This window comes from Dasypus novemcinctus, chromosome 15 (assembly GCF_030445035.2).
Source record: "Dasypus novemcinctus isolate mDasNov1 chromosome 15, mDasNov1.1.hap2, whole genome shotgun sequence".
NCBI classification, from domain to species: Eukaryota; Metazoa; Chordata; class Mammalia; order Cingulata; family Dasypodidae; genus Dasypus; species Dasypus novemcinctus.
In genome coordinates, this window is record NC_080687.1 from 8,023,710 (window position 1) to 8,262,309 (window position 238,600).

At 45.0% G+C, this 238,600-nt stretch overlaps 2 protein-coding genes across 9 annotated transcripts; one reads left to right on the top strand and one right to left on the bottom strand.

Moving 5' to 3' along the window:
• Nucleotides 1-33,411: 33,411 nt before the first annotated feature.
• Nucleotides 33,412-180,795, bottom strand: B3GLCT (beta 3-glucosyltransferase). 5 transcript variants are annotated; one of them, XM_058276992.2, is made up of 16 exons: nucleotides 180,631-180,795; nucleotides 163,564-163,613; nucleotides 156,826-156,865; nucleotides 149,775-149,884; nucleotides 135,089-135,165; nucleotides 134,506-134,617; nucleotides 128,602-128,738; nucleotides 123,078-123,141; nucleotides 117,133-117,252; nucleotides 115,654-115,723; nucleotides 108,028-108,141; nucleotides 106,857-106,956; nucleotides 102,799-102,918; nucleotides 95,208-95,352; nucleotides 34,922-34,990; nucleotides 33,412-33,536 (listed from the first exon to the last, which is right to left on the bottom strand). In XM_058276992.2, exons 1-15 carry the CDS (start codon nucleotides 180,701-180,703, stop codon nucleotides 34,928-34,930), a joined length of 1,395 nt encoding a protein of 464 aa, XP_058132975.1. In that variant the 5' UTR covers nucleotides 180,704-180,795; the 3' UTR covers nucleotides 33,412-33,536; nucleotides 34,922-34,927. The 5 variants fall into 5 exon arrangements, with proteins under 5 accessions (XP_058132975.1, XP_058132971.1, XP_058132973.1 ...); XM_058276988.2 differs by lacking the exons at nucleotides 33,412-33,536; nucleotides 34,922-34,990 and adding an exon at nucleotides 45,469-49,575 and having other exon boundaries at nucleotides 180,631-180,775; XM_058276989.2 differs by lacking the exons at nucleotides 33,412-33,536; nucleotides 34,922-34,990 and adding an exon at nucleotides 72,799-74,135.
• A 27,110-nt stretch (nucleotides 180,796-207,905) lies between these two features.
• HSPH1 (heat shock protein family H (Hsp110) member 1) lies at nucleotides 207,906-233,105 on the top strand. Of its 4 annotated transcripts, none has more exons than XM_004478916.4 (18): nucleotides 207,906-208,597; nucleotides 211,123-211,180; nucleotides 213,690-213,830; nucleotides 214,456-214,578; nucleotides 216,360-216,459; nucleotides 217,248-217,381; nucleotides 217,982-218,226; nucleotides 218,852-219,080; nucleotides 221,264-221,370; nucleotides 221,621-221,754; nucleotides 223,529-223,737; nucleotides 225,386-225,517; nucleotides 227,974-228,111; nucleotides 228,882-229,007; nucleotides 230,459-230,566; nucleotides 230,656-230,775; nucleotides 230,993-231,154; nucleotides 232,230-233,105. In XM_004478916.4, the coding sequence occupies exons 1-18, from the start codon at nucleotides 208,491-208,493 to the stop codon at nucleotides 232,434-232,436; spliced, it is 2,580 nt and encodes an 859-aa protein (XP_004478973.1). In that variant the 5' UTR covers nucleotides 207,906-208,490; the 3' UTR covers nucleotides 232,437-233,105. The 4 variants fall into 4 exon arrangements, with proteins under 4 accessions (XP_004478973.1, XP_071064268.1, XP_071064269.1 ...); XM_071208167.1 differs by having other exon boundaries at nucleotides 207,906-208,260; XM_071208168.1 differs by lacking the exon at nucleotides 225,386-225,517 and having other exon boundaries at nucleotides 207,933-208,260.
• The last annotated feature ends 5,495 nt before the right edge of the window (nucleotides 233,106-238,600 follow it).

A 238,600-nucleotide genomic window follows, 5' to 3' on the forward strand; every position in this document is an offset into this window, starting at 1 on the left:
GCCCTTGGTAGGCTATTGCCGGCATGGTGTTCTGAGTAACCCGCGTGGAGTATTGTCCTTGGAGTAAGCGCCTGGTGTTCTTGAATCTGGCTACCAGGCAAGAACCCTGTTCTGTACTAATGGTTGGTTTCTTGGGAGAAGTAATCCTTTTCCATATTTCATATGCCTTCAGTGTGCCAGGTCTTGTTTAAAACAAAGAAAATAATTTTTAAAAACATTCCTAACTGAATTTAGACAGTTATCTATAGGAAGTTTATTCAAGTTTGAAACCCAGAGTTACTCCCCCTGTGATAGACAAGAATATAAACTACTGGCCTCATTAAGAAGGAGTCAGCTGCACTAGTGCGGTGTCTCTTGAAAGTAGTTAAAGAAAGAAATAACCCCTGAGGTGGGTAACAGGGAGCCGAGTGAGCCCCTGAACCCCACCCCTTTGAAGTAAAAGCCACCCTGAGGCTGCAGACTTAGCCACAAGCGAAAGGATGAAGGCAAAAAAGGGTCTTGAAGTTCAGGTCTCTGTCACCCAGACAGGGAGATGCCCCGACTCCCAGAAACTGCCTAACCTGCAGTAGCACCGAACACATCTTCCGTGAGTGTGTGAGTGAATGAATGGATAAGTGAATGAACGAAAAAGCGAGCCAGCCGGGCCTACAGGCCCGTAGGGAAATCAGCGTAGACCAGAGTGACAGACGAGAAAGGTGGAACCGAAGGAACACGCTTCGGTGGCAGCGGCACGGAGGACAGGCGGGGCTCGGGGGGGTTCTGACCCTCCTCCTGCCCGCCCCGCTGGCATCCCCCCCTCCACACATTCAACAAGGATTTCTCAGTTTCCTGCAAGGCGCTCACCGGTGGCGAGGTGGCCCCGCGAGGCTTATGGGAGATGGAGCTTCTGCTCCCGGGGGGAGGGGGCAGCAGGGGAGGCTGAGAGTTATCTCAAGATAAGCCCAAAGAAACAGGGGCGATTAAGGAGATAGTCCAGGGCAAGGTGACCATGGCGGCCTCTGGGGACGCCTTGGGACAAGATGGCAAAGGGAGGCTCCCCAAGGAAGTGACAGGTGGGCTTCTGCCTGCGATTGCGCCCACAGTGCCCTCCCCCTGGCACCACGCCAGGGGGCGGGAGCCCCACAGCAGAGCAGTGAAGAGGAGGACTGTCCACTGCAGAAGCAGGAGGGAGACCCCCGCAGCTGGGGGACTTAAGTCTCTGCTTGGAAGAGCTACAACGGCAGGGATCTTGCAGGCATAGTGGTGGAAACTGAATAACCCTGGAGGAATTGTGAAGGACAAGAAAAGAAAAGTGACAAAAAAACCTCCATGCAGCTCTCCTTACAGGGCGCATGCTTAAGCGTGGGGCTCCCCTATGTGGGGACACCCCTGCGTGGCAGGGCACTCCTTGCATGCATTAGTACTGCACATGGGCCAGCTCCACATGGGTCAGGAGGCCCGGGGTTTGAACCCTGGACCTCCCATGTGATAGGCAGATGCCCTATCCATTGGACCAAATCCGCTTTCCAAAAAGGGGCTGATGGTTTGCCGCAGGGGAAAGAGAATGAAAATTCTGGCCCAGGGAGCTGAGTTTCCGGGAACTCTCAGCAAGACACAAGGTTGACTGTCCCAGAGCTGGCGCGGGGGGCTCTCAGGGGGCCCCCTCCCTGCCTCAGGGCATCCAGCGCTTGAAGTTGAGCTGGAATCTCCATTTTCTTCCTCCCCAAACAGGCCACTCACCGAGTGGTGAGAACCCAGTATGCCTCAGCCCCTACCTGAGTCCACCAGGTCCCCGTTCCTAGGTCGCTCACAGTCACTCACTCATTCACTCATTCATTCATTCATTCATTCATTTCACAAATGTTTGAAATGCTGGCAGGCGTGCTGCCTGCTAGGATACAGAGAAGGGTAACTTGAGCACACCGAGTCCAGTCAGTGGGGACTCCCCACCCCCAAGTGATGCCACCCAACTCGTTAGGCACATAGAGACAAACTACTTAGCCTCTCTGCCTCAGTTTCCTCATCTGTAAAATAGGGATGATAGCATAGGCTTGGCACTAAATATGGGTGGAAGGACGGACACAGGAGGAGGGGAGTGAGAAGGAGAGGGAAGTGAGCGGGGAGGGGGGAAGGAAAGTCACCACCTCCCTCGGGAGGACCCAAGGGCAGGTGAACACTTAGCACAGTGCCTGGCAGGGCATGGTGTCTGCAAAACGCCACTGCCACCCTCCCTTCAAGGAGCGGGGCCACGTGTAAGCAAACAGGAACCCAGCGCAGGGCTAATGTAGCTAACACTCACCGAGTGCTTCTAACGCCAGGCTCCTGGCACCCTCAGGAGAGCTCCAGGCACCTGCCCGAGGTCAGAAGACAAGTGGGCCTCCCCAGACCCCACCAAGGGGCTTCCAGGGACCGCACAAAGCTTTTACTGGGAGGTCTCGCGGCCCGGGAGGGAAGTGTGCAGCTGGGGAGGCCACGGGGGGTCCTGAGCCGAGCACCACGCAGGCCATACTCCAGATTGGACTTTATCCTGCAAGCAATGGGGAGTCACAGGCAAGCAGGGGGCCAGAAGGGCACTTTGGAAATACCCCAGGGGTGGAGTGGAGGAAGGGGCCTATGGGAAGGCGGCTGCAGGGAGCCCGGGAGAGCGGCTGCGGATACGGACAGATTCATGGCAGGTTAAGAAGACAGAATTGGCAGAAAGTGGCAATTGTTGGTTGAAAAGGCTGAAGGAGAAACAAGGAGGACCGTGGTACCATCTCCTGAGCAGGAGACGTGTGAAGGTTGCCGTGAAGCTCTCAGGAGCAAGAAGCGCCCTACTTCCCAAAGTCAGGGAAGTTTCCCATCGTTTCTTTGTTTAACTTTCATTATTAAAAAAAAAAAAGCAACTTTAAACTTATTTTAAAAAGTAGGAATAGTACAATGCCTACCACCCAGATTCAGTAATTATCAAAATTTAAGTTTGCCACCTTGGTTTCATATATACATACTATATATTTTTTTATATTTATATACTATTTTATTTTGGTGTTTGTTGCTGTCATTGCTGTCCAATCATTTTAAAGAGAACTACAGATATCATTACCTTTACCCTCGCCAAAAAAATATTTAGCTCAACAATCACAAATCCATACCGCACCTCAAGAAATGACTAATTATCTAATATCTAACAATGAATTCTGCAATAGTCCCCAAAACTATTTCGTACTTTTTTTCAAACCTGGATTCAGCTAATGACCTAACATTACTTTTGGTATATCTCTTAAGTCTCTTCAAATCAACAACAGTTGCCATATTTTTCATGATGCTGGTTTAATAAAGGCACCAGGCCAGTTGCCTGGTGGAGTGTCTCAGTCTGGAACTGCTGGGTTGTTCCACTGCAGTGTCATTTAACTTGTTCCTCTACTCCCTGCATTTCCAGTAAACTAGGAGGAAGATCTATAGGCTTGACCACACTCAAGGTCAACATTTTGGCCAGCTTGTATCATTGGTGAGGCTATGAAGTTCATTACATCCCATCACTGTCAAGGCTTTGGGTTCACAAGACCATCCTGCTACTGGTTTCAGGTCTGGGACAGTGTAGAGTACCACTGAGAAAGATAGAGAACAGAAATACCACATTCTCAAGTTAAAATTAAATTGAAAGCATCTTCCAGAACTTCCCTAATATTGCATCTTGTCACTATTGAAAAGCAAGCAGAGTTTCAGATCCAAATTTAAAACTATACTTTGCTAGTAAATATTTTTTTCACATTTCAAGGATAAGCAGTGTTTATCTATATCTATTTTTTTTTTAAGATTTACCTTTATTTATGCCCCCCCCCCCCCAATGTCTGCTCTCTGTGTCCATTCTCCGTGTGTTCTTCTGTGTCCGCTTGGATTCTTGTCAGCAGCTCTGGGAATCTGTGTCTCTTTTTTGTTGCATCATCTTGCTGCGTCAGCTCTCTGTGTGGGCGGCATCACTCCTGGGCAGGCTGCACTTTTTTCACACAGGTTGGCTCTCCTTATGGGGTGTACTCCTTGCACGTGAGGCTCCCCTACATGAGGGACACCCCTGGTGGCATGGCACTCCTTGCTTACATCAGCACTGCACATGGCCCAGCTCACCACACGGGCCAGGAGGCCCTGGGTTTGAACCCTGGTCCTCCCATGTGGTAGGCAGACGCTTTTTCAGTTGGGCCAAATCCACTTGCCAGTAATGTTTATCTATGAGAACTAGACTCACTTTCTTCATAAAAACAAAATACCACCCAACAAAATCCTACTTAAAGACGATGTGCATTTGTTCATTAAGAAGCACCTTCTTTAGTACATTTTTCTCTTCACACATTAACATAATAAGCCACCCTCTAATCCATGCTGCAGAGGTCACGCTAGCTAACACAGAACTGCTAATTCACCAGGAAAACCTTATGGCACAAAAGGAATTCAAGCCAGCAGCATGAGACCCAGAAAGAGAGTCAGATGAGCAACCATCACAAGGATGAGGGAAATAATCTTTATACAAATATAAGCAGGAAGATTGAATTCAAAAAGGGACGCTGGGAAGCAGATGTGGCTCAAGTGATAAGGCCTCCACTACCACATGGGAGGACCTGAATTCGATCCCTGGGGCCTCCTGGTGAAAAGGAAGAGAAAGCGTGCCTGCACGGTGAGCAAGTGCCTGTGTGGCAAGCCAAGGGCCCATGCGGTGAGCCAAGTGCCCACGCAGTGAGTTGAGTGCCCATGTGGTGAGCTGAGTGCCCACGCGAGTGTCTGCATAGTGAGCCGAGTGCTCACATGGCAAGCCAGTGCCCACATGGCAAGCCAAGTGCCTGTGCAGCAAGCCAAGTGCCCACGCGGTGAGCCAGTGCCCGCACAAGTGAATCACGCAACAAGATGATGATGATGCAACTTAAAAGAGATGGAGAGAGTCACGTTAAAGCACAGCAGAGACTAGGAACTGAGTTGGTACAATTGACAGGGAACCTCTCTCCACATCAGAGGTCCCCAGGACCCAATACTGGTGAATCGTAGAGGAGAAAGACAAGAAGAGAAGACAAAAAGAGAAATAGATACAGAAGATCACACGACAAAAGGACACAGACAGCAAAAACAGCAGGGCAGGGGAGGGAGAAGGGAAGGAAAAAAAAAAGGGCACTGAATTTTTCTGGCAGAAATAAGTTTCATATCAGAAAATGACTCCCGAAAGCAAGTTCTGTTGGGATTTCAACAGACTCTTAATTCTCTCCTATCTCTATCAAGAGTTTTGGAGGCTTGTTTTGAGACTCTTTTGTCCTTTCCATTGTATAGACTTTTGTTTAGAGGCCTACCCCACAATTCCTAGCATAGAACACGATTTGAGTCAAGATCTCTGGGCTCTGTTTTGCAAAACCACCACCACACCTGCTACCCTAACTCTGGGCCAGTTCTCCATCTTTTGTCCTATGCTAGAATAACCTTGTCAGCTCTGAAAATGTCTTTAAGGCTACAAACTTTGAAAAGTAATTCCATTAATCAACCATCTTATGCAAAAGTTTTACAAATACATTTCTAGAAAACCACAGTTTACCTTCATCTGCAAATCTGAGATCAATAAAACATTAGCTGATTTCCACACAGTTTCAGTACTGGCTTGAAGTTTGTATAGTTTTATTGTATAGACATTATGTATTATTTTTAAATATTAAACATTAAAGTTTTTCCTGACTAGCAGGTTTGAAATAAGGAGAACAGGAATATCAGGCAAGGGTAAAAACCAGTGTCATTAATGGAAGTGTGCCTCTTCTATGCCATCTGTAAAAGGAAAGGGATTTCAGCACAGGCTTCAAAAATATCTGAGAGCTGGGTTCTGAAAATTAATCTCTACTTGGCATAACTTTTTTTTTCTGGACAACTATTTAATTTCCACAAAGGGAAAAGAAAACAAAAAAGAAATAAAAGCTCAGATGGGCCTTCAATCACGTGATGGAAGGGCCAGTTATGTATGCTTTTCAAAGTCAAAATGGGTATTCCAAGAAGTTAGAAATGTGAAACATTCCAGCCTGGTTTAGATCTGCAAGATGGCACTCTGGGGACCTTAATCTCTTCCCACTAAGACTTAGGTTTGCTACACAATTGTTCAAAATGCCAGGCAAGTCAACCAACTCTGTTAATCCCAATGTCACCTGCCAATACATTCTCAGCTAAGGATTAATTCGTTGTTTTCTACCTTAACACTCAACAAAAACGCATCTTGCTAGTAGAGGTGTACGTTTTTGTTAACTTTAAAAGTTCTTAATTCCGGGCTTAGCTGGCACAGCCCTTTCTTGGGACTGGCTGGGATGCGCTCCAGCAGCCTGTCTGTACCCGTGCCACCTCCCCATCTCTTGAGCTGCCTCTCAGTGTTCCGTTGTGAACATTCTGAGTAGTTGGGCTCATCGTTATGCAAGGGAAACCAGGGGGCAGCACCAGCACATGGTAAACAAACTTTGGAGGATAACAAGCAAAGAACCTTGTCTTTGTGTTTTCACTGCATTTTCAGAGGCAAAGAAGTGAGCCGTGATCCCACCAGCTAGTTGATCAACAGAGCTACATCTAACTGATAGCTGATATACAAGCTTCAGGGCCCTCTTTAAGTTTCTGAGCACTAGACCAAAGCTCTTGATTTCTTCCTCCTTTTCAACAATTATTCAAACTGAACTCCTGACAGGACTAGGCTGGGACACAGCTGTTGGGGACAGTCATATAGGAGCATCTTTGGTTCTTGAGGTATCTCATCTTAAAGAGAACATTCCCCATGAGTCCTAATGGGTTAAACAGTATGACAAGCAACGTAAGTCATCCTGACATTTAGCGCCTCTACTTGTCATCTCTCAACGTAAGTCATCCTTGCATTTAGGACCTCTACTTGCCATTGCAGAGACTATAATCTGACATTCTTTTAATGAGCTGCTTTTCTTTGAGACAAAGCTTCCTTGGTGAGAAGTGGAATTCAATATATTGACTCTCCAGGACAAGAATTCCTACCCCAAATCACAAGCACAGCCATTATTATACCCATTCCATGAAACTTTCCAGTTTCTCTGTTATTCTAGCGGGCTCATGGCTAAACAGAAAGCCTTCTACAATCTGACAACTTTAGTTTGGAAACTAGCTTCCTGAGTTCCATGTCTTCTGTGCAAGAGGTTCTCTCCAAACCAGGCAGAGTGGCAGCCCACATCGCGGCGCTCCAGCAGCTGCGTGGTGGGTGGGTCCGCCCCTGTGGACCTCTTGGCACGAGATGGCGGCTTTCGCTTACCAAAACCAAGTCCAGGGAAGGGCTGCGTGGAAGAACATCAGTTGCTCAAATTCCCTCTGCAGCCATTTTCAGGTCAAGACTGGGGATATGGCTATTTGTGCAGCCACAGCTTGTTCATCGTCGTTCATGGCCCGCCTCCGGTCGGCTGATGCCTCCTCTGCAGCCTCACCGTGGGACTCGCCACCTGCCTGACACGTTGAGGCTGCCGGGGCACGGGGTCCCGCTGTGACCCGTCAGCCCTGAGGCGCAGGCCTGGAGAGCGCTCCTCGCGGGCTTTGCTCCGGGCCGGTCTTCACCACCGCTGTCCTCTGGCCCGCGGCTCTTTCCTCGGTGAACTGGAACACCACCAGCTCCCGAGCCCCGCCAGGGAAGCCACGGGCAGCCTGGCCCGCGGCCACGAGGACGGCGCAGCCAGTGTGGAGGCGGAAAGGGAGGCTGCGCCCAGCCCAGGAGACGCGCCCAGACACTGCCTAGCCGTGACCCTGAAGCTAGTCTGTCTCTGTTTTTGCTTTTTTAATGTGAGCATAACCCCTGCTGCGACGCTCTCCCACCCATGGGCCTGCACCCAGCAGCATAAGCATACCAAGTAAGAAAACGTTCTCAACCTGCAGAGTAGACCATCAACCCATGCCCACCTCCTCTGGCCTCTAGAACCCACGAATGCCTATTTAGCAACGTGGCATCACCCACACGCCAAACCCTCGTGGGAAAGCGATGGGGCTTTGCCCTCCTCTACCCGGGAAAGCCCCCCTCAGAGCACCGCCACCCCACACAGGGGAGATGCGGATGGCAGCTAGTCTAAATGAGCAGGGGGTAAGAACTACCTGAGGGTTTAGCAGCACCACAGATTCTTGCCGCTCCCCCAGAAGTTTCTGATCTGGTAGGTGTGGAATTTGGGAACGCCTTCTCAGGAACCACCTTTGGCTGGTGGTCTCATTCCGCATGTTAGTTCTGTCCTCCCATGAACAAGACAATTATTGAAGTATTTGTCCTTGGTTCCCTTTATTTTTTATTCCCACTTTTTATTTTATTCGGGGCTGAAAGCAGAAGCAGCCTGCAGGCCAGCCCTCTCCCTGGCTTTCGTGGAGGGATACGCTATCCCAGAGTGGCGGGGACAGGGCAGAGCGCCCTCCTCAGATGGGGAGAGGCACGGCGGTCAGCAGCTCCTGCACGCCAGGGCATTATGTCCCACCGCACGGCGTGTCCCTGACAGGGTGACGAGGCTCCAGTGGGCAGAGGTTGCAGGTACCTGGAGGGAGAGCGAGTCCTGGTCCCTGGGATTCCAGCCTTGACAGAGGCTCCCGTGCCCAGGGGGTGGCAAGGAGGTGTATCAGTCAGGGTTCAACCAGAGGAGTAGACCAGCAGGAAATTAAATAAATATATATACTCCATTAATATGACTTACCCAGTTATGGGGATGGCTAAGTGGCCTCCACAAAGCTGTCTCCACTCTAAGGCTGGTGCCCCAAGCCCACACGCAGGAAGGCGGCTGGGACCTCCGGAGCACGACCTCCGCGGGGCAGGCTGACCGCCACTCTGGTTCTTGTTGCCTCTGACCTTGGTGACCAGGCTAACCTGAGCGGAGCTGAGCACACACACGTCTGGCCCAGGAGTCAGACAGGCTGAGAGGAGGTCAAGGGGAGGGCAGGGCACCTGGGGCCCGGGTGCTGCTTCACACAGACGCAGCGTGTGCTGCGGTGTAGACGCAGTGCTCCAAAATGGCTGTCGCCGCCTCCCTCACGTCCTCCAATCTCATGACCATCTTCCTTGTAGGCCAAGGGAGCAAGGAACATTCTAAAGAAGGAATTCTGGGAGCTGTAGCTCTGCCTGGCCACGGGGCACAGGACAAAGCCAGTACAGGAAGCAGCGGGCTCTGGCTCCCAGGGGACCACCTCTGGCCAGCAGATACTGCGGCAGGAAGCAGTAGACCAGAAGACACAGGGGGAGGGCGAGGTAAATAGCCCGTTCTCGGTGGAGCCTTGGGACCTTTGCAAGATCCTGCCGGGAATTTCAAGAATTATGAACATCAAATTTCCTGCTGGCATTAAAGAAGAGGGCTAGGTTAAAATGATTTTGATTTAGAGAAGACAAATTTATGTGATATAAACGTGGAAATAGAATCCAGTGAGCCCCCCCCACCCCCGAAATGTAAATATTTGTCTAATCTTAGCTTGACATCTTAGATTAGCTCCCTCCTAAAACTGTCTTCATTAAGTTGCCATTTGCTGTGTGACCTCGTATCACCAGTCAGTAGAAGACACGGCAATATGAGCACCGCTGCGATATTTGTTATTAAAAGCATACATCAAGGGCATGGCTTAGTTTTCTGGCCTGTGTGTAAGATCCAGGTAGAAGACTAGCATCAAAGTAGTCCAAAGATGCCGCAGATGGAAGTAGGCAAGGAGTTAATAGGCCACTTTGGCTCAGAAACACGTCTCTGCGGATTTCCAAGCAATGGTCTGTTTGAGTTAGAACAGTATGCTCTAAATCATTAGGACATTTTAAAACCACAATGCCCTTTCCCATAACGACAGCTCTCCGTAACCATCCCCGTGCTGGCCTGAGTCTTGCTAGGTTTTCCCCTTGGACAGACCGCTCCACTCCCCTTCTCTAGCAACAGCTGGCCTCCAGACCCTTGGCCTTTCCTGCGCCAGACACTCTCCCCCTGTATTCTTGGCCCCACCCAAGGAGCTGCTATTCAAAACCCTTTAGAGTATTGAAACGGAATCTTCTAGAATCGGTGGGGTTTTTAGCTTTTGTTTTTGTTTTGTTTCTTTAAGGGGAACATACCTGATCCAAGCTCTGTGTCCTTCTGGAAAATATTTGTATCTATGGCAAATTCTAGAAAAATCCATTCCTAAAATCCCAAGGGAACTAGTAAATTTTCCTTCTTCTGATACCAACTGCGGAACTGTGTTGCTGTCAACACAACCGTGGCGTTTACCCACCAAATCCCCGCCTGGCTATGGCGTCTATGAATCGCCAAGTGTGTTTTGTGCACAGTGTCTTTGCGTCTTCCGGGTGGAGAGCCAGAGTCGGTGTGCACTGGGGTGTGATGCACAAAGACGGGGATGGGGCACACCAGCTCTTGAGCCTGGACTCTGCCACGGACTAATTAGGGGGCCTGGAGCCAGGGACCGAATTGGTTAAAGAACAGTTTCTTCATCTGTAAATAGGAAATATTGTAATCTACCTACCTCATAGGGGTAGGACCTTAACTAAGTGAAGATATATTAATATATAAAGAAAAATACCTAGCAGGCACTGGAAAACGAGGCACTCTTTCCATGATGGCTGTGTTGACGATGATGGGTGTCGACACCCATGACCACCCACGCTTGTGTCCACGTCCCAAAGCCCATTTCTCTAAAAGCATTGCGTTATATGCAACATTTATATAATGCTTTAGAATACAGTCTATTTATAGCCTTCCATTGTAGTGAGTCAAAATCAAACATAATGCTTCAGGGGAAACAATGAATAAAGAATTTCTCAAAAAAAAATTCTACCAAGAATACAAGGAAGAGAAAGAAAAGAGACAAGAAAGAAGCTCCTTGTTCTCAGAAAAGAAACAAAACAAAACAAAATTACTGAATGCCTGGAAGTGTGGCCCACTCCAGCCGTTGCTCTTCCGCATGGTCTTTCCCAAAGTAGAATCACTTCTTCAAACACCTACCCACGAACCCTGAAGGAAAGTTCATTTTTGTCCATGGCCATTAGTTAGCTGTGATTGGGGGGGTTTGGGGGGGGGGGGGAGTTAGATGGGAAAGACTTGGCAGAACGTAGGGATTCTATTAAATTGCCTGCTGAGATTCCTCATACTCGGACTGCAGACACTCAAAAGGGGGGAGGCAGACACCACCCCGAAGAGAATTATTGCTCTGAAAATCAGGAACCTGTGCCGCTTGGCTGGGGAGTCCACTGGGCGGCAGAAGCTTCTGGAAGCTGCTCCCTAGTGTGAAAGGGCCCGAGCACCGTGGCCTGGACCGCGCCAGATCCTGAGGCGCTGGGCCGTAGGGATCCAGCCACCAAGCCGGGCGCCCGAGGAGAGCCCTTCCCCCGGGAGGGCAGGGCAGGCCTGTGGCCTGCGCCACCAGCCCCGGGCCTAGACGGCGCACCTTCCGTGCAGGCCCCGTGTCGCCACGTAGGCGCCAAGGGGGGGCGGAAGGAGGGGGGCACGGTAGAGATCCCATGGAGACTGAGGGGTGCCGCCCCCGAACGATCTCCACAGGGCACCGAGGACCCCTGGGCAAGGCATGAGTGCCGAGAAGGGCCAGGCGGGGGGACGGGCCCTCGTGTCCCTGGGGCCACAGAAGGGACACGGTGGCCTGAGGACAGGAGAGAGCCAGCGGGGACAAGTGAACAGCCGTTGGCCCCCTCATAAGTACCGACGGCGTTAAAACGTTTATTCCCTAAGCACAGATCCGGGGCTTCCGGTACACTAGGCCCTGTCTGAAGTACTTTAGAAATAACGTGTTTAATTTTCATCATAACCTTATTTTAAGAAATAGCATTTTTAATCTTCCCTTCGGATGAGGGCCTCCAGCCATTTCAAGAGGTATTAGTGGCGTCTACAGCACCAGGCCCCGATGGCGTCTGAAAACGTGATTATACACACAAACACACACACACACACATAGCAACATCTCCAACAATGCTTCAAATCGGTCACGAACTCAGATCTCTGCCAGCCCTAGGCAGTGAACCTGAATGAGTGGATCTCCACTTCTCTCAGGCCCTTCATTTTTTTCCCGACAGAAGCTAGAAAGCCATAGTTTATGCTGAATCGCCCTATTTTTAAATGTTGGCAACAGTTTCGATCTTTATGCCATGGTATAGGTCCCACTCGAGGCTGCTGGCCTCGCCAGGCCCTTGGGCTTCCGCTGCGCACACTCTGCCAGGCGCCTTTGCTCCCCCACCACCAGGGGGCCTCCTTGTGGGGAACCGAGAAGCAAATGGCGGCTGCGTCCCCTGCGCAGGGCACTACTCCCTTGGGCGAGCTGCAGTGGGCATGGAGATTTTCTTCTGTCCTCTCTGGAGTTTAACTCTCTCAGCATTCGCAAAGGCTTTCCTAGAAGGACTTCTTATTGATTTGGGGGGAATCTGAATAGTGACCGCACACACGTCAATATTTCCCAGAGCCGCCGCCCTGTCCCCAATGAGAAAAGGCACGGACGCCCACTCTGTGCCGTCTCTGACTGGTTTAAGTGTGTGCCAGGGTCTTCCCTCTCAGCAGTGGGCATCACAGCACCCCACAAATCCTTTTGGAACAACTCGATATACCAGTAAACACGTTCACGCTGACACTTTGTGGCATTGTATGTAGTTGACCCTACTGGATTTTTGACCTCTGGGGCACTGCACCCGTCTCTCTGCTTTTCCCTCTCTGGCCTCTTTGCTTCCAACGACCTTGCAAGCATCCACTGCACAGTACAGGCTGTTCCTTCCCTGCCCCTGCCAAGCCCTGCTGTGGCAAAGGACCTCCACAAACTGGACGCAACCCAATGGGCAATGTCAGTAGGGTTCGGTGGCCAAATGAGACTGGAAAATGTAGGCTGAGTGAAGAGACACATTTCTCTAGAGCCGGGCTTCCCAGAGCCTTTAGAATAGTAACGTACTCTGTGAACTCCCGACAGAGTCTTTCAAAATTACTCAACCCTGGAAGTCTCCTATGGAGAAGTCTCTTAAAAGGTGAATCTTTTCACCTGTGGATCACACCCTGGGAATCCTCATTATTTCAATAATCCCAGACTGAAATAATCCTAGATGGGGCTGTATTTGGGAGACAAGACTGCAGGACCATGAGTAAAATTCCTAATGGTCTTCAAGTATATAAAAGGTTCAGAAAGTAGTGAGCAGTTTCCCTCTCCCCCACAAACCTGTGGCTTAGTCCCTTAGATTCTAGGGGATAAAACACAATTCATGGGAAGCGGATGTGGCTCAAGTGATAAAGCCTCCACCTACCATATGGGAGGACCCGGGTTCGATCCCTGGCACCTCCTGATGAAAAAGAAGAGAAAGCGTGCCTTTGTGGCAAGCCAGTGCCTGCACGGTGAGCCAAGTGCCCACGTGGTGAGCCAAGTGCACCTGTGGGTGCCTGCACAGAGAGCCGAGAGCCCACGTGGTGAGCCAAGTGTCCCTGTGGGTGCCTGCCTGGAGAGCCAAGTGCCCACGTGGTGAGCCAAGTGCACCTGTGGGTGCCTGCACAGAGAGCCGAGAGCCCACGTGGTGAGCCAAGTGTCCCTGTGGGTGCCTGCCTGGAGAGCCAAGCGTCCACGTGGTGAGCCAAGTGCCCCTGTGGGTGCCTGCCTGGAGAGCCAAGCGTCCACGTGGTGAGCCAAGTGCCCATGCGCGTGCCCGCGTGGCAAGTCAAATGCCCATGTGGCAAGCTGAGTGCCTGTGTGGTGAGCTGAGTGTCCACATGAGTGCCCATGTGGTGATCCAGTGCCCGCATGGCGAGCCAGTACCCGCTTGATGAGCCAAGTGCCTGCACGAGTACCATGTCGTAAGATGCCCATGTAGGGAGCCGAGTGCCCATGTGAGTGCCCACGTGGTGAGCCAGTGCCCACACAAGTGAGTCACGCAGCAAGATGATGACGCAACAAAGGAGAGAAGAAGGGGAGAGTCAAGGTGAAGCGCAGCAGAGACCAGGAACTGAGTTCATGCAACTGACAGGGAACCTCTCTCCATATCAGAGGTCCCCAAGATCAAATCCCAGTGAATCCTAGAGGAGAAAGATGAGGAGACAAAAAAAATAAATAAATACAGAAGATCACACAGCAAATGGACACAGACAGCAAACACAACAGGGCAGGGGACAGGGTGGAGGAGGGGGCGGGAAGAGTTTAAAAAAAAAACAAAACACAATACATGTCCTCAAACAGTTCTTTTTTGATAGTCTGCCAGAAAGCCCCAGAGGAAAGAGGCTCAGCCAATCTATGCTAATGTACATGGGATTACTTTGGTGACAACTTGCCCCGGAGATGTAGAAAGGAGGCAAATTGGAAATAAAGCTTAGGAGAACTTCCAGAGGCTTACATAAAAATGTGCCCCTCACAAAGGAGTAATAAGATGTGAAAAGACCCGAGAAAATAACCTTTGGGAGAAACAGAAATTAGTGGACAGACAGAGAAAGAAAAGAACAGGAAAAGCCTCCTATTCCAGAGGAGAAGCCAGCGAGGAAAAAAGAAACTCTGGGTGCCGCAATGTCAGTAACACCAAGGCTCTGTTCTGGAAGCTTGACCCGATGCTACTTCAGGCTCAGAAGGGTCCCCACGCTAGCCGGGGAGGTTTAGGGATCCCCCAGGGCCACACTGAACCAAATGGTGGAGCTGGAATCTGAAGCAGTCCACTCTAGAGACCCTGTGCAGAGGAGCCGGGGGTGCGGGTAGGGGGAGAAGCAGGAAGGAGAGTGTGGTGATGGGCGTCAGTGACCACAGAAGCGCACATCAAATGAGAACTGGAAAGCATTTTGGATTTCAGAAAATCAAAAGTTTAGAAAGTGCACAGAAATAGAAGCCAGTTTATTAGATGCCAAAAGTTAGAAGTAGATGGGTATGTCGCATTTACATTTGAGAAAGTTGACCTCAAAGCAAACAGACCTTTCTGGAAATACTTTTGAACACACTTGTTACTTTAATAACCCCAAAATCTCATGGCTTAAAACTATAGCCGTTTATTTCTTGCTCTCTAAATCAGAGTCCAGCGAGATTTGAGGAGGAGACAGACTGCTCCACACAATCATTCAGGGACCTAGGTTCCTTCTGCTATGTGGCTTGTCCATCTTTTAAGATCTCATAGTCCACTACTAGGCCTTTGACCCTTTAGGCAAGGGAAGGATTATGAGTAGAAGATGAGGGTAAAGGGAGGGTAAAAACTAAGTTTAGAAGTGGTAGGCATCACTTCCATCCACATGACCCCACCCTAACCAGAGGGGTATCTGGGAAACTGGGAAATGGGTGTAGATGTGTGCCCAAGAAAAGAAAGAGCTAACAAGACATATCTCCCAGCCCCCCAAAATACATATATTTTATAAAGTTGGATATAGCTATATCTCCCCCAGTTGAGTCACCTAGACAACCCAGAACAATTGGCCAGCCAACTGCTATCTCTAGCTCTGATTCTGAAACATGAAGCCAGAGACTCTAACTTCCTCACCATCATGTTTACTCAGAGGTCAGAGGAGCTCAGCCTCTTACACTCCCTGAATAAGGAAGGAGAGAGACTGCACCTGATAAACCTGACCTTGAGACAAGTTAATAGATGTAGGATGGTGTCCAAAAAGTGCCAGAAACAGGACACCTTTTTGGACAGCTATAAGTGGGTCCATGCAGTCTAGAGCATACAAAGGTGGGACTGGAGATAAGGTATGAAGAATCCCTTCCACAGGGTGATCGGCCACCTCTTGTTACCTCCTACATCCTGGCATGCTGTTGATAAACTCTGCCCTACCTCCAAGACCTAGCACACAAGCTCTGTGCTGTGCAACAAGGTAACAATGAGCCATAGGGACTCAGCAAGCTCTTTGACTTGTAGAGGTGATCTGAACACACACAACTTACAGAAATCCAATAATGATTTATTTCCATGCTATATACAATGCTTCTATCTTATCCAACCTTGCAATTTCGACTTTTCTCCTTCTTAAATCTCAGTTGAAGGGATTTAACAACATGGAAAAGGGAAAGACTAGAAATCTAGTATTGAATTTAAATTGGATGTATTGCTATTAACTCAGTAATTTTTCATATATATGCACAGACAGTTACAGATAGTGTATATGTGCATATAAATATAAATGTGTGTGCATATTTTCCAGTTCCGTCTGCTGAAGGGGCCTAGATGTAATGGCAGTCCAGTAGCAATGAGCACACTGAGTGTCCAATCTTGGCTTTTAACTATCATTAACCTTCGCTAAAAGGAAGCAGAACTCCTTGGAGAAATGGCTGATTCCATCACTGAGTTAGGAAAAGCACAAGATAGCCTGGAAAAAAAAATTCTTTTTCATCAGAAGATAAGAAAATACTCAAAAGAATCATGGGGACGAAAAGAATAGGAGTCAGCTTGAAGGGGCCCCCATTGGCCAAATCTAGAAAACCTGCCATCTAAATAGACAACGAGCATGCCACTGGCAATTGAGTAGAGTCCACACAGTGTACCATCTCTGGTGGTGAAGTTTGAATCTGAATTTGACTTAATTGTGAAATGTGTAAAGTGGGTGCAAGGGTACATCAGCAACTCAAACAAATAAATGTGTTGTGAGTTAAAGAGCCTTTGGTAAGACATGTCACCCAATAGCCTTGACAGCAAATTCCCATCTAAATATATGCCAACCATATCTGAGAACCATGCAATCGCTGTTATGGTTGGTGGAGAGCCATGTAGTCTCAGACTTTCTGTTACTACAGGGCAAAAGGATGATGGCAAATGATGACCTCTCACCTATCATAAAAATATGTATTTCTAGTGTGTTTTCCAGTGTTCTCTCTGTCCTCCTTTGAAAATTTGAAAGTGTGTACCTGAAATAGCTCACCACTGTCAAAGATTCTTTTCATGCTTTTTGGGATCCAAATTGATCTCAGAGGTGACTCCTCTACCATTAAGAAATTTTCCGAGGACAAACAGAAGTCTATCATTCTGGAGAGTGCAGAAAACCTGGCCCATGTCCTCAAGGCTGTCAAGCAGATGGAGCGTTGTGTACTCACCTAGAGAGATCTACAGGGAGTATTTGACAAAGCACCATTGACCGTCCTGGAACCTCCAGGACAGAGAAAGAGCTGCGGGTGTGTGCTACTGTGACGCTCCCTGCAGAGCCCCTTCTGCACCAGTGGTTCAGTGTGATACAAAAGGAAACACAGACACCCAACTAAAGAGGGAAGATTCAAGTTCACCTTTGCACTCTTGGGAAAAAAGGCCCATAGGCTTGGCCCTGCCCCCTTCCCAGCTCAGTGTAAATACTCATTGGTTTTGAGAACTTATGTATCACAAGGAAAGTGGCCAGTACCCATTTTTGTTTTATGACAAAAAGGATTCCTTTTGAGTTTAAAAGCACAGCGTAATTGCAATGACTATAAGAGATGGAGTCTTTGCTCCAGTTATGGCGGCTCCCTCCTGGTTACACTCTGGAGAGTGATCTGGGACATCTTAAGAGCTTTCTTTTGAGGGGACCTGTGGAGCCATTTTGACTTAGTATTAACCAGTGGTCAGCCTTTGGGCAGAGCGTGATGGACCAATTCTCCCTTCCACTTGCTAGATCTGGGTGAGAAACCACATTCCCCGCTGGTGCTACTGGGAAGGAATGCGGTGAATACCTCATTTAATAACAGATTCCTTCTTGAAAGCTGTCTTTTCTCTCCACCTTGAGTGGGTCCAATATTTGGTGAAGAATAGAATAATGTCAGAATATGTCTCCACAAAACACCAATCAAGAGCGGGAAATGGTGGCTTTACGTGGAGTCCTGCAGCCACAACCCGGCCCAGATGACGCCGTGTGTCGCTCCTGCAGCGCGCTGAGGGGCGGCCAGCTGCCTTTCTGTGGAATCCCTGCCAAGGATAGGTGCCGAGGCTGGTCCCGAGGAAACGGAGGGCAGCCCAGGGCCGGGGGCACGCTGCAGAGGCAAAGGCCTGTGTTCTTTCAGCGGGGCAGAGGCGTGAGGGCAAGACTGAGGAAGTGGTCCTGGTGGAAGAGACTGGCTGATATGATGTGACAACAGCTACAGCACACGTTCCTAGCTGGGATCCTGGACCAGAAAGGAAAGTGAGAGTTTGGGGGCCAGTCGGTGAAATGTGAATGGGGCTCACGGACCGGCTGGTTGCGTTGGGCCACTGTTGCTTTCTTGATTTTCAGAGGTTTGAACAGTGGTAACGTAGGCAAGTGTCCTTGTCTGGGGGAAGCACATCCTGAAATCTTTAGTGGCAATAGGGAATCTGGGAGAAGGAGATAAGTTCTGTTCTTGCAACTTTTCTATAGGTTTGAAACCATTAAAAAAAAGATGAAGAAAATAAACCAAAATGTTAAGAGTAGTTGCCCTCTGAATACTGGGATTATGCTTGATTTTTTCATGCTCTGTTAAACATTTGTGTACTTTACAAAAATTCCACAATAAACATGTATGTTTTAATTGAGGGACATATGGTATAGTGAAGTACATTGATTGTATAATATGATGATGTATTTGTTTATGCACCTGTGTGTCTACCAACCTGCTGAAGACACTGAGCATTTCCAACACCGTGCAAGGTCCCCAGTGCCCCTTCTGCCTCTCCCCCACACTGGACGCTCCTTCATTCTGCTTCTATCAACTCTTTGTACCTGTTCTTGAATTTCATATAAATGGAATCATATGATATACTCTTTTTTGTGTCTGGTTTCTTTTGTTCAGTATACCTTTGAACATCATTCATGTTATGTCTACCAATATTCTCCTTTTAATGAGTGTGACATATTCTACTGTATAATTATATCACCACTTATCCATTCTCTTCTCGGTGGGAATTTAGGTTTGTCCAGTATGGGACTATTGTAATAAAGTTTCTATGAACTTTCTTTACATTTCTTTATATGTCTTTCTAATTTTAAAAGATACTTAGATTACATAAAATGTTACATAAAAAAATATAAGGGCGGTGGCGGACTTTGCCCAGTGGTTAGGGCGTCCGTCTACCACATGGGAGGTCCACGGTTCAAACCCCAGGCCTCCCTGACCCGTGTGGAGCTGGCCCATGCGCAGTGCTGATGCGCACAAGGAGTGCCCTGCCACACAGGGGTGTCCCCGCGTAGGGGAACCCCACGTGCAAGAAGTGCGCCCCGTAAGGAGAGCCGCCTAGCGCGAAAGAAAGTGCAGCCTGCCCAGGAATGGCGCCGCCCACATGGAGAGCTGACGCAGCAAGATGACACAACAAAAAGAAACACAGATTCCCGTGCCGCTGACAACAGAAGCAGACAAAGAAAACGCAGTAAATAGACACAGAGAACTGACAACCGGGGTAGAGGGGGAAGGGGAGAGAAATAAATAAATCTTTAAAAATACATATATATATATATAAGGGATTCCCATATGCCCCACTCCCCACACCTCCCACTTTTCCCTACATCAACAACTTCTTTCATTAGTGTGGTACATTCATTGCAATGAACACATTTTGGAGCATTGCCTCTAAGCATGGATTATAGTTTACATTGTAGTTTACACTCTTCTCCCACTCAATTCTGTAGGTTATGGTAGAATATATAATGGCCTGTACCTGTCGTTGCAATGTCATTCAGGACAATTCCAAGTCCTAAAAATTCTCCCATATTACCCCTCTTTTTCCCTCTTCCTGACTTCAGCACCTCCAGTGACCACTGTCTCCACATCAATGATACCATTTCTTCCATTGTTAGAAATAAGTCTATAGTAGAATACCAGTAAATCCACTCTAGTCTATATGTTATTCCCCAATCCTGAGGATCCCACTCCACCTCTAATTGAGAGGGGGCCTCCATCCCATATGGCTGATGGATGGGACTCTTGCTTGCAGTTGTAGACTCTTGGTTCCTTGGTGTGGTGACTGTCCATCCTTACCTCCTTGTTAGTTGTCCTAGGTTAGTCCAATGAACTGGAGGGTAAGTGCTGCAACTCTGCTGAGGCTGAGGGCCCAGCTGGCACATGGACAGCCCAGAGATCCATGTCTCTTGGACATACATCTACCAACTCCAGCACCAACTATAGATTCAAATAAAAGGGACAGAAGAGGTATGTGTAGCGAAGTCACATCCGATTCCAGCTCTGTCACACTTGGGGGCATAAACTCCAAAGTAGGGCCACTAGCGAAGCACTAAAGTCCAGAACTATCTGCCACCACCATAGGACCTTGGTGTGTCCTTGAACAATTCCTTCTGTGGAAATATGCACCCTGGAGAGGAATTGCTGAGGCAGTGTAGACCAGAGGTTAGCAAAATTTTCTGTAAATGGCAGAGAGTAAATACCTTAGGCTTTGCAAGCATAAGGTCTGTTTAACTACTCAGATCATGAGGTAGTATGGATTTGACCCATGGGCTGTAATTTGCTGATCCCAGATGTAACTTGTTAGTTTGCTTTAGTAGAAACTGCTGGATGGTTTTCCAAAGTGATTGTTAATTTAAAACTCCAAGAAACACTGGATGAATATTCAATAGTTGTTTCACATCTTTGTCAAGCAGGGAATTGTCAGTCTTCTTAGTTTTAGCTATTGTAGTAAAAATGAAGCACATCATTGTGGTTTTAAATGTGATTAAATGAGAGAAATGATGTTCAGAGCCTTTTAAAAATACATTTATAGGGAGCCGTTGTTGCTCAAGTAGTCGAGCACCTACTACCCATGTACAAAGTCCCGGGTTTGATCCCCGGTATCTCCTAAGAACAAAAACAAACACAAAAAAACCAACTCTCTTTGGGGAGCGGCTATAGCTCAATGGTGGAGTGCCTGTTTGCCATGTATGAGGTCTTAGGTTCAATCCTCAGTACCTCCTAAAAACAAAAACAAAAAAATACATTTGTAAGCCAATTAAAAGTCCTCTTTTGTTAAGGTGTTTTGTCCTTTTTGATTGGATTATTGTGTTTGTCTCATATTTGTAGGTGATATCCTAGCTATGCATCTATATTAGTTATCTATTGCTTCATAACAGTATTACCACAAACATGGCATTTATTATGGACAGTTTCTGTAAGTCTGGGCATGACTTAGCTGGGTGCTTTGCTTTAGGGTGTCTCACAAAGCTGCCATCAAGGTACTGGCCAAGGTTGTGGTCTCATTTGAAGCTCAGATGGGGACAGACGGCTTCCAGCCTCAGGTGCTCGTTAGCAGCATCGAACCCTGTGGGCTGTCAGACTGAAGCCCTTAGTTTCTAACTGTCTTGTACCTGGAAAGTTTGTCCTTTCCCAACAGGACCACTTGTTTCCTCAAAATCAGCATGGGAGAGTATCTCCTTAGAAGATGCGCATTATAGTCTTGTGGAACAAAAGCACACACATAATCACAAACAGCCCGCTCCTTCTGCCATATTCTTTTAGTTAGAAGCAAGACACTGGTCATACCCACACACAAGGGGAGGGAATTACACAAAGATATGAAACCAGGAATCAGGGATCATTAGTTAAATCCCAGAGTCTGTCCACAGTCTTCATCAGCTATGTGTATCTTACATACCTTCTCCCAGTTGGCAAATTGCCTTTTCCCTTTCTTTGATATGGAAAAGAATGGTTTTATTTTAAAATTATCCTTTTTTAGTATTTTATGGATAGTGCTTTTTATGATCTGTTTAACAATTTATTGCCTACCTAAGATCATGAAGATATTATCCAATGTTTTCTTCTAGACCAGGGTTTTTCATCCTTAGAAGTACTGACATTTTGCACTGGTTAAGTCTTTGTTGTGGGAGGCTCTTCTGTGCATTGTAAAATGTTTAGAATTATCCCTGACCTCTACCCAGGAGATTTTATTAGCACCCCCTTCCTAGTTGTGACAACCAAAAATCTTGCCAAATTTCTCCTGGGACAAAAAGCAGTTGAGAAGTACTGCTCTAGATGCATTATAGTTTAACCTTTCCAAACTAGGTCTCTGAGCCATCAAAAAGGCACATAGTTGCTTCATATTGTTTCATACATACATCTAATATCTCTGGACACATTTATTGCAAAAAACACATGCTTTCTCTCATAAATTGTATTTATTGCCTTTGTCTTAAACCAAATGACCATGTATGGATGGGTCCGTCTCTGGACTCTCCATTCTCGTTAATTTATCTAATTTCCATCTTATGCCAATAAAATACTGTATAGAAGATTTTGGTTAGCGCTGATATTTGATACTGTAAATTCTCAGGCTTTGCCATCAAGATTGGCCTTGCTGGTGTTCCTAGATTATTTGCATTTCCATATATATTTAGAATCAAGTTTTTTTTACATGAGAAAAAAAAATCTACTGAGACTTTTATTGGAACTGGATCTATAGATGAATTTGAGATCATTTTTACCTGAATAATATTCAAGGTTTCAGCCCCTAAAATGATAACTCTTTCATAAGAGTCACTTTTTAATATCTCTCTCAGCAATATTTTATAGTTTTCAGCATAGTGGTCTTGCAAATAATTTCATTAAATTTATTTCTCAGTATTTGATATTGTTTATGCTCTTGTAAATGGCATTCACATAATTTTATTTTCCAAGTGTTTTTTGCTGGTTTGTAAAAATACAATTAAGTTTAGAATCAACCTTGTTTCCAGTGATCATAATAAATTCTTTTAGTATATAAAATACTTAATAAATTTCTCTGGGTGTTCTCTATATACAATCATGTTATCTGCAAATAAAGACAGTTTTATTTCTTTCTTTCCACTTTTATATGGTTTTATTTCTTTTTCTTGCTTTATTGCCCTGGATAGTATCTCCAAACCAATGCTTATTAAAAGTAGGGCTAGTGAACAGCCTAGTCATGTTCCCAAACTTATGGGGGAAGCATTCAATACATCAACATTAAGTAGTATATTAGTTGTAGGGGTTTTGTACATATACTTTATCATACTGAGGAATTTATTTTCTATTCTTAGTTGTCTGAGGTTTTTTTAAAATTTTAAGCATGATTGAATGTTATATTTTATGAAATGCTCTTATTTTGCATTTACTGAGATGGTCATGAAATTTTCCTCCATTTTTTCTGCTAATGTGGTGAATTACTTAGTTTTTTAATGTTAAACCAGTCTTGCATTCCTGGGATAAGTCATTTAGTCATTATATACTACCCTTTACATATATTGTTGAATTTTACCTGCCAGTGGTTTGTTTAGGATCATTGTCTTTAGGTTCATGAAAGATATTGGTCTGTGATTTTCTTTTAGTTCCTTTAACAGGTTTTGGTATCAGCATAATTCTGCCCTCATAAGCCAAGTTGGGAAATGTTTCTTTTTTAACTATGCTCTGAAAGAGTTCTTACAAAATTGGTAATAGTTCATTCTTAAATGATGAAAAAATTTAGGACTGAAGATTTCTTTGTGAGAAAGGTTTTAATTACATAATCATTTTCTTAAACATATGGTCTGTTGCCATCTACCTTGATCAATGTTTCACGTGCACTTGTAAAGAATATGTATTCAGCTGTTGTTGGGTATAGTAGTCTATAAAAATCACTTTAGCTAAGTTTGGTAATAATTATTCTCAACTTTACTGGTTTTTCTTTCTACATTACTATAAATTTCTGAGAGGTGTATTAACTTTTCCATATGAATGTGGATTTGCCTTTTTCTCCTTCTAGTTCTGTCAGTTTTTGCTGTATACATTTTGAAGCACGTTTTTAGATACATTTAAATTTAGGATGGTTATATCTTTTCCTGTTAAATTTCCCTTTTTAAAATTAGGAAATATTTCTCTTTACTCAGTAATAATTTTGCCTTGAAATCTATTTTGTTTATATTAATATTGTCAAACAAGTTTTTTATTTTCCCAGTTAATGTATGCATGGCATACTTTTTCCATCCTATTATTTTCAACTTATCATGGGGCCTTATATTTAAGGTATATTCATTTTAAATAATATAAAGTTGGGTCATTATGTTTTAGCCCAGTGTAACAATCTTTTATTTTTGATGGGAGTTTTTAGTATATTTATATTTAATTACTGATATGGTTGGATTTTAGTCTTTTTATTTGGTTTCTATTTTTCACATATTTCCATATTTTCTTCCTTTTTCTGATTTCTTTGGATTAGTAAATATTTTAATATTTCATTTTATCTCCTCTATTAGTGTTTTAGTTTTCCTTTTCTTTTATTTTTAGTGATTGCTCTAATAATTACATATGCATTCATAATTAAATATTTAAGTCTACTCTAAATTAATACTTCATGAATAATGCAAGAATCTTAAAACAGTACACTCCATTTATTCCCCCCTCTGCCTTTTGTATTTTGGTTATGATATATTTTATTACTATATAGGTAACAAACACCCTAAGACATTTTTATTATTGTTGGTTTAAACAGTCAATAAACTTATATTTAGCCACATATTTACCCTTCCCAGTGCTCTTTCTCCTTTCCTATAATTCTGTAAACTACGCAGATCATCCCTTCAGTTGGAAAAATTTTCTTTAGTGCTTCTTGATTGTAGATTGCTAGCAATGGTTTATCTCAGGTTTTATTTGACTGAAATGTCCTTATTATGTTCATTTCCAATAAATGAATATTTTCAATGGTTTAAGAATTTTAGGTTGTCAGTTTCTTTCTTTCTTTCCCTTTCCTTTAATCACCTTAAAGATATCCTTCCATTGTCAGCTGGATTCCAGAGTGAGTGTGCTATCTATCCTGCTGTTGTTCCTTTGAAGTTAATGTGTTCTTTTTTCCCTCTGGCTGCCTTTAAGATTTTCTCTATCTTTAGTTTTTGGCATTTTGACTGCCATATACTTAACTTTGGAATTTTTCTATTTGTCCTGCTTGCATTGTACTGAGCCTCTTAAATCCATGAATTGTTGTTTTTTCATCCATTTGGAAAATTCAAATTTTGCCCCTTTTATTCTCATCTCTCACTCTAGGATTCCAACAACATGTGTTAGATCATTTGACAGTGTCCTATACATTTCTTAGTCCCTGTTTTTTTGTTGTTGTTGTTGTTGTTTTATCTTTCTGTGATTAGGTTTGGATAACTTCTACTGACCTGTCTTTTCTGTTCACTAACCCTGTCTCTTCATGTGTTCAGTGCTGCTATTAAACCCATCCAATAAGCTCTCTGAAATTTTCAGCTTTAGAATGTCCCTTTGGTGTGGATATAGAGAGAGATTCGATATTTCTGTTGAAATTTTCCATACTGATATCAATTTTGTACACCGTTTCCCCTATTTTCTTTAACATATTTAAATAGTACTCATTTTAAAATCTTGTCTGATAAATGCATCATCTGGGTCATCTGTGATTTGCCTCTACTGGGTGTTTTTTCTCTTGATTATGGGTCATCTTGTTCCGCTTTTATTTCCTATCTTATAATTGAGTATAAAGGTGTATAACGATTGAAGTAGGTGATATTTTCCCCCAGTGAGTGTTTTCCCTTTTGGGGGAGGCAGACAGGATAATATGCTAATCTCCATGATCCAATCAACAGTTAAGCTTGAGATGGATTAAGGCTGTTAGACTCAATCCATCTTTGGTTCCAAATGTCTCAGAGGTGAGATGTGTGATTTGTTTATTGTTTACTGCAGATTCCTTCTCTAACATGATCTTGGCTTCTAAGCGCCATGAGACTATAGGAAATTTCATTCTGCTTTCAAGCCCAGTTTGTACCCCCTCACCACCAAAACCATTGTTAAAATTGTCATGGAGAAATCAGCAGAGAAAACTTTCTTGACATTTGGATATCCCCTGGATTTGAACCTCGCACACCAGCCCTCAAAAGCTCTATTGGTTTCTCTGGATCCCAACACAGTACCTCTGCAAATGGTAACCAACTCTCAACCCATGCCTAGACATGTCAAATACCTCAAGGAGGAAAAAAGCTACAAATCTATATTCCTTTAGAAGGGGCTCTTTCCACTGTGGAATGAAATCTCTCTAGAACTCTATACTCACAATATCCTGTGTCATATTAAAACACATTTCCCAATTCATCCATTTTTTTTTCTATTTGTTGTAATGAAAACCATAGCCTGCTGCTCCCTTTTATATCTTAGACATAGGCTGAGGTCAAACATGCATTAGCTTTACAATCAGAGAAAAGGAAATAATTCTCAATCAAAATCATTAAATTACAGAAAGTTTTCAAGATATAGCATACACAAACACTTTAGCACTGACGATTAATTCTGACAACATCATTATTTCTAAACACAAAAATAATTCTTCCCAATTTTGGCTCACCCAACATTCATTTCTCATCATCTTCTCCATTTACTGCCTCCATTAAAGAGGATGAAAAACTAAATACCCATTTTCCAATCCTCTTAGCAACTAGTGGCCACTGGACATAGTTCTTTTGATTCATCTTCCCTTCTCGCCTCAAATGCAGACCTGTTATCTGTGTTTGCAGGAGGCATTTTTTGATCTGAGGCACAAGCACCAGGTCAAGAGCCAACACACTGTGAATGTCAGAGTAAAAATATAAACAGGCTGGGTCCCTGATGACATTTGTGAGACGCTAAACCAAAACCAGAAATTACCTACTTCCATAATATTTTATATATGAGAAACAAAATGAACCTCTGTTTTCTTACAATTCCTGTGATTTAAGCTTTTACCTTTGTTACTAAAGCAGCCTAAGCACTGCTAGCTGGTATTTCAATTCAGCTTCAGTTACTCAGTCAGTACATTGAAAAGAGTTCAAAACAAGATGCCTAGACTAACAAACTATCATTCAAACTAAATATGTTATCAATATACATCAAAAATGAGCTCATGATACATGCCATTTCTACTTCAAACAAATACAACAATAATGGAAAATCGTATTTCTAAATCCAATTACTTAAAGCAATTTTCCCTCTCCCTGGGGTAAAATAAGCATTCCCTGCTGAGATATTGCCAGCGAGGGGACGACTGATGAGGTTCAAAGCCGATGCCACAAGTGAGAAGGCAGCTGCTTCCCCGGAGGGATTTAGGGTCACTTAAAAGCCTTTGGGGGTGTGGAGAGGGGGTGTGGCTTAAGCAGTTGAGCACCTGCTTCCCACGCAGAAGGTCCTGGGTTCAATCCCAGTGCTCCTAAAAACAAAAGCAAAACAATAAGCCAACGAATGAAACAGCCAACTCAGGGGAGCCGATACAGCCGACTTCCTACATACAAGGGCCCGGGGTTCAATCCCCAGCCCCGGTACCTCAAAAAAAAAAAAAGCCTGTGGGAGCAAAGTGGACTCCCTCAGTCTGGGTGCACCCCGCTGTCTGAGGCGTTCTTTGCTGTCAGAGAATTATTCAGAGGCAGCCCTCACTAAAAGTAAATATCCCAGGAGGTGCCGTGTCAGTAAGCAGCGTGGCAGTTTGTTTACAGGGCCCTCAGTGAACGGAAGTCCCTGAAGAACTGAGGTCGCAAGCAGGTGGTTTTGAAGGAGGTTTGCAAAAAAGAGGTTCAGAAGTTGGTTTAGGGAAGGGAAAAGCATTCCCTGGGGAGCCAGGGAAGAGAGTGGGTGCTGGCTGTGGAGGGAAGGAGCGAGAGGAAAGCACACGGAGGCAGCATGGCATGAAGGAGGCGGGCGGGCCTGGGGACAAGGCCCTGCCCGACCCCTGTGTGATGGGCTGTGGCTTACCTTCTTGAAAGGAGCTAACGGGAGGGCTCTAAGGTGCAAGACTTAATGAGACAGAGAGGGAAGAGGCAGTCCAGCCCTCAGACCAAGCGAGTAGAGCCTCTGCCGCGGGCCCCCTGCCCACGTAGGACACAGGGCTGAGGTTGCCCAGCCACTGACAGGAAGATAAGCAGATAGGTGAGCACCTTTACCCACCACCCTAAGTCGATAAATAACGATACCTCGCCTGGGTCCACAAATACGGTCACAAAATTTTTAAGCAAAATGCTCATATAGACAGGGGCCCTGCAAAAATATTTTCCCAGGGCCCCACACAGCCTAGGGGGCGGTCTTAGTGAGAGACATATCTGTTTTCCACTTTTTCTGGAACTCTACGTGGCTAAGAGACTAGAGGCATCAAAGCAGATAAGAATCAATGGTTAGCAGGTTGCCAGAAGGGGAAATCCTGGTAGCAAGAACGTTTTCTGATGTTAGGAATAAAGAAGAACTACATTGTGGGCCCCTATGTATCTTTGTCTTTCTTAGAGAACACTAAACAAAAGATCAGATTGAATGCTTGAGTCCGGACTCTAATGTCTGAATGATGTCCTTGAGTCCTTCAGAACGGACGGCAGGTCCAGCTGTCTGGGCACTTACCTCCTTGGTGCTAGTATATCAGCGTTCCTGTGCCCACAGCCTTTGGATACACGGCCGGTTAGCAATTGATTGCCTTTCAGCTCCAAATCCACCCTTCGTTACATGTTTTGTCATTCAGGAGGACACTTTGAGCATTTCTCCTTTGCAGCAAGCCTGCTAAACTTGATCAGAGGAGGGGACGTGGCTCAAGCAGTTGAGCGCCTGCCTCCCCCATGGGAGGTCCCAGGTTTGGTTCCCAGTGCCTCCTAGGAAACAAACAACAACAACAACAAAACAGGCAGACAATGAGCAAAAAACAATGAGCAGACAAGGGAGCCATCTCGAGTAGGAGGATGCAGTTATTCAGCTGAGAATCTGAGATTAAATAAAGCACTACTTGTGCCCTCTGAAAGAGTAGATTTTAAAAATAAAATAAAAATAAGTTGGAGTGAGGGTTAGAAAGAAAGCTGTACCTAAAAGAGAATGAATGCTCACCCGATTGTGGAGAAGAAAGGAATTTATTCACGATCTTGCAAAAACGAGCATATGACCCGAGTAAAATGGCCAGTGCCCTGAACAACAAGGCACAACATTTATACCCCAAACCTAACACACAGGTGCCTCCCCTGCTCCCCATTGATTGGGCACTTCAGAGGTTACAGCCTGTCCAAGAGGTCTAATTAACTTACGCGGGTTCTGCTCTTAGTTACTGCTCCCATTCCCTACATTCCAGTGACTTGGTAGTTGGCATAAACTTCAAACTTGGCGCTGCCTTCGAATTGGCTGCCACCTTCAAATTTGGCACCGAAACCATTAGAGCCTGTTTCCCTCCTTCCTTTAGTTTTAGCTTAACCTTCAGGTAAAAGCCAAACATACCCTTTTTTCTCACAAATCTTCCCTTTCTTTTCAACTCTTTTCAGTTTTCACAGCTTAGTTTCTCAAATTTGCGAAGAACTTCCTCACATTCTTCGTCATAGAGATCTTCCTCTTTAGGGGGGTCTAAGTTGTACTGCTTATACCATATGGGCATCTGTTTCATTAGGTTTGTTTCAATGAGTCTTTGAGCCAACCGTCAGGCACAAGGGATGACGCAACATCCAAATGCTGTGAGTACCCCAGCTACAATAAGGGAAGTTAAGACAGTGCAACCCCTTTCCATTTTCCAAACCAGCTCTCTAACCATCTCGTGAGTGGATTGTTAATACCAGAATTTTCTGCTAACTCTTCAGATAAGGCTGTCAAGACTTGCAAGGCTTTGGTGATAGTCCCATCTGGGGCCGTATTATTGGGGATGAATGTACAGCAACTACCTCCAATCATAACACAGATACCTCCTTTTTCTGCTAGCATCACGTCCAGGGTGATCCTATTTTCCCATGCCATTTGGCTAGTAGCACCGAACTGTTCTGCTATTCCCTTACCTGCATCCCTGGTGTAATCAATAAATCTTTGTTGATTATAATATATATAATTAACCCAATCCACATTTTTGTTAACGGTGACCCACCAAAACAAGAATGACTCAAATCCTGCAGCTATCTGATTTCTAGCTTTAAATTCATCTGGGATTCCCCAGGGAGCCCCTATACCTTTTAGATAAATTTGGTCATCAAAGAAACCAAGTAAGCTTTTTTCCTTCTCTTTCTCTGGTTTTGTGTTTCTTTTTTTTCCTTCAAATTACAGAGTAAATGGAATGGCCAATTAAACCAGAGTGCAGGTCCCTCCCCACTTCTCAGATAGCATTGGTCAGAGGACACCCTTCCTGCAGTACCACCAGAGGTCTGCTAGGGTAGAGCCAAACTGGAGAAATTGCCAGTACTGTCCTTACTCACATTCCACACTCGCGTACACAAGGCCATGGTCCCAGGGTCCTGAAGCCCTTTTCCCCAACTAGAGAGACAGGCAGAGTGACTTCCTGGACCTAGGCGGGAAGCTGGTACAGCTTTGATGTTTCCCTTTTTGACTGGAGGGAAGAGAGAGGACAACACACTACAGTTTTCACCATGAGTAGCTTTCTGGAAGAGGAGCACCATGCATTAAACTCCTTTTCATACTTCTCCATACCTAAAAGAAAGGGCATGATATGAGCAGTGAGTCAGCCTGTTGCACAAGCATAAGAGTTGCTTTTGTTCAGACTCTGGACTGTATATTTGACCCATTCTACCCAGGCATTTGTGTCCCCATATCCCATTTCTATTTCTATGGTTTGTTTTAAATCTTCTCCCTTAAGTATCCTGACTGCTTTGGGATCATTCTGAATTGGGGAACTGGCTTCTGGTTGATTTTCCATTGGTATCTCTGAAGGGTTAGCTGGAGAGGGCATTGTTGACATTGTAACAGTAGGGGGAGGGACTCAGATGCAGAGCCTCCCCAAAGGGTCTTTACCTGTAACATCTGCTCCCGTTCCATGTACTCTATCGACTACTTGGTCCCCAGTGCTGCTCCCGGTTTCTAATCTGCCTGCCTTCTTAATAGTTATTACTACTGGATTGCACTGAAGACTTGTGCAGTCTGGCAAGGTATTACCTTTATCAAAGGTTATCTTACCCTTTTATGGTCTCAAGCTTGGTGAGACCCATCCCATATTCATGGTCCATCCCTTATACTGGGTGGTCCACCATACATCAACCCAAGAGGGCAAGAGTGGCTTGACTGTAACCATTCCCCACTGACTCTGGCCACAGGTATTTATTTTCCCCACTCACCCACCGCTGGTGCTCCAGTTCTCACAATCTATTACTTGGCAGGCGTCAAACTGCATGGTCTAGGACTCCAGGCTTTCAATTACATTTACTACCAATTTGACATCCTGAACCTGAAACATCATATCCAGTCTGATTATTCTCATTCTCAGACTGAACTTTAAATCCTTCATCCATTAGTCTCCCAAGACACTAGAAAAGGTGGGTATGGGTAATAGCTTTCCCTCTAAGTGGAAGGATATCTTCCCACGAGGTTCACTGATAAAGAGTCTGACCAGTCCCTCCCCTTTTCTGACATGCCCTCCCAACTACTGCCTTCTCAGAGTGATCCTTAAGGAATATGAGGTTGGAGTTATTTTCTGAACTTGGACAGTGTAGTTGGGTACTTATTGTCCAGTTCAAGGACTGGTCCTTTTACTCAGGTGTAGTGAGTCCAGCCTCATTCTGCAGTTTCAGTTGTCAACCAAACTTGATAGGATCCTTCCCAGGTTGGCTGAAGTTTGGACTCCTTCCATGGCTTGATTAGCATCCAGCAGCTAGGTTGGTGTTGATGGACAATGAATTCAAGAGGCGGAGTCTGGGCCAGCAAACCACGATGCCTGAGGGGTGGCAAAGTAGAGGATAACACCAGTATATAATTCTTAAGGAAGACACCCTTTGACTCTAGGAATGGAGGTCTCCAGTTCTCCTAGGAAAGGGCAAGCCAAAAAGCATTTCATAAATAGAGATTCCCCGTTCTTTCCTAGGCGCAGTTCTAATCCTCAATAGGGCTACTGGTAAGCCCTCAGTCCAGGGTAACTTTGTTTCTAAGACCAACTTAGAAAGATGCTTCTTTAAAGTTTGGTTCATTCTCTCCACTCTCCCTGAGGACGGCATGTGCCAGGGTTTATGGAAATTCCATGTGACACCCAGTCTTCACATAACTTTCTGTAATACACGGGAGGTAAAGTGGCTTCCATTGTCTGAGTCTATATATTCACTAACCCATAATGAGCAATGATTTGTTCAAGGATAATTTTAGAAGTTCCTGATGCTGTAGCTGGGGTCAGAGGATATGCCTCCACCCTGTCAAATGATCTACAATAACCCAGAACATGTGTTAGCTGACACATTGGGGGCATTTCAGTGAGTCAACTTGAATGCTCTGGAAGGGCCTGAAGCCCGGCTGCTCTTGTTTCCTTAAGACTTTCTTGTTGACCTTTTGGCAGATTATGAATTGCTCACTTATTTGTTTAGCTACAGTATAAAGGCCCACACATCCAAAATACTTAAGAACCATACCACACATGGCCTGTATTCCCCAATGACTCCCTTGGAGTAAGACGGCTAATACCTCTCATTATTTGTTTATTCAACATTTGCCTGCCATTTTTTTTTTTAAGCTTCTTCATCCACTAACCTATTGCCTTTTGCATCATGCATATGACCTTCCTGGTGTCCATTTACATGCACCACTGATATTTCTCTGGGTGAGAGTAAATTGGCCAATACCTGCTTTACTAATTCCCTGTGGAATAGCTCTTTTCCTTTGATGTTAATTAATCCTTTCTCTTCCCAAATTTTTCCAAAGGTGTGAAACACCCCCAAAGGCATACTTAGAATCAGTGTAGACTGTACCGTCTTTTTGCTTTAATAATTTGAGGGCTTGATTTAATGCATACAACTTGCAAGTTTGAGCTGACCAGTCATTGGGCAATTGGCCAGCTTCTTTCACCTCACAAGTCAGTCCATCTACAGTTGCATAACCATTGGGCGTCTTTCCTTCAAGGGTCCTGAAGGACCCATCTATGAATAATTTTTCCCCAAGTACAGGGGAAGGTCCTCCAGGTCAGACCAGACTCAGATCTGATATTCAATCAGGTCTAAACAATCATGCTCAGGGGCCTCCACTTGGCCAGGTCCCTTCCAAAGGAAGGAGTCTGGGTTTAGGCTGTGGTCTATTGTCAATACCAAGTCATCTTTTCCCATTAGGATAGCCTCACACTTCAGAATTCAGGAGTCTGTCAACCTCCATCCTGCTCTCTGAGACAAAATAGTCCTGACCTGATGAGGGATGCTAATGACTAAAGCTCCTGTGAAAGTCAGCTTCCTGCTCTCTTCTACCAGGAGAGCAGTTGCCACCACAGCTTGAAAGTATCTGGACCATCCCCTGAAGACATGATCCAACATTTTGAAAAGGAAGGCTACAGGTCTCCTTTGGCCTTCCCAGATTAGGGTCAGAAACCCCAAGGCTATCCACTTATTTACTGTAACAAGCAGGTGGCAAGGTTTCTCAAGAGAAGGGAGGGCTAAAACAGGGGCTTGCACCAGTGCCTGTTTGAGCCCCTCTAAGGCCTCTATTTTCCCCACTTTCCATTCTAATTTGTCAGGCTCTTCCTTCAACTGTTTTGTTTTTTTTATATATATAACCCATTAGTTTGGGATATATAAGTCTACCCACAATCTACAGTGCCCCACCAATCCCAGGAATTTCCTTAGTTCCCTTTTTGTCCAGGTTGGAGGTAATTAAATGGTATTAGTTAGCCAAAGGGTGCTGATGCGAAATCTCAGAAACTGGTTGGCTTTTATAAAGGGTATTTATTTGGGTAGGAGCTTACAGATACCAGGCCATAAGCATAAGTTACTTCCTTACCAAAGTCTATTTTCACGTGTTGGAGCAAGATGGCTGCTGACACCTATGAGGGTTCAGGTTTCCTGGATTCCTCCCTTTTAGGGTCTTGCTTCTCTCTGGGTTCAGGGTTCCTTTCTTCCTGGGGCCTGGAGACCATTAAAAATATTAGGATTCCCTACTCTTTGAGTCCTCACCTGGATGCAAACCTTCTGTGTGCACATTATCCATGTGTCACCCTCACAGCACCTGAGAGCAAGGGGAACTGATGTGTGATGTTCATGCAACTTTCCTGCACCATGAGAAATAGTCCTTAGTTTCTGACCCATAGTCTTGCGTCTTCTGCCAGCATGCATGAAAGTGTAACAGGCTAACATGTTTTCTTGCAAATAAGGTGAAACCTTAGACCCATATCCTCCCATCTCTCTAGCTACCCTTTTTCAGATCCTTGGCTGGCTTCACCCACCCCTCATCCCCATCTCTAAATACTGGAATATCCCAGGGTGCTTCCTTGGCCATCTTTTCTTCTCTATCTAACCTCATTCTCTGGGATATCTCATCTAGTCTCCTGCTTTTAAATATGATCAATGGGCTTGTGATGCTCAGATGCCCTTATCTCTACAGTGGACTCTAGACCCATGTATACAACTGTGAACTTACCACTTCTTGATTATCTAACAAGTTGCTTGAACATCACATTTCCAAAATAGAATACATGATGCCCCAAAACCTTAGGTATGCTCCTTCCTGATCCCCAAATGTGTCTCTTTCCCCATCCTCACACACGACCCAGCAGTATGACTTGTCATTACTACCTTTGTTGACTTCTCTCCATTTCCAGCGTTACCACCCAGGTCCAAACTACTATCATTTTCACCTGCACTGCTATATAGGTACCAAACTGATCTTTTTTCTTTCATTCTTGACTCCCTTCCTAGTCCATTTTCTACCCAGCAGCAGGTGATCTTTTAAAAATCTTTTATGCAAAATAAACATTATAATACCCTCCCACCATGGCCTCTTGTTACATTTAGAATAAAACCCAAGCTCCAAAATCTGACCAACAAGTTCCTACATGGCCTGACCCCTGCCTTTTCGCCCATGACATCATCTTCTACACTTTTCCTCCACAGTGACCTTCTTTGTGTTTCTCAAACATGTCATTCTCCTGCCTCAGGGCCTTTGTTCTTACTGCTGCTTCTGCCTAGAGCACTCTACCCTGGTTCTTCCCAAGGATCATCATTCAGAGCTTGGCTCAGATGAACTTCATCTGTTCACTTATTCAACATATATTGTGCATCTGTTCTGTGTCAGAAACTATTCTGGGCACTGAAGAGGGAGCACTGAACAAAACAAGGTCTCTGCTCTCAGGTGGAGGGGGGGGATCTTATATAACTGGGGCACCCTTCATTCCTATCACTTGGAAAGGCCTTTCTTGACCCACTTCTCTACAAGGTCTTCTCTATCATGTCTTCCTATTTCCTTCATAGGACCTATAAAAATTTGAACAAAGAATTGTTAATTTTCTACCCACCTCCTCTCAAATGTAAGCTCCTTGAGTGTAAGGATCCAATGGTCTGGCACATGTTAGGACTCCAAATACCTATAATGAAGGAAGGAAGGGAGAGAGGAAGAAAATTAATACCCACAACTCATCTGAGCACTTTTCTCCAGCTCCAGAGTTTAAATGCACTGAAAGTGATTGACCAAATGGATGGCTAAATCTTCAGGAAAAGTGAGAAAGTGAGAGTCAACCCAGACTTAGAGGCACTTCTTCCAGGCAGGAGCACGTATACTTGGCCTATTTCCACCTCCAACTGCATTCCTGTATGTAGCTAAAGGCTTTGGCAGAGAATAGACTGGTACAAATGTAGATCTTAGCTGGCCCTGAGATTATTTTTTTGGAGCCCCTTACCTTCACTGCAAAGCCAAGCCTGACAGTACAAGTACAAGGCCCTAGGTAGGGCTTCAGGGAGCTGAAGAGGTAGAGGATGGAGGAAGGCAATTTGCCTTTAATATGCATTTTACTATCTTGGCATGGACTTTACAATGTCTTCATTTAGATTTCTTTAGATTTGATTTCCAATTTGGTGACTCCGACAATTTTTAGGTCCAAAATTATGCCTCCACCTTTCATTGCCTTGCTGAATTCGGTGGGAGACAATAAAGGGTAATATTTTTTTTAAATATTATTTTTGTAACTGACCATTATCTCTCTCCAAAACTCAGTATTTTCTGTTTGTTTTTGTTTTTTCCTGTCCTCTTACCATTCTTCCCAGCCTCTTCTATTCTTTGCCACAATGCCAGCCTTCTTTGGGATTTTTCCCTGAAATCCACTTCATTGGCCTATAGACTCTGGAATTTTCAATATCTCTTTTCTCATCAAAATTTTAGATAGTGCAAAGGGGTGTGAGAAAGACAATGTACACTTTTCAACCTAGCAAACTGCAGAAATGGTTCAAAAGATCTTGAATTTGTAGAGTAAAGTGAGGCATTGTTCTATTAATTCAACCATTTAATACAGACATAAGGATTTGCTGGTTTTGGGGTCAACATGACAAAAATTGAAGACTCACTAGCTTTCTCAAAGTTAGTTGAGCAAATGTTTCCATCAGCATAGATGGGCAAATGTGAGTTACACACTTCTGGTGCCTCAGTATTGCTTTCTGTATTGGCTAAAATAGTGATCCTCAAGAAATCTGCTCCTATAGAATATTTTCCCAATGAGTGGGACTAATGTGTTTAATTGTCATAAAAGTATAATAGCAGTCTTTACCTAATTACCTGGAAAAAACTAGAGGGATTAAAAATATTTTCTCAATTTTAAGATTTTTCTCCCAGAAATAGTTTTTATTCTTATGTAAACTGTTGCTGCTCATCTGTAATAAAAGTCAGCATGGGAAGCCGATGTGGCTTAATCGATTGGGCTCCTGTCTACCACATAGGAGGCCCTGGGTTCACTTCCCAGGGCCTCCTTGTGAAGGCAAGCTGACCCACACCTGCAGAGAGCTGACGGCCCATACCCACGAAGAGCTGGTGCAGCAAGGTGATGCAACAAAGGAGCCAAGCAGACAGAAGAACACGCAGCGAATGGACACAGAGAGCAGACAGCAAGCATGCCGCAAGGGCAGGGATAAATAAATAAAACAAATCTTTAAAAAAAAAAAAGTCAGCAGACAACCAATGTAAAGAACCAACAGCAAATAGGGAGAAGTGGACTTGGCCCAGTGGTTAGGGCGTCTGCCTACCACATGGGAGGGCCACGGTTCAAACTCTGGGCCTCCTGACCCATGTGGAGCTGGCCCATGCACAGCTCTGATGTGCACAAGGAGTGCCGTGCCACGCAGGGGTGTCCCCTGCTTAGGGGAGCCCCACGTGCAAGGAGTGTGCCCCGTAAAGAGAGCCACCCAGCGCAAGAAAGTGCAGCCTGCCCAGGAATGGCACCACACACACAGAGAGCTGACACAGCAAGATGACACAACAAAAAGAGACACAGATTCCTGGTGCCGCTGAAAAGGGTAGAAGTGGTCACAGAAGAACACACAGCAAATAGACACAGAGAGCAGACAACGGGGGGGGGGGGTAGAAATAAATAAAAAATAAATCTTTAAAAAAAGCAAACAAACAGCAAATAGGCAGTAACAGAAAAAAGTCACAATCAGATGATTTTGCTCAATTTGATTGCATTTTTCCCTAAAGACACCATTTCATATGTCTGAAATGATTCCTTGTTTCATGAGGAAAAAAGCTAAACCAGTATTTGTGGATTTCCAAAAGGATGGTTTCATTTCTTGTTGCTTCACTAAACAAAGCTGTGATATTACTCCAGACCATGACATGGTCAATGAGAAATTAAAGATCGTTTAATAGTCAGTCTTAAAGCAACTTAATGCTACATAATGTACATTATGAAAAATCCATCAGCTAATCCAGTTAGCTCAGGAAAGAATCTGAATGAATCAGAGAATGCCAGAATTCCATAACAAGATCATACCTCCATCATCTCCTCCATGGACTTTCTCACCTGGTTTTGCCACTCAAAACCACAAACTCAGAATTTGTATTTCTTTCTGTACATATAAATTCAAAAATGGTGGTTCCTGTCTGGGAAAACTTGGCTTACTGAATGCCTAATGAATTTATACTTAGGGTTGATAATAACTGTCCTCATTGTGGATTTGGTTTCCATGGTACTATTTTCATTCAGGTCAACAAAAGTATTTAAACCAATATCTCTATGGGCTCTTTTCAGATGTGAATGCATAAATGAAGTGCTATAAAGTAATGAAGGAATTCTCATTCATCACACTGCTAGTCTGCAGCTGGGAGGCTGGAGGCTGAGTCTAGGTTCAGAGGAATAAGTCATGCTAGAACGTATTTGGCAAATGGAAGCTGTGATGGTTAGGCTAAATGTGTCAACTCGTCCATGTAATGGTTCCCAGTTGTTTGGTCAAGCAAACACTGGGCAAACTGTAACACGAGAGCATTTCATGGACTTTAATCATCAGTGAGTTGATTGCATAGATGGTTGGTTACATCTACAATCAACCAAGGAGATTGCTCTCAGCAGAGTTACGTCTCATCCAATCAGCTGAAGGCCTTAAAAGTGGAAGTGATTTCCCATCTCTATTTCATACCACCAGCATCTCCTGGGGAACTCATTGAGGATCTTCATTGGAGCCCCTGGTTTGCAGCCTGCCCTATGGAATTTGGACTTGTGAATCTCCACAGATGCATGAGACAGTTTTGTAAAATCTCATGCTATTTACAATTATCTCCTCTCAGTTCTGCTTCCCTAGAGAACCCTGACTTCTCCAGAAGCCATAGGCCCATGTGTTTGGTATAAACCATCTCACAAGAGAGTTCATGCCTCCACTGAGAAAGCAAAACTAGATATTTATGACACATTTGTCAATTAAAAGTTTACTTTGTTTTTTATGTGCCCATTTCTCCCAATCTTGGCAGCTAGAACAAGGTAAAGTGGTCATTGTTTTCCGTGAAGATGTTATTGCTCTTTGCATGTTGCACTGCAGTTGAGCACTTTGATTCTACTTGTTTTCCTGCTTAAATGTCATAAAAAGTTTCTCACAGGATCTTTTACCAGGTGGATTTCATGTCTGGAAGTTTGATACTTTTTCCAAATGTCTAGATGTTTTTAAAGTTATGTATAAGAAATTAGACAATATCTTCACTGTGTTGAATGAACTTGTGATGGTTAGGATAAAGTGTCAACTCAGCCAGGTAATTGTGCCCACTTGTTGGGTCAAGTAAGCACTGAACTAATTGTAATACAAGGACATTTATGGACTTTAGCCACCAGTGAGTTTATTGCATAGATGGCTGATTATATCTAAAATTAACCAAGGAGACTGCCATCAGCAATGAGGGAGGTTTTATCCAATCAGTTGAATGCCTTACAAGGGGAAGTAATTTCAGCATTCAGAGAGAATTTTCCAGCTTGACTTGAGATAATCAACATCTCCTGGGAACTCATCAAAGACCTTCATCGAGCCCCTGGTTTGCAGTCTGCCTACAGAATTTGGAATGTGCATCCCCATGGTCATATGAGGGAATTTTATCAAATCTTATGCTATTTACAGATACCTCCTCTTGATTCTTTTTCCCTAGAGAACCCCAACTAACACAACTTTGTACCAGGACTGGTTCTTGAGGAACAGAATCTGAACATGGGATTTCAGAAGTGGTTCCGGGGGTTTTGCAATTGGCTCTCTACTTTAATTGGACTTGAGGGTATAAATGACTCCCTTTCCAATAATCAAGAGGCTATTAACAGTCCATGGCATGAGTTGGCAATGGTGATATACAAAATATCATCACTGGACTCCACTACTTCCACACTTACAAGAGGCAAGGGTCTGGGCGAGAGTGTTTTCAACACCTTAACAGAGTTTTGTAAAATCAAAAGGTTTGGTGGCTCCTCCTAGATACTCTAGATACAGTTACAAAAGAAAGGGGTGAACTAAAGGCTTCAAATTTGCAATTTAAATGCCGCATAGTGGGAAAGTTTCTATGTGTGCTTTGAAAGAAAATCTTGTTTCATGCAGTCACAGACTTGAGATCTCCGAAAACCATTGTATGAGAATACAATGTATTCTCATTGTATGAGAGTCTCATTGTATGAGAAGCAGAGTTAAAAACAAAACTAAAATCTCAAGCTCTCAGGGTGTCTGTTGTTAAAGTGAAGGCATTGCTTGGAAAGGAGTAGAACCCTGAGGATTGAGATGAAGATATATGGGGTGGTGTTGAGATCAGTGGGGACATTGGAACCCTAAATTGTACTGAGACTTTGCCAGATTAACCTGTGATAGCCTGCCCTGTGGAGACCACATAATGTCAACCTTGCGTCATCCACCCTCAAACCTGCCCCAGGGAGTCTGGACCAAATTTCCAGCCCCGAGATGGGTATCAGCCAAACTAAAGCCTTCACTGCCCATCCTCTGCCCTGCCTCAGGGAGTGTGGACCCCTTCCCAGGCCTGAGGCAGGTACCAGCCAAACTCCAGCATGTGCTGCCCAACCTCTACCCTGCCCTGAGGTATCTGCCTTCCAACCCCTGTCTGAAGAGATACCCCTGTCTCAGCATATGAAAATGCAAAGGAATTCCCTGAGGTCAATAGCTTACAAGGCATTTATAATCCTTCTGCTTACCCACCTTCACACACCCCTCTTCTCTTTGAGACCTATTACTAGACTATAATCGAAAGTCCCCAAAGGCAAAATACAAAGTGTGACCCATGAGGAAGTACACTATACTCTAAAAGAACTGCATGAGTTTTCCAGCTTATATAGACAGAAATCAGGGGGATATGTGTGGGAATGGATACTAAGGGTATGGAATAATAGCGGAAGGAATATAAAGTTGGTCAGGCTAAATTTATTGATATGGGCCCACTAAGCAGGAATTCTGGGTTTAACGCTGTAGTGTGAGGAATTAGAAAGGGCTCTAACAGTTGGTTTGAGTGGCTAACTGACACATTGACCAAAAGATGGCCTAGCATTCTGACGTTGAGATGCCATTTACCCTGTTTACCGTAGAAGAAGGAATTCAAAGGCTTAGAGAGATTGGAATGCTAGAATGCATTTACCATTTAAGAACTGCCCACCCACCCCAGGAATGTCCAGAGGATACACCTTTAACCAGGACTGTGAGGAATAAATTTGTAAGACTAACTCCATCTTCCCTAAAGAGTTCTGTGGTTATTCTTCTCTGTAGTACAGATAATACTGTAGGAACTGCTGTAATGGTACTAGAATCCTTAATATTATGGGGATGATTGGATCTCAGGCCAGTGAAAGTCAGGTATTAGTAGTTAATTGCCAAACTAGGTAGGTAGTGGCTAGTGCAATGAAAGGCAGACTCAAAGGAGCAATCAAAAGAGTCTGAGTCACATAGAGTTATGGCATTGGCTAATAGTTCATGGGGTATCTAGACGTGAAACAGATGGGCAGTCTACTAAATTCCTGCTTGATATGTATAAACAGAAGTGTTCTAAGTCAAGTGACTAAACCCAACTTGAATTACAGAAACAGAGGATCAAGTCCTCTTAATCAATTCCCAGACTTGAAACAGTTTACAGACCCAGAGTGCTTGAATGAGGAGATGGCCAGGTCCCCTTGGGGAAGGATCCTGTTACACTGCCAAAAATTTTTACTGTGAATCTTCCTCCCAGCTTTCCCCAGGGAGACCTATGGGCTTTTACCAGAGTAACTGTGCATTGGGGAAAAGGAAATGATCGGACATTTTGGGGATTATTACACACTGGCTCAGAAGTGACATTAATTCCAGGAGACCCAAAACATCGCTGTGGTCCACCAGTCAAAATAGGGGCTTCTGGAGGTCAGGTGATAGATGGAGTTTTAGCTCAGGTCCATCTCACAGTGGGTCCAGTGGGTCCCCAGACCATCCTATGGTTATTTCCCCAGTTCCAGACTGCATAATTGAAATAGACATACTCAGTAACTGGAGGAGCCCCACATTGGGTCCCTGACTGGTGGAGTGAGGGCTACTATGGTAGGAAAGGTCAAATGGAAGCCACTAGAACTTCTCCTACCTAGCAAATATTAAAGCAAAAGCAATACCAGATTCCTGGAGGGATTGCAGAGATCAGTGCCACCATCAAGGATCTGAAGGCTGCAGGGGTGGTGATTCCCACCACATCTCCATTCAACTCTCCTATTTGGTCTGTGCAGAAATCAAATGGATCTTGGAGAATGACAGTAGGTTATCAAAAACTTAACCAGGTGGTGACTTCAATCATAGCTGCTGTCCCAGATGTGCTATCATTGCTTGAACAAATCAACACATCCCATAGTACCTAGTATGCAGCTATTGATTTAGCAAATGAATTTTTTCTCAAATTGCCATTAATAAGGACCACCAGAAACAGTTTGCTTTCAGCTGGTAAGGCCAGCATATACCTTCACTGTCCTGCAGCAGGGGTATACCAACTCTCCAGATCTATGTCATAATTTTGTCCACAGGGAACTTGATCATCTCTCCTTCCCAAAGATATCACTCTGGTCCATCATATTGATGATATCATATTGATAGGACCTAGTGAGCAAGAAGTAGCAATGACTCTAGACTTATTCATAAGGCATTTGAGAGAGAGAATGGAAGATAAATCCAACAAAAATACATGGGCCTTCCACATTGGTGAAATTTCCACTGGTGCAGGGCATGTCAAGTTATCACTTCTAAAGTGAACGATAACCTGCTGCATCTGGCCCCTCTTATGACAACACATTCCTCATTTGGGTGTGCTACTCCGGTCCATTTACCAAGTGACAAGAAAAGCTGCTAGTTTTTGATTGGGTGCTGGAACAAGAGGAGGCTCTGAGACAGGTTCAGTCTGATGTGCAAGGCGTACTACCACCTGGGTCATATGACCCAGCAGATCCAGTGGTGCCAGAAGTGTCAGTAGCAAATAGAGATGCCATGTGGAGCCTTGGCAGACCCCTATAGGAGAAACACAATGCAGACCCTTAAGATTTTGGAGCAAAGCCCTGCAACCCTCTGCAGATAACCACTCTCCTTTTGAGAAACAGCTTTTGGCCTGTTACTGGGTCTTAGTAGAGACTGAATGCTTAACCATGGGCCATCAAGTTACCATGAAACCTAAGTTGCATATCATGAGTTGGGCATTCTCTGACCCACCAAACCATAAATTTGGGCATGCACAGTAACACTACATAATAACATGGAAGTGGTATATACAAGACAGGGCTCAAGTGGGTCCTGAAAGCACAAGTAAGTTATATGAGGAATAGCCCAAATGCCCAGAGTCACCACCCCTGCCCTGTTACCTTCTCTTTCCCAGACCACAGCTTTGGCTCTTGGGGAGTCCCTTATATCAGTTGACTGAGGAAGAGAAAACTTGGGTATGATTTATAGATATTTCTGCACAATATGCAAGTACCACCCAATTCTGCAACACTGCAGCCCTTTTCTGGGATGTCCCTGAAGGATAGTGATGAGGGCAAATCCTCCCAGTGGGCAGAACCTTGAGCAGTGCTCCTGGTTGTTCATTTTGCTTGGAAGAAGAAATGGCTGGAGGTATGTTGTACACTGATTCATGGGCTGTGGCCAATGGTTTGGCTGGATGGTCAGGGACTTGGAAGGAACATGATTAGAAGTTGGTGACAAAGAGGTCTGGAGAAAAGGTATGTGGATAATCTTTCTGGGTGCGAATAAAAAAGCATGAAAATATTTGTGCACCAGAGGATGACTTTAGCAGAGGAAGATTTTAATAATCAAGTGGATAAGTTGACCCGCTCTGTGGCTAATGCTCAGCCACTTTCCCCAGCCCTCCTGCCTTTGTCCAGTGGGCTCATGAACGAAGTGGCCATGGAGGTAGGGATGGAGGTTATGCCTGAGCTCAGCAACATGCACTTCCCCTCACCAAGGCTGACTTGGCTATGGCCACTGCTGAGTGCCCAATCTGCTAGTAGCAGAGACACATATTCAGCCCCCGATATGGCACAATTCCCCAAGGTGATCAGCCTGCTAACTGGTGTTAGGTTGTTTACATTGGACCACTTCCATCATGGAAGGGACCGTGATTTGTTTTAACTGGAATACACACATACTTCATTTATGGGTTTGTCTTCCCTTCATGCAATGCTTCCTTCAAAACTACTATCCGTGGACTTACCAAATGTCTTCACCATCACCATGGCATTCCACACAGCATTGCTTCTGATCCAGGAACCCATTTCACAGTAAATGATGTGTGGGTATGGGCACATGCCCATGGAATTCACTGATCTTACCATGTTCCCCATCATCCTGAAGCAGCTGGGTTGACAAAACTGTGGAATGGCCTTTTGAAGATTCAATTACAGAACCAACTAAGTGGCAATACCTTGCAGGACTGGGGTGATGTTCTTCAGGTGGCTGTGAATGCCCTAAATCAGCATCCACTCTATGGTGCTGGTGTTGTTTCTCCCATAGCCAGGATTCATGGGTCCAGGAATCAAGGGGTAAAAATGGGAGTGGCACCACACACTATTACTCCTAGTGATCCACATAAAAATTTTTGCTTCCTGTCCTTGCAACCTTAAGCTCTGCTGGTCTATAAGTCTTAGTTCCAAATGGAGGAGTGCTTCCACCAGGGAACACAACAATGATTCCAGTGAACTGCCACCTGGCCACTTTGGGCTCCTCTTACCTCTGACTCAATAGGCAAAGAAGGGAATACTGTACTGGCTGGGGAGACTGATCCTGACTATCAAGATGACATAGGACTGCTTCTACATAGTAGGGGTAAAGAAGAGTTTGCCTGGTATACGGGAGATCCTCTAGGGCATCTCTTAGTACTGTCATGCCCTGTGATTAAAGTCAATGGAAAACTGCAACATCCTAATCCAAACAGGACTAACAATGGCCCAGAATCTTCAGGAATGAAAGTGTGGGTCACCCCAACATGTCTGTTATTGTTTTTATTTAGAGACTAAGTATGGTTTGAGGTGATATGTATGGTGCCAAGTTTGGACTGTGATGGTTAGGCAAATGTGACAACTTGACCAGGTGATTGTGCCAGGCAAAGAACAATGGCTAGTGCTTGCTGAGGGTAACGGGAACATGAAATGGATAGTGGAAGAAGGTACTGATAAATATGAACTTCAAACACGTGACCAGTTACAGAAACAAGGACTGTAATGGTCATGAATCTTTCTTCTTGTTTTGTTATGATTGTATCTGTACATAAAACAAATGTCTTTGTTTTCTTCCCTAACCTTTTCCCTGATCACATGACAAGTTGTATCAGTTTCATGTCATAATATTTAAGGATGTCAAGTTTAAGAGTGAATATTACCCAAGAACTTGCACCCTATAATGTAGAGAATTAATGTGTTTCCAGCTGTACGCAAGAAAGTTGAATATTGTTAGGTGGAAATAAATGCATACATGTCTGTTATTGTTTTTATTTAGAGACTAAGTATGGTTTAAGGTGATATGTATTGTGGCCAAGTTAACAAGGGATGGGCTGTGATGGTCAGGCTAATGTGTCAACTTGGCCAGGTAATTGTGCCCACTTGTTTGGTCAAGCAAGCACTAGGCTAATTGTAATATAAGAACATTTATGGACTTTAGTCACCAGTGAGTTTATTGCATAGATGGTTGATTTCATCTACCACTAACCAAGGAGACTACCATCAGCACTGAGTGACATTTTATCCAATCAGTTGAATGCTTTACAAGGAGAAGTGATTTCAGCATTCAGAGAAAATTTTCCAGCTTGACTTCAGATAGCCAACGTGTCCTGAGAACTCAAGGACCTTCATCAGAGCTCCTGGTTTGCAGCCTGCCTGTGGAATTTGGACTTGTGCATCCCCATGGTTACGTGAGAGGATTTTATCAAATCTTATGCTATTTACAGATAATCTTCTGCTGATTCTGTTTTCCTAGAGAACCCTAATACAGAATTGGATGGTTATCCCATCCAGCACTACATGGAAAATTAGCACCAGCAAATGCACTGACTGAAAACCAACTGCTTTTACTTACCCAACTAAAATTCAACATTATATCCCAATTAAATGAAAAATGAAAAATGAAATTCATTTCCTGATTTTTATTTCCATAAACAAGTTTCCCCATAAAATAACCACTAATTTTGTGTAACATATATCCAAAGCATGACAATTGTAATAAAGAATATGAAAATAAATTGTTTGAGACATTATCTGTGCAAAGAGTCCTGAAATGATGAGTAGACATTCACCTTGACATTGGCAGTTAGTCCAGGAGAGGTGTGCTTGCACTGGGCTGGGTCAGGTGTCCTCTGAGGGCATCCCATGCCCAGGATATGCCCATTCCTCTGCCCACCAAATTAACTTTGTTGTTCTGGGGACATCCTCCTGGCCCAAGGCTGCTGATTCCATACTCTTTCTTTGTGGGATTTAACCCACAATCACAGTTCCAGTTAACATTAGGCAGGTTTGTACTTTTCCCCCAAATATCCCTCAAGAGCTCCCCATCCGTATTTCCAACTGGCCCAATCACTTTCCAGAGGTCTCCAAGTGGAAGTTCTTCAGGCACCATAATTCAATGTGACCAAATCTAAACTCTTTATCTTATCTTCCTCCTCCCTAAATCATCTTCCTTGATTCTCTACCTCTGTAAGTGTTTCCATCACACTCCTTCTGACCAAGCCAACTTTCTTACTAGCTCCTAAATTGGTCCCTATTACTGCTGTCTTGACCAGGTCCCTCATCACCTCTTACCTGCTCTTAATGAAATTTCATCCTTACTAATACCTGCCTTTAGTCTTAACCCACATCATTAGTAGGCAATGACTTCTTAAACAGGACAAATAAAAGAACTAATCATAAGGAAAAAAATGTCAAATTATACTTCATTAAAATTAAAGACTTCTGCTGGACAAAAGAACCACACAATGAGAGAAGATATTCACAATACCATATAGTGAACAAAGATTCATATCCATAATATATAACAAACTCCTATAAATCAATAAGGAGAAAACAAATAATACAATTTAAAAAAATAGGCAAGAGATTTAATCAGGTACATCACACACACAAAAGAGGATATCCAAATGGCCATTAAATGTGCTCAACTTCATTAATGTTCATAGAAATGCAAATTAAAATCACATTGAGATAGTATAGCACACCCATTAGAATGGCTGAAACAAAAAAAGACTGAAAGTATCAAGTGCTGACAAGGATATGGGATAGGGGAAATGAGTGAGAAATGGAGATAAAAGATAATAAATGCCTGTCTGTCTGACTGGCCAAACAAATAAATAAAGCAAGTAAGGAATAAAATATAGAAGTAAAGAGGTGATTATTTTTATATTTGGAATAATCCTAGAATAAAACAAAGGTGAAACAATAAAGAAAAGTATGTATAGGTCCAGCTAAATACAAATTAAAATTTCTTTATGGTAAAATAAAACCAAACAAATGCAAACAAACCCCATAAATAAAGTTAACATTGAATGGGTAAAAATATTTACAAAATATGTTATGGACTATAAATTTTATATCCAGAGCAAATAAAGAGGTCTTACAAATTAATAAGAATGTATTCTCCAGTAGAAAATTGGCAAAGGACATGAACAGATAATTCACAAGGAAAAAACATAAATAACCAGGAAATATAGTAGAACCACTAATCATACTAAAAGGTGTGCCATGCCCAAATGTACAAAGGTATGACAGTACCCAAACCAGGTGAGGCTGGGGGAACCACATACACTCATAAAACACTACTGTGAGTGTCAACTGGTACACTTTCTAGAAGACAATTTGGCCATATATATCAAAAGCTACCCTCACAGTTATACATTTATTCTGAGAAAATAATTGGGCAATTGTGCAAAGCTGTCTGTGCAAGGATGTTAATCATCAGAAGTCATCAGAATGCCCTATAACAGGATATAGGGGTTGAACAAGCTACAGTATATCCTATAATGGAGTATTGTACAGTCGTTAAGGTAAATACATATACACACATGCATGCATGTGTGTGTGTGTAGGTATTTGTTGAACTTAAAATCTTCCTGATATTTTTTTAGGGGAAAGAATTAAGTAATAAACCAGTATGGGGAAGCAAATTTGGCTCAATGGATAGAGCATCCACCTACCACATGGGAGGTCCAGGGTTCAAACCCAGGGCCTCCTGACCTGTGTGGTAAAGCTGGCCCACGTGCGGTGCTAATGCACGCAGGGAGTGCCGCGCCATACAGGGGTGTCCCCTGCGTAGGGGAGCCCCATGCACAGGATTGCAACCCATGGGGAGAGCCACGCCACACAAGGAAAGCACAGCCTGTCCAGGAGTGGCACCACACACACACAACAAGATGACGCAACAAAAGGAGACACGGATTCCCAGTGCCGCTGATAAGAATACAAGCAGATGCAGAAGAACACATAGTGAATGGACACAGAGAGCAGACAACTGGGGAGGGGGTGGGGAAAGGGGAGATGAATAAATAAAAAATAAATCTTTAAAAAAACCCAGAAAAGCCAAAAAACCAGTATGTAACATATGATCAAAATTTTATGATCAGGCATAAAATGCCTCACACAATGTATATGAACTGGACTTTCTCCAGGCAGATGTATAGCTGGTGATATTTAATATGTTCTATATTCTATGAATTTTCAATAATGAACGTGTAGTTTTAAAATAAAATAAAATCAAGGTATTTCTTACTAGGAGAAAAAAGAGAGGGTTTCCTTAGTACAAACCTAGAGGAAATCATCGTCATTCCTAACGTAGCTGGAGCACTACAGAATAGGAGAAAGATGGTCTCGTTTTTAAGTTTGACAAAATCCCCCAAACCAATCAGACATCATGACGTGATGTCAGGCCATGGGACCAACTTGCCAGGAGTGAACAGTTGCTCCTGCCAGCTGCCATCCAAGTCATACCTGGGAATGTACCAAAGGTCCTTCATATATTTCTAGATTTTCATTCCTTGCTGTACCAGAGAGAATCTCCTTTGGAACCATGTTCCAGACCCAATCTCAGACCTGTCGTAGATTCTCCAGGGATGGAGCCTGAGCATCTGTATTTTTTCAAAATCACACAGGACAGAAAGCCTTATGATCATCTAGAGTTGAGGACTTGCTCTAAATTGAAGAAGCAGGAAAAAAGATACCTTCATTAAATAGTACAAATGAGTTTTGGTTTTGTGAGATATGAATACGACTATTTTTTTCTCTTCTTCATTGTATTAGGGTTCTCTAGGGAAACAGAATCAACAGGAGATATCTGTAAATAGTATGAGATTTTATAAGAGTCTCTTATATGACCGTGGGGCTGCACAAGTCCAGGTTCCACAAGCAGTCTGCAAAACAGGGACTCCGATGAAAGTCCAATGAAGGTCCTTGAAGAGTTTCTAGGATAGGCTGACTGTCCAGATGAGCTGGGAAATTCTCTCTGAATGCTGAAATCACTTCCCCTTTTAAGGCATTCAACTGATCAGATAAAACATCACTCATTGCTGACGGCAATCTTCCTGGTTGATCGTAGATGAAAACAGTTATCTATGCAGTAAACCCACTGATGACTAATGTCCATAAATGTCCTTGTATTACAATTAACCCAGTGCTTGCTTGACCAAACAACTGGGCACAATTACCTGGCCAAGTTGACACATTAGCCTAACCATCACAGATCCCTTTCAAAATGTTGGCATCAGCGACAGAAAAGTGAATGAATAGATAAAAATCATCATTTAAGTCAACTGGTTATCAATTATTTGCTATCAACAAAATTGAAGGACGGCATAATGGAATTGCTAGTAGGGAGATCCCTAAAAAGTGCATTTCTAATGGAAAAAAAATCACTGCATAATTTTTGGCATATAACTCAAATAATATTCCCATTCACTTATTTATAAGCTTATGTCAATAAAAATAAAGAATAAAGGGAAGTGGATGTGGCTCAAGTGATTCGGCTCCTGCCTACCACATGGAGGTCCCTGGTTCAGTTCCTGGCACCTCCTAAAGAAGACAGTGAGCTGGCACAATGGGCAGGTGTGGCAAGCTAATGTAACAAGATGATGCAACAAGAGACACAAGAAGAAAAACATAATGAGAGACACAACAAAGCAGGGAAGGGAGGTGGCCCAAGTGATTAGATGCCTCCTTCCCACATCGGAGGTCCTGGGTTCAGTTCCTGGTGCCTCCTGAAAAAACAAGGAAGACAAACAGATACATCAAGTGCAAACGAGGGGGTGCGGAGAAATAAATAAATCTCTTTTAAAAAGGTAATAAATATACATCCATGAATATAGTTAAAATTTGTATAAAGCCCCACCAATCTTATTGAGTTGCATTTCCAATAAAGTAATTTCTTATATTTAATAACTACCAAAAAAACCCCTAATATATAATAATTTTGGTCAATTATATCATAATAATAAGTATAATAATAAATCAACCCAGAATTTTGTGACATTTAAAGCCTCAGCATCAGAAGACTTTCTTAAAAACATCTGTCATCTCTTTTAATCTAAGTACCTATCTACTTTTTTCCAAGAAGTATAATAGGATTATTAATAAATGACTTTCAAAACTTTTGCTCATAAGGTTAAAGAAGAAAAGCAATGATGTAAAATTTCTGATAATAAAGATGAGCTCTTTCCTGTATTTTTTAAATGAATGATGGCAGGTTTAGATACATCAAAGTAGATGTAGATCAAAAGAGGTATTTGGTAGTTTTATTTTAAATTTTTTACAATATACTACAATTAAATGTTTTAGGCCTATGTGACCTGTCAAAGTATAACTTACAAAATGTTAAAAAACATAATTATCATGCAAATAGGTAGTGAGCATGTGTCAAAGTTTCAGTTAAACCACTGAAGAGAGATCCAGCAGGAGACAACGCTGTTTCAAAGAGCATATGAGGAACTGGGATTTTATGTAGTCCATGAAAGAAGGAATGACAAAATGAGCACTAAAATTAGAAAACAAAACCAGCTCATGCCTACAGGGCAATAAAATCATAATCTTTGAGGTTATCTGCTCTACCAGACTGAGAAGAAAAATCAACTCACCTTATCATCCTTTTACAAGCTAAACTCGAACTTTACAGACTTGTAAAATGACTGGACCCTAACCAAGTATGAAAACTAATCCAAAATTACATTCTCAGAGAGAGTTAGATTATACTCAAGGTGATTTGTTAGAATGTTCTTAGCAAGACAGTAAATGGTCACATAACCATCTTTTTACCTTATTTACAAGTTTCAGACAATTTCTCAGTAAAACTAATGAGGAAACATTTTAAACATCAACTTACAAAGAAAAAAGGAGAAAGATTATTTTTCAAAGATTTTTTAGGGGCTACATGAACAAAAATACGATGACTGAAATGGTGGTATGTGATTCATTATTAGCTGTTTTGCAGGACTGGTGAGGTATTTTTGCCAGATCTGTATGTATTTTCTAAGAACAGGTAGATATACAACCACAGTACAGACATAATCCTGTTATCTAATCGATGGTTCATATTCGATTTTCAGTAGTTGTCCCAGTGATGTCCTTTATGCCTATTTTTCCCCCTTTCTGGGGTCCAGTGTGTGAGGAGGTGTGATGCACATCAGAAGAATTGCATGATCTGTCCAATTTATGTAGATAGAAATCTGGGGAATATATGTGGGAATTGATCTTAAGGGGGTGGGATCAAGATGAAAGGAATGTAAAATTGGATCAGGCTGAATTTATTGGTATGAGGCCCACAAGGAGAGATTCTGGATTCAGCGTTTTAGCTCAAGGGGTTAGGAAGAGGTTAGGACGGGCTCCAGCGGTCTGGCTCGCTGATACATGACCACAGCTGGCTTATCTTAATGAAGAAGGTGAAATGCCAAAACCACCTTGGTAGACCGTAGAGGAAGCTATTGAAAAACTTGGGATACTGGAAAGTTAGTCGATATATCTCTTAAGTCCTGCCCTCTCACCTCGGCAGGGCCCAGAGATACCACTTTCACCAGGATTGTAAGAAATGAATTTATTAAGGGATCTCTGAAGAACACAGAATTCCTGGGTCTCAACTTTGAATCCATGCCTGAGAAGTAACCAGATCTCAGAACCAAACCTCCTAAATATCTGCCAGTCCAGGACACAAGTCTGCTCCCCTTGTTTCAGGGAATGGCATTGCTACACCCAGAGGTGGACAAATCATTATAAAAACACAAAGTCAGTTAAAGGCATAATGTGGATTCTTTCGTTTTCCATGTTAGAATCATTATGTGTTGATATTTAAGGTCTCTGAAATACTTCAGAAAATCAGGGACATCTGTTCCCAGAAGAATGGTGGACTGCAATCAATCGTACTGCTGAAAACAACTAAAAATTATGCATCAAGTATTTTTTAAATCTCCATAAATACAGAGATGAACTGAAAATAAGTAAAGAATACACAAGCCAAAAACTAAATGAAGATAGGAACCAAAGAAATAAGTGGAATGATTAAGACTGCTTTCATGTTGAAGATTTTAGGCAAACTGGCTAAACCCGAAGTCATAGCATCAGGGGTGAAAGACACAGAAGACAAATCCCAGGGTATGATTTCATCTAAGAGACCTCTCCCCGCAAAGCTGGACCTCAAAGGGCTGCCCTCGATGACTGTGGAGCACAAATTCCCCTGCTCTACCAGGCACTGCATGGCAAATTGCCTGTCTCATGCCTTGGCACGGGGTAGAAGTGGAAAAATTTAACATGATACCAATTTTTAAAAAATTTTTATTCCTCAGTAGTCAATGCTTAGGTGTCCCAGGTCCCAGACCTGTCTTTAATATTTCTCTACTTGACAGGGTTGGATTCTCTTTATGTACACGTGATCCCTCCAGGATATGGTTCCAAGTTCATCTGTGCTTTTCTGACTTGTATTTTCCTCTCTAACCGTATATCTCTGTGGATCAGCGTTGACTAGGCCTCTTAGCCTGTCTGAGCTGATGGTGAAGGCCATGTGGCCCACATAAGCTGGTCAGTTTCCTCAAAAAAAAAATGTGTTTGGTTCTCCCCTCTCCTTCAGAGAGCAAATCATAGTGCTTAAAAGGAATCATTTGTAAACAGTTACACTGTCTTCCTTTGGCGAACCCCCAGCATCTCCTCCCAGGGAAATGCACCTGCCAGTCTTATAGTGTCATTCTTGTCACAATCCCTATTTCACTCTCTGGGGGAATTGCAGTTGGATTCATCTCTTGGAATCCCCTTAAACACAGCACTGAACTCAACTTTTGCAAGGGTGTCTATAAAGGTTTTGCAAAAACTTCTATCATTTCCAACAGTAGATTCTGACACCAAATGCCCACATGGCAGTAACTCAGTCAATTCAGTTCTGACTCTAACTACCTGGAGTTGGGCCAGGCTCCACAGGGCCCGGGCATCCCTCTGCAAGATCGTCCTTTGTGCCCAGGCCACACACACTTCTGACCAAGTGGCTACAAATTCGGGAGTTCCCACCACCTCTTTGGATTTGATAATTTGCTAGAATGACACTAAAAGCACTGTACTTATGAATCTTTGTATCCATTATTATAATAAAGGGATACAAAGAAGAAGCCAAATGAAGAAAGGATAGGGCGAGCTTTACGCAAGCTTCCGTGTCCTTTCCACGTGGACTCAAAACGCATCATGCTCCTGGCATGGAGATGCATTATCAGCCATGGCAGCTGCCCGGCGCTTTGAGGGTCCCCAGTTTATATGCGTTCTCCTCAGGTGGGCACAACTGGTGAAATCAGTGCCCACCTGGTTGACTCAATCTCCAGCCCTGCCACCACCCCCAGCCAGAGGTCAGGGAGGTGGGCTCAGATGACCTGGCTCACAGCACCAGTCCCTAATCACCTGGTTGGTCTTTCTGGTGTGGTCGCCCACCCTAGGTCTACAGGTATGGCCTGTCCCTCCCTGGCATTGTGTTAGCAGCAAAGAATTATCAGGTGTGGTCCTGGGCCCACCACAAAGATCAAAATTCTGTTAAAAAAAAAAAAAAAAAAGACTCCTACCAGTGGAAATTCCAAAGATTCGTAGGTTGCTTCCCCAGGAACTGGAGACACATACCAGCCAAGTAGCGCATGATACTACAGCTTCTAGAACTGTTCATTAGAACTTTAGATGCATTTAGCTATGACCTCATTAATATGTTCCTTACCTCTGGTTCTTAAAGAAAGAGCCTTTCTGAAAATTTTCCAAACCAGAAAATACTGAGCATTTTCAGGGTAAATCCCAAATCCTCTCATTCGAAAGCAGTAGGAAGGGGCATCTGCCTACCACATGGGAGGTCCAGGGTTCAAACCCAGGGCCTCCTGGCCCATAAGGTGAGCTGGCCCATGCGCAGTGCTGATGCGTGCAAGGAGTGCCGTTCCATGAAGTGGTGTCCCCATGTAGGGGAGCCCCATGTGCAAGGACAGCAGCCGGTAAGGAGAGCCGCCCTGTGTGAAAAATGTGCAGCCTGCCCAGGAGTGGCACTGCACACACGGAGAGCTGATGCAGCAAGATGACGCAACAAAAAGAAACACAGATTTCGGTGCTGCTGACAAGAATGCAGGCGGACACAGAAGAACACACAGCAAATGGACACAGAGAGCAGACAACTGTGGGGGCAGGAAGTAGAGATAAATAAATAAATAAATAAATCTTTAAAAAGAAAAGAAACCAGTAGGAAGGACCAGCATGAAAAAAGAGGTAGCTGCCCAGCAGTACTTACCACAAATTGCTTACAGCATTTCCCTGATGGGCTCCTCTGCCTCCCATGATGAAGCAATGGAGCTTGCAAATGCTAAGAGGTGATAATCACCTGGAGGCAGACATGCCGACGAGCTGTTACATAAAAGTTAGTGGGCCTCTAGCCTATAGGTTCTCAATCTTCTCTCTGATAACAGGAAGAAATGTGCAGAGCTGTTCCTAAAAATGGATTTCTAGTACAGTGCTGGTTGCATGAAGGTGTACATAAAAGCTGCGGAATTGAGTTGGCAGAGAAAGCACAGGTCACACAAAGAGCAAAATCAACGCGAAGCCCAAGGTCGGGCTTAGGAAAAGAACAGCCAGGTCCCCCGGACTTCCAGTCAAGAGAAACAGCCTGAGATGTGTGGAGGGAAGAGTAACATCTGACACTCACAGACGCCCACTTCCTGACCCCCTGAATGTGTGAATGCGCAACCTGCCAGGGCAGACATTTGCAGCATCTCAGGCTCTAGCTGGGAAGAGTCTCCTGGATTATCCAATGTCATCACAAGGATCCTTCTAAAAGGAAAGCAGGAGGGTCAGGGGCAGAGAGGGATTTGAGAAGGCTCTCCTGCTGCCTTTGGCAATGGAGGATGGTGCCACAAGCCAAGGGAAGCAGGTGGCCTCTAGGAGCTGGGAAAAGCAGGACATCGGTTCTCCCCTGCAGCCTCCAGAGGGAGCACAGCCCTACAGACACCTTGATTTTAGCCCAGCGGGATCCATTTCAGACTTCTGACCTTTGTGTTATGTTAAGCCACTAAGTTTGCAGTAATTTGTTCCAGCAACAATAGGAAACTGATAGAGATGACATATGGAAATCTCTGGCTAAGTCAAGAGTTTCCACGTTCTGTCTGAGTATGTGTTTTAAAACGTATGCTTTCAGGGCAGCGGGTTAGCTCAGTGATTGAGCACCTGCCTGACCCGACCCACGGATCAGTCGAACCGAGACCTGAGGGAAGGAGTGGGAATGAAAAAGGGACAAGAGACACAAAGAATGGAGGCAAGACAAGATTCTGATCAAGCCTCGTTTACTGAGGGTCAGTCAGGGGTTCTTATAGCCAGGGATGAAGGAGGTGGTACATACTGACAACACGTGTCAGTAAACGATTGGTTAACTAGATTTTGATTCTCGTGCCACACGCGCGTGCAGATGGTTATTTGGCAACGTCCGCGGAAAGACTTTCCTGCTCTTTAGGGAGTGCCCAATTGGAGCCCGGGGGAGTGGCGGAAGAAGAGAAACTTCATTGCTTCAGCGAGGGTGGGGAAAGGAAACTTAACCGGGTTAGTATCTAAAAATAGCACTTAGCAACAAGATGGCCAATACAGCACCTGTGCCAGAGGCAGCTTCCCATACCTGCCTCCCAAGGAATAAGGTCCCAAGTTCAATCCCCTGTACCTCCTAAAAATAAGCTAATTGTTTTTATGTGTGCTTTCAGATATTTCCACGAGTCTACTGCCTAATGTGAAAAGGAAATCTAATTTTTTATTCACTCCTTTGGGTCTTTGGAAAAGTCATCAAATAATGTCCCATTACTTCTTCTAAACCAAATGAGCATGCAACTCTATAAGCAGACAATCTACTCCTATGTTTGCTTCAGCAGCCCACACTAAACCTTGTCAAGCTATATCTCATGCTTTTTTTTTTTTTTCAGTATTTCTTACTGGCAGATTTACTAAATTCCTTTTGCTTGGGGTTTTAGAATAGTGTATGTACTTTATTTCCATTTAAACAATTTTCAATAATAAGACCTAAATTGCACACAAGGATTACAATTTAGGTACGTGGTCCTAATATTAATTTTTGGTTTGACTTAGGAAATTTACCAGAGCTTCAAAACAGGAGCAAAAGGGCAAGGATAATTTTAAAGACAGACAAGACATTGATTTAATAAAGGGTTTTATATATTGTGCTAAATATTTTGATTCATTTCACTCATTTATTCCTCACAAAACCCTAAAAGGCAGAAGAGAAAGTTGAGGTAGAGAAGTTAACTCATCCAGTATCACCTAGGAGGTTCTTGAGAGCCAGGATTAAAATCTAAGTAGTAGGATTCCTGCACTCTCATGTTTTAACTAGAAAGCCACATTTCTGAATAATACATTTATATCTGAATAATATAAGATCCTTTCCAGGAAGCGGACTTGGCCCAGCGGTTAGGGCGTCCGTCTACCACATGGGAGGTCCGCGGTTCAAACCCGGGTCCTCCTTGACCCGTGTGGAGCTGGCCCATGCGCAGTGCTGATGCGTGCAAGGAGTCCTGTGCCACGCAGGGGTGTCCCCGCATAGGGGAGCCCCATGCGCAAGGAGTGCGCCCCATAAAGAGAACCGCCCTGCACAAAAGAAAGTGCAGCCTGCCCAGGAATGGCACCTCACACACGGAGAGCTGACACAGCAAGATGACGCAACAAAAAGAAACACAGATTCCCGAGCCGCTGACAAGAACAGAAGCGGACAAAGAAGATGCAGCAAATGGACACAGAGAACAGAAAACCAGGGCGGGGCGAAAAATAAATCTTAAAAAAAAAAAAAAAAGACCCTTTCCAAGAGAACATGGCTCATGAAATTCGGCCATCAGCTTCAATGATTCATAGTATAATGTTACTTAAGCCTGTACTGTACATTTCTTATGTTACAGCTCTTTTACAACTATAAAAGCAAAATAAACCTATAAAGAAAATACAAACAGCATTCCCGTCCAATATTTAATATTTAATCCCCACTAAATATTGATTTAATGTAATGGAGTTCTCTTTTCTAAAACTAAATCGCTGGCAGGAGGTTTAATAGACGAGTTTGACACCTCACGTCTGGCTCTCTCTGGCGCACCCGCACGCTGATTTCAAGCTCGCTGCGGGCTCGTGTCCACGCGGGCCCCTGAGCAAACGTCATTCCTCACCTCCGGGCTCTGGAGCCGCTGGAGATCCCAGGGCTCCGCCGAGCTCCCCGAGCTGCTGTTCCCTTCCTCCCCACGAGGGGCGCGCTCGCCCGCCAGGCGCCCTCTGGGTGGTCGGCGCACGCGTGGGAGATGCCCGGTGGGGTCGGGCTGCGCAGGCGCAGAGAACAGCAGCGCAGTCCCGGGTTCAAAACCCGATTGCAGACGGCGGCTCTTGGGGAGCCGTGGGGCGCGTCTCGGTCAGCTGACGCCCGCCAGGGGTCAGGGCTCCAGGGGGCTCTAAGAAAGGGACCATTTACAAAGGGGAGAGCAGGAATTAGGGAGGCCAGCACGGGGGCTCGCAGGACCCCAACACAGCGGCTGTTACCATCCGGATGTCCGAGGGCAGAGGGGCGACCAGCTGGAGGCTCCCCCCGCTCCCCGGGCTCCTCCAGTCGCCCCTGGCTGAACCCCCCGGGAAGCCAAAGGGCCAGCGAGCCTCGCAGGGCCATGGAGGGGGGCGAGAAGGGAGCCGGCAAGCTGGGGGTTGGGGGGAGGGTGCAGACCACCCCCTCGTCCCACGTGTCTGCTCATCCACCATCCAGCGGCGCTGTGTCGGAGGCAACGCCTGCGGTAGCGGGTACCCACACTGCTCCAGCACGTGGGCCTTGGAAGACCAGCTTAGATTCTTGAAACCTATTTAAATGGATATCCAGCCCAGTTATGGCTAGAAGTAGCATTTATTCTTGCAGATAAAAAGTAATCTGACTTCACGCTATTAAAGGAAAGTAGTAATAAAGCAAATAGCGTATTCACTCTACCACGAGCGATACACCCAGGTTTATTGTTAATGCTTCCACTTTGCTTTCAACGGAAACTATGTAAGCCTGGGTGAGGCCTGTGGTACAGGGCACAGGACATCGTTTGGTCTGTACTATGCCTCTTTATGAGCTGGTCCGTCCCTATTCCTTTCTGTCTAACCAATGGCAAGTGGCACACTATTTGCCCCAAGCTACTGTTTTCATATCAAATCAAAGCCCTAACTGATTGAATAACCTTTTGCAAAAATGTCTTTCGGTGGTTATTTATCTCTGAAAACAAGGAAAGGTTTACCTTTGTAGTTGCTAAAAGAATCTGGTGATGGTCATCATTTTGACTTTAGGACTTAGCAAACTAACAGCGGCCAGGCCTATCAGCAACACATTGGATGCAACAGGTCACCATTAAAGCGGTCACTTGGTGCCAACACAATCACCATCAAAGGCGGCCAGAGCGCTGGTCTAAACGCTGAGATTAGTTTCCATGGTACTATCTAACAAAAAAAGAGCTCATGTTAAAATGTACCACAGAGAGCGGAAGGGAGCGCGCGAGCGGGAGCCACAGGCAGGCGGGTAGTGCCCGCCACCTGGAGCCTGGATTCCTGCCTGCCCCCAGGGGCAGCTGGTCCATGCACAGTGCTGATGCACACAAGGAGTGCCCTGCCACACAAGGGTGTCCCTGCATGGGGGAGCCCCACATGCAAGGAGTGCGCCCTATAAGGAGAGCCGCCCAGTGCGAAAAAAAGTGCAGTCTGTCCAGGAATGGTGCTGCACACACGGAGAGCTGACACAAGATGACGCAGCACAAAGAAACACAGATTCCCATGCCACTGACAACAACAGAAGCGGACAAAGAAGAAGACACAGCAAATAGACACAGAGAACAGACAACTGGGGTGGGGGAGAAGGGAAAAGAAATAAAGAAATAAAATAAATCTTTAAAAAAACAAAACAAAAAAACCTCCCAACTAAGAAGAGCCCTGGGCCAGATGACTTCACAGGTGAATTCTACCAAACATTCCAGAAAGACCTAACACCAATCTTGCTTAAACGCTTCCAAAAAATTGAAATAGAACATTGCCTAACTCATTCTGTGATGCCAACATTACCCTAATACCTAAAGCCAAACAAAGACACCACAAGAAAGGAAAATTGCAGACCAATCTTTCTACATACCAGGAATGAAACCCATTTGGTCGTGGTATATAATTCATTAAATGTGTTGTTGAGTATGATTAGCAAGTATTTTATTGAGGATTTTTGCATCTAAGTTCATTAGAACTCTTTATATTATTGTCCTTTCTTTTCTCTTTCCCTCTCTCCTGACCAAACTGGCCTTTTAATTCATACTATATTCCTCCCCATATTCAGTTTTCTGTCTCATTATAAGTACTCCACCATTTTACGGTTATAATTTTACACAGCTTACATGAGTTCAATATCCTTTCTGCTAGATCTCACATGTTTCTTCTGCTAACATTCTCTATCAATACTACTATTATATTATATTTTTCTTTTCTTACCTCTTTTGCTTTCTCTGGCCCTAATATTTTCCTTCAAGGGAACTTAGTAAACAACAAGGAGATAGAGTAAGAAGAACAAAGTGACAAAGAGAAGACTTAACATGCACATAAAATAAATCCTGAGACAAAAAAGCTAATCAACTTCACAAACCTAACAAGATAAAATGATGACCAGACAGCAACAAAAAACTACAGACCATACCAATAATCAGGAAAACATGGCCCAAACCAATGAACAACCCCATAGTCAATGGTTCACATCATAGCCCACACTCTCCCACGTTCCATCCAGTGGGCCCTGGGGGGATCTACAATGTCCCGTAATTGACCGTGAAGTACCACCCAGGACAACTCCACGTCCCGAAAACGCCTCCACATCTCATCTCTTCCTCCCATTCCCCGCACCCAGCAGCCACCATGACCACCCTTTTTTGATAAAAACACTGCAAAAGATCGGAATAGAAGGAAATTTTCTTGAACATGATAAAGGGTATATATGAAAAACCCACAGCTAACATCATTTACAATGGTGAAATCCTAAAATCTTTCCCTCTAAGATGGGGAACAAGACAAGGATGCCCACTATCACCCCTTCTATTTAACATTGTGTTAGAAGTACTTGCTCAAGCACTGAGGCAAGAACCAGACATAAAAGGGATCCAAATAGGAAAGGAAGAAGTCAAAATTTCACTATTTGTAGATGACATGTTCCTATACATAGAAAACCCTGAGAAGTCTACAAGAAAGCTTCTAGAACTTATAAATGAGTTCAGAGAAGTCGCAGGTTATAAGATCAGTGCACAAAAATCAGTAGCATTTCTGTACACCAATAATGAGCAATCTCAGGAGGAATCAAGAAACAAATACAATTTACAATAGTAAATTAAAAAATCAAATACCTAGGAATAAATTTAAAGATGTAAAACACTTATACACAGAAAACTACACAACACTGTTCAAGGAAATCAGAGAAGACATAAATAAATGGAAGAATATTCCCTGTTCATGAATAGGAAGACTAAATATTTTTTTTTAAGATTTATTTATTTATTTCTCTCCCCTTCCCCCCACCACCCCAGTTGTCTGTTCTCTGTGTCTATTTGCTCTGTCTATTTGCTGCATCTTCTTTGTCAGCTTCTGTTGTCAGCGGCACAGGAATCTGTGTTTCTTTTTGTTGCGTCATCTTGTGTCAGTTCTCCGTGTGTGCAGTGCCATTCTTGGGCAGGCTGCACTTTCTTTCATGCTGGGTGGCTCTCTTTAGGGGGCACACTCCTTGAGCGTGGGGCTCCCCTACGTGGGGACACCCCTGGGTGGCAGGGCACACCTTGCGCGCATCAGCACTGCGCATGGGTCAGCTACACACAAGTCAAGGAGGCCCAGGATTTGAACCATGGACCTCCCATGTGGTAGACGGAGGCCCTAACCACTGGGCCAATTCTGCTGCCCAAGACTAAATATTATTAAGATATCTATCCTACCAAAACTGATCTACAGATTCAATGCAATCACAATAAAAATCAACACAGCATTTTTTAATGAACTAGAAAAACTAACTATGAAGTTTATTTGGAAAAGAAAGAGGCCCCGAATAGCCAAAGGCATATTGAAAAAGAAAAACGAAATTGGAGGAATCACACTACCTGACTTCAAAACATACTACAAAGTTACAGTAGTGAAAACAGCATAGTATTGGCACAAGGATAGATGCACTGACCAATGGAACTGAATTGAGAGTTTGGATATAGATCCTCATAATACACTCATCTGATATTCAACAAGCCCACTCAACTGGGAGAGAATGGTCTCTTCAATGAATGGTGCTAGAGAATTGGATATCCATGTGGAAAGAAGGAAAGAGTATTACATCTCACACCTTATACAAAAATCATCTCAGGATGGATCAAGGACTAAATGTAAGAGACAAGACCATAAAGACCTTGGAAAACAATGTAGGGAAGCATCTATAGGACCTTGTAACAGGAAATGGCTTCATGAACTTCACACCCAAAGCACGAGCAGCAAAAGAACAAATAGATAAATGGGATTTCTTCAAAATTAAAGCCTTTTGCACCTCAAAGGAGTTTGTCAAGAAAGTGAGAAGAGAGCCTACCCAATGGGAGAAAATATTTGGAAACCATATATCTGATAGGATACTTATATCCTGCATATATAAAGAACTCATATTTTTTTTTTTTAAAGATTTATTTATTTTATTTAATTCCCCCCCTCCCCCGGTTGTCTGTTCTCTGTGTCTATTTACTGCATCTTGTTTCTTTGTCCGCTTCTGTTGTCATATAAAGAACTCATATCTTGAAAATAAAAAGCAAAACAACCCATTGAAAAAGTGGGAAAAAGATTTGAACAGATGCTTCTCTAAAGAAGAAATACAAATGGCTAAAAAGCACATGAAAAAATGCTCAAAATCACTAGCTAGTAGGGAAATGCAAATCAAAACTACAATGAGATACCATCTTACTCCCAAAAGACTGGCAGCTATCAAAAAAACAGAAGACTACAAGTGCTGGAGAGGATGTGGAGGAATGGGAACACTCGTCCACTGCTGGTGGGAATGCAGAAGGATCCAGCCATTCTGGAGGACAGCTTGATGGTTTCTCAAAAAGTTAGCTATAGATTTGCCATATGACCCAGCAATCCCACTGCTGGGTATATACCCAGAAGAACTGAAAATAAGGACACAAACCAATATATGCACACCAGTGTTCATAGCAGCATTATTCATTATTGCCAAAAGTTGGAATCAGCCCAAATGCCCATCAACAGATGAATGGATAAATAAAATGTGGTATATTCATACTATGGAATACTACTCAGCTGTAAGAAGAAATACAGTACCAAACACATGTGATAACATGGATGAATCTTGAGGACTTTATATTGAGTGAAGCAAGCCAGGCATTTAAAGACAAATACATCATGACCTCTCTGATATGAAAAAAGCAAACCAAGCTATCTTAGAGAGCTAGAGACTGGAAGATAGGCTTAAAGGAATTGGGGGGGGGGGGCGTGGAAAGGAAGGTTGTGAGCTAATGCCTACATGGGTGAAATCTATGATAAGCTGGAGGGATGGTGTATACTCAGGGGACTTGAATCTCTAGACTGTCCATGTGCCAGCTGGGCCCTGAGCCTCAGCAGAGTTGCAACCCCTACTCTCTGGTTCATTGGACTTACCCAGGTCAGCTAACAGGGAGGTGAAGATGGTCAACCACCACACCAGGGAATCAAGAGTGCCTACAACTGCAAGCAGAATTGCATCCATCATCCATGTGAAGTCTAAGCCCCCTCTTGATCTAGAGGTGGAGTGGACATCACCATCCCAGGGTCCACAGAATGGAGGACTAAAATATGGATTAGAGTGGACTTACCAATATTCTACTATAATACTATTGTGACTAGTAATAGAAGAAATTGTAGCATGGAGGTGGAGAAAGTGGCCACAGTAGTTGCTGAGGGCAGGGAGAGGGAAGAAGAGATGTGATGTGGGGGCATTTTTGGGACTTTGAGTTGTCCTAATGATATTGCAGAGTCAGATGCTGGACTTTATATATCCTGCCATAACCCACTGAATGTACTGGGGGAGAGTGCAAACTACAGGGTAAACTATTATCCATGTGGTGCAGCAGTGCTCCAAAATATGTTTACCGAGTGCAATGAATGTGCCACAATGATGCGGGAGGTTGTTGGTGTGGGAGGAGTGGGGTCAGGAAGTGAGGGGTATATGGGAACCTCTTAAGTTTTTTAATGTAACATTTTTTGAGATGTATATATCTTCAAAAAAATACAATTGACAAAAATGATGGACGGGGTGGGGAGTGGGTTATATGGGAACCTCTTATGTTTTTTAATGTAACATTTTTGTCATCTATTAACTTTAATTTTAAAAAGTGTTAAAAAAAAAAAAGTATCACAAAATATTCCTGTGATCCCAAGACTTCGTGCCAGGATCCATGAACCAGGTTAGGAAACCTCTGGTAGGCTCTGCCCCCTTCGCGCCTTAAAGACCCTCCAAAGCTTGGGCTCGCGAAGCCCGAGAACAAGCCAGCATCCCGGGAGCCTCTCCTGGCTGTTTTACGGGAGCTGGGGTTTTCCTTGGTAGATTAAAGAGCCTGCAGCCAGGAAGCATGGCGCTTGGTTTCCCCTCCCCAGGCTTGCTGCCGCCCACACTTGCCCAGGGGCTCGAAAAGCTAGAAGAGGTTCAGATTTGACGCTGCGGATTCAAGGCTCTTTTTGTCTCTCCTTATGCTGAGCTGAAATGTGAAGTCAGAGCCCAGAGATTCAGTCCCTCATTTATTCCCTCCACAGAAGTATTTACAGAGCCCTGACTGTGGGATGGGCACAGCTGGGATGCTGGGATGGCATTGGTGGATCAGTCAGGGTTTTCCAGAGAAACAGAACTAATAGGCAAATACAGAGAAGGAGAAAACGGTGTTTTTGTCGGTGTCTGTCTGTCCAAGGAATTGGCTCACACCATTGTGGGGTTATCAAGTCTAAAACACAGGACAGAGGGAGGAACAGGGTTCACCAAGCTCTGAGGGTGACAAATGTCCAGAAATGGCATCTCCTCTGGCTTCTTTGCTCATCTTACCACAACGTGGTTATAAAACCTGAAAAGAGTCCCACGGTTGACAGCAGCCAACAGGTCACGTCCACAACACACCACGGCAGGGACTTTTATTCCAGAGAACAAAAAAAATCCAAATTCCTCTCCACTCAGTTTTGGAAAGTAGGATACAAATTGCCCTTTTAAATTCAGTGTATTCATGATGCCCTTGGGCCCTGGGGAACCAAGTTTAGATCGGATGTTGCAGGCATAGGTGAAAAAAAAATGACTTCACCTAAAACGTTAAGGCAGAGTGGGGAGAGCAGCCTCAGAGCAGAAGGGCTGGGCGGTGGGCTTGCATCCACACTCTGGGCTGGCTTACGGGTTAATTCTAGTCCACAAGCTGATATGGAACAAGAGCTCTGGGTTGGGCACTGCAAAGGCCATGCAAATGGAGAAACTGCAGTTCCTTCACTGGGAACCCTCCAGTACAGTAGATTAATAACTGAGTAACAGCTAAGAAAACAGAAGGTTCCTATAAAGAATAATACTATCATGAAATATGAAAATTCTGTGGTACTGGTGGAAGTAGAATTTGATACATTTCTAGAGAGCTCTTTGATGCTACATAATAAATGCCTGAAAATGTTTACACTCTTTAATTATTCACAAATAGGAATTTAGCCTAAAGAAATAATCTTGAACAGGGACCAAGATTTAGCTACTAGATGGGTATATTAGCCAAGGAGTGCTGATGCAAAATACCAGAAATTGGTTGTTTTTTATAAAGGTTATTTATTTGGGGTAGGAGCTCACAGATTCCAGGCCATAAAGCATAAGTTATTTCCCTCACCAAAATCTATTTTCACATGTTAGAGCAAGATGGCTGCCATCGTCTGTCAGGGCTCAGGCTTCCTGGGTTCCTCTCTTACCAGGTCTTCTTTTCTCTGGATTCAGGGTTCCTCTCTCCTTGGGGCTGGCTTCTCTTTCCTCTGTGTGTTTACTTCCCAGGGCTCCAGCTTAAGGCTTCAGCATCAAACTCCAACATTAAAACACCCAACATCAAAAACCCTCCTACTCTGTCCTTTGCCATGTCTTTTATCTGTGAATCCCCACCCACCAAGGGGTGGGGACTCAACGCCCTACCAACATGGCCCAATCAAAGTCCTAATCATAATTTAATCATGCCTAGGTACAGACTAGTTTACAAAGATAATCCAATATCTATTTTTGGAATTTATAACTATATCAAACTGCTACAATGGGTGTTGTGGCTCCGTTTACAAAATGAAAAATTTATACATATGTAACTAGAGAACCACAAAGAGAGAAAAACAGAGAAAAAGAGAGATTTGGGAGGTAGGAGATTAATGAACCCCTGGGTTTATTACAGATGATATTATTTTCCTTTCACTTTCTATAAAGCAAAAATTTTAATGAGAAACAAAATTAAGTTCTGCAGCCCCCCTACCTGATATGACTAACTAATCAAAGTTAAAATTGTTGCCTTCATGTCTGATCTGAGCTACATCCTCCTCCTTCTCTTGCTTCGATCTAATCTCTTATAAAAATTAATTAAAAGCATGAAAAGAGCAAATAACCAAAATAACCAATAAAAGAAAACTCCTTAGGTAAATGATGTTGAAAATATACAGTGAAATATTTTGTAGGGACTTGGTTAGAAAATATTTAACAACATGTAAAAAGTCCATGATATGCTAAGTGAAGAAAGCAAGTTGCAAAGGGATATGTAAAATGTGCCCCTAGAACATTCCAGCCACACTGGCTTCCTTTCAGTTTCTCAGAGAAGCCATAACCCCTCCATCACAGGGACTTTGCACCTGCTATTTCTTCTTCCTAGAATGGCTTTCCCTGGCCACCAGCCCTCAAATCAAAACCAACTCTCAGTACTTATAAAAGTTTATAATTATGTATTATTATTTTTACTATTAGATTACGGTCTATGCCCTAGATTATAAATTCTACAAGGACAGAGAATTTATTCACTTCTTGTTCATCACTGCATCTCCAGAACCTGGCACATGATAGACACTTTAGAAATATTTGATGAATGAAGCTAGGTTAACTTTTATATCCATAAAAATAAGTCATTTTTACAGTGTCTGATCAGAGTTTTCCTATGTTTCTGAATACACTGATAAAAGTCAAATATATAAAAAATTGATTAAACTCAACATAATGAACACTAAATCTTCCAGTTTGGTAGACTAGATAATTCACTCTAATTAAAGAGACTTGAAGGACTTTTCATAATAGAGTATGATGTAGAAATAGCATCTACAGGGACTATTACTAATGCAATGCAGATCCCATATTTTGACAGTAGAGTCCTAACATTTTAAAGCTCAAACTGTCTCATTTGACTAGCAAACTGTAGCCTAGAGACACAAAGTGGGTCCTCCAAGACTGCACAGCTAAGCCAACACTAGGATCTTTTAATCCAGTGCTCCTACCACTTCCAACTCCAAGTGTGGAATTAGGAGAAACCCAGAGGGGGATTAAAACAGGAGAGTAAAATGCTGTCCAAGAAATTCTAGATTTAGGAATGACTGAAAATGTCCCAGTATGTTGGTGTGTAAAGAAACCCAGAATGCCAAGAGGCAGTTCTACATCTTAAATTTTTCTCTACTTAAAGAGTGACTTCAATTGGGGTTTTCCCCTTGTATGTGATGATCTAGATGGCACAACTCAGTACCCAGAGTACCCAGAGTCTTGCAGTGTCTAAGAGCACAATGACTAGCACAACGTCATTCCTCACAATACTTCTGTCAAATGAATGGATGGATGAGGGAATGTGCATGTCATGTTTAGTCTCCAGAGAGATCCCTGAGACCTGTGGACATTCCTTGCATGGCAAAAAAAAAAAAAAAAAAGACTTTGCAGATGTGATTAAGATAAGGATTTTGAAATGGGAAGATTAATTCTTGATTATCTGGTGGACTCTAAATGAAATCATGTGTGTTGTTCCAAGAGGGAGGTTTAACACCCAGACAGAGAGAAGTAGGCAATGTGACCATGGAGGCAGAGATCAGAGTGATATGGCCACAAACCAAGGAATGCTAACAGCCACCAGAAGCTTGAAAAGACAAGGAATGGCTTCTCCCTCAAGCCTCCAGAAGTAGTATGGCCCTATCAACACCTTGATGTTGGCCCAGGGATACTAATTTCAGACTGCTGGCCATCAAAACTGTGAGAGGATATATTTCTGTTGTTATAAGCCATTAAGTTAGTGATAATTTGCTCAAGGAGCCACAGGAAACAAATACAGATGTTGGTCCTAGGCAAGAGGGTTCTCCTGTAACAAATAACTAAAAATATGGAAGTGGTTTTAGAATTGGGTAATGGGTAGAAACTGGAAGAATTTTGAGGTAGATGACAGAAAAAGCATAGCTTGCTGTAGCAGTTTGATGTGGTTATGAACTCCAAAAATAGATATTGGATTATGTTTGTAATCTGGTCTGTACCTGGGCATGATTAAGTTATGATTACGGCTTTGATTGGGCCATGTCATTAGGGCGTTGGCATGGCAAAGGACAGAGTTGAGCGTTTTTGATGTTGGAGTTTGATGCTGAAGCCTTAAGCTGGAGCCCTGGGAAGTAAGCTCACAGAGGAAACAGAAGCAAGTCACAGGAAGAGAGGAACCCTGAACCCAGAGAGAAGCAAGACTCTGGAAGGGAGGAACCCAGGAAACCTGAACCCTGGCAGACATCGGCAGACATCTTGCTCCAACATGTGGAAACAGATTTCGGTGAGGGAAGTAACTTGTGCTTTATGACCTGGTATCTGTAAGCTCCTACCCCAAATAAATACCCTTTACAAAAACCAACCGATTCCTGGTATTTTGCTTCAGCACCCCTTTGACTGACTTGCTTTTAACAGATTGTTGGTAGGAATATGGACATTAAAGGAGCTGTTGGGGACAACTCAGAAGGAAGTGAGGAACACAGGAGAGAAGACCTATATCATCTTAAAAAACATATTTATCATTATAAACACTGTTGGCAGAAATATGAACTTTAAAGGTGCTTCTGGTGAAAACTCAGAATGGAATGAGAAATGTAGTTTTGGTAATTGGAGGACAAATGGTCCTTGCCATATTGTGACAGAAAGCCTAGCTAAATTGTGTTCTGCAGTTATGTGGAAAGAAGAACTTGTAAGCAGTGAACCTGAATATTTAGCTGAAGGGATTTTCAAGCAAAGTATTGAAGGTATGACCTGGTTTCTTGTTGCAACTCATAATAAAATGCAAGAGGAAAGAGATAAATTGAGGGAAAAACTGTTAAACAAAAAGAACTAGGACTTGATGATTTGAGAAATTCTCAGCCTATCCAAAATTTTAGTCTAAGATGTTAAAATTAGGAGATTCACTGTTCAAGTCAAGGACAACCATTGGCAAGTGCCTCAAAGGATCTCAAAGTCAGAGAGTTCCATCACACAGAAGGTTCCTCAGAGTGATTAAGCGTATGATGCATGGATGCCCTCAACCATACAAAAAGAATAGGGATGAGATCATCCAGGAAAGATCCGTGGAGGAGACTTCTGTTTTATAGTGTGACTCCCCATGCCATACATGACAGACCCACGAGGTTTTTGAGAATGTTTATCAGCAGAAACACTGCTAGTTTGGGCTGAAAGGGACAGAGACAGGACAAAATGAATGGTTGTTGGACTTCCAAAATTCTACAGGAAGAAAAAGCTAATCTTTTTTATTGTTTTAAGCCACCAAGTTTGTGATCATTTCATAGAGCAGCCACAGGAAGCTAATACATACACATTAGGTAGTCAACAAATTTTTTATTTTTTGGTGTTTTTTTTAATTAAATCAAACAGTAATTAAATATTGAAAAAAAATTAGGGTTATCAACATATGTGTAAGGTATAAATAGTACATATAAAACAGACACACATGTACGACCCACCTTTTTAAGAAACTGAAATTATGTTGCCTTTGAGTCCCTTGTGTGTACCTCTCAGAACCCATTCCCCTATCTTTCCTCCAGAGGCAACTACTATCTTGAATTTTGTACCTTATCATTCTTACTTATCTTCATGGTTTAAAAAATGTGTCTCTACACATTTTTTGTTTTACATGGTTTTTAGTTTTATGAATGAAACCCTACTTTAAGTTTTGCTCTATGACTTTATTTGCTTAACATTATGAGACACATCCATGCCTTGTGCAGCTTATTTCATTCATACCTGCTGCTGCAAAATATGTTGTAAAGATACAGCACAACTTATTTATCCCTCTTTAAGCAATGGACATGTAGGTTAGGTCCAGGTGTTTTTTTGTTTTTCTTTTAGGAGGTAACATGCACTCAACCACTGAGCTACATCCACTCCCTAATGAGAGTTGGTTTTATCATTTGTTTTTTAGGAAGTACTGGGGATCAAACCTGGGACCTTGTACATGAGAAGCAGATACTCAATCACTTGAGCTACATCTGCTCCCTGGGTCCGGCTTTTGACTCTGCTTTTGTGTGCTGCTATGAACATTCTTGTAGATGCTTCCTGGTGCATGAGTGTAAGAGTTCCCCTAAGTATTATATGCTTCAGACGAGAACTTCTGGGTCACAGGGTATGAGTACCTTCACCTTTACTGGGTGCACTGTCTTCCAAAGTGGTTGTACCAAAGTCTAAAATTCAGTCTCGAATAGTTTCTTCCTTTTTATTAATCTCCCAGCACATACTTCCTCTATCATTTATTTGATGAATGATCACATTTTGCATTGTAACATCTCTTATAGATGGTGATCCCTTGGATTCTTAGTCATCTCTGTACATGACAGTGTTTTAGCCTGGATATGCATTTGATTTGGGAAGAGATGAGATGTGGCTCTTGGTAGAGGTGGAAGAACATAAGGATTAAATGTGCAGACTCTGGAGTCAAAGATCTGGATTCAAAACCCAGCTGTGCTACTTATCAGACGTGTGACCTTGAGCTGGTTCCTTAATCTCTGTGCCTCAATCACCCTTAATATAAAATAGGAATAACAATAACATGCACTTATTGTGAGAATTGATGAGTGTAACACACTTATAGTGGTGCCTGGCACAGCAAGCACTGTGTAAGTGGTGGTGGTGATTTCTGGTATTCACGTGGCTGTTCTCCCTAAGAGCAAGCACATGTGAAACCTTAAGCATTCTCAGCAGATGACCTTGTGCTGTACTTAATAGGAGCGATCAGGTGCAAACACCCATACCTTCATACCAGCAAATCCAAACACCTTCCTATTCCCATGCCCACACTCCTCCCGCATGTTACAATCGATTCTCCTAACAAGGGAGGTCCCTCCATCGTACCCGGGGCCAGCCCCACTTCAGAAAGACAGCTGACGCCACCATCCTCTCTCTCTACTTGACCTTTCTCATCACATACAGACGTTCCCTAGAATTGCCCATCTTAAAATGCAAGTTTTCTAGACCCCATGTTGCCCCTCAAGCTAGGCTCCCTTGCCTTTAAACTAATTCATCAAAAGAATTAACTAGAGACCAAACAAAACCCCAGTTGTCCATCAGTGCTCTCTCTCCAACCTCAACTCCTCCTCCTATTCTGCCCCTATCTTACTTTGCTCCCCAGTACCCACTTACTGAGAGTGACCAAGTCAAGGTCACCACTGACTTCCATGCTGCCACCTCACACAATCACTTCTTTCATGTTATTGGCCACTCAGCAACCTTGACACAGTTGATCATCTGCCTCTCAAAGCATCCCAACCCTAGTGTCCCTCCCACCTCACTGATTTTGTACCACCGCTCAGGCCTGGGCCCTCTTCTCTCTCTCCACAGCTTCTCACTAGGTGACCTTGTCCAGTCTGGTAGCTTCAAAACCTCTGAAATGATGATAATGCCCAAAATTACACCTCCAGCCCCAGCTTCTCCATTGAGCCCAACTCTCACGTCCAGCGGCATATCTGATGTCACCTGGAGGTCTAACACCAACAGTGACCATAGCTAAGCCACAGCCACACAGGCTTGCTTGCTTTCCACAAACATACTGAGCTTGTTCCCAGCCTCGAGCCTTCACATTGGCTGTTCCCTCGGCTAAGCACACCCTGCCCACATGTCTGCATCCTTGGCTTCTGGTCATTCAAACATCCCCTGTCCAGACAGCCCTTCTCTGACCCCTCCCAACCATCATCCCCAACTCCCACCTGGTCCTCTCTGTCCCAGGTCCCTGTTCTCAGTTTCTTTATAACATTCATTATTTGAAATCATCTTGTTCATTCATTTTTTACTGGTTTATTTTATGTCCCTTCTCCCTGCACCTACCCCTACCACCTCCAGGGATCTGTGTTTTTAAAGTGAAAACATGCCCTTCTTAACATCAGAAACAAAGGCTTCACTCTTATAAATGGGAGGAAAACACATTTTGTAGGTGACATGTTTATAGAATGCTTGCAAAGCACTGACATTCAAAGAGGCCAGTGACAGTGTGGTCAACAGGACAGATAAGGGCATCTCTGAATGCCTGACACATAGTAGGTGCTTAATGAACAGGTGCTGACTGAATCTATTGATTGGTTTATTTTGATGCATAGGAACTACATCTCTGATTATGAATGGAAGACAAAAGAAAGATTCTTACCAGTGTCCAGTGTCAATTACTGAGGAATATAAACAATTATACATGTACGTGGATATGGAAGCACTAAGTTTGCAGTTAATTAGGAAATGCCATGAGCACTGACATGTACATGTCCAAGTACAGCATCCCTGGCAGCCTGCTATTGCTTTTGGTTCCCCAGCACTCTGGAAAGCCTGTATTTTGTGTCTGGATTTATGGTTTAGCTACAAGATATAAAACTCCTACGTAGTCAGCTTCCTTTGGCTATATCATTAGAAGTGGCTGAAAAGCAAAAATGATATCCTGGCTATTATTCTACACATAAATTCCTGATGTTAATACCCCCAGGACAAAAACAGCCTTTTAGAGAAAACCCCCTACTTAAAAGGCAAAAGAAACATGAATAGGACAGTATCTGTTCTGGAAAGTTCAGATTCAAAATTTGGTTAAGATATGAACTGTATGGGAATGTTTGACAGATTTGCATTAATGTATTTTCAATTTCTGCTGGTTTTCTCAAAAGAGGCTATCTTTTAAATTTCTCTCTCTTAACGGGGTAATTACCTGGAGTGCCAGCTTTCTCCTCTGATTTCATTCATTCCTTTTCCCAACACTTCTCCTTCATGCCCACTCTAGGCTGAACTAATGAATACAACATTTGAGAAATCAGAAACATAGGCAGGAAGATTCATATTGTTAGGCTTACATCACTCCAAAAAGTAGACATAATGAACAAAACACCTAAAAGGACCAGATGTGGTGCTCCAGCATCAGGAGGTGGCACTGGTCAGGACACAGAAGGTTCACATGAGATCTTCTTTTACAGACACCAGGCACGATCCTGTCCAATGAACATGCCATTCTCTGAGTGGTGACAATTAGGAAGCAAGAGTAGAAATAACTGAAGACTCTTCCCCACTGGCTCAGGGGCCAGGGTTCTCCAGGGGTTGCCATGACAGGTGACACGAAGGTGACCAGGACGATAGCTCTGACGACAAATCCCAGCTGCCATGGCAACAATGCTGATGCCACTAGCAGCAACTTGAGGGGCTGTGCCAACCACCGAGGCGCCGCCACCACCGCGATGGTCCCTGAGCCATCATCTGGACGGGCCACAAAATCCAGACACAAAATGAATCTGATGCATTCAGTTATCCTGAAACTGGTACCCGCCACTTCTGAAAACTGGAAAATACTATTGCAATCTTTTGGAAATGAGTTACATCTAATCTAGAAGGAAAGCATATGGCTAGAACACACACGGGGACTGTGGCAGTCTGCGCGTACAACCCCTGCTTGGTTTTAAAGCATTACAAGCAAAGCTGATGAAAGGTATTTTTTATTTTTATAAAAAGAGGGAAACAAACAGAAAAAAAGAGGAAAGTATTTTACTACACCAAAATTAGATTAAGACATATTAAAATGAAATTTTATGCAAATACTTCTATAAAACTGAATTATATAATTAAAAACATTAAAAAAGAATTTTTTTACACATGTATACCAGATGAATTAAATTACTATATATTAAAGATATGATATGAAGGTTAGAGCTGTTTCAAAATGCCATATTCATATTTCGTTCTTTAAGAAGCCAGGGCAATTGCCAGATCAACTCGCTGTTTACCCGTTAGGGAAACCCGTTAGAGGAAAACGTCAGTCACAAACATGCCTCACTTCCTGAGACTTACGTAGAGCTCACTGACTTGAATAACGCACCCCAACGTTGGCTATAAATATCGAGGACGCTATTTTCTGGCAGCTTCCATACACTTTCTTGTTACAAGTAGGCCATAAAGATAAAGCTTCGGGGAGGAACAGAACACAGATGAACTTCTAAAGAAACAGAAAATTCCAGCAGAAGATCCCTCTTTCTCTTTTTAAGAGACACCAACTGGCACGAACAGCAAAAGAAAAGCAAAAACCTGATGACCACAGAGACAGATAATGGAAGATTTCCTATCCAGGAGCTGAAGACACTTATGAATGATCCTTACTACATCATTGCTCCCACTGAGTTCCCAGGAAATAATCTTCACCATCAATAACAGGGTTTAAAAGTTCATACCGTCAGCACTACGCACGTCACAAGACTTTCTCTCTTCTTTGTATGTACGTAAGGATGACAGAGTCAAGTCGCCCCCCTCTCATGCCCAGCTGAAACTTTGTTATAATGAACAGAGTGGACAGGAGAGGAATTTATGTACCATTTATTTTCCATGTCAGTAAGAAAGCTGCTGTACCACAGCTTGAAAAATACAGAATCATCTTTGTTCATTACAACAACTGCATAATTCAAAAGCAAGTGATTTTTCTCAGAAAAAAAAAATTTCTCCTTCCCCTCTCAAAAAACATGATCCATCATTGACGTAAACCCAGGAAGTGTCCGATGCCGCGTGGCACACTTAAGTAGTCTATGCACAGCCAAGCAGGAAGACGCCAGCCTCCGCTTCCACGGCCTCTCCCAGCTTTGCTCCCAGGGCTGCCATGCTCTACAGCTCTTCCTTAGAGCCTTGTCGTGTCTCCTGCCTGCTTTGGTCTTTCTCGCTGGGTGCCAGCCACGTGAGATACACCTTCACCGGATCAATGTTCCAGTGTTTGTGGAAGGATATGGGAACTTGGTGAGAAAGGAAATCCTGAGGATAGTCCACTGGCCGTGCCTGCAAGAAGAAGAGCAGGTCATTATGCTCTCTGGTTGGCGTCTTGGCTTCAGAATAGCACCTGAATGTGTGATGCTTCAATATCTGGTATCGGTTATGAGGAACCAAATGCAAGGGAAATAGTTTCTACTCTCTTCCCTCTAACTCCAGGCTCTTTGCCTTTGTACTGCCAATCACTATTTTTTTTTAAAGAGGTACTGAGGGTTGAACCCAGGACCTTATACATGGGAAGCAGGTTCTCAAACACAGAGCTAAGTCCACTGCCCAATGTGTTGGGTTTTTTGTTTGTTATTTTAGGAGGTACCGGCGATCAAAACTGGAGACTTCATATATGGGAAGCAGGTGCTCAACCACTTGGGCTACATTCACTTCTCTTGCCAACTACTTTAATTCCCCAAATGCATCACTTCAAACGCATCTCTTTTTGCTTCTATGTTCCATAGTCTTGCCTCTAGGAGATTCCTCAACCACCACAATAAATATGGAAAAGGGAAGTTTTCCTTGGTAAGTCACGTAACTATTATGACTTACACCAAAAAGGCAGAAAAGCTATTACTTCCCACGGCCCTCTAAAGAAAGCCTGGCCACACATGGGCTATGTTTGGGACTGGGCAAGGAGCTCCTGGGGTCCCCTTTGCGGTCCACCACTCTGTGGGTAAATTAGCGAATAGCTTTCAAAGTAGGGCCTGGAGAAGAGCAAAGTTACTCTCACTGTTTTCCTACCTAATTATCTACTCTGGTTCCAGAAGTGTGAATGGGAATTGTGAGAAACTCAAAACAGTCCACAAAAGGCCCTAAAAGGTTTTTGCAAAATCATCACTTCAAAATCCTCCAGAACTTAAAAACCAAAATAAAAGCAGAATTAGATATAGTCTAGAATGAAGACATTGAAGAAATAACCTATAGGGTATAGAGGAAACTGAAACCAGATACTGATGTGCTTGCTGTAAGGGAAACCTCTATCATCACTCAGTCTCCCCTTACTTACTAGGTCCATCTGTTTTACATAGTGACCCACTGGCTGTCAATGCTAAAATAGTGTTCTGTAAAAAAAAAAAAAAAAAAAGGACAAAACTGCATATAACACATTTTAAAAATAAGTCCTCAGGTTAACGTTGATTAAGTGCTGCTTAAAGTTTTTATACGAACACTTAAATCCTCTTACATGGCTTACCGAATGGTGTCATTAAACTGGATCTCATTCCATCCTTAAAACAACCTGTGAGACAGAGCTGTGTGATGTGTCCTCATTTTACAGAGGTGGAAACCAGAGACACAGAAATTTTAACTTCCCTGAGCTGGCATGACCTGGCAAATGCCGGCCAGGGATGGAGAGCAGCGTCCCAGGTCCTCCCAGAGTGCTTTGCCGGAGTTTGGCCGGCTCCTCTCAGCCTTCACGCCGGGTGCGGCAGCCTTGGTGCACCTTGAGCACCCGAGCCCCTTCGGGAGGTTTATCCAGTGGAGGCTCAAATGCACTGCTCAGAGGGGTGTACAAGCAATAATATCTGTGAGGAAACCTCCACAGTGACGTAGAGGGAGACGTTAACAACGACCATTTCGTAGTCATAAGAACTCCAAGTGCTCATGGGGTTAAAAGCCTCAGAAGGAGCACAAATTCCAAAGTAGGGTCCTCTGCCATGGCACAGCACTCCAAATCCACCTGCCGTGACCACATACCCTGTGGATCTCCGTAGCCTTCAGGAGAACCAGTACCTAGGGTTGTAACTACTTTGGCTTTTTCTGCGGTCCTGCTACTTCGGAATTTGTGCTCCTGAGTGTGATGGAGCTGGACTCGGATGTGACTTTTCTACACGTGCTTCTTCTGTCACTTTTACTGAACCTGTGGTTGGCGCAAGGGATGGTGCATACTCAAAAGACTTGAATCTCTGGACTGCCCATGTGCCAGCTGGGCCCTGAGCTCAGCAGAATGATGACTCTTACTCTCTGGTTCATTGACCTTACCCAGGTCAGCTAACAGGGAGGTGAAGATGGTCAACCACCACACTAGGGAATCACGAGTGCCTACAACTGGGAAGTGGACTTGGCCCAATGGATAGGGCATCTGCCTACCATATGAGAGGTCCATGGTTCAAACCCAGGACCTTCATGACCCGTGTGCAGCTGGCCCATGTGCAGTGCTGATGCACGCAAGGAGTGCCGTGCCGTGCAGGGGTGTCCCCCATGTAGGGGAGCCCCACACGCAAGGAGTGCGCCCCGTAAGGAGAGCCGCCCAGTGCAAAAGGAAGTCCGGCCTGTCCAGGAATGGTACCGCACACATGGAAAGCTGACACAGCAACACAGCAAGATGATGCAACAAATAGAGACATAGATTCCCGTGTCACTGACAAGAATAGAAGCAGACACACACACAAAAAAGAACACACAGTGAATGGACACAGCGAGCAGACAACTGGGGCGGGGGGTGAGGGGAGGAAGGGAGAGAAATAAATACAAAATAAATAAATCTTTAAAATAATAAATAAAGAATGCCTACAACTGCAAGCAGAAGAATTGCTTCCATCATCCATGTGGAATCTAAGCCCCCTTTGATATAGAGGTGGAGTGGACATCACCATCCCAGGGTCCACAGAATGGAGGAATAAAATATGGATTAGAGTGGACTTACTGATATTCTACTATAAAACTATTGTGATGAGTAATAGAAGAAATTTTAGCATCGAGGTGGAGAAAGTGGCAGCGGTAGTTGCTGAGGGAAGAGATGTGATGTGGGGGCATTTATGGGACTTTGAGTTGTCCTAAATGACATTGCAGGGTCAGATGCTGGACCTGCCATAACTCACTAAATGTCCTGGGGAAGAGTGTGAACTAGAGGGTAAACTATTATCTGTGTAGTGCAGCAGTGCCCCAAAATGTGTTCACCAAGTGCAATGAGTGTGCCGCAATGATGGGTGAGGTTGTTGGTGTGGGAGGAGTGGGGTGGGGGATATATGGAAACCTCTTATATTTTTCAATATAACACTTTTTTGTAATGTTTTATCTTCAAAAAATACAATTTACAAAAATGATGAGGTGGGGGGTGGGGAGTGGGTTATATGGGAACCTCTTATGTTTTTTGTTTTTTTATGTTTTTTAATGTAACATTCCTTGTGATCTATTAACTTTAGCAAAAAAAAAAAAAAATAACATAGGGAAAAAAAAGCCTAAGAAGGGAATTTTAAAGGGAAAGACTGAGAGACAGAGATAAAAAATATACTGGGATATTGTCCAACTGAATGGGGAAGGGTCTGACTGTTAGCTGAGGGAATTCAGATATCATGTGATGTTTATTTGCAAGACCTTCTGAGCATTAACTGGCAGGGGGAAAAAACAAGGTAAAACATACTCGCAACTCTGTTCTCAGATTATCCCACAATGGTCCCAGAAGAAAGAAATAAAACCAATGGAAATAAATCCTGGCTTGTCTTTCACATTTAAATGCATCAAAGAGGAAAGAATACATCCATAAACATCTTCCCCAATAACTGTAGACTCCCCCGAGTGCCTGCCTCTCGGAGACCACACGTGCCTGTGAAGAACTGGCGCGGAGAGCATTCGAACATGCTAGCTGTTTTTAATAAACGAGGTCGTGGAAAAGAACAAGACAAAGCTGGAAAAGTGAACTACATCCAAAGAGGGAACTGTAATGCCAAGAGATCTATAAAGGGTCTAAGAATCACATCTATGGGTCCGAAATGTCAAAAGAAAATTTCAAACAGGCCAGGCCTGGGGAGAGGAAGGAGACCTTGAGAAGCAGATGTATGAGCACAGTGGGCGGCTGTGAAGAGCAGAGGTGGCCTAAGCCGCGCGAGAAGTATGTATGCTTGGCAGAAGGAAAACATTACCTCTAAAGATGACAGCACAGCGAAGAGAGCACCAAAAGGATGTGGAAACTGTCCCCCTCAGGCACATACCATATTTTTCACAGCTGCATGGAGGTTTGGAGGTTTTAAAAATGACACTCATCCCAAAATGTTCCAGTACCCATTTGCAGGGAATCCCTGCTCCCACCAGCCACCCGAGGCAACCACTGATCCACTTCGTCTCTAGAATGGTGACTTTTCTAGAAATTTCATGAGTGGAGTCATAGCATATGAATCATGCCTGGCTTCCGTCACTGGGCATAATGTTATTGAGATTTATCACACAGCTGTGCTATATAGTGGTTTGTTCCTTTTATTGCCAAGTAACGTTGTTTTGTATGCACAGACCACACTCTGCTCACCCAATCACCAGTGATGGGCACTTGCTTCCACATGGGGCTATTATGAATAATGTTGCATACCAAGTCTTTGTGCAGGTGTATATTTTCACTTCTTTTGGGTAGACACCTAGGGGCATATGGTGAAGTGTATTAGTTAACTTACTGCTGCATAACATGTTACCCCCAAACCCAGCAACAAAAGCAACACAGATTTGTTATCTCACAGCCGCTGTCGGTCAAGAGTCTGGGCTGCAGGTCAAGACTCTCCTTCAGAGTCTCTCACAAAGCCCAACCCAAGTGTCAGCTTCCAGCTGGCTCAGTGGTCACCGGCAGACTTCAGTTGCCCATGGGCTGTTCTTCCTTTCTTTTATTAAATTGTTTTTTCTATCTGGTTATGTTGTCGTCTTTTTTGGTGGGTTGCAGCACCCTACAGAGGCCTGTGCCTCTCTGTGCCAGTCTGGAACGCCTTTTCTTTTTTTACCAGGAGGTCCTGGGGATTGAAACCGGGTCCTCCATATGGTAAAGGGTAGCTCAATTGCTTGGGCCACCACCGCTTCCCCCCATGGGCTACTGATGCCTTGCTTCCTTGCTGGCTCTGACTAGAGGCCACCCTTAGTTCCTTGCCCACATGGCCACGTGCTTCATCAAAGCACGCAAGCTGAGAAGGCAAAGGGGAGAGTCTGCTAGGAAGATGCAAGACATAATCCTCTGTAACCTAATTATAGGAGACACAGCCCATCACCTCTGCCATAGTCTATGGGTTAGAAGCAAACCATTAGGGTCTGCCCACATGCAAGGGGAAGGAATTACACAAGGGCTTGAACACCAGTGGGTGAGTCTTTGGGATCTATGCCCCAAACTGCCTACCACACGTATATTTAAATTCTTAAGAACCACCAAAATGTTTTCCAAAATGGCGGTATTTTATATTCCCACTAACATTGAATGCATGAAGGCTCTGGGCTTTCCACATCATCACCAAAACTTGCTGTGGTGGTTTAGAGCTGTTCCTACATCTGATCCATTTCTGTGGGTGTGGTCCCATTGCAAGTAGGAACTTTTGACGAGGCTACTTCAGTTAAGATGTAGCCCACCTCAAGCAGGATGGATCTTAATCCTATTCCTGGGTCCTTTATAGAGAATGCAATCCAGTCAGAGAGAGAAAGCCACAGGCAGCAAGAAGCTGCAACAGAATCCCAAAGAGAAGGGAGAGACCAGGAGGTGCTACCATGTGCCTTGCCATGTGACAAGCTAAGGACTAAGGGTCACTGGCAGCCAATTGCAAAAGCCACAGTCTCCAGAGAGAAAGCAAAGATAACATTTTGATTTGGACTTCTTCCCACCTCAAACTGCAAGCTTATACAATGCCATTGTTCAAGCCAAACCATTTCTTTAGATTTGCTTCAGCAACTTAGGAAACTAAAATACCCGGTATGGTCAATTTTAAAAATCATAGCCAATCTAGCGAGTATGTTCTGCTACCTCATTGTGATTTTAGTTTACATTTCCCAAATGACAAATAATGTTGAGGGCATCTTTTCACGTGCTCATTAGCCATTAAAATATCTTCTTTGGGGAAACATCTATTGAAACCCTTTGTCCATTTTAAAATGAAATATTTGTTTTCTTGTTATACTTCTGGACACAAGTCCTTTAACATGATTTTCAAATATTTTCTCCCCGTCAGTGATTTGTTTTTCATTTTCTTCATGCTATCTTTTAATACTATATGCTGAAGAGTAAATGTTTTTTACTTTTGTGAAATTCAAAAAAAAAAAATATATATATATATATATATTTCCTTAGAGATCATGCTTTTTGATGCTGTAAGAAATCTTTGCCTAAACCAATGTCACAAAGAATTCCTTCTATGTTTTCTTCCAGAAGTTTATAGATTTAGCTTTTATGTTTTGGACTATGACTCATCATTTTGCATTAATTTTTGTTTTCAGATTTTGTATGCGGAAATGTAATTATTCCAGCACCATTCGGTCCACTTTTCTACTGAATTGCCTTGGCACCTTGGTTGAAAATCAGTGTATCATACATGGGACAGTTTATTTCTAAAATCCCTATTCTGTTCCACTGCTATATATGGCAACTCTCACACCAATTTCACTGTCTTGATTATTGTAAATTTATATAGCAAGTTTTTTGTTTGTTTGTTTTTGAGGTACTGGCACCAGGGATTGAACCTGGGACCTCGTATGTGGGAAGCTGGCGCTCAAACACTGAGGCACACCGGCTCCCCTGAGTTGGCTATTGCATTTGTTTGTTGTTTGTTTTTAGGAGGCACTGGGAACCAAACCCCGGAACTCCCATGTGGGAAGCCGGTGCTCAATTGCTTGAGCCAAATCCTCTCTCCTATAGTAAGTTTTGAAATCTGGTAGTATAAATCCTCCAACTTTGATCTTTTAAAAAATTGATTGGGCTACTCTACTCTTTTACATTTCCATATCAATTTTTAGATCAGCCTATCCATTTCTGGAAAGGAGCATGCCATGATTTTTATAGGGCACTGAATCTATTTATCAATTTGGGGACTCTGGGGAATAAAATTTCCCTGATATCTTGGTGTTCCTGTCAAAAGGTCTTTGCATCCTAGAAACGTCTTCACATCCATAAGAATTAATATGTAATTATTTGTCCAGTGAATAGCTCTGATCTGAAATGATAGTAAAACTTGTTACCACTTAGAGGGTCAAATGATTATAGCTCTAGCCTAGATCCCTAGGTCAAGCCTGGAGAGGCCAGGAAGACAGGAACTCTCTTACCCTTAGTTTTGTTTAAGTTTCAAGGAGGAATGAGGTCCCTGGAGATATTTTATTTGCATATGAAGAACTAAAAAAGAAGGAGACTCTTTCAGGATGAAAACAAAGAAAATCATTTTCCCTTTTCCTTTGCCTATGGGCTGTCTGGCCATTAATTCTGGACAAGTAAGCTGATTCTCATCATGTCACCATGGGAATAAGGATTAAGTAGGTCAAATAGGGCAGACATGTTTATTGTCTACTGTGAGATTTTAAATTTTAGAAACTTATCTTTGACCCCAGAACAACATACGTATATTTTCAGGAGACAATAAAGATGAACATTAAAAAAACCCAACAGGAAATGTTACCATCATAGCAATGTGGAGCCCGCTAATCCATGAATATGGTATATAACTCTCCATTTATTTTGATCCTTAATTTCTCTCAGCAGGGTTTGTAGCTTCAGTGTATAATATAACTTCTTCTGTTAAATTTATTACTAAGTAATTTATTACTTTGGATGTTACTTGAATGAGAACCTCCATGTCATTTTTAGATTTCTTATTGCTAAAACAATATAATTTTTTTTTTTTTAGTTAGGCCAGTAAAATAAACTTATTGGGAAATGGGGGAAAGAACAGAGCTTGCTGAGAAATGGGAGAAAAGGATGGAAATATGCACTGAGATCTGGTACAGACTCCTTTAGGCAGTGAGAGCCCAATACAATTATTTTTTAATTTTGTTTCCTGAGATTATGCTAAATTCATTTATTACTTTTAACAGTGCTTCTTCTGGTAGAATTCCTAGGATTTTCTACATACTAGATCAGGTAGTCTGTGAATAAAGACAATTTTACTTTCTCCTTTCTGATCTGTATCATTAAATTTCTTTTCCTTGACTTATATTACACTGGTTACAATATCTCAACAATGTTGAATAAAAGTGGTAAGACCATAAATGCCTGTCTTGTTCCCAATCATGCTTTTCTATAGATTTTCTTTATCAGGTTGAACAAAGAAAACTTCAACCTAGATTTTTCAGAGTTTTTGTTTTTTGTTTTTGTTTTTAATTTACTGAAGTATATTACTCACACATAAACACACACAAATGATAAGGGTATAGTAATAGTTCTGAACTTACAAAATAAACATATATACCATCAGGCAGGCAGGACTCTTGTACCTCACCCTACCACCAATACCTTGCACTGCTGCTAAACATTTTTAACTAATGATTAAAATGCATTGTCACAATATTACTACTAACCAAAGTATTTTCCCCCAACCCATCCTACTATTATCTTTATATCATTTATATATGAACATACATAAACAATAAGTATATAGTAAAAGTTGTGAACTTACAAAGCAAACACACATAACATCACACAGGGGTCCCATACATCAACCCTCCACCAACACCTTGCATTCTTATGAGACATTTGTTACAAATTATGAAAGAAAATTGTCAAAATCTTACTAATAGTTATAGTCCTTATCTTATAATTGCTGTATTTCCTGCCCAAACCACTCTTATTATTTTTAAGCATATTTTTTATTACAGAAGTTGTAAACTTATAAAACAATCATGAATATGTGCAGAATTCCCAAACAACACCCCTCTATCAACACACCACACTGTGGTGGAACACTGGTTACAAATAATATAGTATCATCTGATTGTTACCACATCCATAGTGTACATTTGGCACACATTGTCCATACTGCCCCATTACCAACACAGTACATCTTTGGCATAGATGCAAGAATATTATATTATTACTGCTTAACACAATCCATAGGTCACTCCAGTTTTATTTTTTCCTTGCTTTTCCACATTCCCATCACCCTGCAATAGTGATGTAAATTTGCTCTAGCTAAAAAGGACACTCTTGCAACTGTACCATCAACCACAATTCTCATCCACCTCTTGATTTACTGTGCTATTCAGTTCCTAGATAATTCTCTAACATTCTGTCAGTTGGCATTTACATACCTAGACTACCATTTTCAGCCACATCCCCATTTATAAACTAGCTGTTAGTATGAGTTACCATCCACTCTATACATTTCCACACTTTTACAGGAAGGCAAATTAAAACTTCTACATACATTAAACATCAGTAGTCCATCTCAGTTCTCTTATCTCCTTTAAGAACCCACCACCTACCACCAGGACTTGAAGCTATTTTCCTACAATTTCTTCTGGAAGTTTTATGATTCTTGCTTTTATTTTTAGGTTTTTGATCCATTTTGAGTTAACTTTTGGATAAGGTGTGAGATAGGGGTCTTCTTTCCTTCTTTCAGTTATGGATATCCAATTCTTTCAGCACCATTTGTTGAATGGACTGCTCTGCCTGAGCTGTGTGGGTTTGACAAGCTAGTCAAAAATCACTTGACCATACATGTGAGGGTCTGTTTCTGAACCATCAATTTGGTTCCATTGGTCCATGTGACTGTCTTTATGCCACCATGCTGTTTTTACTACTGTAGCTAGGTAATACGATTTAAAGTCTGGAGATGAGAATTTGGTTTTCCTTTTTAAGATGTTTCTGGCTACTCAGGACCACTTACCTTTCCAAATAAATTTGATAATCATGTTTTCAATAAAAAAAAAATACTGGTGGAATTTTTATTAGGATTGCATTAAATCTGTATATCAATTTGAGTAGAACTGACACTTTAATAGTATTTAGTATTCAGATCCATGAGCATGGAATGTTCTTCCAATTATTTAGGCCTTTTTTGATTTAACACTGAGTTGTAGTTTTATGAACACAAGTGCTTTACATCATTGGTTAAGTTTATTCCTAGTTGGGTTTTATCTGTCATATTTCATTTTCACCACTCTTTTGACACTCTTAGTTACTTTTATTGATGTAATCTTCATTTCCAGACTCTCTTTCAGGACTCTCTTATCTTTTCTTTCCAGCCTCTAGAACACCCTTTACTATTTCCTGAAAATCTGGTCTCTTGGTTAGAAATTCTCTCAGTTTCTGTTTACCTGTGAATATTCTAAACTTGCCCTCATTTTTGAAAGATGATCTTGCTAGATGTAAGATTCTTGACTGGAAGTTTTTCATTTGTAGTATCTTAAATATATCAGACTATTGTCTTCTTGCCTCCATGGTCTCTGGTGAGAAATCAGCACTTAATTTTATTGGGTATCCCTTATATGTTATACATCGCTTTTCCCTTGCTGTTCTCAGAATTCTCTCGTCTTTGGCATTTGACATTCTGATTAGTATGTGTCTCGGGATTGGTCTATTTGGATTTTTTCAGATGGGAGTATGTTGTGCTTCTTGGACATGGATATCTATGTCCTTTAATAGGGTTGGAAAATTTTCTACCATTATTTCTTCAAATATTCCTTTTGCCCCTTTTCCCTTCTCTTCTCCTTCTGGGACACCCATGACATGTATGTTTGCATGTCTTTTGCTGTCATTTAGTTCTCTGAGAACTTGTTCAATTTTTTCCATTCTTTTCTTCATCTGTTCTTTTGTATGTTCACTTTCAGAGGTCATTTCTTCAAGCTCACCAATCCTTTCTTCTGCCTCCTCAAATCGGCTATTATATGATTCCAATGTTTTTAAAATTTCATTTATTGTACCTTTCATTCCCATAAGATCTGCCACTTTTCTATGTATGCTGTCAAATTCTTTGTGCTCATCCAATACCTTCTTAATACCCTTAATCTCTTTAGCCATCTCATTGAATTTATTAAGGAGATTTGTTTGAACATCTATGAATTGTTTCAACTCCTTTATGTCATCTGGAGGCTTATCTTGTTCCTTTAACTGAGCCATATCTTCCTGTTTCTTGGTGTGGATTATAATTTTTGGTTGGTGTCTTGGCATCTGGCTTACTAGAGTATTTATTCTTGGTGAAGTCTTTCTCTGTACTTTAGGGCTTCCTTTGCTGATTGTGTGGTAGAAACCAAGGATATAGTTGGTGCTATAAGCTGTGGAGGCTCAAGCTACCCTCATTACCCCAGGGACTGATGAAGCTTTTCCCAACTTTCTCCTTTACAGGGGTAGGGACAGAGTCACAGCTGTGTGGAATAATCCAAGTCATGCAGGCCTAGGCTATAGTTGCCCAGAGAGACTGATGAAGCTTCAGGCCCCTTTCTCCCCTGCCTGAGCGGGGATGGAGCTCCCAGTGTGGGCAGCAATCTATGTAGTGCAGATCTAAGAGGACCACGGTTGACCTGGCAGACTTTTGATTATTCAGTGTGTGCCAGCCGAAGGTACCTGCAGTTACCTGGATAGGCTTGTGCAGAGTCCGCCAGCCTCCTCCCTGCCAGAGGTGGGCTGAAGCCTAGGCTAGGGCTGCAGGCCGATCTGGGTGACAGAATCCAGTTCCTACCGTTGCTGTGATTTTTGGTCAGCCAGGTTTCCCTTCAGCTGGGGGCAGAGTCAAAATGGTGGCTACTGACCTCTTTCTGACATGGACAGGTTCACACTTCAGCTGTTCTTAGGGTTATACTTTAGACAGCCAAATTCAGCAATCAGTAGTTGAAATTGGTAGCCAACTCTCTCTTCCTGCCCTGTTTTTGGGAAATGGAGCTTCAAGTTCCAGCCACAGAATAGCTTCTGGGGCACTCATGCTACCAAAGTAGGATGATCACTGGCCTCTGTGGCTTGGCTAGCAATTTCCTAGAGAGGCTGGTGCAGGTGCCCCCACCTTCCTCCCTGCCGGAGGTGAGGCTGGTGCCGAGGCCAGAGCTGCAATCCAACCTGTATAAAAAGAAGCACTGTGATTTTCAGTCTGTCCCACTTCTCCTCGTGCCAGGCACGAAGTTAAGATGGCAGCTATTAGCCTCTTTCTGACTTGGACAGGCTCAAACTTTAGCTGTTCTTAGGATTATACTTTAGCCCACCGAATTTACTAATTAGTAGCTGAAGTTGGTGCCCAACCGTCTCTTCCTCCCGTTTTTTGGGAAGTGGAACTTTCAGTTCCAGCCACGGAACAGCTCCTGAGGCAGTTTGTGCCTCCAGTTGAGGATGGGCACTGGCCTCCATGGTGTAGAGTGCTCTACTTACAAATCTTCTCTGCAGATGGGCAGTCTCCTCCTTTCATTCCTTCAAGGATGTTGAAGGATGCTCTTCTGGTCTCCTGGAGCCCCCAAACAGGTGCTTCAGTTAGCCCCAGATAGCTCTGGGTGTTTACTAACTGCCCTGTAGCAGGAGCTGCCTCTAGGGGCTCCTTACTCCACTTGCATCTTGCTGGTTCTCCTTGTTTTGTTTTTTAACATGAAGGGGTGTTGGATTTTGTCAGATGCTTTTAATGTGTCTATTGAGATGATCATATGGTTTTTGTCCTTTATTCTCAGAATACGGTATATTAAAATAATTGATTGATGTTAAATCAACTTTGTATTCCTGGGATAAACTCTACTTGGTAATGGTTTATAATCCTTTTTTATATGTTGCTGGAATCAGTTTGCTAACATTCTGTTAAGGAACTTTGCATCTATGTTCAGTACCATTTAAATTTCCTTAATTTTTAAGCTATGTATATATCTTTTAGTTATTTTCTTAGTGGTTGCTCTAGGGATAACAATTTGTATCTTTAACTTGTCATTTATAATGACCTCATAAAATGAGCTGGCAAGTATTCCCTCTCCTCTAATTCAATTTCTTTAATGGGCATAGGTTAAAAACTGTACTAATGAGTGTGAATTTTCTAATATAGTGGTATAATTTCTGTGGGATCTGAAAGATGTATCCTCTTTCATTCCTGATGTTGGTTGTTCATGTCTTCTCTGTTTTTTCCCTTGGTCAGCCTACCTAAAGATTTATCAACTAAGTTGATCTTTCCAAAAGAACTAACTTTTGGTTTCACTGATTTAACTAATGTTTATCTGTTTTCTATTTCATTATTTCTCCTTTGATCTTTCTTACTTCTTTTTTGTTCTAAGTTCAGGTTTGATTTCATGCGACTGTTTTGTGTCTCAACTTAGAAGCTCAGATTATTGACGCAGTATTTTTCTCCCCTTCTAGTACAGGTTTAAAACCATAAACTTCCCTCTAAGCACTGTGTAGCTACCACAAAATTTTGATATGTTGGGGTTTTTTTTTTTTATTCAAAAGATTTTCTCATTTCTCTTGTGAGTTTTTCTTGTTTATAATGCATGGGTTATTCAAAAGTGTACTGTTTAACTTTCAAATATTTGGGGAATGTCCAAATTTATTTCCATTGTTCATTTGTAATTTCATTCCATTGTGGTGAGAAGACATACTTTGTATGTTTTCAATCCTTTACAACTTAAAGAGATTTATAACAAACATATGGTTTATCCCAGAGAACGCTGTGTATACACTTGAAAGAATCTGTATTCTGCTATTGTTGGGTAGAGTGTTCAATATATATCATTGAGTGTTCTATATATATCATTTAGCTGAATTAGTTAAAAGGACTGTACAATCTTGTATAACTATTGATTTTCTCTCTAGTTTCTACATTCTGAGGTTAGTACTGAAATCTCAACTATTACTGATAAACTGTCTATTTCTCCTTTCAATTCTGTCTGTTTATGCTTCTTATATTTTGAAGATCTGTTATTAGGTACATAGGCAATTTTAAATTGCTATATTTTCTTGATGTACTCATGTTTTAGAATGATTAAATCGCCCTCTTTCTCTATAGTAATATTTCTGTTCTTAAAGTCTATTGCAAAAAAAAAGTTAATATAACCATTACAGTTCTCTTATGATTAACTTTTTGCATAGTATATCTTTTCTCATCCTTTTACATTCAACCTATTTGTGTGTATGAATCTAAAGTGTGACTCTTACAAACAGTATATAATCATATATTGCTTTTAATCCAGTCTGACAATTGCTGACTTTAACTGGAATGTTTAGTCCCTTCATGTTTAATGCAATTACTTATATAGTTGGATTTGCATCAGTCATTTTGCTATTTGTTTTCTATGACTCATGTGTTTTTAGTTCCTCCATTCCTCCTTTACTGCCTTTTTTGTTAAAATACTTTAGTATACATTTCATCATTTATTGAACTTGTTCATCCTACTGTTGATCTTTAGCTATATTTTAAAAATTATTTTCATAGTGTTTGCTCCACAGATAACAATATATATCTTTAATTTATCAGGTTAATCTGATTTAACTCCAACAATTTTGCCACAGTAAATTTCCATTTCCTTCCCCCGTCTTTATGCTATTATTGGCATACATATTTGCATGTATCCATGTTATAAACCCAACAATATAGGGTTATAATTGCTGCTTTAAACAGCCTTGTTTGTTAAAGAAATTAGAAGAGATAAGACACACACACACGGACACACAATCTTTTTACCCATATATTAACTTTCCCAATGCTCTTCATTCTTCCTACATATTCAACTTACCTGGGATCATGTCATTTCAGCCCAAAGTGTTTTTCCTTTAGTTTTTTCTTATAGGGTAGACCTATCAGTAAATTTTTTTTTTTCATCTGGAATGTCTTTTTGCCACACAGAAGAAATTCTGGTTGACAAGTTTGTTTCTTCTTTCTGTTTCCTGGCCTTCATTATTTCTAATGATAAATCACCTTAAAATCATATTTTTGTTCCCTTTTTCATTATGATTAATTTTCTTGTTGCTTTTTTTTTCTTGTTGCTTTTTAAGATTTTATTTTGCCTTTGTCTTTTGACAGTTTGACTATAAAATGTCTAGGTGTGATTTTTTTCACAATTATTCTATTCTAGAAGCTCTTTGTTGAGCTTCTTGAATCTGTAGATTAATGTTTTCCATCACATTTAGGATGTTTCACCCGTATTTCTTAAAAAAAAATTTTGTCCCATTTTCTCTTCCCGCTCTTTCTGGGACTCCCAATGAATGCAAGTTGATTTTACTACATGTCTCTGAGACTTTGTTCATTTTTCTTCAGTCTTTTTTCTATTCTTTGGATTAGAAATTTTATTTTTGATCCATCTTCATCTTCAATTATTCTTTTTTCTGCCATCTCAAATCTACTGTTGAACCCATCCAGACAATTTCTCATTTCGCTTACTGGACTTTTTCAATCATAGGATTTTTTTTATCATCATTTCCATTTTTCTACAGTTTCCCTATTTGTTGGATCACTGTCATATTTTCCTTTAATTCTGTGACCATACTTATATTGGTGCTTTGATGTCTTTTTCACATCCAACATTTGGTCCCAATCAGAGTCAGTTGTGTTGTTTTTTATTTTTTAAGTCAGTTTTTATGATGATTTTTCCCAAAGTATGTTTCTTTGCATATTTAAAAATTATTCATTGGAAATTTATTTTAGATGTTCTATTATTATAACTCACCAATCTACCAGTCTGATTCCTTTTCTCTGAATTTTTCTTAAATTTTTTTATTTTTTTAATTTTATTTTTTAATTGATTTTGTAAAAATATTACATTAAAAAACAATATGAGGTCCCATTCAACCCTACCACCCCCACCCCACCACTCCCCCCCCCTCCCCAGTAACACTCACTCCCATCATCATGATACATCCATTGCATTTGGTAAGTACATCTCTGGGCATCTCTGCACCTCATGGTCAATGGTCCACATCATGGCCCATACTCTCCCACATTCCACCCAGTGGGCCCTGGGAGGATTTACAATGTCTGATGATTGCCCCTGCAGCACCATCCAGGGCAACTCTAAGTCCCAAAGGCGCCTCCACATCTCATCTCTTCCTGCCATTCCCCATACCCATATCAGCCACCATGTCCACTTTTCCCACTCCACTCCAATGCCACCTTTTCTCTGTGGACCTTGGATTGGCTATGTCCGTGGCATCTCTATGTCAAGAGGAGGCTCAGATTCCACATGGATACTGGATGCAATCCTCCTGCTTTCAGTTGTAGGCACTCTAGGCTCCATGGTGTGGTGGTTGTCCTTCTTCAACTCCATCTTAGCTGAGTGAGGTGAGTCCAATAAATCAGATTGTAGGAGCTGAAGTCTGTTGAGGCTCAAGGCCTGGCTATCATATTGTCAGTCCAGAGATTCAAATCCCCTAAATATATCTTAAACCCCAACACCAACTACAATTCCAGTAAAGTAGCATGAAAGTCTAATGAAAAGAGATTCCATCTGAATTCAGTTTCATCACGCAGAAACACCAGCTCCAAAGAAGGGCCATCTGACATGGCAGTGAACCCCATCTGCCATGACCATAGAGCCCGTGGGTCTCTTTAGCCCTCAAAGGAACCAATACCTGGGGTTGTATCTACTTCATCTGTCTCTTGGATTCTGCTCAGTTGTGCATAAGGGCAATCCTTCTGACAGCCTCCAGACTCTTTTTTAGAGACTCATAGCCATATAAACTCATTTCTCTTTTCCATTTCCCCTTTACATTAGGTCAAACAGCATTTTAAAGTCATGTTATTATATGTAGACAGGGATATTCTGCTAGATCCGCATTGAACCTTCAATTCAAGGTCATTTTCTAGTTGCATCATCAGTTGGTACTCGATAGTGATCCCTCGGTGCCAGGGAGGCTTATCCTCGGGTGTAATGTCCCACGCTGGGGGGAAGGCATTGCATTTACATGTTGAGTTTGGCTTTGAGACTGGCCACATTTGAGTAACATGAAGGCTGTCAGGAGGAAATTCCCAGGCACAGTGCTGCTCTAGGCCTTGTTCTTATTTCAGGTATATAGGCTCACAAGCATAGTCATTAGTGTCATGCTCTCACTGTTGGACCCTCATTCCTTCCTGGTCCTTACCATTGCACCTGGGGGACTGCCGCTGCTCCCCTAGTGACCACGACAGAGCACCCCCGGCCAGGAACCCAGTACCCCCCCCCAGCTGTAGTTTTTAATTGTTGCCACTATGAGTATATCCAAACATTACCATGCACCCTGGACATATGCCCTGTATAGCTCCCTGTCAGCCATATATCACCTGTCAATAGTATCCTATACCAGTATTCCTCCACTGCCATTGTTGAACCACTCTGTGATCCAAAACTTCCTTAAAATTGAAGCCCAATATATTGTCAGGTTCCCTTACTAGTAAGATGGCATATAGCGATGGGTTTAAAGGTTAGATATAGAATACGTGTTGACTTGGAAAAATTCTACATCCTATCTTTTTCTTTTTTTTTTTTCCCCCTAATTATTGAACTTCTCTTCACAAGAGCCATAGACCACAGTAATTCATATATACAATATGCAGTACTCCCACACATCCACCGTAAAACCTTTTCCCTTCCACAGCGATATTCTTATACCTTATTCATATCATATTTACTTACAGTGATGTAGAGACTCTTTGACAATAGCTTTCAAACAAGATGACATCTGTGCTTACACTGTGGACCATACTTTAGGATATACAGTTTTCTAAATTTTTAGTTATCCTATGTTTTACATTATGGTTTACATTATTAGTCTGTCGTCCCCTATATGTTTATGGTATAATATTACATGTTTTATATCCATCCTTGTGTACTCTCATGAAATTCCTCCCTTACCCCACATTTACTTTGGTTCCACACATTTAACATCCATTTTCCCATCCCCTTGGTGCCCACAGTGACAGCCAACCTCCGTTTCCTGAGGAGCCACATCCAGAGATACTTGCAACAGTGTTCAGGGCCTAACTTGCTCAACTGCCCCAATGCCCTGGGAGCCACCCTTTCTCTCGAGAGATACAGTTCCCTCTATTTGATGGCATTAGTCCTCCCCAGGATGTGGGTCCACCCCCACTCTCACTACTTGGGTCTCTATCCAATGGTACCACCCACTCTGGCAAAATGAGCATTCAGACATTCCCCAGGTCTCTGAATTTTTAAAGTAACTTGTATACACTTAAACTGTGGAATCTCTCATCAAAGTGTGTGGCTGCTGATATCTCTACTCAGTTTTTCTTTTTTTTTTTTTTCAGTCTGCAATGCTAGAAGTTGTCCCGGTATCTAAATAGCTTAGTGGTCAGCCTGCAAGTTGGGCAGTGGTAATGCCAAAACACCTCAAGCCCAGGAAGCTCCCCCCTAAGTGTGGGTTGGGAAGCATAGTCAGAGCTTCAGCCACTTTGTAAATCTGCCTTGGCCTTTACCTTCCATTTTTGACTCTCTCCAGTCTCCCATGCATAAGCACAGATTCCCAGTAGCCCAGGGCTGTGTGAAATGTGGAGAGCTTATCTAGCCCTTCTATGGCTCTCTCCAGGGCATCCTTACTGAATTTCTGGCTGATTCACTCCTTGCCCTAACTGAGACTGCTACCTTAGGCTAGAAAAGATGAGGGTTTTCCTGTTTCCTTCAAATTTGCCAATTTTAGCTGACATATCCGTGGCTCTTCACCCCCACTTTCTAAATCAAGTACAGTCATTCCAGCAGCAGAGCTGCTGATTTTCCCAGCCATCCGCATATTGGTAAAACTGTTCTCTCTAACCTAGATGGAAAGGTTGAGGGGGAGAGGGGTTTACAGGAGCAAGGATAGGATGAGCTCTAGGCAAGAAGCACTCAGACGATGTTGTTCTTACCCAAAACTGCAGCAAGTTTTCAGGAATAAATGCTTCTCAATTTACTATCTGCCTGTGGTTGATTTGTGAGTTCTAAAATGGTTATTTTGATAATTTTGTCCAGTTTTATATTTATATTTTGTGCAGAAGATTCACCAACCACTGCATATAGCCCTATTCATTAGTGGCACATACTCTTTTTTTAAGGAGGTACTGTGGTAGAATTTGAGAGAGGTTCAATTATGTGCGTACAGAGAGGCCAGGATTCAGGAATGATTTCGAGAAGGAAAAATGGTTTATTGACGGCGGCCGGCCAGACTCGGGAGCTTTCTGTTTGAATTCCGAGCCCAGAACAAGATTTTTGAGTCCTTTTTATACAGAGAGGAAAGGCCAAATGGTCCCTTGGTTTCAGTTCTCAATAGGTTTGAATTAGCATATCTATCTTTCACATCTTAGGTAAGCTTTTAGCATGGACTACAGGCATTCTAGATAAGCTTTTAGCATATTTGGTTTGCATTTCCCCTGAATACTTAAAGTTTATAGACCTTGCATTGTTAAACTGTTTCCTGGGACTGGAGTCCTTGCCATGGTTACCAAGGGCAGGACTGCAGCATTTTATCACCCCACAACCACAAGTCACAGATAGTTTAGGTTATCTCTGAAGAGACAAAGAGCCTCCCACCCATAGCCCACATCAGTACCAGGGATTGAACCCAGGACCTCATACATAGGAAGCAGGTGCTCAACCACTGAGCTACACCCACTCCCCAGACATATACTTTCGAAAGAACAGAAAACCATGTGGTCTGAATACTTTGCTTTTAACTGAGAGATGTACTAGGCCTGTGATTTCACAATAACCTTCCTTGCTTAAAAAGAGGTGGGATGTGACACAGACAAATTTGAATCTGACACTGTTCCCAAATGTCCATTCTATCTCAGCCTCATCAGGAATCATCAATTTTCTCTCTTTGCCTCCATCTCTTCCTGAATGTGAACAAATACACTGTAGCAGAGTTCACACATGACAAATGATATTACAAATAGAAAGCACTGTGCAAATCACACTAAATTCCAAAATAGAGGCTTAAAAACTGGAAGACATATAGCACATTCTGTTGGGAGGATAAGTTTTAGATATGTTTTACAATTTTGGAAGGGTTTAACATTTATGTGAGTGAGCAAACTAAGAATTTTAAAGTGTGAGTAACTATGAACTTTTAAAAAAAATTATCTTCAAGGGGCTTTTGCTTAGAGCTAGGTTATTTTCCTTCTTTGTTTTTTTCTTATCATTTTATCGCCAGGGGGTTTCTTCCTAAGTGAAAAGGGCTGCTACAAAAACCTAAGAACCCATTATCTTATCATCTAAGAACCAGGATAAATGATTGTCCTCCTGCACCAACAGTTTTAATTACACTTCCTTTTGAGTGAAACATTCTGAGAGCAAGAAAAGAAAGAATAACTTGTTTTTCTAAGTCATCACAACACAACATATAGGCTTAAAATGAATAAGCCCTCTCAAGATTTTAAAGATGGGAAAATGCCTTCTGACTGGTACCAGGAATAAGGTTTCTCACATTATTATTTATTTCTAGAGGTCTATTTTCATACTTCCTTGCTGCCTTCACAGAGGTAGAAACGGATTCTGCTTTTCTTGAAAAGGCAAACACTTGCTTGGCCTTGTTTAAATTGTTTTCTAGAGTGCCATTTCTGTCATGATTAATTTACCTCTATTGCTACACAAGTATTTGCTATCAGTTTGTAAATAAAGGATCGAAACTATATTGTCAATATAAGGGAAGACACTTAAAATACATGTGCACATGCATTTGTACATTCCAAATTTCAAAAAGATTTGAATTTCTTGAAGGAGAGCATTAGATGGGTGGGGTATGGTTATGTTTAATCCAAGTATAACTGCAATTATTCTTAGAATATAAGAACATTCACTGACCTGATTCTTAAAAAGCTGTTAAAAATAAGGCAGGAATAAGTCCAGTCTCCAATTCCAAACTGTGATATAGTGCAGCCATTAGCATTAACTACTACCAGGAAACATCATCTCATCTCTTCTTTTCTATAAACCTCAAAATATGCTTATTGAGATACTACATTGACATTTAATAGATTTGTACTCACTCATGATAATGAAAAAGCAGCCAGATGGACAGTATAAAAATTGTCAATAGTGTAGAATTACATAGGGTTGGTGGTTGGACAATACGAAGTGAGTCCTATACATCATCTAGAAAGTATCTAATGATTTTTAAATGTCTTTTTAACTCAAAAGAAAAAAAATCCGCTTTTCCCCGGACCTACACGCAGATACTCGTCAGCTACCACTGAGATTTCTGGATATTTCTGCCCTCCATTTCCCTCCGGCCACCGTCCCCATGGAGTCCGGCTGTACGGTTCCTATGTGAGTTCAGAGAAGATGCAGAGGAATAAAGTAGAATGTGGAGCGTGGAGGATAAAGTGCACAGAAAATCCCTACCTCCCTGGAGGGTGGAGTAAACCCCTGCGCTCACTTGTTGGAAGAGGGGGCTGTGCGCTCACCTGATGGGAGAGGGGGCTGTGCGCTCACCTGATGGAAGAAGGGGCTGTGCGCTTACCTGATGGAAGAGGGGGCTATGTGCTCACCTGATGGAAGAGGGGGCTGTGTGCTCACCTGATGGAAGAGGGGGCTGTGTGTCACCGGGATGCCCAGCCCGCTAAAGCACATTCCCAGGACCATGTCGTCTGGAGCATCGTTGCTGTAGCAGCGACACTTGCTGGCGAGAAGCTTCCGGATTGCTTCTCTGCTGAAGACCATTCTGGTGGGAAGTCAAGAAGGAAACAGAGAAAGGAGTTGGAGCAGCGCCTCAGACACCGTTAGCTACTGTCAATCAAGAAGCAGGGTCCAGGGGACGCATTTCTGAGAAAGACGACAGATGCTACGTTGCGGGAGTTTTACCTTTAATAGCTCTCCTGGGAAAATGCTTTTTTCATTTTCAAGAGATGTCTACCTAATAGGCAGTTTCATTTCTTCACATACTTATTTTCTAATCTCTTGCAAAATAATACCATGCCATTTTCTTTTTCTAATATTTCATTTGGAAAATAAAAAGAGCCCTTGCATTTCAAAATTCTCAGTGCCATGGATGATGACCGAACCTGCTAACACTCCTGAGTACCTCATTTACATATGTGGATGCCTGACAATATCAAATCGAATCCAAAGAACCATGCACCGTCGAGTGATTCCAGGCTGCAAAGCTTCCTTAAGGTGATTTTGAGGAAGAGAGAGACATTTGCCTAAGTAGTGCTATGACACTATTTGGGCAAGTATTTCAGGTACTTTCTGGGGGACACAGGTCCCCTCTTGTCCTTCGGTGCTCTCCTCAGCCCTGCAGGAGGATAGAAACCTCAAAACTATATTTTCCAGCCTCCATTCTGACAATGAGGGGCAGGAGAAGGGGGCGCCTCTGCTTCTGGCGGCACGTGTGGCAGAGGCAGGTGGCAGGCGGGTGTTAGAGCAGCGGCGGTGTGGTTCCTGGGTCCGGCTCTCATGCATGGCTGGCGATCCAACAGCAGCTGTGGCCACCGCAATGCTGCACTGACCACTGCACTAACCGTTCTGAGAAACAAGCACCTTCTTTGTTCCTCCGGCCTTAGGGCAGCAGCCACTTTCTATTGTGATCTCTAGGTACAGTCACCTTCTCTGTTTTACTCTTTGGGCCCTTTTCAACACTTTTGTGTTTCTCGCACGGGGTGGTTCTCCTTGTGGGGCGCGTTCCTTGCACTTGGGGCACCCCTACGCGGGGGACACCCCTGCGTGGCACAGCACTCCTTGCGCGCATCAGCACTGCATGTGGGCCAGCTTACCACAGGGGTCAGGAGGCCCTGGGTATAGAACCCTGGACCACCTACCCTGAACCCACATGGTAGGCGGACATTCTATCAGTTGAGCCTCAACCGCTTCCCCTCAATGTCTTCTTAATATCCTTAATTGCTTTAACTATCTCATTGAATTTATTGAGGAAATTTGCTTGAACATCTATGATTAGTTGTCTCAACTCCTTTATGTCATGTGGAGGCTTATCTTATCCTTTAACTGGGCCAAATCTTCCTGTTTCTTGGTATGGATTGTAATTTTTTGTTCCTGTCTTGGTGTCTAGCTTACTAGATGTGTTTACTGTGGGTGCAGTTTCTCTCTTCAGTTTAGGGCCGTCTTAGCTTTCTCCCTTGCTGATTGTGTAGTAGGAGTTGAGGATGTAGTTGGTGCTGTAAGCTGTGGAGGATCAAGCGGCCCGCATTGCCCCAGGGACCCATGAAGCTTCTTTCCCCTTTGCCACAGCCATGTATAATAATCCACATCGTGCAAGCCTAGACTCTAGTTGCCTAGACAAACTGATGAAGCTTCATGCTCCTTCCTCCCCTGCCTGGGGCAGAGATGGAGCTGCAGGGATGGAGATGCCGTGCAGGTCCAAAGTGATTGCAGTTGCTCTGGTAGACTTTCTATTATTCAGTGTGTGCCAGATGAATGTACCTGCAGTTACCTGGAGAGGCTGGTACAGGTCCTGCCAGCTTCCTCCCTGTCAGAGGCGGGGCTGAAGTCTAAACTAGGCTAGGCTGCAGTTCAATCTGGGTAGAAAGAAGCTGGTCCTGACCAGCACTGCTTGTGTTCCCCTCTGTTTGATATAGAGACTGATTTCCAGTCTGGTCCCAGGAAAATAAACCTTCTCCTACCATGAACAACCCAAAAGTGGAAAGGGCTGAAAGGACCAACATGGTTCCCAAGTTCATCCTCAATAATCAAAGACTTTCTTCAAGGCAACGCTACCTAAAATTTATCCATATATTCCCAAAGCTAAATATAGGGTCTTGCGCACAGTAGGCACTCAGTAAGAGTTTGATGTATCAACCAAATGAGCACAAAGCTGGCTCTGCAAAGATCTTCCTGAAGGAGGAGTTTTAGGCATCAGTCTAATAAGAACAGAAAAAGGACAAAAAGACTGAGCACAATCCTTGATTCGAAACCGTTAATTACATACACACGCGGGTCCAGTCACGCCCCTGACCCCTCCCTGGGAAGGCAGCCATCAGAGGACGTGCTCTCCGCTCTGGAGGAACTAACAGTAAGATGAAACTTTGTGCAGGAGGTAAGACAGCACGGTGAAACGTAACTAACCAAGAAGAAAAAGAGTTAAGTCCAACAAAATGTGACTGCACAAGAAGGAAAACAGCTCTTGTCACCTATCCAAAGAAGAAAAGTTAAGTGTGAAAAGCCGCCACGCACGCCTTGCTTGCGGGAAGCCCAGGCTCCACGGTGCCTCGGCCGCACCTTCGCTGCGAGGCGCACGCCTGCACCCTGCCTGCCTCGCCACAGCGCATTAACCCACCCCGGACGCGGGCCGACGAGGGGGCGTATGTGTGCCCCTTAAATGCACGCTCTCATCCAAGAGCTACCTGATGCCACATCTAGAAAATGTCATAAATACACTATTTTTATTCCGAGCAGAGCTGCCATTTTAGTCTTCTTGACCCCAGGTGACACAAAAATACTTTCTTTTTTCCTGTTACTATCATCTATTAGAATGAGAAAAGGAAGGCCTTTATTTTTTTAACCTGCCTCCCAATGTGCAGAATTTCTAGTATTTTATGACATCGGGATGCTAATGAGTAATTGGGGTAGAGTTGGCACAGGTTCTTTCATTAATAAACACTAAGGGGCTGAAACCGGTTGGGGGTGTGTACCACCCAGGGGTGATTCACAAAGTTACAATTATTATCAGAGGTCAAGGTATCAGGAGAGGGAGCTACTGGAAACTCAGGTCAGTACAAGGTTTTCCATGTGGATCTCAGCAGAGGAAGGTGGATGGCCACCCTTCCAGTGGAACGCGCCTACTCAAGGTAAGATCATCCCGAGCAGTCAACATAATGGCAGGCACCAGTGGCCGTACACAAGGGTAAGAGCCGCCTGGAAAAATCACTGCAATGGCAGGTTTTTAATTGGAAATGGCCACATACAAAGGGTGAAATCAGTCTAGTGGGTTTCAGTCATTTCAGACAGTCACCTTTTGGCTAACTTTAAAAGCATCTATATCCTGCTTCAGGGACCATGATGGTTAATTCTTAACCCTTGGTTCCCAAGTCAACACCAGCACAAAGGCTGAAGGGTGAGGGTAGTGGTATCATTGGAAAGCGGGCAGGGGGAGACTCAGATGGAGAGGGAGGCAAAAGCGGGCAGAGCAAGAGCTTGGGTCTCTATCCTCTGGGCACTGAAAGACCTTTTGAGATTTGGGGGCAGGAAAGCAGGTTTGAGAGACAAATCTGGAGCACTGTGCAGGAAGAGCAGGAAAGGAAAGTATGTGTGAGGGTTAAAATGGCAGGTATTTGCAACAGTCCTGGTTTGAGGAGATAAAGGCTGGAATTAGAGGAGGGAAAGGCAAAGAATGGAGGAGACTGAGGGAAGAACTGGCCGGACATTGTGAACAGAAAGCTCTGGGTTCGGGGCTTCTAGGCTCTTGGCTTATGTTGCATAAAGGAATTTAATGGGGAAGAAAGGGAGTAAAGATTTTATTAAGAAACAAGAAAACAAGAAAGGAACACAGTCCAAAGCATGGACCACGGGCGTGCTGAAGAATGAGAGGTGCCAAAGGCCTTCTGCTGGGCCTGCTCTCTGAAAAAATCAACTGAGGGGAAGATAAAAATATATGAGTGAAATTTATTGACATTTTTTTCTACTTTTGCTTACTCTTCCAGAACAAATAGTATTACAAAAAACATTCACATAAGCTCGGTACACGATTCCTTAATGAACTTGTTTATTAGTATGCTGATGTGTTCTTTAAAATTGAAGTTGTCCAAAAACAAAGGAAAATTACCATTTTCATCCTATCATGGTACAAAAGAACATTATGTCTGCTCTGTCATCCAAATTTTAAATACTTAAAAGATGCCAAAGGCTGCAAGACTAATAACCTGATTTCCTTCAAGATATAGTATACTATTTTTCAAAATAAGAAAACCTGAAATGGGAGGCTGGGACCTGCCCAAGGACATCTGACAAATGAAGAGAGCAAAGAGAAGAGAAAACACACAGCCCTGCAGCCCTCCGCCTGGTCTCCAGGCGATGAAAAGAGCGAGGCTGAAACTCCCTTAAAAGTAAGGCAAAAGGGGGCATGGCCAAAGCGTCTTTAGTAAAGGAAAAGAGAGGGCGTGCCTAAAGCTCCTTTAAAATTAATAAAAATAAAAAGCAGGGCTACAGTTCCTTTAAAAATAAATAAATAAATAAATAAGAGCATGGCTGATCGGCGGGTGATACTGCCTGGGGACTCTTTCCAAGGACATTTTTGCCCATCCTGCCCCAGTGAAATAGTTTGCCCTCAAGACTGCTGAAGAGACTTATGAAATCCTGATCACAGCTTCCTACCCAAAGTCTCCTATGAAAATAAATAAGAGAAAATGGTCACCCAACTAGTTGTCTCCAAATACCCAAACTTTTAAAGAGAAAGCAAGAAAGTGAAAAACAAACACCTTGATTCTAACAGTGAAAAGGTCAATTAGCAATTTTAAGTGGGGAATACTGCTTTTGAGCCATTAATTGATTTTAAGTTATTCTTAATCCTGACTTGCTGTTTAAAAAACAAACAAACATGTTGGTTCTTGATAATCAGAAAACTCTACAATGATACTAGAAAAATTACTCAACATTAAACCTGCATCTGTTATCATAGTTGATATAAGAGACAATTTCATGAAGAAAATTTCTGATCTTTAGAAACGTGCTATTTTTAAAAACAGGACATTACCCCAGTCAATGTTTGTTATGTAAAGATCTGTGCCCATTGTTCATGCATTTGTTTGATCATTCATTCATTGTATGTAAAAGATAAATTTTAGAAATGTGTGCCTATGGTAGGAAGTAGGGATATAATGAGAAATGAGTTGCAGGTGCTGCCTTCAAAGAATTTGTAATTTAGGTGGAAAACAGCAAAATAAAGCAGCAATTTCCTTGTACATCCCAAGATATAGAGAAACGATTCCAGCTGAAATCTGGTGCTATAAGAAAATCTAAAAGTACACACACAAAAAAGATAAACAGGCAAGTATGAAAGATTTTTTTCTTTTCTTAGTTTCTTTAAAAATACTGTCTAAAGCAAAAGTAATAATATTACATTATGGGGTTTTCAACCTAGGTAGTAATAAAATATAACACAGAATGTAGGAGGGGCAAATGAAATTACACTGATGTATTTTCTTATATACAAAGTTTTATAATGTTAATTCAAGATAGCAGTCCCTAGAAAAACAACTGAAGAGGCAAACAAAGATATATAATAAAAAGCCAACAGAGAATTAAAGATGGAATACTAAAAAATGCTCCATTAATTCAAAAGAAGGCAGGAAGGGAAGGTCAAAAGAACAAAAAACAGAGAGGTCAAATAAAAAGATGGTAGACCAAATCCAATCATATCAGTAATTACTTTGAATATAAATGGACTGTTTTTAAAAGACAATCTTTAGGGAGTAGATGTGGCTCAAGCAGTTGAGCATCAGCTTCCCACATGGGAGGTCCCAGGTTCAGTTCCCGGGTACCTCTTAAAAGTAAAACAAGCAAACAAATGAAAAAAAAAACAACAACTCAGGAGAGCCAATATGGCTCAGTGGTTAAGCACTGGCTTCCCATATATGAGGTTTCAGGTTCAATCTCCAATCCCTGGTACCTCAAAAAAATTTTTTTAATTAAAAAAAAAAAGAAGACAATGTCAGAACTTGTCATTAAAAACCTTACAAAGAAGAGATGAAGTCTTGAGAGGGGAAAACCAGAGCCACTGTGATGGTCCCACAGAGCCCACCCCAGGCAGAAGGGGACGTGGGTGCACTCACCAGTGCAGGTATCAGTCCTGCACTAGCCTGGAGCGCCAGAGGGGGTTCATCTGGGTATTCCCAGGCCTAGCCCAGTGCCCAGGGTAACGCTGGTTAGAAGAGGTAAAGAGAGCTTTCAGAAGGTCTCCAGCACCAGTTACAGAAATAATAGTTAAATCCAAGAGGCAAAGAAGACAGCAACTTAGTTTTCTTGCAGAAAGCACTAAAAAATCACTTCTGTGTGAAACTTAGAAAGACCTTTATACTACAAAAGTACATAAACCCATACACAAGTAACAAGGCCCATTGCAAAAGATGGAAACCAAATGGGAGCTATCTCCAGATCCTTAATCAGCCCCAAAACTACCCTCACCCAGAAAATGAAATGCATTACCACAAAGTGGTAAATCAAGAGTTTGAGCTTTTTTTAATGAAGGGGTCCATACACCTGGGGTTTCCTTTTTAGCATCTTTTCAAAGGCTCACCTGGAGTCCTATCTCCTGTCTTTAATGGCCACGGATGGTGGGGGAGCACACCTCTACTTAACAAAGGTCAGGGGACCTGCTCGGGCTTGCTATCACCTGAGAGGGCCACCCACGTCCAGGACCACTGTGTCACCACTGAACTGGCGACATGAAACCACAGCACCTGTAATAAGATTCCTGAGATCCTGCAAGGGAAGCGTTCTAATCCAGGGGACTGCAAAGTAAGAAGATAAAGTCCCAGCCCTTCAGAAGCGTTCTGTGCCTTGAACGCTGCCTGGCACACAGTGGACTCTCAATAAAAGCCCACTGAATGAATTTAAATGGCTGTAGTTACAGCAAGTTAAGATGCTTCCTAACTACCCCACCAGCATAGAAAAGAGGCTAACCGCTCAGCTGATTTACCTATAATCAAATTTTAAAATTTCCCCATAAGAGATGAAGCAGATGCTTCATTTAAAAATACTGATATTTAACTGCTATTTAAAAACCTATGAATCCTACACAAATATCACTTAATTGCTTAAATCTAAGCTTTCCTACTGCTTTTTATCCCAAATGTGATTTATTAAGCACTGGGTAATTTAAAAGTGCTTTTCTGATTTTTTTCCCCCTGAAATTAAAATCTATATCCATTTTCTTTTTTAATTTCAACACACAATCAAACCTAATTGCTGCCTAAGAGCAATCATTATTATAGGTACGTACCCTGACATAGATTTTTAAAAGTCTCTACTGTGGATTTCTTTTCATATTTAAGCAAATTAAATGTTTGCTAATTACCCAGTAATTTTCAACTATTGTAACAAAAGCTACAGTTTGCAGAGCTTACACCTCACTATCATCCAACGTCACAGACCTGCCTTGAATCGTGGAAACAGAAGTTTCACGCTCAAAGTATTTGCAGAAAGCCTTTCTCATAGTTACCCTCCTCCTCCGGTGATGTAGCTGTAGCCACCAGTCCCCAATCCATAGCCGTAGCGTTCGCCCAGAATCACAGGTTCCCTGGAGTTGTAGCAGCTAAGCAAGTGCTGGAGCCTGGAGATACTGAAATTCCAAAGGGGAAACAAGCAGTAAGTAATGACTTCGTTCAAATGCAGTTTCAGAAGAAATTATTCTATCACTCCTAGAGCCCACTGTTTTACTGTGTGGTACAAAATACCATGCTGAAACGGTTTACAGTTGAAATTTGAGTGATTTACAGAAGAAACAGGTGTTTTTAAAAGAAAAGAGGAAAAAAATAATTGAGCACTGTATACTACTGGAACAAGTGAAATGCAAAGAAAGCAAATTTAGTATATGGAAAGGATCTCCCAAGTGTTGGTACTGCAAGCGTACAATTTCGCCAGTCAGGTTCATATCTTCCTAAAGGTAAACGTTGACAGCTAAGTTACCAGAAAATGTTTTCTTTGGAACCATTCTGTGTTCAGCACGAGAATTTAAACATTCTGAGCCCCTCGTTTAGAATCAGTCTTCAGGAAGTTGTCTAATAAGTAACTTTGTGGGGGAAAGACACGAATGTGGGAAAACCCATTCAGTTCTAGAGAAAGTACCCGTAAAGACCTTTAAGGAAAGTGCAATCTGTAAAAACACAAAGCTCTCTGGGGCAAATGTATGTCCACTTCTTGATGTGAGAAGAAATGAGAAATTTATGATATTTCTCTTCTTCCTACATACTGTAAAATTATCACACCCTCAACCTTTCCTTTCTGAGGTGCAGGTAACTGGGACTTAATGCCGCAGGGTTTCTTTTCCTTATAACATTAACTATTTCCATATCCACAACATCATTTTAAAGCTCAAGGATCACACAGTGAGCCCAGCACCTGTCATATACTTAATATTTTCCAAAAAGTGGATTTTTGGATAAGGCAGGTAGATCTCCAATTCCATCAAAGGGAATGTGCTACTATTCCAGAAAGAGAACTTTGTTCAACAATCTGTTGCCACATCAGGCAATTCTGAGGCACAAAAACAAGGGAAAATATAGCAAGATTCCAGATTAAGTGCTATCAAAATGACATCAGCACATCTCAGTATTGCACATAGATTTTAACGGCATGACAATGATCTGATTTCAACAGCATGACACTGATCTTTAAAATCCAGAAATGATCCACTCCAATTTATTTTGGTTTTTCTCTTTAAAAATACTTTTTATCTGGAAATAATTTCAAAATTAGAGAAGCAGTTGCAAAAATAGTACCAAGACATTGGTGCAGGGGTCAGTGGTAGGGGGATGTGTGAGAGCACATTAACAACATGCTCCTGGGGAGTGTTGCTGTTGAAAACGAATGTGTTCATGTGGTTGTAGGGTATCTTCTTAGTGGGTGGAGACCTACTCAATAACCAATAAAATATTAAACTCTCATCCTGAGGAGTCCTGCTACTTTCTCAAATAGAGTGGCTAAAATCTCGAGTACATAGGCAGTGCCTAATAAAAGGAAACAGACCAATATGCCAAGCCTTTGATATTAATGCTTGTACTTAGGAAAAGTTATCCTTGTAAAATTGAAACTTAGCCTAAACAACTATTGCCTAAGAGTTACCTCCTGAAAACCTCCTTGTTAACTCAAATGTGGCCTCTCTCTAAGCCAAACTCAGCAAATAAATTCACTACTTTTCCCATGGAATGGGACATGATTCCCAGGGATGAGCCTCCCTGGCACCATGGGATTACTACCAAGAGCCAACCAGCGATACATGTGGAAAAAGACTTTGACCAAAAAGGAGAAACATTAAATAAAAAGGAGTTTTTATGGTTAAGAGATTTCAAAGTAAATCAGGAGGTCATTTCGGAGGTTAAGCTTACACACAGCTCAGGCAGATTTCATGAACTGCCACAGTAAACAAAACCTCACACAGGGTGCTCCTAAGGGCTCAAAAAATGTCCAGACACTATAGGCAAGGCACACAGCCTCATGAAATTAGCACACCATTGGTGGGCCTTATCCTGGAATAGAAGATCATCTGTTTCTCCAATGTGACACAGTTAGAGTCACTTATAATTTCCCTACTCTGGATTCTTCTACCCCTTTTACTTGAACCTATATTAGCACTACACTCATTAAATCTATGGTCTGTTCATATGCAGATTGAGCCTTGAATCTCAGAAGATTTGCAGCCAACCCCTACTCTCCAGTTCATTGAACTCACCTAGGACAACTAATGAAATGATGATGATGGACAATACCCATCCTCCCAAAAAATAGAGTATCTACAACTGCCAACAAAAGAGTTCCTTCCCTCTGCCCCATAAGATCTAAGGCCCTTCCTACTCTGAAATAGAGTGGGCAACATCATCCCAAAAACCTCAACATTGAGGAATGAACAAATATAAGGAGGGAATGCAACTACAGACTAACGTAGTATTAGTACTGTAGTAATGCAAGAACTTGCAACTTTGATATAAAGAGAGTGGTTTCCAGAGGTCCTGAGGGAGAAAGAGGAAGCAGGTGGAACTTAGGGCATTTTGGAACATTGACATTGTTCTGCTGGATATTGCAGTGGGGGATACAGGTCACCAGACATTTTGTCAAAACCTTTAAAATTGTACAGTGCAAAGTGTAAACCATAATGTAAACTACACTCCTTGGCTAGTAGTAATACTCCAATATTGGTTCATAAATTGTGTGGGCAAGGTGGGGTGGGGTATACGGGAATCCCCTATACTTTTGATGTAACTTTTCTCTAATCTAAGACATCTCCAAAATTAGTGTATTAAAAAAGACACGAATAGTAATAAGAATCCCCAGGTACCATTACCCAGATTCAGCAATCGTTAACATGTACCCAATTTGTGTGCTGTCTCCATATGTATGTATGTACACAGTTCCTTCCTGAACTTTCTTGAGAGTGAATTGCATATATTATGCCTCTTTACCCCTAAATACTTCCATGTATACTTTCTAAGAACCATAGTTAGCACCTTAAGGAAATTTGACATTGATATAATACATTGTTTTCAAAGTTAAACATACATCTATTATGTGATTCAGCCATTTCTTTGCTAGGTATTTACCCAAAAGAAATGAACGGACAGTCCATACAAAGACTCGCACACGAAGGTTCTCAGCAGCTTTGCTGTAATAACCCAAAACTGGAAACCCTGAGACAACCCTGTCCAAGCTCTCCTCCACATTTCAATTTTATCAACTGACCAATAATGTCCTTTATAGAATCTCCCACACACAGTCCAAGACCACTTTTTGCATTTAGCTATCATGTCACTTTCATCTCCTTTAATCTCAATGAGCTTTTCTTTGTCTTTCTTGGCATTGGCATTTTTAAGCAGAATGACCCTCATTGGGGTTTGCCTAGTTAGTGTGCCATGTCTGCCATTTAAAAACAAAACAAAACAAAACAAAACATTTTTCTCATTTAAGAAGTTTTTTTATTCCTAATATTTACCCTTTTTGTAATTCAGCATTTTACTATTTGTCGGTCAGTTTTACAAGATGTCCTATGCGTCCCAGCTATTATCTACACAGTGGGTAATGATCTCATCCTACTTTCTCTTTCCCTTTCCCATTATTTTAGTTGCATATTTTCTACTCTGTCAGAATGTACAACTCTTGCTCCTGGGGAGGAGGCAGGCGGGTGACAATTTTTTCTTTTTTTGAAGGCTCTCTGATGGCCGGTGTTGGGCAAGAAGTACACTGCAGGATGAACTCCTCCCTGTCAGGGGACAGAGCAGGGCAGACGTGGTCAGGGCTCAATGCAGGATTTGCCCCGTTTAAAGCATCTGACCTAGGGTGCACCGCGTTTGCTTCCCACCCCTCACAGGTCGCTGTCCTTTGTCGCCTAATGGCCAGGGTGTTAAAAACCTTTATTTCACATAGTCTGTTCTTTTTTGGTTGTTTCAGAAGGAAAGATAAATCCAGTCCCTGTTACTCCATTTGATCAGGAGCAGAAGTACCCATTGTCATTCTTGAATATGAATGGATGTGGCATTTAAAGTCGGTTAGGAAAGAACAGCTCCTTACCTTATTAACGTGTCATCATCCACGATCACTAACCATGCGATTTTGTCTTGGCTGTGATTCAGAAATCTTTCCAAAATGGCAAATGTCTTTCCACAATGACCTGGAAAAGGTGAGAAGCAAACCTCCAATGTATTGTTTTCCTTAAAAAGACACAATGCATTTTTAAACATATTTTTGAGTTTTAAAGTGTTATAAGTAAGCACTTGGATGCTGTATACCTTAATAATTTGACCTTTAAAAAATCTCCCTTTCTAACTTTCATAGAGATAGTGATCATTAGACATATCAGAGATCAGGAAACCTAAGCCGTTTCCTTCTCACAGGAGGCGAGGGACTCACACGTGGCCACAGCTCCTGGGAGGTGGGGACTGGGCTGGATCCTGAATCCAGCGAGACGAGAATGCCCACAGCGATACAGAAGCCTGGCATCCCTCTTAGCGCCCCTTATCGTAAAAGAACTGTGGAATCCCAAGAGCTACCACCCCAGGGACCAGGGTGCAAAGAGGGAAGGCTCGAATTCCTTAGTTTTCTTGGTAAATATCCAGTAGGTTTCTAACGGGATCAAGATACTCTGCCAGGTACCAGGAGATGCACTGAAGACCCGGGGCTGAATTAGACTTATTCACCATCCTCCAGGGCCCCTGTCTAGAAGCGAACAGGTAAATTACAGCGCTTCAGGGGGAAAGCCGGGACCCCACGGGGATAAAATACTCAGGAAGTGCACCCAGCTCATATGAACTCAGACTGATTAATAATAAACCGGGCAATCTGGCCTTTATTTTCTTTATTCTTAATCGCTTTATGTTTCTTTAACCATTGCGGTATGTAATTTTGAAAGTCATCTCCAATTGTTTTTTGGAATGATATTGAATATAAATATGGATAACAGTTCAGTCTAAACATAAATTAAATTAAAATAAAGAATGCATGAATAAATAAATGATGACTAAAGTCAACCTAAATTGGGGGTAGGGAATGGGGAGTTAATGTGTAGTGGGTGCAGATGGGCTGCTGGAGTGATGAAAAGGTTTGGTACTAGAAGGCGGTGACAGCAGCACTGCGCTGCAAATGTAATTAATACACCGAATCCCAGAGTTGAAAGCAGTTAAAGGGGAAATTTCGAGTTGTATATATGTTACCATAACAAAAAATTAAAAAACAAACAACTCACCTCTCTCTGTATTTGGAATTCCCAAATCAACAGTAGGAATGGAACTTTCCGCATAGTCGCTGTAGTATTCAATGATCCCTGCCTGTCCTTCCCAAGTCTGCTTTACGATGGGTACTGAAAAAATTCCAGAGGCAACAATCACTGGCACAGCCATAGAGGAAACCTTGGGAACTCAATGTGGCGGCATAACTACCCCAGGAAGAAAACGAACGGTCACTTGGTCTTCAGGGGTTCTAAGATTTAGAGCTTGCTTTTGACCCTGAGAAACGCAAAAGTTGTTTGCTGATAACAGCACAGTATTAAAACCCTATTCTTGGGGCACTTTTTTTTTTTAATATTTTATTTATTTCTCTCCCCTCCCAGTTGTCTGCTCTCTGTGTCCACCCACTGTGGGTTCTTCCATGACCTCCTCCATCCTTATCAGCGGCACCGGGAATCTGTGTCTCTTTTTGTTGCGTCATCTTGCTGTGTCAGCTCTCCATGTGTGCCGTGCCATTCTTGGGCAGGTTGCACTTTCTTTCGCAAGGGACAGCTCTCCTTACGGGCACACTACTTGCATGTGGGGCTCCCCTACGCGGGGGACACAACTGCGTGGCAGGGCACTCCTTGCGCGCATCAGCACTGCGCATGGGCCAGCTCCACACAGGTCAAGGAGACCCAGGGTTTGAACTGCAGACTTCCCATATGGTAGGCGGATGCCCTATTCATCGGGCCAAGTCCACCTCCCAGGGCACTTTCAATATCCTCTAAGCAAAGCATTTCTTATTCCCATGATACATGCACTTACTTCCTATCATATAATGTTAAATTTTCTAGTCTGATCACACTGTTGTGTTTAATTTAAATTAATTCAAATTAATTTTCCTTTTTTCCCAAATGCTATTCATTTAAAACTCACAACTGGATTTTTTTTTAAACATTCTTTTGGGGGCGTGGGGAATATAAATCCTTCTAAGGACTCGAATAGTCTGTGTGGCTCTGGCTGAGATGCAAACTTGGCTCGCTCACAATCAGAGATGTGGGGGACCTTTTAAAACGATTCCTCTCTCACCTTGAGAGTCTAACAGCACCCCCAGCCCTATAAAAGCACGGCCTCCTCACTGACAGTTACTGCATGTGATGAGTTATGTTATCGTGGTGCACTTTTGAGAAATGTGGTAGAAACGAGATTGAGATCCATTGCAGCAAACTTGAACATCAAAACCACCATCAACCAATAAATTGTTTTACTACACATAATACGAAACATTCCTAGTTTCTATTTGTAAAGTTCAGATGCTCAAAGGTATAGTCCATATAGGATTCTTACTGTTCACTATTTGATATTAATTCACTCGACCAACAATTCAATTAACTATTTCCCACCATACTTAAAAAAAAAAAGTTAGTTGTACATCTCTGAATTTTAAAGGGAAGAAAGGGTTTCTGTAGCTGTTTTGGTTTTTTCTGTTTGTTTTTTTTTAAATTATTTTTATTTATTTCTCTCCACTTCCCCCCATCCCCCTGTTGCCTGCTCTCTGTGTCCATTCACTGTGTGTTCTTCTGTGTCTGCCTGCATTCTTGTCAGCAGCACTGGGGAGTCTGTGTCTCTTTTTTGTTGCATCAACTTGCTGCATCAGCTCTGTGTGTGTGCGGCACCACTCCTGGGCAGGCTACGCTTTTTTTGCGCGAGGTGGCTCTCCTTACGGGGTGCACTTCTTGCACGTGGGACTCTCCTACGTGACCCTGCATGGCACAGCACTCCTTGCGCACATCAGCACTGGGTGTGGGCCAGCTCACCACACAGGTGAGGGGACCATGAGTTTGAACCCTGGACCCCCCATGTGGCAGGCCGATGCTCTATTAGTTGAGCTAAATCTGCTTCCCATCTGTAGCTGTTTAATGGAAAAGCTCACCTTAGCTACAATGTATACCCTGTTAACTTTAAGAATCTCAATTTTGATGAACCAAATCTTCAGGTCAGTGCTTTAACTTTTTGAAACTGAATAAAGCATTGCTCTTTTCCATTTTCTCCATCTCAAATCAAAATAAATTATATGCAAAAACTATCAATGCAATGCCAAATTTAAAAGTTTAGCTACAAACTCAGAGTCAAGTTCAGATAACCCTTTTATGTTCAACACAAAAATGTTTCATTTTATAATCCAATATTCATTAGCTTTTAAAAAGAATAAGAACTTAAATTCCAAACACTTGCTATAATAATCTCCAAGTTTTAACCCATTAAATATTACTTTTATAAATTAAAATATAATTGTTCTTCACTTACAGAAGGGTAGGTAAGTATAAGGACTTTTCCAGAACAAAAAAATGTCAAAGCATTAGGTAATGGATAGAGGTTGCTAGGGGAAAAAAATAGAAGGAAAAAACTAAAAAAACTTCCCTCTGTTCTACTTCCGGATTCCAGCATGGTGAAAATCTTAACCCTGGCACTGCAGTCGCAGTTTGCTTTGCATATAATAAGCAAGAGGACTTATCCATGACCATAAAGAAGTTAAAGATAAGGTCAAGGCTTCCATTAAGCACGTGGAGTCTTTGTTCTCCACTAGGGTTGGATCTAAATTAGCCTAACTTGAAAATGCTGGTCTATTCTTTCAGCACTGTTTGAATTCCAGATAGAATTCATATTATTTATAAAATATTTTATATAATTCTGAGGCACTGTCTTCCTTAAGTTATTGAACTTTGAGAAAACTCTTCAATATGGTTCTATGATATATTATCTCATTTTCAAGAAAGAGAAGTATACTTCCTACCACATAATAAGACAATAAGTCAATGCCTCTTTCAGAAGGATCTGCCATAAAGTAACTTGAAATTGGAGCAGACTAAAAAAGTTTTACTTAAAAAAAACCCAAGTGTGCGAGTGGCATAAATCCTCCACATGGTTTTACAAACACGAAGCAGGAGGAGACACACCTTCAGAGGCACAGAACAGATGCTTTTACTCCTGGTCAGTTTACCAGCAAAAGCAAGACAAACCGACTCCACCTGCAAAGCAAAATGAACCTGACACCTGACCATTTTACAAACACCACCGCACAATCCGACGTGAATATCGGCTGATTTTAAGAAATGTGCTATTTTCGAGTCACAAATGGACCTTCTATCTCAGTACACAGGTCAATGACCACAAAATAAAGCCCTATCCCTTTTTTCCTTCTTAAGAGAGGGTTAAGGATGCTCCAGGAATCCATGTATAAGGCCTAACTTTAAAGACTGAGGTGCACCTGATCCCACTGGCTGCCCTGTGACCTGGATAGACAAAGAGGAGCATGTCCAGCCACTCGACAGCCAGGGTGACTGCTGACCAAGGCTCCCCCCGGGGCCTTGGCCTACTGGCCTGGCTCAGCACTGGCCGCAGCCTCCCGGCCAGCTGCGTTTTACTTCCAGCCTCACTTACGGAGCTCTATTAAAGAAGATGACTGTACTGCAGCACCAGAAGCCTCTTTAATTAAAGAGTGCTCCAGCTACCAAGCACTCTTTCCAATAAATTTGTTCAGACTTGCCACTTCTAGACAAGATCACGGCAGCCAGGATATCCAACAGATGTTTTTTTTTCCATCAGAAAGAACAAAGCATGTAAGAGCTCAGGACGCTGTGAAAAGGAATTTAAGGCTGAGCAAACGGCAATGTGACCTCTCTAATTCATGGCAGCTTGCAGGAGGACAGCATCTCACAAAAACAGCGGCTGCCACGAGCCCCTGAAACATGAACACGAACCGTGTGACAAAATGACGCAAGACTTTCCAACAGCTCATGGCACACAACGAAAAACACATAACCCGAGAGTAAGTGATCAAGCTGAATATTAAGCCTCCAGGGATCTTTTACCGGCTTAAATGTAATTTTACATCATATGCCAAATTTGCCCCCTTATATACTACTTATAAAGTGTCTTTAAAACCCTACCGCATGCTTGTATCTTAGCGCACACTGCTCTTTTATTTTCTGAAGCCAAAAGATAGAATACATTTTTGCCTTGTTCTAACAATGCTCTATTTCATCTATATCACAATGAAGACACAATCAGTTATAGAAATGTTTCCCTGTTAGGCAAAAACTATGTAAAAAAACCTCCTTTTATTTTCAAAGTTGGTCTTTTTTTTTTTTTTTTATAATTCATTTTTTTTAAAAAAAATATTACATTCAAAAATATGAGGTCCCATTCAACCCCACTGCCCCCACCTCCCACTGCCCCCACAGCAACACTCTCTCCCATCATCATGACACATCCACTGCACCTGGCAAGTACATCTCCGGGCATCGCTGCACCCTATAGTCAATGGTCCACATCATAGCCCACACTCTCCCACGCTCCATCCAGTGGGCCCTGGGGGGGTCTACAATGTCCCGTAGTTGTCCGTGAAGCACCACCCAGGACAACTCCAAGTCCCGAAAACGCCTCCCCATCTCATCTCTTCCTCCCATTCCCCGCACCCAGCAGCCACCATGGCCACCCTTCCCACACCAATGCCACATTTTCTCTGTGGACATTGGATTGGTTGTGTCCATTGCACATCTATGTCAAGTGGGGGCTTAGATTCCACATGGATACTGGATGCAATCCTCCTGCTTTCAGTTGTAGGCACTCTAGGCTCCATGGTGTGGTGGTTGACATTCTTCAACTCCATGTTAGCTGAGTGGGGTGAGTCCAATAAATCAGAGCGTAGGAGTTGAAGTCTGTTGAGACTCAGGGCCTGGCTATCATATTGTCAGTCCAGAGATTCAAATCCCCTAAATATATCTTAAACCCCAACACCAACTACAATTCCAGCAAAGTAGCATGAAAGTCTTGTGAAAGAGATCCCATCTGAGTCCAGTTCAAAGTTGGTCTTATGACCAATTCTCCCCTGGGAGTAAAAAATGAGTTCAAGGTCTAGCGGCCCTTGCCTAGACAGAGGCTTTGAATATTGAATGGACTCGCCTCCGTCCGTCCCCCTCATTCCTGGGGGGCCAACGGGAGTGGGGCCAGAGCTGGGTCCTCCTCTGCTCAGGGCCCAGGGCAGGTGCATGTTCCGAACGAGAACTTGCCACCAAGTGCTTCTGCAGCACAAGAGCCGGCTCTCGATTTTTCAAAGATAAATCGTTTCTTATGGATGTTTCTACTTTGAGGTCACTTGGAGTATTTCTACCACAAAGGGCACAGAGGAAGACAAACGGGGAAAGCAGCACTCCCACTCGGTGTATTCCACTCGACCGTCCCAGTCACATGCCTGGACAGGGGTGGCCACCTAAATTCCCACCTTGAGTTATATTTTAGATCATTGGTAGGTTTCAATTCCTAGCTATCCTCAGTGCTCCTGCAAATAAAAAGCCTACCCTCCTAGCTTCCGGCCAAGCAAAGGCGGGCCTTCAGCCTAGGAAGGTGTCAACATGAGCCCGAGCCTGAAAAAGCCTTCACAAAGGCTGTAAGACAGCTGTGCTGGGGTGGGGGAAGCAGGGGCTGGGGGCAAGAAAACCCCAGTTCTCAAGTTCAGTCCCCCACTCAGCGGCTTCAAGAACTTGGGCTGGGTATGTATACTTCCATCCTCAGCCTTCTCCATGCCATCAAGCAAAAACCAATTATTATCACAACACTAAATTAGATGCTACAACGTACGTGCAAAGCATAGTGGACAATGTAAAAAAAAGATTAGCAAAGTCAGCAGCAGTTACTGTAAGGGTGTCACTAACGTATTGTTACAGGATAATAATTGGGGCCAGCTTGTGGCGAGACAACTAAAAGAAGACAGGCACACGTCCATCCAGCCAAATGGACACCAAGTCACTGAAATTCTGCTCAGACCTGTCTTTACAAGCATGCCGAAGCTTAAAGATGGCTTGCCACAGACACCCACCTGAAAGAGCTTCAAAATGGCTTCCGGGTGACATGCTTCAGTGACCCCAAATCCAAATTAATTAGCAGCAAATAGGGGCATCTGGCTCCAGGCATGTTGTATTTAATGCTCAAAAGGTGCTTTTAAGATTTTATCATTTTTAAAGGTGTTGGACTCAAAATTCAAATATAAAAGCACTTTTTATTTATCTGAAAAGTGTATCTGAACCTTATGCAAAATAAGAAAGCAGTAAACTAGATGATTCAAAATTACTAAATTAAAATTAACATTTTTTTCATTTCTGTAGAATATGAAAAATACAGCAGGAATGATCCCTAATTTTACTGCTTTACTTCCACTTGAAAAATGTGTTTCAGAAAATTCTATCATCAATACCATCATTCTTAACAACATCATATGAACAACCACTACTAAGCTTCAAGGTCAATTAAATCAATGTGAACATTTCTGCCGGCTGTAAAAAGAAGAAAAGAAAAGCAGTGTACTTTATTTCCCTTGACAGCTTTTTCTCTAAAGATATTTGTCAAAAATCAAACCAACAGAGCCCTTCCAGATTACGAGAAAAGCAAAAGGATATTAAACTTGTGATGAGAATCTTGCTTTAACATGCTATATTGATTCTTAATAGTATTTTAGGACTGCTTGTACAATGAATATATATACTTATTTAGGCTGATTTAATAGGATTTGGGGGTTAACTTTTCTATTTTAGGTAAATATGAAGGTTTATAGTTAAGGTACTTTAACAGATTTTTAATAATAACTGAGTATTAGTTGATGCTGATTTCTTAGACAAAACTAGAATCCCAAACTATAATATTATCATTATTATACTATTGGTTTATTTGGAAAGTATTTTTCCCTTTTGAATATAATTTGTAGGGATCATATTGTCACATATTTAAATGAATTTGTCCCTACAGTGTCAATTCCATGAAATGACAGTTGCTTTAGAAATCACTCCTACATAAATAGCACCCCTTCAGGGAAATCTATAGTCTTTTCATGGGAAAAATATTAGCACACTGCTAAAATTAGAAAATCCAAGAGTCTGGCTAATTTTCAATTTCAGAAAAGTGCTGCTTGAAATGAGGTGAAAAAAGAGAGACATTATGTCTATTTATAGGAAGGACCTCCTTTTCTTTTTTTACATTGTTACCATAGCTTGACAGGATTTTCTAATGACATTGATAACTTCACTATAAACAACATTCTTCTACATGCCAGGGTTTCCTTAAGAAGGCACCACTGAATACAAGGCACCTTTTCCTCTTCCCATACTATACACGAGGACATACAAATCTTTAAGGGAAAAAAAAGTTCCAGCCTGGGCATTTGAAATCAATATAAAAAGAAGGCCCAGTCTTCACAAATTCTTTTGTGGCATTCCGTAACCTTGAAATCCCCTTTTTCTTAATCTTCATCCAGTTCAGGGACTGCGCACAGGATGTGTGTCTGGTTATCAAAATAGGACACGGATTTGCAAAAGAGATTGCTATTCACATATCGTCTCCAAGATTGCCATCGCAGAGCCTTTCCATTTCCCATTTAAACTACTGTTCTAAACAGCATTTTAAAGGGCTACGACCAGTTACGTTCGATATAAAATCATCCTTTCTCATTGACTTTGTTGACCAAAGTGATACAGGGAAGAATGCTGGTTAAATTATTACTTTCACTTTATCTGCCATTATCTCTTTCTTGAGTTTATACCTGGTTTGTACTCTTTTTTAAAAGGCAGCTTGGATTTTAAAAGTTCAATAAAAATGAATAACCTAAAACATACTTCTGTCGCCATGAAATTTCTTGCATGTTTTGACTGCAACAAAAATATCCTCCTTCCTCACTGGATTCCCCTAAAAAAGAGGAAAAACGTAAATGCATATGATTCAGCATTATCTTAAATCTGCACCCATGTTAGATATCACAGGCTCTAGAGTCCATATTAACCCATGCAGGGATATCAAACCTGTTTCCAGGATGAAATTTTAGGGAAAAAAGGACCTGTAGTTTGGCTGGTTGCAAAGCCCCTGAAGCCAGCCAGACGTCCCCCGGAACCCGAGCTCTGCACTTGATTCACTGCACGTCACCTTCTGCAAGGCATCTCAGCCCGGCCTTCGGTGTGCTGGTTTGGAACACAGAGGCTGCCGTGGTTACTACCAGCCAGCCATGAAGCAAAGAGGTGCTCCCATACACGTTGGGTGCCTCCCCCTTTCCTTCCTCCAGCCGGCAAGGACTTGGAGAAAGGGGGGAGAAGTAGAGGGATGCTCGAATGCAAAATAAGAGATGCCTCCCCTCTCCAGCCCAGCCTCACGGTGACGTCGGGAGGGTCTATGGCTCCCAAACCCAGGCCAACCGGACGTTCTATCACCTGCCAAGGTGGGAAGATTTCCGAGGCCTGAGTGCCTGGAGCCTGAGTCAAGCAGGGGCCACACGGACACAGGGGCCACACGGACACAGGGGCAAGTAGAGGGATTTGTCTATAACCCACACCCAAGGTCAGCAACTGTCGCAAAGAAGGAAATGCTGGCTCCTGTGTTACCTCCCTTGGGCCAGGGAGGCTCCAACAATACTTGGGGCTGGCTTATGGTGACAGCTAATCAGATTCCTTCAGGAATTACATGAACATTACTCCAATAGATAGACTGTTTATCTTTTTAAACAGCACACGCAGTCTTTAGCTTGACGTCTGCTAATTTTTTCCTCTGAGAAGGGTTTGTACAACACGGTGGCTCTCTGGGGTCCACAGGATTGGAGCCAGGGTCTTCCAGAACAAGTGAGTTCATTCTGAAAGTTCTGGGTCGGGTCAGGCGAGCTCGAAGGCAGGAGCACTGGCTGAGAGGATTGAGGGCATGGGCTGGTGGAGAAGGCCCAGGTATCAGAGGAAATATTTTGAATGGCCTTTCTAAAAGGAAATGAAAGCAAAATTCCTTTGTGCAAAAGACACAATTCCTATGTTCCAAAATCATATGACTTTGGAACAAAAACATGACTCTGGGAGCAATGAATCGACAGAGCCCTGGCCTAGGACGACACGGGTTCCCCTCCTACAGGCTGTGTGACCTTGGGCTAGGACTTAACTTCCAGGCCTCTCCCTTCTCATCTGTAACATGGGAGCACAGCAGTGCCTTCCCTCTAGGGTAGCTATTAGAGGAACATGATTATGACTGTAGCCCAGCTCAGGGCACATGCTGCCAAGCTTAGCGTGCAAAGTGCTAAAAAGAGGGCCTTTGAGCCAGAGGAAAGGCTTTCCTCTATTACTTACACAAAGTGGCAGCAAAGACTGGCAAGTGGTGGCACAGTGGGAGTCCAGACCGTCCGTACAAAACTCAGGCACCGGGGTGAGGGGCTGCCCGTGGCCGCTGTCCCAGATGTAGAGGGCAATCTGTGGTCAGACAGGAGGTCGGTGAGGAAGGAAGGAACTCAACCGCCACCCCAAGTAGGACACACAGAACACCCCACGGAACCAGCACCCTTCTACAGACGGTATCAGGTTGAACCATGCCAATCTGTCGGTTTCAACAGGTTTTTTTAACTTACCAAAATGGTAATTTCACGTAGATCAAGCTAACTTTTAACAATAAGCTATGGATTAACATCATGGCCTCCAAGGAATTCCAAAGTAGTCATAAGAGATTTTAAGGAAGACCACATTCTAAAACAGCACAGATAGAGACATAAGACAATAGTTCAGAATGCTGGCTTCCTGCAGCATGGTAAGTTAGACTGACAGCTGACTCAACTACAGCATCCAAAAATACAGAATAAAATTATTTAAAAATCATTTTAAGAATAGTGCTAGGTTGGCACAAATGTACGGAACCTGTGCAGGACAAAAACAATGCGAAAGTGAGAATCTTGAAAGAAAACAGAGCAGCCGGGAAGGTTTTCCTCAGCAGGCACCAGCTGAACCCCAACTGAGTTTCTGGTTGGAGCTAATGAAGCCTGTGACCTGTCAGAGAATGGGCTGGGTCCCTCAAAAGCCATGTCCAAGTCCTAACCCCAGCCCTGTGAACGTGACCTTGTGTACACACGATCTTTGAAGACGTTATTACTTAAGATGAGGCCACACTGACTCAGGGTGAGTCCTAATCCAATGGCAAGAGCCCTGACAAGCAGAGGAAATTTGGACAAAATGAGACAGAGAGAAAGAGGGCCATGTGACAGAGGCAGACACCGTGCTTGCTGCCACAAGCCAAGAAGGCCGTGCATTGCTGGCCACACCAGAGGCCAGAGGGAAGGTGTGGAAGTCTCCCCTTCACGAGGAGGCGTGGTTCTGCCGGTCCCTTGACTTGGGACTTCCAGCCTCCAGAGCTGGGAGACAACACATTGCTGCTGGCACTTAGTGACAGTAGCGCTGGAAAACTGAGAGCTGCCCCCGCAGTGTCTAAGAGAGCATTTCCACATAGAGCTGGACCTTGGAGCCAGACAGGGACGGGGCCTCCTCTGAGATGGTTAACCAAATCAGGTCTTCCCTGACTGTGCCACCTGTGTGGTCCAGAAATACCTCAAGAAATAAAAGTGGGCCCAAGTTAGGATAAGCCTCAAGCAGCAGACAGAAGAAATCGTGAATCCTTACTGGGGGAACTCATGCCTTTACTACAGACCTTGGAGAATTGCCACAGATATAGTTTCTTTTTTTTTTTGGTAGTTGATTGGATTTTTTTTTTAAGATTTATTTATTTATTTAACCACCCCACCCCACCCCCAGCTGTTCTCTGTGCCCATTTGCTGTGTGTTCTGTGTTCTTCTTTATCCGCTGCTGTTGTCAGTGGCACCGGAATCTGTTTCTTTTTTTGTTGCGTCACCTTGTTGTGTCAGCTCTCTGTGTGTGCAGCACCATTCCTGGGCAGGCTGCACTTTCTTTCGTGCTGGGCGGCTCTCCTTACGGGGTGCACTCCTTGCACATGGGGCTCCCCTACGCAGGGGACACCCCTTCGCAGCACAGCACTCCTTGCGCGCATCAGCACTGCACATGGGCCAGCTGCACACGGGTCAAGGAGGCTCGGGGTTTGAACCGCGGACCTCCCATGTGGTAGATGGACGCCCTAACCAATGGGCCAAGTCCGCCGCCCCAGATATAGTTTCAAAGGAACAAGGGTACTCAGAAAAAAAAGATCACAAAAAATGCAAAGAAATAATATAATGAGCAAGAGTCAGCAGACAGAACTGAATCAAATCCAAAAGACTTCATAAGGTATTGGGGTTTTATCAAACACAGATTACAAAATCATTATGTTTAATATATTTTTATAAAGAAAAACTTTAACATGAAAATATTATACAAAAAAGTAAAACAGATTTGAAAAAGCACCAAATAGAACCTCTAGAAATGAAAAATAATTTAAGTGAAGAAGTTAATGGTTAGCATAAATAGCATATTAGACACAGCTCAGTAAAAAAAAATTAGGAAACTAAAAGACAGAGCCCTGAAAATGACATAAAATGTAGCACAAGAAATAAAAATGAAAAATGTAAAACAAAGGTTCATGCCCCTTGCACACATCTAAAGTTCTAATCAGAAATAGAGAGAATGCCAAATAGTCATCTATGACAGAAAGGCCCAACAAATAGTAACGGGATTACAAAAATTAAAAAAAATAAGTCTACTCCTAGACATATCATAGTGAAACTGCAGAACACCAAAAGACAAAGAATTTAAAAGCAGCAGAGAGAAACAACAGATTATCTACAAAGAAACCACAATTAGACTGATGGCAGGTTTCTCAACCCTACAGCAAAAACAGCAGCCAGAACCACCACCAATGTAATGAGAGAAAACACCTGAAACTTAGAATCCTACAAACAACATAACTATCTTTCAAGAGCAAAGTTTACATAAATATCCTTATTATTTTTTAAAGACTTATTTATTTCTCCCCCCTCCCTCCATTGGCTGCTCTCTGTCCATTAGCAAAGGAAAAAAAAAAAAAAAACAGAATTTATCACCTCACTAAAGGAAATCCTAAAGGATGTACTTCAGGAAGAATAAAATGATTCCAGCGGGAAGGTCCAAGAAGTAAGAAGGAATACTGAGCAGACATTGTGAAATATATGTTTAAATATATGATAAAATGATAATATCTAATTAGCAGGATTTTTAAAAAGACAGAAGGAAAATATTGGGCAATAACAGCATATAAGCTGGGAGTGAGCTCATCAGAGTAAAAGTAAGGCCCTTGAGTTTTCAAGATTGATTAGACATTGTTAGGTTATAAGTGCATGTTAAAATATTTTAAATAACTAATAAAGACACAGAGATTGAACTTCCAAAATAGTAGAGGAGAAAAAAAATGGGATTTTTTTTTTTAATCTAAAAAGGCAAGGAAGTTTAAAAAGAAAAAAATGGGCAGGGGGGCATAAAATAAGGTGGCAGAAAGCAATACAAATATATCAGTAATCACAATCAACTTGAGTGTAAATTTGCTTTCTGGTTTAAAGACAAGACTGTCAACCTGGGGGGCAGGGCAGGGGGGAGTGGTGAAGCTACATTCTCTCTGAAAGAGACATATTTAAAAGATAAGAACACAGGGGAAGCGGCTGTGGCTCATCAGTTGGGCTCCCGTCTACCACATGGGAGGCCCTGGGTTCGTGTCCTGGGGCCTCTTTGTGAAGGCAGGCTCACCTACACACTGCAGAGAGCCGCTGAGCTGGGCGCCGCGGACAGCCAACTCAGCAAGGTGACACAACAAAAAGGGAGATAAGTAAAAACACAGAAGGGTGTGCAGCAGCAGCAAGTCAGCTGCATGGGGGGGAGGGGATAAATAAAAATAAAATACAGACACACAGAAGTACGCACAGCAAATGGACACAGAAGAGCAGACAGCAAGCAAGCCCGGGGCGGGGCGGATTAAAAAAAAAAAGGTAACAATACAAAAAGGCTGCAAGAAAAAGAGGTAAATACCAAAAGAAAACCTATTCATGTAAAATAAACTTTAAGGGATATTACTAGAGATAAAGTCACTGAGAAGATTCTTAGTGTACTCAATATAACTTCCTAAACTTACTATTCCATTCTAAACTTGTACCTAGTGTGAGTGTGAAAGCAAGGCATGGCAGTTCCACAAGCAGAAACTGTCAAACCCAAGCCCACCATCGTTATGGGAGCTTTTCACATTCTTCTGTTGGTAAAAGAGAAAATCAAGCAGATAAAATAAAGGGGGGGGGGGGGAAAGGAAAGGAGGGAGGGAGGGAAAAAGGGAGGGAGGAAGACAAAAGATCTAATACCTTCTTTAGTTCAATAGCTATATAGAGAACATTAAAACCCCAAATGAGAGACTCTACACCATTTTCTTTGTTTATAAATACTGAACATGAGCTAGGCCACAGGGCACTCTAAAGATATTTCAAATGAATGTCATCATATGAGCCAGAATACTAAATTAGAAATCAATAATAAAAACATAATAGCAACATATACAAATCTACTAGGTCCACATGAAAAATGTATTTTTTTCAAGTGGGAACAGTAAAAAAAAAACCCTTGTGCAAATGATCATGGGGACACATGCCAAAAATATTCATAGAAGCAAAGATTATACTAGCAAAAACCTGGCAGCGACCTAGAAATCCCCAGCCGGAGAATGGGTAAATAAAACTTGGGGTGCAGTCGTGCAAGGGACCAGTATACAAAGGGTAGATAATATGAGCTGCAGGCACCAACGTCCGTGAGTCTCGACTGCAGAACAATATTCGTCGTACAATTCTGTCTGTATAAGGGATTCTTAACCGGGGGTAGTTCATGAGCCTGACTTGAAAATTCAAAAAAGCATTATTCTTGTGGGAACGTGTTGGTGCAGGTGTGACATATTTATTAAATAATACACAGCTTAGTGTGGACTTAGTAAGGGGTCTGTGGTTTTCACCTGATTGGCAAAGGGGTCCAATGAAACAAAAACGTTAAGAACCCCCGGTCTGTATAAAGTACCAAAGGATGTGAAACTACGTCATATATTAAGAGATACATCTATATTTCATAAAATACAGGAAAAAAAAAAAGATGGGAAAAATAAACAACTCAAAAAAGTGGCGGCTCTAGAGAGCAGGAAAGGGACTAGGAGTGGGAGGAAGGCAACTGGTAATGCCTCTCACAAGCCAGGCGGAGGCTAGACAGGTATTGTCGGTGGATTTTTACACCTTTCACACACGTTAGAAATACTCTTTTGTGAGTATTCCAAGCCTGGGTCTCTATGCTAGAGCTGACTTTCCACTAAAGATACGTAGGCAGACACCAGCTTGCAACTCTCATCCTTTCCTTTTTGTGGAAGCAAAGAACGATTTTTTTAAAAAGTCTGTATCTCCTCAAATACGCTATGTCGTGATTTAAAAATATCCAAGGAGTTGAAAAAGCTCGCACAGGCCCTTTCCACGACTGGAAGGCTGCGGTCGCTGGGCTGGGTTACACGTCGGGCCTTCCATAAACGCCCAGAGCCAGATTCCTGCACCGTGTGAGATACAACACTGTTCTGGGCAGCCAGGCGCACCGACGAACGCAATGCAGGAAGACCTTCCTAAGGATGGTTCAGGAAGGAGTCCTCAGACACCTGCCCCTTGCCCGCAGGGTAACTGGCCGCAGACGTCCACCCATCGCCAAGGGCTGCCTGCTTTGGGCGGACGAGTCCAGAGAGGTGAAAGGACACAAAGGCAAGGCCGAGGCCCCACGAAGGACAGAGGTCCGTCCAATCACATGTTCCGTATGTTTTCAGAAATCCATCTTCGGACCTAGCCACCTAGTTTTTGGGGGCTTTCTCCTTTTTTTTTTTTTTATTAGAGCAAATGTAGGTTGACAGAAGTACCATGCAGAAAGTACAGAGTTCCCATTTAACACACACACACACACACAGTTTTCCCTGTTATTCCATGTTGCATTAGCATGGTACCTTTATTACAATTGATGAAAAGGCATTTTTATAATTATACCATTACCGGTAGTTGACTTTAGGTTTCACTCTTTGCCACCTAGTTTTGGAAATGAAGAATCAAGAAACCCAAGATGCAATGTTTTTCACCGCTCCTTCTCCACCTACATGACTGAAATGAGCTTTAAAGAGAAGAACCAAATTCACTGGGAGCTGTGGAAATTACCTAGGTGGGAGAAGATGGATGTAGGCGGCAGGGAAATGTACTGCTTGGGAATATCAAACACCTTTTATATCAAAAGACGTAAATTCTTGATTATTAAAACTTTTAACCAAACAAAACAGGACATACCTCGTGCTTTAAATCTATTGTAAAGTCGGATTTCAAGGATTCACTCTTTAGCCTCTTTGTAAGCCTAGAAAAAGAAAGAGTTTCATTGTTTGAAAACCTAAAGAAGTGTCAAACAAGAATAATACAGTCTTAGGAGATTCCAGTGTTTGAAAACAGATAAAAATGCAAATTATAAGAAAAAATAAGAGTTGAATTTCCTTGAGGGGAAGGTCTGTGAGGATGCCATCATTTACTGCCTAGGAAGTGAAGGCAAGGTGTGCTGCCAAGTGTGGCAGTCATTATTTCAGTATCTGCAAACAAAACAAAATAATACACGTCTTTAAAAGTAAAAGCCATGAAGTTTATTGACCCTTACACTGAATAATGACATACAGGGGGCAAAAAAGACAGCAAGAAAAGAAAAAGGCTTGTATGACAGAAAAAAAGAGTTGCTACTTCACAGTTTCCTATCATTTATTAATAACCCTAATGAATTATAATTTGTGGAATTTTTTTTTGTGGGGGAAAGCTGTGGTTTGGGGGAAATTAAGTTTTATTTTACTTTTTCAAAATCATTTCCTTGCTTTAAAAGCTTCCATGGCTCATACCACATTACACTAACTAGGAAGGCTATTATTTAAAAAAAAAAAAATTAACAGATGTTGGCAAGGATGTGGAGAAATGGGAACCCTCATATATTGCTGGTGGAAATGTACAATGGCACTGCCACTGTAGAAAACAGTTTAGCAGTTCCTCAAAGACTGAAATATGCAATTACCTTATGGCCCGGCAATCCCACTTCTAGATATATTCCCAAAAGAACTGCAAACAGGAACTCGAATACAAACACTTGCACACCAGTGTTCATAGCAGCATTATTCACAACTGCCAAAGGCAGACACAAGCCACGCGCCCTCCGACGGGGGAATGGATAAGCACAAGGTGGATTATCCGCACAGCGAAATAGCTGTGAAAGGGGACGGCATGCTGATACGGGCCCTGGAGACGTTATGCTCAGAGGAATAAACCACGCAAAAGGACCCATACTGAATGAGTAAATGAAATATCCAGAATAAGCAAATCCATAGAGACGGAAAACAGAATCGAGCTTGCCGGGGGTGGAGGGAAGGAGGTATGGGGAGGTATTGCCTAATGAGTTTCCATCTGGGGCGACGGAAAAGTTTTAATAATGGATGGTAGCGATGGGAGCACAACCTTGTGAATGTAACTAATGCTTTTGTGTTAAAACGGCAAGTATTGTTATATATGTACGTAACCACGTAAAAAAAAACTTAAAATCTTCAATGGCTCCTTTCCCAGGGAGAATCAAGTCCCCAACTCCTCAGTCCAGCCTTAAGGCCCTACTATCCCCCATTCCAGCACCGATTTCTACCCTGGATATAACGCTGTCCGCTTTTCTAACTTCCACGCTATTCACCTGCCTAGCATGCTCCTACCAGACCTTGACTTAGCAAACTTTCCTTCTTCAAGACCAAACTCAAGGGCATGTTCTCTGCAAAACCTTCCAGATTTGCTCACGGGAATATACCGCAGCCTCCTTTTCCCAGAGTAGCAATCCAAGCCCTCTACAGGCACTCAGCACGCATAACGACCCACCGTGCCCGCGTCTCACGGTTCGCTTGGGCACCACACTGCTTTGTGTCACCAGCCTCTCCCCCCAAGCCTGGCCAAAACGAGCTCCCGAAAAATGTCCATTGAGTGAATGACGGCAATATTTTCTTTGAATTCCAAGCTGAATGAGGTAGAACTATATACTTAGCAAGATCATTCCAATACCATTCAGTTCTATATTTGTTACCGGGCAGGAGACTAGATAATCAGTTTCAGTTACAAACCTCCTAATACATTTTTAACTACAAACAAATTACAGTGATTTAAAGGAGTTTTTAATTACATCTTAGCCTGACGGGGCCATAAAAGACTTCTTCAAAAATCCACTTCCAATTAGAAGAAAGGTAAGGAAGGAGGAAGCAGGTTATAATTTATGTGTTGTTAAAAAGCATTTGTCTCACAGCTGATATTAACACAGTTTGGTGGCAGCTAGCTCCAAAAGAAGCCCCATGTAATCTCTGTCAACTTCCTGCTAAATACACGCCCAGAGATTGGTATGAGTGTGCAAGAATGCAGAGAGATGTCATCCTCACAGAATCCCAAGATACATTAAGAGAAGAGAACCTGCAGCCCCCTCCCTGCCCCAAGTGGGCTCTTGTCCAATTCCAATTCGCCGTTGCTAATGAATTCCTTAGCAGCTATTCGGAGTCCAGAGGCTGGCCCGACCCGACTGAGGGACGCACTCACGCCCCACGGTTGGGGAGAGGGTCCCCACTGCTGCCTAGAAGGAGCCAACACTGGCCCTTATTGTCTTCAAACCGAAACCCGATCCAGGATGCAATGGTGCTGTGGACCGTAGCACAGCCGGGAGAGATGGAGAACGAGCTCCGGCAGCAACCACCTGCCCCGGCCCCTCCTGCTTATGGCAACACTGTCTCCTGAATCCAGGTTGAGCTGTCTTTTCTCTCACTTGCATCCAAAAGCATGCCAAAGGACATAATTCGTAATAAAAGGGAGAAATAATAGGAGTTTGGAATTGAAAAAAAAACTGGGACGATCCAATTCTGCAGTTGATGGGGCCAATGGGTATTTTAGAATGCCTTCAGCTCTCAGTATAATACCAATTTCTTTAAGAACAAGGATCTCCTCTTAGAAAACCACTCAGAAGTACCTGTTGGCCACAAGACAGTTGCCATGCTAGATGGGTTATTTCATTTTAATTGATAACTTGTTGCAAAATGAGAAAAAAAATATTTCAAGTCTGAGAAAACAGATACTTTAAACTTGGCACTATAGGAAAGTCTAGATTTTTACTTTTTTTTTTTTTTTTACTGGCAGGGGAAGGGAAAACGGAAGGAAGAAGACTATGGGTATTGAGTAATGGCAAGACTTCTACAGTGGGGCGGTCACTGTTCGTGTGGTGAACAGCAGATGGCACTGAATGAAGGAGGTGTTCTGGGGCTTCTTTCCTCTCATGTCAGAGAAACGGAGGAGGAGCCGGAAATTTGCTGAACTGTGCACAAGGTTAGTTCACAGCCCCACTTCCCTCAGCCTCAATGCCCTACACTCATCCTGCTGCAGTGACATGAGGCCCTCCATCCTCTCCTCCATCTCGATGGAAATAGTCAGCTCAGCCGTGGCCTTGTCATGAAGTAGTTCAAGAACAGGGTCATCAGAGCCTGCCAGCTGTGGGTGGCCCCTGCACCGTATAAATGGTGAGCCCAGAGGGCAGAGGTTCTGTGGCCCAGTTCATGCCTTCATGCCTACGTATCAAGCAGCAGGAGTCGGGCTGCACTGTCCTAGAAGAGGATTCTCACATCCACCTGCTTTAAAAAGAATGTCAAAGGGAAGCAAGAATCAACCTAACTCAGGAAAAAGTGAAAAAATTCAGCATCAAGCGGTCTCCAAGAAAGGCCTGTGCTAGAGGAAAATGGAGAAGGGAAGCGCCCCAGACCACTAGGACCTTCTCCCAGGAGCGGAAGAGAGGAGGGCTGGGGAAGCAGGCGCCGCTGCCCGGGAGGCCCGAGGCGTCCCTGGGCTGCCCCTGGAGGAGCCCTCCTCGGCTCCTGGGCTCCTGGTGGCCCTGGGGGCAGAGGAGGCTGGCTGCACTCACAGCACTTCCCAGGGCAGGCTGCAGCCAAACCTGTTCCTCTCTCAAGGGACTAGGCTGGTTCTCCCGGGAACAAGACAGAAACAGGTTTATGAAGAGTTGAAATCCCCAAGTCAGAAGATCCACAGCCACACGGAACTCCCATGGAGAGGTCACCCAAACCACTCCATGCTCTGAAGCAAGCAGACTGAGAGAGGACCAGTAGATGCCTCTTGCTGATGGGGGGTGGGGGTGGGGTAGGAAGAACCCAGAAGGAAAGTGAAAAAGGCCCTACCTGGGATACATAGCTCACAGTTCTGGGAGTCAAGGCCAAACAAGCATAGCTGAACTGACCCCAAACAAAGGCTGCTGGACACAGTGGGAACAAGAGTGCACTGGGAGTGCCTGTTCTTTAAGCCGCAGCAAACCAAAGTTTGTTTAACTTGAGAATAACTGTGAGCCTTGGCTGCTGGAGGACAGAATGTCTTCTCCTCTCCCCAGGAGAGCAGAGGCAGGTAAAGCAGTAGGGATGAGAAGGGAAAGACGACTAACCCTTCTCGCCTTCCCTTCCCTTCCTTCCCCAGGCTTCAAGAGTGGAGGAGAGAAAGCTTGGTGCAGGCTGGGAGAAGGGCACCTTGACCAGCAGGTTCTTGGGTCAGCGTTCTTAGCTGGAGACAACAAAATGCTCTTTGGCTAGTTTAAGCATAAAGATGCATTTGTTGAGGCACATAGATAACTCAGGTTATATCTGGAAAGTAAAGAGACTTCAGGCTGAGATTCCAAGAGCCACCCCAGGATCCGTACCATAGAAATGAGCCACCAAGGAGCTGTGGCCTCTGCCACCATAAGGAAGCTACTATGTCAGGAAGTACTGTCTCAGCTGCCAATCCCAAAATTACCCTTCTTCTGCCATGACCACGTGAGCCAAAGAGACCCCTGGGCTTTGTCTGTTTCCCCACCTAACTAGGCTCCCAATAAGAATTCTGAATGGTTCATCTACTTGATAGAACCTAAATAAAATAGCCACACCCTAGTGGCAAGGAAGGCTAGAAAACATATGGAATTTTAGTTCCTTTGCTTGTTTGGTGGATTCTACATTGGGAAGGAGGCAATTATCAAATGTGAGGGGCATAATCAAAAAATATTCAAAAGGTTTTGGCCAACCATAATGACAAGGACTTCTTGTGCACTACCTGGGTATATTTACAATAAGCTAAAAGGTTTTTCAAGACCCCAGACCCCAGAGGAGAACATCCAGTATAAGAACTAAGAGAAACCCCTTCATCTTTGAAGCTAGAAAGACCACAACTGCATTATCAGTTCTATTCTATTCCATGCAGGACAAAAACAAAATAATCCATCTGAACTGATCAGACTAAGAGAGGGCCATCAGTAACCTGAGTTTACCGCTTCATCGTTTTTCCTTTTCGCACCTAACAAGTATCATAGTGATCATACACACAAGTATTTAGCTAAGACTACCTATAGTGCCTGCTGGGTAGCTGTCCCTGCTGCCTGCTGAAGTGTCTACACTCAAGTGATCCACCCCCGGCATGTCACGCCTGCGTTTTCTTCCTGCCCATGTAGGTCCATGAGCCACGGTGGAGACATGTACATGAGCCTAGCTCTCAGTGCTGTTGGCTGTCCCGTAGGCTCACGACTTCTGCAGGGGAAGGCGAGGAAGCCCAGAGAGCGTAAGGGATCTGCCTGAGGAGACCAGTCGGCCCGGGGCAGAAACGAGGACGCTGGGGTCCTGGGCCCTTTGTCCAGTTCTTTCCACGTTGTCACACGCCAGAAACTCATTGAAATCCATCAGTTATACCACCCCCACCCCATCAGTTACACCCACCCCCACCCCACCCCACAATGTCAATAAATTCTTACGTGTTCACAAGTGGAATACTAAGGGCCCAGCCAGCAGCAAAGTCTGGATATTTAAAAGCTGTGGGATTTTCAGAAAAGGCATAATGGTGAATTATCGTAGACTCTTCATCATGCAATGCTTTTCCTAAGAACCATTCCTGTTAAAGACATAAAATGTCATTAAAAAAAAAAAACTATTTCAGAGGTAAGACTGAAAACAATGCTTGATCATCAGTTTTAATTAAATATTCTAGGTGACAGCTGGCATGGGTTATATATTTTTACAGAATTAGAACAAAAATAGCATTAACACTAGTATGACACAAAATATAGCCAGATCTTTATACATAAAGGAAGTCAGATAATCAATATGAACAGAATGTTAGTTACCATTGCACCATAAATGTGAAAAGCAGCATTTTGTCAAGTATTCCATATCAATATACTACTAAGGCAAAGAAAACAGTGTTTCCTTACTCCCCACTGAGATTTTCAAAGAACTTGAAAAACTCCTTCCAGCATCAGTGTTCCTCTTATCCATTGATCCACCCAATGAATACTTATTCAGAAAACAGAGTTTACACTGTAGAAGAGTAGACAGAAAATAAGCAAGTAAATAACGTAATTTCAAAGAGTGATTCGAATATGTTATGAGGAAAATAAAACCAGGCAAGTGGGGGACTACCTTGGAAAGAGAACAAAAAAAACTCTTTCTGAGCAAACTGAACTGAGGTTGAAGAATGTCAAGGAGGCAGCTATGCAAAAATCTGGGAAGAGCATTCTAGGCAGCCAATGGCTAAAAACAATACATGTGATAAAGAAAGAAGACAGTGGGGCTGGAGCATCCTGGTGTGGAGAAGCATGGCTCGAGAGCGAGCAAGAGGCAGGGCCCAGAGCAGGATGGGTTTTCTGTGCTGGTGGAAAGGCAGTTAGACTTTGTTCTGAGTATAATGAGAGCCATCCACTTCCGGCCACAACAGAATAGCTTGGATCAGACCTACCCTCCCACCAAAATCAACTGTAAAAGCCAGAGAATTTACAGAAAGCAAATCACTGAAGGCATCAGAAAACAACAGGGGCAGGTGGGACACCAAAGGCTAGGATTCCAGAGATGGAAAGCCAGACCATGTGAGCCCATTTTTACTCCTCTCCCCATCAAGGCATTTGCTGGTTCCCGGAGTCGGGAACAGTGGTGTAGCCACTGGGCACTTCTGCAGTCTCGCTGGCTGAGAAGACAGAGGTTGGCATGGAATGGCCAAAGTGGAAGAGGATCCTGGAAAAGTGAGCCCAAAATTCTGCACATATTTTCCCTCAACTCCTAAGCGATACAAAAGCCAACAGAAATAAACAAGAACAAGTGGAAAGTGGCAGCTGAGAGCGAAGATTTGAACATTCCTGCAGTGCTGGGAGCCCAAGACGGGAATTCAGGAGCTGCTGAGATGAAACAGCTCTAATAAAGACCCCTGGAGCTCCCCGCTGAGGCCCTAGGGGGCGCCACCTCTGGAGGAAGGACAGTTTGAAAACAGATCTCCCCAGACTCGGTTTACAACCCAGAAGAAGATTAAACCATCCTGTAGAAAGATGGCACTGCCCACTGCCTCTTCAAAATAGCTGACATTTAGTCAAAAATTGCCAGCCATGCCAAGAAACAAGACGAGTCCAAATACAAAGAGAAAAAAAATGAAAAATAGAGAGTCACAAATAAACCAGATTTTTCAGCTCTCACATGGTGACTTTCAAATATCTCTGATTAATGTGAAAGAAGTAGATGAAAACACACACAAAAAAACTGACCAAAAAACTAGAATGTATAAACTAGAGTTTATTCTAAAACAAACTCTAAATTCTAGAAATTCTAAAATTGAATAATGCAATAAATGAAGTTAGGAATTCAAAAGGATATTGGACAGAGCGGGAGAGAAAATCGAGCTGGAAAGGAGGTCAGTAAAAAAATAGCTACATTGATGCACAAAAAGAAAATAAAAGAAGAAAATACCGAAAAGAACATAAGAGAAATCCAGGACAAAGTAAAAGGTCTAAATTCATAAAATCGGAAACCCTGAATGGAAGGAGAAAGAGAATGGAACTGAAGCAATACTTGAAGAAAAACTGGGTTAGAATTTTCAAAAACTGACAAAAGTTATCAAGCCATAAATTCAAGAAGATCTATATACTGCAGTCAAGAAAACCACACATAGGCACATAAACAGCTATAAAGCAAAGACAGAAAATCTTACAAGCAGCCAAGTGAGTGGGGCTGGGGAAGGGGAGATGCATTTCTGTCAAAGGAGCAAAAAGAAGATATACAGTTGACTTTTTCAGCAGAAACAATGGAAGCTGAAAGGCAATGGACTGACATCCTTACAGTGATGGCAGACTATTACTGCAACCTAAAGCGTGATACCCAGTGAGAATATCTGAGCTGTAATGGGAAACTGCCAGAAGATCGTGAGCAGGTGACTGATATCTGAATTACAGAGAGACTAGATGAGTAGCTGGCAAGAAAGGAAACCAGGCTCTAATCACAATCAAGGTAAGAGATGAGAGCATAATATTAAACATGGAAGGAAGATGGATGAGAGATGTATTTTGTAGACAGACCCAACCAGATACACCAACATGAGGCTGGGCGAAAAAGAGACACCAATCGTGAATACTGGGTTTTTCATCTGCACACATGAATAGACAGTGATGCCATTTCTGGCATGAGGAAGACCGAAGAGGTTTAACAGTGGCGTTCATTTAGTCTAAACAGGTTGACTTCGACATTCCTGCTAGATAAGGGGGGGCACTAAGCAGGTGGTTTGATATAGTACGAGGAAGAACATAGCTCCCAAGCTCAGTTCCTCTACATTCTGCTCAGATATGACCTGAATGGCAGTCCTTGAATACCTAAATAAATAAGCCCATCCCCAAACCAACCCCCATCCTGCTTATTCTGCTTTATTTTCCCCCCTCATCCTTATCGCCCTCTGACGTATTATATATTTATTTGCATTTTTGTTTATTGCCTATCTCCCCTGCAACAACAATGTCCGCTCTTTGTGGGCAGTGATATTCATTTGATACTGCTGAATCCCAGTATAAATAACACATGATAGATGTTTGATAATTTTTGGTTCAATCAATAGAGCAAGCTCAAGAGAGTGTTAAAAGACATCTCCCCCTAATGAAAACACTAAAGCATGTAATTTAAATCAAGTACCCTCAGTTCCAAAAGTTTCAAACTTTCTCTCTCTCTTACCCTACCATCACCACCACATACCCTATTCCTTAAGAGAAAATAACAGCAGACAGCAAGGTACTATTCCTTAAGAACCCTTCTCTTCTTAGGGTCGTTCCCCAAATATCTCCCAGAGTTCTGGGCAACTCAGCAGCAGGCCATCTTGGACATGCATGGCATATATGAATGTGTATGACACGTATGAACATGTATGAATGCCATTAGTGTAACCGCAGGTTTAGCGTCACAGACCATCTGGTAATTTTCTTCTTGATACTCTGCCTCTGAATATATTAAGTCATTTGCATCAAGACAAATGCCTTCAGCTTGACTCAGAAATTTCAACATCTTTCTTTCAAAAATATCAGTAATAAAGCTGTTTTATTAAACCACTGAAGCTTACCCAATATGATCATCACATTTAAGATACTATGACAATGAAGTTGGTTTGAAGGAAATAAACACCTTCCTCACTAATCTTTCACAGTTACAACTCTTTGTTTCAAACATAATTTTATGAAAAACATGTTTCTATGTTAAATTTCCTAACAACAATATTCAGTTATTAACTAGTACATAAGATCGTTGTTCAATATTTTCATGGGGGAGAGTTATGCTGTAAGTACTGAAAGGAAAAATTAACGTAGAATCTAGGGAAAGAGGTGCTTCCTCATCTTTCTTAATAGCTATGTTTTGTTAAAAGGACAATTATAATCAAGATAAACTTTAACTCAGATGATGTTCTGTTAATAACTCAGAATCACTCTTTACCAACACCTGTGTTTCATCTCTATTAAAAATAATTTTAAAAAGTCAAGATGCTCTAGCAAATGCACACTTATATTAAAAGCATGCTGGGGGAGGGGGGTGGGGGAGTCTTTAAACAGGATACAGCAATTTACAGGAATCACCCAGAAAGACAATTTTATAAAGATTAATTACTTTAATAAAGATTACTTTTTTCCATTTAAATGTATAACAGCATAAATACACATTAGTAAGAATTATTGGGAGATACTGAAGGAAGAAAACACCAGAATTAAACCCTAAAATATTAAATAATCACGATTTTAATGTAGTTTATTCATGTCACTATCAAAGTTAGGCTTGCTTTATACTTTTTTCCTAAAATTTCAAATAGTAGAGGAAAAACCCAAACTGGTTTGAGCTACTTCAGTGTTAGTGTCAAAAGAAATGAAGCATTCCAGATTGTTTTCCCAAATGATAGAGTTCAGAAAAGAGGGAGAAAGCACCCATTTTACCTCTGTTCTGTACTTGCTTTTCATGAACTTGCTTTGAACTTTTAAATTTAACATTCCAATTTTCAATAAAAAGCACAGTGAGTCACCATCTTCTGTACAGAATTAGAGCTATGGGTAATGGAAAAATAATCTCCAGGTGAAATGAACACTGGGAGGAGGTTAAAACTCCTACATGCTAAAAAAGACTGGGGAGTTTTTCTCAAGTCAAAAGGAAACATAAAATCCTAACAAATGTTTTACATAAAACATGGCAAAAAAGTACACAGATGCTGGCTAGCATTGCCGGAAACACTGGATGAGACATATTGATGACGTTTTCTTTGGAGGAATTATTGTTTTAACCTAATGGTCTCTCATCCAATTACATCTGTGCCTTCCTTCCCAGAAATCAAAGGCATGAAGAGAGCTGCTCATGAGTCCTTCCAGCATTTAAAGATAATTGGAACGTGTGGTTTGTGTTACCGTAACAAACATTCTAGTGTTCGAGAAATCACTCTGATGAACGCTGTTGCCTGCTTTTTGCATCAACAGCAAAATCCACGCAGACACCTAGACGTTCACCTTCCATTCCCCATATCCCCCCCAGAATCGGATTCATTTCTGGAGAGGGACTTAGTACACAGGTGGGGCAAGTTTCTAGGGGTATCAGAAATGGCTCAGTTCTGCTTATCCAAAATTTAAAGAGCAGCAAAAAGCCAGCAGGCTGTAAGGTGGGCTTTCCCAACAGAAACGCTGGCTGACACGCATCACAGCCCCAAGACCTGCCCAAAAAGCTGTTCCTCTGCCTGGAACACTCGTCTCTCCCGCTGCCTCTGACGCATCCTACAGAACTCAGATCAAAGGCCACCACCTGCAGTGGTCAGCAGGCCCTGCTACGGGCTTCTCGCAGCACCCCGTGCTGCCCCTAGTATATGGTGCCACACTTTCAACCGTAATTGCTTCTTTCACCATCATCTCCCCCTGCTCATTCTGTACGAGGCAGGCAGGCAGGACCCATGGGTTTGGTCTGGCCCCTGCCACCCAGTGCTTGGTACACTATAAATACTAATTACATAAAATAATATGTAGCTCTCTTCTAGTAAGGAGAAATCACTAATTGAAGCTTATTTCCAGGGTAAACTGTTTCTGAACCTTAAGTTATAGTTTTTTAACTCTGAAATTGCTAACACATAAAAATAGACTTTCTCATTTCAAATTGGCTCATTATAGGTTCCATACCTCTGTAAGTTACAAACCTCAGAGAGAATTGTTTAATTGGAAGGAGTTTACAGAGGAAGAGTTATAATGCAGTCTCCAGATATTGAACTTTTATTTCACTCTTTTTAATGATTGGAATTTTAAATAGTTTTTATTAGCTTCAGGAACCTCTTAATCAAAATCAAATCTTCTTTTAAACATTTCCTCCAAAGAATAAATATTGGCACTGAAATTTTATTTCACCTTAGATGGATCATATCTTCTGAGTACTTCTAAGAGTTTGGGAATTCTTATTCTTGTCTCTTCTTCACAGAAGAAAATCCATGATGAATTTCTGCTGTATGTTAGAGAAAAGCTGACAAAAAAAAAAAAGTTAGAGTAATCATTTCTGTAACATGAGATTATAATAAGACTTAAAATTCATAAGTAGGAAATGGATGAAGGGCATAGAGAATGACAAGAAATCTAGATTCTCCCCCGTTTTTCTTTAAAGAATAGCATTTCAGCTCTCAGGCAAGCCAGAAAGGAATGGCTTACAAAAGAGAGTTCTTAAAATTAATTCTCTCCATAATAACAGCCATTCAGAAGACAGACAAAATTCAAATATCAACTTGAGGCATTTCGTCTCTCTTTGAAGAAAGAAACATATTTTAAAAAGAAATGCTGTTCATTTCAAAGCATCCATCATCAAGAAGTGCGGTTCAAGCAGCACTCATAAGAAGTAAAGTTCAAATTCCCTCACTCACTGACCCTGAGCAAGCCCCCGCTCTCGGCGGAAGGCGTTCGGGACAAATACCACGGATTTACAATTCACGTTTGCACGTACTGCAGCAGCAACGGCAGAATGGTCCACGCGCCTTCCTGCTTGACCAGCTGATGAGTAAGAGCAACTCGGGGCGGTTCCTGCCAAAAAGATTTCCAAAGAAGAGAAATAAATAAAAACGCAATAGGACCACTCCAATGGGGGGGGACCTACTCGATTTAAAATGCAGGCATTTTTACAGACATGCCACTCCTTAGCTCTAGTTCTCTTTAGGAACTAACAAACTCAGCAGTTCAGCTGAATCCACAGACCCTTGGCACTAGCCAGGCTATGCAAGAGTGACAGTCCCAGGGAGTGGCTTGCAGAGCCCACCTGAAATCTGCAGATTTGTGAGGGCGACTGGCAGGAAACAGCCCCGGGGAAGCAGCGGGCATCCCGAAGGCACCAAAACAGGTTTAATTTTATACATTTAATTTTATATACAGCATATGTAACAAGTGAGACAAAACACTTGGCTAAAACAGAGGAATAAAATCCAGTTTTACTCATGCAAAAAAGTCATTTTTAAAGAGCCCTAAAAACACCAAAACACCATGCTAATGAAAGGTTTTTGGTCTAAATACTGGAAATATGATCCCTAACTCTGAAAGTTATAAAAGAACTAGCATTAACAAAGTAATTTCCAAATCTGTAAACATAGGAGGAATTAAGATTCAGATGTTTGCATACATATACAGAGAGATGAATATTTTTAAGCCTATGAATGTTTTCTTTAAGGTAAAGTACTACTCAATATATTTCAAGTAATTACAAGGCAAAAGTCTCTCAGAAATTTATACTTGAAGAATCTCACCCCCCGAATCAATTTTAGTATATCCTGTGTTTTATACTAACCACAAAAATGTATCCTGGTAAATGTTACAGGCAAAAGAATTTAAGAAAAAGTGACTAAATATTTGAAATATTACACACTGATATAGATTGTACACCAGCTTAAAAGTTCATATAAATGTATTATATCAGTTCTCCCTGTGGGCGGCACCACTCCCAGGCAGGCTGCACTTTCTTTTGCGCTGGGCGGCTCTCCTTACGGGGCACACTCCTTGCACGTGGGGCTCCCCTAGGCGGGGGACACCCCTGCATGGCAGGGCACTCCTTGCGCGCATCAGCACTGCACATGGGCCAGCTCCACATGGGTCAAGGAGGCCTGGGGTTTGAACCGCAGACCTCCCATGTGGTAGATGGACGCCCTAACCACTGCACCAAGTCCACTTTCCATATGTTCTCTCTCTTACCACCACAAGATTTAGACCATTTCACAAGCTTGTAAGCACTTTTACATACAAAGTAATTACAAATTAATAACTACTTGGATGAATGCATGATTAAGAGTTGTAGAATGAAAAGTCAAGGGGAAGTAAGATAATGTGACATTAACGTGACCAATAGCCATTAGAAATACAAGGTACGGTGAAGTCACAGATGTAGCAGCAGCCAGCTGTCATCAATCTAAATGATGTGCATTCACCAAGCAATGCTACTATTACAAACTAAAGGTCACGCAAAATTCTATCAGTAATGAGATAATGCCATGACAGTTTAAAAGGCTGGCTAAAAGTTCAAATGATGAAATGTGGGTAAATGAGGGAAAAGGGAAAGAAAATTGAAAGTTGGCACAGTACTTTAAACCTCCATGTCAATTCTATTTGTCTCTTTGAACCAAAATCTCTCTCTTTCTCCACAATCAGCAGCTACTGATATCATCATAAGCACTTTGAAGTCAGAAAGCCGATTGGCCTTCCAGGCAGTGCGCCTGTGAACACACCTGTTATTGAGGCAAGTATTCATATTTCAAGTGGTTAAATTAAGGACAAATGTATTCCCAACACTCTAATTCATTAGCTGGTTCTTCTACATATTTGTCATCTTTCGAGAAAGGAGTTTGATTCTCGTGTCATAGCAAGGCATTCTAAAGATGTTGAGAAAGCCCGTGATTTCTAGAAATGGAGGGGGAAAATCATTAAAAATTTATATCTAGAAATACTAATGGCAAGAACGAAAAAGCCAGCATTGAACATGGATTGAAACAGATGGATCTTTAAGATATTATAAATAACTTTAATTATTTGGCAAATCTGGTTTTGAACTACAGGCTGCTGGCCTCTGCCCCTGGTCGATGGATGGTTTGCCAATACCTGGAAGGTGCCCAGGCCTTAATTTAACCTATAAACCGTATAGGTTTATATGGGGTTTGGGTCTAATTCAGTCTAAATATTCAGATCAAGTGCTAGAATAGAAAACAAAAGCCAGCACACTTGTTTAGTATTAGGCAAAAGTTCTAAAAGATTGAATCCTGTTTTAAGGCTGATTCCAGTTCCACTTAGTATTTCCAAACTCCAATTATTATATAGTTCTTAGGCACTGAACTGAGTTTTTAAACCAACACATAAATTATGATGAAAACTGACATGTTTACTGTTATAATCTCTTCCATAAGAGATAGATAATCTTAGGAAGATGATAAGAGAGATAGGTTGTTTGGAACTATATCCGACAGATTTACTAGCCTTTAGAAATCTAGGCTTCATTTATGGCTCGGTAGATTATATCTGATGCTCTAGTAACATACCTTCCAGGAATCTGGGTCTCTATTTAAAGGAAATATTTTTCCAGATAACTGGCTTCATTATTAACTGTCCTTGCCTCACAACAGAAAATATTACCTCATTATTTATAAATATTATTTTATAACCCTATTTACTTTGAAATGCACTGCTAAGTACATTTTTATAGCTCCTATAACTCTGTTTTGACTAATCAGTCACTGACGAAAGGCAGAGGATTTCTGGAGCCAGGGCACCTCTGTCCGTGGCCTGGCTCCATCTCTTGCAGCTGCGTGGCCTCGCGCAAGTTCTGTCACCCACCTGCGGCTCGGCTGGCACAGGCCTGGGATTCTGAACTGCTCCTACTCTCCAAGCCGAGAACCAATAAATGCCTGCTGCTTTGGCCAACCCATTGTACAGTACGCATTTTAGCAGCGGGCCATGAAGAAGCGGCGTTATTATTGATGATTTTACGTTGTTGAGCAACTACTCCGAACCACGTACACGGCTGGGAAAGGCCAGCAGAGTCCCTGCCCCTTGAATCTCAGGCTCCAAGGCGGAGACACGCAACAAACCAAGGCACACCTCAGGGAAGAGCAGGGGCAAAGGCCGTGAAGCACGTGCCACAGAAACAAGGCCACGGAAAGCGGGAGAAGGAGCAGGAGGGCTCGGGCGATGGCGTTTCCTGACCGGCCACACCATGCCCAACGCACTGGCTACCCCAGTGTTCCTGGCCACTTGCGGGCAGGGGGCACGGATGGCAGGCTTCGGAGCCAGGCAGAGCCGAGACACGACCCTGGCCCCACGTTCCAGGGCTGCGGGCAGGCGCCAGTCACCCCCCCAGCCTCGGGTTCCTCTCTGCAAATGAGAATAACAGTAACCCTTTCTCAGGGCGAAATGAGCTTGATTCGCGCCAACCATGTGGGGCTTCCAGCTCTCTGCCCTGCTCCAGAGCAGGGAGCAGCCGGCGCAGTGCTCGGCCACACCGACCTCCCCAGCCTGAAGCAGCAGCTCGGTTTCGAGGGTCCACCCACTGATGGGAACCACGACATGTGGCTCATTGCCTCAGTCACCAGTCCTCCAGCTGCCCGAGGCAGGAGCCCCCTAAGTGCTCACTGCTTCTTCAAGGCGTAGTTCAAAGGCCAGCCACGAGGGCTTCGCTGGACGCACCAGGCAGGCCTGGGGCTTCCTCGGCGAGGTGTCCACAGCGCGAGCCCGGGCTGCCTGCGCACGGCGACAGAAGTCGCTTCCCCGCAGCCCGCACCTCCCGGAGGTGGGCACCGCTCCAGCTCAGGACAGAGGGTCAGGTGTCCCGGCTCAGGGCAGAGGCTCAGGTGATCCCAGCTCAGGACAGAGGCTCAGGTGTCCCGGCTCAAGATAGAGGCTCAGGTGTCCAGGCTCAGGACAGAGGGTCAGGTGTCCCGGCTCAGGACAGAGGCTCAGGTGTCCTGGTTCAGGACAGAGGGTCAGATGAACCCTCCTCTATGGGACGCAGCGCAACTGGCCCTCCACCCCCCCCCCCCCCCCCCCCGTTCTTTGCACTGCTGGGGCCTCGTGCCCAGGCCCCTCCAAAGAAAATGCTAGAGATTTACTAAATGAGTGGATGACTAATTCTCGTTCAACAGCAAGGTAATAGTCTCCAGTGTAATCAGTGTGACTACTTAACATCTATCAATTATTACCAATCGTGAAATTTGAGTAAGTGATTAAGCATCCAATTTCATTCACCTGAACAAAGTTTCATGCTAGCATCAAAGAACGGTAGCGATAAATCACACCCAGGACTCTGAAAACTCACCTTTTAATGAGGTGCCTCGCACTGTCTCTCTGCCAATAAAAAAAGTCTATAAATAGGAAGCACACGGCCACCTTTCTCAAGCTTCTTCACACTCATCTATGAAAGCTTTGCTTGCTTTCCTGGTGTCCCTTATAGAAATGAGGTGTTTAAAACTAATGAGCCAAGGCCTGACTGTTCTCAAGAAAACAGTGATCTCCGAAACTTTCTACAAAAAAGCAAAGAAGTAATTAATTGGTAAGGCCGAGATTCTGCCAGGTTTTAAATAAAGGTCATAGTGGCACCGCAGGAGGAAACAAAATTAGAAAGAGCTGTTCTCTGCAAGAGCTCGGGGCAGGCCTCGGTCTAAGCAGCTGGTCTGCCCCATGCAGCTCAAAGCAGAAAACATCACCCAACATCAGCTGGCACCCAACAAGCTCCTTCTAAGCACCCATACTTCTTTTTTCCCAGTGTTTAAAAAAAAAATGCAACGGTGAAACCACAATTTAGTCGGGGTTCTGCCCCTGTCTTAGCTCATTCCAAACTCTGCCCTCCCCTCTCTCCTAGGACTCCTTCCCCCAGGGCTTATTCCCCTGTTGTCAGTCCCGAACAGAGCCCCTGGCCAGGTGTGCTTCGTTAATGTTTATGCTCTCAGGTCTTCAAAATGGGACGTGAATCCTTGTTTTAGTAGAAATCACCAAAAACAACACATTTGTGTTTTACCTTTTCTCCTTCAGACATGAATGGTTGTTTCCAAATTAATTTTACCTTTGAATCCCTCTGGAGAGCAAGGGTGGTTTCCGTAACTCCAGGCAAGTCTTCCTACTTGGCCTACTTCTGAGGCGACAGTAAAAGTTGTCTCAGTGTAGGATCCCATTGTCACCCACATTCCGGAAGGAAAAGAAAAAGGGCTCTCAAATGAGAGCCTCTCCACAGCATAAACAAGACAGCCCCAGGGGGCCTTCCCAGAGACCGGGCTGTGTGTTCCCCTTCTGTGATTTCACATAAACACCCACACAGGAAGGGATTTTTTACGTTCAAAACTGAAGTCAAATCACCACTGTTGCCCAGGTGCGGTGCACACAGCAGGCATTTAAAAAGAAGTGACCCCAAGAGCCTGCTCAGCCGTGAGCCCATTGTACAAACTCGCCCGGGGGTTCCATCAGCCTCACCCGCACTTTTGTTTTTTGTTCATGTGCATCTTTATTTTTTTAAAGATTTATTTTTTACTTCTCTCCCCTACCCCGCCGTCCCCCCCCCAATTGTTTGCTCTGTGTCCATTCGCTGTGTGTTCTTCTGTGACCGCTTCCATCCTTATCAGCAGCACAGGAATCTGTGTTTCTGTGGCGTCATCTTGTGTCAGCTCTCCGTGTGTGCGGAGCCATTCCTGGGCAGGCTGCACTTTCTTTCGTACTGGGCGGCTCTCCTTATGGGGCGCACTCCTTGCCTGTGGGGCTCCCCTATGCGGGGGACACCCCTGCATGGCAAGGCACTCCTTGCGCATCAGCACTGCACATGGGTCAGCTCCACACGGGTCAAGGAGGTCCGGGGTTTGAACCGCGGACCTCCCATGTGGTAGGCGGACGCCCTAACCACTGGGCGAAGTCTGTTTCCCAGCCTCCTTCCCTCTTTGGCATCACAGCTTTGCATGAATGATTAGCAGGGCACGAACTCGTGTTTTTAGATTCCTTTACTTCCTCAACAGCATCATATGTGCATCATATATCTCACAAGGGCCCTATGTTTTGTCTACAGCATCCTTTTTCATTCAAAAGTACCAACATAACTATAGACACCCAATCAATACATATTTCCTGAGTAATATACTTTGTGCTTCTAATCTCTGCCTAATGATATAATCTCTGCCTAATGACACTATGGAATAGGTAACATCTACCTTAGATGTAATTCAAAGGACTAGAATTTGTTTCATAATTCCTTTCTCTCCTTTTGCTCCAGTGCATTCTAGAATGTTACTCTGCACACAGAGGAGTACTTGGTAAAATCTGCTGACTTCTTTTTTTTTTTTTTTTTTAAGATTTATTTATTTATTTAATTTCCCCCCCTCCCCTGGTTGTCTGTTCTTGGTGTCTATTTGCTGCGTCTTGTTTCTTTGTCCACTTCTGTTGTCGTCAGCGGCACGGGAAGTGTGGGCGGCGCCATTCCTGGGCAGGCTGCTCTTTCTTTTCACGCTGGGCGGCTTTCCTCACGGGCGCACTCCTTGCACGTGGGGCTCCCCCACGCGGGGGACACCCCTGCGTGGCAGGGCACTCCTTGCGCGCATCAGCACTGCGCATGGCCAGCTCCACACGGGTCAAGGAGGCCGGGGGTTTGAACCACGGACCTCCCATATGGTAGACGGATGCCCTAACCACTGGGCCAAAGTCCGTTTCCCTCTGCTGACTTCTGATTAGAAGAAACATATCACTGTAAACATCAAGACTATTACAAACTGCATTATAAGTCTCAAAATGGCAAATGAGAATGACCCAAAGTAGTCTAGAAAACAAGGAAAAGAGCTTCATCACTCTAGTAAACAACTCCAAGTACGGAATTAAATTTCAGAAAGAAATCTACTGTGGCCTCCTGTTTTTATAGTCACACAGCAAGGAGGAAAAATGTTTTTGTTTTTAATAAGAACACATTTTAGCACCTTGAGGCAAAGCAGGCCTTGGTAACGACTTCCCGGAGCAAAGAGACTAGCTAGAAGCAGATGCATAATCACAGGCACCATTAAATTTTTGCACCTTAGTTTTTGGCAGACTTTGCATTCAAGCACAACCTGACAGGAGTAATGAATAAACAGCAGTTCTAGACATCTGGTATGGTGGGAGGAATGGAAATGGACTATTTTGGGCTATTAGATAAATATTCACATGGTAAACTCACTGCTGATCCCTCCCTCACCAAGCAGCTTTGGTAAAAGCTCACGGTGGGGAAATCTACCCGGAAAACCAAAAGTTCAGGCTGAAGACGTGACAGCTCGGCTCCTGAAGACATGACAGCTCGGCTCCCCGGCGACACGTGGGCCCACAGGTCCAGCTGCATCCGCGCACAGCGAGCCGGCCGTGGGGTGGGACCCTCCTGCGGGAGCCAGCAGGCTGGCCCGGCGGGCGGGGACAGGACTGCCCCTGGCGCTTCCTTTCTCAGCTCCCCTGGCTGACCTTCTGAAGGGCATGCTCTCTCCAGAAAACGGCCTTCTCAAGAAAACGGCCACTTCCTAAGAGAGGTTCCTGTTAGGTTTTAACTGGGGAGCGATCTGTCTCTTCAAGGAGAGCCTGTCCTCCTGCGCTTTCAGCACTGAAGGCTCAAAGTCCCTATTACCTCTCTACTTCCAGGTAGATCCACGCCGGGCTATCACGACCGCCCCCACGGGCTGGCTGCAGACCCTGTTTCAGGCGTCAACAACTGTGTGGCTCTCTAAAGTGTTATCCATGGAAGAAACTTGGCTTTTACTCACGAGTGGCATAAAAAACTTCTATAAAGAAAAAAAAAAGCATCAAGTACAATTGCAAACTAGAAACTGTTTCTAGTCATTTCAACTACCAAAAGATTTGTTCATCCAAATATTAAATTACCTAAGCCATAACGGCACATTCTGGGTCTTGTGAGCAAATTAAGTCCACGTGTTAACCTTTTGTCCAGCTAACTACTTCAGTACTCAAGAGCTGACTTTCAGCAAAGGGAAAAATTCCAAGAACAAACTATCTTAGCATTAAAGGGAGGTCTCCTTGTGGCTTCAGTCTAGACCCTACTATCCCAGAACGCAATGCTGGGGGCGGGCCTTATTGCTTAATGAGATTGTTCAATTATGGGTCTTTAACTGTAAAACCAATCTCGCCACCTAGTGGCAGTTAAGCCACTAACGAACAGGTTGTCTAAGCTGCAACTGTGAAATGTAAAGCACAATGAAAATTCAGACTAGCACACTGAAACTAAATATAAGCACAGAGCAAAGCACCAGAACACTTAAGTACTTTAGAGAAATGGGGCAGTTCCCGAAGTCTCAGAAGCCGAGAGGAAAGTGAAAGCCGTCTGCCTGCCTGCTGGGTGGTGGGCAGCACGCGAGGAGGAGGAGCAGGGGGAGCCGCGGAGGTCTTGCTGCCTCTGGACCAGAGGGCAGGGCACACGCTTTGACAGACGCACAGGGGAGCCCATGAGAAATACCAGCCAACGGCCCAGAAAAGAGGTACCTGCAGATAAAAAACCTCCCGGGGACCCAAGCTGCCAGAAAGACCCGGGGGCGTCTGCCGAAATAAAAATAGCTGGAGTGGATGTGGCTCGAGCAGCTGAGTGCTCGCCTCCCACAGGGACGCACCTCCTAAAGAAGACAAACAACGAGCAAACAGCAAGCAGAAGAGGAAAAGAACGAGCAATGAGCAAACGAGCAAAATAACAGTAATGATAATAATGACGACAATAACAATAATAGCTGCAGCAGCAAAAAAGCTCCGGGGCGCAAGTGGGAGGTGGGAGGAGCCAGGAGACACCCCGTCAAACGGACAGTCCCGACACTTCCCCCACTTCTGCTGAGGGACAGCCTGACACCGTCCCTCCTGGGCGCGCCGTGTCCTTGGGGCCCCTGTCATGCCGCCTGGTGCTTCTTCCTGTGTCTCTGCACTGCTGAGAGGGCCGCTCTTGCCCGGCCCGCCCCAACGCCACATCCCCCAGAGCCCGCTGCTGCTCCTGGGCCCCCCGAGGGTTCGCCTGCCACCTTTACACGCTGCCGACCCCAAACCTGCCATGCTCCGGCCCAGCCCCTCCTCGAGCACGAAAAAGCCGCGGCCCCCGCTGCTGACAGCTCATCTCCAACCTGACCTACACCGAAACCTGGCCCTGCCACCTTTGCGCCTCCGTCCTGGGAGCCAGCCAGGACCCCTGGAGCAGGCAGCCACCCCCTCCAGGCCGGGCACCGGCCCCTGCCCGGCCCGGGCCAGCAGCCACCTGCAGGCCACTCTGGTAGCGATGTCCAAGGCTCGGAATCAGGCCACTGTCCTGGCTCCCTTAGTGACCGGTCACCGGAGTGACGGCGTCAAAGGCTAAGCAGAGCCTCCTGCTAACAGCAGCTTTTCCTCCAGCGGCTGCGTTCAGTGCCAGGGCCGGGGACGCTGACCCTGCCTTGGAGGGCAAAGAAGCATCGCTCCAAATGCCAGGACGGGGCGATGCAGCCGCTCCTGACGGCGGGGTCCCGTTAGCTGAGCGCTCGGTATCCGAGTTGGACATAAAGGTTACACATCATGTCCGAGTGCCCCGGCCACTTACGAGCCTTGTCCCCGACACCTTGCCCGGCAGGCCTGGAGGATCTCCCTCCCTTTTTTAGTCCCCTCGGCTGCTCAAGCCAACCCCAGGCAACAGTTTGGCCCGAACAGTGGGAACTCATCCGCTTACAGCTTTGAGGCAGAGGCAGTCCAAGCCGAGCACCCTGCAAGGAGCACTCTCGCCCTGACGATGGCCCCCCGGGGCTGGCCGCTGGCAACGCCCACTCCTTAGCTGGCCACACAGCGGGCACATGGTGGTCTCCGCCGGCCCCCCCTCCCCGGGGCACCACTGGCCTCGGGCTCCGGCTGTTCCCTCTCCAGCTCCCTGAACTTCACTCGGCCTAAGGACCCCAGCGACAGGTTCAAGGTCCACCCCAACAGGGCGGGCCCCGCCCGCGCCAGAGCAACAGGTCAGGAGGCCCCAGGGACGCGGACCGGGCTGGCCCGGGGTCAGGAGCGTCCTCTGGGGTACAAGCGGCTCCGAACCGCCTCCCCACCCATCCCAGCGGTCCCCTGCCAGGGTCACTGGTGCCGGCTCACGGCAAAGGGGAGCCTCGGCTCTTGCCCGGGTTGTGGAATTCCCTGAGGCTGACTGGAGGGATCCTGGCCAAGTCCTGAGGTCACTCGCAAAGAGGCTGGCGCACGGAGGCCCCTTCCGGCCGGGTCAGACTCTAAGAGCTCCACGTGGCCCTGGCGAGCGGGATGTGGCCACCGGTGCCCGCCCGGGAGGGCCCGGCAAGAACCTTCCGGCAATGCCAGGGGAAGAATCGTGCTTCCCAAATGTTAGCTTCCTTCATGCTAAGAATTAGCACCGGAACCCGAAAGTCAGCACAGGAACCTAACTTTGCGGTGTGGAAGATAAAATGCACGTATTTTCATAGCTTTGATTTCATTTCTTAAAATAGAATTCCAATTACGACCAAAAAATGCAGCGGCCCCCCTCAGATGCCCCCGGCTCCTCAAGAGGGCGCACCCCACCCCGTGGGACCGCACCCAGTCACTCTGCAGGCTCCCTCCCCAGCTCTGCCCCCACCGCGCCCACTCCGTGCAGCGCCCGGCCCCTTCCTGCTCTCCATCGAGCACCCTGTGCTCGACCAGGGCTGCTGAGTCCAGGCTCCCCTCCTCCAGGAACCTTCCTCGAGCACCCCCCCCCCACCCAGACAGGTGGGGTCCCTCCGTCCCCATGCACCCACTGGCTTTCAAGTGCTTGCCTGCGTGCCCGTCTCCCCTCCTGGACCGTGGGGTCCTCTTAGGACAAGGACTGCGTCTGAAGATCTCTGAACCCCCAGTTCTTTGCCCATAGGTCTCCTGTAGATATTGGGCAGATGGATGGACGGATGGACAGAGGGACGGACAGACGAGAGGTTCACATGGTAAGTTCCCCCACAGACAAGGTGAGTCCCCACGTGTAAGGGCAGTCCTGGTGTTAGCAGAGGCACCGGCTGCCTCCAGGACCCCTCCTTGTCCTCCATGAGTGACAGGGAGCCCTGCGGCCCTGGCCGGACCATGGCACCTCCCGGGCACGGAGGCTCCCGACCCACGAGTGACCATGGGACTCGTTCTGGACAAAGCCACGCAAGCAGAGGCGAGGCGCCCAACTTCCAGCCCTCGCGCTTCCGAGGAAGCTGTCACCCCCACGCCGGAACGAAGTGGTAGCTGTCATAAGCCGGCTTTGGTGGGGACAGCATCGTTCCCCCAGAGACAGGCTCGAGCCCGAAGCCCCATCCTGGGAATGTGCACTTACCTGTGAAGAGCGTTTTTAGGACGCTGAGAGTGAGGATGAGGCCAGACTGGATGACGGTGGGCTGCGGTGTCCTCATAAGGAGAGGACATGTGGACAGACGGGGGAGAGAGACGGCCCCGGGAGGCATGCCAAGGAACGCCATGGAGGGCGACCGGACGCCGGGGAGGCGCGGGGCGCAGGCGCAACACCTCCCTCTCGCCTCTTGAGGACGCGCGGCCCGCTGGCACCTTGATTTCCAGCTCGGGCCTCCGGAGCCGTGAGACGGTAAATGTCTGCTGTTAAGCCAGCCCGTCTGGGGCCCCTGCTACAGCAGCTCGGGCAAACTGAGGCAAGCCTCCAGCCTGCAGGTGAGACCCTGGCGGACAGTGAAGTGGAGCGGAGCTGCCGACCCCCCCACCTGGACGGCTTCAGGGTGGGGGGACCCTCCACCTTCCCTGAGTCCCTGCCGTCGGCCCCGTGGTCAAATAGGTTGACGAATTATACCTTGACCGGTCAGGAAACTAACCTGGGACTCTGCATGACCTTTTCCTGGTTCTTCTCCCTCTTCTCACTCAAAGATTCCCTTAAACTGTAGATCATATTTTTCTAGCACAATCTCATACCAACTTTTTTCTTATTCTTCTCTTGAAAGTCTGTGGTTTCAGTGACAGAAGTAAAATAGCTATTCTATTTCATGTGAGAGAGGTTGGCTGTTATGAATTTAATAACTAATAAAAATAAAATGAAACAAAATAGGCAAAATAAGAGTGTACTTCAACTTCATTTTAATTTCTTAAATGACTTGTGAATTTGTTGAATATTGACTATATTTAAAATGCTATGAAGCAATCAAAAGGAAAACAAGCCAACGTGTATTCCTTCAAAGAACATGAGACTTAAGATTAGTGTAGAGGGAAGCAGAGGTGGCTCAAGCAACTGAGCTCCTGCCTACCACATGGGAGGTCCCAGGTTCGGATCCCAATGCCTCATAAAGATAAGCAAGACAATGTACTGACATGATGGGCTGGCACAGCAAGTTGATGTAACAAGATGACACAATAAGAGACACAAAGAGGAAAACATAATGAGAAACACAACAAAGTAGAGGTGGCTCAAACAATTAGGCACCTCCATCCCACATGGGAGGTCCCAGTTTCATTCCTGGTGCCTCTAAAAGGAAGACGAGTACACAATGAACAGATACCACAAATGCAAATGAGGAGGTGGGGAGAAACAAATAAATAAAACTTGGAAAAAAATTTTTTAAAAGATGTAGTATGGAATGTGTGTTGGGGGGGCAAGAGTCAAATATGACAGCACTTAAGAGAAATAAGAGGAAACAGGAATGGCAATAGAAAAGACAGTAATCCTGGGAAAGATGAGATAACATCAAGGGTTCTGGTCAATTAGCATTTACCAAGGATTCAGGCTTAGTGTGGCAAGAGAAGAGAGTAATCCTGCGAAAGATTGGATAACATCAGGGGTTCCATTCAGTTAGAGGAAGGGAGCACGATCACCATGTGACAGACACAGAGATGCATCTACAAGCCAAGGAAACCCCAATAACTGCCGTCAAGCCAGCTCCAGAAGGCTACAAACTCCAGGAGAAAGCAGGGCTGTGGACAGCTCGATGGGGACTTCCAGCCTCCAAACTGCAAGCCCCAAAATTCCGCTGTTGAAGCCAACCAGTGTTGTGTGGCCTTTGTCATAGCAGCCCGGGCAAACTAAGATACTGAGGTGAAATTTGAAACAATACTCATTTGTTTCTAAACCAAATTGCCAAGCTCAGCAAAGACGCGATCCAGTAGCCCCTTTCCCAGAGTCGGTTTTAAGCGCCCGGTCGTCCTGTGCCTGGGCCATATCCTCGCAGAGCCCAGGGCTTCCCAGAGAAGCCGGCACACCTGGTCTCCGGCAGCATCCCCAAGTCTCATTTTTCCAAGGGAGAAGAAAAGAAGGGATATTCTATAATTCCATATTTCTTCCCACCACAAGGTCCCCATGTGTCTTATCCATACTGGAAACCAAGTCCTGGGAGTGCTGCTCCAGGATTCCCTGGAAGAGGGAGAGAGGGAGGGGAACACAGGCACGCACCGCTACAACGGGCTGCATGTGCTCTAATTCCCGTAAGAGTAAGGGATGCTCTGCTGTGCCCTGATGCGCAACGTGGGGTAAGTACCAAGACCCGCGCATTCGCTGCCACCCCCCCACGCCCCCGCACGGAACAGCTGCCCTAGAGGCCGGGAGTCCCTGCAGGACCTCCTCCCTGATAAATCAGGAAAGGCTTACAAGAAAGTCTCTTCAAGTTAGCTTTTCAAGCAAAGACGTTTAAATTCATCAGGCTCCTCCCATCGCCAATTACCAAAAACGAGCTGTGTGTAACCAGCAGTCCCCTCCTTTCCTTGCAGAAGCCTCCAGTCTCTTTTGGCAGGTGTATCTGGAACCTGTCCTCAGGGAGGCTTGAGGATATAAATTTGCTTTTTTAAATCATTCATTTAAAGTTTGGCACCATCACCGGATTCTCATCAGTAACTTCACCCTGAATTCCCGTTGAGGTTGCTAATTTTTCCAGTAACATGCCCAACCCCTGATTTCCAGGCACCCAGCAACAAAGAGAATGAAATCTATCCAACACTTCTCTTGTCAGAGTTCTCTAAGAAATGGAGGAGACACCTGGATCCACAAGCAAGCACTTCTGTCGAGAAGACCCCTGCAGACCACTGCAAGGTGGGCCAGCCGTCTGGGAGGAGCTTTACTTGGTTCTGTTTTGCTTAATTTAGCTGTAGAAAAAGCACCTACAGGGCAGGGCGAGCCAATGGCTCTTCCTCCCCAAACCTCCAGCTCAACCGGGTGCCCAGTCTGACTCAGTTCTACGTTAGAGGTTATGGAAAACTGACCTGGGTGATTAGACTTTCCTCTCCATAATTCTCCTCACGTATTACAGTATAAATCAAACCACCAAGTTCAATTAATGAGATCCAATTTAAAAACAATTAAGGGCCTCATAGAGAGGAAGAGCCTAATGAAAGTGTTATTTCAACATGAAAACTGCCTTAGAACTTGTTATCAAAATTTCAAACATTAATTATCGATGCTATTTTAAGATCTGCCTTTAAAAAATTACTTCTTTCACTTCTTTCTATCATATTTTGTGGCAAAACCATGATGGTCTTACACAATAAAATATTTCTCTTTAAAAAAAGTAGTAATTCAGAATATGATGCTTTGAGTATTAGAAATTTACTAGCGCATTTTAAACAAAAACATTCAACACAATATAAGCAAAATGAGTCAGAAGAGCTATCCTAAGTAAAATTGATTTTCTATGAGTGCTTTGGAACATGTAATTGTATAAAGTAATCGTCAGCAGCCATCCCAAGCCGTTTCTACATACCTGTGTAAGATCTGCTGCCTGCTGTAAGATGCTTCTCTTTAACTGCTCTGCTCTCTTTGCATGAAAAGAATTACTTTGACTCTGGATGACAAATACAATTTCTTTTAAATCTAGAACAAAAAAAAATTTTTTTAAAGATATTTCTATTACAACAACTATTAAAACAAACTTGAAAATGGGAAAAACAACAGCTACAAGGCAAGGCTTATGGGGAAAAAAATCAATTTATATTCAATTCTGTAGACAAAATCTTCCCTTTTTAAACTGACCTTCAAACTTCCTAGCAAGTGAGCATGTAAATAAGTGCACTCTACTGGGCCAAGTCCATGGCAACAAGCTGAATTTGTTCCTGCATCTGTCAAAAAGACTGACTGCAAATGTGTGAAAGTCTGAACATCTCTACAACACTAACGGCCCCAGCAGTTAAACCTCCAGCATTCGCAAGCAGCTAATCCTAAACTGAGCAGTCACCCCGTCTCCCACGAGGCCAAGGGAATATATTGGGGAATAACTCAGAAGTCCCTGCCCTACCCCACAAGGCTCCACGTGAGGATTACGGGTTCTTGCCAGGAAAACAAACAATTCCAGGCCGCAGGGCTTGGCCAGGTAAAAGCCCACCTGCATGCCCTCTGGCCTTACGTGCCAGGCCAGGAGAGACCAGCCCCCAGGCGGCCAGCCTTCTACCCCAGGGAGCAGGGAGGGAATCTGGAGGTCCCTGAGGCCTGGGAAGACCACAGAGGCTGGGGCCAGCCAGGCCAGCACACAGGGAAGCGCCCTGGGCCTCCTGTTCTGAGCTTATAATAAAGAACCAGAAACCACCACTGCATCTGCACCTGCTGCCCGGAGGGGCCTGGCAAGGCGGAGGTCACATCCAGGGAAGCCCCCCAGCCAGGCTCACGGCAAAGGGGTGGGAGGACCCTCCCCCTGTAGCCAAGCATTCAGAATTAGCAACCGATTCTGATGACGGAGTCAGAAACAGATCCCTTTTTACTTTCTAGTATGTTAGAGACCAGCCAAAAGTAAACACCTGAAATTCTGAGCAACTTGCTGCACTAGAACCCAGATGCCCTGATCTCTGATAATGATTCTAAAAATATATAACCTGTATCTTGTGGTTGTGAAAAGCTTGTGACTCCCTCCCATTTTGTACCCACCCCCATCCCTTTCACCACTGTACAGTCTTATGCCCTTAATGTTTACTAATGAAGGAATCTGAGCCAGCCCAGCCCCAATTACCCATTAGCACAAACCCGCTAAGCCTGGAAACTAAAACTGTCAGAACTGCTGCCCTAGGCCGCTGGCCTCCTCGCTATGAGCTAGCAGTAAAAGCTTTCTTTGCAACCTGGGTGTCTCAAGAGTTGTCCTTAAAGTGCATCCAGCAGTAAAGAACCTGGACTTTGCTCGGGATCACCCCCATCAGGAACCTTTCTCAGCTCAGGGATACTAATTTGGTTTGAATTTTATTCCATTATATTTTATTGTTCTTATGTTCAGTTCTGTTTCCATTCACTCATTTACTCACTCAAATATTCATACAAAAATAGCTCCTCAATGAGCCCATTTAGATTTTTTAAATTATCCAAAATGCTCTTTGATGAAAACTCGGTAAAAATGAAATGGAAAATGTTGAACAACCTAGTGAATCTGACCTCATTCCTTTTCCTTAGATGTCCATACAAATGTGAATGTTCTATATTTGTGCATCTATTCTAAATAACCTTCTTGGCTCAACCCAGACATGCATAAGGTGTCTTATGGTTCAAATGAAATGTTATCTTTCTCCACTACACTTGTAACATTAACATAAACTGACATATGAAAAGAGGAGTTATAAAGACTTTTTTCAAAAGAATGGAGCAAATAATTTCAGACTAATTTCACAATATTTAATAAAGTTGAAGATACTTTATTCTCAATGACATAGAAATTCCACTCCTTTAAATCTTCCTGGAGAAACTCAGGTGTGTGTATGACATTGTATAACCAGAGCGTTCACATCAGCATGGTGTAAAAGGAAAAAACGGAAGCAACCCAAACATCCACTAATAAGATACACAAACTTGGAATGTTACACAGCACTAAAAATGAACCAGTGCTACGTGTGTCAATCCAGATGTATCAATCTCACAGATACAATGCTGAGGATAAAACAGCAAGTTGCAAATAACTGTATGAATAAAGAGTTTGCAAAGATATAAATGCAAATATACATAAAATGGATGTGTGTGTGTCTGCAGGAAGATGATAAAAACACCAATCGGGGTAACAGTTTCGAGCTTCAGCTGTGCAGAGTGCTAGGTGGCAGGGGCAAGGAGGAGCATTAATTACTCAGGTTCAGCCAAGTTCCCTGTTTTTTCATGCAGGAAAAAGGCTTTGGAAGAAGAATCCTCCTCTTAGTGCACCTGCACCACGTCCTATGAGTTTTGTTCTTTTTCTTTTTAACGCAACTACGGAGTGATCACACAGGCCACATGGATTCACTCAGCAAACACCTTGAGTGTCTGAGAAGGGCAAGACCTTGGGGTAAGAGGTGAAAAGGCCCAGTCCCGGCACTTTAGTGCCTGAGTCCAGTTCAGCAGGCAGGTGGCTATTCTGCAAACTGGCAGGTGTCAATCCATAGGCTCACCTGGGCGGGGGGCAGTGAGTGCCAGGAAGGCTGCGGGAGGAGGCCTTCGCAGACTCCCCGTAAAAGCAGCCTCTGGCCGCACATGGGGAGCAGAGGGCTGCAGGCAGCGGCAGAGGAGAGGGCCCGCACGGGCCCAGGGCCTGCCTTATCACCGCAGCGGCCCCGGGGGCGGCCAGGGAGCCTGCCCTGCGTTCTGACAACAGGGTGGGTGGGCACGGGGGCAACAACGGCAGAGAGGAGGTCCGCGGATCAGGGACGGCCCACAGGCCTGACTCGGGGGCGTGGACAGCGGATTAAGAGCTTTCGGGCTCAGGGACGGCCTGGGGGCCTTAGCCCAGGAGGAGGGGACCAGGCACGAGGTCCCCACAGGACAGGGAGTCAAGGCCGGGGGTCTGAAAACACGAGCACGTAGGAACAGGGCACGCAGGGGTGGGTGAGCGGTGGAGCCTGAAGAGGAAAGTCCTCCGACCCTGAGACAGGAAATCCCTGGCCTGCCGACCGGCCCAGCCCCTCCAGGAAAGGTGTCAGGACCGCAGGGGGCCGCGAACTGGGCTCTGCTCCTGCTGTTCTTTGCCTCGCCTCAAGCAGCGTTTCGGGGGCCCCGGGCTCACAGCCGCCGGGGGCAGGCCGCGTGGGGCCTCGAGGGTGGCGGGCGGGTGGCAGGCGGGCGCCCCAGCAGCACGGAGCAGAGCCCGCGAGGATGCCCCGCGGGCCGGAGCCACCCCGGCGGAGCCCACATCCGGGCTCTGCCCTGAGGCCTGCGGGAAGGGGCTCCCGGAGGAGGCCGCAGGCCCAAGGAGGGACGGGTCAGGAAACCGCTTTCCTCTAGCCAAACCTTCAGGTCCTGGAGACCTTTCCTGGGTGTGGCCTGGTCCCACAGGCCAGATTCTACAGACATTGAGGCATTCCAGCTCAAATAAAAACTGGGTGAAAGAGTAGGTTTTTAAAGTAACAATGGTTGGTTCTTTTGGTGATGTGCTTTATACTTAAATCAAAATGCGACCACCAAATAGACCAGATACGTCTCTTTCATAAGGGAATCGCCAGCGTTTCTACACCTGAAACACCATGGATGCTTTATTTCCTGGATGTTTACATTTTAGGGAGGAAAACATTTCTGTTTGTAAAAAACTATTTGTAATTTGTTGTTCCTAAGATTTTTATATTGTAACATAGTTTGTTCTTGTCTCATAAATTTAGTTTCTAAATGAAGATAAGCAGCTATAAAATTGAGAACAGGCTTTACTAAAGAAATAATGTCTTGATTTTTCCAAATGAGAAGTCTGTTTTATTTTTAAACACTAAACATGGGAGCTCTTTCTGGCAAGCTTTTTGGAGAAAGATTAATGTTGTATTAGATACGACGTTGCCCCATCCCGTGTATGAAGCGGATTTGATCTTTGTCTTAAGTTTCCCTAGTTTATGGTTGTGCTTTACAAAACACTACATTACTTCATGTTTTTAAACAATGTTTAAAACGTGACCTACAGAACATTCAGACAGTTAAAAACAAAGTAACATGAAAATATTATACCCTCAGAGAATTCTTCATGTCACTGAGTTTTATTCTGACGATGTGCCTTCAGTTTGATTTGGGATGCTTTTTAAAAAGATAGTTTATCTGTGCTTCTAATAATCTCTGAAGTGTTTGGAAATAAATTTTCTGCTTAGTTCCAAAAGAAATATTTTCTGGCAGCACCCGAGCCCTCCCTTCCCTGGCTCACCTTCGGAGGGTCCAGAGCCCAGGCTCGTCTCAGCAGCTGTCTCCTGTTCACCCAACTGTCGGCCTCGAAAGGTCCCACCGCCAGCCAACGGCTCTAAGTACGACACTACGCCTGTCTCCTCTTCCCTAAACTCACGGCAATCTGCCCTCACGGCAATCTGCCTTCAGCAAACTCGGCCACACTCGAGACTCACCATCCCCTTCCCCTCTCGGGAAACGTGCAATAGATGTTCACTGAGTGCCCGGAAGAGTGGTGAGCGCGACAGGCTAGACAGGGTGACAGGCGGTTAGTCAAGGACACAGAAAGGACCAACGCGGCTCTGATGCAGCAAACCGCTGCGGAGGGCACGAGGGAGGCAGCAGCGTCCGGAGAGGGGAGAGTCGGAACCCGGAGGAGAGGAGCGCAAAAGGCTCTCGTCCAGCCTCCGCCAAGGACTGATCTCCCCGTCAGAGCGGCCTGCATCCTGGAGTTCATCGCTCGGTGGGTTTCTTTTTTAAGATTTATTTTATTTGTGTCTCTCCCCTCTCCCCCACCCCCGGTTATCTGCTCTCTGTGTCCATCCGCTGTGTGCTCTCCTTGTGTCCGCTTGTATTCTTGTCAGCAGCACCAGGAATCTGTGTTTCTTTTTGTTGCGTCATCTTGCTGTGTCAGCTCTCTGAGTGTATGTGGTCACTCCTGGGAGGGCTGCGCTTCTTTTTTTCGCGCTGGGCGGCTCTCCTTACGGGGCGCACTCCTTGCGCGTGGGGCTCCCCTATGCGGGGGACACCCCTGCGTGGCAGGGCACTCCTTGTGCGCATCAGCGCTGTGCATGGGCCAGCTCCACACAGGTCAAGGAGGCCCGGGGTTTGAACCCTGGACCTCCCATATGGTAGGCGGATGCCCTATCCCTCGAGCCACATCCGCTTCCCGTTCCGGTGTGTTTCTGATGAGGATCAGCAAGGTGCTGTCCTGCTAGGAGGTGAATAACACGCAGCCTTACGATTTAAAGCTGAGGGAAGAAGCGGACGTGGCTCAGCTGATAGAGCATCCGCCTACCATACAGAGGGCCCAGGGTTCGAACCCCAGGGCCTCCTGACCTGTGTGATGAGCTGGCCCACATGCAGAGCTGTTGCATGCAAGGAGTGCCATGCCACACAGGGGTGCCACCATGTAGGGGTGCCCCAAAGGCAAGCGGTGCACCCCGCAAGGAGAGACGCCCCGTGTGAAAAAACGCAGCCCGCCCAGGAGTAGCGCCACACACACGGAGAGCTGACACAGTAAGATGATGTAACAAAAAAGAAATGCAGTTTCCCAGTGCCACCGAGGGTGCAAGCAGACACAGAAGAACACACGGCAAGTCAATACAGAGAGCAGACAACAGGGGACAGGGGAGAGAAATAAAACTTAAAAAAAAGTCTTTAAAAAAATAAAAACGCTGAGAGGTATGTATGCCCTTACAACACACGAAGAGCCGTTCTGATCGTGTTTTACGGGTGGCACAAGTGTGCACTAGCAAATCTACCACTGGGCACTGAGCCGGAAGAGACAAGACCCCCGGCTTTGCGGCTGGACCCCCAGCGGCAGCCTCCAGCTGCGTAGGCCTCCTCGCAGCCTCCTGAACCCGCAGCTCCTAAGAGGGTGGGCAAGCAGCCCCCAGGACCTTGCCCCGGGTAAGGACCACCCAACGGGCCATCCAGAACCGCCCGGTGTGTGTCTGCTCATCCAGGATCACTGCCCCCTGGTGCTTTCAGGCCTCTGCTCCTGGCCAGGGCCACTAATTCATTGGAGAAAACCCGTCAGTCCCATAAAATAAACAAACACCCAAAGCCACCACACCGGCAGCAGAGGGAAATCCTCCACGCGGGGAGCAGGGGCCGAACCACACAGGGCGCAGCAGAAAGAAGAGGAAGCCGCGAGGCCCCGTGGCTCGTGAAACAGGAAGTTCTCAGAGTCCGCGGCCCCCCGCCCGTCCCCCTCCCGGGTCCCTGGCTCCCTGAGCGCCTGGCCGGCTCCCAGCAGAGGCCCTTCTAGAACCACCCAGGGCGCCCCTCTGCACTTCCAGGCTCTCAGAATCCAGGCCCAATGGGAAGGCTGTGACGGGGGGAGCTCCTTTTCCCTCTGGTCTCCGTGCCTTGGGATGACGGACATAACAAAGTTCACGGGCCAGGGGAGAGACTCCCTCATTAACACATTGGGGCAGGCTTCCCACAGAATCCAGAAAAAAATAAGACTAATTCATGGCCACGAGGGAGAAAGACTCATTAAAAAGGGAGAGCAAATAAGGGTGTGCAGGGGTGGAGGTGCAGTGTGCCTGCAAAGGAGGGAGCAGCAGCAGCCACAGCAGGGTCCCGAGGAAGCCTGAGAGATGTGAGGGGTGAGCTGAATCCCTGGTTAAGCAAGGGAAGAAACCGGCCAGGGCAGCGGGCACGAGCGAGGGCCACACCTTGCTTGTCTCTGTCCTCCCAGGGTGCCCACCTTCCTGGAGGATGCAACCCGGCAAATCAGCCATCACTTCCACTGCGGGCCCCGCGCCAGTCTGAAAAGTCTGCCCCTGCCCGTGTAGGGGCAGTTGTAAACCCTGGGCTGGGCCAAAGACAGAATATCTGGACAACAATATTCACCCCATAAATAAACAAAATCAGAAAGAAAGAGTTTACTTAAGTGAAGCATAATAAACCAGGATATATACTTCCAAATAATTTTTTAAAAAATTCTTACTTACCTATGTCATTTTGCCTGGATATTCCGCTTTTCTCCAAGTTCTGCATTTTAAATAAAAGAAAGAAAGATAAATCTCACAACATAACAAAGGTGGCAATACACTGAATAAAAATGCATAGTCTACATAGTATCTAGGGGAAGACAGTTAAGATGGGAGCTTGGGAATACTTCCCTAAAGAAAGAAATGAGTCTAAACCTTAAAGGGAAAAAGAAACAATATGCTACTTTTTTTTTTTAAGATTTATTTATTTCTCTCACCTTCCCCGCGCGCCCCCCCCCCCCCAGTTGTCTGCTCTCTGTGTCCATTCACTGTGTGTTTTTCTGTGTCCACTTGCATTCTTGTCACTGGCACTGGGAATCTGTGTCTCTCTTTGTTACGTCATCTTGCTGCGTCAGCTCTCCGTGTGTGTGGTGCCATTCCTGGGCAGGCTGCGCTTTCTTTCGCACTGGGTGGCTCTCCTTACAGGATGCACTCCTTGCATGTGGGGCTCCCCTATGCGGGGGACACCCCTGCGTGGCACGGCACTCCTTGCGCGCATCAGCACTGCGCATGGGTCAGCTCACCACACAGGTCAGGAGGCCCTGGGTAGGAACCCTGGACCTCCCATGTGGTAGGCGGAAGCCCTATCAGTTCAGCCAAATCCGCTTCCCAGAAACAACGTGCTTCTGAATCAAGATAGAAGCCTCTTAGAACCGTTGGTGCCTTCTGGTTAGGGGGTCTTGGACAGCAATTAATTCAGCAGAGGCCTTCCCTCCTCTGGGGAACTGAGTCAAGCCCTAACCGCTCTGAAGTCCTCGTCCACCAGGAAGCAGCACCAACGTACCCAGACATCAGATGCCCCGGCGGTGCGTCCTCCTGAAGATGTGTTCTGCTACTTACTGCACACGATCCTCTTCTGGGCCCCGGAACACCATCATCAGGGAAGCCACCCCTCCCTCCTGACAAGCAGCCCACCCAGAGCCTCCGAGGAGGCGAAATCACAGGCTGGAAGGGGCACCTTGCCGCTGCGGAATTCCAGGCACAGAAATCCAGTCTTGGGTGCAGAAATACCTGGGCCTGACCCTGTGTTCTCAAATGGTGTCTCTGGCAAAGAGCAAAATGTCACTTGTCTTTTCATTGTCTCCTTTGGCAGACTAGAAAGGAATTTTCTTCCTAATTGCCCTTTTCAGCTTTCAACAGCCATAGGCTATAATTATGACAACTGGATAGTGGCAAATATCCTTCCAGTTTCCTCCCAGACTACAGTAAGAAAGGCGAGGCTTTACCAACAAAATCGGGGACAGCTTAGCAGCCAAAGTGGAGCCACGTGGCAAAGTGTCCTGTTAGACACCAGAGGGCCCAGGAGAATCGTCAGGGTGGGGAGAGCTCACAGCAGAGCACCTGCCCTTGGAAGCGTTTCCTGTAATTCTGTCTCACAGAAACAGCGCTGAGAAGAGAACTTCACACTTAGGTGCCGGCTTGTGGGCCGTGGGCAGCAGGAGACACTTCGCCTATCCCTGACGGTACTCAAGAGCCTCCCCCCAAAAAAAGACTGGAAAGCTCCACCACTTCTCTAAAGTCGCTGAATCCAAGCCACACGATCACAGGCATCAGCCTGTGCCAGCTCCCTATCCAAATGACCTCTTTATATATATAATTTATTTTATTTTTTAATTTTCTTTTTTTTTAAGTTAATAGATCACTCAAAACGTTACATTAAAAAACATAAGAGATTCCCATACACCCCACTCCCCATCCCCCATCATTTTTTAAATTGTCTTTTTTTTTTTTTGAAGATACATAGATCACAAAAAATGTTACGTTAAAAAATAGAAGAGGTTCCCATATACCCCCACCCCGCTCCTCCCACATCAACCTCTTTCGTCACTGTGGCACATTCACTGCATTTGGGGAATACATCTTGGAGCACTGCTGCCCCACATGGATAATAGTTTACATGGTAGTTCACACTCCCCCCCAGTCCATCCAGTGGGTTATGGCAGGATATATAATGTCCAGCATCTGTCCCTGCAATAGCATTTAGGACAACTCCAAGTCCCCCAAATGGCCTCCTGACTAGAACAACCCCCCGTCTCAGGGAGAGAGCACTGGCCCGGAACCCAGCGCCGCCCTCGGCCTCGTCCACTGGCCTGCGGCCCGCCCGGCCCGGCAGTCTCCTCTGTGGGAGCCCGCCACGTGGGCCACCAGGTGAGGACCATGGAAAAGCAGAATTTTTAAATCTAAAAATGGCATCAGAGATGATGCAATTCAACATTTTCCTTTTCTAAATGAGACAATGGAGGCTCAGAAAGATCAAGAATTTGCCAACATCCAATGGTCATTCTCACCACAGAACTAGGGTAAAAACCAGGCCTTTTGACTCCTTTCCAACAGCCCTTCCACGCATTCCCCAGATAACACGTGCCTGGTCTTCCTCCGGAGACAGTCTAGAAAATGTGCGTGACTAGATGCGAACATATTTGGAAAGCAAGTTAAAAGCCTTATCTACAACAAAAGTTGTCTTTAGCAACGAGCTGAGAGATGAAAAATATGCTGAACTCCGTGGTTCTAGAATGAGTGACTTAAACAAGCTAGAATACCAATTGGACTTTCTAGCTGATACCCCCATGAAACCAGAGAAAAACTACCAAAATTACACATCTTTCTATTTATTACCAAGCTCTGCAGCTCAGACTTGCTGACACCATAGCTGGGATATGATTAGCCATTTCAAATGGCTCAATCTGTAAAGTGTAAAAATAAAACATCCAAGGAATGGTTGGATTAGGTGAACTGAAATGGAACCAAAACGGTCTTGAGTAATTTCCCCCTTGAGAAAGAAAACTAGGCTAAATGAATGGACTGACAGAACATTTAAAATTCCGTCGCCAGCTTTGCTGGTGAAAAGACTTAGCTCTTCCTAAGAGGGAAGTAACACATGGCTTGTTCTATCATCCCTGCTGCCGGATGTTCCTTAGACCACCAGTATCAATCAAAATGTCTTCTTTGGGGGGGTTTATAAGCCAACTGCTATTCAGATAGCAAAGGGGCTTGTCTGTGACGTGTCTAGTCCTCAGAGAGCCCCCACCGCCACTGGGAAAAGACAAATCCAAGTCACCCCTTTACTCAGGTTTTATATTAAAGGCACAATAGATGTGAACTCCTACAGTTCACACAGCACTTGGCTTGTCAATTCTTCACAAGAAGAAGGTATCACATTCCCCAAAGCACGTGATATGAAATCTTTAAGAGGGAAGACAAGCAGAACGGCCTCCTCCATGAAGACACAACCCACCACAACCAGCACCTGGGCTGTAAATGGAATAACTGACTGCATCCATGGGCGCACTCTGCCGAGGTTCTAACTCCCCCTCTACCCTCCCTAGCTGCGATCTCAGCCTCTCGTCTGTAAGGCAGGAATGGTAACGGAAGACCTGCTTCACAGAGCTGCTGTGAGATTTCAACAAGGTCCCTACGCACGCTGGGTGCGCAAAGCAGACGCTCCAGAATTGTTGCATCCTACTGTTTTTGTTCTTCATCATCAACTACTTCAAGTAAACCCAACTCCGACCATAAAGAAATAACTGATAAAAGCAGTAAGGTCAGCGGTTCCTCTTTTCTCTTTGGTTTGTGCAGCGCCTTGAAACTCTCAGGAACGTTTCTGCGGCCGTCTCAGGTGAACCCTTCGCAGGGCCCGTCCCTGCTCTAAGAGGTGTATGTGCACCACACACACACACAGCCCCTGAGGGTCGGTGCACATGTACACACACACACACACAGCCCCTGAGGGTCGGTGCACACGTACACACACACACACACACACACACAGCCCCTGAGAGTCGGTGCACACGTACACATACACACACACACAGCCCGAGGGTCGGTGCACACGTGCACACACACAGCCCCTGAGGGTCGGTGCACACGTGCACACACACACACACAGCCCCTGAGGGTCGGTGCACACGTGCACACACACACACACAGCCCCTGAGGGTCGGTGCCCCTGGGGCACAGCGAGCTGGAGTAACGAGCCAGGCAGCTCCTCTGTGGCGGGGACGGGGTCTGAACGGCGGCAGGCCCGGCGTCCCCTCCTAACCCCGTCATCCAGGACGCAGCGCGGGCTGCAGGGCGGGGTGGAAACGGCAGGTGGCAGGCCGAGGCCCGAGGACCAGCCTGGGCGGGCCGCCCTGGACGCGGGGGCGGGTCCTCAGAACCCAGGAGCGCGCTGGGGGTCGGAAGCCCGGGGGGCCGGGCAGGCAGTGAGGGCCCCAGCATTGCTCAGCCTCTGCCGTCAGCCGCGTCCGGCTCCAGCCAGCCAGGCCGAGCACTGTCTGGGAAGGAACCCGTCCCCGGGCAGGGCTGCCGGCGGTCGGCAGAGCGCGTGCCCAGGGAAGTGGCGGGGTGAGGCGTGCAGGGCAGGGGGCAGCTGCTTCTCAGCAGCAGGGACGGGGCAGCAGGTCCTGGCCGGTTCTGCTGAGAGGGAGGAAATGATGAGAAATGAAAATTAACGTGGTTATTGCTCAGAGCCTCAAACGCCATCTGCAGGTCCAGCTTGGGACGGTGGACAACCTTGGACAAACGGATTCTCCTTCTCCCAGCCTCTGGTACGGCCTGGCGTGGGGGTTCTATCACTGCCTCTCCTCGTGGGCTTAGGAGACTGTGGCTCTGCGCCCTAAGCGTCGAGGGGATCCACGACATTGTTCGTGTGCTTTGCTACCTTGGCCTGAAAGAGGACGCTAAGATGGGGGCTTGCCTTAGCTAGCTCTGTATTTATATTTATGTAGGCATTTGAAGCAAAAGGATACATATACATAATACTGATTTGAAAAGATTCATTAAAACCTATATTTGAAAATATGTGCCAGAGCTTCTAAACACCTTAACAAAGTGTTAATTCCCTGTTAATAACCCTTTGTAGCACTTTAAATTCATTAGAAATGAGCCTCGTTATGGCCAAGCACGCGCGCACACACAAGCATGCACGCACGTATTTTAATGCACGAGGCTGTGATACATAATAGAACCTTGTTAAGAATTCAAAGATTCAGAAAATCTGGATTCTGGCTTTGCCTTTTAATGGTCATGTGACTTGACCAAGTCACTCAACTTCTCTGGGCCTAAATTTTCGCTGCTCTAAATGGGTATCTGCTTTGCTTTGTAATGACAGGATCATTGAGAAGATCAAAAATTAAACAGAATGTGTGAAAATGCCTTATTAACCAGAAAGGTCTTAAAACCTGGAGAAATTATTGATTATAATTCCTCCTGTAGAGGCATCCCATGGTACAAGTGTAACGGATAACACCCTGCTGATAAGAGGAAGATAATTCTAGAAAATGCTTTTGCACCAATGAAGGGGTGGGGGATATGGGGAAGGGCAGAGCCAACTGACCCTAAATTACAGCAAAAGCTACTCACACGTTTAAAATACTGTTTCTCTTTCTTACATGGACACGTGCTGGAGTGCAAAGTCCAAAAGCTAAATTCCAGATGAGGCTCCCGAATGCAAACAATGGAAGAGCAGCCGCACTGAGACCCGGTCAGTGTCTCCCCTCCCTGCTCAGTGCCCGGGCTGGGCCTCTTGCATGGAGGTTTGGGTCTGAAGGCGCCGGGGCCAGGCAGGACAGCGGCTTCGGGCTCTCTCTTCCGTCCACAGCCTGCCCCTCGCACGCATCTCCTTCCAGGGGATGGACAATCAGGCTCTCATCCCCTCTGCAGCAAAGCATGAGGCTTTTTTCACAGACTTAACCCAAGGTTAAGACGTGGTAAGAATGAGAAAGCAAGACTTCTAAAAGACTAATTCCAGGTTAAAATACCTTTTTCTTGAAACGAATTTAAAATACAATGGGGGGGGTGGAGGGTATACGGGGACCTCATATTTTTTTAATGTAACATTAAAAAAAATAAAGATAAAAAAATGCAGTGGATCTGCCTTAACTTTATTTTTTTTTGAGATGCCAGGGATCAGGATTATACTGAGACCTTGTATGTGGGAAGCCAGCGCTAACTACTGAGCCACATCAGCAGCCCTGAATTAGCCTTTTTGTTTGCTGCCTTGTTTTTAGGAGGCGCCAGAGACCAAACCTGGGACCTCCCATGTGGGAAGCAGGTGCTCAACCGCTTGAGCCACATCTGCTACTGTCTTAACTGGTTTTTTAAGGTTTTTTTTATTTCTCTCTGCTTACCACCCCCCCCCCCCAGCCTCATCTGCTCTCTGTGTCCATTCGCTGTGTGTTCTTCTGTGTCCGCTTGCATTCTTGTCAGCAGCACTGGGAATCTGTGTCTCTTTTTGTTGTGTCATCTTGCTGCGTCAGCTCTCCATGTATGCAGCGCCACTCCTGGGTAGACTGCGCTTTTTTGCATGGGGTGGCTCTCCTTGTGGGGCTCCCCTACGTGGGGGGCACCCCCGCGTGGCACGACACTCCTTGCACGCAGCAGCACTGCACATGGTCAGCTCACCACATGGGCCAGGAGGCCCTGGGTTTGAACCCTGGACTTCCTATATGGTAGGTGGGTGCTCTATCCATTGAGCCAAATCCGCTTCCCCTGCCTTAACTATTAAAGGATTTTTTTTAAGGGAAGCCTACCTATATGTTGTTGTCTGGGATTCAAAATCTACATTGCTCGACATTTCATTAATTCATAAATTCAAGAAATTTGGTAACTACTAAAGGGTGAAACCATTACAGTCCCCATTAAAGAAAAGAAAAAAGAACCGCAGACAGGAGGAGGAGATTTGATTATTAGAAATAGTACCTGAGACTGCTTGACCTCTTTCTTCACATCTTCAGAAACCAAAGCAAAAGCTGGAAGAAAAGGAAACATTTTTACATAAAAATTAGCAATTAACATTCATGCTGACATTCAAGTTTTACTTATGGTGAGTAAAAAAGATACTTTAACAAGACAGGCTGTGCTCATTTTGAAGCAGCTGCATTGCTGCAAACTTGTATCACTGGGATTCATCTCCAGACCTAAAATTATTCATCAAGGCGAAGCCAAGATGCTTGGGCTACCAAGCAAAAGAAACAATACATCAAAGAGATCAAAAAATCTGTGTATAGCATTTATGTCTATAGATAGAAACACAAAAGAGATGTATCCACAATACTACTTAGAACCCTTGGTTCTAATGCCTTCTCAAGCAAAGAATTCCTGAGATTTCAAAGGTAAGGAATTCCAACTCTCCCCATCGCTGCCAGAAGGGAGCAGGAGACAGAGCTAAACCTGCAGCAAGCCCTGGGCTGCCGGAGCTGCCAGCTTAGAAGCTGGGTGCAGACGCCGCTTCCGGGCAAGGACAGGGAGAGGTAAGCGGCCTTACGAAAGCAAGGGCCCCGAAAAGCGAGGGCAAGAAGAGCCAGTCCACATTTAGAATGATTTAAGGTTTTGAGTCGGATCCCATAAATAGACAAAGACATCCCGAGAGAGAACTCTAGGCTCTGCGTTAAAAAATAATGACATGATGGTAATATTTACCACTTTGAAAATATACAGCAAAATGATAAACCAAACGGTCAGGAAGGTTAACAGAATAAAGCAATCCCTTCGTTTTCCAGTGCATTTCTTTGGAAGAGATAAGAAGCATTTCATAGCATTTGCTTTTCCACCTGGCACTCCCAGGAGTCAGCGGCCAACACCACAGAGCATTTGTGCCCCCGAACAGTGGGGCGGACAGGAGCACCTGGCAATAATGCAGTGCCCAAGCAACAGAGGACACCCCACTGAGAAGCGGGAGACAAGTCACCCATCTGGAACCTCTCCAGGCCTGCCCCAGCCCCTCCTCAGGCACCCACCACCTCCAACCACTCTGCCATCCAAATGTGCTCAAAGGAAATCACATACAACATAGTCACACCGAGAGGCAAATGACTGACGTGGTTTAATCATTTCCAGGATGACATTTCAACAGGCAAAGGGAAATGTAAAGCCAAGTCACCCTCTATGGACGGAATCTAGAGAACAGCAAGTGCTATGGAAGCCGCCATGTAGCAGTTTGATACGATTCATGAATTCCAAAAATAGATAGTGGGTTATGTTTGTAAACTGGCCTGTACCTGGGCGTGATTAAATTATGATTAGGGCTTTGACTGGGCCATGTCAGCAGTGTGTTGAGTCCCTGTCCCTTGGTGGGTGGGGACTCACCGATAACAGACATGGCAAAGGACGGAGTCGGGAGTTTTGATGTTGGAGTTTTGAGCTGGAGCCTGGGAAGTAAACACACAGAGGAGTAGAGCAGCTGAGCCTGGACAGAATCGACAGAGCCGGTCACCGAATAGTCTACAGCTGGCCTTGTGGAGAGAGGCAAAGCCTAGAGAGCCTCACAGTTTATGGCCGAGCTGTGGAGAAGAGAGGAGCTGAGCCAGGAAAGAAATGAGCCCCACGAAGAGAGGAGCCCAGGAAGCCTGAACCCCTGCAGACATCGGCAGCCATCTTGCTCCAACACGTGGTAACAGACATTGGTGAGGGAAGTAACTTATGCTTTATGGTCTGGTGTAGCAGTTTGATATTACTGATGAATTCCAAAAGGAAATTTTGGATTATGTTGTAAACTGGTCTTTTCCTCTGGGCACATTAGAGTGTACTGGATTCAGAGGTTTTACTTTTACTTGATTAAATAATAATTACTGGCCCATGTCTGTAGGACGTTGCATCCCTGCCCCCTTGGTGGGCGGGGACTCAGAGAAACCACACTGCAGAGAAGGGAGGCTGGAGTCTTGAGCTGGAGCCCTGGGAAGTAAGTACACAGAGGAGCACAGTAGTGAGGAAAGAAAGAGGGTCTCGGGGAGAGAAACAAGCCATTCACCTAATAGTCTACAGCTGGCCTTGTAGAGCTAACAGAGCAGCTGAGCCTGAGAGAGGCAAGCCCTGGGAAGAGAGGAACCCAGGAAGCCTGAGCCCTCAGAGGGCAGCCATCTTGCTCCAACACGTGAAGACAGACTTTGGTGAGGGAAGTAACTTGTGCTTTATGGCCTGGTAACTGTAAACTTCTACCCCCAAATAAATACATTTTATAAAAACCAACCAATTTCTGGTATTTTGCATCAGCACCCCTTTGGCTAACAACCCCTCCCCCAAAGTCACCTCAGAGAAGACATTAAATCCCTCACCCTGTCTGCTCTGCTTTATTTTTCTCCAGCGTACTTATCACCCCCTGGCACATTATATATCTGTGTTCCTTGCCTGTCTTAAATATTAATTTATTATAAGCTCCATGAGGGCAGAAGCATAGCTGTGTCTACTGTTTACCCAGCACCTAGAACGCAGCCAACCCACAGAAGGAGCTCGCTATTTACTGAATGAATGAATGAATGACTGCAAGTCTTCACAGTGGCCCTGGGAGCATCTCACATAAAGGCTGTGTCTACTTGGCTCAGTAGAGTTTAGTGCACCCCCACACCCATTTTCATCCGAATCGGACCCATTTTTCCACTTTTCTCACACACACACACACACACACACACACACACAGAAGGCAAAAGCAAAGTTCAAATCATTCCTCAAGTTCTAAGAAGAAAGGAGGAATTTAACCCAAAGCACCATTTAAATCCTTCTTTGGTGTACTTGGATTTTGGTTTGGTTTTATTTTATTTACCTCCAAGAGAATAGGCACTCATTAAATGCTCAAGAATATCCAAAACAGAATGATTTCATAGCCATCATCACACAGGACAGTAGTGACATGTGACCACCATCACTCAGTGCCGCAGAATTCCAGAAAACAGAACTCTCAGACAACGTGTGGGCTCTAAAGCTATGGTCAACCTAACACCTGGCTTTGATCCAGAAAATCCACCCTCACCCCCATCAGTGACAAATCTCAAATGTGGACAAGCTCTCTGAGTTAGAATTTCCTCTTTTATCAAGAACGATAACTTCATCAGTATAACATATTCAAGTGACTTTCAACCAGCGTTTACTCTTATCTCACCTGTTTGCAAGGCCAGGTGGCTATGTGACAAAGAAGAGTATTTCAAGTAAAAAGACCATGGGTCTCTAGAGGAGACTTGATCGTGTAGGGAAAGTGTCTTTATTCAGAATTGGTTCTGGAAATTTCTAAAGCATCACCTTTCATACATAAGCAGCTAACATTATTTGACAATACAACTGTTTATGGCAGAAATTATAGAGAAGATGGCAGTAGATCAGGTGATTCCCACAAATGCTACTTGTCCTGTTAGAAACCAGCCCTTGCTCTCTCTTTGCCTCATCTACTGCAGGAATAAAGACTGCTCTCAGCAACCTGTTGATATTCCAGAAAATGCCGATGACGTGCTGGAGGGATGCACAGTTATGGGGAGGGCCCCCAGAGGAGCCCCACAGCGGCCTTTGCCCACATCAGTGGAGAGCTCGGTCTACCAGGGGAGAGAGGCGACAGTGGACAGACGGCGGGAAAGGGGAAGGAACTGGCTCCAGCGCACGCCCCGTCACTTGCACAGAACGGGACCCAGGGGTCACACGGAGCGTCCCTTACAGGAGCAGGTCCGCCTCTGCTCACTTCCCCATCACCATGGTTGTTCAGCAAAGCAGGCCTCCGGTTGAAAACTGAAAGTCCTTGGGTGAAAAATACACCCGCAGGGTTCGGAAGAGGCCAGATATTGCTCTTTCAGTATCTCACGCCCAGAAAGATGAGTTCATTCTTGAAGGAAACGACATTGAACTTCTGTCTGATTCAGCTGCTTTGACCAGGCAGGCACAACAGTTAAAAACAAGGACACAGGAAAAGTGGGGGATGGAATCGATGCCGCTGAAAAAGGAGGAGCTCTGCGGGCTGAGGAACGAGATCTAAGAGTTGTGCAGCAATGGCAACCAGATGCCAGACCTACCTGTGATTGCAAAGGTGCAATGAAACCCATCTGTAAAACAAACAGCCCTTTATTCAGACGAAGCTTAACCGAGGCAAGGGTTAACCAGGTACTAGTTCTATCCAAAATTACACAGGCCTAGAGTTAAAAGTTTAAAATAAAAAAACAAGGCCAGTCATTTCTCCCCATCCCTCTGCTGTGAAATTAAAAACTCTTTTTCTCAGCAGAGATACAAATTACATCATCTTTAAAGCAATGACATAAGAAACGCATTAGAGTTATGTTCACTCATAAGTGCAAATCATATTGCAAGATAATCCCCATTAGATGAATATAAAAAGCGCTAGTTGGTTTTATCTCGGCATTTCCATACTCTAAATAAAACAAAAGTAATCACTGAGGAGCCAAATGCATGTTGCAGGCACAGAATGTGCTTTACCACTAATAAATCCAATCTGAAAATAATGAACCATTTGCAGGATTCCTACCAACAAATTCCCAGCTATTACAGTTCTTGGAAATGAAGCGGTAATGGTGCAAATAGATGAGGGGAAGGAGAAAAATTAGCAAGTGAGGTAAGAAATCACCTGTCACCCCAAGGACTGTAACAGCGCACGGTTAGCATCGTGTGCCCACCCGGGGGGGCCGGGACAGCGAACGAAGGGAAAGAGCCCCCCACAATGGGGCACACACGGGTGTACCTCAGAGGTACCCTGAGGCTCAGTGTTGGCTGTTGGGGTTCACCCCAACTTCCAGAATCAGGGGGGAGGGCGCTGCTGGAAGCTGGCCGCGGTGTCTTGGCCTGCAGCTGGAGAAATGTTCCAAGGCAAATCATGCTCTTCTAGGTCAAACTGCTGCTTCAAAGTAATTTCCCTCTTCTGCTTCCAACTTGAATTCCGGTGAATTGCTACAGGGAACTACATTTAAAGTGCAAATCAGAGCGGGCAATAGAAATGAGACCTTTTTCATGATAACTTTAAAAAATTCAAGCCAACCAATGTGTTTGCACACCAAGGCTGGGATAAATCGAGGTTTTACAACTAACCTGGGACTAAGATTTATAGGCTAGCCCAAGCTCCAGAGCGCAAGAAAACTGGGGAGAATTAACTGCAGTGCATTTAAGCAACACGAATCACCAGAGAGCTCTTCTTGTTCCTGTGAAGCAGGGACCCCCACCCCTTCAGGAAAAACAACTGTCCCTCCTAAATCCTGACTCTATTTTGTTTCTATATTCCTGATTTGTCCTTCCAAACTATCCCAGGAGTCAAATTAAAGAATCACAGGAACACTAGATGCTACTCATGTCAACGAGCTCATGCCCAACAGTTCTGGAAGCTGAGGCACATCCAGCCGGCAAGGGGAGGGAATACGCCAGGGTCCCTGGCCCTGTGGGCTCAGAGGCAAACTTCACAGGGGAGTGCATTCTGGAGGCTTCTCCGATGCCCAGCCAGCCTCTCAGCTTCTCAGTCAGGGCACTGGCTCCAGGCTGCCGGTTATTTTAACATACCGTGCGAGAAAGCCTTTGGAGCTTCACCTTCCTTCCTGTGACCTACTTAGAAAGCGCTTTACCTGGTGCTCTTTTCAAAAAGCCCCACTTCTGGCCGCAGCAGTCTCCCAGGTTTAATTCCAGGTTCTGCAGCGGACACAGCCCATATCCAACGTCCTTGTTTCCCAGTCGCCAGCTCCAAAGCAACCCACGGCAGCAGGAGGGCAGAAGAGAGCACACCCGCGGGGGCGCCAGCCTGCACCCGGGGCCCCTGGACTCGCTGGGGCCAGCGCGCGGCCACACTGGAGCACCACCGCCCAGGCACTGGGCTGACCCACAGCCCGCCATGCCGCGGGCGGCCAGAGGAAACGCCTTTGTCCAGACAGTGAGCTACGACAGGGCCAGGCCCCGGGGGGGCGCTTCGGGCCTGGGCAGCTGCCGTCGCTCGTGGCTCAGTTACATTGTCACTATCCAGAGTGGCTGCTTGGGTTCTACGTGCCACCCTGCAGGCCCAGGCTGGGGAGAGAAGACGAGTGAGCTGCTCCCCGGGCCGGCTGGCCAGCAGCCCAGCACATGGGGCGGGGGGCGAGGGCAGGAGTGCCAGGGCCGGAGCCCAGGCCGGCGCGGCAGGGTCGTGCCAGGGAGGGCTTGGAGCCAAGCAGGCTGCTTTCACCTGGGCGCTGCGAGCCACCCGGGGAGGCTCTGGGGGGGCAGTGCCACATTGAGATCTGTGCCTCAGAAAGTTGTCTCGAGGCGGTGAGGAGGAGGGTGGGGGACAAAAAGAAGCCAATCAAAGAGGCTGGGACACTGCTGCAGCCCACCAGCCAGGGGCAAGGGAGCGAGCAAGGCAGTGCCGGCCGCGAGCCTCCAGCAGGCAGCAGGCGCCACGGGCTCTGAAGCAGGTAGGCCAGGTGGTGAAGAGGGCCAGCAGGTAGACCAGGTGAGTGAGGGGGGCCAACAGGTAGGCCAGGTGGTGAAGAGGGCCAGCAGGTAGGCCAGGTGAGTGAGGAGGGCCAGCAGGTAGGCCAGGTGGTGAAGAGGGCCAGCAGGTAGGCCAGGTGAGTGAGGAGGGCCAGCAGGTAGGCCAGGTGAGTGAGGGGGGCCAGCAGGTAGACCAGGTGAGTGAGGAGGGCCAGCAGGTAGGCCAGGTGAGTGAGGGGGGCCAGCAGGTAGGCCAGGTGAGTGAGGGGGGCCAGCAGGTAGACCAGGTGAGTGAGGAGGGCCAGCAGGTAGGCCAGGTGAGTGAGGGGGGCCAGCAGGTAGACCAGGTGAGTGAGGAGGGCCAGCAGGTAGGCCAGGTGAGTGAGGGGGGCCAACAGGTAGGCCAGGTGAGTGAGGGGGGCCAACAGGTAGGCCAGGTGAGTGAGGAGGGCCAGCAGGTAGGCCAGGTGAGTGAGGAGGGCCAGCAGGTAGGCCAGGTGAGTGAGGAGGGCCAGCAGGTAGGCCAGGTGAGTGAGGGGGGCCAACAGGTAGGCCAGGTGAGTGAGGGGGGCCAACAGGTAGGCCAGGTGAGTGAGGAGGGCCAGCAGGTAGGCCAGGTGAGTGAGGAGGGCCAGCAGGTAGGCCAGGTGAGTGAGGAGGGCCAACAGGTAGGCCAGGTGAGTGAGGAGCGCCAGCAGGTAGGCCAGGTGAGTGAGGGGGGCCAACAGGTAGGCCACGTGAGTGAGGAGTGCCAGCAGGTAGGCCAGGTGGTGAAGAGGGCCAGCAGGTAGGCCAGGTGAGTGAGGAGGGCCAGCAGGTAGGCCAGGTGGTGAGGAGGGCAGGGGCACGAGGCATGGGCTCCCGGGTTCAGAGCTGGGTGACCAGGTTGCTGGGGCGTGGGGAGGTTGACTATGTACCCCCAGACACACGTCCTTAAGCGCGTCCTGGGGTGCGCCCACCGTAAAGAGGACCTCGTGAAAGAGTTGTTAGGGCCCGGCCCACCGAACCAGGCTGGCCTCACAAAGGGAGGAGGCCTGCAGCTGGGAAGGCCACACGGGAGAGGTCGGAAGCCAGCAGAACCGCAGGGCAGGGGCGCAGAGAGAGGACTGGCCACAGGGCGGAGGCGGACGCAAGCCGGGAGCCGGGGCACCGGGGCAAACCCGCACCACAGCGCCCAGGACTGGGGGAGAAGCAAGCGGCCGCCATCGTGATTCTGGACTTCTCGTGGCCTAGACCTGTGGGACGGTAAGTGCTTGTTGTGTGAGCCAAAACCGGCTGGTGGCATTTGTCACAGCAGCTCCGGCAAACTGAGGCAGGGAGCCGTGCCCAGGCCAGAGCCTCGAGGAGGGCGCACAGGCGCGTGGACAGCGCAAGCTTCCATAATGCCATGGGATGCCCAGGAGGGGCCTCGGGTGTTAGGGAAGAGGGGAGAGGGACCGACACGGCCAGGGCCCCAGGACTGGAGGTGCTCGCCCGGAGGCAGCTCGTGGAGCCAGAGAGGGCAGGGGCACCCCAACATTCCAGGGACAAGCCTACAGAGGGGCCCCCAAACGGCCAGGCCAGGAGGAGAAGCAGGGGGCAGGGGATGTCAGCAGAGGCCTCACGGTGGGGCGCCGGCACCCTCAAGTGCGGCCGAGGAGGGCCCATTTCAACACTGCCCGCCAAAAGGAGTCCAGCTGGGCGCCCAGGCCGCGTCCTGCTGCTCCAGTGCAGGCATGGGGAAGGGCCCGGAATCACGGCCTTGACCCCTCACGAAACAGCGTACGGGCCGCAGAGGCCACGGGCGAAGCCTGTACCAGAGTTCCCCCCCAGCACACGCCCGCCGGCTCTGAAGCTCAAGGGGCTCGGAACGCCACACGAGACGCCTCGAGATGGCAGGTCGTGAGCATGTGCAGCGAAGGCACTCAGGGCAACAGAAAGATCCGGAAAGAGGCGGAGTCCCGGCATTGCTCAGGAGTTTGGGGGCTGCAGCCAGGCCGCCCAGGTTCAAATCCAGGCTCTGCCACCTCGCAGCTGAGCACCGCTGGGCTGGGGCTTGGCCTCTCAGAGCCCCTGGTGGGCTCCCTGCTGATGGGATGGGCAACAGTCCTGGCAGGCTCGGAACAGGGCGGTGCTGAGCTTGCCAGGCTTCTGCTCGGGGGCCCAACAGCAAACCCCTTAGCAGAGGAGGGCTGCCAGCACCCTCCTGCCACCACGGCAAGTGGAGACCAGGCAACCCTGTTCCCCAATTCTGGGGGTTCTACGTCACCTACAAGGCGACTCGGCGGCGTGAGGGAAGTGGTGCGGAGACCGGTGGGGACACAGGCAGCCTCCCTCCTCGTCCTGAGCCCACTCCCCACCCAGCGTGACCCTGTTCCACCCAAAACACACTCAGTGCATCCCAGAAGGCCATGGGGAAACGGACCATGGAATAGGCTTCTCTCCACTTGGCGACAAAGTTTTCCAAAGGACCAGTATGTCCTGTATGCCAGAGGGTAAATATTTTCACAGGAAGGAAAGACCAGGAAAAAAAGAGAGAAATTGGAAATAACCATGTATTTTAGAAAGAAAAAGGTCATCGGATTCTTGGATTCATACCTCCTTTAAACAAATCACCTAGGACATGAAAACAAGAAAATGCCATCTCAGACAAGGCTTGAGGGAGAGAGATTCAAAACCCCACTCCAACAAGCCGGGTCCATCATCTGAGCCATTAACTTCCCCTAGATCACACTAAGCGGAGCAGAGAGCAAATCTCAAGCAAGGAAACGAGGACACGGTGTACTTCCTATATGTCACAAGGGTACTGTTGAACAGTTGACTGCCAAGCTTAATTTTTTTTAAATTTCTCTCCCCTTCCCCCCCCCCCCCCGCCGCTATTGTCTACTCTCTGTGTCTATTTGCTGCATGTTCTTCTGTGTCCACTTCTGTTGTTGTCAGCGGCACGGGAATCTGTGTTTCTTTTTGTTGCGTCATCTTGTTGTGTCAGCTCTCCATGTGTGTGGCGCCACTCCTGGGCAGGCTGCACTTTCTTTTGCACTGGGCAGCTCTCCTTACGGGGCGCACTCCTTGTGCATGGGGCTCCCCTACGTGGGGACACCCCTGCGTGGCAGGGCACTCCTTGCGCACATCAGCACTGCGCATGGGCCAGCTCCACACGGGCCAAGGAGGGCCGGGGTTTGAACTGCGGACCTCCCATGTGGTAGACGGATGCCCTAACCACTGGGCCAAGTCTGCCTCCCAAGGTTAATTTATAAAAACTCAATTTACACCTAATGTTTAGGTGTCTTATCTGTTACAAAAGTGGATTTTAAGAAGCCAACATAGCTCAAGTGGTTGAGCACTGACACAACACATGCAAGGTTACAGGTTCAATTTCCAGACCCAGTACCTAAAAAAAAAAAGTGGATTCTAACGCTATCACTGTGAGTCCACCTCAATCTGTGGAATATACACCCTGAGAGGTTCTAACTCATCTAGGACCTTTTGTTTATTTTTTTAAGATTTATTTTTTATTTATTTCTCTCCCCATCCTCCCCGCCCCCATTGTCTGCTCTCTGTGTCCGTTCACTGTGTGTTCTTCTGTGTCCGCTTGGATTCTTGTCAGCAGCACCAGGAATCTGTCTCTTTTTGTTACGTCATTTTACTGCATCCATATATGTGGTGCCACTCCTAGACAGGCTGCGCTTTTTTCGCATGGGGTGGCTCTCCTTGCAGGGTGCACTACTTGCACGTGGGGCTCCCCTACGCAGGGACACCCCTGCATGGCAGGGCACTCCTTGCGTGCATCAGCACTGCGCATGGGCCAGCTCACCACACCGGGCCCTGGGTTTGAACCCTGGACCTCCCATGTGGTAGGCGGACGCTCTATCAGTTGAGCCAAACCTGCTTCCCTAGGACCTTTCCTGTGCTTTGTGATGGGTAGGCTCATGCGTCAACTTGGCCAGGTGATGGTGTCCAGTTGTTTGGTCAAGCAAGCACTGGCCTGCTGTTGCTATGAGGACACGCGATGGATTTAAACCGTCAGGGAGCTGACTGCAACTGTGGCTGGTTACCGTGACAGTCAACGAGGAGACCGCCTTCAGCAGGGAGAGGAGGCTCGTCCCATCAGCTGAAGACCTAAGAGGGGAAGTGATTTCAGCAGTCGGAAGAGAGAATTCCCATCTCCACTTGCGCCGGCTTCTACTGGGGACTCACCGAGGACCCTCAACAGAGCTCCTGGCTTGCAGCCTGCCCGACGGAATGTGGACTTGCCCATCGCCACAGTCACCTGCGACCACTCTTATAAAAACCCCAAATTATCTACAGGTATCTCCTGTCGGTTCTGTTTCCCTAGAGAACCCTGACTAATACACTCATCACTCAAAACCCTTTGCTCCAACAACCCACTGCTCTCACTTTGTAAGGCATATTCTCCATGCAGTATATTCCCTCCAATTGCATTTGAAAATCCACCAAATGATGCTGGAAGCAGAGAAAGACTCAGTTTGAGAGATGGGGTTTCCATTCCCAAGTGGATGAACCACCTGACTGGTAAATATTAGGCGACAATTCCACACTTCGCTATCGTCATTTTAAAGACAAAAGCAACTGCCAGTCATCTCTACACTCCTCAGAGGTTTAGGAGATGAAAACCACGTGCTCACAGTCCAGTTCATGCCTGGGTCCACGTCGCCCAGCAGGGGTCCTCACACCTGCCCACATATCCACTCACCTGGGCACCTTGTTAAAACCACAAATCCACAGGACTCATCCTGGACCTTCTGAATCAGGAAACCTGGAGTTGGAGCCCCGGAATCAGCCTTTTTTAACAAGCAGGTGCTTCTTTAAGAGTCTCAAGCACTGAAGCTTGAGAAACACTGGGATGGACAGGTAAGCAGGAACTCAAGGGCTATTTTCACCACAGGCCTTGGTCTTTTGTCTTCCTTTGTTCCCTTCATCTCATAAACTAAGACTCACATCCATAAAAGCTATCTCCACCCTCAAGGATCTGGAGAAGATAAATTCAGCTTGATAAATAAAGAGCCTTGAATGGCTTACAGGAAGCAATGATGTAAACTCAAATATATGACCTTCTCAATTTCACAAAATATCCCTTTAGGAGCCAAAATACATCATATTCCTAGGAGAAAATGGCATTGCTATATTTGAGCTAGATTAAATTTTACGTGATGATACTTTTAATCATTGCTGAAACCTGCAGCTTTATAGCATGCAAATAATGACTGCTTTCTTTCCCAACTTCTACCAACTCTTTGGCACACTAAATAAAAACATCAAATGAATTCATTTTGGCCATCAAGACTCCCTTCTTTAAAAAAGAAAAAAATCTTCCCACATCACCATCTAGCATAATAGTCCCCAAACATCTCCCCCACCTGGACCTCTCCTCTGAGCTCCAGAGCTGCCCAGGTAACTGCCACCTGGCATGGCACCGACCCCGCACAGACACCCGCACCTCGGCACTGAGAATGGAACTCACCCTCACTCCCCTAAAAACAAAAATTAAGAAGTAATCAAGGGGAAGCGGACTTGGCCCAGTGGTTAGGGCGTCCGTCTACCACATGGGAGGTCTGCGGTTCAAACATAGGGCCTCCTTGACCCGTGTGGAGCTGGTCCATGTGCAGTGCTGATGCGCGCAAGGAGTGCCCTGCCACTTGGGGGACACCCCGCGTAGGGGAGCCCCACGCGCAAGGAGTGCGCCCCGTAAGGAGAGCCGCCCAGCAGGAAAGAAAGTGCAGCCTGCCCAGGAACGGCGCCACACACATGGAGAGCTGACACAAGATGATGCAACAAAAAAGAAACACAGATTCCCGTGCCGCTGACAACAACAGAAGTGGACAAAGAAGAACACGCAGCAAACAGACACAGAGAACAGACAACTGGGGTGGGAGGAGGGGAGAGAAATAAATAAATCTTAAAAAAAAAAAAGAAGTAATTCGAGGGAAGCAGACATGGCTCAACCGATAGAGCATCCACCTACCACATGGGAGGTCCAGGGTTCAAATCCAGGGCCTCCTGACCTGTGTGGTGAGCTGGCCCGCGCGCAGTGCTGCCGCGTGCAAGGAGTGCCATTCCATGCAGGAGCATCCCCACATAGGGGTGCCCCATGTGTGAGGAGTGCGCCCCACAACGAGAGCCACCCCGTGTGAAAAAAGTGCAGCCTGCCCAGGAGTGTTGCCACACGCACGCAGAGCTCACGCAGCAAGATGACGCAACAAAAAGAGACAGATTCCCGGTGCCACCTGATAATGCAAGTGGACACAGAAGAACATACAGCGAATCGACACAGAGAGCAGACAATGGTGGGGGGGGAGAGAAATAAATAAAATAAATCTTTAAATAAAAAAAAATTAGAAACGCGGAGCAGGTGGAGCTCAGGGGCTTGAGCGCCTGCTTCCCAGGTATGAGGTCTTGTGTTCAACCCCTGGTACCTCCTAAAAATAAAAACAGTAACTAGGGGGGAAAAAGCCCTGTCCTCTGCCACCAGCACCTGTGTCAGGAAGGAGCAGCACCAGGCACCCCGCAGCTCGGCAGCCACCTGGGGTCACCCTTGACCCTTTCTCTCAGCCCCACGGCACCCAATCGATCACAGCACAGCTGCTTCAACAGCCCTGGAAGCCCTGCGCCTCTCCCCACCCCTCTCCCCTGCAGGCTGCCCCCTCCACTGTGCCCCACTCCAACCCCGGTTCCTCAAGCGCCAGCGGGAGCTTCGTGGAGTGGAAGTCAAATCATGTGTCTCCCCTCCCCTCTCCCTGCTCTTAGGACAAAGGCCCAAATCCTCAGCTGGTCTGCAAGGCCCCGCTTTGCCCCAGCCCCTGAGGCTGGCAGGCTCGGACCCTGGAGCCCTTTGGCTGGACTGCCTGCCTCTCCCCCTCCATGGGGCCCCCTCCCCCTCCATGGGGCCCCCTCCCCCTCCACGGGGCCCCCTCCCCCCAGGTCTGAGCCTCAGTGCCGCTTCCTCTAGGAAGTCTTCTTCAGCTCCGCCACCTGCTCCTCCCCGCTGCGCACCCCTGCCACTTGCAGGCGGACGGTTCTTTGCCGCAGGGGCTGACCTGGGCACGGCAGGGGACCAGCAGCAGCCCTACCTCTGCCCGGCAGATGCCAGTAGCACCCCCACCCAGCTGGGACACGCAAAATGTCTCTGGACATTGCCAAATATCACCCGGGGGACAGAACCACCCGGTTGCTCAGGCCAGGTGACAGCATCCATCAACAGGAACTCCTCCTTCACAGCAGTTGGCAAATTCCGCAAGGCTGGGCACCCGCCAGCTTGTTCCCCCATTGTCCCCGAGGCGGCTCGCAACAATTACTTTTTTGAATAAATGAAAGCAGCTTTGGGTACAGTGTATCTTTTAAATATCATCCCTATTTTTAGATGGTTAACATTTTGTAGTCCCAATCAGCACCTACACTGAACGGGCTTTATGTAGTGGTGGTTTAGTGAGCAGAGCTTTGAAATAGGATATTAAGGGATGCCCTTATTCAGTAACAAGTCTGAGGAACCAGGTCCCCACCACAAGTTTTCTTTATCCTGAAAAAGATGGAATGAACATACGGAGACTCAGGTATATTGTTCTTAAGCAAGAAGCTGTGCAACCCCAAAGGTGGAGTACAAAGTCCTACAAGGAGGAAAAGCATAAAGCATTTGTCAACTCCCCAGTAGAAGACACTTTGTGCCTACATGCCTAGAAATTGTGTGCTTACTTTCTTTATAATGTTTCTTAAAAAAAAAAAAAAAAAAGGGCAAAAAAATCTGGCCTTTGGTGCCCCCAATGAAGTTAGAACTGGCTCCAGTCCTGGGCCGACAAGTTTGCCCCAGAGGAAGTTTAAAAAAGGTCAGGCTACCTCCTCACATTGCCCAACTCCCTACCCCCTTATTTGCAGCAGTTGCCCTTCCCCCATAGGCAAACTCCCTTGGGCCATGTCCATGACCTGGGCAACTGCCGGACAACAAAGAACCATCCAAAAAGCTAAACTCTGACCCAGTAATATCTGAGTACTGCTTAAGAAATAAAGGGAGGGTTCAAAATACAAAAATCAAGAAACATAAAACCACCTTGAATTGGGTCTGACTCTGGGTGGCCTAAAATTTGACTCTGCACTGAAAGGAATCTAAGCAAGACCTGGTTCAGAATGAAAAATCATCCCTAATTTGGGGAGCTGCTAAGAAACCCAATCTTGGAGTAGAGACAGGGTAAGAGAGCTAAAAGCTAATATCTATCATTTTGCCATTGGTTCATATAAACTTTCACATATGCATCAATTAGGATTAAGTTAGGCTGCCTAGAACAGAAAACCCAAACAACTGGGACTTCAATGAGACAGAGGTTTATTTTTATCCCTGCAATACAAGTCTGGAAGGAGGCACTCCAGGGCTGGCACGTGGCTCCAATCTATCTGGCACCTAGGCTGCTTCTTTCTTTCTGTTCTGCCAACCTTACCAGTGGCTCCCATCTTCAAAGTCGCCTCATGGTCACAAGATGGCCACTGAGGCTCCAGCCATTAGGTCCCCATAGTAGAAAATGAAATGGCAAAAGGGCCATCTTCTATGAGTTCATCCAGAAGCCCCATCCAGCAATTTCTACATCTATCTCCTGGCTCCCTCTAAAGTCCATCCCTCCCATTTTATATATGAGAAAACTGAAGCTCGAAGACACTAAAGCCACCCAGCTAAGAAGTGGTGGCTTAGAAGCTTCAATAAGTCTTCTGATTCTAGAACTGGCACTGGAACTTTAGAATGCGGGCTGCAGTCAATTTTGTTTATGCAAGGGGGTTTAAAAAGAAATTTTCCACACTGACTTTTCTCTGAAAAACTCAAATGAATATGCTAGTTTGTGTGGAAACTAAACTATACAGTTTCGTTTATACAGTCAGGAAAATCCTCTAGGGGAACATTTAAGATATTTTAAAACTACCAGGATTGTTCACATGCCACCGAACTCCCATCACCTTCTTTGTCTCGGCGAGATTCCAAGAACCCTAGGAGAGGGGCCACTTACACACCCCGGCACCGTCCCCCAACATGAGAGTGGAGCTCGGTGAAACGTCCTAGCAATGCGCATCAGACACGGAAGCAGCCAGCTCCTGTCTTACCAACCCACAACGCCAGCTGACAAAGCCCAAATGAATCACAGGGACCTTTCAATGGGATTCGTCTTATTTACTGTACTTATCTGCCAATCTCAAAATGCTAATAGACATCTCTAAAAATGTGTTGACATTTCAGCTCCTTGTGAATGCCCTTTCATGTAGGATCAAGTCTGGACAGTGCAGATATTCCCTTAAGGGCAGTGAAAAACAGTCACATGTAGCAATACAAATGTGCACCCCAGCCCATACACTGCAGGTGTTACATACAAGCATCATGTCCCGGGGGGCAGCCTTATAAAGTTCAGAGCTATAAATAAAAGGCCAAGTTCAGCTCCCGTCCACCCCACTTGGAGACTTGCAAAACTTCCAGGCAATACGCCAAAGGCATGCCGCGGGGAGTCACCGCCTCAATCCCACCCACCAGCCTCTCCTCCGGGGGCTGCCCCCCGGGCCATGCGCTCCGTCATCCACCTGAGCGGCTCCCCGGCCAAGTTCAGGTCGCCCCACCACCCAGTACATCCTCCTCTGCCCAAGGTGCCCGAACAGTTTAACTACGTGGCTGCCGAATTAATCATGCGCGGGCACAATTCATTACCAGTTACCATCCCTCGCTCTGCTCCACCTCCTGAGCACCTCCAGAAATGCCAGGGGTACACCAAGAGGCCAAGAAGGCGCCCCGCATCCGGAGACTTAACATCCAAATAGAAACGGCCGCCAAGGGCCGGCCGGGCTGGACAAAGCGGCCGCGTGCGGGGACGCCACGTCCCCGACCCCCAACTGCCCTTCCCAAAAGCCCTGCGCCACCGCCTCTGGCCGGGCTGGCACCCCAGGAGTGGGGTTGGAAGACGTGACTGAGCTCCGCGACGCCAAAACGCGGGGGCCCTCCTCGCCCCCACGCGCGTTAAAACTTGAACAAATACCCTCGTGAAAAGGCAATCCCGATGATTTTTTGGAACTTTCGCCACGTCGTGTCCGCAGGCCCGGGGGGCGGGAGGCTGCTCCGAGGGGCCTGGCCGCGGCACGCGGGGCTGCAGGCGCGTGCTCCGGGCAGCGGGGGAGACCCCGGGCTCCCCGGCGCCCCGCCGCTCCCAGCCTGGAACCCGGGGCCGCCCCGCACCCCCCGTCCGGACCGGGGAACCCGCAGAAAAGGGTGGGTGTGCCAAAGGAGCCGCCGGTCCTGGGGAACCACGGTCGCTCCCGGGGTCCCCGCAGAGCTGCCCCCAGAGCAGCGCGGGGAGTTGAGGAGGGGGGCCCCACGGCGCGGCTGCGGCCCCGCTGCCCTCCCGCCTCGGTCCCCAGCCCCGGCGCGCGGGCGGGACGCGGCGGGGCGGCCACGGCCGCGCGGGCTCCCGGCAAAAGTTTCTCCAGTCGCGCCTCCCCGCGCCGCGGGCTGCGGGCGGGGGCGCGCGCTCGGCCCGGGCGCCGGAGGCGGGAGGCCGCGGGCCCCGGGGGCGGGCCGGGGCCGGGCTGGGCCGCCCGCGCCTCCCCGCGCGGACCCGGGCGCGGCCGCCGCCCCCGGGGCGCCCCCCGCGCGCGACTTACCGGGCCCGCAGGCGAGCAGCGCGAGCAGCGCGGGCAGCGCGGGCGTCGCGGGGCGGCGGGCGGGAGGGCGCATGCCGGCGGCGGGGCAGCGCCCGGCCTGGCGCGGGCACCGGCTCCGCAGACGCGCGCCGAGCGAGCTGCGCCGCCGCCGCCCTGCGCGCCCGGCCCGCCGCGCCCCCCGCCCCCCGCGCCGCGCGCCCGCGCCCCCTGGCGGCCGCGAGCGGGAGCGCCCCGCGCCGCCCGCGGGCCCCGGGCCGCCCGGGGGGACCGGCTCGTGCAGGCCGGTGGCCTCGGCGCCTGCGGCCTCGCGCCGCCACCTGCGCTCCCCTTCCTCTCCCACGGCTGCCTGGCCCGGGCCCCGTCCTCTCGCCCCGTGCCCGGCCGCCTGACCCAGGCACCCCGCTTTCCTGGGTCCCCAGCAAGAGGTCAGTTGAGCCTTGTGACCCCCGAAGGGATGGGGGGGTGGGGAAAGGAAGGGGGAGAAGTCCCTTTTCGTCCCTGCCACCGGACCATCTGCTGTGTGAAAAATCAATAATTCAACTCTTCGCGTTGTTGGCACCATTGTTCTTTGATGAAGGTGCTTTTAACCAGCTCAACTCATTCGCTTAAAATCGTTTTTGTGAATGGAATCTGGCCAATGGCTTAGGCCTGGAATTTGGCTTTCATAGAGGTTTGGGTGAAGGTAATTTTGTATAAATGAAGTTTTAAGTGTTCGCCGTAATGGAAGAGGGAGGGTGTGATTTTGTTCAAAATCTGATAAAAATGAGTTCCAGTGGAGATACACAGTGGCGATGGGGCGGAGCAGATGCCTCTTCAGGAAGTCCTCCTGTCCCCAGGGCACTGCCGAGGACCCCTCCCCAGCCAGGAGAGGCGCCCTGAGGGCTGTTTGCCTCGTGGCTGCTGAAGAGGAGGGCGGTGGCAGCCAAGAACCAGAAGCCTCTCCGATGGGGCTGCCCTGCCTTGTGCCTCCAACACCTCGATCCGTTTCGGTGCCCAAGGAGGTGGATGCGACCAGGTGGTCATCTCCGGCTGAATCGCGTCAGGCAGGAGCTCCTGCAGGCAGGCCCCCGGCTTGCACTCACCCTCACGTTTCTTGACACCAAGCGCCTGCGATAGTGCTAAGCACCCGCCCGACACCTGGGTCTTCACTTGACACAAAACATTCACCTGCTTCACGAGCGTTTACTGGGCGGCAGCGCCAGAACCTGTGACTCCAAGGTGGAGGAGCGGTGGGGGACAAAGACGCGGGGTAACGTCTGCCGGCCTGAGCTCTGTGGACGGGAAGCTCTTGGGGCTTAGCCGGGACCCCTTAGGGCAGTGTCAGTGCAGCAGCTGCTGCAGTTTACCAAAAGGAGGTCTGATGACCATGCACTTCCTCTCGTTGTGCTTTATAATGACTTCTTAAATCTGAGACTAAATATTTTGTGTTATCCATTCTGTGTGAATGCAGATAGTGCCGTTTTTCCCGTTTGGCCGACATTTGTGGCCACATGCCAAGAAAAGAGAAAAGAAGCCTAGGAATCCTTCTCTTTCCTTTCTTGGGCTTTTCAAATGTGTGATTGACTGCACTGATCCCTTTTACTCTTCTTGGAAAACTTCTAAAACTTACCTGCCTGGCGGAGAGTTCTAGAAGGTTTCCAATTTTTCAAAGCTGTTTAGCTTTCTTCCAAGAAAATATTCCTCACATATGTTGGATATTAAATATTTAACCAAGGTGTGTTTAAATAGGCCCAGAAAACTAATAAAACAGCTAGCTCTCCAGGTATGTGTTCTCGTGTGTCTACTCCACATACAGAAACAAGCAACTCTAGGTACTTAATCCGTGTTTTCATCAAAATTCATGATGTTAGGGTATTGCTGTGCATCAGAACAAGCCATGGAAAACTGAGCCCTCAAGACAATGCAGAGCGCACTCTGTTTAAGTAATAAACTTGTGCTGGCATTCTGCCTTCCCACAGTAGACTTAGATGAATGGCAAAGCCCCATAACTCACATTTTAAAAAGGATTGCCTTTCACTTACGGTAGTCATGTGATAAATGGACTTGCTGGGAGTTCTCTCTCCCAATTGCAAGCAGAGAGCATTTCCTGGAATAAAGCAAGCTCATGAGGAGACTCAGCTCCACCCCGAGGAACTGGGCACTGCTGCCCTCCGTGCCACTTTTGCCACCTGACTCACCGACCGTCAGGGGCAGCCTTCAGTAGAAGAAAACATCAGCCCATCATCTCCAGAGCTGTGCTATGGAAGAGAGCAGGCCACGGCTGGGGCCGCTCACTCTGGCTCCCGCTGCGCCCCCGTGCTGGTCCCCGGAACTCTGCCGCGTCCCTTGAAAGTGAGAAATAAATAAATGAAAGCAGGGCACCATCTCTTTCTCTGGGGCCTTGTCGCGGTAGGATTGAAGCAGGCTGGCAATTTTGGAAAGAATTTTCCTAAGTTCCAAGGGAAAGCATAAAGACATATTCATAAAACCATAGCCAGCCCAATAATCTAATGATCAAGTTCCAAACTGATGGCCTCTGGTCTTATAACTTCATATGAGGCTGGAAAGGCTGGACTCAGTTATTCATTCGGCTGATAGTAAGTGCCATCGAGCCGACGTGTCCCTTCCTCGGCAGACAAGGGGAGCATAAAACGTGGCACTGGACCCCCAAACAGCCTAGTTAGGGAGGCAAAAATGGTCTGCTATGTGGTAAGTGCTAACGCAAGGTGGACAGGAGCACTTTGGAATAAACAGAGGGTAGGACAAAGTCTGAGGGCCAGGAATTGATCCGAAAATGACTTCTGACAAAGGCTTTAAAGGAGAACAGGAAGTTCCTGGGCAGAGAGAAAGAGGAAGTGCTTCCCCGGGCAGATGCTCGCTCAGCGCGGGGGGGGGGGGGCCTCTCACTCAGCCCCCTCCCACCATCAGGACCAGGGTCTGGCAGTGAAACCCAACGTCCTGGACCGGGCACCTGCTGGCCTTTCCCGCCAGCCCCAGAACCAGGTCACGGCCAGCGGCTGGCCCTGGGCCCCTTCACATGTGGGGAAGAAGAGGCTCCTCACCCCCTGGGAGGAGTGGGCAGGAAGGAAAGAGGCGTGGCCAAAACCTCCTCACTCGGGCAGATCCGGGCACAGCCTCCGCGCCAGCAGCAGGCCACAGAACAGACGCCTCGGATGGCTTCAGCACGGTGGCAAAATAAAAAGATTAAAAATTTTAGAAATAAAGTGGCATCACCAGCACCCTCGAGGAGCTTCTCTCACTTTGCTTCCAAAGCTACTCAGAAGTTATAGGGAAAACCATTCTGTCAAGCCAGGTATTCAACCAAGATTTTTACCCAAAAAGGTTCAACTGAGGGATTCTCACAGCCTAAAAACTCTAAGCCAAGACCCAGGTAATGGGAAGCAGATGTAGCTCAAGCGATTGGGCTCCTGCCTACCACGTGGGAGGTCCCTGGTTCAGTTCCTGGTACCTCCTAAAGAAGACGGCAAGATGGCATGACGTACAGGTGTGGCAAGAAGACACAGCAAGACAGGAAGCAGATTTGGCTCAACTGATAGAGCACCCACCTACCACATAGGAGGTCCAGGGTTCAAACCCAGGGCGGTGCTGACGCACACAAGGAGTATCATGCCATGCAGGGGTGTCCCCCACATAGGGGAGTCCCACGTGCAAGGAATGCACCCCGCAAGGAGAACCGCCCCACATGAAAAAGGCACAGCCTGCCCAGGAGTGGCGCCGCACACATGGAGAGCTGACGCAGCAAGATGACGCAACAAAAAGAGACCCAGATGCCCAGTGCTGCTGACAAGAATGCAAGCGGACACAGAAGAACACAGAGTGAATGGACACAGAGAGCAGGCAATGTGTGTGTGTGGGGGGGAGAAATACATAAAAACTAAATCTTTAAAAAAAAAAGAAGATGCAGCAAGAGACACAAGAAGAACACGAGTGACACAGCAAAAGCAGGGAGCGGAGGTGGCTCACACAATTACGTCGGAGGTTCCAGGTCCGGTTCTCGGTGCCTCCTAAAGAAACAAGGACAATGAGCAGACCCAGCAAGTGCAAACAACTCGGGGGTGGGGAGAAATAAATAAAGAAAATAAATCTTAAAAAAAAAAAGATGCAGGTAACACGACAGAGGTGACGTCTTGGCAGGCCCCCAGGGCCAGCCCGGGAATCAGAAGGCAGCGCCGCCCTCTCCTCTGTTCTTTCACACACACCGGCGTTGAAGCGTCCCCCCGAGAACGAGCCGTGTCCTAGAAACTCCTCGTCAGAAGTAGATGCGCTGCTGGGCTCTGGCCTCACACATCCTCCTGCAGCGGCGAGTTCCCGGGCAGGAAGCGCCTGAGTTTGACGTCTACAGAGAGCAGAAGGTGTGGGCTGGGTGCTTCTGCAGCCCCCGCGCCTTGGGCTGGTGTTTCGGTGCTCGTGCTAAGAGGTACGTGTTCATTTTACAACAGCTCCTGTAAGAGGCAGGATCCTGGTTAAAGGCCTCAGCAGAACAAGCAAAACCTGGTTCCTTTATCCGACGGCAAGCGCGGCATGGGGGAGGCCCTCCCGTGCCCTCTGAGGTTAGGAAGAAAATGCATTTCCCTCTGGACAGGGGGGACGAGACAGCCCTCGCCAGCCTGTGCCTCTGTGGAATGCGGTGAGTACCCTCAGGAGAAGAGGGGGGCAGGCTGGCAGCGGTGCAGGGAAGGGAGCTTCTCCACGTGGGGCCCAGCGAGGGCTCCTGCAGATGGGCAGGGAGCTGGGCAGATGGAGACGGGCCTCCCAAGCAAGGGACAGGTGAGCAGTGCAGGGAAGCCAGGGGACAGAAGACCTCAGGGACGGGGAGGAGCTGGGCTGACCAGCACGGAGGGGCCGGGCAGCCGGGCAGGCCCAGCCCCGGGGGCCGGGGGCCATGCAACGAGAGTGACCTTGCGTTGAGTTAGGAAAGCCTTTTAAGCAGGTGGTGACCGAACTGCCCACTGCAGATGGAAAGCTCCTCAGGTCTCTCCTTGGTCCTAGCTCTGCGGCCCCGAACAGAGAGCCCAGCAGAAGGCAGCTGAGCTCCTGGGCGCAGGGCGCTGCCTCAGTTTCCTAGGGCCACTGTGGCAAAGCCCCACAGCAGGAGCAACGTACTGCCCCACAGCTCCGGAGCCAGAGGTCCGAAATCAAGGTGCCTGCAGGGCCGGCCCCCCTCAAGCCCGTGGGGAGGACTTCCTGGCCAGTTCCGGGGGTGCCGGGCGGCCTGGCTTGCAGATGCGGCCTCCAGCCCCTGCCTCAGGTGTCCCACGGCCTCTCCCTCTCACGTATGTCTGTCCCTTTATCCATTTCCCTCTTCATACAAGGACACCAGCCAGGTTGGATCAGGGCCAACCCTAATCCAATTTGGCTCCTTCACTTGTCACATCTTCCTTCAAAGGCCCTATTTCCGGATAATTTCATATGCATGGCACCGGGCGGGGGGAGGACTTGAGCATGTCCTTTGGGGACACAGGCCCTGACTTAATGAACAAGTTATGCTGCGAGAAGACCGGCTCAATTGTAATGTTCTGGATGGACTGGAGAAGGAGAGGACAAGAAGCAAGAATGGGGAAAAAATAAAAATAAACTATAAGGAAAGGGGATAAGAAGAAAAACTAAAATGTACTGCAAACGTACTGCAGCCAGGCATTCTGCCAGTAACTTTCAAATTATTTCGTATAACCCTCACACACACAAAATAATAATAAAGGGACTATTCTTATTCCTACTTTACAGATTAGGAAACCGAGTCTCTGGCAGGTCAAGATCACGGTGAGTGCGTGCCAGAAATGCCCTGTAGGGGAGCGGATTTGACTCAACTGATAGGGCATCCACCTACCATATGGGAGGTCCACGGTTCAAACCCAGGGCCTCCTGACCCGTGTGATAAGCTGGCCCATGCACAGTGCTGATGCGCACAAGGAATGTCGTGCCATACAGGGGTGCCCCCACATAGGGGAGCCCCACGTGCAAGGAGAACCACCCAGTGTGAGAAAAGTGCAGCCTGCCCAGGAGTGGTGCCGCACACACAGAGAGCTGACACAGCAAGATGACATGACAAAAAGAGACACAGAAGGAAACACAGCGGATGGACACAGAGAGCAGACAACAGGGGGTGGGGGGGAAGGGGAGAGAAATAAATAAAAAATAAATCTTAAAAAAAAAAAGCCCGGTGGGCAGTTCCCTTAAATCCTGCTCTTTAGCTGGGGTAGTAGCAGCAGGGCCGAGGTCAGGCAGTGAATCCTGCGAGTGAGCAGGTACCGTGGAGCAAAGAGAGATGAGGAGGCTCATGGTGCGCCAGCCCAGTGCAGAGCGGCCCGAGGGATAAGTTGGTGGAGAGAAATGGAGGATTATTCTCACGACTACTTTTGGAGAGGCTAGCTATGCTCTCACAATATCAATATATTAACAGTAATAGCTAACACTCACTGAACCCTTATCAAATACCAGACACTATCCTAAGTGCACATTATTCCATGTTAAATGACATTTCATGGAATTCTCAAACCGGCTCTATTACGATCACACCTCTTTTAAAGAAGGGGGGATGAGGTTTAGAGGGGCTGCGTGACTTGCCCGAAGACTGGTTTTCAAAGAGGTTCCCCGCGCCCTCTTGTGGGGCCCTGTTCTCCAGGGCACAACTACTTGGTAACAATCCTAAGACATTCTTCTCTGTGTTGAACTTCCACGGATAGTGCAAGAGTGGGGGAAAGTGCTGTCACCTTAGCACTAAGGTGTTAACATTGGCCCTAAACTGTAGTGCAAGGCGGGGAAAAGGCCCTTGCATGTCCTGGAAATGTAGTCAAAATGACTAATTTTATCAAATTTTGCCTTGAGTATACATCTTTTAAATATGACCTGTGACATATTGAAGTGGAATCATTTAGTACTTCTGCTGCCTATCGTAATGTTTCAAAAAAAAACAAAAACAAAAAACACCTGTATGATTGAGTTAAAAGCTGAACCTGCCCTTTTTCTGCCACTGAACACCATTTTTAGTTGAACAACTGACAGCTTGATTATTATGATTATTCAGATTTGGGGACTGGGCAAGAGATTCTCAAAAACAAATAAAGTGAGACTGTCACTTCAAGGAAAACAACTGGAATGAGTTGTTGCCGATAATAAAATTCAAGTTTTCACATGGTCTTGGAATTTTGGAAAACTTCTATCTGCCCCCATGAGCTTGACAGATTCACAATCCTTATAGATTTTTCTGATAAGATTGATAATTGTGTTAACAAATATGACTTTTTAAATTTATATATTGAATAATGAAATTCATCAATATTTGGAAGGTCTGTATATTTCGGCGAAACAATAATTTTCAAACAACCGTATGACGTTAGAAAATCATGCGTGTAAAAGTTCTGTTCCAAGTATAAGACAAACAAATGGATTTTCATAAGACATAATGAAAGTACACTGATACGGCTTCAATCGGTGAACTTGAAGATTCCACATTGCAACTAACTTTTAAGAAACTCTTGATTGTTTTGGTTTAGTATCAAAGAATATCCACAGTTATTTGAAAAGGTTATTAAAATATCCCTCCCTTTCTCAACTACGTATCTGTGTGAAGCTGGATTTCCTTCATTTACTTCATCCAAAACAATATATCCCAACATAAAAAATGAAAAAAACAGATATGAGAATCCACCATCCATTAAATGAGATATTAAAGAGAGAAGAACCAGGGTCCTCAGGAGGGAGGAATAAACCATGGACTAGAGTGGACTTACTGGTATTCTACTATAGAACTACTGAGACTCTAGCAATGGAAGAAACTGTAGCATTGAGGTGGAGACAGCGGCCACGGTAGCTGCTGAGGGCAGGGAGAGGGAAGAAGAGGTATGACGTGGGGGCATTTTCAGGACTTGGAGTTGTCCTGGGTGGTGCTGCAGGGACAGATGTTGGACATTGTATGTCCTGCCATGGCCCACTGGGTAGGCTGGGGGAGCGTGTAAACTATAATCCATGCCATGTAGCAGTGCTCCAAAATGCTTTCACCAAATGCAATGAATGTACCACACTAATAAAAGAAGTTGTTGATGTGGGAGGAGTGGGGGGTGTGGGGAGTAGGGTAGATAGGAACCTCTTATATTTTTTAAGTAACATTTTGTGTGATCCTTGTATCTTTAAAAAAAGATGATAAAGTCTATTTCATCTAAAAAATTCAAAAAATGCAAAAAAGGATCATTAGATTTTTTTCTTCTGGAAAATAGTTTTATCATAAAAATATAGCATAGTGATGTGATGGGCTTATTATTGTCATTTTAATGAAGCAATAAATATTTTTAAATTTCTGTTTCATTTCTAATCAGTAAATATTCATATCTGTAGCCCACATAACCAAAAGCTCTTTGAGGTCTTCAATAATTTTTAGAGTATAAAGGCATCCTGAGACCAAACCCTTTGAATACTGCCAGCTCAGGACACAAAACTTGTAAATTGTGGGGGCCGGGAACTCAAACCTTAGTCAACCTGACTCCAAACCCGCTGTTGTTTAACTGCTGGATTCACTCCCCGTTTAGTTTTAGAGAGATTGTGCTTGAGCTGCCATGTTGGCAGGAAGCCCACTTTGGCTCTGTTACCTAAATAAACCCTCACCACGGATTTAAAATAATAAGTATCAGTCAGCTGGACGAGGTCATGCCACGGTAACAAACAACCCCCAAATTTCAGTGGCTTTCTTGCTCACACCTGGTCTGCTGCTGGCCCCGGACTCTCAAGGGCAATGGTTCTCCACTGTGAGTTCTCCACGCTGGCCGCTGGCCACCTGCTCAACCCAAGTCTTCTCCCACAGCCACTGGGGCAGGGGCAGGGCTCCCTGGGGAGTCAAGTGTCAGCCATCAAATGCTTTCTGTACGAATGACCCAAGTCCCTGCTGCTCACGTCTCGCTGGAGGGTGGCGGATGGGGCAGCTCTCCCCCAGCCCAGAATGGAGGTCAGTGGACCTGGCACCCCCTCACCCTTCCTTCCGCTCTTCCGACCTGAACACCCACCTCTGCCCTGAGGAGCTGCGGGCTAGCTGCGATGGGGCATGAAACAAGGTGGGGAATTCAGCCTCCGCCCGTCAAGAACTCACACAGCACCTGGAAAGAGAAGGTGAGTACTGCAAATTACGTCCCTTACCTTTGTCCAGGTCTTCCCAAGCAGCCACGTGAATAATGACTGAACAAGGCAGTGAGGAGAGGTCCCGATGCAGAGAACCGGGTCTGTAATAAAGGTTTTGAGTGTTCTTGAGAGGGAGAGAGAAAACTCCGGTCTGGATAATCAAGGATGGTCTCAGGAAGAAGGTGCAATTTGACTCTTAAGTCACAAAATGAGGGGAGGACCCAGGCTGGCAGAAGTGAGAAAGACATAGAGAAGCAAGAGATCTGCTTGCAGAGTGGCCAGTAGACCAGCGTGGCTCCCTTAAATGGCACGGAGGGGGACACTTGCACACATGCTAAGCAGGCGGGAGCACTGGCCAGGGGGCTCGTGGAGTGGGGGGTGGACGCAGGCTCTGGTGGGGGCTTCCAGGAGGGGGGGGTGAGCTGACAGCGCCCCTGACGATGTCTTATTAGCTTAGAGAGAGCAAGGGTTGAAGAAGTTGGAGCCAAACCATGTGATGGTGAGGCAGGTTAGTGAGGCAGGAGAGGGGACGACGAGTCACAGCTGGGACCCCGCAGAGGCTGTGGCCATGGGACCCCGCCCGGAAACCCCCTGCCACTAAGAACAAAGCAGAAAGACCCCACCTAGACCCCGGCCACAAGGTCCCCTTTGGAACTCTTTCTGGGGTTAAGGGGAACCCCAGATAACTCCCCAACAACAGGCCCTCACATTGGCCCCCTGAGAGCTACCAGGTGAGCCACCAATCAGAAGAGCGAACAGCTGGACCCCTCCCCAACATTAGGAAGGGGCGAGGGAAGGTCTTAAAGGCCTCACCTGGGCCCCACGTGCGCACCTGTCCTGGAGCCTGCCCACTCCCACGTCTCGAGTTGTGTACTATCTCTTTTCTTGTTTCTTCATAAACTCTTACCCCCTTGCCTGCCCCATGGCATATCCTTAAATTCCTTTATGCAGCACAGTCAAGAACAGAAGCCCCGAACCCAGAGTGTTCTGCTAACATTAGGTCTTATTTTTCTAAAAATATATTTCCTTTTAGGTTTCCCAACTTCAATAACATTAAAATAGCTGTGGCATGACGATCGTCTTACACGAATGCAAATACAATTTTAAGAAATGGCATTTTAGTAGCTTTAAGTCAAGCAAATGTTGGCAGCATCTTGCTTAAATTAAATCGTCGTGTTCTTTGGCTTCCAAGAGTAAGCAAACGTTGTTTTTGTGTTTCCCTGCCTTGTTCACCGACATCTGTTTTCGAAGGGACCTACGATAAAAGGAGAGCAAAGGAGGAAATCCCCAATCTGGGCTGCCGCTAAGCCTCGGTTCAGGGGAGCTGAGGGGGCGCACTGAAGGGCCTTAGGGTGTACGGAGCCCAGCGACAGGCTAAGGACGGGCAGTGGTGACGAGAGGGGCAGGCTGCGAGGACACACACTGCAGGCACGGAGCTTAGGGGCTTCAGACGAGTGGACTGAGCACGCTTCTGTCTGGGATCACGCGAAGTACAATGCTTTGTTTACACGTCTGAGGCTGAGTCACAGAACACGGGGTGCTGAGAGTCAGGAAGGTGGAGGCAAGACTGCTGGGCTCGCCCGGGGCACGGCATGCTGTGGTCAGGAGCCACCAGCGGAGCGAGAAGGGCCCTCAGCAGGGGACCCGGCCAGACAGGCCCGCCCCGAGCGGGAAGGTGCAGAGCTGGTCCCCACCACCGGCACGACACGGGCGGCGCCCACACCCACCGCCTGCAGACCCACTCCTCCCGGCTCTGGGCTCAAGCTCCGGCCTACTGCGATGATGTTTTCCTGCTGACGAAAATGGCACCCCCACTTTCCTGCCTGGCAAAATCGCGGGTTTCGATGGCGTATTAATTAGTCTCCCCGAAGCCTGCACACCCCAGCCGCAGTGATTCCGGTTGCCGCTCTCCTTTTGCAGTGTTCTCCAAATGGTTTGGTTATGTACTATAGGTCTATTTATAAATTATGTAAGTGCTGCTCTGCCAATTATGTATGTTAGAAATCGGCAAAGCATGAGATAAAAAATGTGTTCACCAAATGCAGTGACGGTCCCACGATGATGAAAGAGGTTGTTGATGTGGGAGGAGTGGGGTGAGGGGGGTGGGGAGTATATGGGGACCTCATATTTTTTGTATGTAACATTTAAAAAAATAATAGAAAAAAATTTAAAAAATTAATAATAAATAAAAATACAACTACAAGGTCTTATCCCCCCCATATGCCAGGCCCCCACCCCCACCTGCCTCCCAGGGTGCACCCGCCTCATGCAATCTCTATGGCAGCCCCATCACATTCTCTAATAACTGTTTCGATACCGTCTCATTTGCCTTGGTATCCGCAGAGTAGCAAAATGCCTCTCACGAAAAGGTGTTGTATAAATAACTTTTGAATTAACTTGCATAGCATGAGAAATGATTTTTTTTTTAATAAATAATTTCAAGTTCCCATCATTTTCTCAGTAATGACAGATTGTGGAAGTTGGCGTTTTGACTGACTTATCTGGATAACTACAGTTTAAAAGTCAAATGAATTACTTTCCTTCATTTAAACTGCCCCCACACTTGTGCTCAAATGCATTTTCTCCACTGTCAGTCTGGAATTTAAGCCTTAGGGCACAAATGAATTACAATCCAATTCACTATCTAGGGCTATTTAAAAATCCAGACCTGGGTTTGTTTCTTTAAATGAAGTCTTTAGATATTACCATTTCAGCTAGGATTGCCTCATCAACTTGCAAATGTGAAAGCCTTTCCCCAAAAAAATGTCCAGTTATTCATAAAGATCTTGAATCTGATTTTTAAAAAATAGAGGAGAATAGTTTAAATCCTCACAGTTCCCATTTCTGAAAATTCTATTCAGTTTGGGCATGCAAGGCTCAGTGATTTTTATTACAAGAATTATCTGACTGTGAAATACTTGCAGAAAATAGAATATTTTTAAAAATACTGCTACATTGTGGCACTCCATAATGTTTCCTGTAGTTGTTTAAATTATATGCTGATGGCAGCACTACACAAGAAACAACTTCTTAAAGTCTTAATAATTTGGCTTGTAAATTCTAGAAGGACAGAGCCTGTAACTCCCTTGTCACTGTCCTCACTGCCTGGCAGAGAACTGGGCTTGATGAATACCTGTTGACTCTACAGGTTCCTCTGTAGCTTCATTTCACAACAATCAATCCCCAAAACATATCCTTAAAAAAAAAAAGCTAACTTAGAATAGGTCTAGTGAGTCCTGACTAGTTCTTATTCTTCATTTTGTTCTCTGTTTATTTCTTCCTCAAGACAACATTAAGTTTCCGTCAAGAGCTGATGGGTAACTAACCTGGTGAGTACACATTCTGGGTGTTTGGAATGTCGCCTTTGCTTGGGAAATCACGTTAATAAGGAAATGGTTATGCTGACAGTATGTTCCAAAAGGAGTGGGTTGTTTGGGGGTATTTGGGGTTTGGGGTAATCCCGCCTTTCATTTATCCTTTCCTCTGGGGATTCATTCCTAAATGTCATAAACCCAAGGAACTGTGCCCAAGTCTTGCTTGGACCAACCTGGGCAGGCGCTGGTCGTGCCTGCTGCAGGGCTGTGGTAAAGCAGTGATGTGGGCTGTGGGTGGGAGGCTCTTTGTCTCTTCAGAGATAACCTTAACCTAAGCTGTCTGTCCTGACTTGTGGCTGTGGGACGGTAAGAGGCTGAAGTCCTGCCCTTGGTGACCATGGCAACGACTCCAGTCCCAGAAAACAGTTTAGCAACGCAAACTCTATAAACTTTAAATATTCAGGGAAAATGCAAACCAAATGTGCTAAAAGCTTACCTAGGATGTGGATGATATATGCTAATTCAAGCCTATTGAGCACTGAAACAAAGAACAATTTGACCCTTCCTCTCTAAATAAAAGGAACTCAAATTTCTTGTTCAGGGCTCTGGTTTGAAACAGAAAGCTCCAGAGTCTGGCCAACTGTCAATAAACCATTTTTCCTTCTCAAAAACATTCCTGAGTCCTGGCCTTTCTATATGCAAATAATTGAACCTCTCTCAACTTCTACAACAGCAGGACGGGGGAATATGGCCAACGGGCAGGAGGCTCAGGGGAAGCCTCTTGCTTCCAGCTCCTTCCCATCTAAATCCACCATGGCTCGGTCTAGAGAGCGGAGTGGTGCACTCGCCCAGGAGATCAAGCAGAGAGGAACGGCATCCCCCGTGGGAGCAAGGCCTCTGAAGATGAAAAGTGAAAAAGAGGAGCCCTGTCGGCCTTGATCTTTAATAAAGAATAAAGCATGTTTTGGAGAACGTCTTGAGTTCTAATCAATCAGATTAGCATTTCCTCCTCCTCAGAAAGCAATAATAACATGAAATGAGTAAAAGGGTCAATAATTATTCCAACCACTAAGGAGAGGGAGGCCTAAAATGGGAAGAAGATCTGAAAATTCCTCTTCCCCAGTAATAATAATAATAATGATAATAATAATAATAATGAAATTCCAAGAATGTAGAGGTTACCTCTCCAGGATGTGTAATTTGCTGGTGTTTTCTAATTTTTGTGGGATTGAGGTTATGTTGTTTACCTGTCAGGATAGGCTTATGCAGCAGTTAACAAAGGCCCCCCAAACTCTGAGGCTTACATCAATAAAGATGTATTCTTCTCCCACACTAAATGTCCATCAAGGGTCACCTCTAGCTCTGCTCCCGGTTGTCTTGACTCAGGATAGTGGAGCAGCCTCTCTGCTTGGGACACTGGCAGTTACATCAGCAGAGGGGAAAAAAGAGCATGGCAAACTACAGGTCATTTTTAGTCATTTTATATTGACCACATATGAGGTCAACAGGGAATGTTGAATATAAAGAATTCAATAAACTTCTGCAACTTCTGACACCAACGGCAAATTCCGCAATAACTCAACCAGCAACTGCGATGCAACTCAATTCAATTCTGACTCCAACCACCTGGAGTTATCCTTTCATAGAAAAGGTCGTATTGCAATTCAACATGTGCAGTTACATCCTTATGTTTTAGTTGATCCCCCCCGAACCAGGGAAAAGTGAGACACAAAAGAGACCTGGAAATGGAGAGATACAACTTTGGAAGTATGTCAGGTTAGAATACACTTCATTGTCAAGAAATCCTTACAATTGAAAAAAAAAAACAAACAAGGAACAAAAGCCTCGGAGTATTTCTTGCTCACATAAACGGGCACCTGAGGCCGCAGGAGGCTGAGCCCCACGTCATGCTCACGCAGAGCCCCGGGCCTCCACTGTCAGCAGAACCCAGACCCAGGCAGAGAGAACACAGCGAATCACATGTTCCTTTAAAGACTGAAACCAGGAAGTAGCACACATGTCCATTGGCTGGCTGTTGGCCAAGGTAGGTCAGATGGCCTTGCCCAAACTGAAAGGGTCAGAAAAGTACTCTCCCACCATGTGCCTGGAAGAAGGAGAGCCAAATTATCCATGAACTGCACTAGTAGTTGCCCTGAAGGTACTGAAGTGTCACATCCATTGATATGCAGGAAAGTGGATGTGGCTCAGATGACTGGGCTCTGGTCTACCACATGGGACGTCGCTGGTTTGGATCCTAGTGCCTCCTAAAGAAGACAGTGAGCTAGTGCAACAAGCAGGCACAGCAAGCTGACACAACAAGAGACACAAGAAGAAAAAACGTAATGAGAGACTCAACAAAGCAGAGAGTAGAGGTTCCCAGTGCCTCCTAAAAGAAGACAGTGAGCTCACACAACAGGCAGGCATGGTGAGCTGATGCAAAAAGAGACACAGGGAGGAAAAACATAACGAGAGACTCAACAAAAGCAGGGAGCGGAGGTGGCTCAAGTGATTAGGTACCTCCCTCCCACATCAGAGATCCCAGGTTCAGCTCCTGGTGCCTCCTAAAGAAACAAGGAAGACAGACACAGCAAGTGAAAAAACAAAGGGGTATGGAGAAATTTTTTTTTTAATAGCAGGTGGCCTGGCTGAGGCCATCTGATGAAGAATCCAGAACCCATCAGGCATCTGAGCTTCCTCTGGCTGACTACATAGAACAGGGGAAATGCACAGAGTACACTGTGGTGGTCTGGAGTCCTGTGTACTCCAGAAAACATGTTCTTAAGTGTAATCCACTCCTGGGGGTTTGAACCCATCGTAACCAGGGTCTTTGGATGAGCCTGCTTCAGTTAGGATGTGGCCCACCTCATTCAGGATGGTCTTGGTCCTTTCACTGGAGTCGTTTAGAAGAGAATGAACTACAGCCAGCCAGAGAAACAGCCAGAAGCTGAACATCAGTGGAACCAGGAAGAGAAAGGGGAGACCAGCAGATGTGGCCATGTGCTCGTCACGTGACAAGCTGAGGACCAAGGACCACCAGCGGCCAGCTGCAGAATGCCACTGTCTCCAGGGAGAAGGCCTTGATGAGGCCTTCAGTCATGCTTTCTCTTTGCCTCAAAACTGTGAGCAAATAAATTCCCAATGTTTATGCTGAGCCATTGCATTGGCATTTGCTTGAGCAACCAAGGAAATTAAAACATCTTTCGTATGAATTTTCCAATTACATTTCTCTGTGGGAAAGGGATTGACTTGATATTACAACAAGGTACATATTGCTTAACTTCCATGTGTTGATGGCAAAATTTAGGATATTTTATATCCCTGCCTTGTAGTATATGCTCACTATGTAAACCTGCTGGGTAAACTTTACCTGGGCACTGAAATCGATTATTAAAGACTTCTCAACCCATTGCAGAGTGAGACCCGGCGAACAAAAGGTCAGGTCTTGTCTTGATCCACTTTAGAGGCCTCTGGAAGTCACTTCTAAGAGACATGCATGAAGTAGGGGGGCTCAAATATCCACTTGCTGATTCCAGGGTTGGGGTGGAGGTTCACAGGAGGAGTGGGAGGGGGTTCTGTGAACAGGCAGGGACTCATCAATCAGGCCTGGGGCCCATGGAGCTATAACCACTGACTAGAGTTTGTGCTGTTACTCTAATGGTTACTTTCTCCTCCATTCCAGATATTATGACTGTCCATCTGTTCATACTTGTTACTAAAATGGTTACTTTCTACTCCATTCCATGATGCCATGGTTATTATACTTGTTACTATAATGGTTACTTTCTACTCCTTTCCACAATACTGTGACTGCTCACACTTATTACTGTAATGGTTACTTTCTACTCCATTCCATGGGCCCTTCACACTTGTTACTGGAATGGTAACAACTCCACCTCTCCTTCTTTGAGTTTACTAAACTCTTTAGACTTGTGAAGACAGAGTTGAGCTTTTTCTTTCTCCCGTTTCCTTTCCTGGCAGACATGAGGTGAACCTTTTCTCTCCTGGAACTCCAGGGTCACTAGGTTGATTTCGGTGCACATGGAGCCCCCGTGACGATCAGCAATGATACTTTTAGAGGTCCGCAAAAATGTTTCATGTCCTTTTAAAATCAGAAGGAAAAATAAGAATGTTTAAGTCAAAGAAAATGTCTTCATACATAATATTAATAAGTTTATCTTTATACCAGCATGGGAAGAAACTATCATTTTGACTATCTTTTTAGGGAGAGGGGCCCTTGAAGGCAGAAACGTCGAGGGCCCAGGAAAGCCGTGGCGGGCCCGAGAGGAAGCGCACAGGGACGTCTCCTCATCTCCTCTCTGGAGAGCAGGAGAATTAGGGCCGGACACAGCCTGATCATCAAACACACTGGGGTTGACCAGCAAAGAACAAAAGTGGGGGAATTCTGGCCTTGAGGGAACCGGGGCAGTTTGAAGCTTTTGTGGACCCCAGAAAATCCTGTTCTTAAAGCTAATCCATCCCTATGCATGTAAACCTACTGTAGGTGGGACTTTTTGGTTAAATTACCTGTTAGGGGCCTTCGATTAGATTGCGTGAGCCAGGGTGGGTCGTGATCCTCTTACCTGAGTCCTTTTCAATGGAGGAATAAAAAGCCTCAGACACAGAAAGAAGGCTGCAGAGACAGAGAAAAAAACCCCTAGAAGCTGAGAAAGGAAGCCAGAAGCCAAAGCAACAAGACCCAGAGAAGCCTGAGGCGGCCAGTGGCTGGAGTGGCAGAGCCTGAGGGAGGAGGCAGAGACCTGAAGCTCTGCCATCATGCCCACCAAGTGCCTGACAGCCCACGGCTGCATTGTGGGGAGTGAGTATCTCTGATGGTGTCTAGGTTGCTTTCTCACCAAAGTCAGCGGCCACGGGGTGAAGCTGCCTGGTGTCTCCTCTCCCTCCAGGCTACCAGTCCTCTTCCTCTCTCCTGGTTAGGGCTCGTCTCTCAGGGCTTCCTGTATCAGTCTCAGCTCTCTTCCCAAGGTCAGCGGTAGGTGCTCAGGCAAACGGTCCAGCTCTCTCTTCCCAAGGTCAGTGGTAGGCGCTCAGGCAAACGGTCCAGCTCTCTCTTCCCAAGGTCAGCGGTAGGCACTCAGGCAAACAGTCCAGCTCTTTCCAGGGCCCCAGAGTAAAAAAAGGCAGTGCTCTCTCTCTTCCCATGTCTTCCTGACTGTCGTGTATATCAGCCCACCCAGGCAATGGAGACTCACCCTGCAGTCACACCTTACAGGCATAGCCCAATCGGAAGCCCTAAATTGATTTTATCAAGTAAACTTAATCAGAGACCCCTCACTGAATTTAATACAATCAAAGGGCATCACACCCAGAGGAACAGATTAGTTTGCAAACATAATCTTTCTCTTTTTGGGATTCATAGATAATCTCAAACTGTCACACCACCCTCACCCCCTAAGCTTAGAGCTGTGCAGTGCAACGCGGTCATCAAGAGCCACATGTGGCCGGATGTACTTGAAATGGGACGGTTCCCAACTGAGGTGTGCTGGAAGAGTAAAATAGATACCACAATTCGAAGACTTAGTAGAGGTGATGTGGGCTATGGGTGGGAGCTCCTTGTCTCTTTGGAGATCACCTAAGCTGTCTGTCCTGGCTTGTGGGTGTGGGACAGTAAGAGGCTGCAGTCCTGCCCTTGGTGACCATGGCAACGACTCCAGTCCTGGGAGGCAATTTAGCAATGCAAACTCTATATCCATACCAGTCAGTCCAGGGAAACTCTGATGTGCTGATGCTGAAACTTACGGGAACTTGGACTTGGCCTCAAATGGGAAGTATCATATAGCCTGTGCATAAATTCAAAATCATCTAATTCTGTATCCAAGTGTGCCTCGTCTCTAGAAATCCAGTTAAGTGATATGGGCTTTGAATGTTCAGAAAGGACTTAAGACTGAATGTGTATTCAAAGTTGCATCCAGACAGAATGTGGGCAAGATGCTAATTCAAGCTCACCTGAGATATGGGCAATATGCTAATTCAAAACCTATCTGGGGAAACGGACTTTGGCCCAGTGGTTAGGGCGTCCGTCTACCATATGGGAGGTCCGCGGTTCAAACCCCGGGCCTCCTTGACCCGTGTGGAGCTGGCCATGCGCAGTGCTAATGCGCGCAAGGAGTGCCGTGCCACGCAAGGGTGTCCCCCGCGTGGGGGAGCCCCACGCGCAAGGAGTGCGCCCGTGAGGAAAGCCGCCCAGCGTGAAAAGAAAGTGCAGCCTGCCCAGGGATGGCGCCGCCCACACTTCCCGTGCCGCTGACGACAACAGAAGCGGACAAAGAAACAAGACGCAGCAAACAGACACCAAGAACAGACAACCAGGGGAGGGGGGGAAATTAAATAAATAAATAAATCTTTAAAAAAAAAAAAAAAAACCTATCTGGTACTCAGGCAAAGACTTAACTACCAAAGAAAGTAGTTCTCTTTGATAAAAGCACCATTTGACTCCCCACCCTGTATAAAAGGAGTTTGTTCGGGGCTCGGGATTGAAACAGAAAGCTCCCGAGTCTGGCCGGCCGTCAATAAACCATTTTTCCTTCTCAAAATCATTCCTGAGTCCTGGCCTTTCTATACGCAAATAATTGAACCTCTCTCAACTTCTACAACAGAGGAAAAGGAATGTAAACGATCTCAGTAATACCTTTTGTATCGATTACATGTTGAACTGTTAACAATTTAGAGATGTTGTCTCACATAAAGTAGATTATTAAAATTAGGCCCCCCTTTTTTTAATGTGGCCACTGGAAATTTAAAATGGCGTGTATGGCTCACGTTTGTGGTCTTGCTGGACAACACTGCTGGAGACCCCAGGGAGCGCCCAGAGGGAGCCCTTAAAAACACACCGGAGGGGTCGGATTGGCTCAAGCAGTTAGCGGGCTTCCTCCTGAAGTGTGCACTGATCTCGTGGCAAAGCCTGGCTTCTAGAGACTTCCAATTTCTGGAGTCACACTCCGAGGGCAGTTCAGCCGCAGCCCTTCCTGCCGGCAACCCCCACCCCCGCCCCAACGGGCTTGGGTTCGTCTCGGTGGGTGGGGCGCTCCCCCCAGCGACTCGATGGAGTGCCTCGACCCGCTTCAGCGGCTGGGCCTGATTAACGGGGAGACCGGCCTCTGGGGGCTGCAGCCCCGGGTACCGCCGGAGAGCAGTCCCCAGACCCTCGGGGCCCCTTCCCCGGCTCGGCCGTCTGCTCAGGGTCCCCGCCTGCCCTCCCCAGGCCTCGCTGCCTCCCATTCCCACCAACTGCCCAGAGGCGCGTGAGCCTAGAAGGGACTGGCCTGTTGGGGATTTCGTGGCAGAAGTTACTTGAGGGCACTTTGCTGTCTTCTGGGTTGCAGGCGCCCCACCCACAGGCCAGCGTGCCTTTCCCCTCACTTGTCCTCCCCCCTGAACAAGCAAGGCCCTGGGTGGGAGGCGGGCTCCGCCCGCAGCAGCCGTCCTCAGGGAAACGACGGCTCCATCTGGGCTGCAAGCTCTTTTGCACAATGGGAACGAGGGGCCCCGTGAGGTCATCTGAGAAAGAGGGGGTGTGTGCCGCCCCCCTCTGCCTGGGGGTGGGCAAATGCCAGTCCCTTCTCCCTACCGCGGTGGCTGTATCTTCCACCCGTCCTGCCCATCCCTGGGGTCTCCCTCTCCATTCTGCGAGTCCCTCCTCGGTGCGGGAACTGCCACCTGGCTTCTCTGGGAACCCAGGACAGACCCCTTGGCTGGCTGACAGCCGGGAGCTGCAAGGGCCTGGGTTTGCCCAGCGTAGAAGGCCAGCAACGCAGAGGAGGGCCAGCGTGGCTGAGGGGCGGGTGAAGACCCGAGGGTGGCCCTGGAGCCCTGCGTGCCTAAGCCTTGGCCAGATGCTCCCCAAACTTCCAGTTGTATCAACCGACGCATCCCCCTTCCTCTCGTTTGCTGGGCCCGTGCTCTGAACTTGGGCGGCTTGGTGTGAGCTGTTCATGAGTCTCTGGCTCCCCTGGGTGGCAAAGAGAATAAGTTCACCTTGCCAGGAGTGCCCCTCCCCGCACCAGCCAGGCCGTCTCTCAGGTTCATCGCCGCCCCATCTCCTCTGGTCCCAGGTCCAAGCCACAGCTCCGTGGGCTTACCCCTGGCCCTCAAGGGACCCGGCAGAGACTGGCTCTCAGGTCGGCTCTCTCCCAGCCCAGCCCTGCTCCTGCTGCCGTGGCCACCGTGTTTGGGTGGCGAGGGGGCAGGGTCAGGCAGGCAGCGGGTCATGCTCTCTGGAAGCAGGGTGCAATTCTGGAATGAGTAAAACGGGTGCTAACCGACTGTGCCCTCCAGCCCGCCTGGCTCAAGCTGTCCAGAGCCGGCTGCTGGCATCTCCGCTGTGGGAGGAAGGAAAAGCCCAGGCTGAGGGCTGGTGGGCACTTCCATTCCTTCATCTGTAAGGCCCTGTGCAGAAGCCCACAGGTGCGGGCTGGCTTTATCTTGCCGTGATTAATTTCCTGGTGCACCATCGCTGTTGGGACCAATCAGCAAGGTCCTTGGAGCCCTTACCAGTCTCTGAGCACTGCGGAACAATCTAGAAACACAGCTTCAGTGTGTTACTGTTTTTACACAATCGTTTCTTCTTTCTATCTCAGCCCTTGCAAGCCAGTGACACTGGACGGCTCGTCCTTCCGGGCGTCCCTCTCCCGTGGATTTGCGCCATCTGGCAGAGGGATGGTGTGCCCTTCCCCCAGCCTACTCACCTCGGCTCGGGGTCCCCTCCTTGTCCCCCCACCCCACGCCCTTGCCCTGGGTTGGAAAAGATGCTCCACTTCTGCTTCTGGTCACGTGCTAATCGTCACAATGATTACCCTGGATCCTCACCTGTCTATGTGCCGTGTCCCCAACTAGACAGAGATGGTGGAGGGTGGCCTTTATCTTTTCCTTTAAACCAAGAGCCTCCCAGCACAGCCTGGCACCTAGCAAGCACGCAAAGTTCCTTGAATGAACGTATGAATTAGACAGATGGGGACAGTGCAGGCTTGGTTGAGGACCTGCTTTCTAGGTGCCTCAGGGGGAGTGTGACCAGGCAGCAGGGGACAGGCACAAGGTGGGCGGGCCATGTTTTGAAGGCGAGAAGGCTGAGCTCCGAGAGCTTGAGCTACTTCCCAGAGGCACAGGGCTGAAAGGGGACAGCCAGGATTGGAGAGCGCTTTCTCCAGCCCCTCCACCGCCCCCGAATCTCCACCACTCCTCCACAGCCCCCGCCCGCACAGGAAGTCATCTTTCTTGTTAATAATGATCTCTGAATCATGGTTTTCTGTGGGAGGAATTCCACGAGTATCTGTTGGCTGAATTGATGAAAGAATGCGCTGCTCAGACTGGGGGGAACTTCCAGTGCTGAACCAACAAAGGTGGGGTGACTAGGTCGTATCCTTACTTTAATGTAATACTTTTTTTTTGGCTCTCTTTATGCTTTTAACCTAAGTATACATCCCTAAACTATACTGTGGTTTTGCTATCTTCGTAATTTATAAAAATGGAATTGCATAGTTGTATGCTCTTCGTGCGGGGTGTCTCTTGATGGACATGAAATTGTTAAGATTCATATATATATATATATATATATATATATATATATCGCTAGGTCAAAATCTACAAGTTGGAAATCAGATAACACTGGAAAAGGGCTACAGAACAAGGCAATGGAAATAAGGCAAAGGCAATCAAGTGCAACTTCCCAGGATGGTGACAAATTTAAAATTTAAAATCTGTGGTATTCAGAAGCTTCTTGAGAATCTTTCACTGTGTAAGTATGTGTCTTTCAACCTCTAAAATTTGATTCTCTGATTTAGAATGATCTGCAAAGACACTAAAGAGATCTCTCTAATATTTGAAAGTCATGAATGTTGGTAAAGTAGCCAGGTGTCACACACAGGAGGCCACGGAAGAGGATAAGTCAATGCTTTCGTCGATGTCTGACTGTGAGAGGATTACAGAGGGAATGAAGCAGCGTGGGGGCATCTCAGGTGACCAGAAGACCAGGAGTCAGGCAGTAACAAGAGCTGCCACCTACTGAGCTCCCCCTGGGAGGCAGGCACTTGGCTTAGGTTATATGACTTAATGAACTGGTTCCTGTACCACCATTAAGAGGTGGGCTTTCTCACCCACATCCTCCAGGTAAGAGTTCAGAGAGGTTAAGGTGGTGATGGCAGGATTTACACCCAGGTCTGTCCGACTCCAGTGCTCAGAGCTCTCTCTGCAACCCAGAAGCCACAGATCCAGCCTGCCAGGCCCTTCCTCTTGGGGCAGTTCTGAGAGCTGGTGCCGTCTGAGCTTCCTGTGGGCAGGGACAGTGGGCTGCTCATCATCAGATCCCCGGGGCAAAGCGAAGGCCTGCACAGAGGAGGTGCTTCCTTTGCACCCAGGTGGAACCCAAGGCTCCTGGCACTACATGCCCTCCCCCCACTGCCAAGCTCCCCACATCTCCTCCCCCACAAACACAGACACCCGGGCAGAGCTCTGCTTCTGGTCAAGGACACCAGTGGTCCAGAAGGACACACCTTAGATCCCAGGAGGAGGCTTGGGGCTCCTGGCTTCTGGAGGGGCCAAGGGATCAAAGCTTCTCTCATCTCAGCCTCATGGTGGGCACCCTTCACTCCACTTCCTCCTCCTCGGGAGGTGCTGGGCCCTGGATGGCCAAGCAAGGCCAGGGCCGAGCCCAGGGGAAGAACGGCTTGTAGGGGTTTGTTCCAGGAGAGGGGGGCACTTTTTTTCACTGCCTTGCAGCTGGTTATGTAAAATAGAAGGTCACATGGTGCCCCCTGAGCCAATGGCTGTGAGGGAAGGAATGGACTGCCCCTTGGCCTGCCACAAACAATGGCGGCCCCTGGCACTGAGGTTGGCACCAACTTCCCCTTGATAACAGGACCAAAACCTGGCTGCCCCTTTGGAAAGGGGGATGCAGTTGCCAGGTGGGCGTTCAGAAACATCCTCTGGGGAGATGAGACTTAAACTGAGAAGTGAGGGAGGAGAAGGAACCGGCATAGCTCAAGCGCCCAAGTAAGACTCTCCTGGCAGGGGACTGAGTGCAGAGGTCATGGGGTGGCAAGGAGCCTGGGGAGGGAGTTCACGCAAGCGTGCAGGGGCAGACCTGAACAGCATCCTTCTTGTCCGCTGAGTTTTTGTTAGCTACAACTGTGATAAAATACGGATGGTCCTCTTTAGTTAGAAGGAAAGATGTATGAGAAGTCTTTGTTCCTGAACTATTTTCCCCTGCCTTCCTATTTTTAGATGATCATTCAGCTTTAGGATGTAACTTTAAGTAAGGATAAAATGGATTTTATCTGCACCAATTAACTTTTTTTTTAAAGATTTATTTTTTTATTTATAGTTATCTGCTCTCTGTGTCCGTTTACTGTGTGTTCTTCTGTGATCGCTTCTAATCTTATCAGTGGTGCACCAATTAACTTGTGAAGAGCAAATTTCAACTTAATATATTAGAAGAAACAATTCAGTAAACAGATATTAAAAAAGGTTCAAATGGATAAGATTTTCAGAATTTTTGAGCCCATTCATGATGTACTGGAATCATAGAGAAACTATACAAAATGCATAAGGTTTAGAACAAGTTTCCTACGACTTCTGCAATCCCCTAACACCTGGCCCCGTACTGAATGCAGAGAAGGGCCAAGAAAAATATTGATTCACTCCATCTAGAGTGATGCGCATTTGCACGTTTATTATTCTGTCTACATAGCCACTCCTTTAGCCACTCTCTTCCTTCCCTTCAAGGAAGTCTATCATACACTTTTTACATTCACTGCACATTATCTCTTTCAATAGTACTTTTGTCCAGACTTCTTTTATTTTTGCATTTCTGTTTTGGGAGCTGTCTCTCTGCTTCCAATTTCTAAGACCTTTGTTTTCCCCTACAAAACAAAGTACAGAATGAATGCCAGTAATTGCAAGGGTGTCTGCTGGAGGACAGCCTAAAGTCACCTTATTCTATATTTACCTTTGGATCCTGGATTATAAGGATTTCTCAGGATTCCTTTTTTTTTTTTAAAAAAAGATTTATTTTTATTTAATCTCCCCCCCCCCCACCGTTCCCCCTGTTGTCTGCTCTCTGTGTCTGTTCACTGTGCATTCTTGTGTGTCTGCTTGTATTCTTATTAGGCAGCTCTGGGAACTGATCCTGGGACCTTCCAGAGTGGGAGAGGGGCGATTACTTTCTTGCGCCACCTCAACTCCCTGTTCTGCTACATCTTCTTATTTTCTCTCCTCTGTGACTCTTTTGCATCATCTTGCTGTGCCAGCTCTCTGCATCAGCCGGCACTCCTGCGCAGGGCAGCTTTCCTGCGCTGGATGGCATTCCCATGCAGGGTGGCTCTTCTGCATAGGGCAGCATTCCTGCGTGGGCCGGCACTGTGTGTGGGCCAGCACTCTGCGTGGGCCAGCTCGCCCTCACCAGGAGGCCCTGAGCATCATACCTGGACCTCCTACATGGTAGACAGGAGCCCAATTGGTTGAGCCATGTCCATTTCCCTCAGGATTCTTTTTATCTGATCTAAATTTCACTCTAAAATTTCTGACACTAGGACAAAAAGTGAGAAATTGTGTGTTTGAAGGTAATAAAAACGGCAAGAATTTTAATTAGATGATAAACATAGAGAGCTCATACTACCTCTCATCACTCACCTATTCCTCTCAATAAGTCATTCAGATGAGCTGGTTAAATTAAAGGGGGCTAAAACATGACTCTGGACAGCTTAGCAATACAAGTTGAGACAGAAGTTCTGGTACTGGTTTTTCTTAAAGAATAGTACTATGATCTATACTAGATGTTTTATTTATATCAAATCCTTCCCAAATCCCAGCAACATAGGTGTTATCCCCATTTTCCAGATGAGAAACTGAGGCCCAAAGAATTTCCCCTAGATTATATAGATAGCAAATAGGTTATATCACCTAATAATATTATCACAATGATACTTTTAGTGTTTTACATACATTTTTAGTCATTACAAAAATGCTTTGAGATAGAACACAGGAAAGCTGAGGAACTATCCCAAGGTTGCAAAGCTCTTGAGTTAATAAGTGTATGTGGCCAGGAGTCAAGCCCATGAAGTCCAATTCCAGGAGTCTGGGTGCTCCTTCAAGCTGTACTACAAAGTAGCTCGGAGCCAGGATTTGAACCTGAACCAAATCTGTCTGGCTGCAAAGACCAAACTGTTCACTTCTCTCTGCACTGCAGTTTCTTCATATAAAATGTGACAAGCAGACCAGACAATCTCAAAGGTTCATTTCTGTTCATGGATTTTAATGTAAGGTGTCTTTTTTTTTTAAGATTTATTTATTTATTTCTCTCCCCCCCCCCATTTTCTGCTTTCTGTGTCCATTTGCTGTGTGTTCTTCTGTGTCTGCTTGCATGATCAGGTGGCACCCGAAAACTGCGTCTCCTTTTTGTTGTGTCATCTTTCTGTGTCAGCTCTCTGTGCATGCAGCGCCACTCCTGGGTGGGCTGCGCTTTTTATCATGGAGAGCAGCGCTCCCTGCGGGGCGCACTCCTTGCACATGGGGCACCCCTATGCAGGGACGCCCCTACATGGCACAGCACTCCTTGGGCGCAGGCACCACTGCACTGGGCCAGCTCACTACATGAGTCAGGAGGCCCTGGGGATGAACCCCTGGACCCTCCATATGGTAGGCAGATGCTCTATCAGTTGAGCCATGTCCGCTTCCCCCATGTAAGGTTTTGATATGCAAAAAAAGACCAGTTTTCGTGAGGGAAATGGACAAAAATAATTGGGGAAAACTGTGTTTTCAATAAGATTACAACAACCCTTAGAGAGCTACTATTATTGTCCCCATTTTAAAGATGAATTGACTGAGGCATGTAAAGTTTAAGAAACTTATCTAGGTGGCAGGTCCGCCATCAAAAGGACTTCTGATTTCCTTTATAACTAACATAAACCCGGACCTCTATTCCTGCCTCTGATAACCTACTTGTCTTGCTAGATGAGGAGGAATTTGCACACTCTTTATTAGGGCAAAGGCGTTATTTAGAAACCCTATCCATACAAGATGTCCTAAAGCATTCACCTAACTGGCTGTATTTGTCCGCTGTCTTTGAGTGCTCCAGCACTCAATGCCCTATAAGAATTCTGAGGTGTCACTTGAGAGATTTGTCGAATCTCTGCAATTTGAGGTTTCAAATGAACATATATTTGAACTGCGCCTGTATTTCTGTGGCTGGGATAGGAAGCCCAGGGAGCTCAAGCAATCATAAAAAGGCACAAAATATTTAGAAAGGCACAGAAAGATTGTTATCAGCAGGAGAGTTCCACCTTTTTAACTAAGATAATAAGAACATCTCTTCTCAGGGAAAAAAACAAACGGTATTTCAGATTAAACAATAAGCAAAACTATCACGTATCTAATACTTGTGACTAGCAGCGAGACGGGAGAATTGGGTGCGTCTTAAATTGGGCGCAGTTAAATCAGATATATTACAAGCAAGAAGGGGATACCACACGCAGCCTTCCAACTGACGACCCACGGGAAAATCGCTTGGCTTAAAAACACCCGTTACATTTTATTCCGGCAGTTAAATACAAAAAATACTTTACACAAACTTTAAGCTTACAACTGGCGGTTTAAGCTGACAAGGTTTCTCTTAGGTCATAACGCACCCGTTACCGTGACAACCCAGACAATTAAAGCAGCAAGCGGAAAACAAGCGAAACAAAACACCGTTCCCCACGGAGCAAGCGCGCACGGCCACCACGCAGCCTGGCCTCGCCCGGGGCCCCCAAGACAAAGCCAGTCCCGGCATGCCCCGCGGTCGGGACCACACGTCCCGACATGCACTGCAAGCGGAAGCACGCATCCCGTCATGCCCGGCGCCCGCCAGCCGGACTACAGTTCCCGAAATGCCCCGGCGGACCGGGTTCGCGTTCGCGGGCCTCGGGCCCGCGGCAGTGGGGTCACCCCCTGGGCCCCGAGGTCGGCTACCGCGGCCCGCCGGGAAAATGCGACTAGGCCGCGCTTCCGGGCACCCTCCGTTGCCTCTTTGATCGGGACGGCAAGGCGCCCCCGGCCGGGGCGGGCCGGCTGGCCTGCTGGAGCCAATAGTGCCGGAGCGGCTGTCCTGCCGCTATGGCAACGACCGCGTCCCCGGGGGACCGGCCAGCCATTGGGTAGACTCTTTCGAGAAGGCTCGAGAAGAAGGAAGCGGAAGTGGCACGTGGAGGGGCCGGTGGAGGCGCCGGTGAGTAAATGCCGCAGATTCTGGAAAGTTCTCATCAGTAGGCTACATAAGGCTGCGGCGCAGGGCCCTCCCCTTCTGGGCCGGGAGCCGGGCGCGGGCGCCGGGGAGCGAGCGGCTGCGGTCGGCCGACGCCTCTCGCGTGCTGAGCGCTTCGCCCGGCCGTCGGCGGGTCTGTCGGCGCGGCAGGACAGCGGCAGGAGCAGCGCGCGGAGGCGCCCCGCGAGCCGGCCATGTCGGTGGTGGGGCTGGACGTGGGCTCGCAGAGCTGCTACATCGCGGTGGCCCGGGCCGGGGGCATCGAGACCATCGCCAATGAGTTCAGCGACCGCAGCACCCCGTAAGTGCGGGCGCGCCGCCGGGGAGGGCCTGGGGCGAGGGCAGCGCCGGGAGCGGGCTGGCGCGCGGGGACGCCCGGCCTGCGGCCTGGCTGCGGGGACCCGGGCGGGCGGCGGGCGACGCGGCCCTCGGGGGGCTCTGGGTGCCGCAGGCCCAGCCGGGCAGGACGCTTGCCCGAGAGCAGGGCGTGGGGGCTCCCGACAGGAATCGGCGGGGCGTCGCGGGTGTCTGGGGATGCGCGGGGGCAGGAGGAGTCCGAGAGTCGGAGTCCCCCCGGAGTCCCCGCTCTGGGTGGGCTTTCTCCGTGGGGCAGGGGCTGCGGCGCAGCTCGCGACCTCGCTCGCTTTTTGGCTAGCTTGGGTCAGCTCCTTCCGCGGCCGCCCCCATTTCTCCGCCCGGCTTCGCCGAGCTCCGCCCGAGCCGCCCCCAGCTTGCCCTCCTCCCTCCGAGCGTCTTGCGCACCGCCAAGGCCGGGTTGTCGAGCCGTTTCTTACGCATTGTGAATCGCAAAATGAACTAGAAGCTTCCGGGGCCTTGGATGCTGCCGCTTGCCCATCGGGCTGTGAGACTGTTGTGAGCGACCACAGCCACTCCTTGGAAAGACGAGTCCTAACGCTCTCGGTTACGGACATCGTTGGCCCTTAGTGCTCGGGGTCTTTTGTGGAAGATGTAAACATAAACATCCTTTTTGCTCGTTGGATGGGATTCATTCATGAGGAACCTTAAACTACGCTTTTTTGTCTTTACTCGTTTTGCACAGCTTAGAGAAACAATGGATTGATTGCGTACTATTGTGTTTAGAACTCGTTGAGAGGATGACTTGATGTCCCTAAATTAAACGATACATTCTACAGCAGTATAGGGTGGGCAAAGAACATTTTTTTAAAGCTATTTTTTGGGGGGTTATTTTCTTAAGAGAATATATGCAAACATATGCATGTGCATTCGTGAAATTAACGTATTTTTTTTTTTAAAGGGGAAGCCCAAGATGAAAAGTGTAGGGTGAAACAAGGAGCCTAAATTTAAAATAAGTGGGTGGGCTTATTGAGTGCAGGTGAACATTTAGGGTAGTAAATGGAAAATCAGAAAATAAGCAAATATCTGACAACAACCCTAGTAGCGTTGGGAATACCCTTTTTTCTCTGAGGAACCGGGACATCTGCCTCTGCTACAGTCTGTTTTTGGCTGTGCTTAAAGCTCCGTAATTGGAGTATGGTTAGAAAGAAGACGGTATCTCTGGCTCTGTCCTAGAAAAGGTGCAGTTTATACCTTCCTTCTCCTTGATTCAATGAAAAGAAAGGAAAGCTATTCAAAGGAGTGTTGGGAAAAAATGCATGTATGGCCACTGTATGAAACTAAAGACAGGAAGTGTGGTTCTGAAACATTGTAAACTGAGGATACTGTTGGAGCTCCTGCTCTTATGTTGGACTCAATTGCATGGGGCTACCACTAATTCCTGTTCAGTGAAATTAAATTAATTTGAATTTCCCTTTGAAAAATGCTTAAGTTCATTCTTCTAGTGCACAGTTACTTTGAGCTTAGAATGATACTCTGTTTGGGGAAGGGATCTCAAAGGTCTAGTCTCCACAAACATTTCTGGGGCTTCTACAATGCTGTTTAGCACTGCTTGGGTAATCCAGGTCTGCTGTGTTCCAGCGGTGTAAACTTGAGTCAGCCTGGTAATTAACACTCTCAGTGTATTTCCATTTTGCTCATCTCTTTGCCACTCCTCCCTGCCCTCTAATCTAAAATCCAAGTCACTTACCTTCCTCCTCACAAGACTGGCTGGTCTTGCCTCTTTGCTCTTGTGCATTTCTTCTCCATTGCTGAGAAGGCTGTCTCAGCTTACAAGTCACTTTTCATCCCTTCCAAGCAGACTTAATGTAACTGATTAGTCACCCTTCCTTCTGGGTGATAAGCACCATTCACCTGTGGTAACTTGCTCTGTACCTGTTTTACTTGGCCTCTTCAGTTAGTTTTCCAGAGGCATAATTTAAGTCTGCTAGTTTGGACTTACATAAAAACTTCTGATTCTAAGGAGGTAGATCTTACATCAGGACAATAATGGTATGGCATTGACATTTAAATTTGTACAGAGTAGGTGATTGAGAGGTAGTTACAGCATATTTTTTGTTAATCAGGTATGTGGGGCCAGGTAATAATACTCTTTAATTGTTAAAAGCACTTTCAGATGAAGTGTTCACTTTGATCATTGAAGACCTGGAGAATTATACTGGTACTTGATGTATTGGGAAATGTCCCCCGAGCCCTGAACAGACTTGTTTTAGGGTAGGCCTGCCACCTTGGTTGAATTCTCAGAGCACTAGCTCTTAACTTGGGGAGAGGTGGTTAAGTAAGACCCCTTTGAGTAACTGACAGAACTGCATAGACTCCAGCTCTGTGCCATGCTTGTTTCCCCACCCTTACCATGGATAGGCAGTTTGTTAGGATTTTCCTTTCATCAGAAGTATCCATGTTTATTCATGCTTTTTATCACTTGAAACATGTGGTTTATGTTTCCTCTAGATCAGTCATATCTTTTGGATCAAAAAACAGAACAATTGGAGTTGCCGCTAAAAATCAGGTATGTTTTTAAGAGAACTTCATGACTTTGGGGGAAGGGGGAGTTTTTAAAAAGTGAAATGTCGAGAGACATGCGAGTATGGACTTCAGAAATTTTTTGCAAGTATTCTTTGAGGCCTCTGATGAAACTCTCTTCCTTCAGTTCCCTTTCTCTTGTTTTGTTAAAAAAGATCTACCTTAACTTTTCTCATCTGCCAGCCTTAGTTTTTAATAACTTTGCTGCCTTTTAATTTATATAATTTCTTAAAATTACAAATAAGACAAAGTTCTTTCATATGAAGTGTTTCATGATGCTCATTGAAGAGTAAAAGACTCTTTCTATAAGGAACTTCTAAGAAGATTTGTATTTAAAAACATTTTCAGGTTCCTTAATAATTGAGGTAGGACTGGATGAACTTTTTGTCTAGACCTGCACTCTAGTGCAGTAGCCGTTAGCCACACGTCAGTGCTTGAAACGAGGCTAGTCTGATTTGAAATGTGCAATAAGTATAAAATAGACATCACATTTCTAAGCTGTAGAGGGAAATAAAGTCTCTAATCAATTTTTTAAAATATTGATTACATTTTGAAATGATAGTATTTTGGGCAAAATAAGTTGTTGAAATTGATTTTGCCCATTATTTGCTTTTTAAAATATGATTAATAGAAAATTTAAATTTACAACGTGACTCACATTTATGGATCATATTATAATTCTTTTCAACACTGCTGATCTGTCTGGGTATGGGAGAAAGATTTTTTAAAATACATAACATGATTTTTAAGAGGCTTAAAGAAAGAGACTAAAAATTTTCTTTGAATTAAGGAACCTTGGAGATATTGTGGAATCAGTTCCAGACCACGACAATAAAATGAATATGCAGTAAAGCAAGTCCAATGGATTTTTTGGTTTCCCAGTGCATATAAACATGAAATATTTACTACTGTACTGTAATCTAGCAAGTGTGAAGTAACACTATGTCTAAAGAAACAATGTCCACACCTTAATTAAATGTGGCACAGAGACATGAAGTGAGCACATGCTGTTGGGAAAATGGCACCAGTAGACTTGCTGGATGCAGGGTTGCCACAGACCTTCATGGGGGCGGGGGAATGCAACCTCTGCAAAGTGCAATAAAGCACAATAAAATGAGGTATGCCTGTACTACTAAAACAAACTGAACTGGGAGTATAATTCAAATACTACATTAGGACTAGTTAGGTTGGAAGAGGTTAAAATAGGAAAGGAGAGAAATAGGCATGTCCATGAGTGATGACACACTCACAGGGGAGAGCCCCTCTAGTGGAATAATGGTCCCCTTGATAATCTGATAGGAGATGGTTTAGGATATACATACACAAGACCTAAAATTCTGTCGCATCTTTGTGGTTCTGTGAGGAGACTCACTTGAGGCTCAGAGCTGGCCTGTCTACTACTAGGCATACTTCTGTTCAGTTTTAGAACCACAGAGAATTTCAGGATGTGAACATGCTTAAAATCTTTATTGGAAACCAGCAGTTCCAAACTGTATTCTTTCCCTTAAAAGGAGTAAACCAGAGAAAATAGTGACTTTTGTTCTATTTTCAAGCTAATGATTTAGAAGGTTCAGTATTTAATCCTTTTAATTATTTCTGTGTTTTAAGCAAGGTTCTCACTGATATGTTGGAGTGAAATACTGTATGAGTTGAGACTTTTTAATCAAAGTTAGTGAGATATATTTAGCCTATTTGAAATAGTGAATAAAAAGTGTCTCTTGTTACCATTTTGGTGAACTGCCTGCAGTCTTTTTGAATTTCACACCAAGCGTTTCTTTTGAACCTAGTGTATTAAACTAAGAGATGAAACTGTCCACTGTCAATAGGTTGTTAGAAGTAGATGACCTTTTTAACAAACATGTACACTCTGTACAATAGAATGAATTCAGTTTATTGTTTTTAAAAACTTGGGCACCTAAATCATCAAAAATGTACACTTGAAGTTGAAAGCATTAAGTCATTTAGAAACTTCTTGAATTATCCATGCCTCTTCTGCCTGTCAGCATAGATAACTTAGTATTCTATGCTATTATGAAGAAAAAATGGCAGCAGATGTATATGTGGCACAAAATGGGTTTATCTTTATCCCTTGACAATTTATTAGACTATAGGAATTAACTTTTAAAATGTCATGTGACTGTAGTACTTCTAGATCTCTTCATTCATTGGGTATAAAACTTTACAATTTTAGCGGGGCAGAAAAAGGACTGAGCTTTAGTTGATAGCTTTACTATCTGAGTTTTCCTGCAGGTTTTGAAATTTGCTTTAAAATCCTTAGAGACGCTATTGCCTCTTGCTTGCTCTCACTGCTTACTTTCTGACATTTTCTATAGGGAAAGGAGAAAGTATAATTAAAATCCATCATTGATGGGGAGGGGATTTGAAGGCTCTCAGGGACAGTTACTTGCATCCCTATGGTTTGACTATTAAGTTTCTCTGAATACTAGTGGGTGTGAAATTAGAGAAAAATGTAAAATCTTATACTTCTTTTGCAGCAAGTCACTCATGCAAACAACACGGTGTCAAACTTCAAGAGATTTCATGGCCGAACATTCAATGACCCCTTCATACAGAAGGAAAAGGAAAACTTAAGTTATGATTTGGTTCCAATGAAAAATGGTGGAGTTGGAATAAAGGTAATATAATTGAGCAACCTCAGGTTCTTAATAGGATATGGTTGCACTTATTTATAGGTATTAAAGTATTTCTTAAATATTCAATTCAAATTCTTTAATTGAACAAGGTGGTATTTAGTAGCTATTCAAATTTGAAAACCATTCAAATTGTTATATACAGCTTAATTTGTGTTTTTCTGATTTCTTGGCAATTGTAAAATTCACGGTTCTTTGATAGTGTTTAAAAGAATCTAAATTGTATTGTATCAAAAGTCTGTTCCAAGACAACCCCAGTTGACGTTGTTTGGAGAGCAGTAGTGTAATACAACCAGAAATCTTTTTTTAAACCAGTAGAGACATTCCTGTCTTGTGATCTACACAAAATAATATTTACCCCAGTGATTCATGTCTTCAGTTAGAGTGGAAATTTACTACCTTCTATAATAATGGATGGGAGAAAAACTGCCTTCCTCCAAATTTCATTCCTAGGAAAAAGTTCTCTTTTTCCCAGTTTTTCCTCTTTTTTTCCCCCCTAAACAATTATAACAGATTCTGTGGAAGAGAGCATGTACTAATATTTGGAAGTTAATATTAGCCTGTAGCTTTAAGCACTGCAATGTTGAGGTTGGTTTTCCTCTCAATATAGGTCATGTACATGGATGAAGAGCATCTGTTCAGTGTGGAGCAGATAACAGCCATGCTGTTGACTAAGTTAAAGGAAACTGCTGAAAACAACCTCAAGAAGCCAGTCACAGATTGTGTTATTTCAGTAAGTAGAATCCAGCAAGGTCGTGTGCTTGTTTTGTCTCTTTCATGTTATTCTTAAGTATCTGATGTGCAAACACTGTTTTATTAGTAGTGATCACAATTCTAGTGGACTCTATTATATGTTAACACAATGTTCAGGAGCATTTCAGAGTACATTTGAGTGGTATTTTTAGTACCTTCAGGAGTAACTACTGGCAGTAGTTGTTTAAATGGAGCTACAAATCAAAACCTCTTGTGGGGTGTTTGGAAAGCACAGTTTAGGGCGGGGTGTTCTGCTGCAGTTAGTTGCTGCCCTATCAGGCAATCTGTACTTTGAAAGCTCCGTAGGTCAAAAGAATCCCACCCCCAGAGGCCAGTAGGTTCTATTTTTAAGCTCTGGTGGTAGCCTGCCAGTAGTGACAAGACCTAGGTGTTTAGCACTGGGAAGTCTGCTACCTTCAGCAGACAGTTGCCAGCTTGGTTATCTGGGAGTACTTGAAATGGACATACCATTTTTTATATAGATGACAAAAAAGTTAGTTTTCAGTTCTGTTGCCCCAGGTCTTGAGGACGGCTTCTGCTCTGATCTCTGGTTCTGCGCTTCCCCAGGATTCTCTGTCGAGGTGGTGACTGCAGCCTGTCTGCAGCCAGCACGGGCAGTGCGGTTGCTCAGATCAGGCAGAAGCCTTTTCTGTCAGTGGAACCTTGGCTGTTTAAGCCTAGGGGCAGAAGGGCTAGTTGCTCCTCTTGCCATTGCCAGACAAAAGGTGTTCTATCAGAGGAATATCTACCTTCTGATTGGAGAAACGTTAATCTCTGTAAAATTAAAAGCGAAATTAGTCAGTGATTTTGTTACTCTTCTTTATTTTGGCCAGAGGTTTCCCCCCACCCCCCTTAAGTAATCTAGTGGGGCAAACTGATCATAGGCATGTTCTGATTTGAATTGAAAGGTGAGCAGAGATACACCTTTGCCTTGCCTTTGTTCGACATCTCCAAATTCTTTGGAAAAAGTTTGAAAGCCACTGTACTAGGTTTTCTCTAGGTGTACTTTTGAGTTAAATGATTCTATGAATGTGTTGTTAGGTGGTCTTTTTCTAAAGATTGGTAATTAAAATGCTGTTCTAGAAAAGAGTCAAAAGAATTAGTATGCTTACTGCTGTAAGCACCAGTGAGCATCATAAGGAGCTTCACCCTTTGCATTGCCTTTGCTTGTATTTTCTTTAGGAAAATCAACAGGCCTTGTCAAGAGCATTTTTGTTGCCTTGTCAGGACTCCTGAAGTAGAAAGTACCCCCATCAGCAGCTAAGGTTTGAACCTGAGCAAAACCAAAGGGCAGTTGTGTACGCTAGAATGAGAGCTCTGTATTATTAAGTTCCTACGTTCATGCAAGTTTAATTGTATCTAGCATTAAGAGTTGATTTGGGATTTTAATTTCCAAATGTCTGTAGAAATTTAACACTAGTTTGGAAGCTGTACTTCATTCACTTGAGCCTGAAGTTTTCTGCAAGATTTATGCAACTTTCAAATGTCTTATGAATGTACCTGATTATTTTGGATTAAGATTTGGTTATAATAAAGATTACTTTGATACGATAATTTGGAAGCAGTGTTCTCAAAAGTAGCGTCAGTTCGTGAAAGTTAAGAACCTGGCTAGGAAGTTAAGTTTTAAAGCCCTGTTTCTATCTTACGGTTTGGGCCAGAAAACTACTTAGTGTTCTGTTGTGAATTTATTAGAAGTGGTTGTGAGGAATTAGTATCTTTGTGTTTAAAATGATTTAAAATGTTCCCTTCCTTATTTGTTAGGTGCCCTCCTTCTTCACAGATGCGGAGAGGCGGTCCGTGTTAGATGCTGCACAGATTGTTGGCCTCAACTGCTTGAGACTTATGAATGACATGACTGCTGGTAAGAAGAAATTTTGCATAGAAGTGATTATACTGTTGGAACCAGAGTTAAGTTGCTCTTGGTACTATTACCAAATGATTTTTTATATTTATGTGAAAACATAGCCTACTAAAAAACGTGTTAGATTTGAAAGCAAGACTCCCAGCTCTTCAGATGTGTGTATGGTTAGTGAGAAATTAACACTTTCTCAGATTTAGGAATCAGTCTCTAAAGTATTCTTTTAATTAAGTGAGTTGGATTTAGTTCTTTAATTCATTAACGTTTTTATAGTTAAGAAACATGTTCTTAAAACCTTTTAATTCTAGGGTTTTACATTTAAGAATTCATGAAGATTTCTTCTTAGGTATACACATTCAGAAATAGTGGTTTCACAGTTCAGAAAAATTGAACACAGACTCTTCAAAGTAGATGAGTTATTTGCCTTGGCTCTAAACAATATTGATAGGAATTGCAGTTGCTGTAGTTGTATATTACATTTTTAATTTTTTTTGATAAGCTGTCTCCTAGCAGGTTGTGGTAAGCATATAAATATTATGCAGTGAGTCTGATGATTGTTGATGGCATGTACTTATATTTCATTGTAGTCAGACCACCTATGTATGTTTTGTCCATTACATTTTCCATATATTGAAAGTGGATGGGAGTGTTCTAAAATCAGAAAGGGAAAAGTAATTTATTCCAAATAAATCATTGTGAAGTTGGGTACAAAAGGAATGTTTTTGAATTGTTTCAAGTATAGTTGTTTCCTGCATGTGAACAAATGATTGAAACACACTTGTTTTTCGTAGTTGCTTTGAATTATGGAATTTATAAGCAGGATCTCCCAGGCCTGGATGAGAAACCTAGGATAGTGGTTTTTGTTGATATGGGACACTCAGCTTTCCAAGTATCTGCATGTGCCTTTAACAAGGGAAAATTGAAGGTAAAGTCCTAATTAAATGACCAAAATCTATTATCATTATTTGTCATGACATTGAGCTACTGATTCTCTACATTTTGCTTGCTCTTCTCAGTAATGAAGAATTTTGAGTAATTGTTGTGAAGACTGATCTCCTTAAAGAGGATGTGATTGTCTTAGCATACTTAAGTATTCTTACTTAGGAAAAAAAAGCTTTTTTGAGATAAGATAATATTCTATGTTATCATGAGAAGCCGAAAATAACTTTGAGGAGAGCTGGTGATGTGGCTCAAGCAGATGAGCACCTGCTTCCTACGTGGGAGGTCCCGGGCCCATTTCCCGGTGCCTCCTAAAGAGAAGGACAAATAACAAACATGAAAACGCCAGCACGGGGAGCCTTTGTGACTCAGTAGTTGAGCACCAGCTTCCCAATTACTAGGTCCTGGGTTCAATCCCCAGTCCCAGTACCTTAAAAAAAAAAAAGGAGATTTAGCGCTCCATTTGGGTTTCGTAGTTACTTTTCTGTTAACTGACTTGAATTTTAGTTGTAATTTAAATAGATTTTAAGAATCTAGTTAGAAATATGATTGATAACCAGATTATTTGTTGTTTTAACTAAATCAGGTACTGGGAACAGCTTTTGATCCTTTCTTGGGAGGAAAAAAGTTTGATGAAAAGTTGGTGGAACATTTTTGTGCAGAATTTAAGACTAAGTACAAGTTGGATGCAAAATCCAAAATTCGAGCACTCCTTCGTCTGTATCAGGAGTGTGAAAAATTGAAAAAGCTGTTGAGCTCGATCAGCACAGACCTGCCACTGAATATTGAGTGCTTTATGAATGACAAAGATGTTTCGGGAAAGATGAACAGGTAAGTCTTGAGGTCTGCTCAATTACATAGTCAGAACTCCTCGCTGAAACTGTGTGGGGTGTCAGTTGTGGCTGTGAGTGTTGTGAACCATAGCCCACATTTTGGGGTTGTGTGCAACCACAGCTGGAAAGACCACCACTGATTGCCATTAGGCTATGGGTGCTTCTTCACATAGGGTGTTTTAAATTTTTTAATACCCTTGTTAAGTGCTCTTGTATGGTGAAGTCTTCTTGGTATTTTTCACTTTTTAGTATTTCTGGGCCAGTATTTGAATAATGGTTTCACAGAAGTATCTTGAGAAGTAAATGGAAACAAATGTTTAAAGTAATGAGAATTAGGTCACATAAAACCATTTAGGAGATAAAATGGCAATCTTAAGAATACAAAAGTGATTTCTTCAAGTAATGCTGGGAATCATCTGAAAGACTTGATTTTCTCAACCCCATCCCCTTTCTTAACTGTTCCATATATATAAATTACTGTGTAGTTGAACTTGGTCAATGTAGGATCCAGGTTGTCTGAGAAAATAAGGTAAAATTCATTTGGTGTTGCTAGCTCATTGTTTAAAAAAATAGGCTAGGATACTGGCTTTAAAGATGTCTAAATGTCCCTTTTATTTGCCAAGGTCACAGTTTGAAGAACTCTGTGCTGATCTTCTGCAAAAGGTAGAAGTTCCCCTTTATTCATTGATGGAACAAACTCGGCTAAAAGTAGAAGATGTGAGTGCTGTTGAGATCGTTGGAGGCACAACACGAATTCCAGCTGTGAAAGAAAAAATTGCCAAATTCTTCGGAAAAGATGTCAGCACAACCCTTAATGCAGATGAAGCAGTAGCCAGAGGATGTGCGCTGCAGGTGCTTCTTTCTGGGCCCTCTCCTGGTGCTCATCCTTGAACAAGCTCCATTTTATTTCGTTGTGGTTGAGGTCGTGAAGATAGTTCTTTGTCTGTTAGAGAGCAAACAGAAGTAACTCAAATGCATAAGGCTGTGGGGAGACAGATTCTTCAAATCAGGGAGAGGCAATGAACTTAAGACTAAAAGAATTACCAGGCTAGTGTTTCTCATTCTGGGAGCAAAAGTATTAGTTAATGAGTGGTTTAGAAAATAGCTCTCTTTTCCACCCTTGTTGGCGTGTTTTGTTTTTTTAAATAGCAGTTGTATTGATATATTCATGTACCATGTAATCCTTCTAAAGTGTACATTCAGTGGCTTTGGTACAATCACTGAATTGTGCATTCATCACTGCAGTCAGTTTTAGAGCATTTTCATTACTCCAAAAATAAAAACCCCTGACCCCTTAGAATGACTCAATCCCTCTGTCCTCCTCCAGCCATACATAACCATCTACGGTTATGGGATCTAATTCCATCCCTGCAAATTTATGTATATTTACATTTTTTTGCTTAACATAATTTGTAAATTTTACAGTTGCTGTGAAAATATATATTTTTACTACAGTGCATTGTCTGCTTTAGGTGTGTTTTTGCCCATTTCCACCCGATTATTAACATCTTGTAATAGTAATATACATTTGTTCTAATTCACGGAAGAACGTTCTTATACTTAGACTATTCACCTTAGTTGTCCACAAACAGGGTGCACTATGCTATACAGTCCACTAGCTTTTCCTTCTTGTGACACACACAACCCTAAACTTGCCCTTTCAACCATAATCACACCTACGTACATCGCGTTCATTACATGCATGATAATGTTCCACCATCACTTCTACCCAATCCCAAACATTTGCAATCAACCTTATTACAAATTCTACACAAATACAGTGTCAGCCTCCCATTCTCTACCTTCATTCTACAGCGTAGGATGGTACTGACACTGTGGGAAGTCTATTGGGTGGTTCCTAAGGAAGTTAAATATAGATCTTCCAGGTGATTTGGCAGTGCCACTGCTAGGTATATTCCCAGAAGAATGGGGAGCAGGGACATGAACAGACATCGGCACACTGATGTGCATAGTGGCGTTATTTACAGTTGCCGAAGATGGAACAACCCAGTTGTCCATCAGCCAGTGAATGGATAAACTGGTTTATGCTTGATCTTCCTTTTGAAGGGATCCTATATTGATCAGAGATTGAATTGATTTTTTTCTTTCTTCATTGCTCTCTTCTGTTTAGTCTTCTATATTGTCTTTTTTTTTTTTTAAGATTTATTTTTATTTATTTAGTTCCCCTCCCCTCCCCCGGTTGTCTGTTTTCTGTATCTTTTTACTGCGTCTTATTTCTTTGTCCGCTTCTGTTGTCATCAGCGGCACAGGAAGTGTGGGCGGCGCCATTCCCTGGCAGGCTGCTCCCTCCTTCGCGCTGGGCGGCTCTCCTTATGGGTGCACTCCTTGCGCGTGGGGCTCCCCTACGCGGGGAACACCCTGTGTGGCATGGCACTCCTTGCGCACATCAGCACTGCGCATGGGCCAGCTCCACACGGGTCAAGGAGGCCCGGGGTTTGAACCGCGGACCTCCCATGTGGTAGACGGACGCCCTAACCACTGGGCCAAAGTCCGTTTCCCTATATTGTCATTTTAAGCCTAGTCTAAATATGGATCTTTTGCTTATCAATTAGGTGTTGTCTCTCTCATTTGAATTTACCATTGTTTCTTTAATTCACAGAATTACTTGAAAACGTAGTTAAGTAGTTCCCAACTTGTTCCTAAGATGTCAGTTGAACATTTTGCAATTTATCTTTTTTTTGTTTGACCTTTGAAAGACGATTGGACAGAGTTGTTTTGTGGACATATATATGAGTTCAAAATGATCCAGCTTGTAATTGTATCAGCAAGATATTTCTGAAAAGCGATGTCTTAAGATTCCTTGTATTAGCTGTCTTTATGTTTAGTGGTTAACCTATTATTTAGGTGATAAATGAAATTTTTTTTCCTTAGGATTACATATACTGCAAAGCAAATTTTGAAATTGAATTTAAACCTCTACCCTTCCCATTAGAATTGAGTTTCATATTAAAAGATGAGTTGCCATTATCCAAATGATCCTAATAATCCCTTTTTTTTCTCTCTCTCTTTAAAAGTGTGCCTGTCTTTCCCCGGCATTTAAAGTTAGAGAGTTTTCTGTCACAGATGCGATTCCTTTTCCAATATCTCTGGTCTGGAATCACGATTCAGAAGATACTGAAGGGTATGTAGCAGAAAATAATTTTCAGATATTGAATTGTAATGGAAAACTAATAAATTGCTCTTTCATGGGCGAGTGTGTGATTAACTGGGATCGTTCAACAACCAAACAAACTTGTCAGGTATTTCTCTCATTTTGGTCTTAGAAATGGTGAGAAAGGAGTTGATCTAGATTTTCGAATGTCTTTTTCCCACGTGTGTGGCACATCAGGTTCCTTGGGAGTCATGACGCCCTTTCTTAATCCTCCCTGCAGTGTTCATGAAGTGTTCAGCCGCAACCATGCCGCGCCCTTCTCCAAGGTCCTCACCTTCTACAGAAGGGGGCCTTTTGAGCTGGAAGCTTTCTATTCTGATCCTCAGGGAGTTCCCTATCCAGAAGCTAAAATAGGTAAGGGATGTGTATGTTTGCGATTTGGTCAAAAAGCCTTCGCTTGTTCATTTGCAAACATGATGTTTTTTTCTTAATCTCTATCATTGTTCTGTGGAAAATTTCAAGGGGAAGACATTTTTCCATTTAGAATAAAGGTGATGGAGAAATCTCTTTCATTTTACAGATGAGAAAATAAGCTGAGAGTGAGTAAATGACTTGCTAGTTAGATTTTTTGTTAATCCCAAGTATACGTATTTAGGAAAATTTGGATTTTCCCTATTTGGGTATAGTCTATTCTTAAAGGGTAATCACCAGCTTTTAATATTAACTTTTCCTGGAGGTGAAATGTTACTTGTAATTTATTACTTCTACTTTAAAACCTGGCATAGAGATCATTGAAATGACTTTTTTTAACATTTCTTTGTATTGTAGTCTTTTCTAAAGGCACATCTTTTTTGGTACTTTTTTCTTTGGAAGAATCAACATCATCTGCTTTTAGCTATGGTAACTTGGGAAATCTGAGGCAGAGCTACAAGAACCTTGAGAAGGATGGTCTGTCTTTCCCAGCTGTGGGTGAAATTTGCCAGTACTGCCAGGCATTCTCGGGCCTCGCTCCTGCACCACGCCTTTTTTTAAGGAGGTACTGGGGATTGAACCTGGGACCTCATGGTACAAAACACACTCAACCACTGAGCTACACCTGCTACACTACAGACTTTTTTATAAAGAGGATGGATGAGTAAAACCTGGGCAGTTGGGTTTTTCCCATTGTGTGGAAGATAGACTCCAAGCTCTTTAGCGTTGCATCTTAAGTTTTCATCTCAGCACTGAGCCTGACAAACCTTTCGCGTGCTTAAAGACCACCTTACACCTGTTCTCCTGGGAGTCTTCTTGGATACCCCAGAGTAAATGCTATTTCTTTGAGTGGATCTTAGGGCAGTTATTTCCTGAACTAGTGATTTTACAATTAATCATGATCTATTCTGACATCACTTCCTGACCTGGTAATTAAATCCCTGACCTGTTGTGTCTTAATGTAAGTTGTAGCTTGCATACAAGGCTGTTAAGTTTCATATAATGCTTTGCACATAACGGGTTCAACGTGGTGTTTTTGGTATTGTGGAAATAGCAATACTTTTAATAGAGATGATAGCTTACACGTACCCCTTGTTTCCATAGGAAGTGCCCACTCTGCGTGCTTACTAACTCAATCCTCAGGAGCAAGAGTTAGGTTAAGTACCTTACAGCAGGTCCCACCTAGTACCACCACTACTCATAGACACATGATAATTTCAGGCATCAGTGCAGGTTTTGGCTCACCTCCCCATTCTAGAACATAGGAAAACTTTTTGATTATTCAATCAGAAGAATAGTGTTTGCTAAATAACCCCCCAGGATTAAAGTCAAGCATATGCTTGTTATCCTCTGCCTTTATACTTGCTGAGAGCGTGTCAAGTCTAGTTTGTGCTCACTCATCTGGAGAAAGGGGGTGAGAGGAGGCAGGGACTGCTTTCAATCAGTATCTTAAACACAGTGTCTGCCTATTAAATAAGTTATGAGTGCCCTTGCCTCTGAAGGTTCTTATGGTATACAAGGCAAATTCTGAGTCTTCTGAGGATACTGTTTCCTTACATGTATATTAGTGCATGTTAAAGTTGGTAGAGAATAGGGGAGAAGATTCTGGAGTACTAATATTTCTAGGTTTATTTCTTAGTCTTTGTATTTTTCTTGTCTCCTTTAGATGACAGAGATTTAAAACTATTTATAAAAATCATTTTTTTCTTTTTTCTAGGCCGCTTCATTGTTCAGAATGTTTCTGCCCAGAAAGATGGAGAAAAATCTAAGGTGAAAGTTAAAGTTCGGGTCAACACTCATGGCATTTTCACTGTCTCTACTGCATCTATGGTGGAGAAAGTCCCAACTGAGGAAAGCGAAGTGTCCCCTGCTGAAGCAGACATGGAGTGTCCCAACCTGAGACCACCCGGAAACCCAGACGTTGATGTGAGTCTGGGGACTAAATCTTTGCACTTGAATAGACAGTTGGCTTCATTTTAAGCTCTGGGAGAAGGGTAGGGACAGGTTAATAAAACATGCTTTTTCTTCCTGAACAATTTTGATCAGAATTTTGCAATAACAGTTGTTAGATAATGGTAATATACAGTCTAGAAGTGGATTAAACTCTTTGTTTCTTAATCTGAAGTAACTGGAATATGATAATTTAATTGAGAGTACAGTGGTTTTGAAATGCTTTTCATTTGAAGGCAATATGTATTTGAATACATATTGAGGAGTCAGGTATTGACTAAATTACAAAGAAACAGAAAATCTACTGCAAAAAACTATTTGATGACATATATACCAAATATTAAAACTCCTTTTACTTTATTGTGTGGGCAAGCTTGGCTTTAGTATTCCAGAACCTATTTTTTTTTTATTTTCATAGTTGCTCTATTGGGGGAGGCAGCGGGAGAGGGGTGCCAAGCACCTGAACCTTCAGGTCCTGAAATGGAAAGTGTCCAGGAACTGCGAGTAAAGAGTCATTATTGTTCTTCATCTTCATTCAGATTTCTGTTAGCAGAAATACTCCTTCTGCAAGGCTGAGAGAAGAGTTTTAGGAACCTGTAAGGTAGATCAGCCAGTAGTGTATTTCTGGGCCGTCGGCAGAAACAGCTTAAAGGAAGAGGCAGGCGGCATTGTTTGAGTGATAGTGTGAAGCAGGCGTGGCATACCGTGGTGCCGCCTGGTAAATGACCAGTGCCACAGCCTCTCTCATCTGGCTGCAGGCACCAGTACTCTGCTGCCTGGTGTGCCGTGCCCAGTACCCTGGCTCTGTGTATATACCAGGAGTTCCTTGCTTCAAACACCTTGGTGTCTGCCTTAGAGTCTTGAATCTTTGAAAGAAAGATGAGCGGCCTCAGAATGGGCAGAAAGTAATTAACCAAGAGCAGTTCAGTCTTCATGGGGAAAGGGCATAGCAGCACTCAGTTATTGGGGATTGAGAGCTACTGAAAAAATGAGACAACTTCTGGGGTTCATTTTCCATCACGCTGTACCAAATTTATAATCAGGATCGTTAACAGGTAGCATAATAGCTATGCTTTATTCTGAGATCTTTGTGAGGTACAAGTAGCTCGAGTACCAAAAACAAACAAACATGGGGACAGAGTTCTTGAGCATCTGTAAGGTGAAGTGATGAGCCCTGAATAGTTGGCATCTCATGTAACTGTTGAGCAAGTCGAGCTGGAGCTGGGTTGAGGCGTGTGGTGGCTGCTGGTGCAGTTAGGGTGCAGGAGCTTGCTCCCCAGAAGGCCTTGGGTGGCCCCTTTTTCCTGTACTCGAGAGTGGTAATAGCTGTACGGGGGTAGGTGAGTGCTTCTGAAAGGAGAGGACTGGGTCGCTGTCACGTCAGTCAAATGCCTGCTTGTGTAACTGTATTAACTGCTCTTTTCAAAGGATTTCTTACAGGTCTAAAAGGTCTGAGAAGGTTTTAAGTATTTGGTGTTCATTTTGCTTTTTATCCAGTACTTTTTCCCCTCCACCTTTTAAGAACTGAAGGGTTGAGTATACTGTCTTTGGTGCCCTGTAACTTTTTCAGTTGATACAAGTACACCTGCTTTCTACATCCTTTGTGCCTGGGCTTTCATTTCAGAAAAATATCCAGCAAGACAACAGTGAAGCTGGAACACAGTCCCAGGTACAAACTGATGGTCAACAAACCTCACAGTCTCCCCCTTCACCTGAACTTACCTCAGAAGAAAACAAAACCCCAGATGCTGACAAAGTGAGTGCCTCTTCTAGTTCATTCCATTGGATGTTGTTGCACCGTGTAATCACTAACGATACCGTTACGTCTGCAGTTTTAAGGGCAAACGCTGAGTTATTCTGTGGAGGATTTTAAAAAGTCTGTGTTCTGAGTGCTTTTCCACTAAAATCAGTTAGAGGTAATTAAGCTCAACTAAGGGGATTGAGTCTCTTGTTTCGGAGTTTATGTCTGCTCTGGATTAACTGACACTCCAAGCTGCAAGAGACCAGTGCATAGGATTTGTTGTCTTCTGTGGGGGAGAGGGCCTGCTGAGGCCAGGGGCAGAAATAAGGACTTCCCAGTGCTCTGTGATAAATACGTGGGCTATAGGAGTCTAGTAAACTTTTTTTTCCTCTCTCTCAAGACATATTGTCTATTTAAAATAAATTAATGATGCCAGTCTGGTAATAACCAGGTTGTATTTCATGTAATTGTTCTTTTGCCATGTTCCACAATGTGCACTGAGACCTACATTAAATAGTGATTGTGTTGCATCCCTGGGAAAATGACAGCTTCCTCTCAAACCTTTAAAATTGGTGGTCAAGTGTTTACTTGGGACGTTTCCATCGTTAGGCCAGGTCGCCCTGTGCTTTGCAGAATTTCATAGTCTGGAGGTTGCATGTAAATTATTAACCTGTAGTTAGTAGTATTGTTTCCTCTCACATTTTGGGGATGAGAGCACTTTACCCTCAGGCAAGTCACAGAATTGTTCATTGGGGTCAAAGTACATCTTCAGTGGATGAAAGTTGCCAGTTTTCAATCTCCCACGCCCTGACTGATCCTGCGGGTGTCCGAGGACTGTGGGTCCTGACTCTGGTTTATGAAAGCCTTGTTTTTCCTCCACTGTGAGTTGTATTGTGATGGTGGAGCATTGCTTTCTTTGCCAAAAAATACCTGCTTAATTTCACTGTCACTGCCCAAGTGGCTTAGTGCTGGTGGCCTGAACCGCCTGATGCTGACAGTGTCCGTGCCTGGCTAGAACACGACACTGGGGAGGGTCTCGGGGTCGCAGTGGTGGGTGGGGCCGCTGGCCGCAAGCCCTTGGCAGCAGCATCACGCCCCTGTGCAGGAAGCCTCGTCCGTGCCCCGTCACAGCGCCATTTGGTGATGGATTGGTTTCATCAGTATTTGGTTTAATGTCGTCCTGCTGGGTTGTCTTGCCCTGATTTTACTGCCATGCAAGCTCTGTCATCTGTTTGTTGACAAATACCTGTGGCGTTCCTGTGTTCTGCTAGGGGTAGGTGTCATCTGACTTAGATTTCGTTCTGGCAGGCCGTGTGCTCAGCACGCACAGTGCATTGGAGGGGAAGGTGTAGAGGAGGGTTCTCTGCACACTACAGGCTGGAAGGCGTCGGGGCTGCAGCTTCCCCAGTAGATCGCGGTTACTCAGGGACGCATACACGTCACAGACACGCGAGCTACGGGGGGAACCACGGCAGAAGTCTGGGGACCCTGCTTCTAGTCCCACTTCAGTCTTTGTACTGTTACTGTTAGGCAACTCGTCTAACCTCTTTCAAGTTTCAAGTCCTAGTTTCTTCTAGAAACTGCCTAGAACTGTCCCAGCTTTTAAAGTTCCCTAGAAGTATCCAGTGGCTGTGATTTTTGGGCCTTATGGACTAGTCCCTCCCCATTTCACCGTCGCTGCCAGGATCCTTATGCTGCCCGTGGCTGTCACCTGGTGGAGTGGTGCAGGCTCCCGAACAGAGTCGTCTTTGTCCTTTGTGCTAGTAGGGACCTGCAGAAACGGAAAGGCAGTGGCAAGGGTGGAAAATTCAGGGCCACAGGCGATACTTCTTTAGCCCTGTATTTTCATATTTGTTAATTAAAGACTCTTACCTTACCTGTTTTTACTTCGTAGAGTTGCTTATGAGAAATGTTATAACTCAACGGTAGATCCTAGAACCAGAAGACATACATACAAACAGTAGGAAATTTTCGAAAAGGCACTCAGCAGTGTAGTGCTAATTATAATAAATAAAGGCATACTACTGGAAAATAGGGACACATTTAGGTATTACAGGAATTGAGTTCATCCTAGCATGTGGAGCATTGGTCAGTCTATCTTAGGTTACTGATTCTGAACCGTAAAATAAAGATGCGGGAAAGTTTAAGAAACTTTTAAGGAATTACATGCTTAAAGGAATTAGAAAGTAAAGATCTATGAAGAAAAGCTTCAGGAAGAGAGATTAAGTATAGGTTTAATATGAGAAGAGAAGAATACCCTGATGAATTTCTGAAGGAATTTGTATAAATTGCAGACTTGATTTGAAAAGGATGGGTGGGAATTAGATGATCTCATGGGCTCTTCTAATGTAATGACTTCAGGGATTTTAGTTTTGCTCAAGCCATCAGTAAGTATGATAGGGAGATAGTCTGTTCTTTAAGAATCACTTAAGAATTTCGCCCCCTCTTCCTTTTTTTTTACCGCCCTTAAGGTAAATGAAAAGAAGGTTGACCAGCCTCCAGAAGCTAAAAAACCCAAAATAAAGGTGGTGAATGTTGAACTACCTATTGAAGCCAACTTGGTCTGGCAGTTAGGGAAAGACCTTCTTAACATGTATATTGAGACAGAGGTAAGTACTGCAGTTCAGTATTTTTTATTTTGGAATGTACTTAGGTGTTTGACCTTGTTATTCATGTTTCTAATAGATAAATAGCCATGGTGGTAGTTCTAAAAAAGTTTTTAACAAATTTTGTTGTTTTTGCATCCTTATTAAAGAATATTAGCCATACATAGTTGTGCTTGGTATAAAATCACTTGCCCCGGTTGGCTGCCAGTATGTTCTAGCTCAGAGCGTTCTACAGCTGGGAATCTCAGGCTGTACCATATGGTGCTGTTAAAATACATCATGCTTTTTTGAGAGTAGTCTGAAATTTCTAGAATGAATATGTAAAATAATTGAGATTCAGTTTTTCTTTACTGAAATGGGGACGTTGTATTTAGAAATTTTAACAGTTCTCTCTTATGGTGAATTTCTCTTTGATCTAAGATGTGATGGCAAAGTAGTGGTGACCATTACACCCCAGTCTGAGGGGAGTATAGAGCTGTATGCAGGAAGACAAAATTAAATACATGCTTTCGACTTTGTTTTCCCTTAGTAGTAAATCTGGACTGTGAGAGCTATGTAAATATTGGGTAATGTTTTTAAATACTCAGCTTATATGTCTAGTAAATGAAACACTTTGTAGGGTTTGTAAGAAGAATTTTAAAAAGTGTAAATTAGAATCCTTGACATAATTTTTTTGTATGATCATTGATTTTGCTAAACTTTGGGACTAAAATATTTAAAACTTAGTTAATGATACTAGAAGACTGGAATAAACTGTTTCTGTTTCCTGACAGGGTAAGATGATAATGCAGGATAAATTGGAAAAGGAAAGAAATGATGCTAAAAATGCCGTGGAAGAATATGTGTATGAATTCAGGGACAAGCTTTGTGGCCCCTATGAGAAGTTTATATGTGAACAGGTATGTTGTAGAGCTCTTTTTGTTATGGTGGTATCATATGAAGTGTTTAGTATCAAATTTGATGATTAAGCCTCTTACTAGATTATGTAACTTAAACCATTTCCAAATAAAACAGTTGAAAACAGAGATTGTATAAAACAGTCATGGAGAGGGAGGCTCACTGGTGGTGATGGACTATTCTAGTCTATCCCAGTGGTGTGTTTCTACTTTCCAAAAGAGACAGCCTATCATTTATTTACTCGGAACCTGTGATATCACAGTTACCACAGGAAGTTGGAAAGATAAGAGAATCCTGCTTTCAAAGACCTCAGTCCTTTTTCTGTGGCTTTCGTCTTTGAAGCTGGCATTTTTGTCCTATACGACTTATCTAGCCATTGCAAAGTTTATCTAGCACCATTATTCCCTTAGTCCTATTTCTTAACTCACAAAGTTAGTCTAGCTCTGAGCAGATCCTAGGGGCACAACTCTGAAAAAAGTGATTTGAAAAAAGTTTGTTAGGTAGAAATCTAGGATGGTTGCAGGATTAATTCTGAAGTTAAGATTGTTTAAACTTTAGGAGCCTAGCTTTGTCCTAAGGTCCTTGATTTACTTTGTGTATTAATCAGCCAAAGGGGTACTGATGCAAAATAAAGGGTATTTATTTGGGGTAGGAGCTTATAGATACCAGGCCATAAAGCATAAGTTACTTCTCTCACCAAAGTCTTATTTTTATGTATTGGAACAAGATGGCTGTCAAGGTCTGCGAGGGGTCAGGTTTTCTGGGTTCAGGGCTCCTCTCTTCCCAGGGCGTGCTTCTTCCTAGGCTCAGAGTTCCTCTTTTCCTGGGGCTGGCTTCTCTTTCCTCTGTGAGCTTACTTCCCAGGGCTCCAGCTTAAGGCTTCAGCATCAAACTCCAACATCAAAAACCCTCCAACTCTGCCTTTTGCCATGCCTTTTATCTGCGAGTCCCCACCCACCAAGGGGTGGGAACTCAACGCCCCCTACACACAAGAGGTTTACTTGATTAAGTAAACAAATACACCTCTGAATCCAATATAATTTCATATGACCAGAGGAAATGGCCAGTTTACAAACGTAATCCAGTATTTCCTTTTGGAATTCATCAATAGTATCAAACTGCTATGCCTTGTAATATATTTCTGTCTTCAGTTTTGCCCTCACATTTCCCATGTTTCTTATGGTTGGGATTCTGAAGTTGAATCTCCCAAGGTTACAGTAGCAAGACACACCTTATCAAGTAGTTACGAGTTTGTTGTTCTTGGGTGGTCTCTTTCATTGAAGAGAATCCAGCTCATCAGAGTGCTTCCTGGACCCTGTAACAGCAAGTGCTGTAGATGGGTGAAATGAGATTAGTACCTGGTGTTGTAAGACTTCTGAGCATGACTCCTTGTTCTGTAGAAACTTTTGGAGTGAGATAGCCACTAATCTGGATTGCCTTCTTTCATATATAGGATCATCACAGTTTTCTGAGGCTCCTCACAGAGACTGAAGACTGGCTCTATGAGGAAGGAGAGGACCAAGCTAAACAAGCGTACATTGACAAGCTGGAAGAATTAATGGTAGGCCCCTCCTCAAGTAAGTTCTGTGTTTTCAGACTGGAGACTTACATGGTTCTAGACAACTACTGATTTATTACATTTTGTTTTAGAAAATCGGCACTCCAATTAAAGTCCGGTTTCAAGAAGCTGAAGAACGGCCAAAAATGTTTGAGGAACTAGGACAGAGGCTCCAGCACTACGCCAAGATAGCAGCTGACTTCAGAGATAAGGTATGTTTTACTGTGCTTGGGGCAAAAGTCAGCCTGGACTTCAAGGACGTTTAAGCTGAGGCACTTTAATTGCAAGGTGTAAACGTTCTTAAGAAAGAAATTGTCATTTGGTACTTGAGACCCAGAGGTAGGTGTGAACTTCATGGAAAGTTGGGTCAGATTAGATGTCACTGTTGAATAGTTGCTCCTGTAGAGTGACCATGTGCCTTCCATCCAGGATGAGGAGTACAACCACATTGACGAGTCTGAAATGAAGAAGGTTGAGAAGTCTGTCAACGAGGTGATGGAGTGGATGAATAACGTCATGAACGCTCAGGCTAAAAAGAGTCCAGATCAGGACCCAGTTGTCCGAGCTCAGGAGATTAAAGCAAAAATAAAGGTGGGTGTGACTCTCTATTGCTGTGTTTTCTCAAACTCAAGGTGCAGTCATTTTGTATATTGAACCTTATACATGTGTTTTTCTGTAAATCTTTTTTCTTCATTTTGAAATAATTTCAAACTTAGAGGACAGTTGCAAAAACAATGCACCACCACCCATCTGGAGAACTCCAGCTCTCCCACCCCTACCCTCATGCAGATCAGATTTCCTGTCATTGTGCTATCATAAAATGCAGAAGCCCTCCCAGGTTTCTTGTAAATTTCCATTTATCCATCAAGTTAAACAAGTGTATTTGACAAGCTCCACCTTGTGTCACTCATTGGCTAGGCCTTAGAAAGAAGGGACTGACATAAACACGTGGGCGTGGTGTGTGGGATGGTGTGGTAAGTGCAGTGGGTGAAAATAAAAGGGGATTAGGAGATTCTGGGCAGTGGAGAGGAGCCAGGGTGCATATTTTATCAGGGAAGGCTTTGCTGGAAGACCTGGAGAAAGTTGGGAAGAGAGCCATAAAAACTGTACTCTATCTTGAGTAGTAATCAAACATAATGAAGATTAATAGAAGAAAAAGTGGGCTTTTTAAGCCAGTGGGCTGTAGATTTGAATTCCAGCTCTCCTCTTACTAGTTTTGTGGTCTTGAAATTACTGAGCTTCTCGGAACCATTTTCCTCTTCCATAAAATGGGAATCATAAATTCCTACTTTTTATTTTTATTTTTTTATTTTTTTGATGAATCGTTTTGGAGAACTTTTTATTTTTTTATTTTTTTTATTTAATTTTTTTTTTCATTTTAAAAATTATTACATTCAAAAAATATGAGGTCCCCGTACTGTTGTGAGGATTAAATTAGGTAATATTAAGTACCTGTCATGTCTCTGACACATCAGAGAAGAGTCATTTCCTGTTTGTTAGGTTCACGCCGTGGTTTCAGACAAGTGAAGTGAGAGAACAGAATTCTGAGGTATGTGTTAGGTCTCACAGGTGTACCTATCACGTAGCAGGTGTTTAGGGAAGTAGTTGAAAACAAACTGGATGGGTCTTAGTTCACCTAACTGCTAGTTTTCTTTCCCTTTCTTAGGAATTGAACAATACTTGTGAACCCATTGTAACACAACCCAAACCAAAAATCGAGTCTCCCAAACTGGAGAGAACTCCAAATGGCCCAAATGTTGATAAAACAGATGATGACTTAGAAGGCAAGAGTAACTTCGGCGCTGAGCCTCCACAGCAGAATGGCGACTGCTACCCTAACGAGAAGAGTTCTGCCAACATGGACTTGGACTAGAGGCTGTTCAGTGGCGTAGTTTTGTCTAGTATGTGATTCTGCATTAACATCCTGAAACTATATTTATATTTTCTTTTTTAAGGATGTTTAGAAATTTTGTGTATTATACAGAAAAAGAAAAAGCTTAAGTCTGTAGTCTTTATGATCCTAAAAGGGAAAATTGCCTTGGTAACTTTCAGATTCCTGTGGAATTGTGAATTTCATACTAAGCTTCTGTGCAGTATTACCATTTGCATCACTGAGGATGAAATTGACTTGTCTTTTTGGAGGGGGGAAAAAATTGTACTGCATGTTAAAGAGGGTTGTGATTAAAATCTTTAAGCATTTGTTCCTGCCAAGGTAGTTTTCTTGCATTTTGCTCTCTATTTCAGCATGTGTGTGGGTGTGAATGTCGATAAACAAGATTGATTTCATAAGGGCTTTCTAAAATTAATCCTGTCCAATAGAATATGACTTTTTGCTTTGGTATTCTTAAAAATTCAACAAGTAAAGCAAAAGCTAGTGAAATGTGTTAGCAGCATGCAAAACAAAAACTTTAAAATATATCTCGCTATACAGTACGTTGTCACGTGAAGGTGTGAAAATGGAAGCAATGTTAATCCTGATGTATTGATATTGTGAAACCTTTTATGAGCTTTAAAATAAAGTTCATCTTATGTATCATTTCTACATTATTGATCTTGTCATTTATTTTTAAATGTGACTGAGAAAAGAGAGTATGTGTCAAAGCATAAATGAAGTATTTTCTGTGAACATCCATGTTTCCTTTTCTGTAGCTCCTTATGTATGTTATCTCTCTTCAAAATGAAAAAAATTTTCTGATTAATGTATGTTAATTAAATTTTAAAAATAAAAATCGAATATAACTTGAAGTTCCATCATCCAGACAAAATATTGTTAACTTGTGACATAGCCTTCAAACATTTTACACACAGTGTTGTGTGTGTGTCTTACCCTGTTTTTGTAGCCTGATTTTTCTTTTTAAAAACTCTATACCAGGTATTAACGACTTCATGACTGCCCTGAGTTCCATTATACAGATGTACTTAATAATTTAACTAATCCAGCTATTAATAGATATAAGTGCATCTCAAGCATTTGTGATTCTAAATAATGTTACAATGTCTCTTTGTCTACCCATTTGTTACCTCCTAAAAGCCGAATTGACATACCCTTATGGGGCGATGTGGTAGGAGTTGGTTGGACTAGCCCAGGAGCTCTGCTGGCCACTGAAATGCAGCAGTTGCCTCCTTTTACCTTTGGGTGCCAGAGCGCCCTCAGCCACTAGGGAGTGACATGTTAACAAAAAAGCTACCGTGTCAGATACTTCACATGTATCAGCTAATTTAACCTTTGAAGCAACCTATGAGGTAAGTAAGTTATCAGATCACACGGAAAACAAAGGAGCACTCAAAGTTAACTCAAATTTAAAAACCCTAATTCTTAAACCATTCTAGACTAGATACCTTGACTTCATTTGGGTATCTGATAAACTGCTTTGACATTTTAAAATTTGTCTCTGTATTTTGTGAATTGCATAGTTTAGTCGTTATTTTAATGTCTGGATATTGTTTTTATAGAAAACTTTAATAGGGTCCTTTTTCAAATACTGAACATTTTCCCAGTTTGTAATTTAACTTTGCTTTACGTAGAAGTTTTAAATTTTTGTGTAATCCCTATCAGTAATAGTTTTTCTTCGGTTCTTAGTTGTTTTTTTTGGATTTATTTTTATTTCTCTCCCCTCTCCCCTGCTGTCTGTGTCCATTTGCTGTGCGTTCTGTATCTGCTTGCATTATCCGGCAGCACCGGGAATCTGTGTCTCTTTTGTTGCGTCATCTTGCTGCATCAGCTCTCCTTGTGTGTGGCGCTACTCCTGGGCAGGCTGCACTGTTTGCATGCAGTGCAGCTCTATTTGTGGGGTGCCCCTTGTGCGTGGGGTACCCCTACCTGTGGACTCCCCCGCGTGGCACGGCACTCCTTGTGTGCGTCAGCACTGCATATGGGCCAGCTCATCACATTGGTCAGGAGGCCCTGGGGATTGAACCCTGGACCCTCCATATGGTAGACAGATGCTCTTACCAGTTGAGCCACGTCCGCTTCCCTTATATTAGTTTTTAAACACACACAGTACAGTTGGGAAACTCATAAAAACCCAAGTATTATTTTTTTAGATCTCAGAAAATTTTTTTTACCCAAATTAGTAGCAGATGGTAATGGAGGTGGGGGTGGGGCAGAAAGCACCAGTCTGGCTTAAGTTTGTCTAGCTTTGTTAAATGTGAGAAGTCTTCCAAACCATTGCTTTCCCTTTTCTGTAAGGATGAAGCATTATTTCAAAAAATGGCTCAGACAACTTAGCAGGGGAAGGATCTCTGAGGGAGACAGACGGCCGTGTGACAGGAGCAGAGCTCGAGCAGCCCTGAGCGCGGCAGCTTCCAGGAGGGCTCGGCCTGCGCCTCGAGGGGCCTCCCAGCCTCGGCACTAGGGCGCAGGAAGTTTTTGTTCAAGCCAACTGGGCTGAGGTACTTGGCAGAGCAACCCTGGCGAACTTACTCCCCCCGTTTTACAGTGGGAAGATGGGGTGGGAGGTGGAAGTCTGACCACCTTAAAAGATGCAGTCAGAACTTGGGGCTTTGTGACCCCGTGGTGTCCGGCGGTGGGGATGAGGCCTCACCTGGGGGCAGGGTTAGTGTTGGGATGTTTACCCTTGAAATTGCTTCCCGGGAGGACTCAAGATCTGTCCTTTGAAATTACCTATGAAGTTAGCCATGCTAAGATTTACTGCTGTCTACTTCTCTAAACAAAATGCTCGCACATTTATTCTGGAAATAGATCAAAAGGAAATGATGAATCGGAGATTATTCCAGGGTGTCAAAGTTGGTTTAACATCTGAAAACCTTTCAGTGTAATTTACCACAGTAACAACATAAAGAAAAGAAAACATACCTAGAGGTGTAGCATGAGCATTTACCAGAATTCCACTCTTCAGAATGCTAAAGTATAATAATGTTCACCATCTGTAAATTTCCATATCTACAATAATACACAATGTTGGAATAGTCAACGTTTCCACTAAAGTTGGGAATAAGATAAGAATGTCTTATCTTTTTTACTTTATTTTCTCAGTCTTACTGGAGTTCTTCCCCAGTACAATATGGCAAAAAAGTAAAGGAATAATAGAATTTAAATGTTTATATTCACAAACATGTTGGTTGCAAATCCAAAAGAATAAGCTGTTAAATGGATTTAGCAAGATTGCTGATACAAGTTCAATAAATACAAAAAAAATTAATACTAGCAATTCGAGAATGAAATTTTAAAATATGGTAACATGAAATGAGTTATGCAAAAGTTCTAATCTATAAAACATGACTGAGAGAAAAGTTATAAATGGAAAGATACACCTTGTTCATGAATTGGAAGACTAAATCCCCAAACCCATGTATGGGTGCAACATAGTCCCAATCAAAATCCTAGCAGTTGTAGAAATTGCCAGGCTGGTTGTAAAACGGTACAGAGGGAGTGCATGTGCCTCAAGCAGTTGAGCACCTACTTCCCGCGGGGAAGGTCCCAGGTTCAGTCCCCAGTGCGTCCTAAAAACTACAACAAGCAAACATGAAAAAAACATCTCGGGAGGCTTTATGGCTCAGTGGTTGCGCCTCAGCTTCCCACATACGAGGTCCTGGGTTCAGGCCCTGGTACCTCAACAAAACAAATCAACATGGAAATGTAAAGGATATGGCACATCCCAGGCAATCTTGAACAAAATTACATTAGATTTAAGACTGTGATAGAACTAGTTACTTTTGGCCTAAGAAGAGGCAAGTAGGACAGTGGAAGTAGAGACACTTACATGTGGTTACTTAAGTGCTGCTTCGGTTCAGTGGGGAGAAGGTGGGTGTGTTCAGTAAATGGTGCTAGCGCTAGTTGGATAGCGGTAAGAAAAGTTTATGAAACTTGACCCCTACCTCCCACCGTACACAAAAATTTAAGACTGGTCATATACCTCATTGTGAAAGGTAAAATAATAAAGCTTCCAAATGATAAGACTGAGGCATATCTTCATGGCCTTCGGATAGGCAAAGATACAGAAAAAACGTTAAAATAAATGTAAAGTTCGGGATTCTGTTTATAAAAGATCCCATTAAAAGAGTGAAAAGCATATAGGATGGGGGGAGATATTTGCAATAAATCTCTCATAAAGGGCTTGTTCTTATCCACGATATATGGAAGGGAGTCCTAAAAATAAGACCAGAAAAGATTCAACAAAAATGGACATGAGTCTTGAGAAGGCATTTTCATAAAAAAGATAATTTTAAAATACCACTACTCAATCATGAAAATGTCTCCAATTGCAATACTAATGTGAGAAATGCAGATTAAACCAGCGAGATAACAGTAAACCCACGCCAGAATGACTAAAATTAGAGTGAGATAAAATCAAGGGTTGGCAGGGATGTGAAACAACTGGAATTCTCATATCCTGGGAATTAGTCAGGACTGCTGTCAAGGATTGCTTGGCCGGTTATCTCCTAAAGCTGGGTATCTGCAGAGCCTGTGACACACGTCCGTGCCCATCTCTACAGCCAGCGGCATGTACGCCTATCTTAGCGTCCCGCTGCCACAGCACTCATGGAAGCACCGCTCTTAATGACCAAATGCCAGGGCTACCACTCCTGAGACAACGGGGGTGAATTGATGTTGTGTGAACAAGAAAGTCCACGATGTATGGTCCCGTTCATGTGAGATTCGGAACTGGAGCCCCCATCTTGTTAGCAAAGGTGCTAGCAGCCAGGGGGGTGGTGACGGTGGCGGGTCGTAGCTCGAGCTGCTGGTGACGTTGCTTCAGTGGTGAAAATCCATCTGCTGTGTTAGTCACTTTGATCATCGAGCTGTGTCTAGTTTAGTAAACCCATGTTTGACATGAAACTCAAACTTTACTAGGTATGGAGCCCGAGCGCACTGGTTTCCAAATCTGAGTCTAGTATCTTGTGTGTCTATGTGCTTTTAAAAATGAGATAAATGAAAGAGAATAAAACAGAAAACAGTGCATGATACGGAGTCAAGGTCGTAATTATTTCCTCATGCTTTGGTTACACATAAATGTATCTTCAGGCTGACCGACAACTGTATCCAAAAGATGTTTGCCGTAGTCTGGCTTAGACAACTGCGTTTGTTCATTTGAAAAACAAAACAACAAAGACCTTGCGACCGCTTGACTGGAAACAGTGATTCTTAACTCTAGCTACATACTCAAACTTCTCAGGGACTTAAAAAAAAATACACACCAGAGGTTCTGATGGTCAGGGACGGGACCTGGCAGCAGGATTCTAAGAGCTCCCCTGCGCAGTCTAATGCTCAGACTCAAGAAGACCAGCAAGAGGGAGCCGTGCCGTGGTCCGCTGAGAACTCAGGCTTCGACTAGTGAATATCTCAGCTGGGAGAATTTGAAGTTCCCTTCTGAGCCTTTAAAAAAAAATTTTTTTTTAAGGATTCATTTATTTATTTCTCTCCCCTTCCCGCCCCCACCCGGCCCCAGTTGTGTGTTCTGTGTGTCTATTTGCTGCAATCATCTTAGTCTGCTTCTGTTGTTGTCAGTGGCACGGGAATCTGTGTTTCTTTTTGTTGCATCATCTTGCTGCATCAGCTCTCCGTGTGTGCGGCACCATTCCTGGGCAGGCTGCACTTTCTGTCACGCCGGGCAGCTCTCCTTACAGGGTGCGCTCCTTGCGTGTGGGGCTCCCCTACGCGGGGGACACCCCTGCGTGGCAGGGCACTCCTTGCACACATCAGCACTGCGCATGGGCCAGCTCCACATGGGTCAAGGAGGCCCGGGGCTTGAACCGTGGACCTCCCATGTGGTAGACGGACGCCCTAACCACTGGGCCACGTCCCCTTCCCTCCTTCTGAGCCTTGATGACAATATTCTGTAGATAAAGTGATGATATCTGTGTCCACTCATGCTTTTTGTCCTTAGCCTTTTCACATTGGCTATGGATACTCAATTCTCTCTTAATTACCTATCCAACTTCCTTTCACCTCTCCATTTGCTTCTCCCTAGAGGGATTTGGGCTCTGTGCTGTGCCGCCAGCCTTCCCGTAGGTCCCTGCGTGTCTCTTGTTGGCCTTTGCATCCGTCCCCCAAGGCCTGGGGCACCCTGAGAACCC

Excerpts from the sequence above, each read along its gene's own strand:
- B3GLCT (XM_058276988.2), bottom strand. The coding sequence starts at position 180,703 with ATGCGCCCTCCCGCCCGCCGCCCCGCGACGCCCGCGCTGCCCGCGCTG. Across the intron at positions 106,957-108,027 it reads AATTCCAAATACAGAGAGAG|GTCATTGTGGAAAGACATTT; the intron begins GTGAGTTGTTTG and ends CACCTTTTCCAG. Across the intron at positions 95,353-102,798 it reads TACATCACCGGAGGAGGAGG|AATGGTCTTCAGCAGAGAAG; the intron begins GTAACTATGAGA and ends ACTTCCCACCAG.
- HSPH1 (XM_004478916.4), top strand. The coding sequence starts at position 208,491 with ATGTCGGTGGTGGGGCTGGACGTGGGCTCGCAGAGCTGCTACATCGCG. Across the intron at positions 219,081-221,263 it reads CCAGAGGATGTGCGCTGCAG|TGTGCCTGTCTTTCCCCGGC; the intron begins GTGCTTCTTTCT and ends TCTCTTTAAAAG. Across the intron at positions 221,755-223,528 it reads CTATCCAGAAGCTAAAATAG|GCCGCTTCATTGTTCAGAAT; the intron begins GTAAGGGATGTG and ends TCTTTTTTCTAG.